Source organism: Mercenaria mercenaria, chromosome 14 (genome assembly GCF_021730395.1).
Source record: "Mercenaria mercenaria strain notata chromosome 14, MADL_Memer_1, whole genome shotgun sequence".
Classification (NCBI taxonomy): Eukaryota; Metazoa; Mollusca; class Bivalvia; order Venerida; family Veneridae; genus Mercenaria; species Mercenaria mercenaria.
The window spans coordinates 17,468,162-17,716,714 of record NC_069374.1 but is presented as its reverse complement, the minus strand read 5'-3'; the positions used below and the strand labels follow the sequence as shown (position 1 = coordinate 17,716,714).

The 248,553-nt window shown below is 35.9% G+C and overlaps 5 protein-coding genes across 9 annotated transcripts; 2 read left to right on the top strand and 3 right to left on the bottom strand.

Moving 5' to 3' along the window:
* Positions 1–105,324: 105,324 nt before the first annotated feature.
* LOC123526470 (protein RER1-like) lies at positions 105,325–134,569 on the bottom strand. Of its 2 annotated transcripts, none has more exons than XM_045305634.2 (7): positions 134,394–134,569; positions 126,650–126,729; positions 126,167–126,271; positions 125,528–125,630; positions 122,135–122,213; positions 119,539–119,674; positions 105,325–117,735 (listed from the first exon to the last, which is right to left on the bottom strand). In XM_045305634.2, the coding sequence occupies exons 2-7, from the start codon at positions 126,713–126,715 to the stop codon at positions 117,643–117,645; spliced, it is 582 nt and encodes a 193-aa protein (XP_045161569.2). In that variant the 5' UTR covers positions 126,716–126,729; positions 134,394–134,569; the 3' UTR covers positions 105,325–117,642. The 2 variants fall into 2 exon arrangements, with proteins under 2 accessions (XP_045161569.2, XP_045161570.2); XM_045305635.2 differs by having other exon boundaries at positions 122,135–122,210.
* Positions 134,570–134,694: 125 nt separating this feature from the next.
* LOC123526469 (caspase-9-like) lies at positions 134,695–163,423 on the top strand. Of its 2 annotated transcripts, none has more exons than XM_053522992.1 (11): positions 134,695–134,814; positions 145,269–145,457; positions 148,667–148,801; positions 150,180–150,489; positions 151,283–151,449; positions 152,097–152,267; positions 153,752–153,880; positions 155,088–155,178; positions 157,201–157,425; positions 158,385–158,494; positions 160,278–163,423. In XM_053522992.1, exons 2-11 carry the CDS (start codon positions 145,326–145,328, stop codon positions 160,389–160,391), a joined length of 1,584 nt encoding a protein of 527 aa, XP_053378967.1. In that variant the 5' UTR covers positions 134,695–134,814; positions 145,269–145,325; the 3' UTR covers positions 160,392–163,423. The 2 variants fall into 2 exon arrangements, with proteins under 2 accessions (XP_053378967.1, XP_053378968.1); XM_053522993.1 differs by having other exon boundaries at positions 134,800–134,819.
* A 10,610-nt stretch (positions 163,424–174,033) lies between these two features.
* On the bottom strand, positions 174,034–223,767 carry LOC123526466 (GMP synthase [glutamine-hydrolyzing]-like). The gene is made up of 16 exons (XM_045305628.2): positions 223,692–223,767; positions 215,758–215,865; positions 214,287–214,378; positions 213,574–213,688; positions 212,895–212,992; positions 209,082–209,185; positions 208,529–208,719; positions 206,863–207,028; positions 206,076–206,218; positions 204,842–205,015; positions 202,920–203,025; positions 187,266–187,381; positions 182,317–182,442; positions 179,572–179,696; positions 178,858–179,161; positions 174,034–176,989 (listed from the first exon to the last, which is right to left on the bottom strand). The coding sequence occupies exons 2-16, from the start codon at positions 215,848–215,850 to the stop codon at positions 176,888–176,890; spliced, it is 2,055 nt and encodes a 684-aa protein (XP_045161563.1). The 5' UTR covers positions 215,851–215,865; positions 223,692–223,767; the 3' UTR covers positions 174,034–176,887.
* A 104-nt stretch (positions 223,768–223,871) lies between these two features.
* LOC123526468 (uncharacterized) lies at positions 223,872–232,637 on the top strand. 3 transcript variants are annotated; one of them, XM_045305630.2, is made up of 7 exons: positions 223,872–223,983; positions 224,986–225,093; positions 226,778–227,000; positions 227,304–227,456; positions 228,135–228,339; positions 229,773–229,792; positions 231,751–232,637. In XM_045305630.2, exons 2-7 carry the CDS (start codon positions 224,986–224,988, stop codon positions 231,753–231,755), a joined length of 714 nt encoding a protein of 237 aa, XP_045161565.1. In that variant the 5' UTR covers positions 223,872–223,983; the 3' UTR covers positions 231,756–232,637. The 3 variants fall into 3 exon arrangements, 2 of the variants coding, with proteins under 2 accessions (XP_045161565.1, XP_045161564.1); XR_008366997.1 differs by lacking the exon at positions 229,773–229,792 and having other exon boundaries at positions 223,877–223,983; positions 231,751–232,052; positions 232,129–232,637; XM_045305629.2 differs by lacking the exon at positions 229,773–229,792 and having other exon boundaries at positions 223,877–223,983.
* A 1,402-nt stretch (positions 232,638–234,039) lies between these two features.
* LOC123526465 (endoglucanase E-4-like) lies at positions 234,040–244,416 on the bottom strand. Its single transcript, XM_053522991.1, has 13 exons — positions 244,262–244,416; positions 243,244–243,441; positions 242,594–242,750; positions 240,696–240,887; positions 239,955–240,122; positions 239,441–239,628; positions 238,305–238,470; positions 237,472–237,583; positions 236,807–236,957; positions 235,864–236,008; positions 235,232–235,403; positions 234,443–234,618; positions 234,040–234,173 (listed from the first exon to the last, which is right to left on the bottom strand). Exons 2-13 carry the CDS (start codon positions 243,427–243,429, stop codon positions 234,115–234,117), a joined length of 1,872 nt encoding a protein of 623 aa, XP_053378966.1. The 5' UTR covers positions 243,430–243,441; positions 244,262–244,416; the 3' UTR covers positions 234,040–234,114.
* Positions 244,417–248,553: the final 4,137 nt, after the last annotated feature.

The following is a 248,553-nucleotide window of genomic DNA, read 5'->3' as shown; positions in this document are numbered from 1 at the left end:
ACGTCTTTTCTAGAGTCAGTTCCAAACCGCCAACCTTTTTGTTCCCAGATGTTTTTAAGTCTAAAATAACTCCATTTCCATTGTCGTTTAAAACATGCGAAAATACAGGCTTTAATTCAGGTAACTGAAAAAAAAAGAGAAAAAAGTATAATTATAATACATGAAGTAGCAGAAATGGCAGTACAGTTGAATATTTTTTGCATTTATCAGTGTTGTTTAAGCAAATAGGTAACATACTGGGTATCTATAAGTGTTGTTCCACATTTTAGGGTTATATGTGTTGTTTGAAACGAATAGTTCACATATAGGATAAATATCAATGTAGTTTAAAGCGAATTGTTCACATTATGGGTATAGATCAGTGTGGTCTGGATCGAGCAGTTCACATTTTGGGTATATATTAGTGACGTTTAGATCGAACAGTTCACATTTTTTGTTAAATATCCTTTAACAAATAATCAAGGCCTTCGAGTGGCATATCGTCGTTTATTATAATTTACAACGGTTCAGAGTTCAGATGCGTAGGAACTGAACCACGAGGGCGTTAGCCCGAGAGGTTAAATACTAAAGCATCTGAACAATGGACAGAGGTTAATTAGACGATAAATCACTCGAAGGCCTCGATTATTTTTCATTCTGACATGCTCATTGACATATTTCAATAATAGTATGCTGCACTTCTTTTACCCAAGGAGTAATATATCGGACGTCGTGCGGCAATTTGACGTCATAATGCTCTCTTACCTGTCCGCGTTGTTTATCGCAGAATATACAGAGCTTGATTTCCTTCTTTGTTTAACTGGAAATCAAATCGAGTCATGTTTGAATGTAATTTAGATAGAAAAATTCGTATTTTGGGTATATATTAATGTAGCTTAGATCGAACATCACATTTTGGGTATATATTAGTGTAGTTTAGATCGGACAGTTCACATTTTGGATAGTATATCAGTGTAGTTGAAAGCGAACATTTTTGCTCATATTTATTGTATATATCAGTGACGTTTATGGAGGAACCATACTATAACTTTTTTTCAGAGCCCACGTTTATTGACTGGTACCAACAAAAACTGGAAGATATTTCTGATTTAGATCTTTGTATATTTTAACGTTTGTTGCATCAGTGACGTTTCCATGACGTCGCAAACATTATCACTTCGCGCACTTTTGACGTTAGGCATACGCGGACAAAATCTGCCTTGAAATTTTTGTACCGGCAATATTTTTTAACGTAAATCCATCAATGATAATAAAATGAAAGGTGACATGAATCTCCAGACGAAGATCTAATCGGAATTGCTCTACGTTTTCGCTTAATGAAATGAGAGCCAAAAAACGAGTTTTCTTTTTACTAAAATTTTCCACAAAAAAATAGCTTCGCTCAGCATTAAAAAATATTCATCCGTAATTTTTTTTACCAAAATTGAATATGTTTTACACTAATACGTCCCGTAAATATATAGTAAAAAACAGAAAGTTTTACCATGCCGTTTTGTGACTATAATAACTTTTTCAGCATCACTACAGTAACACTTTTCAACGCTGGTGTGAATATATGGCCCTTGATTAAGGTGGAATGCGCCTAATTTGAAGTTATTGGGTTTCTTTTCGAAAATTTGATTAATATAAAATTCAGCATATTCCTCATAGACTGTGTATGTTACTTTTATTATTTTTCTGTATTTTTTTTTCTCTGCAAACCTTCTGCATTGACGTCCATTATTGATGAACCGCGATTTCACGTCCATCAGATGATTTTTGTAAATCGTTCTGTTCAGTCTACAAAAATCGATGTACTTGCTACTCATCATATTTTTATTTAAAAATGTCTTTGAAATGGTGTATAATTTATGGAGATCATTTTAATGTAAAAGTCGATATTTACGTTAAAGTGACGACAGAGCGACATATATGACGTTGAGTTTCGAAGAAAAAATTTGCTTTAATCTTGTCTCATGTAAAACCCAAACGATAAAATTTGAGAAAAAACTAACATGATGATGAAAATGTTATTTTCTATCGATTTATTGAATAAAATTATTGGGTCACCGAATTCATTTTCGTGTAAAATTACATTACGCTACCCCCACCCCCAAATCACAACATAGCTATATTTACGTGTTTTTCTGATATTTCTCTTTTCAGATCTTAGTATTGTACACTCTCATTTATCACAGGCTCACTACAGACGTGAAACGAATCTTGGTTCGTGAGAAAGAGGGTTTTCTTTTCAAAAAAGGCATTTATTACTTTAAAACTGGCGACCGGTGCGAAATGGTTTCAATGCAGATTTTTTTACATACGCCAATGCAACTAACTTTGCGTAAAATACTGATCATCTTATTTCTAAAATCGCTCATGCGCGGAATCAGCCAATTGTGTCAGAGGTGTCCTACCGGTCTCTTACTATGACCAAGAATGTCTAATACGTATATGTCGTTACAGTTATGGAAAACATGTGTCTTTATACACTAACTAATTTGACGTGTGTGTGTGTTTTGTGGATGTAAGCCGCTGACAAGTCAAGGTTTTCAATAATTTCTTGTTGAACAGGCTGAAATAGAATATATTTCTGTAAATGTGCATCGATACAGGACTGTTCATGTACCATCTTACACTCGAGAAACATATAAAATCAATCTGTTTAAAAGTTCTTCGCTAAATAAAGAATAGGAGAGATTGCCATGACGTCACGCATCAACACCTGTTTATCTGGTGGTGGGCAAAACAAATATTTATACATCGTTTGTGTATGGGATCGGAATTTTTAATTTCTAATAACTTTTTATGGATTTCAAAAATTCAAAAAGTTTTGAAATTCTTACGATTTTCATATTTTTATATTCAAATCACTTTTGAAAATGAAAAACCGTTTTAATGACATATGATTTTAATAGCGGCGTAGCGATGCTCCCAACTTTTAGAAAAAAAAAAAATTGTACGTTAAGCGTTCCTAATTAATCGATTTTTTTTCGAAATAAAAATTAAAAGTTATCAATAAATTGCTTGTTTTATATCCTTTCCATTGATCAAAAAATTATTGATATCGTTTGTGTTTTAAGAAAGTTTAAGCCGTTAGAAAAACATCAATGTTAACAAAAAATCATGCACGTTCGGCGTCTGCCCACCCGTTCTTTGTCTTATCAGTCCTAAAAATAGAATATACAGCAGATGTGTATACAAACACGATCTCTCTTATACAGCTGCGTGTAAATGACGTCAAAAACACGCAAAATGGCTGCCTCAATGATCGGCAATTTTCATAAATTTCAAACTGCAATATCTTCTTCAATAGTGGTCCAATTTTAAAAATTCTTTCAGCGCTATGAAATGCTTGGGCATAGCTTGCATATGAAATTAACTTGTTTTCAGGCTTTCCTCGTCTTTTAAAACAAATATATCACTTTTTTAGGATATATCAGTGCAGTTTAAGACGAATCGCCCCCACATTTTGCGAATATATTAGTGTTGTTTAAAGCGTATAGTTCACATTTTTGTATATATCAATGTAGTTTAAACGGTTTGGTAAACTAAGTGTTGTTTCACATTTTAGGGATATGTAAAAGTAGTTTAGATCGAATTTTATTTCTGGGGATATAAATAAAGTCCTCTCAAAATTAGCTCATCTTTGTTCTTTACAAAAGAAGAGACTTTGATTTAAGTTTAACTGATTTTTAAATGTTTGCAAAAAGTAATAGGAAAGAAAGGCATGCGAAAGTGATCATTGTTTGAGACGATATCGTTGATCAGATTGATGGCTTCATCTCTGTTTTAATTCTTGTATTTTATACATTCTGTGAAATTTACATTACGATTGCTTAATAATTGCGACCTCTACTACTACCGTATAGAGGGTTAATTCTGCGGGCAAAAAATATGCGGTTTTGTCCTAAAATGAGCCTAGTTTATTTCTGCGGGATTTTTATATTTCAGCGACCCTTGAGAAAAGCAGGAATTAATTTTTGCGGTATGCATAAACCAGAAGTAAATTATGCGCATGGGAAATAGCTACCGCATTTACTACGTCATAATAAACGACTCAAATGCATATCTTTCTCGTCAGTTTTATCTAGGTGGCATTATCTAGGTCGGAATCTAGGCCGGTGAAGTTGGCGCAGCTGATTTCCTTTCATTACCATGTATGATCAGAAATCATAGTCAAAAATAAATACAGTAGGTCTAGCACCGGTAATTCATTTTGAAAGACATTTTCATAAAATATAATACTGCTGGTAGAAAAATTTACGATATAGCTCTGATAGTGCTCCATCCCCATTGGGAATAGGGTCCTTCCTTTTAAAATATTGCCAAATGCTCATTTTTATTTTAAAAAATTTATATAACGTTTGTCTAACTTTTCATAAACCTAGCGTGTTTTGTGATATAACCTGTAAAGATTACACGCCCGAAACGGTAACCATTCATTCGTGGAAAATAGATTGATACAATAACAAAAGCAATCAACCTCAATCGATACGGTGTTAATAACTTGACAGCAGACGAAAAACTCGTGAGATAATGATAACGGGTCATTATATTAAGTGGAATATCAAAGTTTATTTCTGCGTCAAAAAAATTTGCTGATAGTTTAAATAGAGTCGTTGACTTCAAACCATTTGCCCCTCATCGATGTGGGTTCGAAACCTCATTTGGGGCGTAGAATTCTTCATATGAGGAAGCCATCCAGCTGGCTTACGGAAGGTCGGTGGTTCTACCCAGGTGCCCGCTCGTGATGAAGTTGTACACGGAGGGGCACCTGGGGTCTTCCTCCACCATTAAAGCTGGAAAGTCGCCATATGACCTAAAATTGTGTCGGTGCGACGTTAAACCCAACAAAATAAATAAATAAATGATAGTTTAAAAGTGCGGAATTTATTTCTGCGTGACAGCCTCGACCCGCAGAATAAGCAGAAACAAAAACCCGCAGAATTAACCCAGAATTAACCCGCTATAAGGTATATAGTATGTTAAGAGTCAGAAAAATGACAAAATTAAATAAGAAATATGACAAGGTTGAACAAAGCGGATAAGTGAAGAAATACAAATTTACTGACTATTTTCAAACTTGTCCGAAACCTTGTGGTTATATTCATTCCGCATGTAAGTTTCATGAAGCATGCTAAGAAAAAGCTTTTGTAAATGTCTTACCAAAATAAAATACGCAATCTAGCCTCAAACAGGGGTCATTTCTCCGTAGATACTGAAACAAAATTGCCAATTTCGGGCGTTATGCTAGATATTGAGGCCATATTTATATTCCAAGTCCGTTTCTTAGAGAATGATCAAGACAAAATCATGGCTTAACTATATGAAACATGACACTTTCGGATATTCAAAGGTCATGCAGCTCCAGTATTCCCAGTTCTTTGACTCAATGTTGTTACTATTTTTGTTCTCTGGGACCATAGACTTTGACTTAAGTCGAGGCTATGGGATGCAAGAGGCGTTGTACACTGCAGTGCCCTTAGTAAACTGATTCAAATCGAGTCTTATTATTTTGCTTGATTGCGTTTCATGCATATCCATCACAACATCAGTCGATATAGCCCTTTGTATATTCATCCTTGTTCTACTTTTCCCTTCAACGTATCCCCACCCCACCCCCCCCCACCCCCCACCCCTCCACCCCTTTTTTACCCCTTACCCCTTCCTCCCCCTTTATCGATACTTTGCATAAAATTTAAATGTACATGTACCTGTTGGATTTTTGAAGCAACCCATCTGTAATATCTTTCCTCTACAGCTTCTTTTTGATGTGGGCCTACTGTGGTTTTAGTGCTCTGTGCTTCCAAGAAATCTACCATTACCTATTATCTTTCATCAAACCGAGGCTATCATTATTTTGTTTAGCTGAATTCTATGCTTCCATAAGGTTTTTACTTATATATGAATACCCAATTTTGAACTAGTACGAGATCTTACGGCTACAAACGTTTAATGAAAGTCTTGAAGACTAATCATTATGGCATCAACTGCGTACAAAATATTAACAGAGAAAACTTTGCTTATTTAAATGAAATAATACTGGGCGTTCGTATTACGGGCTACGAGGGACGTATGACTCACATTAGATCACACTGAACTCTTTTTGCTCAGGTAAGCGCAAAATATATTTCAACAAAATTGTGTTGTGATAGTTCTATATCTTAGACATCACCCTTAAACAAAATATTTATTTTATACATTTTAGATCTTATCTGCGGAATCGTGAATCCATTAACGTAAACCACAAACATCCATCTTTGAATTTCGTTATCTCATTCTTAGACTATACCTACCTATCGTAAAAATTATAATACTAGTGTTATATATTTTGTAGGGATAATACACGTTTGTTTGTGTATTAACGCCTGCAGAAGCCCGCGGGATTGTTTGTGACCGAGACCGAAGGTCGAGGTCACAAACATATCCCAAGGGCTTCTGCAGACGTTAATACACAAAACAAACGTGTATTGTCGCTATTCTTGCATAAAAAAACATTACACGATGACTTTATGTATTGATTTCATATGTGATGACTTGACGATTCCGGTACATTTTCTATTTACCATTCCTGTTGTTCTTGGAAACCGTAGACATGTTTTAAATATCCGTATCCAGGGCCCAGAAATGAACAACACTATCAAAAACACATCCTGAAGGTTTTTTTTAGCAATTTTTTTATCTCTCGTTATTACAGACATATAATTACCAATAGTTGTTCATATCATTTCACAATTTGGTGGACTCGATCACAATTTCAAGAATAATAACTTTACATTCGAGTTATATTGAGTACGGACAACTGGAGTACGGATGAGTACGAACGTAGTGTCAAGCTTCCAATCTGTTTATATAAATTCTTCGAGATAAAAACATACCGACTGATACTTACCAAAATCATGAATATGATTCCTAAAACCAAAGAAAACACAGGTAAACACGCGATTCTTTAACATTCACGGCTGTCTGCAAATTCTGAATTGACGCCGAGTTCTAGAAGGGGAGTAATCAAGGGAAGAAACGAGTACGAACACTGTTGGGGCAGCGCATTTGGCGTTAGTTACTGATACAGTAAAACATTCTGTGGATTAGATTGCATCTTTAATGCTTCAAGAAGAGGTTTTTATGAAAGAAACAAGACGCAGATACCAGATGTCAATCTGCGCAGAAATACGTTAACGTCTCTAGAAAAGCACTTCAAAAATAAAAATCGGGTATTAACAACACGTGAGTTGCATTGTTTGCACACGATTTTCCTCCCGTAAATACATGGGCGGATCCAGTGAAAAAAGTAGCTTTTATGCAAGAATGACATTCAACACCCGATCCTTAATACTATGTAACAGCTTCAATTGTGTGTGCATGATTTATAAATCTGAATTCATGATACAGAGTACTGCAAACTCCCATTTTAATGTTATTTAAATCGCAATTATTTGCCATGAGATAGAATTGTCATGTGTGCTTGCTTTATTATACGCACATGCTTCATTTACTGGAACGAACGATTCCTCGTACCGAGTTTGATTACATTTGCCCGGAGACCCGAAGAAATGTCCGCGGCTCCGTATACGTTTCGTATCCAATTTCTAATGATTGCGTACGATATTATTTTATTTGCATAATGTTAATAGCAGTCTTTGAATATTTAGCAACCTATCTGAATGAATTTCATCTGTTATTTTCTAATTTAGCTAAAAATAGTCTGAATCGCCGACGTTAGCTCCTCCCATTTTGCTGTTCCGCTACCTCCGTGATGTGCGCGACGTCATAATTTTATGCCCGGGTGAAATTAAATAACGCTGGGGATATCATCGCAAGCACTCATAAAGAGTAAGTTAGTTTTTTTGGAATCCGTCTTTTAAGAATAAATTATTGACGTACATCTTTAGTTTTTCATGTAAGGTGTTGGGCAGGAGCTTGGCGAAGTTGGGAAGTGGGAGATTAGAGTCCTTGTTTAGAAATTATCTAAATTCATGGGGTTTTAATTTCATAGTAAACTTCGCCTCGCTCCTCATAGCATTCACTACGCAACAAGTCAAATTAATACTTGATATTTATATTATGCATAATTAAGCGCATGAAAGCAAACAGTGTTGTTAATATTGTTAAATACATACATCTATCATTAATAACAATAGTTGAACTTAAGATCGTATTCCTCCTTTTTTCTAGTGTTTTACAGCCCCCTCTCCCCGCCCCCAACCATTTAATGTTTCCGCCCCAGTGTTTGGAAGAGATTAGCCAGCGAGATTAAAAACCTTTTATTCTACTTTAAATACATACATCTATCATTAATAACAATAGTTGAACTTAAGATCGTATTCCTCCTTTTTTCTAGTGTTTTACAGCCCCCTCTCCCCGCCCCCCCCCCCTTCCCCCTGCCCCCAACCATTTAATGTTTCAGCCCCAGTGTTTGGAAGAGATTAGCCAGCGAGATTAAAAACCTTTTATTCTACTTTAAATTTAGTATTAATGCACCCTGGCTGATTTGTTCCAACTCACCCTCTCTTGTATATCATGTCAGTCATGAGACAGACCATGCAGGTTGTGTGGTTGTCATGTTACTCTCGTTATGTATTAGGACTCTAGGACAAATTCATCCCCACTCAACATTGGTACAACGGGTTACTATGGGTTACCCGACCCCATACGCATCCGGTGTACTTTATCCTCATGACTCACAAAATTTAGTGCCCCCGTTCGCAGATATCACTTGTGTATGACTTAGTATATCACAGACCATGGATAGGCATTCAGACCTCCTTTCAATTTCCCTTATCTGCCGTGATTGTAGATCACTGTTATGGCTCCTGGGTCGGGTCGTGTGTCCGACGGAACGACACTGGAACCTTATATTGAAGGAACTAAATTATAATTTTTTAACCGGTTTCATTTAACCCTGAATTGTTAACATTGCAAAACGATCAATTATACGCCTTCACTTGGGTTTTCCTGACGATAACGTGACAGTTTCCTGTGTCCTGGGATGTATATATCTCCAGGCTGTCCCCGGGTACGGGGTGGTGTCAGAATTCCAGTCGAGGTTATTGCCGTTTTTACTTGTTATTATGCTATGTTTGGCCTGGGTAATACTCCATTTAAACTTGGTACGATTCTACACCATGACTGGTGGTACCTAGCTGTATACCTTAGTAGGTATGGTAATACGTGGAGGTCACGAAACTAGCATACTATACATACATCCATGCATAGTTTCACTCTGGTTCAATGATTGGAATAATCATTGAAATCACATAATATGAACAGTATCTGTTTACTAGTACTTTAGATATTAGACAAACGTGCATAATTATTATAGTAGAACATGTACTGACGTATTTAACCTAGGTAATGTAAACCAAATCAAAGGATATGCTCATGGAAAGTAATTTACTACTAAACAGAAGAATATAATAAAAAATTACAGCAACACGATCCATTTATATTTGACAGTTTCCAAACTGTCAAAATGCTTGATTTGTCAAGAACTTATCGGAAAATTCAAAAGAACAAGCAGATGTTTCATATATTTGATAAGCATTAAACTGCAGTTATTTGTTCTTGGATGTAGCATACGACTCTAGTGCAATTTACTAGGCCTGATCATACTCATTGTGCATAGGCTCCGAAGTTGGTCTGCCATTCTGCCATGTAGTGCAATACGGATATTTATTTCTTTCATCTCGGTTACTAGCCATATTCCTTACAGAATATTTCTTAATTATAAAATAAGTATAAATATTAGAAATATCTCACCTCTATAAGATGAATATTACTGCAAACGGCAGATATGTAGTACACAATCGCAGATGTTCTATTCATTTCAGTCAGTTGTTTCAAAACTGCGTCATACGTATATGTATATGTACGAATCAGGTCAGCACCAGCCTGTGTCGCAGTTACAGCATCGATATCAAAGACGGGTTTTGACTGAAGGACGATAAATATTATCTTTTATTATCTAAATACTTTTTGTTACTTTTTACTGTATCACTGTATATTTATAGCCGGAACTTCAGCATACATCTTATTTTTATTTGAATGCCTTTCCGACATTATTAACTTCTTTTAACTTCTCTTACAGTTACTTTCTTTTTCAAATAAATTAGCAGAGCACTGTTTAAAAAAAAAGAAAAAACTATGAGTTATAATATCATGATAAAATTAGCCAATTTCTGCAAATCAGAAGGTCTCCATGAACTGTGCACAGAATATCTTGGGGACACGCCACAGAGGGCGTCATTAAACTGCTTTGGGGAAATTGAATGATATATATTAATATATTTCAACACAAGGCGCTTTCGAACAAATACATTTATCTTTAAAATGGAAAAAAAACTGTCTGACACCGGCTTCTGTTGGGCAGGGCAGATAGACCTAGAAATTCACTGTTGGCGATATAGGAATAAATTGTTTTGTCGCTATACAAACCTTAAAATATCAGCTTGCTCATTAGAAATGCAGATGTAGCGGAATATCTAAAAGTTATGCGGAAAAGTAAAATTCAAATTTTAGTTTTAGTGCGACTATTAACTGTTTGTGCAGGGTTATTGTTCTTGAGCACACTGTTTTTCTTCTAATTATTCTCTTGCTTTATTTACAGTATTATCTGTAACTATATTTACTGCAGAAAATGTTTGTAAAGGACGGACTGAAATTTTAAAGAAACTCAAAAGACGGATGAAAAACGGGATTGATACAACATTACTGAAACTAGAGTTATGGTTACTGTGAATTGCGCTCCTTTGTGTCACTATATACATATATATCAAGTTTGAAGTCAAATCCTTGCGTAGTTTTAAGTAATGCTTCGGAAAAGCAAAGTGTACACAGACGAAAAATGGAAAGTGGGATTGTTTACTATACATCTTGTAGAGATGTATGTGAACCACTGTGTTCATTTCATCTTAATGCGATATTTTCGAAAAGAAAATACTAAAAACACGTACGTATAGTGTGAGAAAACTAAACTTCTCTTTCAATATATCAAGAAAATCCTTTCTGTCTAAATTTTCCATTAAGATTTATAAAACTTACATTTAAAGCGATAAATTTGTTAACTTACCGTAACGTTTGTAATATTCATTTCGTAGTAGTTATTATAAATATCACATATCCGAATAATCAGGGAAGTGTAGTAGTTCTTTTCCCGATTGCCAACTTTAAGCATGACAGTAATTTGTCGTTCACCTATAAAATATATCAAAACAAGAAATATCTTTAAAAATGATGGTCGGCGAATAAGTAATAAGGAAAGAAGTTTATGAATTTTTCATCTTACATTCATCTTTCATCTAACATTTTTCAAATTGCAAAACTAAACACCGCACTTTAACAATTTAAATGGTTCTCTTTTAATTTTTCGCAAAGGTTTCGTAGGGTTGCAATTTTGTTTCGTTTATCCTTAGACGAATAATTACAGCAGTAGTTTGATAAAGATTCATGAAGCGGTTCATGAGAAGAGGTCATTAAACGTGTTTATATTTTTAGCTAAATTGGTCGCTATCCCCATTTGTAACAAAATAGCAGGAGACCTTACGATATTGTTACACATCGAGTTTGATAAAAAAAATCCATTACATTTTAGTGGTTAATGCGAAGAAAGACATATCTACTTTTAGCTATAGTGGTCCCTAATAGGGCCCAAGTTCCTTTATAAATAAATTTGGAAGAGGACCTTATAATGATGCTCCAGACCAAGTATGACAAAGATCCACCAAGCTGTTCATGAGACGCTGCATAAAGGCATTTCTAGTTTTACTCTAGCAGCCCCTAAAAGGGGTCAAATATCCAAGCTGAACAAAGTTAGAACAAAGTAGAAGCAGATAGACCAGACAGTTTCACTCTAAGTCCTCGTGTTGTGAAAAGCATATGCCCAGTATTAAAGTGGACATTCTTTGCTTTGATAATTTGCTAAAGTTTCTGTTTCATAAGCAAAGTTTGACCGTAGTCATATCACATAGATAAACTGTATGCAGCGAACATTCATTTTAGTGTAATGAAATTCAGTCATTATATAGTATATATATAATAAAACAGATTTCAACTGAATTCAATATTTGCATACCATACTAAAGAAAAATATTCATATATAATAATTCAGTTAAATAATTTATAACAAATATATCAAAGCAAACAAGTACTCATTTTAATATGCAATCTGAATAAGTCACAAAAGCAAGAAACCTTTTCATATACAGACGACAATTGTAACAAGGAAAATCTTTTAAAAAGCACTTCTCTACATAAAAGACTCTTATCACACCCTTATTCATGTGATACGCAGACCGTATTCAGCTCTTTCTTTAATTTGATATATGTTGGTATTTGAACAGGTTTTTATCATATTTATTAAACTTACTTATCATTTTGAGATATATCAATATTCTTGCTAAATATACTGAGCCAAAGTTAGCTTTAAAACTGTGAACAGCGTCGTTTAGGATAAACGCTTTGTCTACATTTCACTCAGCGTAGCACAATCAACAGAGTGAAAGAAATTGACACTCTTGTCCAATCAGGCAGAGTGTTGCATAAATCTTCCATTTTGATAAATTATCTATAACGCGTTATCAAGTAGTTTGATTTGCAAACTGAAGTCACGCGGCATAGGTAACGAAAACGAATTTAGACGGCGTCGCCGAAAAAAAATCACGTGATCTTGCCAATGTTCTCTTTAGTCCTGGTAATAAGGTACAGTTACCAGCCCCACGTTACCCAACTAAAGGAAGTGTATACGAGAGAACAGAGGTCCCAACTTTCATGTTAGATTTGTTTAACACTAGATATCCTGAACTTCTGAAAGTCACCAAATTTTATAGGGCTGATGTGAATAAAGAGAAAAGGGTATAAATGCTAAAAAAATCATGATTTCTTTTGCAAATGACTATCTGCGGATTTGAACAAATAGTAGGCTTGACCGCTTCCCTTGGGTCAATGCAATCCACTAGTCATTCTAAAAGATGTGAGGAGAAATGGAGTAAGTCATCCTATCACTGAATAGAGATTTTTTGTTTCTCTCGGGTAGATTTCTTAAGAGAAGATATTTGCTCTTGTCTCCAGAACAATGTGTCAAAACATTGCAGTGATGTATCTGTATGTAATTCGGTGGAAAATTAATTGTATTTTGGTGCGTCCCCTTCGCAAATTTAGACGCCTGAACAGAAAATAAGCAACTACATAGAAAGCATTCGCAATGCAAGTAAAAACTAATATATATATATATATTCGACTATCGGCTCCTCAGTGTAAACGTGACGTTACTATGATAATGACGCGATGTCAATATAAAGGGACGTAATTCTGTATTAGGTTACCTAGAAGAAACACTTTTCACAATCTTGGAACATGCAACAGACACAACATTTGCTACATATATAAAAAAAGAACTGGAAACGATCCCTAGGTGACTGTTTTGTCATTTGGACTAAATCACAAAACCTACTTGCGTATTTCCACGTCCTGTATTTTAAATAATTTACACCCAGATATAAAAATTGGTTTTTGAGAAGAAGAGTTTTGAAGATTTACCTATGTAAAATCAAGTGACCCCTGGGGCGGGGTCAATTTTGACCCCGTGGTCATGATTTGAACAAATTTGGTAGAGGTTCACTAGGCAATGCTTCACACCAAATATCTAATCTCTAGGCTTCTGGTTTTTGAGAAGAAGATTTTCAAAATTTTCATTTCGGTTGCCATGGCAGCCAGAGTTCTGCATGGAATTCAATTTTTTGAAAAGCTTTTGTAGAGCTTCACCCAAGGAACATTCCTGTGAAATTTGGATGAAATTGGCCTAGCGGTTTATGAGGAGATGTCGTTTAAAGTAAAAGTTTACGGACAACGGACGGGGCCTTTGGCTCTGGTGAGCTAAAAAACTATAATTGACAAAAGCTAGATTCACAATAAAGTCTGATAAAAGCGGAAATTTCACCGTTACAAACTACAAAAGACCAAACTATAGTTTACGCAAACATATAAAAGAAAGCAACTGCTACAACTTTAACGGCAAAACATTTTATGTAAATGAAAATATTTCCTGTGATGTAAAGAAATGTACTGTATGTAATCACCTGCAACGGATGTGAAAAATATTATAATGACCGAACTGGCGATAAATTAAGAACAAGAAGAACTACTCACGTACAACAAATAAGAGACCCTTCAACTAGACAAATTCCACTAAGTAATCATGTAGATACTTGCAGTATTTTTTCCTATGTTTTTTTCTTTTATATTTTACATTTAACTCATTTGTATGTGTGTATTGGTAAGGTTAAAATGGGATGGTTCCCCGACCCATGTCTAACCATGTGATGGGGATAATAAACGGGGTTACCAATTGGGGCCTCTCACGAACAGAAAATAGATATTTGCAGTAATAAACATCCAAAATTTCAAATGTTCCATTTTTTAAAATGAAAGTAGATAGTACTTCAGCTAAGTTAGCGAAAGAAAATTATTTTATAAAATGCTTTAAACCAACACTTAACAGACTACAGTGACAGTTAAATTCGAAATAATCAAATAACAATGTTTATTACGCCCCAATGAGACAAATAACGGCAGAATTACGTCCCTTTATAGTGACGTCGTGTCATTACCATAGTAACGTCACGTTACATTTGTATGTACACTGATGAGCAGATAGGCGAAACTAGTTTGTATTTTTGTAATTAAATACTGTTGAAAAGGCATGTGAAGTCATTTTTTTTAATTTTATTTATAGACTTCCATCTTGTGCAGAGTCTTTTCATTGTCAAATATATATATTATTACAGTCAGAAGAAGAAAAAGTAACAAAGAAATTTAAAATGCATCATATGCATCTATAAATGATATCAAGATAACAACAATATACTGTATACTAGCGAGCTTTACTGATACGCTTGTATCGTTAAAACATGAGATGATTTCAATACTTTCACTGGAAGATGTAATGCGCCGCCAAGTAAGAGGAAGCGGAAAGACTTTTCTTTGCAGTGAATAACAGGTCGTTGTTTGATTGATAAACGGGATTCAATAATGTACAGTTAGTTTTCACTTAAACAAATTCTTTTGGAAGAAATACTTTCGTGACTACCAAGCGGCGAAAGTTTATCCGGGTAGAAGATCGCCTTTATTTTTACCTGGCGAAAAGACTAGATACACGTGTGCATAGTCACGTCATATAATGTAATGATATAAACAGAAAGCAAGAACAAAATAATATAGCATGTCATCTGTATTACCTTTATAAATGTTTTCTTACCCTCGGGACAGCGAGAATAAAATTCACTGGGTTCTATATTCCCTTCTATCCCACCGATTTTAAGCTACAAGGCAATTTGTAGCCTATAGGATCTTCCAAAGACATGATACACTAAGGTCTCTAGCGTCCAATATGTAAACGCTTTCATTTTGCAAACTGATACGTCTTTTGTAATCCAAATATTTTCCTTTTTTCTTCAATGTTTAACAACTTAAACCTCAATTTCCATTCCTTTGATTACATCCTTGTATGGCATTATTTTAATTAAAGATGTGCGCTTTGCCTTCCGCAAGCCAACTGAATGGCATTCCTCTTAAGAAAAAAAACTGACCCGCGCTCCAACTGACATCAGGAGTGTTGCTTTAATTAGTTGTGTTACTGAACTTACTTCGTTGTGTGATTGCTTCCTTTATGATCTTTGCATCTGCCGTTCGTTGGTAAACAATATAACTTAGAAGAGGACTTTTATCTAAAGTGTCACCGCGCACTAGCCTTTCACTTCTAACGCTCCATGAATGACAGTTGACTCTAACCCAGTCAAGTGCAGAAGTCACTACAATTGACAACACAATCGTTTGAATACCTTTGGCACGACATGATATGTACATATTTTGAACTGGGGCAGAGTACCTCATGTTATTTAAAGGGATATTCTAGTTAAATAATGGACGTAGAAATTAATTATATGCATGAATGCTGTAGCCGTTTAATTCACATTTTCTCGAAGGCTTATATAAGACAAACAAACAATGTGACGAAGTGAGTGATCATTGTTCTTATCAGGCATTAGTATGCTTGGTTTAGATTTTAACCGAAAATTGCGGGGTTTGTCTACTAGCATTTCTTGATCGCTTTTTATCACTACTTGTTCGTCTTAAGTATCAAGCAACTGTTTACATAAGCTAATGGTGGAGAACAAATGAATACAATCGTAACGGAGGGGTGGGGGGTGGGCGTGCGTGAGAGGTGTTGCACATTTTATTACCTCTCATGAACAGACTCATATCAAACCGAGTCTGCTATTCTTCTACTTGATTTTATTCTTTGCTTCAAAAGGATCTTTTTACAGATTTTATCATCTTCTGTCCAGGAAGCACAGAAAACATATTCCACGCCTCAGCTTACAATACTCTAAGCTAACCGTGTAGACAAGTATACTTAACTTTATTCTTTCAATGTAATTGCAACGGGATTGCTACCAGATGTAAAAGTACTTTACTTTGAACAATAAACAAATATTCATAACTTACAAAAAAGTTTGACTGATTCATAATAATTTTTTGGCAAACACATTTTATAAAGTACGCATATGATTCCAATGAATTCATCCGCAAGGCAAGTGAACTAATTTTATACTAATATCATCAGCTAGAGCAATAGATTCTGTATTTATCCGCAAAGCAATTGAACTTTTCTTATACACAAACAAGGTCAATCAAATTTGTATTGTTTGCAAAGCAAGTATATACTATAATCATAATGCTTATCTACAACGCCAAGACCAATCAATTCTGTATTTAACGACAAAGCAAGTACCTAACCTTTATACATATCTATCAGCAAGAACCATCAATCCTGTATTTTTCCGCAAAGCAAATAAAATGTTGCTTTTATTTAACTACAAAGCAAGTGCAATAAATTTCTTTCCTATACAGAGCAAGTGAACTTACCAATAGCTTTATCCACTGAGCAATTGCCTCCAAACGGTACGTAGTCAAAAGTACGAAGAACAGCTAACTTGGTAGGATAGTATTCATGAGATGTGCTGATCCTCACTGATATAAGATAAGTACTACCTTCTTTTACTTCACTCTTGGGTAAAGTGAGCGACGATTTAGAAGGTACTGTAACATAAGGGACAGTGTCAATCAACAAACAAATGTTTTTAATTTGGGTATTTCTTAAATTTGCATTATTCATTCCTTTACATTTAACTATACGAGTTGTTACAAAAATTAAAAATCGTTTCTATTTATGAATAAACATAAGGCATTACCTAAGAAGTTTTAAAATGTTAAATAGTTGATATTTCATCAGAAACACAAAAGCTATATTTTTGCTTCTGTTTATGCTCATAACACTGGAAAAAAACACATCAGGTTAAATTTTGTTTGTGTGCTACACATTACAGACCTTTGAATTCTAAATCACTTTAAAATGGAAATTATTTGATGACGTAGCTAAACAACTGGATACTGCTCAATATCCACATCTATAGATTTTTTCTCAGCAAGGTCTTATAAAATAGACTGTTTTTGACTTTAAAAACCCTCCGTGATACGTATATGTAGTTGTCTTCCGTAGGTAGTTTACTCCACTTTCCGAATGTAACAAGTATTACAAACATCGGATTTATCTATTGGCAAGAAAACAATGATATCAAACAATAAGCCATTTTTCAAATTTCTATTTGTTAACGCAACCAATGTTTACTATTGTATATATTAATTCTAGTGTCAACAAAATGGTGTCAATTTAAAACTTAAAGGAAGTGATTTCTCAGTATTGACCTTTACTTTTAAACCATTCAAATAGCTTGAATTCCATAATAGCTGGGTTTGTCCGTACTGGTCCTGATTTTCTCATATTGGCCAGGCGTGCTTTGTTTTTGTTCAACCTGTTTCATATGATGTGCACAGCTGATCTAATAACAGGTGTGTTAGGTTAAAAAACCAATTATAACTAAAACAAGAATACTGTATTTCTCCGATCTTCGTTCGCTCTTGTTTTACATTAGAAACAGAAATAATACGGTTTTTTTGTCAATTGCCCAACTGTACATTTCTCAAAAGATCTAAACAACTACTATTTAAGTTAGTGGGACCTCCAATTAAAATAGTAAATGTAATATAGATATTACCTGGAATTTCCAGATCATTATGGTGACTTAGCACAAAACATATGTCAAGACAAACAAACAGATCTCATCTTACTTGATTTCAGTAAAGTATTTGATAAGGTCAGCCACCTAAAGTTACTGTATAAACTACAAGAGTGCGGCGTTAACAAACAGGTTATCACATGGATCAGGTCCTTCCTGATTGGAAGAAAGCAGTCACTATTCGTTGACGGAATGAAATCCGACGAAGTACCTGTCATAGGTGTCCCTCAAGGCTCAGTCATTGGCTATTTCTTATTCCTTTTATACATAAATTATCTTCCTCAGTCCTTACAATCACAAGTCAGTTTTTTTTTGCATATGACACCGCAGTTTACCTCACAATCTCTAAAGAACAAGACTGCGTCACACTACAACAGGACCTCCAGAAACTTTAAATCTTAGGAGCATATTTAGAAGGTGAAATTCAATCCCAGCAAATGTCAGGTCATGAACGTAACAAGAAACAGAAAGAAATTTACGCAAAATTACATATTACATGGTCAAATCCTGGAAGTGGTCTCCAGTGCAAAATACCTAGGAGTTGACTTAGCAAAAGATCTCTCCTCGAATACACATGTAGATAGAATCTCAAACAATGCAAATAAATCATTGGGTTTCCTACGCAGAAACCTTCCAGTTAAATACTAAAATATCAAAGAAGCCTCCTATAAAACTCAAGTTAGACCACCGTTAGAGTATGCCTCTACGGGATGGTCACCACACACACATACACACACAGAAACATACACAAGATAGAAATGGTACAAAGAAGAGCAGCCAGGTGGGTAAAGGGTCAGTATTCAAACTATGATAGTGTTAAATGATCGTAGTTGGCAGACACTTGAGGACAGACGGCAATTGATCGACTTTTTATGTTCTACAAAATCGTTTATGGTTATGTAGTTATTTCAATCCCTCCGTATATAGTACAGCCATTGAGACGAACTCGTCATATGCACGACCATTCCCTCAGGCAGATCCATATAAACATTAATGTTTTCAAGTTCTCCTTCTTTCCCAACACCGTAACCATATGGAATCAACTGCCACCCCTGATCGGTAATCAGCATGATCTTGAACATTTCAGATAGGCTGTTAACTCATCGCCCTACTACTTAATGAAAACACCCCGTTTTTATCCTGATATTATTCTTGTTATCCCCCGACGAAAGTCGGAGGGATATAGTTTTGGCATTGTCCGTCCGTCCGGAGCCATATCTAGGAAATGGTTGGGAATATTTATATAAAACTTCATATACATGTTCACCATTACGAGTTCTTGCGGCCCGTCAAGTTTCGGTCAGATTACCCTAGTAACACCAGAGTTATGGCTCTTAGAAGTTTCTAGCGTTAACTATATGGCAATTTCTACATCATAACATTTGATATATTTGACCTAGAAATATGAAATTTAAACAGAGTTTAGATCACCATAATGTGGTTGTGTACACACAATTTCGTTCGGATTTATATGTAAATTAAGAGTTATTGCCCTTTAATTGTATAGAAAGCCACATATTTGTACATAACAAACTTACCATTTGGTAGAATTTCATTAAATTTCTTTCATTCTTTTCCATGAACATTTATTGTAAACATGTGAAGTTGTTTACCCACACCTGGTCACCCCCTTACCTTGATCATAACTTTTGATATATTTGACCTTGAACTATGAAACTTGGATAGAATTTAGAGCACTATAATGTGGTTGTGCAAACACAATTTCGTACGGATTTCTTTTGTAACTTTAGAGTTATTGCCCTTTAATTGCCTAAAAATCCACATATCTGTACATAACAAACTTGCCATTTGGCAGAATTTCATTTAATTTCTTTCATTCTTTTCTATGAACATTTATTATAAACATGTGAAGTTGCGCATCCACACCTGGTCACCCACTTGCCTTGGTCACACACCCTCCCCCTCCCAACCCCTCACCCCCCACCCAAAAAAAATTTTTTTTTTTCATTCTCAATTTAGACTTTTTTCAAATGAATATTCCATGGATATTTATCAACATGCAAGTTGTACCATTCCCCCACCTCGCTCCTCCACCCAGTCATGCCCACCACTGACCATGCATCCTCTGCCCTCCCGTCCCCCCACCCCCCACCCACTTCATCCATTTTTTTTTTCATTTTTCATTTTCCATCAATATTTATAAGCAATATGTGAAAGTTTGTTTCCTCACCCTTTCCCCCGCAGCCCCACCCGGTAAAAAAATAAATATATACATATATCTATATATATACATATATATATTTCCTTCCATTTTTAAAAAAAAAATGTTCAAACCTTCAACATGTTTATTTGTGACTGCACAAACCTTGCCCTCAGCCATGTTCAGGATATTTTACTTGATTGTGTTCTCTTAAGGACATCTGTTCTTTTAAGTTCAAATGTACATGTTAAACAGCAACACCTGGTGCCAAACCACTCAAAGACAATATTTCGTTCCAGTTAAACTTCAAGCTCACATTTCAATTAACTGCATTTCATTTTAAGAGCTAAGCTTATTACAGTAAGCATATCCCATTCAAAATAAATTCTTTAGTCAGGATCAAAGTATCATACATTTATTATGTACTCTTTAATTAAACATTTGTTTTCTGTTAAATTGATTTTGACCAATGAAATTTTTTGCTTCTTATTAACATCCTTAACTTTTTGCCGGGCATATCTTTTTGCCATTCCTCACCACAAATCCTTTCGGTGGGGGATACCAATTCATCGAATTTGCTTGTTAATACAGTTCTATCTTGCACTATCTTCCTTTGACTTCTTACTGCATTTTTTAAACTTTTATTCTGGCACAGACGCGATCCTGCTAGTTATACCCGAAAGGGGCGTCAAGCAGTATACATACATACATACATACATACATACATTCATTTGCATGACTGAACTTGAGCCCATTCCATTCACGTATTTTCCACTCATATTGCAGTGATGAAGAACTAACCATCGCCATCACCAGTGGTTCAAGTGTTAACTTATCGTGCCTAATAAATCCCCCATGTGAAACTTTACAGTTGTATACACAGCTGAAATAGAGTTGTCGTAAATAGTTCTGTGGCAAGATGTGAAAGAGGCATATATCAAGACATACATAAATTACAATATCAAAAACTTCTAGGAAAAATTTCAAGGTGCATAAAATATTCATATTGATCTATATTTGATTTGATTCGATATTATTACACGTATATATAAGCTACGGATAAATGATTTCTACTTGAGAACTCTACATCATACTTTCGCAGACAAACGCTATTCCACATTCCCTTTACAAAGTTCTAAAGATATACTAGATATAAACTTGACCTTAATAAAAACATTTTCAATATTTCGAAAACATTCAACACAAATTTGAGTCAGGCCACTTTGTTCTATCTTCTTATGTGTATATTTGAGTATATAAATGTATGTAATAATATTGATTACTTTACGGTTATATGACATATTTAGGGTTTATTAATACCCAGATTCCCTCCAAATACACTGTTATATTACTGAGAAGAAACAAATTTTTATATTACTGAGACACAATGTAAAAAAAAACATACCTTAAAGTTGCTGACAGGACGTTCTCTACAAACTTAATAACTTGAAAGGATGTTGACTTCCTGCTTCCACGTAACATTGTGAATATGATAACCCCATAAGAATTTACGGGAAAATAGGACGTGTTAATCTCCAAGACGTTTATAGTTCCATTTAGAATTTTATATAAGATACCTACTCTTTCTTTCGAAATGTTTGTTTTCATAAGATTATACATGTCCAAGTCGCTCTGCACAGTATTAGTGTATTCAAAAGTCCAGGTCACCACTAATTCCAGTGATTGAATGTAACTTAATGATGCAACAGGATCGTGTGACAGGCTTGCATTTATAGAAACATTTTCACCACGACGGACATACAAAAAGTCCCCGCCTAAGATAAACGTATATAGGTCTGGTATAATTATCTCTAGCACGATCGAATCATTTAACCAAATCTCCTCTGAAAACACGACTTCTAGAACAACCAAGAATATGCCTGGTTCAAGCGTCCCTTGTTCTAGTCTAAGATGACCAGACTGCGGCTGTATAAAGTCTGTATATGATATCAGCCTACTTCCAGACACCTGTATGACCCGCCAGTTGAATATTGGAGAATCGCATGTCATATCTGTTTCATTATAAATGTTAAGCTGAAACAAAAGTAAGCATAAAAACTGTTTGTAAATAGTCCAATACCTCGAAATTAATAAATGTAATATCCTTTACAATTATCAACAGGTGTAGTATTGAAATTTATTGACAAAACATTAATTTTGAGGTTAAACGTCTAAAGTAAATAATAGTTATTTGGTACTTAACTATTGAGTTATATGGTACCAGGGACAAACTTAAAGGTGCAAAATAAAGACAAATGAATAGACATAAATCTTAAAAAAAGACTACACATTTTAAAATATAGTACTAAACATTACGATAGCCGTGCAATATTCCCTTGAAATCAACACATGTACAGAGAAACAAATGATTGTTTCTGTATTTTCTTAGACTGACATGGGGGGTCATTTTGTCCTACTTTCGTGTTTATCGCTTTTCCGTAATCGGTCGGAAATTCTTCGGGATCACGTGATTTTAAAATTGTTTCAAACGAATATCCGTTTAAGACGCGCAACAAAATAACTGTATTTCCATGATGGTAATTATGCACGACTTGCACGAAAAATATGAGATGTACAAAATTTAAATTTAAAATTGACAGTGACATTAGGCCAAGACAATGTGTTTAATGTCTAAAATCTTATTAAATTAATGTAGCCATGTGTACATAAATAGGTGTATTTAGGTAAATTTCAATCATACTTTGTTTCTGCAGTGTAAGACAGTTACTCATTTATATTCTTAAAATTATACTGTAAAGAGATTAACTGAAAAAGTTTACAGACGAAGTTGTAAAAACACTTTTATTCGGGAAGGGCCTGAATTGTCCTTATGAAAACTTGTAGTATAGCTGTATATTACCTGTATTATAAGAATGATTTTCATGAAGTTTTTGTGAGTTACAAAATTGTTGAATTCCATGTGCTAAGTTTGTAAAAATCACGTTATCGTTTGGGCATATGATATATTTTGCATCTATTTATAAATTATAGCCTCGTTTCGGAGGATTCTTCCGAAAAAGTCCGAAGATGCTCAACGGGTTCGTAAGCAGTCGGAAAGCATACTTTCGGTTTGATATAGGCAACATTTTTTGTTTATTTGTTAGTTATTCTTGAACATATTCATGACTATTTGGTCAGAACCGATGCAGTGGGCCATATTTTCAGTAAATAGGAAGTCTCAGCTACAAACTATGGTTTTCATATAATACTCGTTCGGGTTTTAGTAATGGACCTTTAAATGGTACATGCTTCGTGCTTGTTTGTTTGTATGTTTGTTTTTCTGATTGCTTGGGTTAAGCGCCGTTTTATAAACAGTATTTCAATTTAGTAACAGCGAGCAGTAAACCTAACCAGTGTTTCTAGATTCTGTACAAAAGCTAACCTGTACTCCGCAAGAAAATTCCATCTTTCCTACAAGAATTAGAGATGGGAATTAAATGTCTTCAGACACAAAACCTATTATAAAATCGCCACGGAAAACATACGCCCCGCCCGAGGATTGAACTCACAACCCACAATCCGTAGATCAGCGTTCTATCTGCAAATAGCATTATTTCAGACACACCAGTTACACTGCTAACGTATTTTATATATCTTCTTATTTCCGGTACGAAGTAAACTCGAATACAAGATCAAAATTTATTCCAACGTTTAGCGGACGAACTGCTCATAGGTGCCTATTTACTACCAAATGTTTAAGTAGTAAAACAATTATCTAGACTTTCTTGGTAAGTTTGGACATAAGATGGTATAACTTCGCATCTGAAATTTTCCATTGACGGCAGATTCTGAAATGATGACAATAGTAGTTGCCAGTATGAAGGAAAATGTGAACTAATCAACCGTGGCTTTATTTGCAAGACGTTGATGGATGGTTATGGAGTCTTTGTCTTACTGGAACTGTTGAATAGTTTGTTGTGCACTGATATTTCAATTAGTATCGAAATATATCAGCTCTGGCTGAAGGTATGAGAGAGACTTTTTACGGCCACCACACGGTACAGACAGCACTGCTTGTGATAGTAAAATAAAAAGCGGAAAATCATAGATCACCCAACATGACATAACGAAAATGTTGCAGGCCCGGTTTTATTGGGCCACGGATTCAATAGTAATGAAATGTATAACGGAGCCGTAAGTGTCAAACTTTGTTGATTTATAAGGTTTTGGTAAAACTGGGTATCTTATTGCTTGACTTTATACAATCATTTTGTTTCACGTTAGTGTCTACTACGGCAGCAAAATTAAGCTTTATAAACATTAGTTAAGTGTTGTTTTCTGGAAGTATATAATGATGTTAGGGTGTACTTTATGGGTGTTCGAGATACAGGTCTTTAGTTGGAAATTCTCTTGTCAGTCTTCATTGAAATAATGTTAACCATAGTTCAAATATTAGAAACATTACCCAAGTTCTAGGAGGTCTAGTATGTATGACCGTAAGCGAGATTTTTCTTGATAATTCTTTCAGGAGTCGCACATGGATGGAATCTTAACCATCGGCATTTCCTTAAAAGCCACAGAACAGCAGGTTACGTTGTTGCTGTATCTTGTGGGGGTGTAGGGCGTGTGAACAAGGACCCTTATCATATTAGTTATGCGGGTTTGCTCAAATGGCGACTGACGAGCACCTCCATGAATGAAACCATCAATGTTACCATTAATGTTCCGTAATGTGGAAACACCAGGTTTTTCTTCTGTGTTCTCTTTGATGAATGGCGAGAATGTTTTCATGATGTAATACAACTATCTGCTGTGTGATTGTGTTGACGCTTTTGCAAGAAGATTTCAATTGCTTCCTTAACACTGTCCAATTCTTCAGGCTCTATCCTTCTGCCTGATTCCTGTCGTCTTAGTATTCATCTAGAGGTATACATTGTGCGAATGCTTTTGTCGGAGATATGTTTCTATAATGATGTCTTTATATGTGGTCCGTAAGATTTGAAAATACGCTGTAATTTAAGATCAGTTTACAACTTGGGATGCGTAGATGTCCCTGAAATTAATGCCCATCCGTAAAGTGATTACTCTCCTCGGGCATGTTTATTTGTCGATAAGGACTACGTCGTGGCCTTATTATGGATTGGTTTGCATTTGAGTACCAACGATGGATTGACGGTGAAGAATATGTCTATGCTCGATCGATGTACGTACATGTACTGTTCAAAAAAACAAAGACAAATATCAAACAGGGAATGCCATGTACCAAAATCGCAGCCTCCCCAAAACGAAACCTACAGCACGCAGACGTGCACACCACAAACACACACATACACGTGCACACACACAAAGCCAACACACGAGGACAAAACGAACAAACAAAGAAACACACACACATACACGCGCACACACACAAAGCCTACACAAGAGGACAAAACGAACAAACAAAGGAACACAGTGGGGCACTTGGCCATTTATTCCACACCATGCGGCGTGTGATGTTAAGGTATATAGTTAACATAATTATATAACATATTGATTAAAAGGGAAAGCAGGTCAATATCTGGAACTTTAAAATCACGTGATTTCCAGAGCTCACATTATTGTTTCTTCACTGTCAAATGTGCAACTTCCTCTTATGGCATAGCAGTAGGTCTGTCTAGGGCATACAGTATGATAGATTTCAACCTGTTTACCTAACGTTTAAAGTAGAGAAGTTCCAATTTGTATTGGTTTGAATAGGTTTACAGATATGGTGGTTCATAGCTGTTGTAAATGCATCCCCAGAGAGTTCGTTCTTCCTTAGGACGTTGAAAGTACTTCTGCAGAAAGGATAAAAGCTTTTTAGCCATATTTTCATACAGAGGATAATATCTTGATCTGCAGTTTCAGTAATCAATTTCATGTCAGGAACGTTGATGTTCTGGATGTTGATGGCTATATCACCTATTGGCTTGCGTGTTTTTCCTCGAAGGAGTGGTCTGAAGCATATTAGGGGTTGATGTGGATGGTGTGGCAGTGGGATCCTTGTTGAATAGCCTGGACTCTAAACTTGAATGTATTTAGGAGTTGCATGTCAAGTTTTGTTAAGCTGTTGCCATGTACAGAAGTTTCTTCGAAATGATTTGTATGAATTCATTACAACAGTTCCCATGGCTTATCTGACAATAAAGTCGTAAATTGCTGTTGCCATAGCCATGCGAAATATGTGACAGCATTCGTTATAGATGTTGCCCTCTTGCACCACTTCACTGCTTGCACATCATGCATGGAAGCTTGTTGGTGTAAGTGTTAGGAATTTTCTAACTTTGGCTACTCACAATTACAATATTTATTGACAATTTCTTATGTTGGACGTAGGGTAGCAACTCGGGTTTGACCATTAGACGAAGTGATAGAGTATTCATTTACTGGCACTATACATTGTAGAAGGTGTTTACTGTGTTTTAGAGATAATTCTTGGTTTGGTAATTAGGGCTGTTACGACAAGAAGATATAAAAAATACATAATAAAATGTACAAAATTAAGGCGCTATTAAACATGAATTTATGTATAACTGCCCATATTCTGGTCATTGGCAACCCGGGTCTAGAGATCATTGAAAATGGTATGTATTTTCACTACCGTCAATCAAACTCATCCCGCTATTTTTTTCATTGTTATCTTGTTTAGCGTCCCTTGGTGTTGTCACCTTTTTCTTTTTAACTAATTTTGATATTCCGAATTGGAAAGTAACGCAATTTAGCATTTTTGTTGAAAATATGTGAAATATACTTGAAGGATCTGCCGTTCCTTAAAGAAACCCGGATAATGGTAATGTTTGCTGGATACATTTAATTGTTGTCGTTTCTACTGCTGTTGTTGTTGAAATGCATAATGTTTTGATTTGGTTCTGTTTTCATAACATCACCAGGCTCATATCATCATAATATTATTTAAACCTCTGCAGAGCCTATATACAACAGATGTGACGTTTGCTCAAAAATATTCAACTGTATAGATAATTTGTTATTCACAATACGGGCATAAACCACAATGTTATTTAAACATGTCGAAATAATGTTAAAAATAAATTGTATTTATTCCATGAGCTGGTTTGTTTACATTATCTTGGTAGAACTGCAACAATAACACACCACCAACGTTTAATAACAATTCGCTATCCGATAAAAATGCAGGTCCTTACTGAAAGTTTCAAAAGTCCGTAGATCCAGTAAAAAATAACATATCATATTGGTGCTGATTCAGTTTTGATTTTTACCATCACATAATGAGTTTCAGTACCAATGTTGATTATACAAAAATAAACATGTCTTAAAATAAGAAATAACCTTACCTCGATAGTGTCCTGAGCGAATACTTTTTTCGGTGTGTCAAAGTTGTTGTAGAAATCATCGAGTAAGTTATTTGACGTCGCACAGCTTTTTTTCTCTTCTGGACAGGTGGTAAGACCTTTGCCTTTTTCATTACATGAAGATGTGATTTGGTATATTCCATGCTTTTGATGCAAGAAAAGGTACTAATATGAGCAATTAAATAGATATATATGTAGTATTCATCATATTAGATAAATGCTACATTTTACGCTTTTTTTGTGCAGTAAAAACAAAACAAGTATAAGTCATTTCATTGGATAACGTTGTCTGGTGGAGAATATAGAGCTTCAAACAAAGACAGTGAAACGAAAAAGAATGAACTGAAGACAACTTAAATAATCAACTATCAGATATCAAGTATCTATTCCAAAAGTTGACCAGACAAGTAAAGTATGGCCTATACTCATTTTATCAGCGCATTTTCCATATTGCTTACACTTGAACTGGAATATTTAAGTTATTTTGCGCCTATATCTCGACTGGACAACGCAAAAGTACATTATCTCAACAGTTAAACGAAAAATACATGAAACAAACATTTTATCACTTTTTTCATTGACATTACAATAACGAAATCCATTATAACATGCGTATTATCTCTAAAATTGCTAATAACAGTAAAGATCGGGCGTAATTCTGCTCTTGCTGGGGTTCAGGTGCGGAAATAAAACATAGCGACTTTGAAAATTCTCTAAAATATGAGCTGGTATTATTGATGTAAGTAGTTTCATATACTTCTGTTTATAAAAGGAACTAGTGCAAGACGTGACACGTCTCTAAACTATAACTTCATTCTCCTTGTTGCACCGATCGTTGAGGAAATAAAAATACCAGCTACCGAAACGTTTGTTAACAAATTGAAAAGCTGATCAAACATGTTTTTAGAGAAAGTACGTATGTATAACCTATAATTTTTAAAACGATTACAAAGAGTTATAACACTGAAATTGAACTTTTAAGATTTCACCTAAAATTGGAGGGTGTGTACCTTGAACGAAATTCTCAAATTCAACATCATGTATGCACCATATGGATACCTTTAAGCAAATTGCATTCATTTCCTATATAGTACGCTTACAAAATAATCCCTTCTTCTAAACAACAGTAGTTTATTAGGAATTGTCAGCTTAATCAATTTTAATGCAATATCATTGAATAGTATAGATGAAATTTAACAAACAATTGTTGCATGAATTTATAATCAATCAGCCATTCAGTCCTGAGTTCACAAATATAAATTTATTATATGACTTATTTCAAAGGTTTGGGAAGACTTTGTCTTCAATTCTAACACGACCAGCAAATAACCTACATACATATAGAGCAAAATCTATCTCGGGTTATTCTGCTATAAACCACTTGCGTGCAATCACGTCATCCGATCCAGGTGTGTAGCACGGTCGTAAAAAGTAGTTACCATTTTTTTAACACTGTTGATACTAGTATGTCGTGTTAGAATCGAAATAATAAGTTCCCAAGTGTGATTTATCGTAGAATAACCCGAGATTTTCTTTCTTATGCAAAACAATATATAACTCAGGCCTACGGCCTTCGTGATATATTCTTACGCATAAGAACTCAAACCTCGGGTTATTCTACGATAAATCACGTTTGGGAACTTATTATTTCTTAAATAAAGGACAAAATGCACCGTAGCTGATCTGCAATTTAGTGTTGTTTTTGTTCAGGGCAACATGCACCCGAACGCCATCATTTGTCCCAAAACATCCATTTTTGGTTGTCTACGCCACTCTTAGCTCATTTATGTTATAAAAGGTATCAATCAAATGATTTACAAATATTTACATTAACATCATTGACTTATTGTGTATGACAGTATGTAAAATATTGGAGTTATATTTAGGTAAAATTAGTTCTTATTTGAACATTTTAGACTTGCATTTAGCTATCTAATTTACTTGATAATTAAACTGTCTTCTAAAGACTGTACATTTTTTTAAAAAAAGAAAAACAATGGAAAAGAGAAAAATCCTACTTTAAGGCAAAGAAAAATCGCATTTTTAATAATCGACTGATGTTGCGTTGTATTTTATCATGAATGTTGCTCTACATAAACTATTTTATATATTTAGTAAAATGTATATTGGTTTAAAACATAAATAAAAACAAAACAAGAGCAGTGATAAAGTCAAGGTCATGGGTCGGAATATTCCGTTCGACTGCTTATTCTCCGCATGGGCTTTCTGTTGTCTCCGGCTGTTATGAAAACACAATTGAGCCGCGCCATGAGAAAACCCACACAGTGCATTTGCGACCAGCATGGATCCAGACCAGCCTGCACATCCGCGCAGTCTGGTCGGGATCTATGCTGTTCGCTTTCAAAGCCTATTTTTATTAGAGAAACTGTCAGCGAACAGCATGGATCCTTACCAGACTGCGCGGATACGCAGGCTTGTCTGGATCCATGCTGGTCGCAAATGCACTACGTTGGTTTTCTCATGGCGCGGCACAATTCTCCATTACAGTCGGAAAATGCCGAAACAGCATATGAAAATTACGCGATCACACGGAAATAACCGAATGTCTTTTCAGGTCCACTACCTTAAGAGAAAGAAACAAATACCCATAGCAATTGGAAGAAATTGATACGCTGCTACATGATCAAACACTTAGACGAGATTTAGTTTTGTTATTCGCAGAATACGGTTTGCTAGAAAAGGAATCATCCATAACTTCAACGGTTAAATTTGAATACCTTGCTATTGAGCAACTTTTTGGCAAAGAGGTTCTGAACAGTTATTATATGCATCATCGACCAGTAAACTAATAAGTATTCTTTGTCATTTAAGATAACTACTACGTTTTAATGCCTTTCGAACTATGTATTCTCACTCCGTGAAACACGTAACAAATATTTATTTACAAATGTAAAATATATATATATATTTAACCTGATTCAGCTTTGAAAGTTTTAGGACTTTAGACCATTTCATTTTTCACATTCAATCTATACATAAATCGCTTTGATATGGGTGATTTAAAAAGAACACCAGAAACTACATATAGATTTAAAAATAGATAGTTATCTTTTTCCTGAACAAACTTACCTTTACGTACGTATAGACCACCGACGTAGTTATAGAACTGGCACTGATAGAAACAGCACTACTATTACCGTCACCCCAGTGTATTGTACAGGAAGCACCGTGCCAATGACGGTTGCTGTAAAAGCTGCGCCACATTAAAGTCACAGATAGTCTTCTTGAATCATTGCGTTCAATGAATAAAGCGTATTTTGAGCAGCTGTATCCTTCAAAAGTAAGAAAAAACAGATTTTCTAAAAGACAAAAGACCATAGGAAATTCTTACAGTTCATGAAAAAGAATATAAGATCTTTATCAGAGTATTTAATATATCATCGTCTCAAGTCGAAGGCGAACTTCATTGTCAAACCTTAATAATGGTTAGCATGCTAGTAAATTTCGACCTTCTTGTCGGAGAGTTTATGAATGTAGTGTAGGCTCCCTTTATTTAAAACATTTCCTGTCAATCAAGTCGAGCCTAACCATTTTCATATTTGTCGAGTTGAGAGACATTTGACATTAAATCCATGGCAGCAGATTGGTTATCAGGATCTTTAAAACTAGGGGGATATGATGAATATACATGTATCACAGGGAAGTAAAAGTTTTAAATGAAAATAAAGACGGTAGATTGTAGGCGGGGAGGCAAACTTTGTGACATTGACCTTTACTAAATTACTAGGTACTCTGTAATATGATTATATGGCTGCCCACCATTCACCCCCATCCCTCTATCATTGTCCACACGAACACAAATATACACTTTATGCTGATCATTTGACTGTATCAAGTATCATCATAATCTATTTTAAACTGTGGGAGTAGTTCGCGCCACAAACAAAAGAGAGTTGGTAACAGGTGCCCCCCTCCCCCCCCCCCCCCCCCCCAAACACACACAAACACACATACATACATACAAACACATTAGAACTTCATTAAAATTAAGTAAGACGTTATTGGTGCTCCAACCCAGAAAATACATCACATTTTTTAATAATATTTTTTTAAATGAAGATGTCCTTGCCCAATATAAAATAACAGAAACGTTATATAAATAAGCATCATATTTAGGAGATAGAATGCATGGGAGTCCAAAAAAGTGCCAAACAAAAAATGAAATATATCACGTAAAGCTACAGTCATTGTGATAATATTTATATGAGGTTGAGGTTTCATTTTAATCCCTTTCATAGGAAGAAATGGACTGTCAACCCGAGAAAAATATGTCAGACACATTAACATTTAATGTGATAATATGATTAAGTTTCATTGGAAACCCTTTTAAACGGTAAAGATCCACAAACTTCAGGGAATGTGTGAGCAGCCATGTCTATTTTGATATTGACAGTTATTTTCAAGTTCATTGGAATGAGTAGTTAAGTTAATTGGTGTCACCTAAAATAGTGGAAATTCATTCTCACCTTGAATATACAGGGAAAACAAAGGTAAGTTCCTCTAATATTTCTTTTTTCTTTATTGACTGAAATATCATTTTCAACATATACTTCGCTTGGAACATGGGATCAAAGCATGTATGACCTTACAGCTTAACTGTAATTTGTACCTATGTGATGATCTACAATAATGGACGAGTTACTTGTGAAAATATACAATGAAAGGAAATAAAAGAAAAACAAAAATTTCGACACGTAGCGGTAATATCCGTAGGTTTATATTTAAAAAAAATATGTTTAGTGAGGGAAATTAGCGTTCATTAGGTGATCTGTTTACTGATTTAAATTGCGACAGTCACGTACCTTGAAATAGATATTCCTAGTGGGTTACGTGACGAGTTAAACAGTGATATAAAAGCAAGAATTGCTGTCATTAGAAGTTTAAAGGGATTTGTAAAATACTGTAGACTCTTAATACAGTTCTTTTATAAGTTACTTACTGTCTTTGATTAAAGAATGCACTGTAATGTCAAAATGTGGAGCTCCTAAAATTACCAAAGTTTCTTCTTCCATTGACTGTGGCACGTCCAGTTCTTCATACTCGTATTCTGTAACTTAATTTAATCCAATAGAATATATTATATTCCAAAATCAACATCCCAAATGCTATGTTAAAACAGATAAATGAAGGAAAGTATGAATTACACATAAATGAAAGATGTCTAAGTTCCAGTGTTCCCGTTAGTAACTAAATTCTGCATTTCTACAGAAGCAATATCTTAAACGTTTCCCGAATACGATAGATAGGATTTTACTCGCAATATTTTGTTTTCGCTAAATTTCTCAGCGTCTGTGAATCTGGTGTGTATTTGTGTGTGAGTGCAGGCGTGCATGTTCAGGTTTAGCGCCCTTTTTAACAATTTTTCAGTCATATAAACGACAGGGTCTACTAGCAGCAAAAAGGTCAATGGCACAACTTTATAGAGCTGCATCATTAGAACATAAGTCGTAGACACGTGACATGATACCCCACCCAGTCATATACTGACATATTGCTGATCTAGATCATACTTGATGAATTCAACCGCTTGAACTACCGATAACTAAACTGATCGGTAACATATTAGCAGCGGCGGGTCTGTATCTGATCATAAGCTGAGAATTGTCAATTAAATCAAAGTCTCAAAAATTTCCTGGAGGAGTAATAGGAGCTACAGGATCAATGACTGCAAAATGCAGTTACATAGCAACATCAGGTATTTTGTGCCCATTTTGAACCAGTCGTGAAATAAATCAATCACAATAAACTGCAGACACCCTATATAGTAGTAGGCGTAAATAAAGGATTTTTTGCAATTGAGTCCATTATTGACACATTGAAACTACTGAAATTTCCTCCCTCGTATAATCTCTATAACAAGATTAAATAGTAACCTAAAATAGATAACATTGTCCGAAGCAAAGTGTAAACTTATATCAAAGCTCTTTAAAGTTTTATTTGGCGAAAAAACTCCGCACAAGAATATCTGCATATGATCGATTAGAAGTCATACTGTGTCAAGGTTTGATGGCGACTTCAAAGGAAATACTGGCACTTTATAGTCATATCAGCGTTTAAAATATTAAAATTAGCCTTATCCGCATGCCTGTAAAATTAAGTTCAGTCCAACCACTTTTAAATGCACAAACCGTATCAACACATCAGTAAGACGTTTAACGCCTCATTATGACCAAAGGAAATGTACAGTAGTTATTTGATGCAACTAAACTTTGAGATATTGCTTTTTTAATCTAATGAATGGGTTAATAATAATATTTGTGATATTGAGCAAGGTGGCTTCAACATATTTAGATCTAATACTCCATGTTAGTATAGTTTTCTCTTTCCTTCAAATCTTAGATCTTAAATGATGTAACTTTGATAAGCGAGCTTGATAAGATATTAGACGTGGTTAAGAAAGACTGAAGAAATGTCTTGTGTAAAGTGTCGTTTTCTTCACGTTTACAATAATGAAACAAAATTTAATACAGATTTACGTTATTCTTTGGAAAATATAGCCCAGTTCAGGTCTTAAGACATGGGTTCTATTTTGAAGAACTCTGTTCTAGACAGCTTTTACAAGGGGTGGAATTTTGGCTGTTTGAATGCGTACAATGGACTCAACGCCAATACATTCCTGTCTTTACACCTTCTAATACATGGGGATTTAGCCAGTTAAAGTAACATCATTTTTGTGAATAGTACAAAATAAATTAACCACTACTGTTTCGACTGCAGGTAACAGTGATGTGATTGATAAATGTAGTAAATAGCAATTTGTTTCCCTTGCAATAAATAAAAAAGGAAACAGGAAAAAAGAGAGCCAAGTTGGACCTAGATCGCTTACCTTTGTGCGTGCGTGCGCGTGTTAGTGTGTGTGTGTGTGTATGTGTGTGTGTGTGTGTGTGTTTGTGCGTGCGTGTGTGTGTGCGAGTGCGTGTGTGTGTGTGTGTGTGTGTGTGTGTGTGTGCGGGCGCGCGCATACGTGCATTGAGTGTATTTGTGTGTTGGTGGAGTGGGGGAGGTGGGTTTAGAGGCTGAGGGAATGATGACATAGGATACTAATAGACTATATCTGACAAGAAGATCTGTAACGTTTCCACAAGAAACATACAGGGGACATTGACAACACTCCCATGTGTCTGGATGAAACGGAATAATTTTTATAACTTTTGCTAAATCGGCACAGCAGTTTCACACATGAAGATTGTTGAAGTTTCCACTATGTACATTTAGGGAATAGTGACAACGCCCTCTGGTGGCCATGTTTTTGACAAATCCAAATAAATTGAACATTCCTGATCGAGGGTCACGCATGAATTAATTTAGGTGAAATTATTTTAAAATCGAACTAACAGGTTAGGAAGGGATATCGTTTGAATATTTTTCGATTTTTAGCTCTGGCGTCATTTATGTGGAATCAAGTAAGTTTGGAAGAAACCATCAGAGAAACATTCAAGCCAAGTTTTATCAACTCCCAACAAACGGTTTTAAAGGAAATGTCGTTGGAAGAGAAGTATAGACGGACGTACGTGCGGACATTCAACGGATGAACGGACGACTGACACTGAGTGATCACAGTAGCTCATCCCGAGCACTTTGTGCAATGGTGAGCAAATTAATCATGCGCTTCAACGTTACCACGTTTTGCAGTCACTGATCTGTGATGTAGCTCCTGCTTTACCGATCTGTTTGTGCAGATATTGCCTTAAATCGGTCTTCCAAGCAAGAAATAGTCAGGTCACACATCAATCTGAATTACGATTTCTTGGAGCTGCTTTTTTCCCTTTTTACCTGTGTTTTTGCCGGAAAGGTAACTGGGAATAATGGTTATATTTTTATTTTTCAGAGCGCATGTCCTATTCTACTTGTATTTTCGTATGGTTTTCCAAAGTAAGTGTTTGATTTATATGTGATTAGATATATCCGAGCTTACATGAGAATAGTGGGAGCTTATACTGTGCTGTATCTCATCCTTGGCCATATTTCTAAATATTAGGGAAAACAGAAGTTACCCACTGCTACCTCGCAACGATTAGTAAAGGGTGTTACATGCTTACTCTCACTTCTTGAGTGTACATGCATATCTTTCTCTTTTAGAATACAACTATTACTAGCACGCTTTAAATACTTAATACTTTAATATTATCTTAGTTGTTAGTCTGCAGATCGTGATTCGAATGGTCAGCACTTCCCTATTCAAATAGCAGATTTACTGTTCGAAGGACCACGTTTTTCAAAATTTGAACTGGTCTGTAGTTCGCGATTCGAAAGACAAGGTACAATTTGGTCAGTACTTCCCTATTAGGCCCGTGAACTGTGGACTAGAATGCAGTTAACAGTTCGCAGGTCCTAGATAGGTAAAACTGCACACTGGTAATTTCAGATCTTTAGGCCAGTTTGTATTTCGAAGTTCGAATCTTGAGATTTAGACACGTTGAGGTTTACACATTGATTCCCAAACCAGGACCTACGAACTGCGAACTGTATTCTAGTCAGCAGTTCTCAATTCGGATAGGGATGTGCTGACAAGACTGCAATTTGAAATTCGAATCGCGAACTGCGAAGTGCAGACAAACTTTATCAGTATGAAAAAACTATATACGTACCTTCTGGAAGGACTTTAAACGGTTTTAATCCTGAAACATTTTATGATGTTATAGTTTAACCAATACACAGATTAAGGCCATAAATTATTCCTCTCAAAACATCAACAAGTAAAGACTAACCTAAACGCATAATTTACATAAATAATAGTTACATTCAATTTATTTTATTTTTGTAGAACTTTCCTGCAACAGTTTTACCCTCTTTGTAAGGACTTTATACAACAAGACGACTGAATTGAAGAAGATGGAATATAAAACCTTCCTGGCACTTTGTGTCCTTTTTGACCGACCCTGCTGACCACTGTTTGATGCGTTGCTGGGGCTCAAAATAATAAACTAGAGTTTCATCCCTGGTGAGCAACTCAGACAGGGTCTCTAGTAGGATCACATTTTTTTATGTTTAAGCAGGGATGGTGTCAACAAATTGAGGTCCCATCTAGTAAAATCTAGGTTAGTTGGAATATGATGGATAGTTTATCGGCCATTCTTCTACCATACCACTAACGGAAGCAAAAGTTTTTCTCAATTGCTACAAAGGACGGTTACTTTCTTGAAGACTATTTTGACCACTAGCTCCAGACCAGAAAGAAAATGTTACTGTAAATGTTACACCATCCTTACAAAGAACCATGATCCGGGACGGGAAAATATACGAACCTATTTCAATCGCGCATTTTTTGTCTAAAACGCACAGTATGACAAAAGGGTACAATGCATAGTTTCCATGTTGCTTATCAAAGTCTTTTTACACCAAATAGGAAGTAGTCTAAAATGTAGTTCCATGTTGTTGATTTAATACGGTATAATAAGTCATTAAGTTGCAGTAATATTGTTGGCTTAGTTCCATTGCATATTGTAACGAAAAAAGATCTAGACCACTTCCATCGTGAATTTTCAGGTTTAGATTTTATTCATTGAGAAAATCTCTACATACGCGTTATTACTAAACGGAAAATTCATGGAAGCATTTTCAGATGGTGGTGTTTTTCATAACAGATTATTTTCCTATATGTAATATAACATCTCAATATTCTATTATTTTTGGTAAGAGGATATTTTATACTAACTGGCTTTTATAGAATTAAAATGCTCTGAAGCACTGAAAATGAGGTATCAAGATTTAATTGTTTATATAGAATAAAGAAGGAACTGAATTAATATGTTTATAATGTAACCTCAAATAGCCACTTACCTTTATGTTGTCATCAACGTTCACAAAAAGAACTTTGATGAACTTCCCTAATACAACTGTTTGTATGGAATACCGTTAGTGAAAAAATATTGAATCACCCTATTAATGTTTCAGCTCATTAGAGTTATGCGCTTGACAACTTAAGTCAATTCAGGAAGAAAATTGAGGGAACGAACAATGTATAGTTATGTTGTGTACAGTCTGTTTCCTCTCGATGCCCTCAATCACTTTGTGAAAATAATCCAAAAAGTAAGCAAATAAGTTATAGTTCACGCACACTGTTCTTTTACTATCATCTGATACTGTGTGAAAGTTCAACAAAATCTTTCCAATGATTCTGAGTAATTTCCCATACAAAACTGTTGTGCTAAGATTTAATCAAGTTTGATAATTCAATAGCTAAGAATGGAAGAGTATTGGTTCTTTTACATTGAACTTCCTCCCAAGAATGGTTTCAAAGTAATGGCTCGGACAAGATGGTATCCGGACAACTTTTTGGTCTGGGTTCAGCACCGTTTTTCAATAGTATTTCATTTTTGTAACGGCAGGCAGTGTTCCTGGATTCTGCACCAGTACTAATCTGCTCTCCGCATGTAACTGCTATCTCCTTCGCACGAGTTAGAGGTATCCGGTCATGGAAATACAGGCCGATGGACGGGCGCACGGAGTTAATACTATAGGGATTTAGGCCCTTATGATCTTCTTAAGTCCGATTTTAAAATACAAACATATGTTTGAATACTGTTAAAAGCGCTTGAATATAGATACTATTCCATTTACTTAATAAATGTTTTTAAACATTATTAGAAATTAGTATAAAATTGTTACCATTCTGACAATTTTTTCCAGTCCACCCCTGCCGACACACACATGTATAACCATTCACTCTGTCAATACATTCAGCAAAATTTTTACACAATTGTCGATCACACTCTTTAATTTCTGCAAAAGACAACAAGGTATTTAATAAATCTCGTAGTCTTTATTCTTTACTTTGTTCGTCTGCTTCTCTTAAATAAATGAGGATTGTTTAAAAATTATTAAGATAAGAAGTAATGATGCATCCGGAGTGTCAGAAACTTTCGTTCGTTTGGCAGATAAAGATATTTTAGCACTGGTATTATGGAGTGAAAAATGTCGTGTATCAGTACAGCATGATACCACGTTTGTGATCAGAAGACAACAAACTGCAAGGTCTTCAATGTTAATAGGTTTAAAGAAGTATGCCTAATGGTTACCATATTATCTGACCTATTCTTCGTCTGTTGTTCCGTGAGTGTGTTCTGTCATTTGATAAAGATCGACTTTTTCTTATTTTTAAAGTGGCACAGTGGAACATTTAACAATTTAGCATAGCACGGTGAAAAAATTAACTATTGAAGTGTTTCACAGTGAGCACCTTTATAGCTTACAAGTAGCACAATAAACCAATTGTGACTTTAAGCGTAGCACAGCTAGTAAACGACTAAACAACATAAGTTAGCACAATAAACATTTAATGAACCATTTAGCAATTTGAATGTAACAAAGTAAACAATGAAATGGAGCAGAATGAACTACTTTACAACTGATGCGCAGCACAGTGAAATAATTTACAGCTCTCTTGTAGCACAATGAACCAACATACAATTTATGTATTGCTGCAACTAAGTCTAGCACAGTGAACCAGTTAACAATTTAATTGTAACAAACTGGATAAACGTTTGTGTTAAAATAATTGTGGAATAATAAATCATTCTGTAGGTTAATTCGCCTGACATACAGGAAATCCCTTTCCATGCTCTTCGAAAGAATAAGCATACATGTGGCCGCTTCGTCCGTCCTTCCGTCCGTCCTTCGATCCCGCAATTTTGGTCCGGGGTATTTCTCAGCAACCACTCGCTGGAATTAAACGTCCACTCATAAGAGGAGATGCGCATATTATATCTTTGTTCCGGTTGTATGATTTTTACTGAGGTATTGTTCTTTGATTATTCAAGATTAGTAAACTACAGTGTCAACATTGTCCGGAGTATTTGTCAGCAACTTTCAACTGGAATTCAGCTAACCTTTGAAGGAAGATTACTCTTAAGAAGAGATGTGCATATTATCGTCTTGTTTTGGTATCATGATTTTTCACTGAGTTATTTCCCTTTAAATATTCAACATTAGTATACAATAGTTTTATTGTCCGAAGTATTCCCTAGCAACCACTGATGGAATTCAGCAAAAAAAAATCACAAAAGCTTGCTCAAGATGAGATGTGCATTCATTTTTACTGAGCTATTGCCCTTCGATTATTCAACATTAGTTAACTATAGCACCTTTTCCTGTCCGGAGTATTCCTCCGCAACCACTGACTAGAATTCAGCGAAACTTCATGGGAAGATGGAAATGTGCATATCATATTCTTGTTCCGGCCGTATGATTTTTAGCCCGATAATTGCACTCTGATGTATTCGCCATTAGTAAACTTTAGTACCATTTCTTGTCCGTAGTATCCCTCAGCAACAACTGGCTGGAATTCAGTGAAACTTCATAGGAAGAGTAACTCTCAAGAAGCGATGGGCAATCTTCGTGTTCCAGTTGGGTGTTGTTTTTTTCATTGAGTTATTGCCATTCGATTATTCAACATTAGAAAACTATAGGGCTATCGTTGTCCAGAGTATTTCTCAGCAACTACTGGCCCCAATTTAGTGAAAACAAAACGATTAAGTCTTAAGAGGAGTTGCTCATATTATGTTTATGCTCAGCACCATCTAGCTGAGGATGCTCATCCTTCAGCGATACTTCAAAGGAAACTACATTCCCAAAAGGAGATGTGCAAAACTTGAGCATTTGTTTTCTCACCAACAACTTGTTGAAACATTTTGGAAGCTTCACTACTTAGACGAGGTTTGTACCCAGTCATGGAATTCTAAAGTGCAATAATTGTACTTCGGGGAGAATTCATCGGTCTAACCGACTACTTGTTTAATCTTTGTTGCAATACCATGAATTTCTGCATCGCCGCTTCGTGTAACTTTGGGAGGATCACTTGATACTTTACTTTTGACTCCAATTCTACACTATTTTGGGGACTTTTATTCATTTATGCATTATGTGACCTAACTGTGACATAAAGTGAATAACTTTGTTGCTTGCAATTGGCATATTAAATCTTTTATAAGCTTTAGTTAACACACCGTGAACCATACTAAATCGGATAAATATGAAATATAAATACATTTTTATACTAACTCACTTGTTTTAGTGTTATTATGTGCGTGTGTGCCTGCGCGAGTGTGCGTGCATGCTTACGTGTGTAACTACGGATAAATATGTAACGATGTCAATAGATAATGTAAATTAATCAAACTGACATTTAAGAACAAAAAATAAGAGTGAGTATAACTTAGTAATCTCCTCTTATGAATTAATATTGTTTACATCTTACCTACAGTGCAGTCGTTACCGGTCCAACCGTCTGCGCATTTGCATTTATATGACTGTTGCAAAGCTTCACAGGTTCCGCCGTGTTTACATGGCTCATTTCTACACCAATCTTTGTTTGGAACTGTAATATATATCAACATACAAATGTGTATTTTGTATTTATACCACATATGTTTACTTTTTACCACAATTCACCTCGTCCTAGTATTTAATATGCGGCAGCAGGCAGAATGTATGACATTGTGGCAGTGCTTTAAAAATCTTCAAAAGACCTTGATCCTTTATGGTGTAAAATGGTAAAATAGATAACAAATTTTAGCTTCCTTTTTTATCCTCCGCTCCTTGGACACTAGTCGATAAGGCATTGGAAGAATATTTACGCAATGTGCCCAAGCTAGCTTAAAAACGTGAAATGATATAGTGCATTGTGTATGTTTGTTTGCTTATGTTTGTTTAAGCGACGTTTTTCGAGAGTGTTTCATTTACGTAACGACTTGCATGTAACCAAAGCATTGCTCCTGGATTCTATTTATTTATCAAGTGATTTCATGATGACCTTATTATTTGTTCGAGGCTTAGCATGTTGGTCCTAGACCGAAGGCTAGAACACCGGGAGAACTAGCGTATTACATTCGTACCGAATTCGACCATGCATTTTGAAAATATCCCAATTTTACCAAGAAAAACAAATAGTTTGTGTGTAGGTTAGTGTGATTAATTTTGCAAGTATCGCGATGCCTCGATTCCATCAGCTATAATCAGATGGGGACTTACCCTATTATTTTAATTTTGCAAGTATCGCGATGTCTCGATTCCATCAGCTATAATCAGATGGAGACTTACCCTATTATTTTTATATGTTGCTTTGAGTCATGTTATTTTGAGCTATGAATAAAACTGCTTTTCTTGTCATTTCCTTGCAGACTGCAGGTATAGAGATACAAAATTGTACACATATGTTTTGATCAAGTTAATACAAACGACCAAGCCAACAGTATACACCCCCATGCCTCGTTTTATTCTTATCCGAAATTGTTACAGCTGACATCCGTAGTGTTCGCTATTCATGCATAATCCTTTTCTTGGCATGAAATGTCTAAGATAAGTCCTTTTGATTAATTCAAGTGCCGCAGAATATTCTGTATCTTCCGAAAACATGTCAGAAATTCTGTCAGGAGATCTTGATTTGGATAATGCACTGCCGATCAAAATGGTTGATTTCCCGTAATGGCTCTGTTTTGTGTGTTTTGCAGGTGCTACTAAAATCACTAAGTTACAATTAAACCTGCCACTGTTTCATTTATGCTATAAAATTCTAATCTAGCCTTATAATATGACATCAGTATTAGTTTTGCTGGGAAGCGGACCCAAGAGCAGTTAAAATAAGATTGAAGTTTTAATCACAGTAGAGCTTAAATAAATAAGTGTAAGCTAATATGCTATTCTAAAAGCTCACAAATGCGACAATCAGCCTACAAGATGACACTATCATTAAACCTACAAAAGTTTCTTAAAACCTACCGAGATCCCACATCTCTACAACAGCTGTCACATTTGTACTGATTGATGCACCCAGTTCTGTTTCCTCCAGACAAATTTCTGAGCATTCCGGATACTTATTTGGATACCAGAGTCTGACAGGGCCATTGTTATAGACGTAAACCAATCCACCAAAACTGCAGAGGGTTTGAGTAATAGTATGCTCATACCATAAGATAGTTCCTGATCCAATGGTACGCAAATCTTTGTTTTCATTGTCAAACGACTGTATCTTAAATTTCAAAGAAAATTTATTTAATTTGATATATATCCAAATGCATTGTTGCTGAACAATACGGATAATGTAGTGTAGAAAAAAAGATTTAAGGAAATGCTTTAAGGTATGACACAGTTTAATTATAACTGTGTACAATTACAACTTGAAAATCCCAACCGGTTTCACAATTAAAATAGATCTTCAGAAGAATGTTAATAATGACGTCGTCGTCAGGCGATGACGTTATCAATGATAACGTCGCTTATGTAAATAAAAATATTGCCAAATTGACGTTTGAATCATTGCAAAAATAATGAAATATGAAATAACGCATAAAACCCGTAATTGTTGGTTCTGCAGCTATGAATATAAATAGTAAATATTATGTAACAAGTTTAAAGAAAATACCCAAATCCTTTTGAATTTATATATTTGGTGTGTTCCTCAACCAGTTTAAAAATTATCACCAGGATGATTACAAACAATATTGCGTCATTTGATGTCGTCAGTAGAAACAAGGAACGCCACACTTAAGAATCTAACGAATAAAAATGACGTGACGTTGTTGTTAAACGTCTCTGTGCAGTGTAATTATTTGTGTCTCTGTTTAGTGAAGGCTTAATCTTTAGCCTGATGGTTGAAAGTGGTTCTGCCTTTGTGACCAGTTCTGACCAAGATCTGCCTGCATATCCGTTGAAAAAATGTAACTGTGACCGTAGTTGGATTAACATTTGCCATTTATTTATTTATTTAACATGTATTGACAACAACCCCTAGCTGAGCACACTGGTGTCATTTCATGTACGTATATGTCTTATACGAGTAGAACAATACAAATATATGTACTTTGAACGAAGAATATATATAGCATACATGCTAAGTAATGTTTTCTTTCATAAAACATTTTAAAAACAACGCGTCTTGTTCCCTTAATTTAGCAATTATCACAGTTCTTATAAATATTATCAAAACAAAGGCATTGTAAAAAACCGGAATCAAAGAGGCTGTAAAAAGTCTTCCCGTTCTTGGACTCTGTGTTGTTATATTTCTTGTCCTTTTGTATCATGCTGTACATTTATTTTTACTATGATAGAATTCGGCTTAAGCCGGTGCTAAGGGCGTGATGGTGTTGCATATTTCATTTCGTCCCACGAACAGACTAATTGAGCCATGCCATGAGAAAATCAACATAGTGCATCCGCGCAGTCTGGTCAGGATACATGCTGTTCGCTAACAGTTTCTCTAATTGCAATAGGCTTTGAAAGCGAACAGCATGGATCCTGACCAGACTGCGCGGATGCGCAGGCTGGTCAGGATCCATGCTGGTCGCAAACCCACTATGTTGGTTTTCACATGGCGCGTCTCAATTCTTTTATCTTGTTGCTTTGTTGCAATGCTGAGAAGATTTTATTTGTTTACACATTGCAATAGGTTATTGGTAATATGGCATTTTGCATTTCGATATTTTTAACTTCGAAAGAAAAATGAATAGGTAAATATCAGCATCTTTCGCGAAAAAGGTCTACAGAATGGTTAACAAGACATTGTATATACACTGTATTACCAAACAAGACACCGGTATCAAAATACCAGGTATGCCAAATTCATAACAAATCGGTGTCCTGCTATTCAAATTGCATAACACAGAGGTACGTCTGGTCAACTTACAGTTCTGAAATGTTTCTAGGTCATTTTTTTAACTATTTCGAACTAAATCTCGTCATTATTCAACATCTAGTACGAGGAATTATACATATTTCATCAATCTAAGAATAAATCGAGCATTTACAAACAATGGCTGAATTCAAAATAAAAGACAAGTTATATCAAGTAAACCTTTTGATTTTTTAATAATAATTTGTTACTTTTCAATCTGTTTAAAAGAAAAAGACTTACCAATCCACGAATGAAAATATTATCCCAATCCGTTAGTGTAATTTCATGAGTATATTGCGACGCCACCATTTGTAGTTTATCTGAACTCTTTAATAAGTCTCCCAAAGTAATAGTGTTACCACGATCATTAAGCACTTCTGAAACTGTCAATGTGTCTTTCAGGAAGGTCGTTAGATTATTTCCTGCATTTTCCACATCTTGAAGTGTTGCAGAATTGTTCAGCACATCCTTTAGAATTATCGAACCATTCACCAAATCTTTAAGTGTATCGTTTTGGCTCATAATCTCTACGTCATTCCTAATAATATCTTCTAGGTGTATTGACTCATTAAAAAAATGAAAATTTTCAAGCGATTCTTTTATGAAAGAATCGCTTACCAAACTTACGATCTTGATTGATTTGTCCAGGAACGCATTTAATAGTATCGTGTCATTCAATGGGATATCCACTGTTAAGGTCTCATTTAGCACAGCTTTAAATGACACAGTATTATCAATCAAATGATCCAATGACAAAGCTTTATCTATTATATGAGTCCACGTTACTGTTGCGTTTAAGAACTTTCGTGGTGCTTTAGACTTGCGTATGACGTCTCCAAGTGTCGACATCTCGTCAGACGTGTTCAAATCTAATAAATACTCCGTGTCGATTAATTCTCCCACTGTCAGTGAATTGTTTAATACCTGACTTAATGTCATGGAACTGATAATTAAATCATGACACGGAAATGATTTTTTAATAAATACATTAAACGTTTCCACAGATTTGTTCAGTAATTCCGTTAACTTTGTTGTATCGTCCATTAATATGCTAGGAGCGGTCGATACCCTGTCAGATTTGATATAGATTTCTTCGTCACTTGTTTTGATAGAATTTAAAGTTCTTAAGTCCCAGGCATATATTTCTAATTCACCCGACCTGATTCTTACTTCAGCTCCCATCCCGTCACCAGCAGCAAAAGCGATTCCTAAAATAAAACAGTAAAAAAGTATATTTTCATTTATTTTTCTGTTATTTATCAAAATTGAATCATTTTGAAATAATACAAATTATTTTATTTATAAATAATTTCTTTTATTTTTCTCGGATAACCCGTTTCTGATGCGTTGCTATGCATTTGGTTATCCTCGGGACGTATCGTTAGGCGAACGTCTTGTTCCAATCAAGCATACTATACCTTATCGTCTAACACCGCTTAGCCGGGAACCAACCTAAAGTCATATAAATACCATGAAATCCGTGCAACTGCCACTTGGTATAATACCGTTTAGCTGACCTCAACAAATTTAGCTTACGAACTCGGACTTCGTTTTTAACACGTGGTCGTGGAAGATTTCGCAGGAGAGGGAACGGGCAAAACGCACACCAAGAAGCACATATGAGGTTGCGTCGTCGGGACAGGCCAGCTGCCGACATAAATACTGCAAATTTGGGCTGTAATGCACGCCAAAAACAACGCTGAAAACGAGAGACTGCGTCGTCGAGACCGGCAAGCTGCCGTCGTAAATGCCGCTGCAAATGTACGTGTAGAGGCCCTGGAGAACGATGGAGTGTCCAAAACGCTGAAATCCAGACGGACCCACCACCGGAGGACCCTCGTGGCCAGAAAAGGACTGCAGATGACCTTGATGAGGATGGTAACGACCAGCCTGACTCGGGTAGGTCTCGTTTAATTGATTTTGATACTCTTATAAGGGATTCTGGGGTGTTGCCACCTGAGGTGGGCGGTGGGAGCTCTGTTGCACGTAGGCAAAATCAGCTCTTATCTCCGGCCGACGCAGGTTGTAACTCCACAAACTTCCCTTTATTCCAAAGTAACTCTCATAACCTTTCAAATTTACCGGATATGCGCTTAGCTGGGGACGATTTGGCTGCTCACGTCCCTTCCTCAATTAAACAGCAAATTTGTAGGGGAGAGTACATAAATCTGGCTCTTCTTTTGAAAGGTGCCGTTGAACTATCAGAATTTTGTAATGGCAATGTTCTAAGATTGGTCGGTCCCGATGGTCATATCGAATCTTCAAAAAAGGAATGTAAGGAGAAAATTAACTCGATCGAAAGATGGACTGATGCCTTTATTATCTATGCGTCGATTTATTTGTCCTCTCACTCAAACAAAGTTTATGAGCTCCTTCATTACATGTTCACGATTCGTGAGTGTGCTACGCGTCAGGGGGGTTATGCTTGGAGGATCTATGATGAGCAGTTTCGCCTCCGCCAAGCTCTCACGCCTTCCCCTTGGTCAGTTATAAACAATGACCTCTGGTGGCGTTGTGTACAAGTGCGTAACAGCTCTAGGCCCTCGACCTTTTTCAGTTTCAAATGCAACGATTTCAATCAAGGTTCTTGCAGGTGGCCAAATTGCAGGTTTGCACATTCATGTAAGCTGTGTAATGAGCCTCACCCTGCGATGACGTGTCCTAAGAAGCAGTCACAAAATACACCTCAAGGGAATAGTCAGACAACTTTTAACCAACCGTTTCGTACCCGTCCATACGCCCGCCCTTTCAGGGGTCAAGACCGAGGTCAACCTTCAAAATAGAATTACCCAGGTGCCACACAATTTAGACGTGTACCGTTTAGCGTTTTCGCCAATTAATATTTCAGCTTTAGAGAAAGGTCTAAAAAGTTACGATCGAACTGAGGCAGCATTTTTAATTAATGGTTTCAAAAACGGATTTTCCCTGCAATATAGCGGTCCTCGTCAAGCTAGAGATTCGCCTAATCTTAAGTCTACAAACCTAAATCCAGATATTATACAAAAACAGATAAATACCGAAATCGAAGCTGGCAGGGTTGCAGGTCCTTTCAAGGTGCCACCTTTTCAAAATTTTATTGTTTCACTGATCGGCCTTGTGCCTAAGAAAACCCCAGGCGAGTTCAGAATGATTCACCATCTTTCGTACCCAAAAATGAAAGTGTCAATGATTTCATCGATCCTAAGTTGTGCTCAGTTCAATATACAAATTTCGACGAAGCTGTCAAATTAGTCCAACGTCTAGGTAGGCATTGTAAGTTACTTAAAGTAGACATAAAGAGTGCTTTTCGTATAATACCGGTTTCTCCTGCTGACTTTGAACTGCTAGGCTTCCGTTTTAAAAATTTCCTCTATTTCGATAAATCTTTGCCATTCGGAGCTTCAGTAAGTTGCATCACTTTCGAACGTTTTGCTAGGTTTTTGGAATTTTTGGCCAAATCAAAAATGAAATCAGCAGATTTGATACACTACTTAGATGATTTCCTCGGCGGGGCAAGAAACACTGAACTTTCTGCTTTGGCCTTACAATCATTCAAACAGACTATGTTAGAATTACAGGTTCCATTGGCTGAGGACAAAACTGTCGGCCCGGCAGAGGTCCTCGTATATTTAGGCCCTGAACTTGATTCAGCTGAAATGTTGGTCAGAATACCGATCTCAAAAGTTCACGAAGTTATAAGTAAGATAAAAGACTTATTACGTAATCCTAAAACAACATTGAAAGTGATGCAGTCCCTTATTGGCTCTTTGAACTTTTGTTGTCGCGCCATTGCAGTTGGTAGACCTTTCGTTTGCCGCCTGATAAACAGTACTTGTGGCCTTTCTAAGCCACATCACCATATTCGTATTAAGAAAGAAATCCGCCTCGATTAAGAAATGTGGTTAACTTTCCTTGAACATTTTAATGGGATATCTGTCTTCCATGACCGTTACTGGATCACAAACGAGGACGTTCAACTGTTTACAGATTCCGCGGGCGGCACAGGTTTCGGTATTTACTTTGGAGGCCAATGGTGTAACGCTAAATGGCCCGAATCATGGTACACTGCTGGGTTAACTTCAGACATTACAGTCCTGGAATTATTCCCTATTGTTGTTTCATTGTTTATTTGGGGTACAGAGCTAAAAAACAAGAAAATAAAGTTCAATTGTGATGATATCGCAGTGGTTCACATTCTAAACAAATTAACGTCGAAGTCAAACCTTGTATGTGTTTGGTTAGATTTCTCGCATTAAGATGTTTACAGCTCAATATTCTTATAAAGGCCAACCACGTTGAAGGTCGTTTAAATAGCGTTTGTGACGCATTATCTCGATTTCAGCTGGAAAAATTCAGACAGTTAGCTCCAGAGGCAGACTCAGCCCCGCGACGGGTACCAGCTTTCCTCTGGGATATCTTCAATTTAGAGCCGGGCAGCTATTACGGTCTGGAATAGCCTCTAATTCTCTCTCAACTTACCAAGTCGCATTTAGAACTTTCCAACAATTCAGACAGTCTTACGACTTAAATGAGTTATGGCCAGCTCCAATTAAACACATAATTATTTTCATGGCCCATTGTTTCGAAAAGGGCTTGTCGCCAAGGAGCATTTCAACATACATTTCTGGGTTAAACCATTACCACAAATTATATGGGTTTTATGACATTAGTAACAATTTTATAGTGAAGAAAGTATTAGAGGGCTGTCACAGAAATCGCACTTCTAAAGACAATAGGGCACCTATAACATGGAGCGTTTTAACTGACGTATGCTCCGCATTACTGCTCGTCACGATAAATCATTACGAATACATACTATTTTCCACTTTATTCTTATTTGCATATTACGGCTTATTCAGAGTTAGTGAACTAGTTGCACCAAGGCTAGGCACAAATACAGCTGAGTGACGTATTTTGTACAAAAAATAATACACACCTTATAATAAAATTTCGCTGTTTCAAAACTAATCAGCGTGGAAAACCAATTAGCATTAAGTTACCACGGGTAGATCACCAGCTTTGTCCCGTAAAAGCTTTTAACAGCTTTTTGTCTGTAAGGCAAACATTCCAAGGGCCCCTATTTATTCACGCAAATGGTGTACCCGTCACAAGATCTCAGTTTTCGGGGGTTCTTGCTAAATGCATTGCCAGAACTAGATTTCGGTACGGCCACTACAGGTCTCATAGTTTCAGAATGGGGAGGGCAACTGATCTCGTGGCTGAAACAATTAGGAGAATGGGCCGCTGGTCCTCTGATTCATATAAAGTCTATATCAGATCTTAGTACATTTCATTTTTATAAACTTACTAACTGACCTGCCGCACACTTGATCAAGGTTTAAATAGCCTTAGCATTTTGTAACGTACTTTTATAAAATTTATCTTTTTTATAGACGCGTGGATATTGGGGGATTCGATCCCATACTGGGCAGGAGTTAGAGCCAGAGCTACAGGAAAGCCAAACCTCCGCTTGCCAGGTAAGACCATTGCCTGGCGGGCGGTTAGAGGCATGCGCTGGCAATCGCTCCGCACTTGTATTGAGGCTTCAGTATTATTAGCTTCTCCACCAAAGGTCCTCGTAATCAACCTTGGAGGAAACGATTTGACTTCTCGATCAATTTTATAGATCAGAAACGTTATTGAGAGAGAAATAAAATACTTTAGAGCAGCTTTCCCTGACACAGTTATCATCTGGGTTGATATATTACCCAGGCGCAAGTGGCAAGGAGCCCTTAAGTCTTGGAAAACTATTGAATTCAAGAGAAGGAGAATTAATCGTTGGGGTCGATACCTGGTTAGTTGTAAGGGTCGTTACGACTCTCTATCATACGACATTGATGTAGAGACTGAATTTCGGCTACGTGATGGGGTCCACCTCAATGACGTAGGATTAGAGTTCTATCTGGATGGCTTAAGGGATATACTGCTAAAAAACTTAAGTTAAAAAAAAAAATGTGGTTACACTAAACATTCAAGAACATATATAATCATCTTGTTCGACAAAACTGATGTTTAATCATTCCATATGTTACAGTATCTTATGTTCATTTAGTAATCATTTACTGCATTTTGGTTTCTACGCAGAATTTTGGGGGGAAAATTTGTTAAAAAATTTATTGTGGCGGAAAATTCTGTCAGTCGAGGGTCGAGCAAGCCAGTCTTACAAAACGCGCCGTTATTAATGTTCAAATTCAGTATTATTGCAGTAATCATAACGGTCGTGTTTGCTCAGTGATCGTCGTTGGGGCTCCGGCTTCATTCCCGTCGGTCATGGAGCAAAGGCGGCTGGTTTCCTTTATTGTAGCTGTATGTAATCGGGTTGACTTAATCTAGTAAACTGTTGCGTTTGCTCAGTTTCCATGTTGCGTTTCTAGGTTTTGCCCATAAGGTGCTGGCAATCCTAGCTTGCTTGTACTGTTACGCTTGCCAAATGACGTGTCTTGGTTTTGTACTTAGGCGTCGCCTTATTCGTAACAGTATTGCCATTTGCTAAATGAATCCGCAACAGTATTCGCTTTTAGCTTAATTGCCGGTAATTCGTTGTAGGCTTGTTCTTCTCTCGGCTGATAGGATTTCTCTTCAGTTGACAGTTGCTTCGGCATTCCCTGTCATCTGTTAAGTGGCCAATATCTTCCATACTTCTTTAATATTTTATGGCAGCTTACTACTAAGTATTCATAAATATGACTATATAATGTGTAATGTTATCTTATCTTGGCTAGTAAAGGCCGTAATAAATTATTAAACTTACAGAATTTTGGTTTTGTGTTGTGTCAAGTTCTGACACAAAGGTATCACTTTATCAGCGTCTGTCCGTCAGTCCGCTCGCTCATATAAAGATCTGTCGTCAATATTTAAGTGGATGGACGTTAGTCCAGAAATAATTAGAGCGTCACGGGTTATGCTGTCGACGTGGCGGCAACGTCCAATTAAACATCAAATCTTGCCGGTGTCTGTTGTCCATTTGTCATGTGGTTCTCGTCCGGTTTTCAGAATGATAAAATAACAACTATGTTTCTCTTATTAGCAGATATAAACGACGCCCCCGCGCCCCCAATAAAAAATTATTTTTTTTAAATGTACACATTTCTGAGAGGGTTTCTATAAGTATATTTTCATTTATTTCTCTCTGTTATTTATCAAAACTGAATCATTTTTATAAAAGCATTATTTCAAATGATGCTTTGAAATAAAAACTATGTTTCTCTTATTAGCAGATATAAACGACCCAAAGAAAATAAAGAAAAGAAACAAAAATGTTATTTTATGAAAAATCACCTGCACAAATATTTTGCACTTAATTGCTAATATACAAAATACAAACATACATAATGGTTTCACACCTACTTTAGTAACATCTGTGGTTGTATGTTGGAGAACAAAGTTGTCACCTGCTTGATATTATGCTTTTAAAATCAATTCAAAGTGACAAAACACGAAAGTCTGACGCTTACTGTTCGGTTGTCAGAGGATTTGTATTGTATAATATTTCTTTGTGGCCATGACAAAATGTCCTGCTTTAAGAATTCAGAGTTTCCGATATTCAGAGTGTTTTTTTAAATTGAAAAAATCTTTGGACTTAAAAAATCGCCCGAAGGATCCGGTTTTCAGAGTTTTACTATACAACACTAGTTTTATGTTGCTGTCATTAATCATTGAACAGTTAAGTGAAACCGTAAAAAGTATGATGTAATCAAATATAGAAAATCCACAAGCGGATGTAATTCAATGTAGAAAATCCAAAAGCGGATGTAATCCAATGTAGAAAATCAACAAGCGGATGTAATCCATTGTAGAAAATCCACATGTCGAGTTTAATACACCTTGATAGTAGATCAAGGCACTGCCTTTACGGTCCCCTTTTATTATAGACATATTATTACCTATTTCTAATCTAGTGTTATATCAAGCAACATTGACTAAAATTATTTTAGATACAAAGGACTAAATATTTGTTTGAAAACAGTAAACTGTTTGGCATATAGAACGTCGAGATGCCATCATGACGTCATTGCTCTTTTTTCGTATCCGATGGGAGTGGAATACAGGGTGTTATATTTAAGAAATGATTTATAGCAAGAGAGTGTTTTTACACTACTTATGCACAATGGGCGGTTATACGACGGGCGTAATAATTTCACAAGGGCGCAGCCAGAGTGAAATTATTTGTACGACGTATTTCTGCCCGAATTTATAAATTATATTAAAACACGGTTTTGGTATAAATTATTCAGTTCTAATATGCCCTTAATCTGAAACAGTAGATGAAATGTAGTAAAGCTCTGTCTATGTCACAACAACAAAAATATTGACATCACAGCACGTGACGTTTTTCTAGCGCAAGTGTGTTTTAACAGAGAAAGGCATATTAGAATCGTTAGTAAAATAATGATATATTTGAGAAAGAAAATTCTTAGGAATGTAATAAATACAAGTGTTAAACTACCTCCGGCCCAAACACTTATGTTTTGTTTATCGTAGTCGTACATCACATACCCAGTTTTCTCAGACGTATTCAATCGAGATAGCCCTTTGACAGCTGCTCCTGGAGTTTAAAAATAACAAGCAAAAGAAATACATACCAGATTTAATTTGTCATTTACTTTAATAATGTCCTCTCAGACCACATAAGTTAGATCTAACAAGATTATCATGTTACCCGTTCTCTTTATAAGCTTGTAATTTGATTTCAATACGGCAATTTTAATGAAATTTTCTGTCAACAAGTAGTTTGCACTAAGTTCTACGGATTGTAATGAATATTCGAATATTCGCTCATTACACAAATATTCAAATACTTTTTATCTATTAGAATACCCGACAAACAAATGGCGACATAACAGTATAATGAAAGAACCAAAATATTTGTTCTTTTATTTTGTCAAACCCGCTTTCGTTATAAATACGAACGAAAATGGCTTCTTCGTATAGACTTTTTCCAAGTTGTATTATGTGTTATTTATATATTTGCGTGCCGAAAATGTATGTCGCTATGGAGATGACATTGTATTATGAAGTTAATACCACTTATAATGGTCATAAATTGATAAAGATTGGATCCAAACCGTATTTTTTGCAATAAGTGCGAACATCACTTGAATTAAAGTACTAGGTTTCAGTCAGAGGCGATCAAAGATGTATTTGAATACAAAAATGCCGAAAAGTACAAAAACAAATGATAACGCGTATTATTTTTTACTTAAGTCGCATTATTCAGGTGATACGACCATAAAAAAATCATTTCCTAAATCTGCAACGAGTGAATGCATTTTGTTTGCTTATTTATATGGCCCTCATTTCATTGAAAATATTATTTACAATATCACGTAAATCCTCAAATACTGGGGGTCCCTACCCTCCTCCGCTCCTCCAAACCGTTAGCCAATATACTTTAGCGTTATAACACGTAATGAGCTTGGGTTATGACTTTGTAACAGTGTCAGCGCTTGTTCAAATATGCACTTATTTACCATCAATGCTCTTTCAAATTCAAGACTGGCATCTGTGAAACTGACCCTGGGAACACGTGCTTGCGCTGGAACCCCCGATTTGTATCGTGTTTGTCATAAATCGGGTACCAAAATTAATACGCTTACGACTATTTTTAACCGGATCATCACTTCCTATGATAAAAGTTCAACACTGGTACCTGCCTACGATACGTGCAGTACAAAGCAGGAATCAATTCTCAGGTCCCGTGTTCACAACATTTTTCAGTCTCTTTGAAATTTAAATATTAACTTTACTAAAATTTCAAGCTTAAATTCCAAATGAGACTGACCGTCAATACCTAATAGTTACTTTAAAATAGTTATTAACTGAAGATTTAGTCTTAAACATGCTATTTAGATATAAAGGAGAAATAAAGTTTCATTAGACTAAAAATGTTTCGTGAACACGGGGCCAGGGCAGTGTTCCGTGAAAGTAAAATTGATCGATGTATGATAATTATTGATTTCTCGTCGGAATCCGAATGTCAGTCGTCAGAACCGGTGTCATTTGACAGAATGGTTTCAAAATCGTCGATTGATACCAGGGATTCTTAAGAAGGTGCTGATTAAAACGCTCAATCGAATACTTTTGAAAGGGCATTGATAGCCGACAGCAAAACGTGCATTTTTAAAGCATGCTGAAATGGGAAGAATGAAGAAATTGTATGGTTAAAAACTTAGAGATAAGTCATTTCATTGTAATTCAAATCACATGGTAAATGCTGAAGAGGTTTTTCTTGTTTTTATATATGATGTTTGAAATGGTAGAAATAACATTATATCTAAATTTCAGCTTAAAAAGTAGATCTGAATTTATTTTATTAGACTTAAAACATTTTCCGATGTCATACAATAAAAATGTATTTAACTTTTTTGCATTGTGTTAAGTTCTTCCCGCAATAATCCAGGTATCACTGGGGATTAAATATTGATCAATGACCTGATGTATTATATTATATTTAAACAACCAAAGATAAGTTTTAATTGCTTTTCAAAATATTTTATTTTAGGTATTATCTCTACGTTAAGTCAGTCTTAATTCGTCAATGGCTGAATTATTTCCGGTGAAAACGAAATAGAATTCACGCTAGTCGCTGATTTGGGTATGACAAACACATTCTATTTCGAGTCTTGTTGATCAGTTCATGACTAATTTTCGTTCGGAAGGTTGCCCAAATATTCGAATACCTGAGAGGTCATGGGTTCAATTCCCGGTCAGGGCTTATATATTTGCATAAAGCGTATATTATCGGACTGCTTCAGATGTCCTATAGTTAAGCAAATAGTATCAAAGACCATCGTTTAGCAATACATGAAATACATCCAAATAGAAATATCTATTCTTGCCTACCTAGCGGGGAAAGTATACATTTATCCGAGCACGCGCCGGGGATAGATATTCCTGTCTTTCCCTAGGGAAAAACCTTGTTTAAAATAGCGTGCACTAAGGTGACGTCACATAGTACTGGCACCATTGTGACGTCGTAAACTTTATAAATAATGTCGGGAAATACCCAAATCTATTTGTCTCCACGATCTATTTTGAACATGATAGGCAAGAAAAATGATCTAACATGTCTGCCCGTGTAAGACAGCTGTTTTCCCTACCCTCGGGACAGCATGGATAAAAAACCTCACTAACGCTCGGTTTTCCATTCCACACTTTCCCTCGGGTAGGGAAAACCCCGTCTTACACAGGCAGGCATGTAAGATCCTTATATTCATGCCTACCTAGCGGGGAAAGTATACATTTGTCCGAGCACGCGCCGGGGATAGATATTCCTGTCTTTCCCTAGGGAAAAAACTTGTCTAAAATAGCGTGCACTAAGGTGACGTCACATAGTACTGGCACCATTGTGACGTCACCAACTATATAAATAATGTCAGGAAATACCAAAATCTATTTGTCTCAACGATCAATTTTGGACGTGATAGGCAAGAAAAATTATCTAACATGTCTGCCCGTGTAAGACAGCTGTTTTCCCTACCCTCGGGACAGCATGGATAAAAAACCTCGCTAACGCTCGGTTTTCCATTCCACACTGTCCCTCGGGTAGGGAAAACACCGTCTTACACAGGCAGGCATGTAAGATCCTTATATTCTAACACGATCCGATTCATTTTCCTATTAAACAAAGAAGGCAGAAAACAGTGAATTATTTTACAACAAATCACTGTTCTGACGTCACAGTTATTACGTCATGGCGTCAAACGGCAAAGCGGCGCGCTAGAAAAGAAACCGATTGAAAACGGGCAAATATTTAATGCATGTCATCAAGGATGTATTTAAAAATCCTTTGTAACGTGTTAGAATCGAAATAATATATCTCATTTAGTGATTTGCTCTCCGATAAATCATTGTTTGTCGTTCAGATGCATATTATTATATCACTCGGGATGCACCCTCGAGATATAATTCCTTCGCATCTGAACTCCAAACAATGATTTATTCAACGACAAATCACTGGATGAGATATATTATTTCTTAAATCAATTGTATACAATACCTTTGATGTTTCTACTGTAAAATTCAAAGAAGGGTTACATTACCTTAATCACAAAATATTCTTTTATATCGAATATTAAAGGCTGATAACTATGCACTTTTGGTTGAGATATAAAGATATCTATTTTGGAAAATATATAGCCACTTGCTTGCATGTCTTTCAATGCTTTTAAACTTGATACCTATGTTTTGAAAATATTTTACATTTGTGTCTTTCCACATTGAATTTATTCAAGACGTTGCCTCAATTCAGTATGGAAAGACACTCATTAAATATTTATATTTTAAAACAATACCTATAGAATCCGCATAGTAATTCCTGTAGGCCGTGCATGGTGTATGAATGAACTTCACTCTTGAGACAACAAGTGCTGGGTAATTGTCAAAGCTGTGCTCGATTACAAATGACCTTTCCGAACCAGTTAGGTCTCTGGTCTCATTAATGGCTGGTTCAGGCAAACTGGATGATTTCCATGCTCGGACTCGAAACTTGTAGGCAATTATATCGTTGATGTCAGGTGAGTTAGCTGAAACAGGTTGTTCGAAAAATTTATATCACAAAGCATTCACTGCTATTTGGCTATAGCGTATTTACAGCTTAATTTTCTGCTAGAGAATCAAAAACCTTCGACCAACATTCATAACCATATTGCATATGTGTTTAGGTTATACTTTGTTAAGTTTGCATAGAATTATGTTAGAGCAAGACATACGATTACGAACAATTACAGCAAGACTTACAAATGGATTAGACCATTACATGCTCAGCGATGGCCCGCTCGATGTGTTTTGTTATTAATAAAATAGAAAATTCACGTCACAGATTTTTATGCTGTTGGTAAACTGTTAAAACGTCTTTTTTTTTGTATCTGACAATTTTAGCCTTTAAAAAGCTGCATTACAGAAATTAAGCGTTTAGTCTTCAATGAATTTATTTTTTGGAGATAAACAATTAGAAATACTTGAAGAAGAAATATGTCATTTCACCGGTGTGAAAAATATTACACAATTTACTTTTTTTCAATTACAAATGTATCACCTATCATATTTTTATTATATATCGTTTTTCCTTGCATGACCATAACAAAACAATTTCTCCGCCTCATCAAAATTCTAAGCAAAGGCAGAATCACTTGCCGCCAGCAGGCTAAAGGATAAAAAACTTCAAGAATAAGGATACACTTTAAATATAGACTTTAAGGTCATAAAATGTGACAATGCTACATTAAAGAGGCATGCTTCTATTCAGGATACTATCAGAAACATCATATAATACTATCATGATGACGTCACAGTAGTTATCTGTTTTTACAAGCGTGTATTAAGACCACAAGATAATTTTAGCATGCAATATGGTACTCAGCTTACTACAATATTGTATACAAAATGAGACAATCTGAGTTATGCCGTTACGGTAACATCAAAATAGTGATATAAATAGCTAAGACATTTTGTTTCAGTTTTCACAGCATATAAATTAGACAAAACGTTATTTAACGTGTCAGATGTTTTAATATAATATTTTAACTTTACAAAGATAGTTACAGTGCCATTTTAATACATTTACTCACAGATTGCCATTAATTCATAAATTGATTTTTCATTTCCGAACGCCAAATCAAGGCTTTATTCTACGTTTTCCGATAAATGACGTTACGCCATCACTTCCGGTTTATCAAACGTGCATAAGTACTTTAAGCAGCTACAAGCCTGAAGCAGACTATTGTACCAATAAGGAGAGGACAACCGTAAGCTGATATAGCTTTCTGTCCAATTCCTTAATTGATGTTTGTAAATGTTTCATGTATTACTGAAATAAAATATGTTTAAACTAAGCCTGAAGCAGTCACACTGTGTCACTCCCGGTAGTTGGCTTTATACAGATTGTGTGTCAAGATACTGTACATACAAGTTTATCTTGACCTAGTAGTTAAGGCATCCGCTTTGGGAACAGGCGGTCGGAAAAAGGTTAAAATCCCACTTGAAGCCGATTTTAAAGAATGTTTACCGATTGCTTTACTGCACATGTGTCTGACATTAATGGAGATAAATCGGGAGGTAATGTGTACAAGGCAAAAGTGTCTCATTATTCAAAATGGCTTACGTTTCCAAAAGGGGTGATAATAATAATCTACAAATATTTAATCTTCCAAATTGTGAGAATTCCTACATTAAAGACTTATTAGGGAATATGATTAAAATTGAGATCGCACGTTAGAGCTTCGCTAGGATCTTGACCGCGACTCGTCATATTACAGCAAGTACTGGTTTTATTCAGGACACATATTCGACAGTGATTCAAATAAAGTTAAAGCTGTCTTCACATTAAAACTGTAATAGTCGTCCCATTTATGTTATAATATACTCTACATCAAAGCTATAATAACTTTCGTATTGCAACTACAATCACTTTTAAATTATCATATACGCCACATAAAAGCTGTAATTACTTTCACATGGAATCTTCTATGCTTTCAAAGGACCTCTTAACATATTTTATTAACTATCACAACAGCAATCTTGTACAGTACTTGGATTCAGTGTTGTTATATTTTCAAGTCCTTTGGTACTATGGAGTTCATTCAATATGTATGTTACGCTGGTAATAGAGTTCCGCTGAAGCCGGTGCCAGGGAGTGTGAGAGGTGTTTCACATTCCATCACCTTTCATGAACAGACTCAATCAAACCGAATCTGTTATTATTTTGATTGGTTACATTCTATGTTTCCAAAATCTATTTCATATTATTTCTTATATATTTGTTTTTAATTACCTTCATATTAAAGCACATTAAAGCATTGCCACCATTCACGTTAACGTTATAATACTTGTGTATAAACTTTACTTAACATTTACCTGTATATCTGCATCTTCCGTATTGTTTGTTCAAGGTTTTTACTGTTGCTGTTACCTTGACAACCCGGTGATCGTACACATATATCACCCCGCTCTGTCCATACGATTGTCCTTTATAACGTGACTCATTAAAGCAGCCGTGTGTTGAAATTTTCTCTGTCTTTGGCCGTAAATCGTTGTTTTGAATAATATGCCCTACAATGTAATGGAAAATATTATGTCCAGCATCATCTTGTAGAACTGATGCAGGTTTTTAAATACTTTGCCCTAGAACTTGATGTAACATACATGTTTGAGCACTATATTCAACCATTTCATTTAAGCTGATCTTTCAGATCACCATGTGCACATTCTAAATAATGCGTTACACTACCATGTAACATGCATACGAGATTTTAGCATTGTTCATAACAATGTCTAACATAGCGTGGCATTATCATATGTATTTCAATGTCTAACAATGATTGTTTATTTTCTGCTAACATGTTGCACTTATTGAACTGCTATTGAATATTCATTGTTAATTATTTTCTGATTTACCAGCTGCCTGAAATATAGTTCCATCAGTACCCGCCTTGACCTGAACGTCAACCAGTAATGGTGTCTCCAGTAGCCCATGAAGCACAACCTTGGTAGTCTCAAAACTATTCGTTTCAGTCCAAAGATCTAGCCACTGCGAAGTGAAATCTGCTTGCTTGAACACACCACCTATACACATTGGAAGAATCACGACTTTTATCTTTATATTTTTGGCATTATCTTTAATACTAAGCATAAATGGATGACATTACTGACACATTTTAGAAAAGATGTGTTTTTCATAACATATAAATTGATTAAAGCCATGTAATGCAGTTGTATTAGTTTTCATTTAGCAACTTCAGTCTAATTTCTAAAACTCGTAAATGTATAGAAATGGCAAACTTTGTTATATGGCAGGGATATCTTGACAAAATATATGCCATGTAGTTGAAACAAATTTAAATTTGCTTTGATATTTTATCATACATCAGTGAAAAATCAATATTTATACCTTCGTATATCCTTTCAAAATATATTTTCTAAACTGAAAAAAAACACGTGAAGTTTTAAAAACTGTAGAAGTAGTAACATCATAGCATTACTAGATTTTGTTGACGGTTAAGTATGTTATCAAAAGTGCTTGAGGTATTTCATAAAGCATAAATGGAGCGAAAGTCCTGTGTCCATTTTGGACGCTATTCTAAAAGTGATATTGCGATGGCTTAAATGTAACTGGGTAAAGTAATTTCCTAACATAAAATGTCTAGGAATACACGATAATTGAAAAATAAGTGTTGACGGTATACGTGTTTTGATATTCACTATCTATAATCAAGGCGCACCTTTTTTGCGCAATATGATATTGTCACTTTTCCTTACACGTATAATGTTACTGTGGGAATTTCAAAAGTTAGTGAGTGACAATTTCAGTTCAATAAATAAATATTTAGCATGTGACAAGAAAATTTCTCTACTATATACATTCATTGCTTTAAAACTGGTGAAGACATGATTCCAATGTTGCCGTTTAGCTATTCAAATATCTATTTTCTTCATTTTCTTTATTCAGGGTCAGGGGTCTCGTATTGTTGTTGTTCACTAGCTTTATTGTTTTATCAAGCTGAATAGATTTTAGAAAGGTTTCAGAAAATACCATTATCCTTAGCATTTTTATTGATTTTTTATGCATTCTGTGTTTTATGTCAATAATAATTCATGGTCGGATTTAAAAAAAAAAAACGATGAACAACATCCTAAGAAAAAACCTTTAAAAATCTGGTAACTGGCTTCAAGGTCGTGATCACTATTAATAAGCTTGATAATAAATCAAAAACCGGCCTAAACCCATTTCTTAAACTGAAAATTGCCTAAGGTGAATATGCTATATTTGATAACATTACTTTTTAGATAGAGCTTGGTTAAACATTAAAACTAGCGAGAAAAACTCTAAAACAAAGAAACAATCGGGCCTGTTAGTGCCTTACATAACTCACCTGAGTTGCATAACTCAAACATATTGTTTTGTCGTGATTTGACCCGGGTCACCTAGTTTTTAATCCCATGTTTCCCAGTTTTTAAATTGAAACAGATTTCATAGGAAAATAGCATTTACCAGATTTCAAGTTAATCTGGAAGAAATGCTATCTCTGAAGTGAGATTTTTCTTTTATTTGGCCTTGTTACTATTCCCTGGCCTTTTAACAACCCAGTTTAAGACAAGCACCCTGGGCAGGTCTCATATAGATCATATAGAAAATGTGACTTCTTGAATGTTAAGAAGTTTCCCTTTGATATGACCTACTAACCTAGTTTGTCATCTCAGCTGACTCAGTTTCAAACTAGGTCCATATTATTCCGAAAAGAGTTTTGTAAATCAAATAAACATGTACCCTCTATAGTTTTAACAATGATTTTTTTCTAGGATATGATTTAATGGCCCGTTTTGTCTCAGCTGGCTCCAGTGCGTTAACAGTAAAATTATTGATGTCAAACGCCGCCGACGCGGACGTTGAGCTCATAAGAATTTTAAAAAAGCAAATGTAGTCTTTTGATAAGTATATTTGTTTCGAAGCGGATGTCATTTTGGGCTTAATGACGTCATCGTTCGTGCCTTTAAATAGTTTAAATAGATACGTGATCAGGCCTATGGATGGAAATAACGAATTACATTTTATTATCGGATAATTTACATTAGAAAGTATTTGACATCAGCATTCGTCATTTAGCATTTGGAATTAAGTATTTCGCATGGCGTACCAGCCTTGCAATGGCATAGTAAGCAGAGATTCATAAACTGATCGGGTAAATGCTACTAAACTAAGTCAAATGCCTGCATTTTATATGCATTTTATTTGCTTGAACGTACGCCATTTACGAACGTTTCCATATCTATGGGAGGCCGGTACGCCATGTTTATAGCCAAATGATAAATCCTCAGACTTTCTGTCATTCGTTTAATAATTCAAGGAGCTTTTTGTCAAATACCAAATGGTAAATGCTTATGGGCAAATGATGAATGTTACTTGTTAAAGTAAAACAACAAATGCCAAATACTTGCTGCTTTGTGCTTATTTAGATAAAGTGCGAGTACGTAAATGTTTGACTTTATGTTCAATTGCGTTCAGTATATACGGTTGTCTTATTACAGAATTTTCTGAATATTTCAGGGCGGGCATGTTCATATGTTTACATGACAGTAAAACATGTGTCATATAAGACTAACATAACAGTGTGTCTTTCAACCGAGTCTGCTGTTATCCTTTTTTGGTTACATTCTATGCTTCCAAGGGATCTTTTTTACAGATTTTATTTTCAATATTTAAAGCTACACAGAGGTATAGACTCTTGAACCTTTAAGTTATAATTGGAACTGATAATTTGCCAGTTACAATGAATAATTTTCAGTTTTCATTTAGCAAATAGCATGAAATATTCATCATTTACGAGGGTCATTCAATATGTAATGCGAACTATCAATTATCTCTGAAATCAGTCTTGATAATTTAACGAAACATGACCTAATAACCATTTACGTCAATTCCTTTTTTCCGGAAAATTTAAGCACGTTAACTTCGGTGACGTCATCAGCGCACACATTCCATTGACGTCTCTCAAAACAATATGGACGCGGTAACGACACAAGACCAACATAGTTATATAAAAAAAATCGAGTGCCGCCGAAACAGGAGTTCCAGGATAATTTTTATTGCCTTACAAGAAGCTTGCAGAGAATGCTCTCTTTCATATTCTCAAGTAGCCAGATGGGAAATGAATTTAAGAACGGTAGAATTACAGTGAAAGACCGCCAGCGTGCTGGACGGAATATCAGTGCATCGGACACATACAATATAGAAAAAGTGAGAGAACTATTGGAAACAGACAGAAGACTTACATGTAAAGAGATAGCGAAGGAAGTAGACATTAGTGTTGGCTCTGTTGATTCAATTTACGAAACAGGTTAAAAATGCACAAGGTTACCACGCGGTGGGTGCCCCATCGTCTGACGTCAGAACAGCCAGAATTCCGCTTAACAATCGCTACAAACTTGCTTTCGCGCTTTAATAAAGAAGGACGAAACTTTCTATCCAAACTTGTAGCAATGGACGAGACATGGATAAGATATTACAAGCCGGAAATGAGACGACAATCAGCAGAGCGGCACACTCCGAACTCTCCCAGATAGCAAAGTTTTGTCGTGTTCAAGGGAAAATCAAGCAACTGATGATATTTGCGTATGCTATTTGTGGAGTTCTGACAAGTCACAAGGTTCCGGTCGGTCAAACTGTCAACAGCGCATAGTACATGGAGTATATTAAAGGATGCTTGAGACCAGCAATGCGTAAAACGCGCCCGAAACTTTTAAAAGCCGGACCAATCATACTTCATGACTACGCAACCCCTCACACCTCTCAGAGCGTGACGTCACTGATTGCGGATTATGAGTGTGAAACGCTTGATCATCCGCCATATTAAATGAAATTGAAACTGCCGTGACCGAGCAGGTTAGGGTGTTTGAACGTACTTGCCTAACAACGGGAATAGAAGATCTGTCGGAAAGATGGAAGTCGGCCCTTGACCTCAAAGGAAGTTACTTTGAAGGATTATGACAAGGATTGACAATTAATATTGTAATTAAGAATTTACGTGAGTGTTCGCATTATATATTGAATGACCCTTGTAGCATTACGTATTTAACATTTGACATTCGTAATAAGCATTTTACATTAAGTATTTGACTTTTTGAATTTAAGTTATTATTGCGCACGAATCTTCTGTAGAAACCATTTAAGTATGTACAAATACATTTTTTTTTTCGTATGAAAAACAAATAATACATTTACGTGATAAAAAAGAAAAACACGAAATATGTATTAAACACCTGCTGAAAACCATAAAACTAACATGTGAAGAAAACCATAAATACTCACATGCTATGCACATGAAACCATAGAACAACAACTGTTGTAGCAGCAACCTGTAAAAGATTGTAACAGGTTTAATCAGTCTGTAAGAAAGTTTGGATGAAAGCGAAAATGTTCGCAACGGTCCTTTCTATAGGCGCTTACAGCGGTTTCGACCTAAACCACTCGGATCGTAAAATGTATATCTTCGCATTTAATCACGATATACACGTTTTAGTAGTGTCGTCCACAAACTGCTTTAGAAGTAAGGGTAGTAAATGTTTTGACAAAAATATGTTTGATAAAATAGATAAAAATGTTGATAAAATAAGCAGAAAATGTATAAAGATAAATGTAAGAATAAATGTAAAATGTACAAATTGACGTTTCTATCATAATGCCAACACATCTGATATATCAAAACAATTCATTAGATTAAGGGCCAACATTTTGCAATGACTCGTTACATTACTCATACACAGTACTAATTTTGATAACAAGACATTATTCTAATCGAAAAGCAGTAAGTTAGGTTTATAAATAGGTGGTCAAATTTGAGAAAATTACAAAAATCAAAATGTACGTAGTATGGCTTCTTTCCAGTTTGTATAATTTTAAGAAATTCGCATGATATGCTTATTTTGCTCAATCTAGAATCTAGTATATGAGCCGCGCCATGGGAAAACCAACATAGTGGGTTTTACAAACCAATATATCTGAATGAATTGAATCACAAATAAGTGAAATATGTTTACCAAACTTTATAAATGATATCAAATTATTATTAGAAAATTGTCAGTGTTGATTCCAGATACTTATATTTCTGAAAATATCTTTTCAGTATCTAAGTTGTGCAGAGTTTATGTACATTGTATATTGTCTACCAATGGCAATATCTTTTGTATATCTGGTTACAACATTTCAAGCTTGTTCTGTATACTAGTATATCGATATGTAAGACAAAACAAGTAGTCTACACTGGTCATTCAGTATATCCCAGTTATAGTTGATATCATATTCACGCTTTCTGTAATTCTTTTTCTAAATATGACTCTTAAAGTTGCTCGCCTACGGTTTGGATGAAATGTTTCAACACGTTCATTTCCGCTAAGTTTGGCATAGAATGTGTATATGACACTGAAAAATGAAGTGGGTGAAAATAAAATATAGATATTAGTATTGATGCGAGAATATAAATTTTCTGCATTATTTCAAAAGCGTTGCAACGGTTGTACTACCTTTCGCACAATATTTTTGGTTATTTTCAAAATTTATGTCAATGAGTTTGTAGCACTAGTCACGTTCAGAGTACTCACTTTTTATGGATTTCTGAGAGAAATTATTTTTCGCCTAATATGTGTTAGTCCCTTTAAATATAATAGATATCGATTTATACATAGGACATCAGATGACGTCCCTTTGTTTTGTTTTTGTTGGGTTTATCGTCGCGCCGACATAATTATTGGCCATACGCCGACTTATCGACTTTGTATGGTAGAGGATGATCACTGGTGCCCCTCCGTGCATTATTTCATCACGGGTGGGTACTTGGTATAAACATCGACTTCCCGTAAGCCAAATGGATGGCTTCCTCACATGAAGAATTCAACACCCCGAGTAAGACTCGAAACTACATCGGTGAGGGACAAGTGATTCGAACTCTGCGACCTTAACCACCCGACCACGGACGCCCCTAAATATTGTCTCGCACAGGATCACATATGCTTTTCGAAGAATTTAAGAATAATTTTATTAATCTCTCACGGACAGACTTAATCAAATCGCGTATACTACTGTTTTACTTCCATTGGAAATACAATTGCCACAAGGTTTATATGTTTTAAATGCAAATTTATACAGTTCTTCAAAATAATGCATTTTGCATATATTATTGATTACCAGTGACGTCCACTAAAAGATTTACTTTTAGATGGCACTTAAACATTCTTAACCTATGTGTCATTTGGTGGCAGTTGATGAAATGTGGATTGGATTCATCTAAACGTATAAATTTGGTCCTATCCATGTTCAATATCAATAACATGTAAAGTCCTTCATGTAGATGAACAGCCTTTGTAAATATTTTGTTCCTAAATTTAGGCTCAAAATGTTTACAAAGGCTGTCCATCTACATAAAGGACTTTACATATTACTGGTACTGAAAATGAAATACACAAAGGCCAAAAGAAATTAGAATAATTCAATATATGTCCTAGAGTTCCAATAGACAAATATAAATAAGGTATAGCTACCTACATAAAATAATGACGTATGTAAAACTAAACAATGATTTAGTTATGTTTATAAAGACATTTGCTGCAGAAATAAATTGAATATTTATAACAAAGGTCAACATCATTGGATGCAAAAAATACTCCCTTATATGAATCAGGAAAGAAAAGTGATTGTATTTCGTCAAATATGCATGGATACCAGGAAGTACAACGCAACAATGTGTCACTATGATAACACTATCTACTGAGATTATAAGTTTTGCAATATGTATAATCTCTTATAATACATAGATTAAATAGCAATGATTTTCTCTATTATCTTATCATTCTGAGTGTATATAGTAAGTAAGTAAGTAAGTAAATTTTGTAATAGTGACATTGTGTCATGTACAATACCAATACATATAAATTTACATTTAACAACACCCTGTCAGGGCCTATAAGTCACTTTAAAAGTTTTGAAAATCCATGTACATGATGAAAATACCAGTTGATAATAAATAACATGCGAAAAAGTGGAAATTTATAAACAGGAAAACTTGCATTATGTCATTATGTGATAAATGCTTTTACAACTACATAACTACTCAATATGTACATGTAATTTAATTATTTAAGTAGTAAAATAATTTCAAATAACTGTCTGTCTCTTAAGCAGGTAAGAACACAATATTGCTGACATGTATTGCTTTTCAATAACTTTCGAAAATGACTTGGGACTGGACTCTGTATTGAAATACGTTTGCCCTAACTTTGCTGGGGAAAAATATATTTACGCTCGATATTATCATATCTTATTTTATTTTATATTATTTTATGTCTTAATAGATGGTTTTATTGTCCACTTTTTTGTCGTATATAATAGTTTCTTGCCATATTAAAGGCATTATAATGATCTCGGTGTAACCATTTTCTTTCTTTTTCCGGTCTGACACTATGTTATTGGATTGATTTATTTATAGCTGTAGCTTTCTCGAATGCTTTTAAAGCATTTTATTGTATATAAGTGGCGAATAATTCAGCCGAGTGATTAAAGAGTATCCGTTTTTTGATCAAGTAGTATCTTTTGATTTAAGAAATTGTTCCTAAATGAATCAATACGCGTATTTTCCAATGATTTGAATAATTCTTAATTGGCATCATTATTAATATGAAATAAGGCACTGCCTCAATCGGGAATCGATCCGACGTACTTAAACTCATCCCATAACATTTGAAAAGAACTGTCTAATGACGAGCATCGCCGAAAACATCTGACATAGGTTTTCATACAAGGATAATAAAGTTACACCGATAAATATCAGAAAAAGACATTATGTGTATCTTGGAGAAAATGGTTTAGAACAATATTCTTCAAAATTTAAAAGTGAAAACAACTGCAAAGATATTGTTTGTGAACTGTCATTACATGACTTTGAATGCTTAGGGCTAAGAGGTAGAAGCAAAATAATGGAATTAAGAAAAAAGTTTGTCAAATTATAGTAATTCAAGGGCCATAACTTCAGAGTCACTGGGACAATCCGGATGGTTATTGAACTCGGCCGTTTAAGCCCATAAACAGTGTGAGCAAGTTTTGTGAACATTGGATAAGAACTGCTCAAGTTAGAGAGCGAACACTGTCAATTTTCGCACTTTTGAGTAATTAAAGTGCCATAACTCAAACATATTTTTTCATATAGATAGATCACTGCCAAATCAAATGTAAACCTCCACAGGTCGAGTCACAGGTAGTCCAAATATAAATAGTGCTAATCTTTTTCGCTTTCCTTGTGGTCTTTCTCAATGGCATTGTGTTTTGTTTTACCCTACCGCGTTTTAGTATGTAATACTCAGCATTCTATTGAAATCGGCATGTTCCTATCGCATGTTAGGTAAAATGACGGCGTATTGATTTAATGTCTTGAAAAGAGAAATTGAAAGAAGCGAAAAGAAGTAAATTCAGCGGGTTGTATTTAACGAACTGTAGTTTTCTTATATAAAAATCCACACACCCTTTTCTTTTTTTCTAAAGTAGCGACATAGTTCTTTATGGGAATATAAGTCTCTAAAAATCTGATATGCTAGAAAATGTAGAAAAATTGCTATGAAGTAAGTGGATTTTATAGAAATAAAGAACAGCCGGAATTAATGGTTCTCAGCCTAGAAGAGGCAGAATGTCCTCGAGTCTCCTAGAATAATATCCTATGTAGGATGTTTTAGTCAATAATTGTTAACTTTCGTAATATTCTGATCTCGTAATGTAGTTTGCACACAATGTCATTTGAACCGTATATAAAGTTGAAAGCACCGGATATAAATATAAAGGTATATACAATTAAACGAACCGTATATACAGTTGAAAGCACCACATATACAATACAATGCGTCACATATAAAGTTACCGCATGTAAACTTAAAAGAAATGCACATTCAGTTGCAGGTACCTAATATAAAGAAGAGACTTGAAAACATCGCACATAAAGTAATTCCGATACAAAGTCATAAGCACAGTATATCCAGTTGAAAGCACAACATATACAATTGAATGCACCACATATACCCTAGAAAGAACTGCATATAAAGTTAAATAGACCTGATATGAATGCAAATGGAATCACCGCATATACTATTAAAAACACCAAATATTCAGTTGAAACAACCATATACACAGTTAAATTCATCGCAATTACAGGGACGCACCGCTTATACAGTGTTAAGCTATTGATATACATGTATAAACACTGTATATATGGGTATAGGCATTTCATATACTAGTATATGTACAGCATAAAGTGCTATATCAACATCAGAAGACAGCTAGGGTGTTTCATATGTTAGCCTCTTATCCAAACTGTCGCGTATTGCTGAAAGACTAAAGAGTCATTCCTTTTTCAGGCATCGTTCCACAAGGATGTTTATTTGGGCAAGTTATAACGCAAATATCGCTTTTGAGGTGTGCGTAAATCTGGCTTCAGCATACATAAAATTGTTCAGTTAAAACACACTTTTTCTGGACAAAAGGAAGGATATGTATATACTGATTTCAAAAAGTCTTGAAAAGACTCGTTTCAAAAATCTCAGAAGTAACTTCAGCTTGATTGAATACCAGAGATAGACACTAATATTTTTAACGATAGAAATACATAAATAAAGACTATAAATTAATTTCTAAGTCCCTGAAATAACCAACAAGAGGTCTAAGATGGTCCTAGGTCGCTCACCTGAGTAAGTGTAAACATAATTGACCTAGAGTGATTTCATGGAGACAATATTCAGACCATTTGACCAATGTGACATTTTGAGTGTAAACAAACATTTTCTTTGATTTGACCTAGCGACCTAGTTTTTGACCCACATGGCCCAGATTCGAACTAATTTAAGATTTCATAAAAACAAACATTCTGACAAAGTTTCGGGAAGACTGGAGCAAAAAAGTGGCCTCTAGAGTGTATACAAGGTTTTCTTTCTATTTGACCTAGTGACCTAGTTTTTGATCCCACGAAACCCATATTTAAAATCATCCAAGAGATCATAATAACAAATATTCTGACCAAGTTTTATGAAGATAGAGTCAAAAATAAGCACCCTAAAGTGTTAAAAAGCGTATTCTTTGATTTAATCTGGTGAGCTAGTTTTTGACGCCATATGACCCACATACAAAATCCTCCGAGATTTCATGCAGTCAAACATTCTGACCAAATTTCATTTACATCAAATGTAAAATGCAGCCCCTATTGCATACACAATGTTTATCTTTGATTTTAAAAGGTGACCAAGTTTTTGACCCAAAATAACATACATTTCACCATGAAATTCATTCTGATCAATTTTCGTGAGTTTCAAACTTAAATTGTGGTCTCTAGAGTGTTAAAAACATTTTCTTTGATCTGGCCTAGTGACCTAGTTTTTGACCCCACATGACCCAGATTTGAACTTTGCCTAAAGATCATCAACTTTCATCAAGAGGCCTCTAGAGTGTTAACACGATTTTCCTTTGATCTGGCCTAGTGAGCTAGTTTTTGACCAAACATATCCTAGTTTCAAACTTGACCTAGAGATCATCAACACAAACATACTGACCAAGTTTCATAAAGATCGAGTTACACCTGTGACCTCTAGAGTGTTTGCAAGCTTTCATTTGATTTGAATGCGTGACCTAGGTTTTGACACCACATGAACCAGATTCGAATTTGACCTAAAGGTCATCAAGACAACGTCTGACTAATGCTCATGAGTTTCAAACTTAAATTGTGGACACTAAAGTATTAATAATATTTTCCTTTGGTCTGGCCTAGTGGCCTAGTTTTTGACCGAACATAATGCAGTTTCAAATTTAACCTAGAAGTCATTAAGACAAACACTTTGACCAAGTTTCATTCAAATTGAGTCACAACTGTGGCCTTTACAGTGTTCACTAGCTTTTCATTTGATTTGACCGGGTGATATAGTTTTTTGACCCCACATGACCCAGATTCGAATTTAACCTAAAGGTCATCAAGACAAACATTTTGACCAAGATTCGTGAAGATTAAATTACAACTGTGGCCTATAACGTGTTTACAAGACAAATGTTGACGGACGACACACGCCGAAGGACGACGGACAATGACAAGCCACAATAGCTCGCCTTGAGCACTTCGTGCTCAGGTGAGCTAAATATGATTTTACAAATGTAAACTGTGATAGTTATGTTAATATCAATAACGTAAGTTTTAATATTTAATTCAAAGCTGTTATCCGCAAAGAATGACAACTCTTGCCTTAGGCCAATACTTATAAGCAGAGATATCTATTAGTTTACTTCCCTTGCATTTATACAATTGATTGTAAATGAAAACTGTTTAAGACACAATATCATACATTTTTGCACAACGAAAACATGTAGGATATAGTCATATGTGTTTTTGGTATACCCTTTTAAAACCTGCTTCGTATGATTTTGTCAACACACTTATGGTAAAAAAACAACTTTTAACAAGCCGATTATAGAATGAAATACCACTAAGTATTTTATAGTGCAGATAGTACAGTTTTGCTTGTATCAAAATGTCACAGTAGAGGATTACAAAAGGTGCAACTATATCGATCTCTATTTATATTTCCTATGCCTACATGCTCAATTGTAGCGGTTGCTGTATAAATTACCGATAAGATATAGCTCAATATCCCCTTTCATTATGCAAAATGTAAACTGAATTCGTTCTTTGTGATGAAATACAATTTAGGGTTAACGCACGTTTCTTCGTGTAAAACATCTACAGAATCGCGAGTGACGGGTTCGTACACCAACATAGCCCGAGAACAAACGTGTGTTATCATTATTCTTGTATGAAATACAGAAGTGCTAGAAATATCGAGAAAAGAAAACAAGACAATTCAGCTGATATTAGTCGGTCGTTTCAGGTTCTTATGGACACCTGTTTTATTTATGCATTTCCGGGGCCTTCAGTAACAGTGCATATTTAATATACAATCATGTCGAGCGGACATTTACAAGTGTAGCATTTCTTGATATGTGGTAATTTCTTTAATATAAAATATATATATTGAATAAGTGTGGCTATCCCTTTCTTCGATATAATCGGTTAACTATGAAAACTTTAGCATTACACGGCACCCTGTAACAGAACATAATTCTGCGTGGTACATTCAGTTACTTACACCTTTTTAAACGTAGCTATTACCGTGTAATATTAATCGTTACCCATATTCTTCTCATCCTTAGAAATGAAATATCTAGGCCAGTTTATTTTGTAACAGAGCATAGAATAATTTGCTTTGCACTCACTGTCAAAGTTTGATAAACAAAAAAAAAACTGAATTTTCCAACATCGATATAATCAACTCAGAATGCATTTTATAAATGATGAAATCTAGAAATAAATTGAAAGAAATGTCCTCTGTTCATGAATAGTTCAATAAATATGGGAAATCCTTCAGATTCATGCCCTTTCAGCTTCGTCATTTTTATGCTTTGCATGGCACATCATCAGTAAACTGCAGAGATGTGTAAAGTAGACAGAAACATTTTAAAAAGTTGTAGTGCAAGATATAAAAGTAAGCATATCAACTTTCTTGACTCAAATTATTTATTTTTTTTAATTATATTTTCTAAAAGTTTTTTATCTATCATTTTCAGGGATTAAATCACGATGCGTAATAATACAATAATACGTAACGTTTTTACAGTCGCGTATCAAGAGAGCAATCACTTATTGTAAGCTTAAAGTAAAGGAAAGCTGAAAAAAGATATTCAATGAAAAGGCACATGAAAAGATTTTATAAGTCTTGGACCTTTTGGCTTTGACTAAAACTGATTCGTTGTTCATGTTTTTGCCTACGTAGGACCCGGAGCAGCATAATTATCCAAAACGTTCACCAACAGCGCGTGGTCACGAAAATCTCCTTGTTTGTACACGTTTTGTTATGCATGCCCGAAATCACCAAGCAAAACCAAAGGTTTTATGCAAGAATAAAGGGTAATGACTCAAAAATGGTTCAAGATTTTTCATACAATTATACTACCCCTAAATAATCTCTATCAGTGAGGTAAATATGCACCGTCCTTTAATTATCTTAAATGAGAGGATAAATGAGGATATTTGAAAAATGAAATGCCGTTTACTTAGGGTTCTTAAACTTTGCATTTCCGCTAAATGTCGTCTAAGTTTGTAAGGAATTTGGAGAGTTTCCCTTAAGAAATTGAAAAATGGTGTACTGCACGTTTTATTTTAATTTCAAAAAGAGAGATTTTTTATAAACGTGAGCAGCGAAGAATAATGGTTATTGAAGATTGTGCTTTCTTCACATGTCCATTTCATTATATGAAGATTCACCTAAATCCCTACAAAAAGTTGCAGTTATTTTGGCGGACAAAAGTGTATCGAACGGATAGTAGGAGGCGCACACAGACAGAGACCATAACCATATCCCGTTAGCCTTGTGTACTACACATAAAATTGTGATTTTTTTTTATCTAAATAATTATTTCCAACAAGCGCCTTGTGTTTGTTTTGCGCAGGAAAATAGATTAAAGACCGAAAAAGACGTAGAGCTGATATAAGATTTTGAACAAGCTTACTCAAGACATTTAGTGATTGTGGTAGGTATGCTAATTGTCAGCTTGCAAAATGTTAACCACTTTATTTGACTACCTTGGTCGTTTTCACTGTTCTCAAACAAAATTCCTATTGCTACACATACCGTCCAGATGAACTGGAACTAAGTAATTACACCGTGATTTCCATTTACAGAAAAGATTCATGTACCGCTAGAGCATGGAAGCAAATCCGGTTCTCGTGAACTATAAATATAAATCCAATTTAACATAATTTTGATTGTGAATTAAAGCCATTTTGAACACTAGGCGTTGTAATATTTTAATTGTATCTTTATTTTTCAATATTTGAAACACATTAGGATACGAAAGTAATGTTCATTTGCCTGGCAGAAATCGTTAATGTTTAAAAGTTTTCTTCTGCAAGACAATTTCATAATAATATGCAAGACAATTTCACAGGGAACGTGTTTTTTTTTTTGCAAACAGCATGAAATTATGTAAGGTATTTCTAAAGTTAATAAAGCTTCCTCTACCATTCGTAGAGATCTTTAGTGAGCGTGGCGAAAGACTCCTGACGTTGTAGACAGTACAATGGAACAAGACACATGGCGAGTATACTTTACATCTTTTCATCAGATGTCGTTTGCAATGACAATATTTATCACAATTAAAATAATAATTTATTCTTTTATTTGCATTAGCTTCTGTTTGGCACGACAGATGATAAATTGTGCTTATTGAATTATTCAAAACTATCACTCGGTATGCTTGCGAAACAACAATTATCTATTGTTCTAAAATGTAAATCATTTACGTCATCTGTGGAGTTTTACTAGGATTAAATTAATCAGCAATTCTGTTTGACATACAATTACTGCATGGAAACTTCACCGGTATCCGTGTTTATTTGCATTTGGCTTCGTAAAAACACTACGTCTTGTCATGTTTTTTTACCAAACTCTGATCAATAACCCTAAGTAATCGCCGCACTGACATTGCGGTTAGAAACTATTTAGCTTAAATTTGTTCAATTTCGCGTCAGATGTTTCCAATTTGTAAACAAATTGTAAAATCAAAATATATGGACCTAACGGATGTCAATATACTTCATAATGATCTCTCGAATAAGTATGCATAAAATGTGATATGAACAAAGCGCCTAAGACTCAAAAGGGTATAAAAGGGTATAAAACTCGGAGTGCAGTAAAAACCTGAATGTAAAGGTTTGGATAATAAGACAAGAAGAAGAAGAAGAAGAATATTTTATTAGACTCTAAACTTTACAGTTTCTGGTCTATGACAATATACAGTCAAATATGCAAATATAAATAAAGGTCAATCAAAGATTACTAAATCTAATAATAAGTATACACCATGTTGGATGAGTTATCCTCTTTGGTTGTTTACGGTTTTGACGAACCTGTTCAAATGCTAATTTCAAGAAATTTTTTGTTCCTCAGTACTGTTTTCATATTTACATGGAAAACACAGAAGTTTAGTGTCACATTTTCAAATATGTCTTCCGACAAACCAAACATGGTCATCAAGCACTTCTTGTCAGATTATCGTAAATGTGTATGCTTATAACATAGAAGTTAATACTTTAAAGAAAAACACTGATATGTCGACCGACATGAATTGTTTTTAAAGGCATAGGAAATAGAGATCAATACAATTGCATCTTTACTAATTTTACATGTTCTGTATTACAATAGTGCTTCTATTGTGACATTTTAATACAGGCAAAACTGTATTATCTGCGCTATAAAATACTTACTGGTATTTCATTTTGTTATCGGCTTGTTAAAAGTTGTTGTTTTTTTACCATAAGTGTGTTGACAAAATTATACTAAGCAGGTTTCAAAGGGTAAATCAAACATCTATGACTAAATCCTAAATGTTTTTGCTGTGCAAAATGGTATGATATTGTGTCTTACAACGTTTTCATTTTCAATTTAATTGTATAACTGCAAGGGAAGTAAACTTAAAGATATCTCTGCTAATAAGTATTAGTACTGACCTAAGGCAAGAGTTGTCATTCTTTGCGGACCACAGCTTTAAATTAAACATTAATACGTCCGTTATTGATATTAACATAACTATCACAAATTTTACAGTCGTAAAATCAATTTTGGTTATTTCAAGGACTTAAACATTTTTAACTCCATATGCATGATCCACACCATACATACACTTCAGATACTTTATTTGAGCCGCGCCATTACAAAAACAACATAGTGGCTTTGCAACCAGCATGGACCCAGACCAGCCTGCGCATCCGCGCAGTCTGGTCAGGATCCATGCTGTTTGCTTTCAAAGTCTATTGCAATTAGAGAAACCGTTAGCGAACAGCATGGATCCTGACCAGACTGCGCGGATGCACAGGTTGGTCTGGATCCATGCTGGTTGCAAAGTCACTAGGTTGGTTTTCTCATGGTCCAGCTCATTTACTGTTTAAATCAATATCCAGTTTCAGAGAAGTTTAAAAAACTAACCTGGGAACACGTTTTCCCTGCAACGTCAGACTTACTAAAGATCACTAGGGATGGTAGAGGAAGCTTTATAAATATCGTACATAATTTCATGCTGTTTGCAAAAAAAAATACACTTTTCCCTGTGAAATTATCTTGCATTATGAATATGAAATTGTCTTGAATAAGAAAACTTTTAAACATTTTACGATTTCTGCCAGGAAGTGTTGCTTTCGTAGGTGTTTCAAGCCAAGCTATAAGATATTAATATTTAGTTTTTAAATTCAGTTGTTATTTGAACTTTTGTTGTTATTACTGAGGTACTCACTAAAATAATTCTCTTTAGTACTTCCTTTTCATTTTATTCTTCTTTCGCGTATTAGTTTTTCACTGATGTTTTTTTTTTCCTTTTTACTTAACATTTAAATAAATCGGTGCCGTAATGAGTCGAGGACCCCACTGGAAATAAATGCTCTTCAAGCTACTTTCATGGGTTATCCTTGGTATAAGATCAGCGGAGAATAATTTAGGAAGCACGACTAAACTTGAAATAACTTTTTTATAATTTTTATTATTATTAAATCATTGTCTTTTTTATAACTTTTATATAACTATCTATTCGTAGTTTTTATCTATGTTTAAGCAATATTATGTGAATGTAAGTCACATGTTAGTTTTAGAATTTGTTCGCTTAGTTTTAAATATCTTACAAAACTTATCTTACTTAATGCGATATTTGTAGTTTTAAATTGTATATATGATCTTATACCTGAATCTATCTATCTATCTATCAAATATTGAAAAATAAAGCTACAATTAAAATATTACAAAGCCTAGTGTTCAAAATAGCTTTAATTTGCAAACAAAATTATGTCTGGACGGGTTGTGTAACAATATGATTTTTGTTTGAGTGAAAAAGACCACAGTAGTCAAATACAGTGAAGTGAAGTAAAGTGAAGATTTAGCAAGCTCTACCACAATACCACAATCACTAAATGTCTTGAGTAAGCTTGTTCAAAATTTTATATCAGCTCTACGTCTTTTGGGGTCTATAATCTATTTGCCTTTGCAAAACAAAGACAAGGCGCTTGTTAGAAATAATTATTCAGATAATAAATTACATATTTTACGTGAAGTACACAAGGCTAATGGGATATGGTCATGGTCTCTGTCTGTGTGCGCCTCCTACTATCCACCCGATACACTTTTGTCCGCCAAAATAACTACGAATAGGCAAATCTTCATATAATGAAAGGACTTGTGAAGAAAACACAATCTTAAATAACCATTATTCTTCCATGCTTACGTTTATTAAAAAAAATCTCTATTTATGACATTGAAGCAAAACGTACAGTACACAACTCTTCAATTTCAAAAGGGAAGCTATTCAAATTCCTTACAAACATAGACGAAAATGCAAAGTTTAAGAACAGATATTCTGCATCATTTCATTTTTTCATTTATCCTCATTTATCTTCGGTGGTATGTTTAGGACATGCCATTATTTTTTTAGGATTAAATTATCTTGAGCGATCAACATCTTATCTCGTGCGCACGACATCTTATCTTGAGCGATCAACATATTATCTCGAGCGATCAACATATTATCTTGAGCGATCAACATCTTATCTTGAACGATCAACATCTTATTTCGTGCGCACGACATCTTATCTTGAGCGATCAACATCTTATCTTGAGCGATCAACATATCAACTTGAGCGATCAACATCTTATCTCGAGCGATCAACATATTATCTTGAGCGATGAACATCTTATTTCGTGCGCACGACATCTTATCTCGAGCGATCAACATATTATCTTGAGCGATCAACATATTATCTTGAGCGATCAACATATTATATTGAGCGATCAACATCTTATCTTGAGCGATCAACATCTTATCTCGTGCGCACGACATCTTATCTTGAGCGATCAACATATTATCTTGAGCGATCAACATCTTATTTCGTGCGCACGACATCTTATCTTGAGCGATAAACATCTTATCTTGAGCGATCAACATATTATCTCGAGCGATCAACATCTTATCTCGAGCGATCAACATATCATCTCGAGCGATCAACATCTTATCTCGAGCGATCAACATATTATCTTGAGCGATCAACATCTTATCTCGAGCGATCAACATATTATCTTGAGCGATCAACATCTTATCTCGTGCGCACGACATCTTATCTTGAGCGATCAACATCTTATCTTGAGCGATCAACATATTATCTTGAGCGATCAACATCTTAATTCGAGCGATCAACTTATTATCTTGAGCGATCAACATATTATCTCGAGCGATCAACATCTTTTCTCGGTCATCTTATCAATATCTATTAAGAACCTTTGTGTGAATTCAGATCATTAGTAAAAACAAACGGCTGCCACCGTTTCTGTTTTTATTTAGATTATACTTATAACCGTTTCACATGTTTGCAGGGTTAGACATTTAAATACGGAAACTGATAAAAAAGGCAGCAAAAAATCAGTGATGATGCAAAGAAATAAATTTAAGTCCTTGACAAAAAAAAAATAGTATGTAGGCTTCGCTATGGAAGCCCTGGAGGGACAATTGATTTCCATACTTCCCACTTCTGACTTCTAACTTTTGCACTTCTCACTTCCAACTTCTTGACTTCCTACTTCTAACTTCCACACTTCTGACTTCTAACTTCCGCACTTCTGACTTCCAACTTCCCGACTTTCGACTTCTGATTTCCAACTTCCACACTTCTTACTTCTGACTTTTGACTTCTTACTTCCTTCTTCTAACTTTCGAACTTTTGACTTCTAACTTCCGCACTTCTGACTTCCAGCTTCCTGACTTCATACTTCCGACTTTCAACTTCCACACTTCTTACTTCCGACTTCCAAAAAAAGAGAGTTGGCAGTCAGAAGTGCGGAAGTTTGAAGTCGGAAGTCAGGAAGTTAGAAGTCAGAAGTGTGGAAATTAGAAGTCAGAAGTGCGACAGTTAGAAGAGGGAAGTAAGAAGTCAAGAAGTCGGAAGTTAAAAAGTGTGGAAGTTGGAAATCAGAAGTCGAAAAGCAGGAAGTTAGAAGTCAGAAGTGCGGATGTTAGAAGTCAGAAGTGCGGAAGTTAGAAGAGGGAAGTAAGAAGTCAAAAAGTCGGAAGTAAGAAGTGTGGAAGTTGGAATCAGAAGTCGAAAGTCTGGAAGTTAGAAGTGCGGAAGTTAGATGTCAGAAGTGCGGAAGTTAGAAGAAGGAAGTAAGAAGTCAAGAAGTCGGAAGTAAGAAGTGTGGAAGTTTGAAATCAGAAGTCGAAAGTCAGGAAGTTGGAAGTCAGAAGTGTGGAAGTTAGAAGTCATAAGTGCGGAAGTTAGAAGTAGGATGTAGGAAGTCAAGAAGTTGGAAGTGAGAAGTGCAAAAGTTTGAAGTCAGAAGTGGGAAGTACGGAACCTCCAGGGCTTCCATACTTCGCCCATATATTAAACGATTTTCCTTGTTTTCCCTTAATTCATACATGCAAATTTTCTGCGCGAATTTATCAGTCGAACTGGAATTTGTTGCTGTTCTAACATGCAGTATGCATCATTGGTTATGTTCATTTGATTTTGAAGATAGGATGACCAATTATATTCATTGCTTTCCCAACTGATGTGATAAACATGTACATGTACTTGTGGGAAGTTTAAATAACAGCAGAATAGGCGGGACCCTAATTAACGACTTGTCCCTATGTTTTACTGATGACCTAAATGCACACACAAAGGGCCTTAATATATATAAATAAGATGTCGTACGCTCGAGATAAGATGTTGATCGCACAAGATAAGATGTTGATCGTTCAAGATAATATTTTGATCGCTCGAGATAAGATGTTGATCGCTCAAGATAATATGTTGATCGCTCGAGATAAGATGTTGATCGCTCGAGATAATATGTTGATCGCTCGAGATAAGATGCTCGAGATAATATGTTGATCGCTCGAGATAAGATGTTGATCGCTCGAGATAAGATGTTGATCGCTCAAGATAATATGTTGATCGCTCGAGATAAGATGTTGATCGCTCAAGATAAGATGTTGTGCGCACGAAATAAGATGTTGATCGCTCGAGATAAGATGTTGATCGCTCAAGATAATATGTTGATCGCTCGATATAAGATGTTGATCGCTCAAGATAATATGTTGATCGCTCAAGATAAGATGTTGATCGCTCGATATAAGATGTTGATCGCTCAAGATAATATGTTGATCGCTCAAGATAAGATGTTGATCGCTCAAGATAATATGTTGATTGCTCAAGATGATATGTTGATCGCTCGAGATAAGATGTTGATCGCTCAAGATAATATGTTGATCGCTCGAGATAAGATGTTGATCGCTCAAGATAAGATGTCGTGCGCACGAGATAAGATGTTGATCGCTCAAGATAATATGTTGATCGATCGAGATAATATGTTGATCGCTCGAGATAAGATGTTGTGCGCACGAGATAACATGTTGATCGCTCGAGATAAGATGTCGTGCGCACGATATAAGATGTTGATCGCTCAAGATAAGATGTCGTGCGCACGAGATAATTTAATCTTAAAAAAAAATAACATATGTCCTAAACATACCACCGTATTTATCCTATCTAAAGAACTGAGCAATTTTTTTCTTCACTAATAGAGATCATTTAGTAGTAGTATAATTGTATGAGAAACTCTATCTTTTACCATTTTCAGTCATTATCCTTTATTTTTGCATAAAACCTTTGATGTTGAGGCTTTGGAGGGATTTTTTGTTAGTTCATTTTTTTCTTCTTTTTTTTCTTTGGTTCTTTTATTTTGGCGATTTCGGGTATGCAAAAACGGGGAACAAGGGAACAAAACGTGACCACGCACTGATCGAAAACGTTTTGAATATGCTGTTCCGTGTCCTACATAGACAAGGAACGGACAACGAATCACTTTTAGTCAAAACCGAAAGGTCCGAGATTTATAAAATCTTTTCATCTGCCTTTTCATTGAATATCATTTTTCAACTTTACTTTACTTTAAATGCTTCCTTTCTTGATACGCGACTGCAATAACGTTCGTTCCGTTTAATTGTATTATTACGCATGTTCGACTCGAAGTCGCATTGTGATCCCTGAAAATGATAGACAAATAGAAAATACAATTTCTTTTTTGAAATTAAGAAAGTTGATATGCTTACTTTATATCTAACACTTCAACTTTTTAAAAATGTTTCTGTCTACTTTACACATCTCTGCAGCTTACTGATGATGAGTAATGCAAAGCATAAACATGAGGAAGCTGAAAGAATATGAGCCTGAAGGATTTCCCATACTTATTGAACATTTCGTAAACAGAAGGGTTTTGTTTTCAATTTATTTGTAGATTTCAAAAAGCAAATTTTTCTACGCTCGGTTACAAAATAAATAGGCCTAGATATTTCATTTCTAAGGCTGAGAAGAATATAGGTAAAGCTTTTTTTATTACATACCTAGAATTTAAAATTATTTTCCATTGAGTTTCAATTGACCGCGATCATGCAATATTTTTCTATATTGACATGGAACGCTTTCATATCGGACGTGGAATGTTTTCTTAACGTTGTAATGGAAACAATCGCGTGACGTCCATGGCGTCCACGCGCACGTTGCGACAACAAGTTGACGTCAGTTTCAAGAAAAATATTAATGCGCGTCAGTTTGATTTGTTTATTACATTTTCGAAGAAATTCCTTTCGTATTTTTCCTGTCTTAAGTTATAGAACGATAATTTAGACATAAACCAATTATTTGACAGTGGGTATGTAATAAAAAGGTTATCAACTTTGTATGTGGATATATGCACTCGTTCTTTCGCGGATAATATTGCGCTCCTAAAGTCGCGCAATATTACCGCTGCAGAACCCGTGCATATACCACATACAAAGTGAATAACCTATAAATATTACACGGCAATGTCTACGATTTAAAATGTGTACGTACCTGAATGTACTACGCAGAATTATGTTCTGTTATAGGGTGCCTTGTAATGCTAAAGTTTTCATAGTTAACCGATTATATCGAAGAAATGGGGAGTCACACTTATTCAACATTTATATTTGATATCAAAGAAATTACAACATATCACGAAATGCTACACTTGTAAATGTCCACTCGACATGATTGTATAAATATGCACTGTTACTGAAGGCCCGGGAAATGCACAAATAAAACAGGTGTCCATAACAATCTGAAACAACCAACTACATTTGTAACGTCAGCTGAATTGTCTTGTTTTTGTTCGATATTTCCAGCACTTTTTGTATTTCATACAAGAATAATAACACACGTTTGTTCCGTGAAACAACATCTCGGGCTATGTTGGTGCACGAACCCGTCCCTCGGGATTCTGCAGATATTGTTACACGAAAACAAACATACGTCAATCCTACATTGTATTTCATTACAGTTGTCCGTAACATACGAACGAATTCAGTTTACATTTTACATAATGATAGGAAATACTTAGAAGTATGCGGAAACTATATCTTCTCGGTTATTTTATACAGAAGCCGATATTCTTGTTTGTGTAAAATGTTAACATTAAGTGCTGAGCACGAGCTATTGCATCTTAGTATCTATCAAAGGACATAATTCGATGATTGTATTTTAGACTGGTTAGACTGAAACATGAAATTTCATTTTTGAATAAAAAAAACGCGGGGAGAAAAAATTATATAGCCGATGTATGTGCAATAATTATTTATATAACAAGTCTTGAGATCAATTGAATACGGAGTGTATGTGACGAAAATGTCTTATTATATAGTGTGATTGCATGAGAGAGGCAGTTTGGAGAATGAATGGCATGCACTTATTAGAAATCTTTACTAAACTACAAATGAAAAATATGTTGCAATCGTTCGCTACTTACAGGAAAGTGTGATACTGAATCAACTAAAATGTCATAGAGATCAATTGAATACGGACTGTATGTGACGAAAATGTCTTATTATATAGTGTGATTGCGTGAGAGAGGCAGTTTGGAGAATGAATGGCATGCACTTAATAGAGATCTTTACTAAAATACAAATGAAAAACATGTTGCAATCGTTCGCTACTTACAGAAAAGTGTGATACTGAATCAACTGAAATGTCATAAAATGACAATATGACAAATGGGTCCCTTTATTAGACATTTCGGTATGATACTGATTAATGGCATAACTATATTTTCTAGTATCTAACCAGATAATCAATCAGATCAGTGGTAATGTCCGCTTACGTCATATATCTAACAAATAGTCCTGGGAAGTATTTTTGCGATACATGGTTAATTTGCTAATCATACTTTGCCGACTACAAAAATGTTATATTTTCATCATATTTCCTTTTCAATTGTTAAGAAGATAAAAACCGAACATATATTTGTACATTTGTCATATTTTTAACAACAGAGTTTGCTTCCATCAAACAGAACAACATCAAACAGAGCAACGGTGACGTTACCTAAAGAACGTTCTCACGTTATCACTTAGCGGTGTTATAGTAATTTTGACGGCTTTTCTTTTGCGGTTCAAGAAAAAAGAACGTACTAATTTTTAATGGAACGGATAGGAAAAATGTAAATATATGTTCTTGTAGACACGACGCTACAGCTCCTATATACTTTGAGTACTTTTGTACTGCCTCGATGGCCTAGAGGTAGAGCGTTCGTTTCGAGCGGCGGGTTGGGGTGTTGGTGAGGTGGGGGGGGAGGGGGGTCGTGGGAACGAACGCTACCTGACCGCATTATACAATGACGTGAAATATGTTACTTAAAACTTCGTCGTTTGGTGCTAGCATTAAGAGGATATTGTTAGGCACGAAGGTAGTAATTCGCCGGATATGCCTTCGTGGTCCACTCGAGTGTAGTCTGTATCAATATACAGTGCAATTTTCCCGCCTAGTAAAGGCCATTTTCATGCCAGATATAAGCTTTATTGATGCTTGTATGTAAAAAGAACTACGATATATGCTTCAAAAATTGAGTCGAAGCTGTCTGGTAAAATGAAAGTGAAAGTAGGCATTTCCTGATGTCTACCTACACAATATTAGCGTTTTCATCACGTGTCTCCGTCACGTGACCATGGTTTCAACCCCATAGTTTTGGTATTTTTGATTGCCTAAAGACAGACTTTCAAGACAAGGGTAGTCTCACAGGAAGTGAAAGACTAGAAATGCTTATAAAATATATTATAAATTGTTGTTTTTAGATAGAAATAGTAGCGGATGCATTTAATACCTTCTAACCTATTAGGACTGCTTAGCCCTGAGTCAGTATTATATGACTGGGTGGGGTATCATGTCATGTGTTGACGGCACTGAGGCAGCACTATAAAGCTGGGCATCATGTTCACCCTCGTTTATATTGGTCCGAGAGCTCACGGACTTTTATTGCAACAATTGAGGCCAAAAGAAATTTATACATTTTTGGAAACAATATTTCATATCCTCCATGAAAACCCATTTCTTAAGTGTCAAAGCCGTGCCTATCTATATTTTGTTCACTTATGTTTGTGATAGGGGAGGTAAAACTCACTTGTTAAAATTTAGGGGGTAGGGTAAAGTTTACGTCTACCAGTTTTTTCACTGTTTAATTACAGTAACTATCTTATTGTCAGTAAATGTATATATGTCAACCAATGTCAGAAAAAGAAATTCATCAAAAAGGAATGAAGGGCAAACCTGATATTTAAGGTCAAATGTCAAATTTATGTACAAATCACAAAAATTGGCATATTTGAAATTTATTTTTATTCTTAAAAATTAGTTTGTTATCATAAGTCACTTAGCTTTATATATGTAATGTGTTTATATAAGTCAAAGTCAGAAATGTAAATCTTATTGCAGACTGTCAAGGTCAACTCTGATAATTGAAGGTCAAAGTTCATTTTCATGCAAAAATATGAAAAATGTTACATTTACTTTTACTAACATTTTTGATATGTATTCACATTGTTAGTGACTGAAGTTAATTCGTTTTAATGTCTGTATGTCAGGCAAAGTCGGCAGTGCAAAGGTAACCACAAAACTGCCAAGGGTAAAGCATATATCAAAGGTCAAATGTCAAATTTATGTGAAAAATGACATGAATAGTTTCCTGTTTGAAATATAACAGCTATTTCTGATCATTATTTGTAATTGCTCGTGATTTATTTTAATGTATATATGTCCCACAATGTCAGTAATAAAGCTATCGTCTAAAATCAGACAAGTTCAAATGTGATATTAAGGGTCAAAGTTCATTTTCAAGTAAAAGAATGAAAAAATAGCTCTTTAACTTTTCTTCTAGTTAATGATATTTTGTCGATATTAATCAACAATATCAGTTCATTTTAATGTATAAAAAGAAGGCGATGTCTGGTATGCACATATTTTTTCAAAACATTCAAGGTCAACCATAATTTCAAAGGTCAAAGTTCATAAAAGTGAGTAAAATGTTGCACTAATATCACCTGTTTGTAATAATTTTTATTGTTTAAAGATATTTGTTTTGTCATTTTAGTAACTAATCGTTGTTCATTTTACTGTATATATGTCAGACGATGTCATGGAAGAGAAAATAAGTCAAGGTCGAACCTAGTATTAAGGGTCAGGGGTCATTTTTGTGTTTTGTGTAAAAGATCAAATTGTAGCATACTTACTCATTACTTTGATCAAAAATAATAGCGCTTGTTAGAATTTTCTGTTTGCAATTTATTTTAATGTTACATCTCAAGCAAGGTCATGAAGGTAGGTCTTATCCAAATAAGGCAAAGCCAAACCTATTATCAAAGGTCAGAGGTCAAATTCGCGTGAAAATTAGCAAAAAAAACAGTATTTTTGCAATTATTTTTCATTATTTTTTGAGGGTATATCAAAACAATTAACTAATTATTATTCATTTTAAAGTATATAAAACAGATTAAAGGTCAAAGGAGAGGGCCTTAAAATAACTCGCCATTATGAAAAAAAACTGGCTGGAACAAGTTGGGGAGTAAATGCAAAGATCCTCTGCAAATCTACACAGGCAACGTACGGCCAATAGCAGAGTACGCATCAACCTCATTGGTACCTGCTTCCAAAACCAGTAAAGATAAACTGGACAAGGTTAAATTTCAGGTCTGAAGATAATCCCGGGGCAATGAAAACAACTCCAATAAAAATAAATGGAAAAGACAGCCAACCCTGAGCCATAAGAGACAAGGCGAGAGAACAAAGCTTTCGTGCATGCAGAGAAGGCAAAGAGACTACCATCCCACCCACTCCACTCAAAACTCGATGGCAGAACCAAGAACAGACTGGAAAGGCAGAGTCTTAACCACATCGTCAAAAAACTGCAAATAGGGAAACCAGCAGCACTGGACACAGAGGCAGAGCCGCTCGAGCCCAATGAATGGGTTCCCATACAATGTGCTCCAAAGATCAGATTGGAGGTGCCGGGAGTAGAAGAAAAGGGAAAGCAACATTAGCTTACCAACAATTTCTAACGCTAGAAATGATCAATAACCGCTATCCAGCACACTCTTGGATCCAAGCATATACCGATGGATCAGTGGAAAAAGCTGTTCAGAAAGCTGGGAGTGGTGCCTACATCAAATTTTCAGACAGCTCCTCCTTCATACTCTCTCATCCAGTCAGCAAGAGATGCTCCAACAACAGATCCAGATGTAAGCCCTCACATCGGCGACACTCGAACTGTATGGGCGAGGAGAAAAGGGACAATATATTCCTAACAGACCCAAAGTCAGCTCGTCAGGCTCACTCAGCAGGTCCATCAGAGAACTTATTCAGACAGCTGTTGAAACACATCAATATCCTGCCTGAGAGCAACAATGTAGCATTTCGATGGATTCCTGCACATGTGGGCATAGCTGGAAATGAAGCTGCGCACAAACTTGCAAAGACAGCAACCAGGCAAATACAGCCCCAACCTCCAACTTAATATAGATAATCTCAGACTCTGTGGAAGAACAGCTTTGCGTCAGACTGAAAGAACATAAATGGAGGTTACCTGCCAAATCAGGACTGTCTACACAAGCTAAACAGCCAATTAACTGTCTTCTGTCTGCGCACTGAAGAAGACTGTGGCCTGAGAAAACATATGAAGAAGCTGGGAGCTGCAGAGAAAGCTGTCCATGCGGATCAGAGGAACGAACAAACACCGTTTCACAATCTGCAGAGCTGTTCCTATCTGGAAGAAGCATGCCAGAAAGTTTGGCCAACAGACATCCCATTTGAGACCAAGCCGTGGAGAGATGCCAGCAACCTGCAGAATACGGTGCAGATCATTGCCGCATCTAATCATAAGATATAAAACGGCCATAAGAAGATGGAAGGCAGTAAAGAAGTAAATAAGTAAAGGCCAACATTAAAATGAATTAACATCAAGTTATAACAAGTTATGTTTGAACAAAGAAATAAAATAACAGTGCTATCTTTTGAATTTATTACCCGAAAATGAATTTTAAACTTTAACATCAGGGCTGATCTAGACTCATGTCTTATGATATCTTCATTGTTGGCATTGACCCATATATATACATATAATAATGACAAAATACCTTTAAACAATGAAAATTATTACAAAAATGCTTTTTTGCGATCTTTCACGCAAATTTGACCTTTTACCTTTGATATAAGCTTTACCAATCACTGTTTTTGAAATTAGATCTGCATTGCTGACATTGATTTACAAATAAACATAAGGCAAAATTATTTTCAATGAACAAAATGACAAGATAATTTGTAACGAAGAAGAAATTAAAAATGCTGTATTTTGAATTTTTACATGAAAATGACCTTTGACCTTTAATGTCACGTTTGACCTTGACTTATTTTTCCTTATTATTTCAACAGTAATATTGTCAGTTGTATATACTTTAAAATGAATACTGATCAGTTTTACTAGTAGTGACAAAAATAACCTACACAATAAAGAAAAATAATTGCAAAATTCTAGTTATTTTGCGAATTCTTACACAAATTTGACCTTTGACCTTTGATAATAGGTTTGCCTTTGACTTATAAGAACAAGACCTACATTGCTGACCTTGCTTGACATGTATACATTAAAGTGAATTGCTAACAGTGAATTATAACAACAACCTATTTTTGGTCAAAGTAGTGAGTAAGTATGGTAAATTTTGTGATCTTTTATACAAAAGTGACCCCTGACCTTTAATACCAGGTTTGACCTTGACTTATTTTCTCCTCCATGACATCGTCTGACATATATACAGTAAAATGAACAACGATTAGTGACTAAAATGACAAATAAATACTTCTAAACAATAAAAATTATTACAAACAGGTGATATTATTGCACTATTTTACTCACTTTTTTTGACCTTTGACCTTTGATATTATGGTTGACCTTGAAAGTTTTAAAATTATATGTGCATACTAGACATCGCCTAACATTTATACATTAAAATGAACTGATATCGTTGACTTATATCGACGAAATATTAGAAAAGTTAAAGAGCCATTTTTTCATCCTTTTACTTGAAAATGACATTTGACCCTTAATATCACATTTGAACTTGTCTGATTTCAGACGATATCTTTATTACTGACATTGTGGGACATATATACATTAAAATAAACCACTAGCAATTTCTAATAATGATTAGAAATATCTGTTATTTTTCAAACAGGAAGCTATTCATGCAATTTTTCACACAAATTTGACCTTTGATCTTTGATATATGCTCTACCCTTGGCAGTTTTGGGGTTACATCTGCACTGCTGACTTTGCCTGGCATACAGACATGAAAACAAATTAACTTCAGTGACTAATAATGCGAATACATATGGAAAAGATTAAAAAAGTAAAAGTAACATTTTTCACATTTTTGCATGAAAATGAACTTTGACCTTCAGTTATCAGGGTTGACTTTGACGTTTTGCAATAAGATTTGCATTTCTGACTTTGGCTGATATATACACATTATATAAGTAAAACTGAGTGACTTATGTTAACAAACTAATTTTTAAGAATAAAAATAAATTTCAAATATGCCAATTTTTGTGATTTGTACATAAATTTGACCTTTGACCTTAAATATCAAGTGTACCCTTCATTCCTTTTTGATGAATTCCTTTTTGCTGACATTGGTTGACATATATACATTTACTGACAATAAGATAGTTACTGTAATTAAACAGTGAAAAAACTGGTAGACGTAAACTTTACCCTACCCCCTAAATTTTAACAAGTGAGTTTTACCTCCCCTATCACAAACATAAGTGAACAAAATATAGACAGGCACGGCTTTGATACTTAAGAAATGGGTTTTCATGGAGGATATGACATATTGTTTCCAAAAATGTATAAACTTCTTTTGGCCTCAATTGTTGCAATAAAAGTCCGTGAGCTCTCGGACCATATGACTACAATTGCGAAAAAGACGCCTATGCCGAACACACGCACGCACGCACGCACGCACGCATACGCACACACAGTTTTGATTTTGAGTTTTCCTTTTCATATTTGATGAAATACCATTAAATTCCTAAACTAACTTTACAATTGTCTTCTGTCTTTATTCCGTAACGTCACGTCTTTTTTCTGTATATTTTTGTCCACTAGACTAGGCGGCTGGAAAACATATTTTAATCTTTATATCATTTATGAAAAACAAAACTGGTTAAAAATTTACTCTAAGTAGGGCTCCACTGGTGACGTAAAAGACTTGCACTTAAACAGCAGCTTATTGTTATTTCGCATGCATATCGCGGGACAGTTGTGAATAATTCAGTTGTCTGTCATGCCGAACAGAATTCATTGCAAATAAAAGAATAAATCATGAATTTAGTAGTGACAAGCATTGTCCTTGTAAACAAAACAAAAGCTATATAATTTAAATTGTTAATTTGGAAAAGACGAAGTATAATCCTCGGGTATATTGTTCTATTGTAGTGTTTCATTAAGAGGTTTTCGTTATTTTCGTGTCATATCAACCTTACCCCGCTAAATTTCTATAATTAACTTGTCCATCTTTCAGTTTGGACAGTACCATTAACTGTTCAAAGGGGTGCTTACCAAAAACATACTGACTGAATGGCGAACAGTGCAGGTGATGATCAAACTGCACGGATATAAGGCTGATCATAATCGCCACTGGTCGCAAAGGCAGAATCAATCGTGTTTAGCATGATAATGTTAAATACATTCTGTGCCTAACTTGATGAAAATGAACATGTTGAAAACTTTAACCTTAAAGACCCACCACGACCTAGTGACCTACTTTTTTCACCCACAAAAACTTCATGAAAATGATTTTCATAATACAGGTAATATGCAGCTATACTACAAGTTTTCAGGTGGTTTTAGCAGATTTGGTTTCACAACTTCATCTGCAAACATAATCAGGAAATCTCTTTTCAGCAAAGTTTCAAACATGTAGATGAATAACTATCTTACACTGTAGAATCAAACTGTGGTTGAAATTTAACTAAATACACTGATTTCTGTTCAGATTGCTACAGTAATTCAATAAAATGTTAAGATATTAAACATATTGTCTTGGACACTGTCAATTTGTAACTAAATCTCATTCATTTTTTCATGCAAATCATGTATAATTACCATCGTGGAAATACAAAAGAATACAGTAATTTTGTTGTGTGTCTTTAATTGCGGGCGAGCAGCTTTAATAATACAAGGTTATTTGCTCGGTATCTTTTCTTTGCGAACCAATCCTACTAGCATAATGTAGGGCCGGCTCATGAATATCATCATTGCTTCTGTCCTGGGTGGATTTTAGAGAAGCTATGATAGCAGCCTATATACAACATGGACGTATTGTAAACAATACGTATAATTTCATTTGATTCATTCCTCTACATTATATAGATAAGGGATATTATCATGTTTGTGTACGTTGCAGTTCGTATTATTGGCATTGGATTGGAAAGAAACTTTAAATACGCAAGTTGCCTTTAGCCCAATTTAGATTTTTCAAATCTCTTCTATTCCCTGCACAGAAAATTCAGGCAAAAACTGTGACTTTAAAAAAATAAATCCCTTTAAAGGTGCCAAGTTAGAAACATTGCTCGATTTTATACATTTCATCTAGAACATTAAATATTTAAGTCACATTGCTATGCCCTCGTCATGGTTAAAGGGTATGCATTATTATGTGTTATTTTGCAGCCTTTTCATGACAAACATCGCTCTTCTGCCTGCTATCACTAAAACCAGATACAGTCTTTTTCGCTCGATGTCTCATTTTGTTTACTCCAAACAATTTTTTTTAAAAAAAACACGTAGCTTATATTTGCTTCATATGCCATGAGACAGTTATGTAGTTATCGTAATACGTCATAAGATATCGTGATAAAGGGAAATTTTCTGAAAAGATCATCACAATAGTTTATTGTTTCCTGGAAATATTATTGCGGTAATCTACATATGACCCACGCCATGAGAAAACCAACATAGTGGCTTTGCGACCAGCATCGATCCAGACCAGCCTGCGCATCCGCGCAGTCTGATCAGGATCCATGCTGTTAGCTTTCAAAGTCTATAGTAATTAGAGAAACCGTTAGCGAACAGCATGGATCCTGACCAGACTGCGCGGATGTGCAGGCTGGTCTGGATCCATGCTGGTCGCAAAACCATTAAGTTGGTTTTCTCATGGCACGGCTCATATGTATATCGATACGTTTTTCGTAGGTATACCCACAGCTTCCTACTATAAGCTGGACAACTATTGATATTCTGTCAGAAATTATCTTGATATTTCAAACTTTTCTAGAAACAAGAGCTGTCTCCATAGGATGACACATGCCCCCGATGGCACTTTGAATGAATAGTTATGGCCGATGTTAGAGTTTAGGACCTTTGACCTACGGATCTGGGTCTTGCGCGCGACACCTCGCCTTACTGTGGTACACATTCATGCCCAATAATTTTAACATCCATGCATGAATGGCAAAGATATGGACCGGACACGCCCATCAATGCACTATCATGAAATATGACCTTTAACGTCTAACTGTGACCTTGACCTTTGAGCTACGGACCTGGGTCTTGCACGCGACACGTCGTCTTACTGTGGTACACATTCATGCCAAGTTATTTGAAAATCCATCCATGGATGACAAAGATATGGACCGGACACGAATGCACTATCATGAAAAAAGACCTTTAACGTCTAAGTGTGACCTTGACCTTTGAGCTACGGACCTGGGTCTTGCGCGCGACATGTCGTCTTACTGTGGTACACATTCATGCCAAGTTATTTGAAAATCCATCCATCGATGACAAAGATATGGACCGGACACGAAAATTGCGGACAGACTGACAGACTGACAGACCGACAGACGGTTCAAAAACTATATGCCTCCCTTTGGGGGCATAAAAAATATTTTATAACGATAGTGCTTTCTGGAAAGTCCAAAACCTTGCTGGAAATTTTAAGATATTATCGTGATAGCTAAATGCATCTTTTGGCAGTTCCAAACATTGGCGCGAAATATTGCGCACGAACTTCTTAGAAAATAAATGAAAATGACATGATTTATTGCTGAAATGTTTTATTGCTGGAAAGTTTACAATATTATCGTGATAGCTATCTAGCTATCTCGTGGCAGGAATATGCCACCATAGATTTGTGCTTATATGAATATTTCCAGGTTTACTACTTTTGAAGTGATGTCAACTTTTCCCAAGTATTACAAAATGCAAAGTCTGTATTTATACAAAACTTGTGACTTTCATATTTTTCGATAAACTACTGTGGTATGATGAGCACATGCATCTTTTAAATATTAAATTATCTCGTTCGCACGACATCTTATCTCGAGCCCATGGCATCTTATCTCGAGTACTCGACATCTTATCTCGTGCGCACGACATCTTGATAATATCTTGAACACGCAACATCTTATCTCGAGCGCTCGACATCTTATCTCGAGCGCACGACATCTTATCTCGAGCGCTCGATATCTTATCCTTTCTCGTGCGCTCGATATCTTATCTCGTGCGTATCTCGTGCGCATAACATCTTATCTCGAGCGCTCGACATCTTAACTGGAGCTCTCGACATCTTATCTCGTGCGCACAAAATATTATCTCGAGCTCACTACATCTTATATCGTACGCACGACATCTTATCTCGTGCGCACAACATCTTATATTGAGCGCACGACATTATCTCGTACGCACGACATCTTATCTCGAGTACACGACATCTTATCTATATATATTAAGGCCCTTTATGTGTATTTAGGCCATCAGCAAAGACATACCGACAAGTAGATATTTACGATTAATGATGCTTACTGCATGTAAGAATAGCAACAAATCGTAGTTCGACTGATAATATCAATAAGCACATTGTCAGAAAAGTTCTAAAATTGCATGCATGAATTATGGGGAAACGGGGAAATTCTTTGATATATGGGCGAAGCCTACATACTAAATTTTTATTTTTATATTATCATATTCAAGGACTTAAATTTATTCCTTTGCGTCATCACTGAATTTTTGCTGCCTTTTTATCAGTTTGAGTATTTAAATAACTACCCTGCGAGAAACGGTTATGAGTATAAACGAAACAAAAACAGAAACGGTGGCAGTCGTATTTTTTTACTGATGGTCTGAATACACACAAAGAGTCTTCATATATATATATATATATATATATAGATAGAGAGAGAGAGAGAGAGAGAGAGAGAGAGAGAGAGAGATAAGATGATGTCGAGATAAGATGTCGAGCGCTCGAGATAAGATGTCGTGCGCACGAGATGGGATGTCGAGCGAGCGCTCGAGATAAGATGTCGAGCGCTCGGGATAAGATGTCGTGTGCACGAGATAAGATGTCGAACGTTCGAGATAAGATGTCGATCTCTCGAGATAAAATGTGTGCTGTGTGGCAGTTCCATAAACTACCAAAGGGTATCATAAATTTTCTCTAAATTGTCATAAAAAAAAGAGTTACGCAGAAATCAATTATTTTTGTGGTATCTAATTCCTTCCTCGCTTTAATTTAAGAACGAGCTAATTTATTACAAAACTATGATACGCTTTTATAGAACACTCTTCAAAGACACAGTCTTCCTATTTTTATGCTATTTCCTTCATAAATAAAGGAATTGAATCACTTCAACCACTTCATAAAGTTGTGAATTTTGTTCTGAGAAAAAAAAAGACAAAAATGTGTTATGAACTTTACCCTTAAGGTTCTCTTTCATCAAAGACTGAGCTTCATTTATTTTTCTGCCAACGAATCAGACTACTTCATTCTTCCATTCCATATATTAATAGATCGATAGTTCGAACATTATTAGCTCTTATTCACAAATAATTTGGCCTCTCCACCAAGACAGAGTCACAATCCGCTATATTTGAAATCACTCATATAATTTCGGTTGTATCAAAACAATATAAATCCCATTAACGCTCCCCCAAGGGCCTTGGATGACCACATTATAATTATTGAGATTCAGGAAATCTAATGCTAAGCTGACGGTCCAGAAATACCATGCCTGGCTGTTCATTTCAGAAAGGTGTGATTGTAAACACCTGTCAAATATTTACTGTTTTTACTGGAAATTCATCAAATAAAGGTTTTATGTTTGAACTTCTAAATTCATTTTTGTGGCATTTGATAAAGGAAAGTATAATCAATTTAGATAAAATAAAAACCGAAAAAAATGTCAAAAAAATGCCAATTCACTCCTCAGTGTATCCTTAAAGAGAGCTCCATTCCCGCCCGTTATGGTTACAAAGATGTAAAATATAAAATTATACAATATTTTAATAAACATAATAAACACGTTCAAAGGCGCTTTACATACAAGGGCTATACTAGTACAGACACATTATGACGTCTAAAAAAAAAGGGAACAGTTCTATTTTTCAGCTTTTTTTATCTTATTTTTTCACCAAGTATTGTCTCAAACCATTTAGAGTTAGGAAATAAATACAAATTAAAGAACATAAACGTTGAAAAATTCATTATGTTACTGTATTTGATACGATCGCTTATAAGAAACAAAAGTTTCTAAATAAGATTAGAACTTTCTACTCACTTCTGTAACTTCTTATACTACATGTAAACAAAATACTTCTTAATTTTTTTTTTCAAATGTTGTTGTTTTTTAATTTGAACAGCATTTTATTCTGAATCTTAAGTTAAAAATATAAAGATTCAAATTTTTATTTGAAATAACTATAAATCTGTAAGAAATTAAAAACCAAACTTACATTGCTGCTTACTGGAGTCCTGCGCCTTTATTCCAGAAATGACAAAATCAGAATCTGCCTGCCAAGCTTGAATAGTCTCTTTTCATAATTTTATGACGCAGAAAGAGCATTGAATATCATTATAGAATTATAAATTTTTAATCAAATACGTAAATCTTCTATGCTTGTTTATGCACCTCACACGGCGGACAATTCGCGGACTGAGGAGCCCGATTTGAAAATAAAAAAAATACGCGATAAAGGTACGCTGAAAAGAATGTGTAAAAAAGACGATGCTCAGTTAAACAGGAACTACGATGACTGAATTTTGCAAGTTGGCGCGTCTGAAGAGTGCCAACACACCAAAACAACTAACTAGCGAGCTAATAGTACAATAAACGTATTTGTCATATTGGCGCGCTAATTTGTCGTTAGGCGTGGTGTCTCATTGACACAGTTGAAAGGCGCCAACAGGCCTGAACGACAAATAGGCGCACCAGTACGACAAATAACACGCCTGAACGACAAATAAGCGCACCAGTAGGACAAATAGCACGCCAAACCGACAAATAGGCATACCAGTACGACAAATAACACGACTGAACGACAATAGGTGCAGCAGTACGACAAATAACACACCAGAATGACAAATAGGCACACTAGTACGACAAATAACACGTCTGAAGGACAATAGGTGCAGCAGTACGACAAATAACACGCCTGAACAGCAATAGGTGTAGCAGTACGACAAATAACACGCCAGATCGATAATAGGCGCAGCAGTACGACAAATAAGACGCATTAACGACAAGACAAATATGCGCACCAGTACGACAAATAACACGCCTAAACGACAATAGGTGCAGCAGTACGACAAATAACACACCAGAATGTCAAATAGGCGTACCAGTACTACAAATAACACGCTTGAACGACAATAGGCGCAGCAGTACGACAAATAACACACCAGAACGACAAATAGGCGTACCAGTACGACAAATAACACGCTTGAACGACAAAAGGCGCAGCAGTACGACAAATAACACACCAAAACGACAATAGGCGCACCAATACGACAAATAACACGCCAGAACAAGAAATAGACGTACCAATACGACAAATAACACGCCTGAACGACAATAGGCGCAGCAGTACGATAAATAACACGTCTGAACGACAATAGGCGCAGCAGAACAACAAATAACACACCAGAACGGCAAACAGGCGCGCCAATACGACAAATACGACAAATAACAGGCCTGAACGACAAATAGGCACACCAGTACGACAAACAACACACCAGAACGACAAATAGGTGCACCAATACGACAAATAACACGCCAGAACGACAAATAAGCGTACCAGTACGACAAATAACAGGCCTGAACAACAATAGGTGCAGCAGTACGACAAATAATACGCCAGAACGACAAATAGGCGCACCGGTACGACAAATAACACACCTGAACGATAATAGGTGCAGCAGTACGACAAATAATACGCAAGAACGACAATATGCGCAGCAGTACGACAAATAACGCGCATAAACGACAAATATGCGCACCAATACAACAAATAACACGCCTGAACGACAATAGGCGCAGCAGTACGACAAATAACACGCCTGGACGACAAATATGCGTAGCAATATGACAAATAGCATGCCTGAACGACAATAGGCGCAGCAGTACAACAAATACACGCATGAACGACAAATAAGCCTACCAATACGACAAATACTCTATGATGTTATGTACTGGCTGGGAAGGCTTACACACTCGACTTCTTTTTCTCCAGAAGGCTAGCCAGTGGCGGAGGCTGAAAGCGAAAGGTGACGAGCACACAACACACAGCACATCACACTTGACGCATTATTAGAACAAATGCAAAATCATTTTGATACGAAATCCTAGGAAGATTCATCATGCCTCAGAAGGCATAACGGCATATACAAGAAAAGTATTCTGTGTTTCGGCGATATATGTCCGGCTCATAACTGTAGCTATTCATTCCAGTAGTACTGGTCATAATATTTCTGATTTTAGTTTTATGCCTATTGAGTGTGTTAATGATGAAATAAACAGGCTGCTGAAGGAAACTTTTTGCATACATAAATTAGGTACTGTATATCCACAGGGCCTCAATTCAAAGACAATGTATAATATAAAGTAACTCATTTGACATTATTGTATTATTTTCTCCAAATAATTATTTGAGCTGTTTCTTACATATGTTACAAGCATTTCAGTTATAACTGGTACTTTTATATTGTTTGCTTTCATGGCAGTCCTTATCAGTAGTATTATTAAATCTTACTGATCCTGACTTGCTGTTGTAGACATGCTTTTGTGCACACTATTGATTTGTTTTCAAATTATCAATTTCACAGTTATTTTCTCATATAATAGTTATTTTATGATAGTAAGCATACATTGATATTTGGTACTTATTTACTTTAATATTGTTCTTACAACTATATGTTCTGTAAGTATTTCCAATGGTGACTTTGAAGAATTGAAAATCCATATTCATAATCCCGCGGCAGATGTTAATGTTACTATTAAAATATCTGAAAAATATGGTGGCTGATTTCTGCCATTTCGTGTGTTCGTGTCGGCGAGGCGACATGTCAAAGTAACGAAAACACGAAAGGTCGAAATAATGCTTATTTGTCGTGTGTTCGCCTTTCGACTTTCGAGGCGAATACACGAAGTAACGAAACATTGAAGGCGAAATAACGAAATTTCAGAGGCGAACAAACGAACTTTTGCATTAATCACTTTTCGTGTCGGCGGGTATTAAAACTTCGTTATTTCGCTTTCAATGTTTCGTTACTTCGTGTATTCGCCTCGGGAGGCGAAAGGCGAACACACGAAAATTTAGATGTTTTCGACCTTTCGTTACTTCGACCGGCCGACACGAACACACGACAAATGTTTCGTGTAGGATCTGCCTTAATACACTATAATAATGGCGCAAAATGGGGCGTAGTATATATACGAATTTTATACCAGAAATGAAATACTTGAAGAGTGACATGTTTATTGCATATTAAATTGAGAAAAAAAAATTGTATAAATGGTTATTTAAACGCATTATCTAGATAGCATTTAATGTTCAGGTCGGCGTAATGATATTCCCCGTAAGACTGACAGAAGCTTAATGTATGTACAAAAATACTAGTGATAAAATATCTACACAATGACATCTTTTATGGAATATAAATCAATATCTTTCGTTTTAGGACAAATATTATTTTATAAATGGTAAAACACATTATTTAGATAGCATATTCATTCTGCAGCATATGTGTAATTGTTTTGCGCATGCCTACTTGAAGGCGAATACAGGAACACGACATGAACAAATATGCATCCTTTCGACCTTTCGTGTTTTCGTTACTTCGACATTTCGCCTCGCCGACACGAACACACGAAATGGCAGAAATCAGCCACCATAGAAAAATATTCTATGGAAGCAAATAGTTCGTTTTGAAGCCAAAGCACAAAATTAATCATCGTATATTGTAAGATAGCAGTTGTAAACCCATGAAGCTAAACAGAAATAGAACATCGAGCTACCGGCTTGGTAGCCTAGGTAGAGCGTCCGCTTCGAGAGCGCGAGGTCGTGGGTTCGATCCCTGGCCGCGTCATACCAAAGACGTAAAAAATTGATACTAGCAGCTTCCTAGCTTGGCGCTCAGCATTAAGAGGATAGTGCTAGTACTGGTCAGCCCGGTGTCAGTATAATGTGACTGGGCGGGATATCATGCCACGTGTCTACGGCGTGATATTCCTGTGAGGCAGCACTATAACTATATGACTGAAAAACTGTTGAAAAAGACGTTAAATCCGAACACACACGCACACGCGCACGCGCATGCACACGCACACGCACGCTCACACGCACGCGCACGCACACGCACACGCACACACACACACACACACACACACACACACACATTGAACAGCGGATAGATAAGAAATAGTTGTGAGACAGTCTATTCCTGATTAAATTCTGCGCGGTTACATTTAGAAGATATCACGGAAGCTCAAAGTTGGTTCAGCTTAGGTTATTCTACGATTGATAATGCTTTTATTCCTTTACACTTTTGCCAGAAGCGCAGAAAATTGCATGTAGCATTTATAGATTTCAAAAAAGCCTCTAATAGTGTCGACAGTAAAACTGTACCCTGCACTTTTGGGTCATGGCGTCCAGAGTATTTTATAAAACGCAGAAAAGGGTATTGATTAAACTGTTAGAGAGTTAGAAACGTCAGAGAGTATGGCTGTTAAAGCTACATGAGTTCTATTGTCCTCTTTGAATCACCTAACGCCAATGCAAAGAAGGACATCGGACATTATGCAAGGGATTATGCCCAAATTTCAATGCCATTTCTTGACTTCAGTAGCTAATAATTTTACACAATGACTTCAAATACTCATAAATAAGTTATATTCCTATCGAACTGTAACAAAAAATAACTTTATTTCATCTTCGTTTTCTTGAAATTCGAACAGTTTGTGACTAAGTGTCATATTTTTGAAAAATTTAGCATGTGTATTTTTAGTGAAATAAGTATAATGCATTTAAGGCATGTCTATTATAAAATGTTTTAAAAGAATAAATAAACTTTTTCCATGCAGATTATCAGTTCTATTAACATGTTTAATAATAAATGAAAAGCAAAATATAAAAGTGGAACAAAACTTTTGGTCACACAACTGTACGTCAGTTCTTTCCACAAGAGTACCCATGATAACTGATGCATTGATCATAGCCTATTGTTTGTTTTCTATACATCTGTTGCTATACTGTATTTACACATGTACAATACAGACCGGGTATTACGTGGAGGGTTATATATTGAATACATGCAGTGGTGTGGCTGGCTTTTTTTCACTGGTAGCGGAGGGGTGTAGGAGACTGTCTAGACCACTGTGGGTTCAGGGGTACCTGGGTTTTAGCATTTTATGACACATTTGGGAACGTTCTAGATGCATCGTTTGATCTTTTGAAGGTCCCGTGATATTGCATTTTTGGTGTGTTTAGTTTTTTCAGTTTCCTAAATTATCTGTAGGCACAGTCCTTCTGTACTTATGTAATAGCATCTACGCCAAAGAGTTATGCACATTTAGCCTATATTTCTTAATGCCTAGCAAACATTCGAATGTGCTTTTTGTTACTCCGATACATAAAAGAATAAAACAGCATAACAATACATGTAGTAATAAAATACCGACTGGTCTCATATATCAATGGAACAGAACTTCACTGGGTAGTATCAGCATTTATGTAGCTATTCTTGGGGTGTCAGTGTTAGTTCTTTGGAGATCCTTACTTGTATTTCGGTAGACTTCGGAATAAGTTTCAGACGTGTGGGTGAATTGGTGATAATTCTGGGGGTGTCAGTGTTCGTTCTGGGGGCGTCAATATTACTTCTTGGGCGTCAGTGTTAGTTCTGGAGGCACCAGGGTCAGTTCAGGAGTTGGTTTCTGGCGTAGTTATGTTACAGTTTAGGATGCTGGATCCAGTGGCTCGAATTAAAGCGAAGGTTGTTCTTAAAATGCATTCTAGGTGCGCCATAATTGTGTCTTACAAAATGTAAAAAGGCATTTGCACCACAGTGGCACTGTTCCCATAGAAGTTTGTCTATATCTCGTTTACAAAGGGTAAAAAGGCATTTGCACCACAGTGGCACTATTCCCATAGAAGTTCGTCTATATCTCTTTGTCATGTTTAGGCTGAAGACACATACATTTAGTTGTTTAGTCTAAGCCGCTTGCTTGGTTCATAACCTGCGACAGACGTAGTTGACACTCAATCGACGGTGTGGAGTCAGATTTCCAAAAGGCAACAGACCTGATTGAAAAATTCATAAGATATACTTATCAGGATCAGTCTGCTTTCAAGCTTGTAAAATTCATTTGCTGACACACTGTATGTAGTTTTTTTCAATTTTAGACACTTTCCCCCCTGTGACCAAGTACCATTTCTGAAGCATACGTATATATTATAATTACTTACAAAGGCATGTGAAATATTTTGTTGCGTCGCTGGGGCGAAAGATGTTGAAAACGTAAAAATAATCAAAGTTCATATTTCAATAGAAATGAGAATGAGACATGTCTACAAAGTCTTTTTGTTCACAAACTTGTAAAATTAAGTCGAATATATCAAAAAATTGTCTTTAACTATCTTTACTATGCAATTTCAGAAGTCTAGCCCTAGGTCAGTTTTACTTAATTGGATAGACAATCTGAATAGGAAAATGTCCGAGGTCCTTTTGCTTGTTTAAGGTAAAAATTGTACCTTTCCTATTATATGGACCGAGATATGGGGACTTTACCGTATGGAAGATACTGAAAGAGTTCAAATCATATGCCTGTAAACGAATTGTGTTTCGAGCATGTAATGCTGCAGTTATGGGCGATAGTGAAAGATATCCGATGTAAATTATTGCAGCTAAACGTTGTATCAAGTATTGGCTTAGAACTGTGACTTTGTCCCCAGACAGATATGTAAGAAAATGCTATTATATGCTTTTATGATAGTATCGGATAAAGATATTGTGTTTCGATTTGTATAAAACTGGATTTGGCTATATATGGGGGAATCAGTGTGCTCCGAATGGAATATTGTTTTATACCAGTATGATCAAAGATTAAAAGACATGTATATGAAATTATGGAACAATGAGAGCAGCTGCAATAGTTCAAAACTTATGTCTTACAGATATTTTAAAACCTCTTTTAATTATGAAAGTTATCTTGACGTATTTGATATTTAAAAATCTCATATATCATTTGGTTGCACCTGGAACGTTATCACATACATTAGTTATTGAGAAGGGTAGGCATGTTGGTATAGAAAGAGAGCCAAGAAACTGTTTCTTTTGTGAAAACGTAGTTCTTTTTATTGGTTTGTCCGTTTTATAATACTATTAAATCAACATACATTCACAGATATCCTACCCCACATAAATTTAATTTTCTTATGAAATTACATTCCTGAGATCTGTATATGAGCCGCGCCATGAGAAAACCAACATAGTGCGTTTAGACATCTGCATGGATCCAGACCAGCCTGCGCATCCGCGCAGTCTAGTCAGGATCTATGCTGTTCCCTTTCAAAGCCTATTGCAATTAGAGAAACCGTTAGCGAACAGCATGGATCCTGACCTGACTGCGTGGATGTGCAGGTTGGTTTGGATCCATGCTGGTCGCAAACGCACTATGTTAGGTTTATCATGGCGCGGCTCATATACTTTTTCTTATCAAGTGGGTAATTTTTTGGCGTTGTAAAGTGCAGCTAAAAGTACTTATGGAGAGTATTCACCTTTGTCTCATAAGATTTATTCGCAAAGTCATAATCGAAATTCCAGTTATGAATATAGTTATGCAGTTTGGTAAATGATATTTCATTAGTGCTTGTGAATTTGTTTATCTCATTCTCGTTATATACTATGTGTAGTCACACGCATAATTGTGTTTATTCTTTATCTTTGTATTATATATGTGTATGGGCGGGAGACCTTTAACGCAAAAAAAAAAACCACAACAGATTGAGTATTCATAGTTCACAGAGACCACCTTGTTTACACACTACTCCAAAGGCTACCAGTAATTCTTAAAAAATACTGAAAACTCACGCAGGCTGGACCATATAATGATGCTACAGACCAATTTTGATGAAGATCCATCAAGTGGTTCATGAGAAGAAGTCGTTTACGTTTCTATTTTTTAGCTCTTGTGGCCCCAACAAGGGGCCAAGTGCGCCCATTTTACCAAACTTGATAGAGGACCTCACCAGGATGCTACAGACTAAATTTGGTGTTATTCTGACCAGTAGTTTCAGAGGAGATGTTTAAGTAACAAGAGGGCCAAGATGGCTTAGTTCGCTCACCTGTGTAACATGCCATAACAGTGTAAACATGTTTTACCTAGTGATTTCATGGAGACAATATTCTGACCAATTTTCATTAAGATTGGACCAAAAAACGTGGCCTCTTGAGTGTAAACAAGCATTTTCTTTGATTTGACCAACTTACCTAGTTTTTTACCCCACATGACTAATATGCGAACTTGTCCAAAATTTCGTGGAAACAAACATTCTGACAAGTTTCGGGAAGATTGGAGCAAAAAAGTGGCCTCTAGAGTGTATACAAGCTTTTCTTATAATTTGACCTAGTGACCTAGCTTTTGACCCCACGTGACCCAGATTTGAAATCGTATAAGACCTCATGATAACAAACATTCTGACCAAATTTTATGAAGATAGAATCAAAAATGTGCCCCCTAGGGTGTAAACAAGCTTATTCTTTGATTTGACCTGGTAACCTAGTTTTTGACCCCACATGACCCAGATAAAAATTCATGCAATATTTCATGCAGACAAACATTCTGACCAAGTTCCATGCACATCAAATGAACAAGAGTTGATTTGACCTGATGACCTAGTTTCTGACCCCATATGACCAAGTTTCAAACTTGGCCTAGAAATCATCAAGATAAACATTCTGACCAAGTTTCAAGAAGATAGGGTCAAAAATGTGGCCTCTAGGTTGTTAACAAGCTTGTCCTTTGATTTGACCCGATGACCTAGTTTTTGACCCGACATGACCAAGTTTCGATCCAGGCCTAGAGATCATCAAGATAATCATGCTGTGCAAGTTTGTATCAAATCAAAGCATAAATGAAACCTCTATATGACTGAAAGGGACAAAATAGAAAGTTCTGCCCCTTTCAGGGGCAGCAACTCTAGAACCCATGATGGAATCTAGCCGGTTTTTGAAAGGAACCGAGATCTTATTGTGACTTAGGTTGTGTGTAAGTGTGGTTAAAAATAAATATAAAATATCACTTCTATTGTGTTCACAAAGTAAAAATGAACAAATTTGGCTCTTTCAGGGGTAAATCAGGGGCCGTAACTCCGGAACGTTTGATTGGATCTGACAGCATCATCATGGAATTTAAGATTTATTGTTGTTGAAGATATTTTGCAGTTTGTATCTAATCAAACCGTAAATGAAGTCTCTATATGGCTGCAAAAGCCAAAATAGCAAATTTTGGCCCTTTAAATGACCATAACTCTGCAACCCATGATAGGATCTGGCCAGTTTTCGAAAGGAACCGATATATGATGCCAATACAAGTTGTGTGCAAGTTTGGTTAAAGTTGATTGCAAAATGTGGTCTCTATCGTGTTCACAAGGAAAAAATAGCAAATTTTGGCCTTGTAATGGGCCATAACTCTGGAACCCATGATGGGATCTGGCCAGTTTTCGAAAGGAACCGAGATATTATGCCAATACAAGTTGTGTGCAAGTCTGATTAAAATCAAATACAAAATATGGTCTCTATCGTGTTCACAAGGAAATTGTGAACGGATGGACGAGGGACGGACGATGGATGATCACAAAAGCTCACCCTATCACTACGTGACAGGTGGGCTAAAAATGTGCACTACGGACGCCAGACCATCCACCCCATACTAATAGATACTTTTCCACCGTCAAACGTCAGTCAACTAACACAAGCTTTAATTCAGAAGTGGAACAACATTCCACTGGTGGAAATCAACACACTTGTCGGTTCTATGCGCCAACGATGCCACGCAGTCTTCGATGCTCAAGGTGGCCATACCCAGTATTAATGTGTGATTTTGGTGTACGACCCCTACCAGATTTAATCAACCATTTCATCAGTTTTCCATAAACGTAGAGCCATAAAATTTTCCACACGAATTCACATTGAAATACTCTTAAATACCTATAAAATAATTAAACCCTTATTTTCATATTTACATGTATCTGCACTTAAACACAGCTGAAGTTACTTATTTTGTTCAGTATATGAGATTCGAACGTGGATGCATTGGTCGAGAGGGCTGAGACACTTTCCTGCGGAAGTGAAGGCCCAAGGCCCGATTCCTGGCTACTCCCATTGATGTGCGTCCTTTAAGCACAGACCTTTATTGCGACTGCCTAAGCTGTCCCAGATGTAAATTGGTACAATCAAATTGATACGGCTAGTGTATAATTGGGGTTGCTCATAAGCTCTACAGAGCTTATGTTTGCTGTTCCACAAAGCGACGGTAAATCATGTAAGTCTGACACTCTGTCCTTGCTTTTCGCCCAAGCTACACTAAGAGGGGAACTGTCTAGATAGTTGTGAATATAGATGTAGTTGGTATCCATGTAATGATTGATTTATTAGTGGTTTTAACATGCAATCATCTGTATTACAGTCTAATAAAACAGCATAGCAAATTTTAACTGCCTTTCAAAACGACACCAAAACTCTATACAGTTACACTGTTGAATAAATGTTTCATAACTGATTAATTCAAAACATGAGTTAATGACACCATATGACAGCACATAAAATTCACCATTTGAAAATATTGTTATTCAAATTTTCTGAAAACCTCTTGCCAGTTATCAATAAAGTAAAACAATATCAATTCCTAGAACATGTTAAATAATTTATTTTGTACATTCTATTGACAATTCATATAAATATCAACATTATAATGTTAAACAAAGAAATCATGAACAACAAAACATGCATTAAAATGGACAATTACTGAGCTGCTTCTCAAATCCACTGCCATAGAGATTGTATACTGATATCAGACCCCGTTTACACTAACATACAACACTTTACATTTTTGACTAAAAGATTTTGTTAGTAAATATTTTGTACAAGTTATGTAGGATACAACTTACTAGAACTGTCTTATAACAACAGCTATAACTAGTAAGTGACAAACTGCCAAGTATTTGTCTGCTCCTGCTTGTGACCTTGACCTAGGAGGTATAGATTTGAACACCTTCTCAACGTGATTAACATTTGTGTCAAGTTCCACTGAAATCATTTGAATTGTTTAACTCTTAGCCTGCTAAATATCTATAATTAACTCAATTTGGACAGTACCAGTAACTGTTAAAAGGGGTGCTTACAAAAAATATACTGACTGAATGGCACAGATGTGCAGGCTAATCATGATCTACACTGGTTGCAAAGGTAGAATAAATCGTGTCCAGCACAAAGTGCTTCAGATACGCAGACAGACTGACAGACTAACAAATTAAGTGTGAAATACTATATGCCATTTGGAGGCATAAAAATATCAAAATGCAGCTTTTTAACGGGAAGCATAAAAATACCAATATGCTGAAAATAAAACTGCAGGACTAAGCTAGAAAACATGTTTAATACAACAGCATTTCTGCAATAAGAGCCAAGACAATTTTCAATCCCGTAGTGTAAGCGAGGTCTAATCTTCGTTTTCTCCTTTTTAATACTTAAGATTGTGTTTGATTATATATCATCTACTTGGCCTTCTTCCAGTCACATTTTACAGCAGCTGGCCTACAAGTATATAAGAGATAATGGATTTTTCTCACAGATGTTAACAAGATGTATGTCCATAGGACACAGGTGCCCCAACTCCTTTCACTGAACATGTTTCGTGACTCAAGTTGAAACATTTTTAAGATATATGCAACACAAACCTTTAACCACTTTACAAGTATTTTCAGTAGGTGACAGACCATTACTCTGGCCTAGATGAGTGAAATCCCAGGCAGAACACCAGGTGCTCAACTTCACATGCTGAGTAACAATCCCATAATGTTTTATGACTCTAAAGGATATTCTTGTTAAGATACATGTGACACAAACTTGTATGCCCTTTATGAATATTTTTGACAATCAAGGGCCATAACTCTGGTCTGACTGACAGAAATCCAGAACTTCACATGCTGGATAATATTCAGATGATGTTTCATGACCCTAGGTCAAATACTTTCTGAGATATGTGCGACACAAACTTTTATTCCCTATTATGCAAATTTCTAATATGTCAAGGGCCATAACTCTGCTTTGGTTTGGTTATACCTCTAGTAAAACCCCAGGTTCACAGCATCAAATGCTGAATAATATTCCTATAATGTTTCATAATCCTGGGTTAAATACTTTTTGAGATACATAAGGCACAAACTCAGACCCTTTTATGCACATTTTGACTAAGTCGAGGACCATAACTCTGGTGTGGCTGTGTGAAGATCCAAATTAAAACACCAGGTGCACAATTTCCCAAGCTGAATAACAATGCTGACAGGACAGGTGGATGGATAAGGGCAACTCCTGGGTTCCACCCCCCCCCCACCAAAAAATAAAATTAGGGGAGTGGGGGGAACAATATAAATGCATCCCTTTCATAATAAATTTGAAAATACAGTAATGAAGGCTGGCAAAAACTGCTCCACACTGTAAGCATAATATTTTACCATTAAAACTCAAGAGCCAATAATGTTGCAAGGATGCTTATAAGTAATTAAAAATCAAAAATAACACAACATGGGGTATTTAAAAAATTATTTTCCATTACTGTACTCCTAATCTGTAAGTCTCTATCCTCAACATGAGTAAATCCAAAATATGCAAATCATAACATGGAAACAGTAGGATCTATATGATGTTTTAAAGCACATTTAATAAGTGATTAAGAAATGGTGAACATTCATTCTTACTCTTTTTACATTAATAACATATATGTGAGAAGAAAAACAAGAGGGTCATTGACCCTAAAGCGCTCATCTGTAAAAAGACTTCAAGTGTGTTTGTATAATGTAATGGTACAAGTACAAAGTTAGGTTTATATAAATATCAAGGTTCTAGCTAATTGTGGATTCAGAGAAGAAGATATTCAAAGTGCATTATTTCATCATAAGCGGGCACCTGTGTAGAACCACCAACCTTCCATAAGCCAGCTGGATGGCTTCCTCACATGAAGAATTCAACACCCCAAGTGAAAAATCTTAAAAATCTCTTTAAGTAATATAAATCAATGTTTTTCAAAGTTAAGTAAGACAAGAGCTGTCTGATGACAGCACACTCAACTATCTGAAGCAATTCCACTTAATAATAGCTCAAATACAAAAGCTTTCATAAGATTTTCTAAATTGAAAGAGGGGCATAATTTTGTAAAGGGTAAGTAAGATTTATGGAACCTAGTTCAGAATGGTCATTTCATGATGCCGAAGAGTTATGAATAGTTAGAAAGCACTCAATACAATAGTTTCTGAGAAACCTGCTTACATCTCAAACTGTCAACAAAATTTCTGAGTGAAAAAGGAGAATAATTGTGCCAAAATAGAAGCTAGAGTTATATAACTTGTTCTGATAGATCATCTCATGGTGCTAAAGATATGTGTTTAATTTGAAAGAATTTGGCCGAGTACGTTTTGAGAAACCTGCTTAAATGCAAAATTTTAATGTGAAATTCCAAGTTCAAAGGGAGCATAGTTTCAAAAAAATAAAAGCTAGAGTTATGTAACTTGTCCTGTGAGGTCAACTAATAATTTCGAAGACATGTGAAGTTTGAAAGTACATTGGCTGGTAGTTTTTGGGAAAACTGCTTAAATGTAAACCTTTTCTTCTGCAGGCATGGACGTTGACTGCTGACAAATGCACTACTATTTGAACAAGAGGGTCATGATGACCATGGATCGCTCACCTGAGTAATATGAGCTACATGTTTCAAATGTCAAACTGATGCTAAAATATTAAGAAAGTAGGTCAGTAGGTCACATTCATGGTCAATGAAAGTCAGTGTTAAGATTGGTGTGCAAAATTGTTTTATGTCATCAAAATTTTGAGGCAGTATCTTAAAGACAAGAAAGTGGGTCAGTAAGTAAAGGTCACAGTCAAGTGACCCCTAAATACTTGGGGTCATCAGGTAATTATAATTAAACAATCTTGTAAATGTGATCAGATAATTTTTGAAGTATTTTTTTTCCTATACAACTCATATAACAAGTGACCCCCAGAGTGTGGGCCTCTTTTCACCACAGGGGCATAATTTGAATAATCTTGTTAGAGAACCACTAGGCAATGCAACATACCAAATATCAAAGGCCTAGGTCTTGAACTTTCAGACAGACAGACAGACAAGAAGATTTTTAAAGTCTTTTCCTATATAAGTCTATGTAAAACTTGGGACCCACAGGACGGGGCCTCTTTTCACCCCAGGGGCATAATTTGAAAAATCTTCATAGAGTACCATGAGATGATGTCACACGCCAAATATCGAGGCTCTACGCCATGCGGTTTTGGACAAGAAGATTTTTTTAATTTTTCCTTTCGGTTGCCATGGCAACCAGTTCTGTGTGGAATTCAATTCTTTGAACAATTTTTAAAGGAGGGGTGGGGGGCTACCTTAGGATCATTCCTGTGAGGCTTGGTGTAAATCTCTATGGTTTTGAAGAAGAAGATTTTTTAGATATTGTTGACGGACGAACAACCCACGACGGACATTGAGCGGTCACAAAAGCCTTTGGCTCAGGTGAGCTAAAAAAGATAGTCTAAATGAAAAACTAAATAATAAAACAAGAGGACCATGATGGTCCTGAATCGCTCACCTATCCCCACATGACCCAGTGTTGAACTGAGTATGACGTCGTTATTTCTATTATTTGACAAAGTGACCTAGTTTTTCAGCACATGTGACATAGATATCATCAAGATAAAAAATTCTGACCAATTTTCATGAAGATCCATTGAAAAATATGGCCTCTAGAGAGGTCACAAGGTTTTTCTATTATTTGACCTAATGACCTAGTTTTTGAAGGCACGTGACCCACTTTTAAACTTGAACTAGATATCATCAAGGTGAACATTCTCACCAATTTTCATGAAGATCTCGTGAAAAATACGGCCTCTAGAGAGGTCACAAGGTTTTTCTATTTTTCGACCTACTGACCTAGTTTTTGACGGCACATGACCCAGTTACGAACCTGACCTAGATATCATCAAGCTGAACAGTCTCACCAATTTTCATGAAGATCCATAGAGAAATATGGCCTCTAGAGAGGTCACAAGGTTTTTCTATTTTTAGACCTACTGACCTAGTTTTTGATCCCACGTGACCCAGTTTCAAACCTGACCTAGATATCATCAAGATGAACCTTCTGACCAATATTCATGAAGATCTCATGAAAAATATGGCCTCTAAAGAGGTCACAAGGTTTTTCTATTTTTAGATCTACTGACCTAGTTTTTAACCCCACGTGACCCAGTTTCGAACTTGATCTAGATATCATCAAGGTTAACATTCTGACCAATTTTCATGAAGATCCATTGAAAAATATGGCCTCTAGAGAGGTCACAAGGTTTTTCTATTTTTAGACCTACTGACCTTCTTCTTGACCGCACGTGACCCAGTTTCCAACTTGACCTAGATATCATCAAGGTGAACATTCTGACCAATTTTCATGAAGATCCATTGAGAAATATGGCCTCTAGAGAGGTCACAAGGTTTTTCTATTTTTAGACCTACTGACCTAATTTTTGATCCCACATGACCCAGTATCGAACTTGACCTAGATATCATCAAGCTGAACATTCTGACCAATATTCATGAAGATCTCATGAAAAATATGGCCTCTAGAGAGGTCACAAGGTTTTTCTTTTTTTAGATCTACTGACCTAGTTTTTATCCCCACGTGACCCAGTTTCGAACTTGACCTAGATATCATCAAGCTGAACATTCTGACCAATTTTCATGAAGATCCATTGAGAAATATGGCCTCTAGAGAGGTCACAAGGTTTTTCTATTTTTAGACCTAATGACCTAGTTTTTGACCCCACGTGACCCAGTTTCAAACTTGACCTAGATATCATCAAGGTGAACATTCTGACCAATATTCATGAAGATCTCATGAAAAATATGGCCTCTAGAGATGTCACAAGGTTTTTCTATTTTAAGACCTACTGACCTAGTTTTTGATCCCACGTGACCCAGTTTCGAACTTGACCTAGATATCATCAAGGTGAACATTCTGACCAATATTCATGAAGATCTCATGAAAAATATGGCCTCTAGAGAGGTCACAAGGTTTTTCTATTTTTAGACCTACTGACCTAGTTTTTGACCCCACGTAACCGAGTTTCGAACTTGACCTAAATATCATCAAGGTGAACATTCTGACCAATTTTCATGAAGATCTTGTGAAATATATGGCCTCTAGAGAGGTCACAAGGTTTTTCTATTTTTAGACCTACTGACCTAGTTTTTGATGGCACGTGACCCAGTTTCGAACTTGACCTAGATATCATCAAGGTGAACATTCTGACCAATTTTCATAAAGATCCCATGAAAAATGTGACCTCTAGAGTGGTCACAAGCAAAAGTTTACGGACGCACGCACGGACGCACGCACGGACGGACGGCGGACGCCGCGCGATCACAAAAGCTCACCTTGTCACTTTGTGACAGGTGAGCTAAAAAATGAGTCAATCAAGCGGAAACTTCTTTTATAATTTCATGATAAGCACAGCCCCTCCCTCCCTCCCTAATACACACTCAAGTACCTATAAATCTAACAGACATTCTGAACAACAGATACATAGCTTGTTTGCAAATGAATGAACAGGAATATCAAATCACACAGAAAATTTAATATTGACTAAATAAATAACGAATTATTCATTGTTAGCAAATGAATCAGTCAATTCTCACTACAAGTACAACAAAAACAAAACGATTCTTATTTACAAGAAATAATTTACTAGCCATTACATTTTTATACGAGTTTAACCTAATTTTATAGCAAGATATCAGTTACATATTGGTTGTCTGTTGACTTACTGCAAAATCAGCAGTTTTATGAATCATATAAGTTTTCCTTAATTTCACAGTATTTTTGTTATCATTTTTGCATATTTTACTCATCATGAAAACTCAGATATTAATTACATTTACAGGAACATTTTACAGCTTTATAAGCAGAAATTAATGCTAGCATTATAAGATTTTAAGACAGGCTTTGATGAAATTTTTGTTGCATGAAAAGATTTGATACGACAGTATCGTCTTTTATTGGAATCAGAACCAAAACCAGTCTTGTCTTGTTCTCTGCAATTAAGTGTCAATATCCCATAGCTTTAGGAGGAATGACTTAAAACAAAGCTGAACAAGAGCACTGCATACGGATGCCATCACTCGTCTGCAAGTGCTGGACAGTATGTAAGAAATTAGTTAAGTTCAAAATTTCTAAGTACAAAAAGGGCCATAATCCTGATAAATGCAGGTTAGAGTTATGGTTCTTGGCCTACATAGTCATCTAATGATGATAAATAAGTGTGCAAAATTTCAAAGCTGTAGCTCTTATAGTTTTTGAGAAAAGGTGGACCTAAACAAAAATTTTAACCAAGAAACTCAAATTTTCTAAGTACAAAAAGGGCCATAATTCTGACAAAATGCATATCAGAATTATTGTTCTTGTTCTACAAAGTCATCTAATGATGATCAACAAGTGTGCAAAGTTTCAAAGCTGCAGCTCTTACAGTTTCTGAGAAAAGGTGGACATAAACAAATTTTAACAAACGCCAACGCCAACGCCAACACCGACGATCAAGTGGCAATACCTCGTAGATTTTTTTTTAAAAATCAGATGACCTAAAAAATGTTATGGAAAACACGCACTTGTCCAGGGATTTAACTCACAACTCTTGCACTTGAACTCCTTTGCAAACAGTCAGACAGGCACTAAAAATAGAGCAATTCTGACTGCCAGTCAAAATAAAGAACATCACAAAATATTCTCAACAAGATAGATTAGATGTGTGAAAAAAAGAAAGAGCTGCAAAATCATGCCCCCCACTCTGGTGTTTGACCAAAGATATTTTTTTTGAGGTGATGATCATTATGACGGTCAAGGTCATTTATATACAGGTCAGTTTGTTAGCCTTGTCTCAGGGATTACTGAGTGTGATTTTGAACTAAATCAGGTCATTATTGCGGGCTGTAGGCAATCTGGTATGGACAAACGGATAGTTAAATCGCTATATGCGTGGGGGCATAAAAACAACATCTTTTCTGGTACCACTTGTAGCTGCCATCAAAATAATATAAACAATAATGTTTCTATCCAATCATACCTTTCAATGTCATACTACTGAAATGTTTGAAGATGTTTCAAAATCTAAAGGTAATTACAAGAGAGGAAACTGTAGCGGACAAATTATTTCTCAAACATCAAAACTTACACCATGGAACTAGTAAGACTTTACAAACAGAATCATATTAACCTTTAGCCTGCTAAATTTTTAAAATGGACTGGTCCATCATTCAGTTTGGGCAGTACCACTTATTATTCAAAGGGGTGTTTTCTGAAAGGTTAATATACATATTCACTTGGACATTTGCATTATAAACAAATTTGCTGCCAAGTGAGAATTTGGCACTTTCATGTACAAGTCCAGAGCATTGATGAATAGAAGCTCAAATCCAATGTAAGTTGTCAAGTGTATCTAAATTAATTCTCAATACATAAGTATTTAAATACATTAACACCTGACAGAAAACATGTATAAAACTGAGAATGGCACAGACATTCTATCCATCCTGCTGAATACTCGGCAAAGGGATAAGTAAAGGGAAGTAACTACTTTATAAATTCTCAAACTTAGAAATTATTAATCTTTATAAACACTGTTTTGCAACCTTTATTAAATACACTTGATGACTGTTCCCTGTATTTTCATACCAGAACTCACGCGTTGGAAAAACATTTTGGAGACTATGTTTATAATGGTCAAAATCACAATTTCACTAGGACTTGAAAGCAGAAATTGCGTAAAATATAAGACCAGTTTGGAGCATTTTATGTGGAAAAACTATTAAAGCAGTAACAAAATTGCAGACTAGATATATTGACACAAACTTGACACTTACACACTTTTATTGGCAACCTGCCGTTTAACATAAACAGAAATATTAAATTTTCAACTAAATACATTAAAAATTTCTTGAAATTGTTTAAAAGAAAGAAGACTGGTTTAAACTCATTTTCAGCAGCTTTTAACAGCTTTAACTCCAGTCTTAAATGTCAAAATCCTTAACTCCAGTCTTAAATGTCAAAATGCTATGTTGACAAAGCAAACCAAAATTATGCCGAGTGCCCCTATTGATCATACTGGCCCACTGTATTTTCACTGTGACCCCTAGGGTCACTAACTCACCAAGTAATTAAAGCCTTACCTCAGATTTAATATCAAATAAGACATTATTTATCACAGGAGAAACCCTGTGCATTATTTCCCTAAAAATCAGTATTTTTTATCACAAAAATAGCCCTCCAACTCTAAACAAAGATGAGCCAATCAGTGTTGCAATGATGCTTAGTTTTTCTAAACAAGTCTTTTAGTGATTCAGATTTATATAGCTAATATATTGCCAAGAAAACCTGGCATAAGTGTTTTCCTGTGTGAAAAAGCCATAATGATTGTTTATAATGTGCCTAACATATTTTTTTGTTACGAACATAAAATAAACCAATTTCTTGTTAAACTTTATTTTCGATAACTAACATTTAGATTTTCTAACATATTTTTCAAATGCCTGAATATATCTGATTCACAAAGTAGAAAGTAACAAAGAACCCATTCTTTTTGATTACCTCCCTTCATGATTATATTCCTATAAATTCATTCACAGCATTGAAAGTAGTGCTTTTCTAACCATGTCATTATGCATACCTGTACTCTCTATGTGGAGAGTTGCTTTATAGTTGTTTAGACACAATTTTAAGTGTTACTGGTCTTTAAAGCTTAATGGACAGGCTTAACAACTGCCTACTTCTATTGTAAGGCTTAAAATTACAACACTGAACCAGATTAATTATGATATTAACCCTTAGCCTGCTAGCAGCAAGTGATTCTGCCTTTGCAACCATATCCGCACAGTCTGATCATGGTCTGCATTGTTCGACATTCAGTCAGTATCTTTTTGGTAAGCACCCCTTTTAACAGTTTAAGGTACTGTCCAAATTTAACGACAGACCAGTTCAATATAGAAATTTAGCAGGATAAGGGTTCATTCAGCCATATTCTAAAAATTCTTACAGACGTATCACTAATCCGGAGATTGAAAACAATATCAACAAGAGCTGTCTGATGACAGCGAGCTCGACTATTCGAAGAATTGATTGAAGAATGGGGTCAAAATATTTCCACAGATATTCAGACAAAAGAAATAAATAGATTAGACAAACAATGTTCCTGTATTTCTTTGATTTCGATAAGTCTTGCACTAAATGGCAATGTATGAACCAATTTCAAAGTCCAAAAAGGGCCACAATTCAGTCAAAATAGTTATGTACTCTTGCCTACAGATGGAAATCATAATGATAAACAAGTGTTCAAAGTTTAAAAGCCATATGTCAAATAGTTTTGACAAAACGTGGACTTGTATGAAAACAGAACCAATTTCAAAGTCCAAAAAGGGCCATAATTCAGCCAAAATCCTTGATGGAGTTATGTTATGTAAATAGATGACAGAGTTATGTACTCTTTCCTACAGATAGAGACTATTATACTAAACAAGTGATAAAAGTTTCAAAGCCATATGTCAAACACTTTACAAAAAATATGAACTGGTACGAAAAACTTAACCAAGATTTCTAAGTCAAAAGGGGCCATAATTCAGCCAAAATCCTTGATGGAGTTATGTACTCTTGCCTATAACTGGATATAGTGATGGTAAACAGGTGTTGAAAGTTTCAAAGCTTTATCTCAAAAGACTTTGTCAAAATATGAACTGGTACGAAATATTAAACCAGATTTCTAAGTCAAAAAGGGCCATAATTCAGCCAAAATCCTTGATGGAGTTATGTGCTCTTGCCTATAACTGGATATGGTGATGGTAAACAAGTGATGAAAGTTTCAAAGCTTTATCTCAAAAGACTTTGTCAATATTCGAACTGGTACGAAAAACTTAACCAAGATTTTTAAGTCGAAAGGGGCCATAATTCAGCCAAAATCCTTGATGGAGTTATGTACTCTTGCCTATAATTTGCCATGGTGATGGTAAACAAGTGTTGAAAGTTTCAAAGCTTTACCTTAAAAGACTTTGTCAAAATATGAACTGATACGAAAAACTAAACCATGATTTCTAAGTCAAAAGGGGCCATAATTCAGCCAAAATCCTTGATGGAGTTATGTGCTCTTGCCTATAACTGGCCATGGTGGTGGTAAACAAGTGTTGAAAGTTTCAAAGCTTTATCTCAAAAGACTTTGTCAAAATGTGGACTGGTCTGAAAAACTTAACCAAGGTGTGACGCCGACGCCGACGCCGTGGTGAGTAGGATAGCTCTACTTATTCTTTGAATAGTCGAGCTAAAAATGAAAAAAACATGTAATACATTTTATCTCTCGTATAATGTTACAAACACATACATATAGTTGTTACAAACAACAACAGAAAACATTTGTATTTTACAGACAAACAACAGTTACACTTGGAATTGTGGGCAATGATACAGGTATCCGATGGTATTAATTATAATGAAACATTTATTGTAAGTAACACATCAACTACACGCAACAAAATGTACATATTTATAATTCAATTTATGTATATATATATAGGATGTATGCGTTTCATCATCACATATATCAATGGTCGTCATTCAAAATACCTAACCTACATTTTGGGCAATTTCAGTTTTTTTTCACTTCATTAAACATAGGACTTCATTTAGCATATCTTTTAAAATGTTAAATCTTCCATTAAATCAGTAAAGCCTTATTAGATCATTAAACAAAATATTGAACCACAACTCTTGGAAGAAAGAAAATGTTAAAAAAAGCAAACTAGACAGAGACTTGCAACTTTAGAACTTTTCATGTAAAGTGAATGAAGTAAACTAAATTGCAGTTTTAACATTTTTGTAACTTTGGCTATTCCTGTCAATTAAAAAAGAAACACAAAAAAAAAAAAAAATCTTATTATTCAGAAAAGGCAATTTTTTGTAGGTTCGTCAATTTGAGAGGTGACCATTGATCTAAACTCTGTATCATGAACTTTTTTCATTCTCTTGCATCCTTCATTTTCCCTACCAATTTTTTTCAACTGATGTAAAACAATTTCTAATCAATGCTCTTGAAAAATATCTATCAAACTGATAACCAGAATAAGCAGTTTGCTGACAAACAGAGATCAATGTTCTAGAACACACAGTCATGTACTTTAGGGCCAAAGGTTATAAACAGCCGAGTTTGCTGACCAGTCCAAAAGATCTTGAATTTGATTGGCTGTTATAGAGTCTTAAAGGTGACCAATGGCAAGCTTGCATTCCGACACTCGTCTCCAAACTCAGCTGTAAAACTAAGATCTTGGGTTATTGAAATTCATAGGAATTAAGTTTACTGACAGACAAACATTTATGTGGCAGCAATGATTTTCTTACTTGTTAACACTTGGTATGATAAAGTGCCTTGCTTCTCCACTTGCAACACCTGTTCTATGCAATGTTACACCATGCCTTGAAAACACTCATTCCTTCTATCTAAACTATCTCACCATTTTCCAAATTTTTCTATTCTAAGGCAGCTATCAGCTTTAATTATGGCAGATCTCCCTTATAAAAGTAACAAACCTTATCAAAGTCAATTTTATATCCAATTACAAAAATTATAAATTATCAAAAACAAAGAAACTACACACATCACGCTGCATCATTCCATTTTTTTTCCACATTTTCTCTACAATACTCTTGAATACATTCAGTATAATTATTGACTTCAAACAAACAATACTTCTCAAAATTTCTCAATTGTTTTTTTCTTGATCATACTGGTGAGCATAAGTTTCAACAATTAACATAACATTGTAAATGTTTTTTTCTCTCTCTCATTTTCTCCTCGAAATATAAAAGAGAACACTAGAAATGTTAATTATTTTAGTCTCCATGGCAACAGTGTTTCCATGGCAACAGTTACTTAGCAACCACAACCTTTCCTGTGTCTTCCTTGCCTTTATATTTAGTTTTGCCTCCTGACCATGGTACATATTTGTGTCTAATCATATGCTGAAAAAATAATACAAATGAAATGTTAAAATCTCAAAACAAGAGTTAAAGGGCAAACGGGCGCTAAGGCCTGACAGAATAATACTTATGTTTACGGTTACTTGATTAAACAAGAGGACCATGATGGTCCTGAATCGCTCACCTCTTCCCACATGACCCAGTTTTGAGTATGACGTCGTTTTTTTCTATTATTTGACATAGTGACCTAGTTTTTGAGCTCATGTGACCCAGTTTTGAACTTGACCTAGATATTATCAAGATAAAAATTCTGACCAAGATAAAAATTCTGACCAATTTTCATGAAGATCCATTGAAAAATATGGTCTCTAGAGAGGTCACAAGGTTTTTCTATTATTTGACCTACTGACCTAGTTTTCGAAGGTACATGACCCTGTTTTGAACTTTACCTAGATATCATCAAGGTGAACATTCTCACTAATTTTCATGAAGATCTCATGAAAAATATGGCCTCTAGAGAGGTCACAAGGTTTTTTTATTATTTGACCTACTGACCTAGTTTTTTATGGCACGTGACCCAGTTTCAAACTTGACCTAGATATCATCAAGGTGAACATTCTGACAAATTTTTATGGAGATCCATTCACAAGTATGGCCTCTAGAGAGGTCACAAGGTATTTCTATTTTTAGACCTACTGACCTAGTTTTTGACCCACATGACCCTGTTTCGAACTTGACCTAGATATCATCAAAATGAACATTCAGACCAATTTTCATACAGATCCCATGAAAAATATGGCCTTTAGAGAGGTCACAAGGTTTTTCTATTTTTAGACCTACTGACCTAGTTTTTGACCGCACATGACCCAGTTTCAAACTTGCCCTAGATATCAACAAGATGAACATTCAGACCAACTTTCATACAGATCCCATGAAAAATATGGCCTTTAGAGAGGTCACAAAGTTTTTCTATTTTTAGACCTACTGACCTAGTTTTTGACGGCACGTGACCCAGTTTCGAACCTGACCTAGATATTAACAAGGTGAACACTCTGACCAATTTTCATGAAGATCTTGTGAAATATATGGCCTCTAGAGAGGTCACAAGGTTTTTCTATTTTTAGACCTACTGACCTAGTTTTTGACGGCACTTGACCGAGTTTCGAAGTTGACCTAGATATCATCAAGATGAACATTCTGATCAACTTTCATAAAGATCCCAAGCAAAAGTTTACAGACGGACGCACGGACGGACGACGGACACCGCGCGATCACAAAAGCTCACCTTGTCACTTTGTAACAGGTGAGCTAAAAATGCTAGGTAGATAGCCAAGCTAATTTTTCATCTTATTTTTTTTTCACGGAATGTGTCATAAAAGAACATGTATTTAAAAATCTATCCCTAATTTATACTTTGCGGGCATGAAAAAAAGTAAAGAGTCAATTTTAAGCTTGGTTTTTATTCTGGCCTAAACTGATTTACCATTTACAGATGAGCAGACAGACTTAAGGACAGATGAAAACAGTATCACTGTATGACCCTAAGTATACAAGCAATTATTCAAACTTCAAGCAATCATTTAAACTGTACGCAATTATTTAAACAGAATTTCAGTTTCTGAAAAGAACAAAACCATTATGCTAAATGGACTATACATAAATATCCAAATTACGAAAACTGAATTATTAGTTAACATACAATTCTTCATCAATTCTTTGGAATTTCATAGTAGAAATTTTAATGCTGATTTTCACCACCTAAGGCTATGCAAAAATGTGCAGAGCCAATAGGCAAGTGTGGTAGTCAAAATATCACTACAAGGACTTAAAGCACTAAAATCTTACCTTAATTTGTCTCTTCATAGTAATCACGAATAAAATGATAAAGTACATCACTAGTATAGGCCAAAACACAGGTATATTAAACGCTTCAAAGAATGTGCAGAATGTTGCCACACAAACCGCTTTTGTACCTGAATACCTGAAAAACACAAAACAAATCTTGGATGAAAATAATCTGTCATTTTCTTGTAATGCTAGAAAAATCAAATTACACTACTAAGTAAGGTACTAATAATATGTTATGTACCATATCTGCAAAAATGTTTCTATTTTTGCAATCTTTTCACCAAACAATGTTGGTGCTCTTTGTTTTAAACAAGAGCACCGCAATGGGGAGCAATATATGCCCCAGGGTAAGACCTTTGACCATTGTGACCTTGACCTTGAAGCGAGCCATCTAAGACATGCGATCTGTAAGTCGTCTCGATGTGGTAAATATTTGTGCCATGTTTCTTTAAAATCCTTCAAGAAGTTCAAGAGTTACAGAGTGGACAAGAAACAAATTCATATGACCTTTGACCCCTTAGTGTGACCGTGACCTTGAAGTGAGCCATCCAAACATGTGCTCTGCATGTCGTCTCGATATGGTGAACATTTCTGCCAAGTTTCTTTAAAATCCTTCAAGCAGTTCAAGAGTTACAGAGCTGTCTCCAAACAAAATCATATGATCTCTGACCCGTAAATGTGACCTTCACCTTGATCCGAGTCATCCAAAACATACACTTTACACACCGTCTTGATGTGGGGAACATTTGTGTGAAGTTTCTTCAAAATCCTTTAAGGGGTTCAAGAGTAACAGAACGGACACAAAATTGCTAAAAGACGTACAGAAAGATGGACAGATACCAGTGTCATAACATGATTCGTCCCTTCAGGCGTATAAAATTCACATACATATTACCAATCCAGCAGAACAGGATAAATGTTTTCCAAGCATTTTCTGGCAGTATGGTGATTAGTCCTACCTCACTGGAAAATACTTATTCTTGTAGATTTTGCATTTGTTTCAATCCACGAAATTTATCCCAACTAACAACTTTCAACTTATTTTAATCAATAGACCTTGAATCTAATTGCAAGTATCTCAGCTTACCGTAAAAACTCGAATATATCACGCTAGCATGTATATTACGCACCCCCAATCTTGTATCAAAATCTTGGGGAAAATGCTTACATTGGAATATATTACGCACTGAAATTTCAGTCGGAAAACGTTCTTTACAAACTCGAAATCGGCCATTAGCGGCATGCGTAAAAATGATTTCTTGTGAAAATCGCAATTGCTGCATAATAGGTTACAGACAACAGTGACAATATCTGAGAGACAAATCTTTCTAAAGTATTTTAGAATTTTCTCAAGCTGTCAACACTTTAGTACGCTTTAACAGACGTGCGAACAAACTTCTCATAATTATCGGCACATCAAACGAGAAAATTGCGGTTAATTAGCATGTTTGTTTACCAATATACGAGTGGCTGTATTGATCAGTAATAATTGGCTGCAGATAAAGAAATAACAAACAATCTGTTTTAATTGCAATTTATTTGGGCATCCTTAAATGATAATGATTTTAATGATTAAACACCTACAACCCGGAACCGCGAAATTTTGTATTTTGCCTAATTATTAAACAGACACATTATCCAGTGCTCTGGATATGTATCATATTTATTAATTAAATTTACAAATACAAAAATTTTAACTCGCAATCAAAATCAACATTACCATATATCATGAGAGGTTAGGTTCCGTACGTGTTTTTAGACCCACCAAATAAAACACTCTTCAAGAGGAGGTTAAAAAAGCACGACCCAAAATGTAAACACACGGCAGTTGACAAAATTGTCCGATTTTCGCCGATATTTTCGGGTTTTCAGGCTAGGAAAAAATGTTTGAAGCTCTACCTTGGTGTATATTACGCACCGCTTTGAGAAAATGAAATAAAATCGTAAAAAAACTGCGTAATATATTTGAGTTTTTACGGTAGTTGAAATCAAAAGTACTAAGACAAAAATTCAACAAAATCAATTGACTTACAGTATCTGACCTTACAGTATTTAAGGTTTGCAAAACATTTAAAACTCAACAAGTACACCACAATTTTGCAAATAAAATGTGGGCCTCCATGGCCAAGTGGTTAAGGTCGCTGACTTCCAATCACTTGCCCCTCATCGATGTTGGTTCGAGCCATTCGGGGCACTGAATTCTTCATGTGAGGAAGCCATCCAGCTGGCTTACGGAAGGTCGTAGGTTCTACCCAGGTGCCCGCTCGTGATGAAATAATGCACGGAGGTGCACCTGGGGTCGTCCTCCACCATCAAAGCTGGAAAGTCGACATATGACCTAAAATTGTGTCGGTGCGACGTTAAACCCAACCAAAAAAAAAATTTAAAGAATGAAATGTGGCAGCGGATGAGTTACATTTGGCTTTTTCTTTAGTGGAAAGTACTAAAAACATTCCTGAATCTTGGAACATGCTGCTGCGAACAGTGACAGAATACACTATCCCAAGCATCTTCACAAATCTCTCTCAGAGTTACTCACTCAGAGTTATATCCCCATGAATGTACCCTTTTCACTGTATTCAGCATAACTTACCAAAATTTAAACTCTGGTAATCGCCTCATAAAGGGTTTGAATTCGTCTGATGACCTGGTAGGTAGTTCTGGCCCATCTTCTGAAACAAAGAATGCAATGTAACCAAGGTAACAGACCAAACAAAAAATTAGTGTAATACAGAAGTGGATGTAAGTTGTAACCAAGGTACAGGGTTGTGAATACAACAGACCAACATTAACCTTTACTCTCCTCAATTTCTAAAATGGCTTGGTCTACCATTCAATTTGGCCAGTACCATTTATTACTGGATGGGGTGCTGAATTGAAAATTTACTGACTGAATAGCGAAGAGAGCAGACCATGACCAGCCTGCAAGGACGTACAAGCTGATCTAGACTGCACTGGCAGAATCACTTGCTGCTAGCAGACTAAAGGTTAATGCTATTGTTATAACAATATAACTGAAAATGATATTCACTTTAAAGATCTTCATCTACCCACACATTAGTTTTGCCAATATATAATGTAAATGCATAATGGACAGACTTTTGATCTGTCTTTAGAATAAAATGTATTAAGTTAACGAAGACCCTTTGGAAGCATAGAATGCAAACAAGCAAATAGTTTCAGTTTGATTGAGTCTATTCATAGGACAAAATGGAAAGTGCAACAACCATCACACACCCTTGTACTGGCTTAAGTGGAATTCTATTACACAGATATTTGAATGTACTCCAGGATCCCAAAGTACCAAAAATTATAACAACACCAGAGATGGCTGCCACATGGTACTTCAACATTGCTACTTTGATAGTTAATAGAAATATAGGAAAATCCATTTGACGCATAGAATGCAACCAAGCAAAGTAATAGCGAACTCGGTCTGACTGAATCTGTTGAAGACTGAGTTAAACCAAATTCAAAAAATTGACAGCCTGTAATAACGACATGAAGTATCATTAAATCTAGCAGCCACAAATGACATTACCTACCAAAATGCCATTTTGTGGTATACTAGAAGCATCACAATAAGATTACACAAAGATTCACAAATTCAGTCTTTGAAAAAAAAAATGTAGACAGAAAACTAGAAAAACAAGAGGACCATGATGGTCCTGAATCGCTCACCTATCTCCACATGACCCAGTGTTCAACTGAGTATGACATCGTTATTTCTATTATTTGACATAGTGACCTAGTTTTTGAGCACATGTGACCTAGATATCATCAAGATAAAAAATTCTGACCAATTTTCATGAAGATCCATTGAAAAATATGGCCTCTAGAGAGGTCAAAAGGTTTTTCTATTAATTGACCTAATGACCTAGTTTTTGAAGGCACGTGACCCACTTTTAAACTTGACCTAGATATCATCAAGGTGAACATTCTCAACAATTTTCATGAAGATCTCGTGAAAAATATGGCCTCTAGAGAGGTCACAAGGTTTTTCTATTTTTCGACCTACTGACCTAGTTTTTGACCGCACATGACCCAGTTACGAACCTGACCTAGATATCATCAAGCTGAACATTCTCACCAATTTTCATGAAGATCGATTGAGAAATATGGCCTCTAGAGAGGTCACAAGGTTTTTTCTATTTTTAGACCTATTGACCTAGTTTTTGACCCCACGTGACCAAGTTTCCAACCTGACTTAGATATCATCAAGATGAACATTCTGACCAATATTCATGAAGATCTCATGAAAAATATGGCCTCTAGAGAGGTTACAAGGTTTTTTCTATTTTTAGATCTACTGACCTAGTTTTTAACCCCACATGACCCAGTTTCGAACTTGACCTAGATATCTTCAAGGTAAACATTCTGACCAATATTCATGAAGATCCATTGAAAAATATCGCCTCCAGAGAGGTCACAAGGTTTTTCTATTTTTAGACCTACTGACCTAGTTTTTGACCGCACATGACCCAGTTTCGAACTTGACCTAGATATCATCAAGGTGAACATTCTGACCAATTTTCATGAAGATCCATTGAGAAATATGGCCACTAGAGAGGTCACAAGGTTTTTCTATTTTTAGATCTACTGACCTAGTTTTTGACCCCACATGACCCAGTTTCGAGCTTGACCTAGATATCATCAAGGTGAACATTCTGACCAATACTCATGAAGATCTCATGAAAAATATGGCCTCTAGAGAGGTCACAAGGTTTTTCTATTTTTAGATCTACTGACCTAGTTTTTAACCCCACGTGACCCAGTTTCGAACCTGACCTAGATATCATCAAGATGAACATTCTGACCAATTTTCATGAAGATGCATTGAGAAATATGGCCTCTAGAGAGGTCACAAGGTTTTTCTATTTTTAGACCTAATGACCTAGTTTTTGACCCTACGTGACCCAGTTTCGAACTTGACCTAGATATCATCAAGATAAACATTCTGACCAATATTCATGAAGATCTCATGAAAAATATGGCCTCTAGAGAGGTCACAAGGTTTTTCTATTTTTAGACCTACTGACCTAGTTTTTGACCCCACGTGACCCAGTTTCGAACTGACCTAGATATCATCAAGGTGAACATTCTGACCAATTTTCATAAAGATCTTGTGAAATATATGGCCTCTAGAGAGGTCACAAGGTTTTTCTATTTTTAGACCTACTGACCTAGTTTTTGATGGCATGTGACCCAGTTTCGAACTTGACCTAGATATCATCAAGATGAACATTCTGACCAACTTTCATAAAGATCCCATGAAAAATGTGACCTCTAGAGTGGTCACAAGCAAAAGTTTACGGACGCACGGACGCACTGACGCACGGACGGACGACGGACGACGGACACCGCGCGATCACAAAAGCTCACCTTGTCACTTTGTGACAGGTGAGCTAAAAAAACATGCCAAGTCAAAGTTTACTTAATAATGCAAACAATCAGTAAACTAAATGTGTGTCCATAGGACACAAGTGCCCCACCCCTGTCACTGTACATGGTGTCAAGTCTCTAGGTGTAATACATTTTAAGATATATGCAACACAAACATAAGCACTTGATGCGATTTTTTCACTAAGCCAAGGACCATATCTCATTATTATCTCTGCACACTAGCTGTACAACTTCACATGCTGAACAATATTCCTAAATATTACATTTCATAATCCTTGGTCCAATATTTTTTGATACATGCGACACAAACTTAGGCCCATTTTTAATCAAGAGTGATAACTCTGGCCTGGTTGTGTGAGATCCCAATTAAAACACCAGATGCACAACTGTTATGCACAACACAAATTTGATGAATAACAATCCGAAGAGCTTTAATGACTGTGTCAAATGCTTTTGCACAAATTCGGACAGGCTGAATGACAGATTGGCAAGGGCAACTCTTAAACGCTCCACTCTTTTTTTTGGTTGGGGCACAAAAATGTGCTTCATAATGGAAATTTATGCAGCTTATAAAATGACCTACCATCGCTGTCCATATTAAGTGAAGGGTCTATCTTTGGTGTGAGGAATCCAATAAATAAGTTCAGTAGATAAATTCCTAAAGCGTAAGTCACTATATACCAGCCCTGAAATAAACAAACAATTCCTTCATGTTAAGTTGAAATGGAGGGTTCTGAAAAAGTCTACATTATTCAATACTGACATGTTAATTACATACCATGTGTCTGATGTCACTTCTGATGCCATTTCAAAGTGTTTTATCTTACATGAATTAAAACTTTTGTAAAGTAATAGGGTCCTGCTAAATTCCTTCAATATCTCTGGTACAGAACTCAAGCATACTACTCCACACAAAATCTAGTACCCTACAAGACAAATACACAGCAAGGGGACGCTAATTATCTCACAGACAATTGAAGAGCCATTGGGAGAGGAATATCTCACAGATATTTGCACTGTAATGAAAGGCTAACTATCTCACAGACAATATCACGGCAAGGAGGAGGGCTAACTATCTCACAGACAATTGCACAGCAAGGAGGAGAGGCTAACTATCTCACAGACAACAGCGTGGCAAGGAGGAGGCTAACTATCTAACAGACATTTGTATGCCATCATTTACGATATTTTGTACATGCAAAACTACCTTAAAGATGCTTACCTGTAGTAAATATACTCTAAGGAAGTATAATATAAACAAAACAAGGGTCAAAGCCCATCTAAACGTCATGTGTGGTGTGGCCTGGTCTAACAATCCTTGCTGGATCTGAAAGAAAACATCAGATGCATGATCATAATCAAACATTAAAACATCCTGAGAGAAAAGTAAAGCTCATTCAGCCATATAATGCTGGAGATAAGAAAGGTCTGATATATTTGAAATAAAAGAAGGAAATGTTTAAACCAATTTATTAGGCCTATTTCTTACAAAAACTTAAAATTAAGATTTCCGGCCTCTTCCAATTGAAAAGGTGCTATTTCCTCCAATTCAGGCAGAGAATTTTTTCATATTTGGCAAGAATTTCAGACTGAGAAAACACCTCTTAGAATAATTAATCATGGAGCTGCCCAAATTGAATGACATACCAATCCATTTTAGAAACTTAGAAACTTAATATAAAACATGGCTTTTGTCTCTACTTACCTCTCCAATTCTCCTGAAGAGCTGTTTCACCACATTAGGTCTTGAAGGCTGTATATCATCCTCCATGATTAGTATTCACGCTGAAAATAAAACCAAGAACCACTTTCATACAAAATCTACTTAACTGTTTATCGATAAATGTTGCTGTAAAATATATCTTTAGATCTGTGAAGAAACCATCCAAAACAACCGCTCTGAATGTTGTCTCCATGTGGTGAACATTTATGTCAAGTTTCTTAGAAAACCCTCAAGGGGTTCAAGACTTACAGAGTGGACACAAAATTGCTAAGGGACAGACAGACGGACACCGTCATCATAACATAATAAGTCCCTTCAGGCGTATAAAAGCATTTACAGATTCGCTAATGACTCAACCTTCTGGTACGCAATTCTAGTCCTCAATACAGCCATGAGGAAAGGCATTCAGTCTAATAGATTTACTAACATCACTAAAGCACCTCATTTTCATTATCTGATAAGTATGACCACGTGTAATTTTATGATAAATGAACATCAATGTTTTCATATCCATGGACTATTTTATACAGTTGAATTAAATCAAAACAGCGACGTCTATAACAGATGGTTGGTAAGTTTAAATGATTGAGTCTCTGTACATAATGGTACTGGTAGATATTTCAATTCATTAATAATCTTGACAGTGGCTAGGTTCCTAGACCTGGAGTCTAAGATAGGGCTGTCTAGAGGTCTGGTAATCAATATGAGTACTGAAAATGTTTTTTGTAGACATGAGGCTGTAATGTATCTTGAATGTGTGTCTGTTGACTGCTTAAAATCTGTCGACCATTCCACACTACTTGTCTCAAAAACTGAAACTGTATCACAAAATCAAACCACAACGTGTACAAAAAATCCAGATGAACCAAAACAGGAAAGTGACCCAAGAGTTGCTTTAAAGAGACGGTTGGACTACAATAAAGACTTCAATTTTAGTAATGATACTGTGTTATTTCAATGACATACTATCAAAAGTTGTTGTCCCCAAGATTTTGAAAATGTTCCCACATTTTTTATACCTAGGGGACCCACCATTTTTTATCCATGCCAGAACCCTGCAGAAAACATTAGTTTTATTTTCTAATCCTTTATTCCCAAGAAAAACACTATCCATAATGCGATAAATTGATAGTTACAACTGTTTGCTGTAATGGAAACTTTTAATAAATTTATCAAACTTGTCTTTTTCTCGGGACAGAGGGATTAAAACAAGAGCTGTCACAGGAGACAGTATGCTCAACTATTTCGATGCTGGATAGTGAAACTGGGCATATTTGATGAAGCTGGAGGTGTCACTGGAGTGTTTAATGACTCCAATGTGGATGTCGATATTGGATAGTAGCTTGAGTCTGTGTCAAAAGTATCAAGTAATAAGAGAGATAAGGATAAAGTGTATCAAAACATTAAATAAGTATAATTCTAAGAAACAAGAGGACCATGATGGTCCTGAATCGCTCACCTCTTCCCACATGACCCAGTTGATAAACATTCAGACCAACTTTCATACAGATCCCATGAAAAATATGGCCTCCAGAGAGGTCACAACGTTTTTTCATTATTTGACCTACTGACCTACTTTTTGAAGGCACGTGACCCACTTTCGAACCTGACCTAGATATCATCAAGATGAACATTCTGACCAATTTTCATGAAGATCCATTCATAAATATGGCCTCTAGAGATGTCACAAGGTTTTTCTATTTTTAGACCTACTGACCTAGTTTTTGACCGCACATGACCCTGTTTCGAACTTCACCTAGATATCATCAAGATGAATATTCAGACCAACTTTCATACAGATCCCATGAAAAATATGGCCTTTAGAGAGGTCACAAGGTTTTTCTATTATTTGACCTACTGACCTAGTTTTTGATGGCATGTGACCCACTTTCGAACTTGACCTAGATATCATCAAGATGAGCATTCAGACCAACTTTCATACAGATCCCATGAAAAATATAGCCTCTAGAGAGGTCACAAGGTTTTTCTATTATTTGACCTACTGACCTAGTTTTTGAGGGCACGTGACCCACTTTCGAACTTGACCTAGATATCATCAAGGTGAACATTCTGACCAATTTTCATGAAGATCTCATGAAATATATGGCCTCTAGAGAGGTCACAAGGTTTTTCTATTTTTAGACCTACTGACCTAGTTTTTGACCGCACGTGACCCAGTTTCGAACTTGACCTAGATATCATCAAGATGAACATTCAGACCAACTTTCATACAGATCCCATGAAAAATATGGCCTTTAGAGAGGTCACAAGGTTTTTCTATTATTTGACCTACTGACCTAGTTTTTGATGGCACATGACCCAGTTTCGAACTTGATCTAGATATCATCAAGGTGAACACTCTGACCAACTTTCATGAAGATCTTGTGAAATATATGGCCTCAAGAGAGGTCACAAGGTTTTTCTATTTTTAGACCTACTGACCTAGTTTTTGACGGCACGTGACCCACTTTCGAACTTGACCTAGATATCATCAAGGTGAACATTCTGACCAATTTTCATGAAGATCTTGTGAAATATATGGCCTCTAGAGAGGTCACAAGGTTTTTCTATTTTTAGACCTACTGACCTAGTTTTTGACGGCACGTGACCCAGTTTCGAACTTGACCTAGATATCATCAAGATGAACATTCTGACCAACTTTCATAAAGATCCCACAAAAAATGTGACCTCTAGAGTGGTCACAAGCAAAAGTTTACGGACGGACGGACGCACGGACGCACAGACGAACGCACGGACGACGGACGCTGCGTGATCACAAAAGCTTACCTTGTCACTATGTGACAGGTGAGCTAAAAAGGGGGCATAATTCATGAAATATTGGTGCAAAAGTGATGCACCTTGTGTCATGTTGACTCAAATCCATTTTGTAATAACTGAAATATAGCGAAAATGCATCAAAATCAACCTTTAATTCTAAGTAAAAGGGGGCATAATTCATGAGAAACTGGTGCCATAGTTATGGACCTTGCATTATATGATGTGGGTGATAAGGGGAACAACTATTTCAAGTTTGAATCAAATGATTAATCCATTCAGTAACAACTGACATATAGTGCATGTGCATCAGAACTTTAACCTGAAGTTATTAGTAAAAAGAGGGGATAATTCATAAAATGCTGGTGCAAAAGTTATTGCCTTTGTGTCATATGAAGTGAGTGTCGATGTTGAACAACTATTTTAAGTTTGAATCAAATTCATTTAGTAATACCTGAGATAGAGTGAAAGTACATCAAAACTTTAACCTGAAATTCTAAGTAAAAGGGGGGCTAATTCATTAGATATTTGTACCAGAGTTATGGACCTTGTGTCATATGATGTGGGAGATGATGTGAAACACCTACTTTAAGTTTGAATCTAATCCATCCAGTAATACCTGAGATAAAGTGAAAGTGCACCAAAGCTTTACCTGAAATTCTAAGTAAAAAGGGGGGATAATTCATGAAATACTGGTGCAAGAGTTATGGCCCTTGTGTCATATGATGTGAGTGATGATGTTGAACAACTATTTTAAGTTTGAATCAAATCTATTAAGTAATAACTGAGATAAAGTGAAAGTGCACCAAAACTTTAACCTGAAATTCCAAGTAAAAAGGGGGGATAATTTATGAAATATTAGTGCCAGAGTAATGACCCTTGTGCCATATGATGTGGGTGATGATGAGGAACAACCATTTTAAGTTTGAAGTAAATCCATCAAGTAATAACAAAGATAAAGAGAAAGTGCATCAAAACTTTAACCAAAGTGCGGACACGGAAGGATGTCGACGCCGACGCCAGGTCAAGTAGGATAGCTCTCCATACTTCGTATAGTCGAGCTAATAATAAAATGTGTATTTTATACTAGGATTGTGTTCATAAACTGCTAAATTCATTTTACTGGTTAAGTAAATAGCAGTGACCATGGAGGTAGTAGAGACTATACTACTTTCATGCGGCTACTTACAGAAACTTTACACTTTCACACTCGATATGTCTCTAACCCTGTGTGAGAGCTATTTATTTAAAAATATCTAAAAAAAAAGCGTGGTAACAGCAATTGACATCTAATCAGACCTTTTCCCAAGCAAATACCATTACAAGTTGGAAATACAGTATATAATACTAGAGCTGCTTTTGAGAAAAGCACATATATCTGCAACATCTGCCTAATCATCTGAATAGTAAGTCTGTCTTTACTATGTATACTGTTTACTAACAGAAAATATACTTTTGATAGCTTTGGAGTTAGTTTTGGAGTAAATGGCCTTCCATTATGCATCTTAGTCAACCATGCACCAAAACCTGTATCACTGGCAATAGTACTTTCAGTAATTCAAGGGCCATATATTCCTAAGTGCCTGAGCCGATTTGGCTAGTTATCGAACTTGGCCGTGGACATATTGTCAAAAACATTTTGTTGACAGTGCAGACAAGATATTTGTGACAGACAGACAGGTGGACACACAGACAGGAGTAAATCAATATGTTTCCCACACCACTGTGGTGGGAGACATAATCATACGAATACTGATTACTGAACCTTTAGACTCCTGTCTCCAGTTCTAGATGTCCCTAGCCACTTCCAATTTGATCTTTGTACTTCTTCGTTGTATGTTTTGGTTACCAGACAGCTAGTCCAACTAATTGTAAGCCAGACACGATATTGTGGTAATTTTTGCACAGGTCAATATCTCTCCTCCAAGAACGACTAAGTTACCATTCAAACAATGCGGAAAGTTTTCCTTCTATGTGCATGAATAACCAGTGACCCAAATCGCATCGCTCACTTTGGAGGCTTCAAGTACATATAATTAAACCCAATTTTTCACACTAAACAAGAGCTGTCTCCATAGGATGACACATGCCCCCGATGGCACTTTAAATGAATAGTTATGGCCGATGTTCGAGTTTAGGACCTTTGACCTACGGAGCTGGGTCTTGCGCGCGACACGTCGTCTTACTGTGTCACACATTTATGCGTAGTTATTTTAAAATCCATGCATGAATGACAAAGATATGGACCGGACACGCTCATCAATGCACTATCATGAAAAAAAGACCTTTAACATCTAAGTGTGACCTTGACCTTTGAGCTACGGACCTGGCTCTTGCGCATGACACGTCGTCTTACTGTGGTACACATTCATGCCAAGTTATTTGAAAATCCATCCATCGATGACAAAGATATGGACCGGACACGCCCATCAATGCACTATCCCTTAATGTCTAAGTGTGACCTTGACCTTTGAGATACGGATCTGGGTCTTGCGCGCGACACGTCGTCTTACTGTGGTACACATTCATGCCAAGTTATTTGAAAATCCATCCATCGATGACAAAGATATGGACCGGACACGCCCATCAATGCACTATCCCTTAATGTCTAAGTGTGACCTTGACCTTTGAGGTACGGACCTGGGTCTTGCGCGCGACACGTCGTCTTACTGTGGTACACATTCATGCCAAGTTATTTGAAAATCCATCCATCGATGACAAAGATATGGACCGGGCACGCCCATCAATGCAATAACCTTTAATGTCTAAGTGTGACCTTGACCTTTGAGCTACGGACCTGGGTCTTGCGCATGACAGGTCGTCTTACTGTGGTACACATTCATGCCAAGTTATTTGAAAATCCATCCATCGATGACAAAGATATGGACCGGACACGAAAAATGCGGACAGACCGACAGACAGACGGTTCAAAAACTATATGCCTCCCTTCGGGGGCATAAAAATGCATGTCTGGAAAGATATTCCAAATACAATCATTATAATCTCCTAAGTAATGAGAAAACCTCCGTTTAGTAGGCAAAACAATTAATCCATGTATGTCAGTGTGTTTTCCCCTTACAGCGTTAAATTTCTACCTAAGTCATGTAAAGCTTTGTGTGTATCTATTGGTTTATTTTTAAACCCTGTTATACGTTCTGCACATTTCATTGGTTACACTTTATATATTTCAAATTTTGAATATGTATACGAAAGGTGATATGGTAGGTAACTCAAGGTTTAACATGCCATTTTTTTAACTTTTGTTTATAGTTATTATTTTGGCATTTTAAAATCATTGTTTATGTTTTCGTAGTGAAAAATAACCACACTAACGAAAAAATGTGTATGTAAAACTACAAATTATGAAGTTCAAATCACACTGATTTCCACCACAGTTTTGATCCTAAGTATTTGAGAAGTAGAGGCGCACTTACGGTTAATTCTGGCTACCATAACTTAACTGGCACTGTATTTAATTTCTCAGCGATTTTTTTCCTTCTTTAATAGGGTCCGTAAAACGGACCCTTTCCCAATGAAAATAATGACCATTTTTCCCAATTTCAGACCAAATTATTCCCAAAAATGACCTACAAACATTTTTGAAACGGCTGCTGTCCCGACATCGTGAAATTCGCCGATTATAGAAAATATGTTCCGAATTTTAATCGAGTGTTTGCTAATTTTGACCAAAGGGCAAATACCCGATAAAAATTCAGAACATGTTCTCTGTCATCACAAGCGCAAATTTAATCAATCGCACCATGTATTGTTTTCGGTAATCGGTTTCCACGATCTTTTTCTGTAGAACCAGTGACAAACTGTGCGAACAATGAGTCACAACAGCAAATATAATGTTCAAAGGCTAACAAAATCCAAGCTTGCTGGCTGCAAAAGCCTTGTGGAATTCAGACTCTCACGGGCATCTTCACAGCCTGTTCTGACTGAGGAAACGTTCGTTGAATCGTCGACACCGGTGTCGTTTTCATGTCAGAGTCAGGAGAACTCTTGTGTAACTCCGGTTGAATTTGTGCCAGAGTGTGTGCCTTTAGAACAACCATTGTTATCTCAGAGTCAGGCCACTGTATCATGTTGTGATGATCAGAACACTAGCTCTAGTGTAACTCAATTAGATCCAGGAAAGGGGTTATTGTAATTTTGTATGTTACACAAAATTCCCAATTAGGATGAAAACGACGCTATTTTCCCAAATCGTCCGGACGCGGACGCTTTCCCAAAATGGCAAAAAAAATCGCTGTTTCTGATGGTCGTGTCCATTAAGTTATGACGAAACCCCATTTGATTAACTGACCAGTATCAAACTGCAACATCTCGCATAGTCTCTCGTGAGAAACTGATGACGTCATGCAACAGTTCAGAGCATGTGGTTATTTTTGAAAATCAAGATCAAAATTTTACCTATTTATGAATTTGATTTAACCATAAACATAACCATTTTATTGTTTTACTTATTGTAGGCAAGAAATAGAAAAAATGTTAAAAATATTTAATATTAGATTTATTTCTGTCCATTTTTAGTTATAAAAAAGATCTAACTGTGTATTTACAGCAAAACAGTGCCGTGTCTTACACTGTGTAATCATGCCAGTTGGTAGTTCTACTGTAAAAAACATGGTGGCCAATAACTATTGCGATGGTATCGCAATAGTAACCTACAATAGAAAAGTATCGCAATGGCCTTAATAGTCACCCCTAGATTTTATACCGCCTATTGGTTTTCAGGCTGCCGAGACTACCAGACAGGCAAGGGAATAAATATTAAACGTTTTCAACCTTTAAACATTTTCAAAGAAATTAGCGTTAAATGAATTTGAAAGATTTATCGCCGAAAAAAACACCAGGACTGTTAATAAAAGTAGAAATTGACACAAACAGACAAAATGTTAACCCCACCCACACAAAATATAGAGGGATGATAGTGAAACTAGAATACCTGTTCGTCTTTAGATATAAAAATGATGTATTCTGATGTCTGGTCCTAAAATATATGTTCACAAGTGGCCTTTGTCATCTATGCATTGTCTTTGTATGCTATTTTGATAAAAATATTTATTTTACACGTCGTTCGCCACCGGCACTTCCGGTTGACAGATTTAGACTGCAATTTCTGATTTTACGACAATACCTGACAGGCAAATTAACATCATGCAATCCAGTCTGCTACACGTCTCTCGTTGTTTCGGACCTCTCGCTTCTAAAGAAAAAAACGAAAGCATCTCAAATGCAATTTGAAAGCTTAATATAGAAAATGGGTTTTCCCACAGAAATGTTATGCGAAGAAAAAGTTTAGTTATTTATCAAAATAAGATAATTCATAACCTTGGAAATTTAACGTAATTTCATTTTATCATAAGGTAATGTAAGTTATTATAATATCTTCTTCTTCTTCTTTAGTAATGTACTGGTACTGATGATAAACCCGGACAGATGATAAAGTCGAACACCTTGGAAACATTCGATTGCAATCGGTTATTTATAAAATTGAACACACCATCTAATAGTTTCCACTTACAACACCAACTGGTGTAAACTAAAACAAAATTGGTAAATATTCTGTATAAATAAATGACTTACATAAATCTGTATAAAAAATATTTATCCAAAATTACTGGGGAAGAGGGTGTTTTTTGTGCATGCTCCACTGTCGAAACATGAAGGCCTGACATTTGTTAACTTTTCATTACTTGATCAGGAATGACTGTTGTAGCTTTTTGGGGAAACTTTCAATATAATAATACCAAGGAAATTTTGTAAATGACAAAGGGTTCGAATTTATCATCAGTCAACGTTCATAAAGTCCCCTTTTTACATACCCATTTCAGGCCCTCAATTCGTGTGAGTTTGCTTACTAAATATAAATTTGAATTATGTAAAGTTTTCAGCAAAGGTTAAGCTTTATTTTGATACCGACCATTGATTTCAATTTGCAGAAATAAAAAAGTTACAGGTAAAAAACGTCATTTTCTGTTCGGGTTTATCATCAGTACCAGTATCTAGTTACAATCTGTGTGTGATTTAAAGTGGATTACTTAATTCGCGATTCAGGAAGGATCGATCTGCATACTACCAAGATACAGCTAGATCTTGGGTGCTCCGAAAAGTCAACGGAGGAATTTACTAAACAACAACAACAACAACAACAATGGCAAACAGTCCTCCTGGACTATAATGGCCATGCGTGGGGGTTAGTAAAGTATCCCGGCACAACCAGTTTTCAACCGCTTAACAAGTTTTCTGTGCAGTTTTGTACAAATGCAAGTCCAAATCTTTGGTTTATTGTCTAACACTTTCTATCGGGATAAGTGCTATAAAAGCATACCATGTAAGTTTCAAGTTTCTAACTGATCGAATCCCAGGCAGGATGATTTTGAAAGCCATCAGTAGGAAGTCATGCTGAAAATTTACAACCTAAATTCAACCACAGGTGGTATTTTCCTTCCAGCAAAATGAAACAGCACTAAACTTTTACTGTAGTTTCATTACAACATGGCAAACATAATACACCCAAAATTCAAGTCTGGCAACAAACACTAAAACCAACATGGCAGATCAATATACTGTAGGTACACTTGCCTAAATTGGCACCTAAATTACAGGGGGTAGGGTAAAGTAAATGGCAGCCAAAAGTTAGTGCATTATCTAAAGAACTATATCATATACTCAATTACTCCAGAGAACCAGGGTGTCACATCTGCTACATTGATAGCTGTCTGACACATATGACAATGTATTATATAATTGCTAAGCTTTTGACATTAACCAAATATTTCTAATTGCTTAGAAAATGAAAAAAATGTTGCAAGGACAGGCATCATGATTGTATTGTCAAAATAATTTAATAATAATATGCTTCACAATTCTGACAGTAAGCATGTGTTAAGCAATAAACATTTAGTGCAAAAGATATATAAATACTGATATTGGCTTAAGCAAGAATAGGTAGCAGACAAGGAAATATGCAGGTTTTTTAGTAATAAGAAAAACCTCATGAAAACATAGTACTGCTACATAAATGGAATTTATATAATTTTCTAAGTACCAAAACTGAAGGCGAATAGGTTCCTAACATGTTCTGTCTCTGCTGTAAACAGTGAAACAATCACAACTGATAAATTTGGCCTGTAAATATTTTTGTCATACAAAGTCCTAGGCGGTTGAAAATAGGTTGTGTTTGAAAATAGGTTGTGTGGGGATAAAAGAATTGTCAAGCCTCCAGAGCTACTCAATCCACCCTGTTGGACATTGACAATATCATGATGCGAGACTGACGTGGTGAAAGTCCAAGTAATTTTAAGGTCAGACTAATTGATTCTGTCAGATATTCGTGGTAGACAAGCTTACTGTCGCTGACTGGCAGAAGCTGAATCTGAATCCGAGTTGATATGTTAAAGTAACCAATTCTGGCCTTTATTCAACGGGGAGGTGTGTGCGAATTTAGACTGATGATGTTAGTTCACGTTTGAAGCTTTCAATGGTCTTCTGTTGCTGCTTTTTAATTTCTGACTTTTGCAGCCACCAGGAGGTTACAGTTTGGCTGTCACAATATAAAACAAACTGTATACGAGGGATTAGTTCGACTAATATTCCTGGAGGAGAGATATTATGTATTGACCTATGCAAAAATTATCACAATATCGAGAGTCGCCTACAGTTAGTTGAACTAATGTACAGGTTTCTTGATCTCTTCTTGATCTTAATGGTTATACTACAGTCCTACATCTCGGCGACATTTCCACACACAGCCTGTGGTGTAAATTAATGCAGCATGCTAGTTGCTTCAGTTGATGAATGTAGTCAAAATAATTTGACGTTCATATTGTTTTATATTTGTGATGGGAAATCTTAACATCCCAGCAGGCATACGACGTCGAATCGTCGTTGGATATTGGTTGAATTTAGGTCGCGACATCGTCGACCTAAATGCAACGTCGAAAAGACGTTGAAACCCCGACATCTAACAGATGTTGGTAGTAGACGTCGAATCGACATTGGATATTGGTTTGATTTAGGTCGCGACCTTGGCGACCTAAATGCAATGTCGAAAAGACGATGAAACCACGATGTCTAACAGACATTGGTAGTAGACATTCAAGCGACGTTGGATACATGTCGGATTTTTTTAATATTTCGCAGCAAAAACACAATTATATTTTCCAATGATGAACTCGTTTCTTGAATGGACACATTTGTGTTTAACACAAAATCATAATTTCAATTTTATTTTACACGATGTAGCTGTTAAGTATAGGTTGAACAGGCACTTCTATAAAACTATGCCTGAATAAATAAAAATAACCAAAACATCCGACCTGTAACCGAGGGAATGAGTAGTTATTAGTATGCATTTAACAAACTAAATTGGTCTGGCGTAAGAATTTCATTTTGGCTCAGTTTTAAACTATGATGTCAGATGATATACCTGGATCAAAACTGGGAACATTAGTTACGAAATCTGACCCAGCGTTGAACTTTACACATGTAGATGTTTACACATTCTCATGGTACATGTAATTTGATACATTCGTGAGAGTTTTGCAGACATTTAGAGCAACTGTATGGATTAATATTAAAGACGATTTGTAGAAAGTAAGTATTTCAATATTTATTTCTTAATTATTTGACTTATCATATCAATTATTATCCGCCTTAGAAAATTCATACAATTCGTAAGAACAAGAAACTTTTAACTATAACATAAAACTTATAAACATACTTGATAGAAGAATTAACATTGAATATAATGTTTAAAATTTAAACTTTCAGAATGCCTTTGAAGTAACTGAACATTCACATTTTATATATTTCAGATGAAGTTTGCAGTGATAATTGTGATGATTTTGAGAGATTCAACAATCAAAGCGGAAAGTTCTCCACTGACTACAACAAATTTTAATAATGTTGTCTTTATTTATCATGACGATAGATGTCGATTGAAAAGAATATTAATGTTACATTATAAATAAAATGATTTATAAAGATGAAATGATTAATGTTGTTTCTTGGAAAAGAAACCTATATTATAAATATCAGAAATATGACGTCTAAACAACGTCAGAAAACCGACAATGAATCGACGTCAGACTTCGACGTCTAAAAAACTTACATTTTCAACCAAAATGCAACGTTGAATCGACGTCCATATCCGACGTCTTATCAACGGCGTTACTACGTCACATGCCTACTGGGATTAGCCTCAATTTTTTGACTGAAAGGCAGACCAATTTCACAGACTGACATTTACCGTATATCTGCCTTTATGTTGTGGAGAAGAGTTATCGACATGTGCAAAAATTATCACAATATCACGATTCGCGTACAATTAGTTGGACTATCTAAACGTCAGAACTTTGAAGGACCAAAAGAATGGAGGATATTAATGTAGAGTTATTGGTTTTATTGCTTGCACATATTGCATATATAGATGCAGTAAATGTTAATCGAGTACAGTACATATATTACTTAGGTAACAAAACAGGAATTTTTCTAGACCTCTAAAATGGGCAAGGTGCTTCTAAAAAGGGGCAGGGTGCACTTTGTGTGTTGCACATGTGCACTTTGTCTACATTAATCATAAGGTAGATTTTCATGGTTTTTGGTTATAATATCTATATTGTAAGTTATTACATTTTAGGCTGTGCAATGTAATCTTTATGTAGAACTTAACATTTTATGGTTAGAGATTTTTCCTGCCCTGCCCTTTTTTAGCAGTGCCCTTCTGCCCGAAATCACAGCACTTTTGCCTTTTTCAGCGCCCTTTTGCCCATTTCAGCACTGCCCCTAAGGCCCATGAGCAGTAAACTATTTCTAACCAAACTGCCCGTCAATCATCTGTCAAAATATCAGACGTCCTAAATAACTGTCAATAGCTACACAGATATCGCACTCACCGACTACACACAGGTGTTGTGTATTTGCCAGAAACAGTAATTAAGGTGGAATGCGCCCCAAATTTTTTTTCCGAATTTCGTCCTGAAATTTATACTATACAAAATTCAGGATATATGCGATTAGGTTCCGATTTTACTTGGTCGCCATATTTTTCGAGTTTTTTGCTATTGTGTCACAAACATGGCCCCTGACGTCACTTTTCGTGCAACGCCCAGTTCCTAATGCTCTCGGCATTTTTCCTTTCCTGCGCTCTGAATGTCATAAAAATGGAAAATACAAAATAATAGTCACTTTGCATTTAGAAAATGCTACTCAATGGTACAAAATTCAGCGAAATAAGATTGACGCTTAAGACGTCCGAGACGATATTGTGACGTCAGAACGGTAAAACTCACATCAAGTTTTGCTATAAATTTTGCCTTAAAATCCAGTTTATAAAAAATCGGCTCGATAAAAATACGTATAACTTTGGTAAATTGTTTCACAGTATGTGTACGTCTAGCAGACATATAAATACTTAGGGGTCACCGACTTTTATTTTTCAGTATTTGACGATATTTTACCCCTACCCCATTAAGAAATTTCACGCTAAATCGTGTTTTCACGCTAAATCGTGTTTTATTTAACAAAATAATCTAAATAGTATGTGAAGTTGCATGTATCAACGGTAAATCGGAAAGTATTGAGAGACATAAGGGGAGATTCGCTAAGAAAGTGTTAAAGAAAAAGTCAGATTTTTTAAAACATGTAATAAATTGAAACATTCGGTGATTACGGACATGTTCCGAAAAGAAGAATTGTAGATATGAAATATCTTGGTGAGATATTTGATAAAGGGTGTAAATCATGTTAACGATCATCGCTAAAAAATCTTGTTGACTTTGTTCATTGGTTAAGTTTAAGTGTTCATAATGTGAACACGAAACTATATTTTCTACATCCAGGACATTCGGAGGAACAGATAGGACTTTTACTAAATCTCCGTACTCCGTAAATCTGAACGCTGCAACTGGTGAGGGTTTTATAACATCTTTTCTAGTATTAATTACTTTATTAAGGGTTTGTTACTGCACTTGATTAAAAGGTTTCCGCCAAGAAATGAATTCTTTGCATCGGACTTGTAGCTGTGCTTAATTGTAATAAAAAGACACTGTCTCAAGAATAAATTCTCTGCGTCTGACCAGCTGCAATACTTTATCGTCAACTGAAGATATGTCTTTCAGAAATAAAGTCTCTTCACTGGAGTAGCTACTCTGCCTAACTGTGACCTCTCTGTCACTTTGTCTGTCTGTCTCTCTCTCTCTCTCTCTCTCTCTCTCTCTCTCTCTCTCTCTCTCTCTCTCTCTCTCTGTCTCTCCGGTGGGGCTCAAACTCCGAAACTCGCGTTCCAGAGGCGAACACTCTTCCACTGAGCTATAATTGCACACGATTCCACTTTCGGTGAAGTCATCTTGTCTGGAGCGTCCGCCTCCGGTGCGAAATATCATGACTTTGATCGCCAGACGTTTACCAAGATGTGAAAAATGATACCATTTGCTCAGTTTTATGCGGATAGAATAGACTCTTTTCTCAACTCGTAATCTCGCATGAATGAGATGTGGAGATTGATGTCTAAATTAGTAGAATTTATTTCATGATTCACCATAAATTAATTAGTGTAAAAAATAATAATTTCCTATCAGATATAGGATCCGATATACTATTTTCGTGCTGATTATACATGTAAAGTGGAGCAACCGTCTGCCATGCGTCGATAAATATTTCTGGTAAAATTAGGCAAATGCTCATTTCATAAAATTACATTTGAACGAACTTTCTAAATGTTAAAAACATGTTAAAGTACCTATTTTCACGATATTATATCGACAACGGACCACATACAAGCTTTTTTACAAAGCTAAGTTAGCATTTGCAAGAGACTGCTGTGTTGAACGTTAAACTATTCTTCAACCTTTGAATTTGCATTTTGAAAACATCAATAGGAAATAAACAATGGATAGTAAATAGTGGATATTGTCCGTAAGTATCTGGCACTCATGAATATTCCGTACATTTCCGTAATTTAATTCTCCGTGTCCGGACCTAAATAGCTTAAATATTTCTTGATGATAAACAAAATATCGCATGTACAAGTAGCTGCGGTGACTAACCGAGTATCCATCAATCTCGGGGTTGTGGGTCCGAGTCCTCTGTCTGATAATCTATTTCCAAATTTTACAGGCCGGAAAATTAAAACTTATCTGATCAAATTTTATGGTTCATTTATTGAAAGAAATACACTTGTATTCAAGATATTTTGTAGAATGTGTCGAGTAAAGGTATCTTAGATAAAAAGACAAATTACTCCCGAAAATTGATACTACAAGTGAAAACAAATTAAAATGCGTGAATATTGTCGCAAAGAAATGTAAGAATACAAGCAATAACGATAACACTACATTACATTTGTACATTGAATATACAAAAATGGTCTGAGGTAATTTTGAACCCGCGGTAACGTGCGTGGAAGTCAGACGGTTAACTATAAAGGTTATTTGTGTGCTAATAATCTTTTCAGGATACAATATTGCGTAAAGTAACGAAAACACCCGAAAATATCAGCGAAGATTAATGAGTGCCAGGTCAATACTTACGGACAAAAGTATAAAGTATATACATTTTTAGCTCGAATATACGAAGTATAAGGAGAGCTATCCTACTCGCCCCGGCGGCGGCGGCGGCGTCGGCGTCAGCATCTTTCCGCGTCCCCGCCTTGGTTAAAGTTTTGGTGCACTTTTTTTTTTTTCAACTTATCTCTGTAATTACTTGATGGATTTGATTCAAACTTGAAATATTTATTCCTCATCATCATCCACATCATCTGACATAAGGGCCATAACTCTGGCACCAGTATTTCATGAATTATCCCCCCTTTTCACTTAGATTTTCAGGTTAAAGTTTTGGTGCACTTTCACTCTGCCTGAATGGATTTGATTCAAACTTAAAATAGTTGTTCAGCATTATCACCCACATCATATGACACAAGATGCATAACTCTGGCACAATTTTGCATGAATTATTCCCCTTTTTACTTCGAATTTTAGGTTAAAGTTTTATGCACTTTCACTCTGTCTCTGTTATTACTGAATGGATCTGATTCAAACTTAAACAATTGTTCAACATCATTACCCTTATCATATGACACAAGGAGCATAACTCTGGGACCAATTTTTCATGAATTATTTCCCCTTTTTACTTAGAATTTTAGGTTAAAGTTTTGATGCACTTTCACTCTGTCTCTGTTATTACTGAATGGATTTGATTCAAACTTAAAATAGTTTTTCAACATCATCACCCACACTGTATGACACAAGCTGCATAACTCTGGCACCAATATTTAATGAATTATGCCCCTTTTTGCTTAGGATATACTTATATTGTGTTTTGATACATTTTATCTTTACCTCTCTTATTACTTTAAGTTGATATTTTTGACACAGACTCAGGCTATTGTGCAATATCTTCAGCCACAATTGGAGTCATTAAACACTCCAGTGACAGCTCTAGTTTCCTCAGATGTACCCAGTTTCACTATCCAGCATCGAAATAGTCGAGCGTGCTGTCTCCTGTGACAGCTCTTGTTTTCAAAGTTGTTTTCTTTTCTTCTGCAGTTCAGTTCGAATATACCGTGAACATTTCTTATAATAAATACATCTCGTTTTTAACACGAACGTAAGTTGTGCAAGTTGAAAACGCATTCTTTTTAACTCTAACGTCATATAGCCTAAAACCATGTGGGGGTGGGGGTAAAGTTATATTATATTGCGAAAAATAGAAGTCGGTGACCTCTAAGTATTTATGTGTCTGTTAGACGACCACATACTATGAAACAACATACCAAAGTTATACACTTTTTTATCGAGCCGATTTTTTGTAAACTGGATTTTAAGGCATAATTTATAGCAAAACTTGATGTGAGTTTTTCCGTTCTGACGTCACAATATCGTCTTTGACGTTTAAAGCATCAATCTTATTTCGCTGAATTTTGTACCATTGAGTAGCATTTTCTGTACGCAAAGTGATAATTAGTTTGTATTTTTCATTATTATGACATTCAGAGCGCAGGAAAGGAAAAATGCCGAGAGCATTCGGAACTGGGCGTTGCACGAAAAGTGACGTCAGGGGCCATGTTTGTGACACAATAGCAAAAAACTCGAACAATATGGCGACAAAGTAAAACCGGAACCTAATCGCATATATCCTGAATTTTGTACAGTATAAATTTCAGGACGAAATTCGGAAAAAAAAATTGGGGCGCATTCCACCTTAAAAATGATTAAAAGACGATGACCAACTGAATCATAACAATTTTAAACAACAATTAGAGAGGTCTGCAATCACAGCAAACTGGAAAACAGAATAAAAAGGGAGAAAAAAAAACAATTATATTAGAAGAAAGTCTGCTGTTTATTATATCCCAATAAATGGCCAGTAATTATCGGCAATTAGCGCGACACCTCGTGTCAGTTTTGTTCTTCACAGTTTGAACTCTGTTGAAGATAATACTTGATCTTAAATTAGTATCATACTATCTATGATTTTTTTATATTTCTTTCATCAAAATACTATTAAATCTATATATGAAATTAATTTAGTTTTACTCGATCATTTACGGAACATAACAGTATAATCTTAGATTAGCACAGAGTTGTATCCCTTTACCTAAATGGACTTTTATGTTGAACCAATACATTTTTGAAATTTAAAGCAGGGTAAAGGTTAAGCAGTAAAATTGATAGGGTTGTTTTCATTAATCCCAGTAAAACTGTATTTTTCATGATATTATATGGTCAAGGGAATGATATATTAATACAGAAATCTGAATATTGATACACAATAAAAAATGGACTATGAAGAAAACCTATCACAAAAGACTTTCTCTAAATTATTCAAAACTCAGGATGTAAAGATAACTGGCCTTGTAACAAAACAGAGTAAAAATTTATGCTGTCTAATGTCTGACACATTATCATTTCTGATGAAGACATAAAAGTTTAAACTAGAAAGAATGTGTTGTCTTAGTAATTTTAATCCTTTGATACATTATCATTTCCACATTCTTAACATGATTTTATTCTATAATATAAAATATAATTTAGTTTATCCAGATCACCATCATAGCACCTCTCTACCAGGAATCTAAAGTACCTAATTACATGTCAGACCCCCATTAAAAGTTATAAGCTAAACAGTGAATACCAGTACTGCTTTGGTTAGACTAGTCTATGCTTTGGTAAACTGACTGTCTTAACATGACAGAAATAATTGTTTGAATTAATAGACATAAAACAATGTTTATTTAATCAAACTTTCATCCTGCTTGTTACCCCATTTCATTTAACCTCAAAGTCAGACCTTCATACTGTTTATTAAACTTAAGTTAACCTTCGTACTGTTTGTTTAACCTCAAAATAAAACCTTTATACTATTTGTCAAACTTTATTTATACTCAAAATGAAGTCTCCATACTGTTTGCTAAATTTCAGTCTACCTTGAAATCAAACCTTCATACTGTTTGCTAAATTTCAGTTAACCTTGAAATCAAACCTTCATACTGTTTCTTAAACTTCAGTTAAGCTCGAATTCAAACCTTCATACTGTTTGTTAAACTTCTGTTTACCTCGAAATCAAACCTTCATGCTGTTTGCTAAACTTCAGTTAACCTCGAAATCAAACCTTTATACTGTTTGTTTAACTTCAGTTAAACTCAAAATCAAACTTTCATACTGTTTGTTAAACTTTAGTTAAACTCTAAATCAAAACGTCATACTGTATGTTTAACCTAAGTTAACCTTGAAATCAAACCTTCATACTGTTTGTTTACGTTAATTACAGTAAAACTCAAAATCAAACCTTCATATAATTTGTTACTCTATTTCAGTTAACCTCTTAATCAAGAGTATTAGAAGCTTTTATCTAGTCTACATCATTTGCTGCCATGGAGCCTGCTCAAAGAGCAGCTATACGGAAATGTCGAGTTCGACTCGTCAGTGACCTGATGATTGAGCATATGTTTGATTCCATAGAATCCCGCTCTCTCTTTACACCAATAATGCTGGAATGTATTAAGGTAAAACATTTTGAATTTGGCCGCCATTGATTTAGTAAATACATTTAATGTTTAAAAATTGATATGAATTATCACTGAAAGGAATGGGCTTTCCTATAACATACATGTAATTTGTTTGATGTGTGTCATAAGTTTATTTTTAGCTCACCTGAGCAATGCTCAGGTGAGTTTTTCTGATCGCTCGATGCCCGGCGTCCGGCGTCTGTCGTCCGTCAACATTTAGCTTGTGTATGCGATAGAGGCTGTATTTTTCAACTGATCTTCATGAAACTTGGTCAGAATGATTACCTTTATGAAATCTAGACCGAGTTTGAAAATGGGTCATCTCGGGTCAAAAACTAGGTCACTAGGTCAAATCAAAGAAAAACCTTGTGTATGCAATAGAGGCTGTATTTTTCAATTAATCTTCATGAATATTGGTCAGAATGATAACCTTGATGAAATCTAGGCCGAGTTCGAAAATGGGTCATCTCGGGTCAAAAACTAGGTCACTAGGTCAAATCAAAGAAAAACCTTGTGTATGCGATAGAGGCTGTATTTTTCAATTGATCTTCATGAGTATTGGTCAGAATGATTGCCTTGATGAAATCTAGGCCGAGTTCGAAAATGGGTCATCTCGGGTCAAAAACTAGGACACTAGGTCAAATCAAAGAAAAACCTTGTGTATGTGATAGAGGCTTTATTTTTCAATTGATCTTCATGAATATTGGTCAGAATGATTGCATTGATAAAATCTAGGCCGAGTTTGAAAATGGGTCATCTCGGGTCAAAAACTAGGTCACTAGGTCAAATCAAAGAAAAACCTTGTGTATGCCATAGAGGCGGTATTTTTCAATTGATCTTCATGAATTTTGGTCAGAATGATTACCTTGATGAAATCTAGGCCCAGTTCGAAAATGGGTCATCTGGGTTCAAAAACTAGGTCACTAGGTCAAATCAAGGAAAAACCTTGTGTATGCGATAGAGGCTGTATTTTTCAACTGATCTTCATGAAATTTAGCCAGAATGATTACCTTGATAAAATCTAGGCCGAGTTCGAAAATGGGTCATCTGGGGTAAAAAACTAGGTCACTAGGTCAAATCGAAGAAAAACATTGTATGCAATAGAGGATGTAGTTTTCAATTGATCTTCATGAAATTTGGTCAGAGTGATTGCCTTGATGAAATCTAGGTCGAGTTTGAATATGGGTTATCTGAGATCAAAAACTAGGTCACTAGGTCAAATTAAAGAAAAATCTTGTGTATGCGATAGAGACTGTTTTTTTTTTCAATTGATTTTATGAAATTTGGTCAGGATGATTGCCTTAATGAAATCTAGGTCGAATTTGAATATGGGTCATCTGAGGTCAAAAACTAGGTCACTTGGTCAAATCAAAGAAAAAACTTGTGTATGTGATAGAGGCTGTATTTTTCAATTGATCTTCATGAATTTTGGTCAGAATGATTGCCTTGATAAAATCTAGGTCGAGTTTGAACATGGGTCATCTAGGGTCAAAAACTAGGTCATATCTAAGAAAATGCTTGTTTTATCGCAAGACACCAATTTTTTGGTCCAATCTTAATGAAAATTGGTCAGAATATTTGTTTCCATGAAATCACTAGGTCAAACATGTTTTACACTGTTATGGTGTGTTTCTTAGGTGAGCGACCTAGGGCCATCTTGGCCCTCTTGTTTACAAATTTAGTAGATTAAATACAGGTTAATTTATAAATGACTATCCCTTATCAAGCTTGACATTTTTAAGTCTGCCTTTGCGACCAGTGTAGGTAATGATCTGCACTGTTCGCCATTCAGTCAGTGTCTTTTTGGTAAGCACCTCTTTTAACAGTAAAAGGTACTGTTCAAATTGAAAGATGGACAAGCTCATTATAGAAATTTAGCAGGGTAAGGGTTAAATTAAACAAGAACTATTCTTTACTCTTTTTTAATCCCCCGCCGTGGCGGAGGGATTATAGGAATGGTCTGCGTCCGTCCTTCCATCCGTCCTTCCGTCCGTAACAAATTCGTGTCCGGTCCATATCTCCTAAACCCCTTGAAGGATTTTCATGAAACTTGGGTCAAATGATCACCTCATCAAGACGATGTGCAGAACCCATGAGTCAGCCTTGTCGGTTCAAGGTCAAGGTCACAACTCAAGGTCAAAGGTTTGAGCCTGCCATTTTGTATCCGCTCTATATCTCCTAAACCCCTTGAAGGAATTTTATAAAACTTGGGTCAAATGATCACCTCATCAAGACGATGTGCAGAACCCATGAGTCAGCCATGCCGGCTCAAGGTCAAGGTCACAACTCAAGGTCAAAGGTTTGAGCCTTCCATTTTGTGTCCGCTCTATATCTCTTAAACCCCTTGAAGGAATTTTATAAAACTTTGGTCAAATGATCACCTCATCAAGACGATGTGCAGAACCCATGAGTCAGTCATGCCGGCTCAAGGTCAAGGTCACAACTTAGGGTCAAAGGTTTGAACCTTCCATTTTGTGTCCGCTCTATATCTCCTAAACCCCTTGAAGGATTTTCATCAAACTTGGGTCAAACGATCACCTCATCAAGGTGATATGCAGAACTTATGAGTCAGCCATGTCAGCTCAAGGTCAAGGTCACAACTGAAGGTCAAAGGTTTGAACCTTCCATTTCGTGTCCACTCTATATCTCCTAAACCCTTGAAGGAATTTTATAAAACCTGGGTCAAATGATTACCTCATCAAGATGATGTGCAGAAATTATGAGTCAACCATGCCAGCTCAAGGTCAAGGTCACAACTAAGGGTCGAAGGTTTGAGCCTTCCATTTGGTGTCCACTCTGTATCTCCTGAACCCCTTGAAGGATTTTCATCAAACTTTTGTCAAATGATCACCTCATCAAGAACTCATGAGTCAGCCATGTCAACTCAAGGTCAAGGTCACAACTGAAGGTCAAAGGTTTCAGCTCTGTATCTCCTAAACCCCTTGAAGGATTTTCATGAAACTTTGGTCAAATGATCACCTCATCAAGACGTTGTGCAGAATTCATGAGTCAGCCATGTCAGTTCAAGGTCAAGGTCACAGCTAAAATCAAAGGTTTTACCCTTTCACTATCCATAGCAGTGGCGGGGGATTTAGCTGTCTTTCAGACTGCCTTGTTATTTATGAAATGGTCTTACTAAATTGTTACCAGCAACAATAAAAGTACATCAGAGATTTACCTTAATATTGTTTATATTATGTTTTCAGGCAAAGGAGTCACGGCCAGAGAAGGTCCGAACATTCCTAGATTATCTTCAGCGGAGAGGACCAGATGCGTTTGACCAGTTTATCCAGTGCTTAAGGGAAACAGAGCATGATTATGTAGCCAGTTACGTTTTAGAAGTAAGTTTTGTAATGTATAGAAAAAAGTCATATGGACATAAATTTCACCAAATTTCATTTAAAATATGTGCTATTTGCCATATCTAAACGTCTAAAACCTGAGAAGAAAGAATCACATTCATGATCTGTATATGGCAATATTAGGTTAACAGTATTAAAATGGTTGGTATTTTAAACAGCCTGCATATTTGTTTTCTTACGCCTCATAAATCTTGCCTTAACCTACAATATAATAGGTAGCTACAGATGCATTGATATTGGACAGCTTTATAGCAACATTTTTCTTGATACATAAATGTAACACTAAGTATAAATATCTAATGTAACATTAAGTATAAATGTTTTGATTATTTTGCAATAATATGTAAAGCATTTAGATTCTTTGCAAAGGAAAGTATCCACTATTTTGCAGAAAGCTCGTGAGACATAGCAACAATATCCTAGGGGGACATTCCTTATCAGAAAAATCAGATCTATGCATTGTGTCCAGGGTTTTCCCTAGGAAATTTATTTGAGGGACATCATGTCCCCCCAGATTTATTTTTCTGGAAAAAAGAGACTATTTTGGGGGACATGTTTGGATTTGCTTGAATACTTTGATACTCTTTTGGGCTTTTAATAGTTTAAATTGATTGAAATTAACTTTTAATTAAATTGGAAAATTGTTTTTTGGGGAAAACTCATGCCCCACCCTTTGCTAAGAAAAGGGGGACATTGACCTCGAAAAGTGGTAAATTTACCACCTTTTTGGGGGCTAGGGAAAACCCTGATTGTGTTGATGTGACTTTAAACTTGGCAAACAAGGGATTCTGCCTTTGCGATCAGTGCAGACCAAGATTAGCCTGCATGGGTGTGCAGGCTGATCTAGTCTGCACGGTTCGCTATTCAGTCAGGAAATTTTCAATAAACACCCCTTCAAATAATAAGTAGTACTGCCCATATTGAATGATGGACCAGTCACTTTTAGAAATTTAGCAGACTAAGTGTTAACTTTTACAAATTTTAGTTCCTGTGATAGCACAGATGCCAGATCCCTCCCAGTAGGGACATCTATTGCTGGGCAAGAGTCTTGTTTCTTATTTGAGTTGCACTATGAGAAAACCAACATAGTAGCTTTGCAACCAGCATGGATCCAGACCATTATTCGCATCTGTGCAGTCTGGTCAGGATCCATGCAGTTCACTAACAGTTTCTCTAATTGCATTAGGCTTTGAATGCGAACAGTATGGATCATTACCGGACTGCACAGATGTGCAGGTTGGCCTGGATCCATGCTGGTCACAAACGCACTATGTTGGTTTCTCATTGTGCGGCTCATTTATATTTATAAGCTGTATTTTCATTGTACCTCTCTACTGACATTTTGCTTGCTTTACAGGAATATTTGTCAATGAAAAACAATACAGCACAGAATAATTTGAACAACTCAAGAGGAGGGACAGTGCCAATGTCAAATAACATCTATTTGACCCAGGAAACACAAGGAGCATCTCAAGGTGAAATGGAGACACAGGGAGGTCAAATGTTGAATTCTGTCATGGAGACGCAGGGGCCTTCTCAAACATCAAGTGCAATTATGGAGACACAGGGGTCATCTCTTGGTCAGTTGTCAAGCTCTGTCACAGTTTCACAAGGGATAAATGAAGTTGACAGAAGAGAAGAAGAAATGCAAGAGGACAATGAAGGAGGTTTGCAAAATCTAATTTTATCGGCCAGTATCATTAGATATTTCTAGAATTTCACTAGTTTCCCTACAAAAACATCATCATGGAAATTTATGTCAAATTTTTTGTGTACATGTAGCACAGACGTTATCTTAACATTTAGTTGATGCTTCTGTGCCGTACATTTGCCTTTATGCATGAGGCAAGTAAATATTACTTCATGTTAAAGTTTTTCTTGAAGCCCAGAAACTTCTGATTATGATTTAGTCTTCCGTGAAATTAACCTTTAGCATGCTAGATAAATTGTCTGCTGGAAATGTCGTCTGCTAAAATTGTAAAGTTCATTCAATTTGCTCCAAAATTGGAAGAAATATTGTCAGAGTAGCAAACAGCTTGGAACCTGATCAGACGCCGATTTAATCGGCGTCTGATCTGGTTCCAAGCTGTTTGCAAAGGCTGTTAAATTCGCCTGCAGCAGGCTAAGGGTTAATATTGAAATTGGCAGGCCCTTCCTGAGAGATACAGCAAAGAAAATTTCCAACCCAGAAGCACAATGAACATTTTTGTTTAAAGGCATGTATTAAAGTCAAACCTTTGCTAACAGATATCTGTCAGCATTGACCAGCTGGCTCAAAAGACTACTAATTTCTTGCCCAATTCAGAAATTTTCAGCATTTTTCAACCCATGAATAAAGGCAACCTTCAAATAAAGATCACTTGTTTGCACATCCAATTAACATGGTTTTTATTTACAGGTTTGATGGTAATATTTATTTTTGAGACTTCAGTACTTTTAGCTCTGAAAATGCTTTCACAGATGCTTTGATGAGTGAACAGTCAAGTGTTCAAGGGAATGAATCAAGTGTGCCTGGTTCTACAGCTCAAGGAACATGTTCTGCACCACAACCAAGTCTGCCAATTGGACAGTTTTCATCCCAAGTAACTTCAATGGGACCTGCTGGTTACACAGGAAATTTTAAAGAGGTTTTGACATTTTCTTTGTTTTTGATTTAGCAATATTTTTTTCAGCATTATTACTGTTCTTTGATGGTTCATCAGCAGGCCTATTATTTGATGGTTAGTTAATATAAGCATGCTGTATATCTTCATTAAAGAAACAAGTTTTCCACAAGACTTGTGAAAAACAACTTCCCTGCATTGAATTAAGGAGAAAGTTGGTGGATGCTATGTCTTAACATAAATTATCAAGAAATATTCATTTTTTTCTTTCATTTTTTTGGTGAGGATCAAATACACATGATCGACTCCCTGAGCTCCTTATTTAGCCTAGGTTTAAGTTATTGTAAATGCTTTATTTCTTTTCCGTCGATAAAATTGTTCTATTAACCTTTAGCCTGCTGGCGGCAAGTGATTCTGCCTTTGCAAATAGTGCAGACTAAGATAGGTCTGCACTGTTTGCTATTCAGTTAGTAAATTTTCATTGAACACCCCTTCGAATAATAAATGGTGTTGCCCAAATGGAATAATGGACGAATCCATTCTAGAAATTTAGCAGGGTAAAGGTTAAATAGCTTTTGTGTACATTATAGTATGCTCCAGTATGAAATATGATTTGTGGAGACATGAGACATCAAAGAAAGATTTTTATTGAAATGTAAATATCGTTTTAGGAGTACAAGATGAATACAGATCCACGAGGGCTGTTACTAATAATAAACAATCGGGATTTCCAAGGAGTCCTTACTACCCGCGATGGTACAGATGTAGATTGTGACAAATTGAAGACTCTTTTCATGTCCCTAGGCTTTGGAGTAGATGTGAGACATAATCTTCGTGCACATGTGAGTGCTGGTGTGCATGCTTCCAGATTTATGTAAAATGTTTAGAAAGAGTTTTATTTCATGAATCAGTAATAGTTTTCCTTTTTTTTTTCTTCAAGTTTTGATTTTAGCACAGCGAGAAGTGTAAAAGAGACACGCACTTATTATACATTCACCTCAGTGCAAACCCATAAGCTCTTATTATTACACTTATTGATTTCACCAGGAGATCTGTCTCCATGTGTAAATTTGGGGTCCATAGTTTGTGGGATATGACCACTTTATCTCAGTTATTACTGAATGGATTTGATTCAAACTTGAAAAAGTTCTTCAACATAATCCTAGCCCGCCCGCTTAGCTCAGTAGGGAGAGTGTTGATCTACGGATCGCGGGGTCGCGAGTTCGATCCTCAGGCGGGGCGTATGTTCTCCGTGACAATTTGATAAAAGACATTGTGTCTGAAATCATTCGTCTTCCACCTCTGATAATTCATGTGGGGAAGTTGGCAGTTACTTACAAAGAACAGGTTTGTACTGGTACAGAATCCAGGAACACTGGTTAGGTTAACTGCCCGCCGTTACATGACTGAAATACTGTTAAAAAATGGCGTTAAACCCAAAGCAAACAAACAAAAAATCAACATAATCCCTCACATCATATGACACATGGGCCATAACTCTTGCACCAATATTTTATGAATTACACCCCCACTTTTTAGTGAGAATTTCAGGTTAAAGTTTTGATGAACTTTCACCATACCACAGTCATTACTAAATAGATTTGATTCAAACTTAAAGTAGTTGTTCCACCTTATCATCCACATCATATGGCACAAGGTCCATAACACTGGTACTAATATTTCATGAATTATGCCCCGCTTATTCTAAGACTTTTAGGTTAATTTTAATGCATTTTCACTATATCTCAATTACTGTAATACTAAATGGATTTGATTCAAACTTGAAGTTTTTATTCCACATTATCATGAGTCTCTCTAGTGACAGCTCCAGCTTCCTCAGATTTGCCAAGTTTCTCACCAAGCATCAAAATAGTCAAGTGTGCTGTGTCCTGTCTCCTGTGACAGCTCTTGTTTTATGACTTCTCTGTGCAGATCTTGAAACCTTGCTGGCATGGGGTTTGTGAATGTAATAGGCAGTGTACTGTTTCAATATTATATCCTTTTATACAAAATTGCTGCAAATAGAAAATCTTCAAATAGTTTCAAGTTGTTGTTTTTGTTTTTTTGACAAATGTCATAAAATTTAATGCAAAAACTGTACCAAAAGCTACCAATTTATTTTTAGCTTTATATTTTCATAACATGAATTAATTCTCTTGTCATATATGTCAATGACTGCCTATAGTTTGAAGGGAGGTAATAGTTTGGAAAATCTAATGTTATCTGTTGTAGAAAATATCTAAAGTTATATTTATTCTTTAACTGTATGCTGAGATAGAAAACATTCATTAGTATATTGATAAAAAAAATAACATTTTATTTTCAGGAAATTAAAGAAACTTTAAACATTTTATCTCGTCATCAGGAATTAAGTCAAGTAGACTGTTTAGCTGTTGCCCTGTTGACGCACGGTTCCGAGGATTATTTGTATGGAGTGGATGCAAATTATTTCAATGTAAGTTGTATATTCGAGTCCATATGACTGGGAGAAGCTGTAAGGAGCATGTGGCATCCATTTTCTATCCATCCATCTGCATATCAGTATTTCCTTCAAAACAATTGCTTTGCTTAAACTGCAAGGTTAAATACTTGGTTGATTTCAATGAAATCCGAATAGAAGCATCCATGATTGTTAGGGGTTCAAAGTTTTAGAAATAATGGCTTTTACCCTAAAGGGGAAAGTTGTAGGGCCCCTAAGTTACAGCAAAATTTTTGCTTCAAATGACTTCTTCTCCAGAACCACTTGATGAAATTCAGTAAGATCTGGCTAAGTAATTATTGTTAGCAGTTATTATGGAATAGTTAGAAAGCAGTTATTATGGAGTATAGTTAAACAGAAAACTGGAGAACATGGGTTTGAAATCCCTCAAGAATGGAAATTGAGAGCAATCTCCACAATTCATTTCTAAGGCACTAGTTAAGGACTGAATAGCAAACAATTGTAACTCTTTCTTTATTTAATATGGCTGTTTTCTTTTCAGCTCTTGTAGTGCTGTAATACCCAAGAAGCAATCTGCTTGTCTTCAGTTATGATTAATAAGTATTAAATGAGAAAATAGATTTAAATATCATATGATTTTAGAGGGCCTCCGTGGCCGAGTGGTTAAGGTCGTTGACTTCAAATCACTTGCCCCTTATCGATGTGGGTTCGAGCCCCACTTGGGGCGTTGAATTCTTCATGTGAGGAAGCCATCCAACTGGCTTACGGAAGGTCGGTGGTTCTACCGCTGTGATGAAATAATGCACAGAGGGGCATCTGGGGTCTTCCTCCACCATTAAAGCTGGAAAGTCGCCATATGACCTATCATGTGTCGGTGCGACGTTAAATCAAAAAAAAAAAATAATGTCAGTCATGTAGGTCAAGAACTAAGCATTTTCATTCTATTGCAGTTTTATGTCCTATTGACCGTTCTTAATTATGATAAGGTATCAGTAACCTTTAGCCTGCTGTTGGCAAGTGATTCTGTTTTTGTGACCAATGCACACCAAGATTAGCCTGCTCATCCGTACTGGCTGATCATGCTCTGCACTGTTCACTGTTCAGACCGATGATTTTCATTGAACACCCCTTCAAATGATAAATGGTAATTGCCCAAATTGAATGATGGATCAATTTTAGAAATTTAGCTGGCTAAAGGTTCAATTGTTAACATGAATTTCAGGTGAATGAGGCATTTTTACCATTTACTGCTGAGAAATGTCCTGCTTTACACCATAAACCAAAGTTCTTCATTATCAATGCTTGCAGGGGAGGTAAGTCTGTAAATTAAATATTATCATTATTGGAAATACTGAATTTAAAACTTTTTTGCCAACTTTTTCAAAACTGAAACTCTGGGACAGTGTTCATGAAAAGTTCAAATCAAAAACTCAGACTTTGACTTTGAAATGCTAAGACATTTTGTATTACTTTTTGCCTTGTATTTGTAAATCTTGTGTAGATTGTGATGAAACCAGGCATGCATATGGCATAAAGTCTATAAAAAGCCATACAAAGTTGCAGCAATATACCATGGTAGGTTTATTAATAATTAAGGCAATTTGAATTGTTAAAGATTTAAAGTGTAAGAATAAAATTTTAGACCTAAAATGTTGGTCAGTATGGGCCCAGGTTATTAGGATGGAAAATGTTGTTGGTCAGATAGCAAGTAGTTGACCTCAGTCTCATCTTATTCACTTTGTAACTTCAAGTTATAGATTAATATATTGATTCAGAAATGAAATTTTGCCAGTAAGTAGTGAACTAGTATTATTATTGCAAAACAAAAGTTTGGGGCTTTTTGGGTCAAACTCACTGTGACTAAAATTATGAAAGAAAGATACAGTTTCTACTTGTCATGAGTTCTTGTTGGAATAAAGAGAATCAAAGGAAATTTCTATTACCTAGGTTTAGATTACGCAGAAGAACAGTATCATAAAGGTCAAGGTTACTGTTACTACTTTATCTATGATAAGAAAAATCTGTGTATGATGAATGAATTTAATTTCAGTTTATAGATTGAACTGAGATTTGTTAGCCTGTTGGCAGATTGTGATATGACCATGTGTAAGATTGGCAGTGGTTTACGAGGTCATTGTGATCAAATTGAAGGTCACTCAAAGGCTATACCAAACTGGATATATGTTGAGCATTCCCCATCATTTTCTGAAATAAATGTGCCAAGCATGATTAAAAGAATATTTCGTATTAGTATCTTTAATATCTTTCTTGGCACTGTCTGTCAGTCCGTCCATGCATGTGTGCGTCTGTGTAAATTCTCTTCTTGACTGTAACTCTGCCATCCATCAAAGGGTTTTCAAATTAGTTACTTGGCATAAATCTATAGTGAGGCGATGTGTCATGTGCAAGACCCAGACCTCTAGTCCCAAGATCAAGGTCACACTTAGAGGTCAATGGTTAACAGGGTTTGTTTCTTGTCTGGTCCATAACTCTGTCATTCATCAAGGAAGTTTTAAATAACTTGGCATAAATGTTTCCCATAATGAGAGAACATGTCATGCGCAAGACCCAGACTCTAGCTCTAAAGTCAAGGTCACATGTAGAAGTCAAATGTTAACACGGTCTGTTTCTTGTCCTGTCCATAACTCTATCATCGATGAAGGGATTTTAAAATTACTTTACATAAATGTTCACTGTAATGAGGTGAGGTGTCATGCCTAAGACCCAGACCCCTAGCTGCAAGGTCAAGGTTACACTTACAAGTCAAAGGTAATCATGGTGTGTTTCTTGTCTGGTCCTCAACTCTGCCATTTATCAAGAGATTTGAAAATAATTTGACACAAATGTTAAGCATATTGAGAAGATGTGTCACACTTATGATCCGGGTCTCTCAGGTCAAGGTCAAGGTCACAAAATGATTCAAACCTAAACTATTCTGGCATATATACCCTTACTGAAAAAAGAAAAAAAAACATTACTCATTCAAGTTAAAACATGGATAACCATCAAGTAAAAATAACAAAATAATACAATGTGCAGTATCTTAGGCGATATAATCTGCAGGAAACCTTTAGCTATTTTTCAGTCCACTGTGAATTATTGTATATTTGTTTCATCTTAATAGTTTATAAAACAGTTAAGATCCAGTTATTATTTCAAGACCAGTATTGCATTTCAAAATTCTCAGGTGACCGATTTTATAAGAGTTGGGATGTTTGAATAAAGACGTAACTATATCTTCAGATCTATGCTTGTTCAGTTTTGGTAGAATTCCAGTTTTCCGTATACGGTTTTCTCAGGTTACACATATTTTACAATGTTTCATTTACTAACAGATGCGGAGGACAGAGGGAGTTTATCACACAGAGACATTGACACAGCCAGTACTAGCCATGACGTTAGTAATGTGCCACCACAACCACTGGGCTGTAATTTTGAGGGGCACTATGAGACCAGCAGTATTACCTATGATGTTCAGAAAATGCCACCAGAACCAAGGAGTGTTGGCAGCCGTATTCCAAACATGAAAGATTTCTTAGTTGCTTTTTCCACCATACCAGGTGAGACTTTGACAGAAACCTGTCTTAAATAATAAATAGTTGTACATTATTTAGTAGCATGGTTTGTTGTCGATTTGACACGGTATACCGGTACATGAAGTCAAGGACTGCCATATCAGGGGGAAATGAAACAATTTGTATGTACTATAAAACATGAGAAAATTAACTACACTTTAAGTGACAAACATCAGCCTAAATACTGCTGATAACGTGGTATCAGCCTGAATACTGCTGATAACATGGTATCAGCCTAAATACTGCTGATAACGTGGTATAAGCCAAAATACTGCTGATAATGTGGTATCAGCGTAAATACTGCTGGTAATGTGGTATAAGCCTAAATACTGCTGATAATATGGTATCAGCCTTTAAATACTGCTGATGATGTGGTATTTTATAAAAAAAAAATTAAATTCTGATTTTCATCAGGATGCATACCACTGTTACAGTAAAAAAAAATAGACGCATATTGAGTTTCATAAGTTTTCCTCTTTAATGAAGTATTTAGTTTGGATTACATGCCCCTACCACTTTTTATCAGTACTGTTGCTCAGTATAATGAGTATAGAATGTAGGAACACTGGTAAGGCAAACCCAAAAAAATAAGTAAAATCAGATGTAATAATTTACTACTTTACATATTAGATTATAAGAAATTAATGCCACTCTATGAGTCTGTGTATAACCCTTACCCTACTAAATTTCTATAATGAAGTTGTCCATCTTTCAATTTGGACAGTACCATTAACTGTTAAAAGGGGTGCTTACCAAAAACATACTGACTGAATGGCAAACAGTGCAGATCATGATCAGACTGCACGTATGTGCAGGCAGATCATGATCTACAATGGTCGCAAAGGCAGGCTCAATTGTGTCCAGCATGATAAGGGATAAAGTAGGCATAAATAAATTATTGTCGATGTTAAATGTAAACTATTTATCTATGCGTTTACTTGTAGGTCATGTGAGCTGGCGACATCTAAATGACGGAAGTTTTTTCATACAAGGATTTGTAAAAGTCTTCCAGGAGTATGCACATAAAACAGATGTCCTGAGTATGCTTGTCAAGGTAAGACTTTATATATATAATCACTACTATAGTCAGAAATATATTTTGCAAGGCTGAAAGTTAATTCTGATAACTTGAGGAGGCAGAGTATATTATTATTAATACATACTCATTTTATTCTCAGTGAAGTTACAGTGGGACTGGAAACATCAGTATTTTTCCATACTGACACTTGAGATTCACATCTCGTTTGTCAGTTGAATATAGTCAAAATATATGTATCTATTATTAGTACCGGTATGTGTCGATATGTACATGTATGTAGTAAAATTATAATTAGGTTTTCATTGAGCAATATGCTCTCGTTATTTTGCAGAATAATATTTCTCCCTAAAGGTCTTGCAATATTTCAGCTGCAGAACTTGTGCATATTTCTAAAAACAAAGCTAATAACTTATAAATATTCCTGGTGTATGGCCAACTTGTACAATATACTAGTAAAGCACTTTTTATTACAAAAACAGCATTTTGCTAGTATTTATTTTAGTTTGTGAATATAGCAAAAATAAATTCTTTGCAAAAATTTTTAAATTTTACATCATTTCAATCTATTGACAATGATTATAATCAGGCCAATAATAATATTATGTTTTAGTGCAGGAGTTTGGAATATATTTAGGCTATCATTGAAAAAATATTTGTTTGCGGTAACAGGACCTACCCATGAAAATCACTGCAACCCAACTTTTTTTTCTGGCCAGTCAGAAGAAAAAATGTTTCCAATATGATTATATGGGGAAAAAATTACCTACCTACCTACCCACACAAGAAAATTTGGGTATGCGTTACTGTATACAATTTTTTAATGACGGCCCTATGCACTGAAAATTGCTTTAGAATATAATATTCTACTTTTCTTTTTATGCCCCCGGCATCTACTGATGCGGGAGGCATATAGTGATTGTCCTGTCTGTTTGTTCATCTGTCCGTACGAGGTTAACCAAATGAGACCGTTTCGTCTAGCATCAATACCCCTTACTAGAATGACTTGATACTAATACAGATGTAACCTGTGACCATTCCTCATCTTCAAACATCACCTGACCTCAGTTTGACCTTGACCTTGACCTCATTTTGGACTTAGGTTGCTTTATATGGGCCATCTCTTGGTTAACCAAATGGGACCGTTTCATCTAGCATCAATACCGCTTATACGAATGAATTGATACTAATACAGATGTAACCTGTGACCATTCCTCATCTTCAAACATCACCTGACCTCAGTTTGACCTTGATCTCGACCTCGTTTTGGACTTAGGTTGCATTGTATTGACAAGGATGCCACTGGAGGCATCAAGCATTTATTAAACGCAGCTCCTGGTTTGTATTTAATTTTACTACCAACCAAGTAAGAGTATTAGAATTTGAATAAAAATTTAACGATTTGTCAATGTTCCTGTGTCTGTACATGTTGTCTAGTGGCAGCTTTACAGTAAGAAGTTGTTCAATTAAATCACTTCTTTCTGTCTCTGTTGTTTTACTAAGTCTACTAGTACACATTGATTATGGATCCATTTCATAAATAGATAAATACCCCTACAAGTAGATAATATATGGCTATCAAAACACACATTTTGTCTGGTAGAAAAGTATAGTCTAAAGTTTTATTTGTCTGTGTAAAATATTGGACCAGACCTATAAATGGGTAGTTCACCTAAGACAGGTGTACCTGGTAATTGTTGTAATCATTTAAAACACCCTTTTACACAAATTGTCTCATTGACAATAACTTTGCTGACCTGGAAAAAGTCGTACATTAAAAAAGATATTTGTTGAATTTCAGGTGAACAATGAAGTATCAAAAAATATCAAACACCAGGGGGTACAAATCCCCGCCCCACAAGTGATGCTGACCAAAACTTGGTACCTTAATCCTGTAATGAGGCAGTCGATATAGGATGGGAATGAGGCTGGATACTCAAACCTTGTTTCGAAATTTCTTCCGACATCTGCAGTGTTTTATTGGTTAAAGAATAAGTGACTACATATACTCATATACTAATGAGTTTCAGAATGATTACACTAACGAAGAAAATGGCTAAGATTTCATACTCATGGCGTATGATTTCATTCCATATGTAAGATGTCAAAGTTTGAAACATTGTATTAACCATTTACATTCAAAATTAATTTGTCAGTCCTGAATCTGAAGTTTTAAACATGTGGAGTGAAATAAGTAAATTGAATATGAAAGAAGGGGCAAAACCTCAAAGGGAGCTCAAAGAAATCAGGTTAAATTAAATTAAACTTGAAAAAAGTATTACAAAGTATCTATTCAGTACTCAAAGGAAAGTGAATATTCGCGAGAACCTGTTCACTTGAATTTACATTTAGTGTCATCTTACCTGTTACAGTGAATAACATACTTAGCAAATTTTCTCGGAAGCTGGTGTCACAGTGATGTCATTACCTATTCGGTGCATTCTCATACTGGCTTAAAGACTGATAATGATGATATCTTCTGATTTCTTTCCAATGTTTTATCTTTTCAAATATTCTTTTTTCAACTAACTGGAAACCTTTCTTGCATGTGTTTTGAGTGATAAATAATTTTCAGCAGTTGAATGACATTCTGTATTCGCTGCTGAGATAACTACATCCTTTCCGCTAGGGGTGCCTTGTTAGCTTCTGGTGCAAAAGTTTTAAGATCCTCTTCCAAGTGTGAAAGTGTACTTGCGTTACTTTAAAGCTCGAAGGGTCCTGCTCTTCGGGCTCACTATTAGTATGTGTTGTGGTTTTCTACTGATAGTTGTTCATGTACATTTTGCGAAATCTCAGCCTCTTAAATACCCTTACCCTGCTAAATTTCTATAATGAACTTGTCCATCTTCCAATTTGGATAGTACCATCAACTGTTAAAAGGGGTGCTTACAAGAAAGATATTGACTGATTGGTGAACAGTGCAGATCATGATCATGGTGAACAGTGCAGATCATGATCAGACTGCACATCCATGCAGGCTGATCATGATCTACACTGGTCGCAAAGACAGAACCAGTCATGTCCAGCCGGTTAGGGTTATTACCCTTGTATATAAAAAGAAATGGTTAAGATACAGAAAATTCACAGTTATTGGATTCAAGTTAATCTTTTATTTTCACATTTTTGAAAATTTTGATACCATGTTGTAGATCAACTGTTTTGCTCAGCATTAAATATTCATTATTCATTGTACATACTTGTAGATATCTTCATTTTCTGTAAAATAATTGCCTCCATTTGACAAGAGGAAGCAGGAAATTTGCTGTTTTACTTCTTTTGTTATGTATAAACTATAATAAATCATAATAATTGTTTATTAGTCCCCTACTGGTGTTTATAGGGGACTTATAGTTTGCCCCACAGGTTCATTAAGGCTCATTAAGTCAGTCACACAAAGTGGGATCTTGATATTTTTTTTCATGAAACTTGGTACGTGGATAGATCAGGTAGTTTACAGAAAATGTAAATATTTTATTTTTATTGCTATTGCAACAGTTATGTTTTCTACGGAAACAGATAATAAAAAATATGTCAAAAAAGTGAATTCTGCAATAACTTAAAAATACAAGAGATCTTTCATAAAACTTATGACATGGCTAGGTGACAATATGAAAAATCTGCTCGGTGTTTATTTTTGCTGCTTTTGCAATTTAATTGGTTGCAGATTATCTTATTTTGTCCTTTCTGTTTGTCTGTTTGCCCATCTCTCTATCAATCACAAAACATAAATCTGTTGTTAAGTTTCAATCTTGAAACCTGACTTATAGATGGTAGGTTATTTGGAGAATGCAGGCTCTCCAGTTTAGTTTCAATATGAAATAATGTAGTTCCTGTGAAAAATATGACAAATGTCAATGTCAATATTCCTTCCAGTAGAGGACTTTTATAGCTATGCAACAGTCCTGTTTCCAAAGCTTTAAGTGCAGTTCAAACAAGGTTATAAGTTTTTGTAATATTTTTTATGCCAACTTCTTTCTGTTGAATTAGTGTCGACTGAGCTTTACTCAAGGCAAGTAAGATTTTTTTTCTCTTCATATTTTTCATAATTGCTATAATGAGACTTCAAACAGATTGCAAAGTCGGGTTTTCATATGTAAATTGTATGCAATAAAGATGAAGAGCAACTGCTAGAATTTGATTTTTTTGCTCTTGTAAATGTTGTGGTAAATGAATGAGATATTACATGTTGTAGCTGACAAAGTAGTGAACAAACATTCTCATGCAAAGTTATAATCTCTGGATGAACTGTTTGTTTTCAGTATTGATTGGCCCTTCTGCTTAGCTCAATAGAATTATGTTCTTCCTGACAATTTGATAAATTAAAGACGTTGTGTCTGAAATTATTCTTCCTCCACCTGATTCATGTGGGGAAGTTAGCAGTTACTTGCCGAGAATAGGTTTATACAGAGGTTTTTAATCCAAGAAAACTGTTAACTAATAGGTTAAATGACTGTCATTAAATGTGAAAAAACAGTATTAAACTGCAAAAAAAATACCAGTAATTATTGACTGAAGAAAGTACGATTTTGTCCACTTGCCTCCTACCCCCCTCCTGCAGGTCTCAAAATACTTGTAACATATCCAGGAACACTGGGTACATTGCTTTACCTTTTATAACAAAGGTACTGTTGAAAAATGGTGCTAAATCCAACAAAACGAAGTACACATTGAAAACTGTATTGTTAATTTTTCTTTCTGTTATTTGTATCCAGTCCGATAGTGACACGTCTTTGCTGCGGACTGGGACCAGGTGTTTTAAAGACTGCATTTGATTCCTGATCAAGAATCATGAAGTGAACATGTACATACTGAATGTCTTGTATTGTTGTTTAGCTGCATGCTATTTGTTTTTGTTCATGAGATATATATGATTATGCATTATAATCTTGTCAAGATGTACATGTAAAACATGAAATCTTTGACAATTAAAACACACTATTTACTGTTGTTTTGTGAATCTTCGTTTTCTCCATGTTATAATGTGTCCTGTACATTGCATACCCAGATATATTGTTTCTAGAGGGTTCCCAGTTTACAGGGGTATGTTTCTAATGCAGTAAGAAGGCCAAATTTCAGGACCGCTAAATTTGATCAGTTTGGAGAGATTTCCTATATTCAGGGGTTCTGGTTTAGAGGGGTTTCATTGTAGTAGGACTCGGAGCCCATAATTTTACATTTATCATTGATCAGAAAACTTAGTTAGACTTATAAATATATGAGGAAACTGTTTTTGAACAAAAATGTTGTTGTCACATTAGAAACAAGGCAGACTGAAAGACAGCTAAATCCCCTGCCACTGCTGTGGATAGTGAAAGGGTAAACCTTTGATTTTAGCTGTGACCTTGACCTTAAACTGACATGGCTGACTCATGAATTCTGCACAACGTCTTGATGAGGTGATTATTTGACCCAAGTTTCATGAAAATCCTTCAAGGGGTTTAGGAGATACAGAGCTGATACCTTTGACCTTCAGTTGTGACCTTGACCTTGAGTTGACTTGGCTGACTCATGAGTTCTTGATGAGGTGATAATTTGACCCAAGTTTGATGAAAATCCTTCAAGGGGTTAAGGAGATACAGAGTGGACACAAAATGGAAGGCTCAAACCTTCGACCCTTAGTTGTGACCTTGACCTTGAGCTGGCATGGTTGACTCAAAATTTCTGCACATTGTTTTGATGAGATAATCATTTTACCCAAGTTTTATAAAATTCCTTCAAGCGGTTGAGGAGATATAGAGCGGACACGAAATGGAAGGCTCAAACCTTTGACCTTCAGTTGTGACCTTGACCTTCAGCCGACATGGCTGACTCATAAGTTCTGCAAATCGCCTTGATGAGGTGATCGTTTGACCCAAGTTTGATGAAAATCCTTCAAAGAGTTTAGGATATATAGAGAGGACACAAAATGGAAGGCTCAAACCTTTGACCCTAAGTTGTGACCTTGACCTTGAGCCGCATGACTGACTCATGGGTTCTGCACATTGTCTTGATGAGGTGATCATTTGACCCAAGTTTCATGAAAATCCTTCAAGGAGTTTAGAAGATATAGAGCGGACACAAAATGGAAGGCTCAAAACCTTTGACCCTAAGTTGTGACCTTGACCTTGAGCCGGCATGGCTGACTCATGGGTTCTGCACATCGTCTTGATGAGGTGATCATTTGACCCAAGTTTTATAAAATTCCTTCAAGGGGTTTATGAGATATAGAGCGGACACAAAATGGCAGGCTTAAACCTTTGACCTTGAGTTGTGACCTTGACCTTGAACCGACAAGGCTGACTCATGGGTTCTGCACATCGTCTTGATGAAGTGATCATTTGACCCAAGTTTCATGAAAATCCTTCAAGGGGTTTAGGAAATATGGACCGGACACGATTTTGTTACGGAAGGACGAACGGACGCAGACCATTCCTATAATCCCTCCGCCACGGCAGGGGATTAACAAAGGCATTAGGATCATTTAATTGTCTGTGCATACAAGATACATCAAAAACAGAAATGTTCCAGGAATTGCTGTCCAAAGTTTTACACAGAACAGTCTGCGCATGCCTTACATCACAGAAACAGAAATTTACTACAGACATTTTAACCTAAAACTTTACAAGACCTGTCTGTGCATACCAGGAATTCAACACGAGCTGTATGTAAGACAGCCAATGCTCAACTATTCGAATTATTGTCCCAGAAGCAGGATAATATTACCCTAAATGTTAAAATATCTATAGAGTTTCAATCCAGTATCTGCATTAGTTTTGGAGATAATAACTTGCATGCAAAACTTTAACCAGAAGTTTAAAAGTCCAAAAGGGACTTGATCCAGTGAGGTTGGTAAAAATATTACAGGTGGTCCAAATCCTTTTGTTGTATCATAAAAAACAAGAAAGTAGGTCAGTAGGACATATTCATGGTCACTGGAAGTCGGTTTTAAGATCAGTGAGCGAAACTACATGTCGTCAAAATTTCAAGGCTGTATCTTAAAAACTAGAAAGTAGGTCAGCAGGTAAAGGTTACTGTCAAGTGACCCCTAATTACTTGGGGTCTTACGGTAATTATAATTAAACAGTCTAGGAAATATGATCAGATAATTTTTTCCTATATATAACTCGTATAAAAACTATGTGACCCTCGTGAGGGGCCTCTGTTTACCCCCATGGGAATAATTTGAATAAATTTGTTAGAGAGCCACTAGGCAATGTTACATACTGAATATCAAAAGCCTAGGCCTTGAACTTCCAGTCAAGAAGATTTTTTTTTTTAAACTTTTTCCTATATAAGTCTATATAAAACTTGGGACCCCCAGGGCACTGGCCCATACACATTTAACCGTTTGTCATGTATTTGCAGAATATATTTTAAATATTTGTTTTCTCAGAAACTATATTCCAAGTGATTGCAAAGTATTTGCATCAGACTTTTGCAAACAGTCTGCAAAATGTATCACAGTGAAGCAAAGGGTTTGCAAATAAACACTTAGATAAATTACGGACTGCAAAGGTTTTGCAAACAAATTATTAAATAAGCAGACATTAAAGCATCTGCAAACAAACACATTTAGTTAGCAAAGGTATTGCAAATAAACACTTTGTACACAAATGAAAGAGCAAAGCATTTGTAAATAGTTAACATAGATGAATTTGCTATCCTGGTAGACTCTAGGTACAGGAAGTAATTAACCGTTCTGTTTTCTGATTGGTCTATATTCAAATGGCAGGAATTTTGAAAATATTGTGAGGAAATGTTTACACATCAGTTAGTAGAAATATTTTGTTGATGCAAACATGTGTTAAACAGATCATTATATTCTAATTATTTTTTCTAAATATAAACTTTGTTGAATAAGGATAATTGCAATACCAAGTTATTAAGCAATAAGAAGGATAATTGCAATACCAAGTTATTAAGCAATAAGACTTCCAAGAACCAGAGAATATTGCAGCATGTGGAAAGGTAATGTTAATCAATGATAGTTATATAAAACACTTTTTACTGATGCAATTGTTAAAACTTACATTGTTACATGATTTTAGTTATTGTTACTAATGAATGATCACTGCAATGATTAACTTTTAATAGTTATTTAAACTGCAAAATTTTAATGGTTTTGTGATTTTACATCTGTTTTTCAGATATTAAACAAAGTCCTTTTCTTTAAACCTCGATCAGAAATTCATTTTTTGCTAATTGTTACGTATTTGCAAATACATCGCATATTATTTGCATGTAAGTTGCAAATAATTTGCTATCACTTTGCGATGTGTTTGCCAAAGTTAGCTGCGAATTGTAAATTGTTTGCAAAGTATTTGCATTCTGTGTGCGTAGTGTATATTTGCAAAAGCTTTGTAGAATAGTTGCACATTTCGTTCCATTTCCACTCGTATGTGGAATATATTCAGCATTCATGTGCTGCAACTGTTCTGCAAAGGTTATGGCAAATATAAAGAATATATTCTGCAAAGGCCCTGTTTTTGCATGGGAGGGCCTCTTTTTACCCCAGAGGCATAATTGAACAATCTTGGTAAAGGGCCACTAGGCAATGCAACATACCAAAAATCAAAAGCCTAGGCCTTGCAGTTTCAGACAAGAAGATTAATTTTTTTCCTATATAAGTCTATGTATAACTTGGGATCCCCAGGGTGGGACCTCTTTTTTACCCCAGTGGCATAATTTGAACAATCTTGGTGGAGAACCACAAGGCAATGCTACATACCAAACATCCAAGGCCTAGGTCTTGTGGTTTCAGACAAGAAGGTTTAAAAAAAATTCCTTTAAAAGTCTTACACTATGTAAAATTTGAGATCCCTGGGGTTGGGCCTCTTTTCAGCCCAAGGGCATAACTTGAACAATTCTGGCAGTGCTACATAACAAATATCAAAGGCCTAGGTCTTCTGGTTTCAGACAAGACAATTTTTTATTTTTTTTCCTATATGTCTTTGTAAAACTTAATACCCCCGAGACAGGGTCTCTTTTCTCCCTAGGGGCATAATTTGAACGATCATTATAGAAGACCATTAGATGATGTCACATGCCAAATATTGAGGCTCTATGCCTTGTGGTTTTAGACAAGAAGATTTTCAAAGTTTTCCCTATATAAGTCTATGTAAACCATGTGACCCCCAAGGCGGGGCCATATTTTACCCTAGGAGAATAATTTGAACAACCTTGGTAGAGGACCACTAGATGATGCTACATACCAAATATAAAAGCCCTATGGCCTGTGCACATGGTTTTGGCCAAGAAGATTTTTAAAGTTTTTCCTTTCAATGGAATTCAATTCTTTTAACAATTTTTAAAGAAGACCATCCAAGGAACATCTCTGTGAAGTTTCATTAAAATTGGCCTGATGGTTTAGGAGATGTTGTTTAAAGGAAAGTGTGGACAGACAGACAGACGCTGGACGGTGAGCAATCACCAGGATTTTCTAAGTCCAAAAGGGGGCATAACATGGCAAAATTGCAGGTCAGAGCTATGGGACTTGATGCTATCAACTAGTTTTATAACTTCCGAAGACACATGTGAAGTTTCAATTCAATACCTGCATTAGTTTTAGAGATAGTAACTTGCATGTAAAACTTTAACCAGGATTTTCTTAGTCCAAAAGGGGGCATAATTTTCCCAAAATACATGTCAACATTATGGAACTTGATCCAGTGAGGTTGGTAATTGATCTAGAAAAAGAAAAAATAAGTTTCAAATCTATATGCCTTTTAGTAATAGCTGCATGTACTTTCATGCAAAACTTTAACAAGGATTTTCTAAGTCCAAAAGGGGACATAATTTGGCCAAGATGCAGGTCAGAGTTAAAGGACTTGATGCTATCAACTAGTTTTATAACCAAGAAGACATATGTGAAGTTTCAATTCAATATCTGCATTAGTTTTGGAGATAGTAACTTGCATGTACAACTTAACCGGGATTTCCTAAATCCAAAAGAGGCATAATTTGCTCAAAATACATGTCAGAGTTATGGGACTAGACCCAGTGAGGTTGGTTATTGACACAGAAAAAGAAAAAAATAAGTTCTAAAGCTATATGCCGTTAAATGATAGCCATATGTACTTGGCACTTGCATGCAAAACTTTAACAAAGGTGTGACGCCGACGCCGGGGTGATGAGAATAGCTATACTATTCTTCAAAATGTCAAGCTAAAAATAATAATTGAACTAGGACTTGCTGCCCAACAGATTACATGTGGATGCCAGATATTTAAAAACAAGCGATATAGAGAAGATGTTGATCGCTCAAGATAAGATGTCGTGCACACAAGATAAAATGTTGATTGCTCGAGATAAGATGTCGTGCCCACGAGATAAGATGTCTTGCGCACGAGATAAGATGTTGATCACTCGAGATAAGATGTTGATCACTGAGATAAGATGTTGATTGCTCGAGATAAGATGTCGTGCGCACGAGATAAGATGTTGATCACTCGAGATGAGATGTTGATCACTGAGATAAGATGTTGATCGCTCAAGATAAGATGTTGATTTTTAAGGGTAGCGTTTCTGGCCGTTTCTGTACTTATATTTGAAAGTAGGCAAGTGCTTGGTCTTCTAGGACCATCCTAGCGTGAAATGCAAGCAAAAAATCTGGGTGGCCAATATCACCCCAAAACTCGAATATTTTACAGGTCCCGACCTGGAGAGAAATGATGATTTTTAAGGGTAGCGTTTCTGGCCGTTTCTGTACTTACATTTGAAAGTGGTGCTTGGTCTTCTAGGACCATCCTAGCGTGAAATGCTAGCAAAAAATCTGGGTGGCCAAAATCACCCCAAAACTCGAATTTTTTACAGGTCCCGACCTGGAGAGAAATGATGATTTTTAAGGGTAACGTTTCTGGCCGTTTCTGTACTTATATTTGAAAGTGGGTGAGTGCTTGGTCTTCTAGGACCATCCTAGCGTAAAATGCAAGCAAAAAATCCGGGTGGCCAAATCGCCCCAAAACTCAAATTTTTACAGGTCCCGACCTGGAGAGAAATGACGATTTTTAAGGGTAGCGTTTCTGGCCATTTCTGTACTTCTATTTGAAAGTGGGCTAGTGCTTGGTTTTCTAGGACCATCCTAACGTGAAATGCAAGCAAAAAATCCGCAGATATATTTGACAGAAATCTATTGCCTTTCCTTAGTATGGTACGGTTTAGGACATGCAATTATTTTTTTTTAAAATAAATTATCTCGTGTGCATGACATCTTATCTTGAGCGCTCGACATCTTATCTCGAGCGCTCGACATCTTAACTCGAGCGCACAACATCTTATCTCGAGCGCTCAACATCTAATCTCAAGCACTACATCTTATCGCATGGGCTCAACATCTTATCTCGTGTGCTCAACATCTTATCTCTTGCTCACGACATCTTATCTTGAGCGATCAACATCTTATCTCTTGCGCATGACATCTTATCTCGAGCAATCAACATCTTATCTCGTGCGTACCACATCTTATCTGGAGAGGTCAACATCTTATCTTGATTGCTTAAGATGTCGTGTGCTCGAGATAAGATGTAGTTCGCATGAGATAATTTAATCTTAAAAAAAATAAATGCATGTCCTAAACATACCACTATATATGAGGGGCCCTAAGAAAATCTTTTTTTCAAGTTGTATAAACAGTTAAGTGAATACGTTTAAAGGTTAGTTACCACCACATGTGTAAAGGTCAACAAACACTAAATGTTTTAGGTAAGAGAACGCCAAATGTTTCTAGGTCAGCGAACACTAAATGTTTTTAGGTCAACAAACACCAGTTTTTTTAGGATAAAGAACAACTAATGTTTTTAGGTTAAAGAACACTAAGTGGTTCAGGTTAAAGAACACTAAATACTTTAGGTTAAAAACACTAAATGTTTTAGGTTAAAGAACACCCAATGTTTTAGGTCAACGAAATCCAAATGTTTTTACGTCAACAAACACTAAACGTTTATAGGTTAAAGAACACTTACTGTTTTGAGGTCAACGAACACCAAATGTTTATAGGCCAACGAACACCAAATGTTTATAGGTCAATGAACACCAAATGTTTATGGTAAAAAAAACACTAAATGTTTTTAGGTCAACGAACACCAAATGTTTATAGGTAAAAGATCAGTTTTAAGGTCAACGAACACCAATTGTTTTCAGATCAATGAACACCACTAAAATGTTTTTCGGTTACAGAACATTAAATGTTTCAGGTCAATGAACACTTAATGTTTTACATTCAAGAACACTAAAATGTTTTTCGGTTACAGGACACTGAATGTTTTTAGGTCAACGAACACCAAATGTTTTTAAGTCAACGAACACTAAATGTTTATAGGTTAAAGAACACCAAATGATTTAAGGGCAACGAACACCAAATGTTTTCAGGTCAACGAACACCAAATGTTTTTAGGTTAAAGAACACTAAATGTTTTAGGTCAATGAACACTTAATGTTTTACATTAAAGAACACTAAAATGTTTTTCGGTTAAAGAACACCAAATGTTTCCAGGTCAACGAACACCAAATATGTTCTAGGTCAAAGAACACCAAATGTTTTTAGGTCAACAAACACAAAATGTTTAAATTTAAAGAACACCAAATGCTTTTAGGTAAACAAGAGGACCATGATGGTCCTGAATCGCTCACCTTTTCCCACATGACCCAGTTTTGAATATGACGTCGTTTTTTCTATTATTTGACATAGTGTCCTAGTTTTTGAACGCATGTGACCCAGTTTTGAACTTGACCTAGATATTATCAAGATAAAAATTCTGACCTGTTTTAATGAAGATCCATTGAAAAATATGGTCTCTAGAGAGGTCACAAGGTTTTTCTATTATCTGACCTATTGACCTAGTTTTCGAAGGTACGTGACCCTGTTTTGAACCTAGATATCATCAAGGTGAACATTCTCACTAATTTTCATGAAGATCTCATGAAAAATATGGCCTCTAGAGAGGTCACAAGGTTTTTTCTATTTTTATACCTACTGGCCTAGTTTTTGACCGCACGTGACCCAGTTTCGAAACTGACCTAGATATCATCAAGGTGAACATTCAGATCAATTTTCATGAAGATCCATTGAAAAATATGGCCTCTAGAGAGGTCAAAAGATTTTAATAATTTTAGACCTACTGACCTTGTTTTTGACCGCAGTTGACCCAGTTTCAAACCTGACCTAGATATCATCAAGATGAACATTCAGACCAACTTTCATACAGATCCCATGAAAACTATGGCCTCTAGAGAGGTCACAAGGTTTTTTTATTTTTTGACCTACTGACCTAGTTTTTTAAGGCAGGTGACCCAGTTTCAAACCTGATCTAGATATCATCAAGGTGAACATTCTGACCAATTTTCATGAAGATCCATTCAAGGGTATGGCCTCTAGTGAGGTCACAAGGTTTTTCTATTTCAATACCTACTGACCTAGTTTTTGATCGCAGTTGACCCAGTTTCAAACTTGACCTATATATCATCAAGATAAACATTCAGACCAACTTTCATACAGATCCCATGAAAAATATGGCCTCTAGAGAGGTCACGTTTTTTCATTATTTGACCTACACACCTGCTTTTTGATGGCACATGACCCACTTTCGAACTTGACCTAGATATCATCAAGATGAACATTCTGACCAATTTTTATGGAAATCCATTCACAAATATGGCCTCTAGAGAGGTCACAAGGTTTTTCTATTTTTAGACCTACTGATCTAGTTTTTGACCGCACATGACCCTGTTTCGAATATGACCTAGATATCATCAAGATGAACATTCAGACCAACTTTCATACAGATCCCATGAAAAATATGGCTTTTAGAGAGGTCACGAGGTTTTTCTATTATTTGACCTACTGACCTAGTTTTTGAAGGCATGTGACCCACTTTCGAACTTTATCTAGATATCATCAAGGTGAACATTCTGACCAATTTTCATGAAGATCTCATGAAATATATGGCCTCTAGAGAGGTCACAAGGTTTTTCTATTTTTAGACCTACTGACCTAGTTTTTGGTCGCACGTGATCCAGTTTCAAACTTGACCTAGATATCATCAAGATGAATATTCAGACCAACTTTCATACAGATCCCATGAAAAATATGGCCTTTAGAGAGGTCACAAGGTTTTTCTATTATTTGACCTACTGACCTAGTTTTTGAAGGCACGTGACCCAGTTTCGAATTTGACCTAGATATCATCAAGGTGAACGTTCTGACCAATTTTCATGAAGATCTTGTGAAATATATGGCCTTTAGAGAGGTCACAAGGTTTTTCTATTTTTTGACCTACTGACATAGTTTTTGATGGCACGTGACCCAGTTTCGAACTTGACCTAGATATCATCAAGGTGAACATTCTGACCAATTTTCATGAAGATCTTGTGAAATATATGGCCTCTAGAGAGGTCACAAGGTTTTTCTATTTTTAGACCTACTGACCTAGTTTCTATCGGCACGTGACCCAGTTTGAACTTGACCTAGCTATCATCAAGGTGAACATTCTGACCAATTTTCATAAAGATCCCATGAAAAATGTGACCTCTAGAGTGGTCACAAGCAAAAGTTTACGGACGGACGCACGCACGGACGACGAACACCGCGCGATCACAAAAGCTCACCTTGTCACTTTGTGACAGGTGAGCTAAAAACACCCAAAAAAAAAATATTGGAAGACACTGCGATTTAGAGAGCGGACAAGGCTAAATTCGCAGTTTTTCCGAGTAATTGAAGCACCATATATTACAAGAGTTGGTCAGTTTGTGTGGTTATCGAACTTTACTGAGATACTATGCCCACAAACAAAATTAGATGAAAACCGTTCGATTTAAGACAGTGAACATGCTTTTGGATACCGCCCGCCACAATTGTACAGGTATATAATAACTCATCCTGTATGAAATTCATGTGAGCTTCTTAAAACAGAAGGAATTAAGCTGTGCATTATGATAAACAGTGTAACGTCATTTATCCCAATATGACTCAGCATTCCAATAAAAGTAATCTTATGAATTAATTTCAATAAATATAAATTTCTTAAAGAGCGACATTACTATCTTTCTAACGGTAGAACATGATAGTTTAACACATTTAATAATTCCAAACTGTCACTTAAAATCAGCTTGAAACATGCATACTTCTTTGATCATTGGCAGATTTCTCAAAAACAAGCTCACAGACCTGAACATTTCATTTCACCACATGTTTAAATACGACTGTGAAATCGATGTTGTAAAAAAAATTCTATTCTTGAAAATGCTATTAAAATTGTAATTTTCTACATAGACTCCCATTATGAAAATTGGGAGGTCATAATTTTTTCAAACAGCCTCTCAAAAATTTATACACACAACCCTATCTTTTTTACTTGCAAATTTTTTTTAAGTATGTTCTGAAGTTTACAAATTCTAGGTTTAAGCAGATTCTAGATCGCATAAAAGTTTTATTCAAACGTGCAGAACTACCTTAAGCAATCATTTTCCATATCTGATACCAACAATTAGATGTTCATGTTTATCTGGAGGCATGTCGTTTCAATATCTAACTTATACCAATAAACAACCGTGTCTGGGTGTGTAAATAACAACAACAACCACCATGAATTCATTCAACTTTATCAATAACTACTTCAATGTACATGCACAAGTTAAAAACAGATTTTACTGTCCACCAATATAATATATTTAACCAAGATAAAATACTTTTCTTTAGTTTCACTGTAACTATGGTAATAGGATCAATAAAAAGATCAAGTACAGCACGTCTCCCAATTAAGTTTGTAATATTAGTCTAAAATGTTATTGGAAACTTGCATTTTAAACATGTTAAATGGCGTTACTTAAATATGCATCAGCCATTTTATACAACTTGTCTGTAAACTTTGAAGCAGATTGTCTCCCAAATGCTGTTTTTCAATGTGTCATTTTTACCAAAACAAACATTTTCAGCTTTTGTTGGTGTCTCGTAATGTTATTTAGTCTCCCAGCCACAACAAAACATGCAGCTTGACAGAATAAAAGAACTTTTATGCACATGCCTGTAACAATACAAGACAAAAGCTGAAAATGCTATTGTACTGGCTGGGCCAACGGAATTACAGGACAAAGTTGTAAGTCACCAAAGTAATAACATATACATAAAAATTTTAGTATCAAATTTCACTGGAAGCAGTTTTGCAGCATGAACGTTGACAGAACAGAACAGAGTACAGTAAACAACAGAAGGTTATCACAAGCTATGGCACAAATTGCCTCATTTAAAAATATTTGTACATTTTGAATAGAAAGATCTTTATTTTGGATTTTGACAATATACATTTAATTTTTTTTTCAATGTGAAAAAGTAAAATGAAAATACAATTACACAGCTAATAATTTGTTTATTTATTGCCAATTTTCAACAGTTTATCCACAAATATCACTGGCTGTTTCAGCATGTTCCCTACAGTAACTAATGCCTTTGCTTCTGTATCATTTAGAATAAATAAAAATGAAGCACTATATATTTAGTATATTATTGTTAATTAGTTACAGGTGTTTTTTTTTATCATTATTTTGCATATAGGATCACAGTGCTACCCAGGTCCTTATGTTATTGTTGTGCTTACTTCTAATCTTAACTATTGGCAAAAGTTGCTATCTACATTATAAACCAAACGGGTAAATAGCATCTTTTTGCTAAACAACAGTGAATTTTGTTATTGCCAAGTTTAAGTCATACTAACACATATATAGATCATATGGCAATATTCAGCTTTTCATGGTGGTGTAAGACCTATATGTTAGTATAATTTTAAAGACGGACAAAACAAACCCTGTAACTGTTAAATTTAGAATGATATGATAACTTTTGTGTTTATAGGGTGTTTAATTAATTAAACATTCAAATATTCAATTTAACATTGACATCGCTGCCCCTTAATATAGATTTCATGTAAAGCCGTGTTGTTATAGGTATAGAGTTGCTGTGGTTTACAGGTAATTTAGTCTTAAAACATCTATACAATTAATAGCAATCAATCTTTACGATAGACAGCCTAAAGCTAACGCTTTACGATGTGTAACTTTTATGTACACCCCACTTATTAAAAGCCCAAAAGCGAACAAACTCTTATACAGTCGAACCTCGGTATCTCGAATTTCAAGGAACCGTGCTTCTTATTTCGAGATAACCGAAATTCAAGTTATGAGGAGGGATGTATCTGGACGAATGATGAAAAAAAGTTGGTTAAGTTACGAAAAGATTTAATAAAAAATAAAAACTGTTTCCTTGATGACGTGTATACGCTCTTGGAACTTCACGTGTACACAATTCCGTACAGTTTATGTTTATCAAAGTTTTCAGGTTTTCGAAGAATAAAAATGATACTAACCTCAAATGTTTTTGAGTCAAGTTTCCTTTTTGTACCACGTTTCTCTCCCGGAGGATTGACAGCATTTCGATCTGACATTTTGAACGAATGATGCTTTCCCCAAAGAAGTTAATTTTTGATACAGTCTCATCGGGATTACCTCTAATTAATCCTTATTAAAGATCCCAACTGTTCAAGCTAATTAATTCATTTAGTTTAAATTAAAAGCAATTTTCATAACGTCTCAAAAACAAATGATCGCTGATTAAGAAGTCTAATGTTTACATCAAACAATTATCATTATGGCACATGCAAACAAGTATGACATCATCTCACTTTGATAATCGCCACACCTTTGATATGTTGGTATCATGGCTTTTTGGTTAGGCAATAAACATGAACATGTGTTAAACATGTGTTAAAAACCAACCACATTCACAATGAGATGTGTGAAATTCTATCGCATATTTTTCTCACTTCGACTTACTGAGTTTACAGTGCACTTGAATTTTACTGACGGGGCTGAAAATCCCTTTCGACACATCCGGAATCTCGGTAAGTCAAATTTTGACGTAACCAGACTTGAATTACATATATAAAGAAGGAAATTTGACGGGACTTGAAAATTTCTTTGACTTAAGCGGTATTTCGAGGTAAGCGAGTTTGAGATACCGAGTAGACTGTATTTGTAATTCGCAAAATTTTGACACAGCGAAAATATAAGCTTTTACAGTATATGGTAAAAAATTATGTTGTGTGCAGCAATTAGGCCCAATTTCAACTTCATTTCACTGATACGCATTTTCAGTGCTACACAGAGTATTATAAGCAAATCTGAAATGATTAATAAAGCATGTTTAATGATAAATTATATGTGACAATAATGCGAAGCACCATGGTGTAGTTCAATATACTGCATTTTCTCCCATTCCTATTACTCTTAATTAGTTAACAACCTCTGTCCCTACATCTGGAAGCTAAGTTTTCACTCAGCAAAATTTTTTTGAGATTCATCAATTTTGCGATTTCCACTTTTAACAATCTCTATACATAGCACCATTTGTTGTTGTTTATGCAGTCTGACCTCTGCAATCTTGATTGGTTACTCCCACTCTGTGGTACCCGGTGGTTTAGACGAGAGATCGTACATCACCCTAGATATACCTGGAACAGTTTCTATAGCTGATACCATGTCCTCTATTACCTGAAAAGTGATCAATTTGAGAAATACCAAGACAGCAATCTTTCATGAACACAGACAAAGCAGTCTGTGAGGAACACCAAAAACAGTATTCTTTCACAAACACTGCAAGAGCAATCTTTTATCAACAATAAAAGAACAAAATATTTAAGGAGCAGCTAGACAACTTGGTCATTTAGATAACATGTTTGTTTATTCCAGGTAGAAAAATGAAGCAACCCCGGTAGTTTATTGTACCTTGCTTATCACATTGTTCCTATGTACAATAGCTTTCAGTTACATAATGACTGGTAGTTAACCTAACCAATATTCCTGAATTCTATACCAGAACTAAACTTAACGCAAGCAACTGCCAACTTCTCCACATGAATCACAGGTGGACAACAATTTCAGACATAAGGTCTTTTATAAAATCGTAACAGAGAACATAATGCCTGGTCTGGGTATCGAACTAACAACACCACAGATCTGTGCTCTCCCTATTGCACCGAGCAGATTGAAAAACACAGAAAGACAAGGAATCGATAAAACCAAATGATGCTCCCTAATGCATGTAATAAAGGGAGATAATTCAAAAAGTAGATAAGGTAGAGTTATGGTTCTTAGACAATGCACTTCCTGTCAATGGCCTCTATCATTTTGTGAAGTTTCAATGAAATGCCATTAATACTTTCAAGTAAGGCTCCGGACAAGCCTTATTTTGTATAATAAAGTGAGATAATTAAAATAAAGAAGCTGCGTTCAATAAACGCTTGATGCCCCCGGTGGCATCCTTGTCGATACAAAGCAACCTAAGTCCAAAACGAGGTCAAGTTCAAGGTCAAGGTCAAACTGAGGTCAGGTGATGTCTGAAGATGAGGAATGGTCACAGGTTACATCTGCATTAGTATCAAGTCATTCTAGTAAGGGGTAATGATGCTAGACGATTTGGTTAACCTCGTACGGACGGACTAACAAACGAATGAACGGACAGGACAATCACTATATGCCTCCCGCATCAGTAGATGCCGGGGGCATAAAAAACCAAGATAAGGTAGAGTTATGATTCTTTGACACTGCACTTTGGTCTTGATGGCCTCTATGATTATGTGAAGTTTCAGTCATATGCCATTAATACTTTTCAAGTTATACTCTGGACAAGAGTGTGACGAATGGCTGGAGAGAAGGACGGACAAAGTGGCAACTAAATGCTCGCCCTTCGCGGAGCATAAAAATGTCATAACTGTACAATGGTATTATTGACTTTTCCATACTGACAATACCTCCTCTATATAATTATGATCTATTTTTGCCAACAAAAATTACCTCAGAGGCCTACAGGACTACTGGTAAAAGTTGTCGACTTTCAATCAATGTCTGTGAGTTTAAGCCCTGACTGGACTGTCACACGAGGATGCCATCCCAGTGGCTTTAGGAAGGTTTGTTGTTCTAGCCAGGTGCTGTCCATGCTTAAAATAATGCATGGAGGGGTACCCAAGGTTTTCCTCCACTATTTATGTTTGTTTTGACTTTAACACCATTTTTCAACAGTATTACAGTTATGTAACGGCGGGCAATTAATCTAACCAGTGTTCCTTGATTTTGTACCAGTACAAACCTGTTCTCCACAAGTAACTTTAAACTTCCCCACATGAATCAGTGGTGGAGGAAGAATGATTGAAGACACAATGTATTTTATCAAATCGTCACGGAGAACAAACACCCTGCCAAGGATTTAACTCACAACCCCACGGTCCATAGATCTGCACTCTCTCCCTACTGAGCTAAGAGGGTGGACTGTTCCTCCACTATCTAAGCCACTTATTATACAGTTAGTATATATCCTGAACTATGCCAATGTGACTTACTGCCCCATAAACGATAGTACTTACTTCAATTGGCAAGTGTTTATTTGGTTGAGCTGCTATTCCAGTCATAAAATCATGTGTTAGGAATGTCCGTATCACTATTGACCTTTGACACGACGGCTGATGTTGTGAAGGGTCTCTATCGAAGTGTAATGGCACTATAACAACTGGCATTTGACTGAGTTTATGTGTACACTTAGTGTCATGTAAAACTTTTGTAGCAACATAGTCCACTTGTCGTAACGTACTTAACACGCCCTCTGTGAGATATGTGGGAGTGATATCCTCAACTGGAAACTTTACTGGATCTCCAAAGATATATACAACTCTAAAAATAGAAATCAAAACATACTCTTTTGTTTACCTCAGAACTACAATACAATTTAAAAACATGCTCAATCACTGAATCTCACTAATGACCTAAATACTAAGTCTTATTTATCTCATAGAATTAGCAGTCTTGTTTTCAGACCGTTTATTTGTGTTTACCATTTTTCAACAGTATTACAGCTACCTACAGTAGTCAACAAATCCTGTGTTCTTGGCAAATCTGAACAGGAGAAAAACTGACCTTAGAAAAACTGCCTTTTGTCAACCATTATAGAGAACATATTCAATATAAACCTCATTACACATAATTCAACTAGAAAACCTCCTACTTGAAAGTGCACATATCAAGCTAACTAGACAGGGTATAGAAACTTTTACCTGAAACATTTTACACAGAAAAAGTATTACCTGTTTATATTATGACAAATTCTAGGTATAATTTTAGCCAGTGTCATCACTTTGTTCCAATCTAAGTGTTTTGGTTTTTGTTTTGATGAGAGTGCAGCAACATAACTGTATGTTCTACAGTCACCCTGAAAAATATTCCTGATTCTATAAATGAGCCGCACCATGAGAAACCAACAAAGTGCATTTGCGACTAGCAGGGATCCAGACCAGCCTGTGCATCCGTGCAGTCTGGTCAGGATCCATACTGTTCGCTTTCAAACCATACTGCAATTAGAGAAACCGTTAGGGAAAAGTATGGATCCTGACCTGACTGTGCAGATGCGCAGGCTGGTCTGGATCCATGCTGGTCGCAAATGCACTATGTTGGTTTTCTCATGGCGCGGCTCAAATTATCAAACAGCAAAGCTGATCTTTTCTACAATATTTTCTAGGACAGGGTTTACAAAAAAAAGCAAAAATTTTAACAAAACTTACAAAGTGTAGAAAAATAATGCTTAAAACTTGTCAACTAATAAAGTCAAAGTCATGCTCTTAGATTATAAATCAGAAATTGAACTTGAACTGCATATATAACAACATATACAGTTGATTTATTTTTACGTCAAGTGATTTACTTCTTAAATTTTATTTTTCATTTACTGTGGAGACTGTGCTGTATAATATTAGCAATGTTTCTTTTTTAGCTAACAACAAGAGCTGTCACTAATGGTGACAAATGCCCCTGCAGCACCTTGACCTTTGACCTGGTGACCCCGAAGTCAATAGGGGTTGTGTATTCAATAAGTACTATTAGCATGTGAAGTTTGAAGGTCCTGGGTGCAGTGGTTCGCGAGTAAAGTGCCTTCATGCAAAACGTTAACATTGTGATGAACGAACGAATGAACAAACTAACGAACGAATGGATGGCCAGTTGAAAACTAATATGCCTCCCTTCGGGGGCATAAAAACAGTAAAGTTCAAAACACTCGGCAATATTCAGAATCATAAACTGTAGAAGTATGAACAACTATGAAGAGGGAATCCTTAACAACTCCTATATATCTTATGTTTATCAAACCATGAACTCAAAGTTTCACAGACTTACCCCTCTTCAATCTTTTAGATATCTTAACAACTGTTAATTCCCCTAAATGCATTCCAAAATATTTTTCCAGTTTACATGCAAATAAACAAGAGCTGTTCGAGGACAGCAACACTAGATTTTTCCAACAGTCTTGTCACAAAAGAAATTTAACTGAATGAATACAAAAATTGAAAAAGGCACCTAATTTTGTAAAGTTGCAAAAATAGGGTTATGGAACCTGTCTACTGCATATCATATTACAGTGTGTGAAGGTTTCGATCCATTCTCTTTAGCGAGTAAGTAGATACTACTAACATACAAAAACTTAGTCGAACTAGAGCTATCACTAAAGGTGATGAATGTACCCCCCGCATGCACTGACACAGTACATTGCAATTTGACGCACATAAGACTGCATAATTATGTGGACTGTATGTATATAGACTGTATGTATACACTACAGTATAGTAACAAAAAACAAAGTCCAATAACTATGCAGAATATTTATCTAAAAGAATGTAACATGCACCAAGCACAACTAGGGTTTGTACTGATCACTTGTGTGAAGTTTCATTAAATTGTGTGCAAGGGTTTTTTAGATTAGGCATGCACAAGATTGCATATGCAGACTGTATGTACATAGTATGTTAACAAGAAACAAAGTCCCATAACTCTGCAATTTTTGTAGCTGATCACTTGTGTGAAGTTTCATTAAATTGTGTCAAGGGGATGAGGAGAGATGGTGCGCACAAGATTGTGTCCATGTATATAGTATAGTAACAAAAAAACAAAGTCCCATAACTCTGCAAAAAAATTTTCTGAAAGAACCTAACATGCTCCATGTACAACTACTGTTGTTACTGATCACTTCTGTGAAGTTTCATTAAATTGTGTCAAGGGGATGAGGAGAGATGGTGCGCACAAGATTGTGTCTATGTATATAGTATAGTAACAAAAAAAACAAAGTCCCATAACCCTGCAAATTTTTTTTCTGAAAGAACCTAACATGCCCCATGCACAACTACTGTTGTTACTGATCACTTGTGTGAAGTTTCATTAAATTGTGTCAAGGGGATGAGGAGAGATTGTGCGCATAAGATTGTGTCTATGTATATAGTATAGTAACAAAAAAACAAAGTCCCATAACTCTGCAAAAAAGTTTTCTAAAAGAACCTAACATGCCCCATGCACAACTACTGTTAGTACTGATCACTTGTGTGAAGTTTCATTAAATTGTGTCAAGGGGATAAGGAGAGATGGTGCGCACAAGATTGCGTCTACGGACAGACGACCAGACGGGCAGACGGACAGACAACCTGAAACCAGTATACCCCCCCTTACAACTTTGTTGTTGGGGGGTACAAAAAGGGGCATAATTTCGTAATAACACAATTTAGAGTTATGGAACCTGTGAATGTCATATAATCACAGTGAACAAGTGTGTGAAGTTTCAATCCATTTCCATTAGTGAGTACTGAGGTACTAGCTAACATACAAATCAGGACAAATGGTCGAGTGCAATAGCTTTTCCTACTGTTCGAATAGTCAAGCTTATAATCAAACAACTTCCCAACATCAGGAGGGTGTGGAGGACATACTTTTATAGATACAAATTCTGTACTGCGTGTATCACAACGAACAAAAGTCTTGCTTTAGGATAAATGTACACACAAACTGCTTACCTGCACACCAACTGTTTTTATTGGCAGTAGAGTTGTTGTGAGATTTATGTCTTTACTGAACTGTTCTAGAAATACTTGTTCTTCCTCTGATGTACTCTTCAAAATTTTACTCAGTAAATTATGTGGCTGAAATAAGTATAGTGAGTTGGGTTTTACGGCTAATCAACACAAAATGGTCATATATTGCAGAGTAAATAAGTATAGAGTATGATCTATGAAGTATAGAGTATGATCTATGAAAAATGTGCCTTTACAATTTTCCAGGTAAAGTCACTAGAGAATATCCGAGTAGAACATATTACAGTTTATCAACAATATTTCATTTGTAACAGCAGCATTTATGTACCTATTGTTCAAGGATTCAGTACCAGCAACTTTTAATTCAGAAATGACTGGCAGCTTCCCTTACTCAATCACAGTGTGCAACCTACTTTTTTGACCAATCAGAGCAAATTATTTTTCAAACAAGAGGGCCATGAAGGCCCTGTATCGCTCACCTGACCTATTGACCTAAAGATCATCAAGATTAACATTCTGACCAAGTTTCATAAACAGGGTTCATACAGACAAGGCCAAGTCAAATTCAAGGACTTTTCAAGGACTTTTCAAGCACTAGTCTTATAGTTTTCAAGGACTTATTCAACCATAATACCGTGTTACTACCTGCTGTGATTCTGCATCCCAAAACCTAATATGAAGATCCATCTGTTTTTCTTGCATCTTTTTATTTCAAGTTTCATCAATCAGAGCGACAAATGGTCCCCTGATCTTTTCAATCAGTAAGCTTTAAAGTGGCCAAATACACAGATATAGGCAGTTTTTCTTTCACCAACAGCAAACTTTTTCGCTATTTTACTGTCTGGAAACATGGTTTGAAATATTTTATTAATGTTTTCATTGGACTTGTTAAAGGCATGTTTCTGGTTTGCATTTTCCATATAATTTCTGCTTTAAGTACATTATTTTTTTATACTTAGTTTGAAATACTAGCACTCGATGATGCAAACAGAATGGTAACTGTTTGGGGTGGGGGTACCGTAAGACTGTCACACACTTTCCCATTATGATAAGAATTGCGATTCATGCTCCGTGACGAATTGACGCCATTTTAGTCAGGGGACACAACACTAAACAGAAAGTACGAAACATTCGTACCCAAACTTTGCATTCGACCTTTTTTTATTACGGCGTTTTCGTAGCTCTGCCCATTGTTCGAAACTTGCCATTTTATTCTAAAATATTTACTTTTGGTTTTTGGGGAGATTTTAATTGTCTAGCATACGAGAAAATAAGAAATTCAAGTACTTTTCAAGGTCTTTGGGCAATTTTCAAGCACTTTTCAAGACAAATTGTGTTTTCAAGGACTTTTCAAGACTGCCCTTCATTTTCAAGTACTTTTCAAGCCTGTGCGAACCCTGATAAAGATATGGTCATAAATGTGATCTCAAAAGTGTTAACTAGCTTTTCCTTTGATTTGACCCAGTGCCCTAGTTTTTGACCCCACATGATCCAGATTAGAACTTGACCTAAAGCTCATCAAGGTTAACATTCTGACCAAGTTTCATGAAGATACAGTCATAAATGTGGCATCTAGAGTGTTAACAAGCTTTTCCTTTGATTTGACCTGGTGACCTAGTTTTTGACCCCACCTGACCCAGATTTGAACTTGACCTATAGATCATCAAGATCAACATTCTGACCAAGTTTCATTAAGATCATAAAGGCAGCCTCTACAGTGTTAACTAGCTTTCCTTTGATTTGACCTGGTGACCTAGTTTTTGATCCTACATGACCCAGATTCAAACTGGACCTTGAGACCACAAAGATTAACATTCTGACCAAAATTCATGAAGACACATTCACAAATGTGGCCTCTACAGTGTTTACAAGCTTTTTCTTTGATTTGACCCAGTGACCTAGTTTTTGACCCCAGATGACCCAATATCGAAATCGTTCAAGATTTTACTGAGGATAACATTCTGGCCAAGTTTCATTAAGATTGGGCTGAAATTGTGACCTTTAGAGTGTTAACGAGCTTTTCCTTTGATTTGACCTGGTGACCTAGTTTTTGACCCCATATGACCCAATATCAAACTCGTCCAAGATTTTATTGAGGGTAACATTCTGACCAAGTTTCATTAAGATTGGGCCAAAATTGTGACCTCTGGAGTGTTAACAGTCAAATTGTTGACGACGGACGAAGGACACAGGGCGATCACAAAAGCTCACCTTTGAGCACTTCATGCTCAGGTGAGCTAAAAATGTGGCTTCTTATTCCTGAAAACCTGTGTGACTGCAGCAATAATTTTCGAAGAACAGCTCAACATGCTGAAGAGCGCCGACACGACTGACTGCAATTCTGATTAGTCAAACGTAGATTTCACACTATGTCAGATAGAGTCCATGAAGTGAATTCTTCGAGAAAAAGAAGCCTCGGTCGATCACTCCCTATCCGCTTCCTTTTCATGAAGAATTCACTTCATAAACTCTATCTATAACAAAGGTGCCAGATGATTTATTTCCAACACTGTCTTTTGTCAAATCAACATCCCCTACACCCCCACAAGCCTCTTTTCAAACTTGTAACATCTATACTCAAAGTTATATACTGAGTTAACCAGGCAACAAAGTCTATAAGGCAATTAAATTAACCAGGCAACAAAGTCTATTAGGCAATTAAGTTAACCAGGCAACAAAATCTATAAGGTAGGCAACAAAGTCTATAAGGCAATTAAGTTAACCAGGCAACAAAGTCTATGTCTATAAGGCAATTAAGTTAACCAGGCAACAAAGTCTATAAGTCTATAAGGCAATTAAGTTAACCAGGCAACAAAGTCTATAAGGCAGGCAACAAAGTCTATAAGGCAATTAAGTTAACCAGGCAACAAAGTCTATAAGTCTATAAGGCAATTAAGTTAACCAGGCAACAAAGTCTATAAGGCAGTTAAGTTAACCAGGCAACAAAGTCTATAAGGCAATTAAGTTAACCAGGCAACAAAGTCTATAAGGCAATTAAGTTAACCAGGCAACAAAGTCTATAAGGCAATTAAGCTAACCAGGCAACAAAGTCTATAAGGCAATTAAGTTAACCAGGCAACAAATTTAACTTAACCAGTAACAGTTAACCAGGAAACATAATTAACCAAACAACAACAAGAGTGCCAAAATGTCACAATATACGCCCGTCACAGCAAATTTCTTTACTCTAGCTGCTGTATTGCAAATGAATTTTAATTTTGTGGTTGTTTAGTAATCATTGTAAGTCATTTGTTTTCCTAAGTCCACAAAAAAATTCCTTACCAGGTAGAGAGACCTTAAAATACACCTAAAATTTGAAAGTAACATCTATGTTGTACCACAGAAAAGTGGTCTTGGTTTTTCCCTATGGTCAATTATAAAAAAGTTACAATATAAGTTATTTATAGTAACAACTAAGGGAAGTTAATCTTAAAAAAAAAAAAAAAAATATATAAAAAAAAAATTGTAAGTCCACACAAAAATCTTTACCAGGTAGTGATTGGTCAAAATACACCTCAAAATTGGATGTAGCATGCATGTTGTACTACAGAAAAGTGGTCTCGATTTTTCCCTACGACTAGTTATGAAGAAGTTACAATATAAGCTATTTATAGTAACAACAAAGGGAAGTAATTCTAAAGAAAGGAACTGTGCATGACACTTCCTCTCATGATGGTGTATAATTGTGCAAAGTTACATCAAAATCCCTCCATGCATGAAGAAGAAATGCTTCGGACAAAGTCATTCTTGTATCTGACCTTTGGCCTCTAAGTGTGACCTTGACCTTAGACCTAGGGACCTGGTTCTTGCGCATGACACTTCGTCTTGTGGTGGTGAACATTTGTGCCAAGTTATATCAAAATCCCTATATGCATGAAGAAGAAATGCTCCGGACAAGGTTTTCATTCTTGTATCCTTTGACCTCTAAGTGTGACCTTGACCTTAGACCTAGGGACCTGGTTCTTGCGCATGACACTCCGCCTCATGATGGTGAACATTTGTGACAAGTTATATCAAAATCCCTCTATGCATGAAGAAAGAATGCTCCGGACAAAGTTTTCATTCTTGTATCCTTTGACCTCCAAGTGTGACCTTGACCTTAGACCTAGGGACCTGGTTCTTGCGCATGACACTTCGTCTTGTGGTGGTGAACATTTGTGACAAGTTATATCAAAATCCCTCTATGCATGAAGAAAGAATGCTCCGGACAAAGTTTTCATTCTTGTATCCTTTGACCTCCAAGTGTGACCTTGACCTTAGACCTAGGGACCTGGTTCTTGCGCATGACACTTCGTCTTGTGGTGGTGAACATTTGTGACAAGTTATATCAAAATCCCTCTATGCATGAAGAAGAAATGCTCCGGACAAAGTTTTCATTCTTGTATCCTTTGACCTCTTAGTGTGACCTTGGCCTTAGACCTAGGGACCTGGTTCCTGCGCATGACACTTGTCTCATGATGATGAACAACTTTGCCAAGTTTCATCAAAATCCCTCCATGCATGTAGAAGATATGCTCCGGACAAAGTCATTCTTCAATTTGACCTTTAACCTCTAAGTGTGACCTTGACCTTAGACCTAGGGACCTGGTTCTTGCGCATGACACTCCGTCTCATGATGGTGAACAACTGTGCCAAGTTTCATCAAAATCCCTCCAGGCATGTAGAAGATATGCTCCGGACAAGGTCTGTGGACGCCGCCCAAACACCCACCCGCCCCCCCCATCCGCCCGCCAGGGGCGTTCCCATAATACGTCCCGTTTTTCAAACGGGCGTATAATAAGGGGGGTGGGGGGTGGAGATAATAAATGGGGAAAGAAGAATACAAATCAAAATTATATGTACAAAATTTTACTTAGCTGAGATCAGAATTGCGATTTATAATTAGACATAACAATTGTCTACATATACCTTTTATGATGTAAAGAACTTACAGTTTTGGATGCCTGAGCAAAATCTACAATAAATTTGATAATAACAGCAGTCTCTGCAAAGTCTTTACAAATGTAAGGTTCCTCCGCACATATCACACGTATAGCGAGACCTGGACCTGTAATAAATAAATAATATGGCAAATATTAATGTCCAGTCTTTTCTTGAAGGCACTGATTAATTCACAACAAGAGGGCCATAGCGGCCCTATGCTGCTCACCTGAAATGGATTATTTGACCTTGAATATATGAATGACACACTGAATCATGAATAGTAACAACTTTTTAGTAAGACAAGTGACCCCAGGGAATTTTGTTGAGGGTTAACAAAGTAACATTGCTGTGAAATTATTGCAAAATAAGGTCAGCGGTTTCAGAGTAGAATATTTTCAAAGTTTTCCATATAGCTATATAAGGAAATAGGGAAAACTGGTCTCAGGGCAAACTCAAGAAAATTCAAACTAAGTTATCTAGTTTTTGACCTAGATTATCCAGTTTCAAACTAAAGATTCAGTCTTCATCGTAACTGGGTTGCCCGAAGTCCGGGACAAGTAGATCCTGTTTCAGGCCAGCCAAAGTTTTCAGGTGGTTGCCCAAACAGACAAGTGCATTTTTCTGAAATTTAAATCCCTTTTTCTGACACTGATCAGGTAGAAAATGTGGCCTCTAGGGTGTTAACAAGGTTTTCATATGACTGAACCAGTGAACCTAGTGTCCTAGAGTTTGACCTCAAGTAGCCCAATTTTGTTCATGACCTAGATTTCAAACTGACAAACTTTCCGACAAAAATTCATAAAGATCAAGCGGAAAATATTGCTTACAGACTGTTAACAAGTTTTTTAAATTGATCTGACCTAGTGACTTAGTTTAAAAACTGAGGTAACCCAGTTATAAACCGGAGTTGGATTTCAAAGCGACAGACTTTCAGGCAAAGTTTATGAAGATCAAGCAGAAGATGTGGCTTCTACAGTGTTAACAACCTTTTTCTATGATTTGACCTAGTGACCCAGTTTTTTGGCATTAAATAATCCAGTATCTATAGCACTAACAAAGTTTTCCCTTTATCTGACTTAGTTACCTAGCTTTTGACCCAGTTGACCCAGTAACAAACTTGTCTGAGATTTTACTGACAGTAACATTCTGACCAAGTTTCATTAAGACTGGGCCAAAATTGTGACCTCTATAGAGTTTTAAGAGTCAAACTGTTGATGATGGACGACAACGGACGCTGGTCACTCCTTTATATATCAAGCAATTCAGGAGAGGTTATATATGGCCTAAAAAAAAAATTCTTTGTTTCCGGTAACATGCTCAAAAAACTTAGGGTAGGTAGGTCGGAATTTTTTTTTTTTTTTTTGGAATTTTTTTTATTAAGGGAGACTTTTCAGAAATTATTTTTGTGTCAAAAAATGAATACAAATAAGGGGGTTATGCATTTAGAGCATCAGTAAGTTGATTTCTAACATCAATGGCCATGTTTAAAGCATAACAAGAGGACCATGATGGTCCTGAATCGCTCACCTGTCCCAACATAACCAGTTTTGAACTGAGTATGACGTCGTTTTTTTTCTATTATTTGACATAGTGACCTAGTTTTTGAGCTCATGTGACCCAGTTTTGAATCTGACCTAGATATCATCAAGATGAACATTCAGACCAACTTTCATACAGATCCCATGAAAAATATGGCCTCTAGAGAGGTCACAAGGTTTTTTCATTATTTGACCTACTGACCTAGTTATTGATGGCACGTGACCCAGTTTCAAACTTGACCTAGATATCATCAAGATGAATATTCTGACCAATTTTCATGAAGATCCACTCAAAAGTATGGCCTCTAGAGAGGTCACAAGCTTTTTCTATTTTTAGACCTAATGACCTAGTTTTTGACCGCAGCTGACCCAGTTTCAAAACTGATCTAGATATAATCAAGATGAACATTCAGACCAACTTTCATACAGATCCCATGAAAAATATTGCCTCTAGAGAGGTCACAATGTTTTTTCATTATTTGACCTACTGACCTAGTTATTGATGGCACGTGACCCAGTTTCGAACCTGACCTAGACATCATCAAGATGAACATTCTGACCAATTTTCATGAAGATCCATTCAAAAGTATGGCCTCTAGAGAGGTCACAAGGTTTTTCTATTATTTGACCTATTGACCTAGTTTCTGAAGGCACGTGACCCAGTTTCGAACTTGACCTAGACATCATCAAGATGAACATTCTGACCAAATTTCATGAAGATCATGTGAAAAATATGGCCTCTAGAGAGGTCACAAGGTTTTTCTATTTTTAGACCTACTGACCTAGTTTTTGACCGCACGTGACCCAGTTTCGAACTTTACCTAGATATCATCAAGATGAACATTCTGACCAACTTTCATAAAGATCCCATGAAAAATATGGCTTCTAGAGAGGTCACAAGGTTTTTTTATTATTTGACCTACTGACCTAGTTATTGATGGCACGTGACCCAGTTTCAAACTTGACCTAGATATCATCAAGGTGAACATTCTGACCAATTTTCATGAAGACCCATTCAAAAGTATGACCTCTACAGAGGTCACAAGGTTTTTCTATTTTTAGACCTAATGACCTAGTTTTTGCCCGCAGCTGACCCAGTTTCGAACTTGACCTAGATATCATCAAGATGAATATTCAGACCAACTTTCATACAGATCCCATGAAAAATATGGCCTCTAGAGAGGTCACAAGGTTTTTCTATTATTTGACCTACTGACCTAGTTTTTGAAGGCACGTGACCCAGTTTCGAACTTGACCTAGATATCATCAAGATGAACATTCTGACCAATTTTCATGAAGATCTCATGAAAAATATGGCCTCTAGAGAGGTCACAAGGTTTTTCTATTTTCAGACCTACTGACCTAGTTTTTGACCGCACGTGACCCAGTTTCGAACTTGACCTAGATATCATCAAGACGAACATTCTGACCAACTTTCATAAAGATCCCATGAAAAATGTGACCTCTAGAGAGGTCACAAGCAAAAGTTTACGCACGGACGGACGCACGGACGGACGACGGACGACGGACGCTGCGCGATCACAAAAGCTCACACTGTCACTTTGTGACATGTGAGCTAAAAAGTGCAGTTTTGCAACATTCAAAGTTGAAAAAAAAATTCTCCAAGGCCATAAAAACATTTAGGGTCGGGCCAAAAATTTAGGGTAGGTCAGGATACCGGAAACAAACAATTTTTTTTACGCCTAAATGTATTTCTATTTTTAGCTCTAGTGGCCTTCATTTGAATCAACTCGATGACCCTATAATAATGCTACAGACAAAGTTTAATGAAGACCATCAAGCAGTTCATGAAAAGAATATGTTTAAAAGTTTTCTAATTTCAACTGTAATGACCCCTAAGAGGCCAAACTGTGCCATTTATAACAAAAGGGCCATGAAGGCCCTGTATCGCTTACCTGACCTATTGACCTAAAAGATCATTAAGATACCCGGTATGGTCATAAATGTGGCCTCTAAAGTGTTAACTAACTTTTCCTTTGATTTGACCTGGTGACCTAGTTTTTGACCCCATATGACTCACATTCGAACTGGACCTAAAGATCATCAAAATTAACATTCTGACTAAGTTTCATGAAGATACAGTCATAAATGTGGCCTCTAGAGTGTTAACAAGCTTTTCCTTTGATTTGACCCGGTGACCTAGTTTTTGACCCCACATGACCGATATTCGAACTTGACCTAAAGATCACCAAGATTAACATTCTGACTAAGTTTCATGAAGATACAGTCATAAATGTGGCCTCTAGAGTGTTAACAAGCTTTTCCTTTGATTTGACCCAGTGACCTAGTTTTTGACCCCACCTGACCCAGATTTGAATACGACTTGTAGATCATCAAGATTAACATTCTGACCAAGTTTCCATAAGATATGGTCATAAATGTGGCCTCTAGAGCGTTAACTAGCTTTTCCTTTGATTTGACCTAGTGACCTAGTTTTTGACCCCATATGACTCACATTCGAACTTGACCTAAAGATCGTCAAAATTAATATTCTGACCAAGATCCATGTAGATAAAGTCATAAATGTGGTCTCTAGAGTGTTAACAAGCTTTTCCTTTGATTTGACCTGGTGACCTAGATTTTGACCCCATATGACTCACATTTGAATTTAACCTAAAGATCGTCAAAATTAACATTCTGACCAAGTTTCATGAAGATACAGTCACAAATGTGGCCTCTAGAGTGTAAACAAGCTTTTCCTTCGATCTGACCTGGTGACCTAGTTTTTGACCTCACATGACCCAGATGCGAACCTGACCTAAAGATTATCAAGATAAACATTCTGACTAAGTTTCATGAAGATATGTCATAAATGTGGCCTCTAGAGTGTTAACAAGCTTTTCCTTTGATTTGACCCATTGACCTAGTTTTTGACCCCACCTGACTCAGATTTGAACACAACCTAAAGATCATCAAGAACAACATTCTGACCAAGTTTCATTAAGACACGGTCATAAATGTGGCCTCTAGGATGTTAACTATCTTTTCCTTTGATTTGACCTGGTGTCCTAGTTTTTGACCCTACATGACCCAGATTCAAACTGGACTCTAAGATCATCATGAGTAACATTCTGACCAAGTTTCATGAAAATAAGTCTTAAATGTGGCCTCTACAGTGTTAAGAAGCTTTTCCTTTGATTTGACCCAGTGACCTAGTTTTTGAACCCAGATGACCCAATATCGAACTTATCCAAGATTTTATTAAGGGAAACATTCTGACCAAGTTTTATTAAGATTGGGCCAAAATTGTGACCTCTAGAGTGTTAACAAGCTTTTTCTTTGATTTGACCTGGTGACCTAGTTTTTGACCCAAGATGATCCAATATCAAACTCGTCCAAGATTTTTATGAGGGTAACATTCTGACAAAGTTTCATTAAGATTAGGCCAAAATTGTGTCCTCTAGAGTGTTAACAGTCAAACTGTTGACGACGGACGGACGGATGACGGACACAGGGCGATCACAAAAGCTCACCTTGAGCACTTTGTGCTCAGGTGAGCTAAAAACTTGAGAGGTCCAGTATGCTACTTACCAAATTTGGTGTTATTTTAACCAACAGTTTCAGAGGAGAAGATGTTTAAGTAAAAATGTTGATGCTGGACGCAGGGCTATGCATGCAGGACCATCTACCTGTACCTACTTATATCTCAACCTGAACAATGTTCAGGTGAGTTAAAAATTTATACATCACACGTCTGAATTTTTTGGGACCTCATGAATTGCTCAAGTGAGCCCAGGTGCTCAAGCCAGCAGTAAGACCAGGTGCCAGAGCCAGCAGTGAGTCCAGGTGCTCGAGCCAGCGGTGTGTCAAGGTGCTCGAGCCAGCGGTGTGTCCAGGTGCTCGGGCCAGTGGTGAGTCCAGGTGCTCGCACCAGCAGTGAGTCCAGGTGCTCAAGCCAGAAGTGAGTCCAGGTGCTTGAGCCAGAAGTGAGCCCAGGTGCTCGAGCCAGAAGTGAGCGCATGTGCTGAAACTAGTGGTCTTTCCCTGTATTTGTATATTTTGTTTTCAACAGGAGAAATCAGAGAAATGAAAAATCAAGTAACTCTGGCCTTAAAGGGGATTTTTTATAATTTTACCATGTAATAGTAAAACGATACCTATCTTAAATTCTTTACAATAATCAGAATCTTTGGTTGCTTACACAAAGCACTGAAGGCCTTTGAATAATAAACTAAAATCTGATCAATATTTGTTAAAAGAAATATTATGATGTAAATTGAATAAAATTGCTTTATTTCTGAAGCATGAAACTTCCTGTTTGAAACCAAGATATAAAGAGCATAAGCCTTGCTTTATAAACTGTACCTTCTATATCTAACAGTCATAAAGTTCACATCGTAAAGTTTAAAACAAAAAAATGAGTTTTATTTTACTAGTTACGCTGACTTCCTATCTATCTGTTCTTAATGGAGAAAAGGTTTTGAGTGGAGGATGCAGACAGGACGACATGGTAACCATCACTTGTAACACCATTCTAGATGATGTTCCACCGGGAACATTAAAGTTCCACCTACATATAAAAACACCTGGCACTCTTGTATTAAATTCTTCAACTTTTACTGGAGAAAATTGGAGTGAATTACAAAATTTGGAATTTACTGAAGATCAACATACACATTTGGTATTCAAAGACAATTGTTTTAATGGACTATATGCACTGGAAGAGCTCCATATACATGTTTATTACCCCGAAGTATTTCAAAACTCTTTTTCTGGACTGGACCATGTGAAAACACTAGATTTTACTGGATGTGGAAGAATGACGATACAAGAATATAAAATGGCAATAAACGGATCAGATATTCTCCCAGGATTGCAAAAAGTTGTTCTCTCTAATTGGAACAATTACGAAGGTTCATACGCTTTCGATGCCAATTTAGTGGAAGTGCTTCTCCCAAGAAACATTACGGAAATCGACATCAGCATGTCCCAAGTCTCTGTTTTAAACATAACTGCAGTTGCTGGAAAATTTCCATACTTAAATGTTGTCAATGGATCACATACATTAATAAGTGATATGCATGACACTGGAGTGGTGCCAGAGGACTTTAAACATTTGGAAGTGTTAGATTCCTCTTACGTTAAGTTCCCATACAAAGCAATACCTTTTCTGCCGGCGAATTTGGTTGTTCGTAATGTGACAACTTACATCTCTAAATACAGACATGCAGAGCTTTTAAGTGGTCTATTTACCCCACAATACGTCAATTACAGTGGTATTGTACCACATTTTACTTCTTTCTGGTTTTACAATGTGACAGGGATAATAGATAAAGAACTTTCACTGTCTACAAAAACTCTCATTTGCCAACAAAATAATTTTAAACGACTAGATATTCAACTGATCTGTGATTCTTTTCATCTTCTTTCATTTAAAACCCTTGACTTTTCTGACAATGGAATGGAATTTTTACATCCAACAATTTTGTCCTGTTTTCAGAATCTTGTGAACATAGATCTATCCAAAAATCAGTTGTTCAAAATGGTTGAGGAGAACAGAACATTGTTTCAGAATCTCTTTTCAGGACTGGAATATTTAAGATCTATTACAATGTCGGCAAATGGACTGTATAGGATTCCAACTAAGCTCTTCCAAAATTGTGAATCTGTTGAAAAAGTTGACCTTTCAAACAACAGAATAAAACAAGTGACCTTCACATTGAAAGATCTTAAAAATCTGAAGGTCTTCAACTTACAAGGTAATGACATTCATATTCTGGATTCTCTATCTACTAGCTATTTAAACTCTATTCCACATGGACGCGATGTTAACACTTCTAATATCACACTGATTCTGGATTCAAATCCTATTTCATGTTCTGTATGCGAAGCAAAACCTTTCATTCAGTGGCTTATATCTACCAATCTGATCAACACAACTTCGCAAAAACTGAAATGTTTGGATGAAAATGGCAAATACAATGACATCAATGGCAATGCTGTAGAAATCGTACAAAAAATCTGCCACAGGAAAACTATTATTATGTCCACCAGCATTACAGCAGCAGTGGCCTTTCTTCTGTCAGTTTTGTTTGGAGTTATCATTTACAAAAGATACAAGCAAAAGCAAAGGATTCGAAACAGAGAAACTGTTATAGAAAATCTAAGTAGAGGTGAGGGACAATACCAGTTTGCTGTATTTCTGTCATTCAGTAACTTAGATGAAGAATTTGTCAATAGGCATATTCACGACCAACTTAATAAAAACCTTCAAGTGATGATTGACACAGAAAGAACATTGGTCTGTACTGGAGACCAGCATTTCCGACCAGGCTTTCACATCCATGACGAAACGTTCAGACTGCTCGACTCTGCTGCAGTCTTAATTGTAGTTGTCACAAACAATTTCCTTGCTAGTAACTTTTGTCATTCTGAACTAAATAAAGCCTACGATGACGGGAAGCCGGTTGTACTGATGCTTATAGGAGAAGTAGACACTAACCTTATGACACCAACATTGAAAGCACTGTATCAGAAAAATACTAGAATTCTTTGGAAAGATGAAAATGGGGATTATATTCTCAAAACATCATGGGAAAATATTTGTACATCTGTTCTAGACCTCATGATACCTTGAACAACTGAACCAGTCCATTTAGTAACTGTGATCTGTAACATCTGTTACAGTAGCTGTTGTAAGACAAACACTGCTGAATTAGAGTTCATGAGACTCTGTGTTCCAATATGATATGAGCACACTTTTCCAGATAATGTAAATAGAGGATATTTGTTTGCTTTGAGTGAATATGGAATATATCTCACTGAGAAGTGAGAAAATTTCAAAAAATTTCATAAGCGCATAGCGCAAGTGAAAATGTGAAAATTTTCTCATTTTGAGATGAGATATTCTATATTCATGAAAAACAAACAAATTTTCTTTCTTTATTTTATGCTTAATTACGTTGAGATATGCATTTTGCAACAATTTTTAATCTTTTTAATTCAAGTATAATACCATTTTAACAATTATGTGAATATTTAACTGGCGAACATACTCAAAATTTCTAATTCATGAAATTTTGACCCAGCGACAAAATGTGCTTTTACGGTATATGGGTGGATTTCAAAATAATGAAACTTTTTCTTTTCTCTTTTCTACTTAAAGGTAGAGGGAGCATAATGGAATCGGCAGTAGTCGGGCGGTCGTTATTTTCCGTGGCGTGATCAGAACTTTTTCATCTATGTACGGCATGACTCGGAATATAAATATATTTTTGAAATGAAATGTTGTTTTGCAAATCATTAATTATCTCGGTAAAAAAGCTGTCATATAAAACTTAAATTCATAACATTATGCTGTAACTGATAAAATAAAACCGGAATTAAACATTTTTATTTGTCTTTGAAACGTCATGACATCTTTTCTGTTTACGGACGTTGGTTTCCCGCGCTTTGTTTAAATACGCTGCTATACAGAACTAGTTCTAAAAAGAAAGCCGTTCGATTGATTTTATTATTATTATTTGTTGAATTTGGTATGCAAGAAAAAGATTCTATCACTGGTTGTCGGTGCAGATGGGAATATCCAGCTCTCAGGTAACTGTTTACGCGGTAACTCGGCAGAGCCTAAACAGTTACCCTTGCGGCAGGAAATTCCCATCTGTGAAATAATCTTATTATCTTATTAAATTATCTTATTATGCATGTACTTAAATCGGGGTTTTTCTGTCTTTAGAAGAGGTCAAATATCTGGGGATGTCCTTGAAATTGGCTCAATATTTTCCAGCTCTGGCAAAAATATTTCAATTTTTGTTATTTCAGTCAGGACTTCCTCTATTTCATCTTTTAACATGTAATTTACAAGATATAATGTTCAATTCAGTCCTAAGAATGTGAAATGCAGCAATGGCATTAAAACACCACTTATTTCTGAATGTCTAATCTAGGCAAAAATCAAGCTAATTTTTCAAAAGCACTGAAGACAGGATTTTTTCCAATTTCAACAAAAAACGAAGATTTTGTACGGTAAATATTTTTGTATCTAAACTGTCTTTTTATAACTTAAACAATTATTAAATATTGTTGCATGTAGATAATGTTGCTTTCCTTAAACAAAGTTTGATGATATTTGAGATATTGTGTCTCTTGTCAGTTTTTGTGAAAATCTTGTTTGTGGGATGGCCATATACAAAATTTTATTTCTTAACTTACAGATGGTATTTTTTTTCTTCTTTGTATATTTTGTTTCACACAATATATAGTTAGAAAATAGAAGAGGTTACCTTAGTTGTCTTGCATTAAAATGGCTGAAAAATGTTTACATGAAAAACATGTATTTTTGATTAACTGTGAAAATTTATGTGATGTTTCTAAGGTAACTGCACCCTTTATCCATAAAATGTCTAATTACTATAGTTTGTGCTTTTAATGTAAACTTTTTTCATTAAATTTATGTATTCTCATTGAAATGAAGTCATATCATAAATAAAACGGGTGACAATTCAGTAAGTAATAGCCATTTTTGCAAATATACCGCTGGTACCTGTAACAGAGGGTTAGCATACGAAATTGCTATGTTTTTGTAACTGCTGGTGAAAATTTCTTAATATTTCACATACAATCCTGTATTTGCACACAGATTTTAACAAGAGGATCATGATGACCCTGAATTACTCACCTGAGTAATATGAGCCACATGTTTAAAATGGCACACTGATGCTAAAATATTAGAAAGTAGGTCAGTAAGTCACATTCATGGTCACTGAAAGTCAGTTTTAAGATCGGTGTACAAAACTGTACATGTCAAGCAAATTTCAAGGCTGTAACTTAAAAAACAAGAAAGTAGGTCAGTATGTCAAGGTCACAGTCAAGTCACCCCTAATTGCTTGGGGTCATCAGGTAATTATAATTAAACAGTCTAGGAAATCTGATCTGATAAGATATGAAGTATATACTCCTATATAACTCATATAACAAGTGACCCCCAAGGCAGGGCCTCTTTTCACAACAGGGGCATAATTTGAACAAACCTGTTAGAGATCCACTAGGCAATGCTACATACCAAATATCAAATGCCTAGACCTTGAACTTTCAGACAAGAGGATTCTTTTTTTTTACTCTAAATAAGTCTGTTAAATTTGGGACCCCCAGGGCAGGGCCTTTATTCACCCTAGGGGCATAATTTGAACAATTTTGGTAGAGGACCACAAGGCAATGTTACATACTAAATATCAAAAGCTTAGGCCTTGCAGTTTCAGGCAAGAAGATTTTTAAAGTTTTTTCCTATGTTAGTCTATGTAAAACTTGTGTCCCCCGGGGCGGGGCCTCTTTTCACCCCAGGGGCACAATTTGAAAAATCTTCATAGAGGACCATTAGGTGATGTCACATACCAAATATCAAGGCTCTATGCCTTGAGGTTTTGGACAAGAAGATTTTTAAAGTTTTTCCTTTCGGTTACCATGGCAACCAGAGTTCTGCTTGGAATTCAATTCTTTGAACAATTTTGAAAGGTGGCCACCCAAGGACTATTTCTGTGAAGTTTGGTGTAATTCTGTCCAGTGGTTTTCAAGAAGATTTTTTTAGAAATTGTTGACGGCCGCACGCCGGACATTGAGTGGTCAAAAAAGCTCACCATGAGCCTTTGTCCCAGGTGAGCTAAAAATGTTATGATACAGAGGATATGGAGACTAGTCCAATAGGATCCCACTACCTTAATTCAGTTCAGTTTTAGAAAGTGTTTTAGGCAGTTAATATCCAAACCAATGAAGTCAATAAATATATGCAATTTCAGCTTAATGGGTTAAGCATTTTAAAGTTATTTTAAATTATATAGCTAAATTTGTCCCCTGTGCACACCAAAAAGTGTGACATTTTACATAAAGGCTCTTTTTCAACTGTGTTTTAATTTTTCTAACCAAGTTAAAATCTTATATCTTTGATTTTCTTATGTAACATAAACTCTGCACATTGAAGGTAAAATACTTTTTTTCATTTATATATAAACTTCATCTTATTCTAACCAATAAAAGTAAAAGTAAAGTGTTCTGTTTATTATAGTGTCACCCCTACTGAAAGGGCCAGCCACCTTTTCATAATCTTGATGCATGTCTATAGACCCAAACAATGATCCCTGTGTACCTTTTCAGTGACTTCTTTTATTCTTTAAATAAAATGTTGTTTTTTTATACTTTATTTTCCTGGAAAGGGAGATAAAAGCAGCTTTTAACCTCATATATAACGACTGTAAAACATTCACAAAGCAAAAGTTATGTCCCCTGTACACCCTTTTCTGACATTCATCAATCAGGGCTCCAGATAATTTTTTTGGCCTATGAGTATTAACTCATATTTTTTTTAATGAGTAAAATGGTAAAATCTGAAATTTGCTAGGAGTAATTTTACTCCTGAAAATTTGTAAATGTGAAAAAAAAGAAAACGGTTTTATAACATATTTATTAATTTGGTGTAACACCCATGAATTTATTTGTAGTTCAGTTTCAATTCAGCATTCAAGTTTTTGCTTTTTGTTCTCCCTTGGCTTACTTTGGCTTAAAACACTGCTACTGAATCCAATAGAATACTCAATATAGCTTTAAATGTTTCAATGATCGTTCTTGTTGGATTAAAGATGCGTAGAGTGTTTGTTCACTTTTTACAATCTTAGAAAGAGACATTTTGTTGTTTACTCCACACCGGAGGTTGACATTTTAAATCGACACTGCTTTAAAATACACTACCGTACCATCAATATTGTTTCCCAACTATTTGATTTACAAATGCATTGGGTATATAGTATAGTTTAACTTATAAAGTACCATTCAATGCGTGTGTACGTTCTGTGTGGGAGAATTAATGCTGACCGTGCTTTGTTACGTAAAGCCTTTAGATGATTCAGATTTTGTTTACGCTAGTAAAAAGTCATTGCAGGAGTTTCTGTAATTTCTTATACGTTTTTATACGCTTAAAAATGATCGCACATGCGTATATGCATTACTTCAAAGCGTAATTTACTCTAATACGCATCTTATCTGGAGCCCTGATCAATTATCTTGGCATTACTGTAAGATGTGATGGCAGTGTATATTCTTAGCAATGAGTACACAAAATTTAGGCATTACTTGTTAATTTAGTGTTATATCAGAAACACTGCCCAATTTGAAATTCATTGTCTGCATTTTTTCTGAAGTGGCTAATTTTCAAGTCAAAAGTGGAAACATCAATTTTATTGCTTCTTTAAACCCTTTAGGTAGTTCTGCACGTTTGATAAACCGGAGTGATGGCGTAATGTCATTTATCCGGAAAATGTAGAATAAAGCATGGATTCGGCATACAGATATGAAAATCATTTTATGAATTAATGACAACCAGTGAGTAAATTTATTAAAATGGCACTGTTACAATATTTCTTATGTCAAAATAGGATATTAAAACATATGACACGTTAAACAGTTCAAAATAATGTCTCAAAATTAGCATGAAATATTCGACAGTTCACTTCAAACTGACCTATACATTTTATTTAACAGCATTATAGGCCATATCTTTATTTACAACTGTGAGAAGTTTAATCAAAATCTACATTGTAGAAAAATTTCTATTTATGAAAATATTATGAAAGTTATGATTTTCCCATAGACTCCCATTATGAAAAATTGCTCGAGTTTAACAAAGTTTTACGTGCCAAACTGTTCTTTCCATATGGAGCCGAAACTGTTTCAAGTCACAAGATCACTGTGACATTGACCTACTGACCCCTAAAACAATAGTGATCATCTAATGACCCCAGGAAATCAGCCTACTAAGTTTGACTGTTGTGAGCATTCTCCAGTCATTAACCCCAAATAGTCTACTGACCGACCAACAGACAATGAGCAAAACAATATACCCACTCTTCTTCAAAAGGAGGCATAATACAAAGGGCAATCTTGCTTTCTTCAAGCAAACTTGCAGGGCTGTATTTCCCTACAGCAGCTAAACATCTACTAAGTTTTACTGAAATCCTTGACGCCATATCAGACACTATAATTTAATTTAAGAACAAAAGGTGATCACTCCCATCATTCTGAAACTTAAAATGTTGGTATTTCCATGTAGCAGTTAACATTTCTATTTTGTTTATTAATACTCAAAACCTGTTTATTAATTCTCAAAACCATGTTGTAGATATAGCTTCGGACAGATGAAGAGATGGATGGACAGACACATTACCAAAACTATATAATAGTTTATTGCCCCACTAAAATGGCCATAACTCATAAATCCTAATTCAGGGATTTTGTCACCAAAGATCAAAACTGATGTGATGTTTGATAATTATAAGGGCAGTATTTAAGAAGACATTATGAAATTGATAAGCTTGTCATAAAACTTACAATATTTGACCAAATTGACATTTACCTTTGGGACACATAACCCTAAACATACATGTGTCTGCCCCTTGCCAATAGGGACCTTTGTGTGATGATAATAGAGACAGTAGTGAGATCGAGAAGCTTGTCATAAAACTAAGTGATATCAAGAAACAAATATGTGAGATAAGATAACTTTGAATACCACTTTTTTAATGATTGATGCTCTCTTAATCGCAAGGATGCATAAATGTATATCACTATGATAATTTTTTTTTAAATAGGGATTTCAGCTGAACAGTGCCATACCCTAGCTCTGTGTAAACCTGGAATAACTGATATATGCAGATACGAGTCCACCATTTATCTTATACTATCTTGTTGTCCGCCTGCTTAATGAAATACACATGGGCAGCGTTAGTCTGCCATTCAGTAATGTATAATTTGCATTTGATCATCAGTATATTTTATCATTTTTTCACATGATTTCTTTTGATTTCGTAAGTTAATTAACAAAAGGGCCATGATGGCCCTATATCGCTCACCAGAGTTGATCTGGCCTACTGACCTAGTTCTTGACCCCACATGACCCAGTTTTGAACATGGCCTAGAGATCATAAAGACAAACATTCTGACCAAGTTTCATAAAAATAGTGTCAAAACTGTGACTAGTGTTCACAAGTTTTCCCTTTGATGTGACGGGTGACCTAGTTTTTGATCCCATATGACCCAGATTTGATCTTGACCTAGAGGTCATCAAGACAAACATTCTGATCACTTCTCAGGAGTTTCAAACTTAAACCGTGGACTCTAGAGTGTTCACAAGATTTTCCTTTGATCTGGCCTACTGACCTAGTTTTTGACCCAACATGACCAAGTTTCGAATTTGACCTAGAAATCATCAAGACAAACATTCTGACCAAGTTTCATAAATATTGGGTCACAACTTTGGCCTCTAGAGTGTTCATAAGCTTTTCCTTTCATTTGACCAGGTGACCTAGTTTTTGACCCCACATGACCCAGATTTGAACTTGACCTATAGATCATCAAGACAAACATTCTGACTAATTCTCATGAGTTTCAAACTTAAATTGTGGTCTCTAGAGTGTTAACAAGATTTTCCTTTGATCTGGCCTAATGACCTAGTTTTTGACCCCACATGACCAAGTTTCGATCTTGACCTAGAAATCATCAAGGTAAACATTCTGACCAAGTTTCATAAAGACTAAGACACAACTGTTGCCACTTGAGTGTTCACTTTTTTCCTTTCATTTGACCGAGTGACCTAGTTTTTGATCCCACATGACCGATTCGAACTTGACCTAGGGATCGTCAAGACAAACATTCTGACCAAGTATCATAAAGATTGAGTCACAGCTGTGGCCTCTAGAGTGTTCACAAGCTTTTCCTTTGATCTGGCCTACTGACCTAGTTTTTGACCCCACATAAACCAGATTCTATCTTGACCTAGAGATCATAAAGACAAACATTCTGACCAAGTTTCATGAAGATACAGTCATAAATGTGGCCTCTAGAGTGTTCACAAGGCAAATGTTGACGGACAACGCACGCCAGACAATGACCGGTCACAATAGCTCACCCTGAGCAGTGCTCTGGTGAGCTAAAAATAAACACTTGAGAAAGCTTAAAAAGAGACACCTAAAATTCAAGTCCAGGGAAAATCTAACAACTCTGCAAGGTCAGTGGCGGAGAACTAAAGCATCAAACTCATAACTCAAGTCTGAGAGTTGTGACATTTTATTTGCACAGATTTATTCAGCAATATCAAAGCTAATCAAATTACTTGTAATTTACCTGGAAACGGATGTCTGCTGACCATTTCACTGGGTAAACCGAGATCTCGTCCTATTGCACGTACTTCATCTTTGTGGAAATCTTTCAACGGTTCAACAACTCTACCCTACATAAAAAGAAGAGATATTAAATTGCATTATTTTGTTCTTCTATGTGGGTTTAGAGTCAAAACATAACTTAGGTCATACGAGCCACGCCATGAGAAAACTAACATAGTGCAAAGCAGTCAGGTCAGGATCCATGCTGTTCCCTTTCAAAGCCTATTGCAATTAAAGAAACTGTTAGCAAACAGCATGGATCCACACCAGACTGCATGGATGTGCAGACTGGTCTGGATCCATGCTGGTCACAAACACACTATGTTGGTTTTCTCATGGCGCGGCTCATATGGTGTCTTTTCCTGCTTTTGGTAATGGATAAAGACACCAAGTGCCCCTCCAGGCATTTTTTCAGACATGAGCAGTCACCTGGGTAGAACCACAATCTCTCTGTAAGCCAGGTGAATGGCTACCTCACATGAAGAACTCTGCACCTAAAGCAAGGTTCTGAACCCACACTGGTGAGGGACAAGTGATTCCAAGTCAGCAACCTTAACCATCCAGCCATACAGGCCATTCAAGAGTTTTTTCAACATTTAACCTATAATTTGTAAATACTTCTGTCTAACAAGAGCATGAATGCAGTCTTAGTGTTATTCACTTTAGGACACCAACCATTGACGAGGTTAGTTCACATGACTGCAAAGAACCTAAATCATCAAAAAGTTTCCAAAAGTGCCAGAATGCATACAAAGATGGTAAATAATTTCAACTGAAATCATAATTTTATTATTCAACCTAACAAGAGCTCATAGAACACGAAATGCCCCCTTGATGTATTCAGTAACTGCACAAGGAACAGAAATTATTTGGTCACTGTAACCTTGACCTTTGACCTACTGACCTCAAAATCAATAGGGATCATCCGCTGGTCATGATCAACATCCTATTAAGTTTTGTGATCCTAGGCCCAAGCATTCTCAAGTTGTAGTCCGGAAACTGTTTGTTCGGGGTCACTGTGTCCTTGACTTTTGACCTACTGATCTTAAAATCAATAGGGGTCATCTACTGGTCATGACCAACCTCCCTATCAACTTTCATGATCCTAGGCCTTAGTGTTCTTGAGTTATCATCCAGAAACCAATTGGTCTACAGACCGACCAACATACCGACCGACATCTGCAAAACAATATACCCCACCTTCTTCGAAGGAGGGCATAAATAAAAGCACTAGGAGTTGCTGCTTCTAACTAATTTGGGACCAAACTATCAAACTTTGTTACTGGTTGTTCTGTTTGTGTTCTGTTCTTTAAAAGCTTTCCTTGTAAAAACAAGTAAGTTTATTGCTTAAGGCAGTGAACATGTAATAACAACTGGTAAATTATGTCTTTTCTGTCTGAAGAATGTTGAATTGCAAAACAAAAATACGCAATCAACAGTGATATTGCAGAGTACCATTAGAGGACCACTACCTTCAGTAAAATGCCATTTTTAACTGTATTTAAATCATGTTAAGGCAGTCAGTAAACCTAACCAGTGTTACTCAGTAAACTACTGGTCTGTTCTCTGCAAGTTTTTTTTTTTTGTTTTTTTTCATTTTCGTAGGGTTTAACCTCTAGATGCCACATTGGTCAAATGGCAACTTTCCAACTTCTGACTGGGGAGCAAGACCCCATTCTCTTCAAATAGCTGAACACCAGAGGCACAGTAAACTAAACATCACTTCATGCATATTATTTTGAAAATCATCAGTTCTCACTGAATATTAGCCTTGCCAAGGAAACAAATGTGTGACCTCTAAATCCATGTCGTCTTCTGGTCTAGGTACTGCTCTAATTAGACAGGATAAGTTAGTATTTATTATTTCAAACAATTCCCTATTACCTGTTTTCTCAATTCTCGCACTAAATCTGTGTCATTATGATGTGTTTTTATTGCATCTGCTTTCCCGCTTGCCAATTCTGACGCGCTTTCAATGAGATCTGGTCGTAACGTACCCTGACCTAAATAAACCTCCTCTGGTCGTAAATTCAGCTCCTCTATTACTTCATTTGCAACCTGTAAAGTAAGACATCTGTTACATTGTTACTTCAAAAACTTACTGTAAACTCACTTAATTTCCTGGGCATGGAATTTTGTGGTTTTGGCCAAAATGGAAATTTCGTGGGAATATGAATTCGTGGATTTCAACTTTTGAACATAAAATGAACAGGAATTTTACTTGTTATGAACAGGAATTTTACTTGTTCATTGGGATTAAATTTCGTGGATTGACTCAACTATGAAATCCATGAAAGTTAGTCCCCCATGAATATCAATAATTTCACAGTATTCAAAACAGGTGCATGTTTAAAGATTAATCTGATAGACTACAATCCTCCTTTAACATATCATATACAGTGTATAAAGCCTTATTTAATAAAAGAAATGTAAACTGTTTGCTTTTCTTTGTTTGCTCTGGCCAGTTGCGTAACAGCAGTCAATTAACTTAACCGGTGTTCCTGGATTCTGTACCAGTACTAACTTGTTCCAAACAACTAACTCACAACTTCCCCACATGTAAATGAGCCGCGCCATGGGAAAACCAACATAGTGGCTTTGCGACCAGCCTGGATCCAGACCAGCCTGCACGTCCGCGCAGTCTGGTCAGGATCCATGCTGTTCACTAACAGTTTCTCTAATTCCAATAGGCTTTGATAGCAAACAGCATGGATCCTGACCAGACTGCCCTGATGCGCAGGCTGGTCTGGATCCATGCTGGTCGCAAAGCCACTATGTTGGTTTTCTCATGGCACAGCTCAAATAGAGTTGGAGGACGCATGATTTCAGACACAGTCACCCATCAAATCATCATGGAGAATATATGTCTTGTCTACAGATCAAACTCTCAACTTCTTGGTTCATAGTTTATGTACAACTTGCTGAGCAAACTGGGCACTATATCCATCGTTCAAAGTATTAGTTTTAGAACCGATTCTGACCACAGTGATTTTTACATAGATTACTTTACAAGTAGCTACAATGTGAAGCTATTTTTTAAATACACTGTACTACATTTGTACACACAAGCGGTATGACAGATTTTTTTAATATAATTCTTTTAAAGGTTTCAACAAACCTTCATGAAAGTATCTCCGATTATTTTCCTTTTCTCCTCTGGATCTACTGTTGTGTTGAGCGTGTTTGTTTTTCTCTTTTTGCCCTCACCTTTGCCTGTGATAAACGTTCTTCCACTATAAAACTGGTGTGCCGCCTTAATCACTGTAAATTGAAGTAGAGTCAAAATTGAATGAGTAATGTATATATTTTTCAATAAAACAAGATTGCATTTGAATAAGCTCGGAATCTGTTACTAGTTCAGTTATATACAACAAAAGTTCTTGTTATGTTAGAACCTGATGTTTTTGTTTCTTTGTTGTTTTTTTTTTTTTTTGGGAGGCGGGGCTATGAATGCTGGGTGGACTGGAAGAGGAATGGAATATACTGTTTGGTTAGGGGTATGGTGCCGAATTCCAGGAAACACAAAGCCCCCCCCCCCCCACCCCCCACTCCAAAAAAACTGTTGAAGTTGCAAAATAGAAACAAAACCATCAAACAGGTAACACTGCCATACCAGTAACTATAAATTAAAGGTTTCATTACGCTTATTTCACCATAAAGAGGCATAGATGAAAATTTTGATAACTCTTGTTACAGAATCTTCTGCAAGACTAGAATCAAAATAATCTCTATAATACTTCAATCATGTGGTAACTATCCACTTAGAATGCAGAAAGTTGGTATTAGCAGGCTGGTCACAGGTGATTCTGCCTCTGTGACCAGTGCAGACCAAGTGGTATTGCCCAAATTGAATGATGAAACAGTCCATTTTAGAAATTTAGCAGGCTAAAGGTTAATGAGAGTACCTTTGACATGGAGGCCAATTTTATTGAGAGATGTTTCCACATGTTCACTCTCGTGTTTCCTCATAAACCCATTGTCTATATGTAGAGCAATCACCTGATCATCTGGGAGAGCTTTATGTAACAGAGCTGCACACACTGTTGAATCCACTCCACCACTGAGCAACATCTACAAAACAACACAAAGATTGTTTACAAATGACTGAGAACTTATTAAACAAAGAAGACGAAGGCTCAGACCTTTAGAACAGGAGCGCCAGAATGTCACAATATATGCCCGTCACAGCAAATTTCTTTACACTAGCACCTGTATTTGCAAATGGAATTTTAATTTTGTGGTTGTTTAGTAATTATTGTAATAAGGGTGTAACAATATATCACAATTCCCTGTATCGCGATACCTTAGTCTGGCGATACGCATATCTTATCATAGACCTGTTCCACGATACAGAAACAATACAGTGAAAAGTAAAAACATTGAATGAAAATTTTCATAAAATCAGTGTTAAAGACAGTAACTAATCAACTGTATCATTTATAACAGTTTCTTTAACTTTAAAGCAAAATTTCAAGTACTTTCCAAGTGTAGGAACTTTGTTTTTTCTTTTTCATTTTGTCACATGAATGCTCAATGTGTATCGCAATATGTACTGTATCGTTGCATCTGTATCACAAATATTCAAGATAAGTATTGTATCATGAGACTAGCATATTGTTTCACTCATATATTGTAATTCTTTTGTTTTACTAAGTCCACAAAAAAACTCCTTACCAGGTATAGATACCTTAAAATACACCTAAAATTTGAAAGTAACATCTATGTTGTACCACAGAAAAGTCTAAAATCCAGTTTAAAGTAAAGTTGTGTGTAGTCTCCCTAATCCTTTCTTACCTGCTTCCTGCTTTGCTTAAGCAGTCAGGGGTGTAACTGTTTAAAGTTATCGCAGTTTATAACCCATTTGAGTTATTACTTATACTTTCATAACTTGTTTCAGTTATCATAAAATATTATAAAGCCCTCCTGTGCCAATTCCGTATTTTGAATGTGACTAATGCTATTATTACCTGAATCCTTGACGTTTTATCTTTCCAGCTCTGCAGTAAAAAATTTTACGCAAGGCTGATAAAGTTTTACGCAAGAGTTTTAAAGCTATAAAACTCTTAACATCCCATTATGCTTATCAGGTCATGATCAGACTAAAAGAGAATTTGATTAACCACAGTTTGCTACTAATTTCACTATAAAGGTCACTTTGTGAGAAGAGCAAAAAGACTTTTATTGAATAACTTACCCGAGTTAACTATATTTTATAACTAATACAGGTTATAAAATGCTTGAAAAAGTATCTGAAATAGGTTACATAACTTAAAACAGTTACACCCCTGACTGTTAAGCCAACAGCAGGTTTACTGGAGAATATTGGCAGAGGAAACCACATTTCCTTTTCCGGGTAGAACAACCAACCTTGCACAAGCCAGACTGATTGCTCCCTCTAAAAAAGGTTTTGATCTGGCAATACTTAAGACACACAGCATTGAGAGGCAAGTGGCACTTAGCCTCCATATTAAGTAGTAAATAAAATCCGAAACATCAACAATGAAACACAACCATGAACAATATGCTCCAACTCCGACGTACACATTTAAATCTTATCCGCAGCATATTTACCAGTATTTTATGATCTCCAGCTGTCTGTTTGATATATTCCAAACACTCAGACTCTCTAGAAGCCATTGTGTATGTAAAGTGACAGCCCGATAGTGTGAGAAAATTCTTCATTATCTGTTGGCCATTGGTTGATAAATCTACCTCTGGATGAAACTGTACACCATACAACTTCTTCTCTTCATTTGCTAGACCTGTGTTTCATCAGTATTTAATGTTTTATCTAAATATGACTGGTACCTAAATCAAGTGATATAGCATTCAAGTAAAGTGTCCATTTGAATCTAAAAATTTAACCAAGAAATCTCAGTTTTCTAAGAATAGAAAAGACCATAATTCTGACAAAATGCAAGTCAGAGTTATGGTTCTTAACCTACTTATTCAACTAATAATTTTAAACAAGTATGCAAAGCGTCAATGCCACTGCTCTAATAGATTTTGAGAAAAGCGGACCTTAACAAAAATCTTAACCAATGTTGACGATCAAGTGATGACAATACCATGTAGATTTTTTTTTAATGATGAAGTGCTACGAACGTGAGTGACTGTAACAAACCTGCTATCAAGTTGCCGGAGTGTGCAATTGGTTTAAAGCCTGGTGCCACCTTCTCTATACTGTCACCATGTGTTAGCAACACTTCCTGAGTCTTCTCTAAACCACTGAAAAATCGATAAAAACTAGATGCTTTTGAAAAAAGCGCCTGTCTCCCACAACTGCCCAATGAACAAGAGCTGTCCGTAAGACAGCCAAGCTCGACTATTCGAAATATTGTCCCAGAGGCAGGAAAATATTACCTAAAAAGGTTAAATATCAAAAGAGTTTTAAGTTCAAAAGGGGGAATAATTTGACCAAAATGCATATCAGTTATGGGACTTGCTGCTATCAACTAGTTTTATAACCCCTAAGGCACATGTGAAGTTTCAATTCAATATCTGCATTAGTTTTGGAGATAGAAACTCGCATGTAAAACTTTAACCAGAATTTTCAAAGTCCAAAAGGGGGCATAATTTGCCCAAAATACATGCCAGAGTTATGGAACTTGACCCAGTGAGGTTGGTAATTGATCTAGAAAAAGAAAAAATAAGTTTCAAATCTATATGCCTTTTAGAAATAGCTGTATGTACTTGCACGCAAAACTTTAACCAGAATTTTCTAAGTCCAAAAGGGGGCATAATTTGGCCAAAATGAAGGTCAGAGTTATGGGACTTGCTGCTATCAACTAGTTTTATAACTCCGAAGACACATGTGAAGTTTCAAATCAATATCTGCATTAGTTTTGGAGATAATAACTTGCATGTAAAACTTTAACCAAAATTTTCTAAGTCTAAAAGGGGGCATAATTTGCTCAAAATACATGTCAGAGTTATGGGTCTTGACCCAGTGAGGTTGGTAATTGATCTAGAAAAAGAAAAAATAAGTTTCAAATCTATATGCCTTTTAGAAATAGCTGTATGTACTTGCATGCAAAACTTTAACCAGAATTTTCTAAGTCCAAAAGGGGGCATAATTTGGCCAAAATGAAGGTCAGAGTTATGGGACTTGCTGCTATCAACTAGTTTTATAACCGCGAAGACACATGTGAAGTTTCAAATCAATATCTGCATTAGTTTTGGAGATAGTAACTTGCATGTAAAACTTTAACCAAAATTTTCTAAGTCCAAAAGGGGGCATAATTTGCTCAAAATACATGTCAGAGTTATGGGACTTGACCCAGAGAGGTTGGTAATTGACCTAGAAAAAGAAAAAATAAGTTTCAAAGCTATATGCCTTTAATTGATGGCTGTATGTACTTGCATGCAAAAACTTAACCAAGGTGTGACGCCGACGCCGACGCCAAGGTGAGTAGAATAGCTAGACTATTCTTCGAATAGTCGAGCTAAAAATGACTAGCTTCTCTGGATGGTCCAGATGACTGGATACAATTAGATGGTCTAGATGAATGGATCCAATCAGTAATTCAAGTGCCATAATTCAAAAGTGCCTAAGCGGATTTGACTAGTTATCGAACTTGGCCGAGGTCTTATGGTCAAACACATTTTGTTCAAGTTTGTTGAAGATCCGATGAGAAACGTTTGACTTAAGAGTGCGGACAAGCTTTGTGACAGAAAGACACACACACACACAGACACACACACAAACTGGAGTAAATCAATATGTCTCCCACACCACTGTGTGATGGGAGACATAATTACCAAGTATCATTTGAAGAATAACTATAAATTACCAAAACTTTATTTTGCAGAAATGTGATCTATTATTGTGATATTTGAAAGATTTAATATGCAATATGAAAGTAAGTGCCTATCAACTTTACAGAAGTTTGCTATAAGCTTGTTTGTTTTTCTGCACCCTTTTTCAACAATATTTCAGTGATGTAATGCCTGGCAGTTAACTTAACCAGGGTTTCTGGATTCTGTTCCAGTACTATCCTATTCTCCATTTAATAACTACCAACTTCCCCTCATGAATCAGAGGTGGATGACAAATGTATTCAGACTTAATGTCTTTTATCAGTCATCACCGAGAACATACACCTCACCTGGTGATCAAACTCACAACCCAATGATCCATAGATCTTGAGCTAAGGGGGCGAATGGTATGCTATTACATAATGTATATGTAGTTTACTGTTAGTATTAAAATCAGCCTGATCTAATTAAGAAAATGTTGGAAATTACAGAAATGTAACAAGAGGATCACTGACCCTAAAGCGCTCACCAGTGTACAAGGCATCAAGTGTGTTTGTATATAAGTAAGGAGCTAGGTTTCTTCTATGTTAGCTTATATTATATACATCACATTTTTTAACCTAGGGCAATAATATGAACAATTAAGGTAGACATTACAAATCTGATATCACACATCAAATACAAAGGCCTTAGCTATTATTGATTCAGAGAAGAAGATTTTCAAAGTTTCTTATATATAAGCCTATAGTACATGTAAGTATGTATCAGACATAAGGGTGTGGCCATTTTTTTGACATCAGGGCAATAATTTTGACAAGTATGGTAGAGAGTCAAACCATTATATCACATGCCAAATATCTAAGCTCAAGCGAAAAGGATTTTTGAAGTCTGTAGCTAAAAACCTATTTTTAACCAAAAAGACCTGTATATTCAATGAAATGGAACCATTTGAACAATTTTGAAAGAGAGCTACTCAGAGATTATTTGTGTAAAGTTTCATCAAAATTCATTCAGTGGTTTTGGAGATGTTGTTTAAAGAAATTGTTGATGAAAAGTGACCACGCCCTCTGGCTGCCATGTTTTTTGGCACTTCAGAAAAACTTGAACAGTATTTTGTAGAAAGTCACACAAGGACAATTTGTGTGAAATTATTTTAAAATCGGGCTAACAGTTTTATACAAGATTTTCTAATTTTCTACTATATGCATAAAAGGAAAGTTACCACGCCCCCTGGCAGCCAGGTTTTTGATGAATCGGAATAATTTAAACAATCTAGGAATAGGGTCACAAAAGAACCATTTGTGTAAAGTTATTTTAAAATTGGGCTAGCAGTTTCACACAAGAAGATTTTTGAAGTTTCCACTATATACATATAGGGAAAAGTGACCACGCCCTCCGGCAGCAATGTTTTTTGACGATTCAGAACAATTTGAACAGTCTTGGTAGAGGGTGACACAAGGACCATTTGTGTAAAATTTTTCTAAAATGGGGCCAGCAGTTTCACATAAGATTTTTAATGTTTCCACTATATACATATAGGGAAAAGTGACCCTCTGGCGGCCATGTTTTTTGACAAATCAAAATAATTTGAACAATCTTGGTAGAGGGTCACACGAGAACCATTTGTATAAAATTATTTTAAAATCGTCCCAGCAGTTTCACACAAGAAGATTTTTTTAAAATTCCACTAAATACATATAGGAAAAAGTGACTAAGCCCTCTGTCGGCCATGTTTTTTGACAAATCGGTATAATTTGAACAATCTTGGTAGAGGGTGACATAAGGACCATTTGTGTGAAATTATTTCAAAATTGCACCATCAGTTTAGGAGATGTTGTTTGAAGATTTTTCTATTTTTAGCTCTGGAGGCCTCTTTGTGCAACCAAGCGGAACCGTTTGAATAACTTTTATAGAGGACCATCCACGCCAGGTTTCATCAAAATCCCTTCAGTGGTTTTGGAGATGTCTTTTAAATACAATTGTTGATGACGAATGGATGAACGGACACAGCCTGATCACAATAACTCACCATGAGCATTGCTCAGGTGTGCTAAAAAGTTAGCTAAAGAATCTCTGAACATGCAAGCATAACATTTTATCCATTCTGCTAAACTCCTGTTATAATACCAATCTTTTCAGATATATAATATAAGTGGTCTGGCAGAAAGTTTATAATTACCTGAAAAGAGGAGAAGTTGTGTCTATGTCAATATTAAATTGACCATCTTCCCTGGTTTCTTTTTTCTCCACTGTTCCATCAAATGTTACATTTAACATCTGGAAAGAAAGACGTTTGCAACATGTAACAAGACATTTCATTTACCTTAAACCAGTAGCAAAATATAAATTTTTCAAAATTTCACAATGTTTTTAAGTAATTTTTCTAAAGTAATTTGTTTTGTTGTTGTTTTTCTCAAGTGTTTTGTTGTTTTTTAACGTCACACCAACACAATTTATAGATCATATGATAACTTTCCAGCTTTTAATAGTAGATGAAGTCCCCCTGATGTCCCTCTGGGCACTATTTCATTACGAGCGAGCACCTAGGTTGAACTACCAACCTCCTGTGAGCTAGCTGGAAGGCTTCCTCACATGCAAGATGTCTACACCCCAAGCCAAGTTTCAAACACGCAACAATGATTCAAAGTCAGTAACCTTAACCAGTGCACCATGGAGGCCCTTTTTATAAGTGTAGCAACTATTCAATACCTGGAACCCACAAGCAAATATTTCAATTCAAGCTCAATTAAGGAACCTACCCCTCCCATCCCCAATTGTAGGCACATCACATGTAAAAGCTAGTTATTTAATGATTGATTTTCTAACACATATCACAGTGAGAAAGCAAGCATGCTTACCTGTAGACCATAGCATATACCTAGGACAGGTATACTGATACTGAAAATGTCTGGGTCAAATCTCGGAGCATCTTTGTCATTTACCGAGCTGGGACCACCAGATATGATTATGGCTCTATAAATATTAAACAATCCTACATTGTATGATTCAAAAAACCTGATTAAAATAACAGAACTTATTCAACATAAAAACAATGGAAAACTGAAGATTTTACACAAACTATGCAGTACTTTCAGCAGCAAGTATTAACAATGACAAGTCATCAAATGCAAAAACTACCCTAGGATATTCAATGGAAAACTATAATGGCACCTCATTAATAACTGTAAGAAATAAAAAAAATAAGTTATCTAAAGGACTTATGCTTGTCGTTTAAATTGATTTATTTTAACTTGTGTGGAAGGCTTGAAACTTATCTGAATCACTCTCAAGTCCACTTCCAAGAAAAACTGTCTTGTAAGATGGCATGGTCGTGACCCTAATGGGGCTGAAACCAACGACCTCTGGGTCAACTGGCCGATACCACAACCAACAGAGCACCACTTCCCTTCATGCTAAGCTTTTCATAAAATTATATAGTCCAATAGAGATTTACTTTGTATGGATTGTAATAACATGTGAAAATCTTGGAATAAAAATCAAACACAAATAAATTGCATAGGAAGTGGTCCTGCAAAATATGGCATCAAAATGTTATCTTAAGAATACTTACTTGAATTTTTTCTCCTTCAGACAGAATGCTGGTGTATCTAAGGGAAGTATCTCTGTCTCAACATTCAACTCTCTCACACGACGATCTATCACCTGATAATATCATTAAAATGCTGTATTTTTCTATAAACTTGTTATAAAAATTATTTAAATGTTGTAAAACTTGAACCAACTCTAGCAAGTTGAATTATTTCTGATTCAAACTCTTAATTCAAGACCAGGAGAAATCCTAATACAGATATTTAAAATAATAATAACTAGAACTATCTACTACCAAAATAATGAAATATTGTCTACTAACAAAATAATGAAGCATTATCACCAACACTGTATTACTGTAACACTGAAATTTATAAAACAAGAGCACCGCCTTGTTGGTGCAGACGCTCATCTGATTTTTTTGTCTCTGTATAATAGAAATATTGTCATATTCATGATTTTCTAAGTCCAAAAGGGACCATAATTCTTGCAAAAAAGCAATGTAGAGTTATGGTACTTGCTGTGCAGTCAGCTTTCAATGGCGAATAACTGTTTTTAAAGCAATAGCTTTGACCATTGAAGAGGAAAGTTGACCTAAACGCAAAACTTAACCAAGAAATCTGATCAATATTTTGTTAAGTCCAAAAGGGGCCATAATTCTTGCAAAAAGCAGGATGGAGCTATGTTTCTTGCTGTACAGAGTCAGCTTTTGATGGTGAACAAGTGTTGCATGTTTTAAAGCAATAGCTTTGATAGTTTAGGAGAAAAGCTGACCTAAACACAAAACTTAACCAAGAAATCTGATTTTCTAAGCAATAGCTTTGATAGTTTAGCAGGTGTGGCGAAATCTGATTTTGACTTGCTTGTCCGTTTTTTTGCTATTTTGTACTTGTGGGTATGATTGTTATATAGTAAATTCTGGTCAAATTTCCCTTGTCTGTACAAGCTTTGGGACAACCTGGGCAATACGGACAATTGAATTTGCCAGCCCTGGTTTAGGAGAAAAGCTGACCTAAACATAAAACTTAACCAGGCAACGCCGACGCCGATGCTGATGCCGATCAAGAGATGACAATAACCCATCATTTTTTTTTCAAAAAAACAGATGAGCTAAAAAACAGAACACTTCTATCTTTGTTTTATAGTTGATAGTTGGCCCTTTCTATTCAAAGGAAATAGGTTTATTAAAAGTCTTCTTTTTTGTCTGTAGGATCATAATTACTAGATTATTTAGTAGAAACAATGTTGGATTTGTTACAGAGATCTGTTGTCAAGTCAACGCAGGTTCAAATTCCGGCTAGCTGAAGGTTGCAAGTATGATTTTCTCATTCATCCGCAACCTCTGATTCATGTGGACAAGTTGTCACTTACTTGTTGTGAATAAGTATATACTAGTATGGGATTGACTGTCATATATATAACTAATTATTGAAGAAAATCAGTGTAATTCTGGTAGCCTTAACAAAACAAACAAATCATCCTACCATACCTACCTTGCCATACTGTGCCCCAGCATCTAGGATGACAACTTTCTCGTCACCATGGACACCATTACCATTCACCTCTATCTTTTCATCTGCACTCATCTGTGTTTCTCTCAACTGAAACAAACATTATACAGTAACAGTACATCTTCACCTTTGGTAACTAAATACTTCTCAGGGGTGTGGAATTCCTTTGCCCAACTTATCTGACTTGGGACTTTTTGCCAACGGACAAGTGTATTTTTTCATTCCAATTGTCCTCAGACAAGTCTACGTTTTCAGGTATAAATTGAGAAAAAGGAAGGATAATTTAGTTACACTGTTGCTTAAGTTTATAATTAATTTTTTATTATGGAGGTGCTAAAATAAATGTACAAAATCCATGTTTTACCTGCTGGGGGCCACTGGATTGCTGCAGTTTTTGGAGAAACATTGCACTTGCATCTAAATTTAGGCCAAAATATTACGGTTCTGGTAACTTGTTGAAACAAGAGGACCATGATGGTCCTGAATTGCTCACCTCTTCCCACATGACCCAGTTTTGAGCATGACGTCGTTTTTTCTATTATTTGACATAGTGACCTAGTTTTTGAGCTCATGTGACCCAGTTTTGAACTTGACCTAGATATTATCAAGATAAAAATTCTGACCAATTTTCATGAAGATCCATTGAAAAATATGGTCTCTAGAGAGGTCACAAGGTTTTTCTATTATTTGACCTATTGACCTAGTTTTCGAAGGTACGTGACCCTGTTTGAACTTTACCTAGATATCATCAAGGTGAACATTCTCACTAATTTTCATGAAGATCTCATGAAAAATATGGCCTCTAGAGAGGTCACAAGGTTTTTCTATTTTTATACCTACTGGCCAAGTTTTTGACCGCACGTAACCCAGTTTCGAAAATGATCTAGATATCATCAAGGTGAACAATCAGATCAATTTTCATGAAGATCCACTGAAAAATATGGCCTCTAGAGAGGTCAAAAGATTTTAATAATTTTAGACCAACTGACCTAGTTGTTGACCGCAGTTGACCCAGTTTCAAATTTGACCTAGATATCATCAAGATGAACATTCAGACCAACTTTCATACAGATCCCATGAAAAGTATGGCCTCTAGAGAGGTCACAAGGTTTTTTTATTATTTGACCTACTGACCTAGTTTTTTATGGCATGTGACCCAGTTTCAAACTTGACCTAGATATCATCAAGGTGAACATTCTGACCAATTTTCATGAAGATCCATTCAAGGGTATGGCCTCTAGAGAGGTCACAACGTTTTTTCATTATTTGACCTACTGACCTACTTTTTGAAGGCACGTGACCCACTTTCGAACTTGACCTAGATATCATCAAGATGAACATTCTGATTAATTTTTATGGAGATCCATTCACAAGTATGGCCTCTGGAGAGGTCACAAGGTTTTTCTATTATTTGACCTACAGACCAAGTTTTTGACGGCACGTGACCCATTTTCGAATTTGACCTAGATATCATCAAGATAACATTCAGACCAACTTTCATACAGATGTCATGAAAAATATGGCCTCTAGAGAGGTCACAAGGTTTTTCTATTATTTGACCTACTGACCTAGTTTTTGAAGGCACGTGACCCACTTTCGAACTTGAACTTGATATCATCAAGGTGAACGTTCTGACCAATTTTCATGAAGATCTTATGAAATATATGGCCTCTAGAGAGGTGACAAGGTTTTTCTATTTTTAGACCTACTGACCTAGTTTTTGAAGGCACGTGACCCAGTTTCAAACTTGACCTAGATATCATCAAGGTGAACATTCTGACCATTTTTCATGAAGATCTTGTGAAATATATGGCCTCTAGAGAGGTCACAATGTTTTTCTATTTTTAGACCTACTGACCTAGTTTTTGAAGGCACGTGACACAGTTTCGAACTTGACCTAGATATCATCAAGATGAACATTCTGACCAACTTTCATAAAGATCCCACAAAAAATGTGACCTCTAGAGTGGTCACAAGTAAAAGTTTACGGACAGACGGATGGCCGACGCTGTGTGATCACAAAAGCTCACCTTGTCACTATGTGACAGGTGAGCTAAAAAATTAGGGTAGGATGGAAAAATCATTCTTTAATTGGCCGAGTACAATCGCCTCTGGTATAACTAGTAATCTGATTCGCTTTCACACTTCTCTGTAAAATTTCGCAAGTACCTGAAGTAGACGGAGCTTGAATTATGTAACGGCGTGTAGTCAAAGTATATAAGTTGACGTAAGCAATTGGCGAGTGCGGATCAAAAGAAAAATTGGGCAACTTAGATAATGCTATGAGGGTAACTGGGTCTGAATTGGAATTTCAGTTAAACATTTGAAAGCCGATACTCAATTTTCACTTGTCCACGGACAAGCAAAATGTACAACGCGGGCAACTAAGACAATTGATTTTGCCGGCCCTGCGTTGTCTGCAATATTTTGCCTGCCATTACAGTTGTGACCTGAACAGGGTACTTTTCATTTTGAAAACAAACAGGCCTTATGGAATCATTATTTATTGATCTTTACAGTGAATTTAAACCTTCTAACAGGGTTTTTTTACCAAGAGGGGAAAGGGGCCCAGGCCTGTGATTTTGGAAAAAAAAATATAGCTCGGTATTTGGGCAAAGGGGAAAAAAAAACGGACGTAAAGTCAATTTTGGGGGAAAACTGCATGATTTAAAAGAAATTTTCAGAGTGGAAGGGGCCTGTTAACGGCCCCTATTATAGAAGGGAAAACCTGTCTAAGGTAAGTTCTATGAACTTTGATGAAAATGGTTACATTCATAATTCAATAAATTTGATAAATATACAAAATCATGAAAATGTTGATCTTGATTTTCAAAGATAACCATGTACGTGCTATTAACTTTGCATGACATCATCCGTTTCTCTTTATCCGAGTCAGTGCACAGATGTTGTGGTTAGGTAACCAAATGGGGTTATGCCATAACTTTAACATGTTTAATGGATGCGACCATCAGAAAATAAAAATAGCATCAGTTAAGTTATGGTAGCCAGAACTAAAATCTTGTTTGATATTTCATTTGCAACAAAAAGGTTTAAATTATCCACAATAATTAATTATATATGGAAAAAGGAGGTCCAGGATTAATTGTCAAGGGGTACAGATTCGTACCTCTAGAATCAGATTCCAGCAGTACGAATCCGTAAAGGTAAAGGTAAATTTTTTTTACTGTTGCTTTGTTAAACAATTAACATAAGCTCTGTACAGCTTTTTACTAATAATTTGAGCGATCCTATTTTAAGAACAGTTAAAACCAATTATACCTTACACCCAGCAAATTATTTGCTGGTACCCATTTACTGCTGGGTCGACTGAGGCAATCATGATAAAGTGCCTTGCCCAACACACCGCAATGGGAGTAGCCAGAACTCGAACCAGGGGCCTTCACTTCCATAGGAAAGCGTCTTAGCCCTCTCGACCACTGCAGGGTTCTCACTAGCAATTTCAAGTTGCAGTCCTGGGACTCCCAAAGCTGAAAAAGTTGCAGTCCCAACTACTGACTAGACTGACAGACAGACTTAAACGTTTCGTCAAAACACAGGCCTCTATTGTACTGTCAAATTAAATGTAGACCGACAGACATTTTGTAATCACAATTCTTCACCCAAATATTGTTAAGGTGAGATACATGCCTGTCATACTATTTTGTGTTATCGATCCGTTATTTTGGGTTACGATATATTAATGGTGGCAACTACAGGCCCAATTTTTTCTTAAAAGAGTATGTTATTATTTCATATTAACTATTTTGCATTTTTCCCTTCATTTTCATTGTTTCTTTTTTAATTTTTCTTTTCTCTTTTTTTATCTATTTTTTCCTTCTTTTCTTCTTTTTTAATGATTTTTTCCTTCATTTTTGGGGTGTCTTTTTTTAACATTTGACTACAGATTTTTAACAGCTAGCTGTTACTCTGTTTATACACTCGGTAGCGAGTGCCGCCATTAATATATCTTTAACCCTAAATGGAGGATCATTAACACGATATGACAGGCATGGAAAAATCGCTATTTTAAGTTAGTGATGAAACGATGATCGAGTTAAATCGAATAATCGTCGCCGGCAGCCGCAGGTCGCCGACTATCGATGTTGGAGTTCTGAAATCGATGTCGCTAGCGCTTTTCGCGCAATTGATCCCTTTCCGTTCATTCCATATATCCGTAATTTTCATACATTTCGTTAATTAAACCGCAAGGGACGTCACTCTCGCACGTAAAATGGCAGAAAAAAGTGTCCATGAAAAGTTCGGTCGACTGTGTGCAGGGCCCTCGTTTGCCGATTTTTGGGGCCGAAATTCGGCCCCGTTCCCCCCTCGAAATAGTATGCTTTTTTCCCCCGAAGTATAGAAAAATTCCCCCTCGAAAGAAAAAAAAATCAAGCAAAAAATCGATACCCGATAGTCTTAGGAGCGTCTCGTAACTTAATGAGCCTGATAAAGTTTTACTCCTTCCTCTTATCAGTCATTTTCTACAGTAAAACTATATCCACGATAAACACGTGTATTCAAAATAAACACACGCGGTCATGCCCTCCTGCCTTTGATCTTCTGCTAAATTCCCGCTCTTTATCATGCGGACATGCCACGCTGATTTTTCTTTATCAGCAAGTTACGTCACGGCGAGTGAACATAGGTAATGAGAATCAATGAAGTGTTAACATTAATTGATAAAGCGGTACCCGTATTGAGCCTGCATACTGTCAAAAAGGCGCCAATTATTAAATTATCGTAATTAAGCGACCAGCTGATTACCGAGATTTCTTCATGCAAACTTTAAATAAGCTCATTGTTTAATGATTGTACCTTTATATCAACCAGAAAATCCACAAATTTAAATGGATTTGGAAAGTAAAAATAAGTTTAGAATGTCCGTTTACGATTCTAATTACACCCGATGACATATGCAATTTTTCCAAAATTCACTAAAAAAACTTGACACACAATGCAATTTTTAATGAAAAGTAGCATCATTATTTGAGGAACTATCTCTGGTTTACCTTAGTGGACCAAGTTTACTGGCAAAAACAACATTTCAGAGGACATTCCAAAAGTGTACCAGTATCCGGATAGTACGTTTTTGGATACATTTTTACAGTGTTTTAGCACTTTTCTGCTAACAAACAAAAATATTGAAGAAAAACCTCATCAAATTAAAATGAATTTTGATAAAAATTTATTTACAATATCAGATTATATGACCTGAAACAGAAATTATTATTATGTTATTATGATGTAACATGTTCTTGGTTTTAGTAGCTATTAATTACTTAGTATTACTTTATAAGAAAATATAGTCAATTGTATCGATGTGTTGGGGCAGGACTCTTGTATTTTGAAAAAGGACCCTTCAAAATTTTGACCCAGGGGTCCTGGGACTCTTGGGTTTCCAGGTCTAGTGGAACCCCTGGTTTTACTGATCCGTATAATACACACGTTTTTCAGTTCCCGGGATGCGTTTATGCAAAGTTACTTAACTTTGAAAATAAAATGTCGCATAATGCACATCATACCGTAAAAAGATCACGGATGCAACAGGGGCGAAATGCGCAAAAAAGATTTGCTTTTTAAGCAGCATGCTCTCAAAAAAACAAACTACTGTCACAGACACCACTATTTCATCAGGACCAGACATGCACAATCAGGTAGATACGATGAAGGGAAGCCCTGCTCCGGCTGCTGCTGAGACAATGTCCGTGGATACTGCTAGTGCTACCGATAATGACGACATGTGAACCTCGCTTGGATATCACATAACTGATTTAATAAAAGAGAATAAAAGTTGCCTGTTTTTAATAGATTATGTTCTGTACAATACTTCAGATATATTCACATTAGTTTGATATTTGTAATATTCAATTGACCTTAATTTCATATCTCCAGAATGAATTCCCCCCTCCCTTGAAAACGACGCGAAATTCCCCCATCCAAGGGCCCCGGCCCCAATCCCCCAAAATGTAGAGAGGGCCCTGGTGTGGGCTTATTTTGGCTTCGAAAAAACAAAACAAGGACCACCTATTAAAGAAACCTCAACATGCAATCTGTTATTTGCAAACTCTGCCGAAAATCATATGTGAACAAAGGTATGTTTTCGTACCCAAACTATTCGAACTCTTCCTAATTCGTATGGACTTTGTGAATTATTTAACAATGATCCCGATGTACCTCTCTGTGTCTGTCAATTTGTCAACCTTATTTTGAAATAGTCTTGAACTGTCTTGTTTTATATTTATCTTATCAAGCCAACGAGATTGAGATTAAATTAATCAATTTTATACTTATAGAAATTTATAGTTAAAAGTAAAAATGCATTCCCTAAATACATTAAATGTATTCACCATGATCACTTGACACTTGTTATTGGTTTAATTTACTTATCAAGAAAAGTATTTACGAGTACAATTTTAATAAACATCCCTAGTCCCAAGTAATGATAAAAGCATAGTATATTTTTGTTTTATGAAATTATCTGAAATGTATTGCCTAAGTGGAATCTATAATAAGAGTATAATTATAGGTAAGTCTGAATGCTTTTACTTTCGATTATATAATCGATTGTGAATCGAAATAGCTGTTCAGATTCGATTCGATTATCGATTTTGTTTTGAAACCGATTTTACAACACTATTTTAAGTGGAAAAAAAGTAAGTTTACAACATCAATTATGCATGTCCTAACATATATTTGATGCCTCTTAAATACTTCCGTAATCCTAGCCTATCCTCATAGGGTTGTCTAGGAATACTAAACTTCCGTAATCCTAGAATCGGGGGCTATGATTACGGTACCGTAATCCTAGCCACTGCCTATGGAAAAAGCAGTGGCGTGGGGGCAGCAGCCCCCTAAGTAACATGGCGTCATGACATATTTCCGACCAGGGACCGCTAAACTAGCAGTGTCCCTGCAGCTATATGAAATAACCTGGCTTAATAGTGAGCTCGAAGAGCAGGCCCAAAGGGCCTGCTCAAGAATCGAGCTTTACGGTAACGCAAGTATACTTGCACACTTGGTGATGGAATTGAAAAGTTTCGTCGGAAGTTTTTAAAAAGCGCACCCTAGCGGATAGGTGCTCACAGGAAGTACTTCTTTCCGGAGTGAATACAGAACTTCATTCAATTGCTAAAAAACATTCATCACTCAACCATAATGAAATAATGATTTCCAGTTGTTTGAAAAAAATATTGTTTTCATTTAAAAGATCAAGCATCGGCCAGAAAATGGAAAAATGTCATTAATAAGCAGAAAGAAACGGGAACGCGGTAATGACGTCACCGTGACACCGGCTTCCCATAAATTTTGCAACATATGATATTCACTGTTACAGGTATGGTGACACTAAATGTAGACTTTTTCAAGTGAATAGGTTCTCCTGAATTCTTATGAATAGTGAATAGTTTCTTTGTGACAAATAAATGATGCATAATATTTTTAGCTAAATCCGATTTCTTTGAGCTTGCGGCAATATCCGGGAATCTTCCCCTCTATGTACGGAATGAACAAAAATAATAAAGGGAGGTAAAAAAAACGTTGATTTAGAAACCTTTCTGTATGTTATAATTCAATATCTATAAGTTTAAGACACTCTTAGGGGTGGTGGTCGGGGATTGAGGTAGATATAATATACTTCATTCCGTAGAGGGGAAGATAACCGGATATTGCCGAGCTCGCTTTGAGGCTTTGCCTTATTTCATATTACAGCATTGCCTGTTCACACCTTTGCAACACTGCACTCAGCATCATACCCCACCCACTCACATGACCAAGGATGTGATGAGAAAAAAATGTCTTCTTTTGACACAAATCACATCAAAATAACGTTTGTCAATATAAAACTAGGAGATTGCAAGAAATTACATAAATAACACAAAAACAAACGTATTAAACGGTTTACGATGTCATACACCTACAAAGTTTCCAAAAAATCAGATTTTGCGGGAACCTTCAAAAACCGGAAGTTCAAAAATTTCCGAGCATTACTGCAGTGAATATCTATTCAGGAGATATTTTGTTTTTGCCTTTTATTATCTGCAAAAAATTGCAAAGACAATAGGAATACTTTCTTAAATTTAATAAAAACTGACAACATTAGTTTTTAAGCATTATTTCTACCATTCACATTGGTTGCTAAGGGTATTTTGATAGTTTTAGCAACAAGGAATATTGGTTTCCGGTTTCTCTTGTGTGGAATAAACAACAAAGGTAAATTAAGCTTTATTTAAAGTGAAGATCTGTTCATCAGAATAAAAGAAACTCCACATACAAACATAGAATAAAGAGAAATATAATTCAAGTTATTAATTATTTAGACCGATCGTTTCAAGTTTTAATTAAAAGAAAAAGGTAATTAAGCAAGCACCTGCTGCTTAGTTATGCCAGAGACCATTGTCTCCGGTTTTGCATTGACTCGCATTACTCTTTCTAAAATGTAATGAATATTATTTGACATCTTTGCTAGTATCGTTTCAGTCAAAATGATTTTACTGTTTGATGTGAATACATGTCCACTCGAAATAGTTCTCAATTGACTTGATAGGTCATTAATCCTATGATATACTGATATTGGATTTTTCATCATTTGACCTTTAAGATATTTTGTATAAAAACACCTCTCCCTCTAACCTGCACACCCTAAATTTGACTCAGAATAATCTAATATTTGATTACTCCGCGACCGGGTCATAAAACTTATCTTTGTTAGAATTATAGGGTTTTGTTTGTGAGACAGTGTAGCTCTACTTGGGTTTACTTAGTCCAAATAATTGTTCTCAAGAGTTGAATATCGTTATTTTTTTTTTGACTGGTCGATATCCCCCTCCTCTAGGTAAACAACGTGAAATATCAGAATGTAAAATCGGTCTACCTGAGGTTTTATTATTCAGTAGCCAAGGAAATACCGAACAAGGGTTCGGATTTGTACATCAACATGTACACTTTCATTTTTATATCTTCACCAACAGATATTTCAAATGCCTTAAATGCCATTTTTCTGCTTTACTAAATATCGCTTGCTTTGCCTAATATTTAAATTTTACCGGCCTCTGTGAACTTAACTATTCTGTGCCATTTCCGGGTATTCAGAATCACTGGTTTACGTACTGACACTAGTTTAATGAAAGTGACTTCGGAGTGCTCAGCCAGACTATGAACATGCAAATCACATGTATTTATATTGACATGCTAGAGCTTTAAATCTTATTGCAGATGACGACACGACCAGACCTCGGGATGGATATGATAACAAAAAGACCAAGGACCCCTAGGGATCCTTACACAACACTTACAGAGACACAAAAGAAGAACATCCCTAAGGTAAGTGTTGTATCAAACTTCACAAAATTTGCAACAAGGACCTTCTATTTTATTGCAGTCCACGAAAACACACATTTTTTCAAGTGTCATAATGGTATGTTGCGCACATATTACACACGGCAATAACGGAAATCAAAGTAATCATTACTTCTTTATGTACGAGAGTGAATAAAAAAAAAATACGCACTAAAGTTAGTTGAAGTCATTCAGTCTTATCAAAGCTCATTTAATACATAAACAAAATATCATTTAGCTACTATCGAGTTCATTTGAAAGAGATCTCGAGACAAAGTATAATTTGAGGCTGTCTCGTTTTATAATGTTAATTACCACTTTGGAATGCATGGGTTAAACTAGCAAATAGAAGCATTCTGTGATCACCAAGTCTGATATACATTGTTTCGCAGTAGACATTTGACGTCGGTTAGACGTCGTATAGACGTCGGGCCCCGACGTCGGAATAACGTTGGATTTTGGTTGGATTTGCAAACCGTTTAGACTTCGGATCCCGACGTTGGCTATACGTCGCAATCTCACCATTTTCCAACCTAAATCTAACCACTTTCTAATCAAAATCTGACCAAATTTTCTACGTAATTTGCAGTCAAACAAGTGATCAACACATGTATTTTATCATCTTTATTTCATATTATGACGACGTAAGTCAAATACAATAAGTCCAAAAAGTAATCCAGTTATTGAAACTTTTAAGTTTCGTCATTTTTGTATGTTTCTTCAACTCCGCTAATATTTCTACCTGAAATGTATAAAATTTGACAGTTTCATCATTTCATAAAAATAGCAAACTTATATAAATATACTAGTGCCATTAATAAGAGCATAATTACTAAGTGCAAAACAAATATGTTATATTTTAAATTCTATGAAAAATCTTCTATAAATTCGTAAAATGTAAAAGTTTAGTGTTAAGCGCAATTGCTTTTAAAAGTAACAAACAAAAATGCATCAATCTTTGAAAAAATACGGAACATTAATCAGTATAACTATTAAAATAAGTATATTTTTTTAAAAATCTGTTACTCACGTCGCGGATCCCCTCCCTTTGTTTAAAGTATGTATACACTTGCTCCATCTTATCCCAACAAATATCAAATTACAGGAAGACTGTGTAAACCGATGCAGGCTTATCTCGCGGATGTATGAGTAATAAATTAACATGTGTAGAAGAGAAGATCCTTAGGTAGAATAATTTATACATGTGTATAGAATGCACTTTTATCTTTAACAGTTTAAAATTCGTGAACAAATCCGTTTCCGAAAATAGACAATCTCATGCGATAGTGTAATATAAGTAATAATGTTTGATGTGCGAATGAACTATTATTTATAAGCGCATGTCCAGGCCTTTATGAAAACAAGTAAATATCTTGAAACTATACCAGCAAAATTATACTAGTTAGTTTTACAACTAAAAACATTTATCAGACTTTCTATCCAACCTAATTCCAACGTCTGCTAGACGTCTAAGTCTGACGTCTATTAGACGTCGTGGATATGACGTTGTTTAGACGTTGGGTTCAGGTCGCCGACGTCGCGACCAAAATCCAACGTCTAACCAACGTCGGTACGACGTCAGGTGTTTACTGGGTTCTTTGTAGTTTAGTTTTATATACCAAACATGTTTATTGAACCAATTAATATATAATTTCCCCGTTATCATCAGGACCCTGGAGCATTTTTCATGACAAGCCGACCAGAGAGGGCATACCCAGACAAGGGCTGGTACCGAGACCGATATGCAACAAATACAAACCAATACTTGCTCAGGGGCCCGCCCACAACACACCCATTCTGTTGGATTGATTCACAGTGGCAGAGAGACCCACCAGAGCAGTATAACACAGCTAGATTAGGGGGAACTGAGAGATGGGGTCCAGATAAAGTTGGTACGTATAATATTATGTGAAAAAATGGCATTTCAATTTCATATCGTCAAAGTAATGGGAGTAATGTTAGTTCATCGTAAATAATACGTAGATATATATTTGTTATTGTCATTTTCTATGAAAATGATATTGATAGGGATACCTGAGTGATAGCAGAAAGAAATTAACCATTCTTTTTTTTTATTTCATACATATTGTACAAGTTATAAAGTAAGAGAGACATTTAGTAAACTACACGTACATGTAATTCAAAATAACTGGAATCAGATACGTGGCTTGTTTTAAATTCAACGTTGTAAACAGGATCAAGAACTGTGCAGCACTTTAACAAATCAGAAGACTCAAAGAGATTTACAAAACCGGAAGTCTACCGCCGACATCCGACGAACCTTCCCGGCGATGTTTGGATGGATTATGGAAGGCCAACAGAAGGATATTATGCCCAAAGAAATCCAAGTAAGACATGTTACTGTTTTTATTTATATAACTTTCGTTGAATAATACACATAAAAAGCATAAGTTAATATGCAGTCAAACTAAAAATATACATATTACGAACTACGTTTAAGAAATATGCATAATTCCTGAGAAAAAAACTGAACTTGTGTTGAAAATTCGAAGGGAGACCATCTATATACTATTTATATGCGAAGTACTAGTAATTGGTAATCAAGAAAGATTACATTGATATCGATATCCAGAGAGCTGGAAATGCTGAAGCTGTATGTGCAATGTTGAGTCCTACAGAGACTAGTTTAAGGTAGTTCCAATGAATTATCTTTGTTTATGCTGGTAGTATAATTTTCTCAGTCAGGACGGGTTCCATTCAAGCACTGAAATCTTTTCTTAATCTAGAATTAGTAGTTAATATAGGCCATGCGATAAAGTTAGTGTACACTTGAATTAAGGAAAGCGCACTGACGTTGGTACGAAACATTTTTTTCTCGTACTTAATGCCTTATACTGCTCTTTCGGATAGCAGATCCACCAAGAAGCAGAAACAATCACATATATAGTCGCTCATTACTAGTTACATTGTATGTATCGGGTTTTTATGTACGGCTCACATTTAACAAACTTTCATATAAAATCGGAGCTTATCCTTTAAAAATATTGATACTGTTTAACTTTCAGACTCACAGACATGGTTCGGATCAAGTGTTCCTCTAAATCGAACAACTGTATTACAAGACATACGTCCGAAAACACGTGCAGAGTATGAACAACAGCGCGAGGCACGTGCGGCAGACATGTTGAAACGTCAGACTCAGTGGCCAGCATACAGCGAGTACACTGACAGAACGCTCCTCAGAACACGGGTAGATCCCGTTATAAACACGTAAGTATCTGGCAACAGATTACTGTAAATAATGAACCAGAAGTTGTCTCACCTTTTTCAGAAGATAATTTGTTAAAATTTGCTTTTTCCCCGAAAGGAAACACATTTGAAAGAAACTCTGTCTTTTATAGTTGTTTTGAGATACCAAATGACATGTTATTTTATGTTTATGGAGATATTCTATTGCGATGGTGGCGATTTGTTACATGAACTTCTTCGGTTGAATCAAGGTATTTCGTATAAAACATCAACGCTATTTTCATTGGCATTTTCTGTGACCGTTTGTGCATACTATTCTGAAAAGAACGTACAATTTCCGTCCTTCCTTCTAAGAATTTTACAAATTCCACAGGATATATATAAAGTCGATATGGAAATTATACCTCAAACTGAACTTGGGTCTGTAACAAACAGAATCAGGAATCAAATAAAGTAGTCTCCCTTATTTCAATGTAAAGGGAGGTAACTTGCCAAATAGGGAATGTGTGTACAGTGATGACATTTTATGATTTTTGTTTTTTTATTCTGTTCTGTAGTGTAATATCTCATCATTTACGCACTTTTAGTTACATTTTTTTTCCGAGTAGGCAGATAGCTCTTTTATTTGACAAGCTGCTGTTTTAAATAAAGGGGCAATACTCTTTCAGCCAAACTATATAAAATCTGTCGAACTTCGAAAAATGTAGATAAATCTGTAAAAACATTGAAACTTCATTTTGTATTAAAGTTATATTGGCATGAGGGTATTGAATGAAGTTTTGTTTTGATATTATTTAACTTTTCAACCTAAGTTTTGGATAATGATTGCGCGGTAATATTCTAAAAAGATACCAAAAATAAAAAAGAATTACCTGGTCTATTGGTAAGCAAAGTTAGACTGTTAACCACTTATGAACAACGTCTTTAAACATTTGTATCATAGCTTGGTGTTTTTTCTTAACAAATTTGGTGCAGGTAATTCGTATACTCTGACTACAGGGTGCGGTAACTAAAAGTGTGCAGGTATTTAATACCCGCACTCTAGTTACCGCACTGTTGGATAGGAAAGTATGCCAGCATGTCTGGAACAGTAGACAGCGACGTGTATTTTATTGATTTTCTGCTCTAGCATTGGTTTATTTTACCTGGGCTTTACACATTTGTAAAGCAAGGATTTTAAGTACTCACTGAACTGCTGTATATGGCAATGTGGAACGCCTACAACTACCATATATGGATGGCTATGATACAAAACAGAAAGAACATTAAAACTCTCGGGTAAACGATTTATACTCGGGGGCTACGCCCCCTCGTACAAATCGTTTACCCTCGAGTTTCAATGCTCTTTCTATTACATAAACTAAACTACACGATAATTCTATTAAAAAGCTTTTTGAATGATATCTTTGTCGGTATTTAAATGTATATCTGTTTGTTTGATTTTAATATGGCAGACACTGGAAAATGATCATGTGTAAGTAATGATGTTACTAAGATGAATTTACAAATTTGTTATTTGCAATTTGTAGTTATTTTGCGAAGGATATTCTGCATATTGAAAGTAATAAAAAAATGAACTACTTAATTTTATACATGTTCAATCGATACCAGAAATTTGCGTTTTCCCGGTTTTTGTCCCTTATTACATGAGTGAAATGGTATTAGTTTCTTTATACGGAACATCCTTCGGCCTTGTTACTCTTCCAGTGAAAGTCGACCCGTTACACTTCAGGTAACAGTTGACCAGTTACACTTCAGGTAACAGTCGACCCGTTACACTTTAGGTAACGATCGATCTGTTACACTTCAGGTAAAGATCGACCCGTTACACTTCAGGTAACGATCGATCCGTTACACTTCAGGTAACGATCGATCCGTTACACTTCAGGTAACGATCGACCCGTTATACGGTTAATGTAACAGTCGATTGGTTACATTGCCTGTACTAATCGGCTCGTTACACTTCCGGAGACAGTATGTATCCATTTCAGGCAAAGTTTGTCCATACAAATCTATATTTCTTTTAAATGATGTCAAATAAAAGATACATATTTGCGACAATATCGTCTTTTAGTTTTCTATTTTATAAGAAGTTAGCTTTGCTTTACTCGTAAGAAATGAGTTTTAAACAAATAAACAGGACTTAAAAGTCGGCATGGTTTCTTTAGATGGTGATTTCACTGGCATGATATCATTGCATATGATGCTAAAGCTAGATAGTATGTAGTCTAACAATCACCCTTTCTCAAAAGAATTCGGATTTGTAGCGCAAAATGTTGAAAAGTTATGTTTCTTTCAGTCGATTCGATTTTATTGCTTTAAACATAGCGTAACATCGAATTGATGGATTTTAGTCAAGCGGAAGGTCCAGCTGAAATGGCCTGTTGAAAAGTCTAGGGGCACACAATGCTAGTTTAATGCTAGTTTAACTAATGGTGCTAAGTAAGTTGCAGATTGAGAAACATGTTAAAACACATCTTTTTTCCAGGAAATGAATGTGTTAAGAAGGAAATATTAAAAGTGTTTGTTTTCGATTATCTATCTCACTATATACACTTTAAAGTTTAGATGCAAATTGAAATTGCATGAAATTTTAAACAATCTTAAGCCATTTGCTGTGTGTGGATACATGCGCTCTGGGATTCGAAAGTAAAGCCACCTTATTATTTATTTTTTAGAATAAAGCTTGTTTGTTATAGTTATTGTGCATTATTTTGCTCATTGCTCACTTTAGCAAATTTATCGGCTCACTTTCACGCCTGCTTGTTGACGTCATCACAATACGTTAACGACGTCTGTTTCATTATTGTTCGTTGCTAGCTTATAGCCATGTTCTGTTTTGTTTACTTTTTTCTTGATGCTTGTTGTCACATGGATGTTTCTTTTACACGACACGTTTTTAAGTCTGACTGAAATCATTTGTATTTAGCACTTCAAAACATTTTTATCGGCTCACGTTCACTCTCGCTTAATGACGTCATGAAACGACGTTATTTTCATTATTTTTCATAGCTAGTCTGCTGTGTTGTCTAGTGTTGTTACATGTGTTTTATTGCTACTCTATATATATCAAAAATCTGAGAGATCGTAGCCGGTAACGTGACCGTAAATACAATATCATGATGTTATAATTATTTAATTAAGAGTGAGACATTTTTCAGTTTTAGCTCTCCGAATTTCCCATGCCATGCAATTTCTTATCTTTATTTATGTCCTTCGTAACATTGATGTTTAATCGCAAGTTTTGTCAATTATATGTATAGTCTTCACATTTCTTTATTGTATTTTGTTGTTTCCAAATGACAACACAATATAACGCAATTGTGTTCACTTTTATAGGACAACCCTTTTTGTAGCGTAGATCTATGTCTTTAAAACAGAAGTAAACATATATATAAATGTTTTAATTTTATATCTTTCTCTTTATTACAGGCTAACAACAAGGAAGAAGTATCTTGAAGAGGCTGCTCTCTTTGCCTAAACTTCCGGAACGTTCGCACCATTATACCGATTCAGCATTACCTGATGACGTCACACTGATTGTGTCATAAAGATACTCACGGAAAAATCGTGCAAATTTTATGACGAAAACAAGGCAAATTTTGCTGTGTTTATTTTCATACTATTAACATGCCTCCGTAAAATTAAAATACAGGTTCTTCTAAAAAGACATACTCGTCTTTCGGAAGACAACGCCTTTTCTTATTTGAAATGCGACGTAATTGCTGTTAAAGGTTAACACTTCCCCAACCATTTGTAAACGTTGTTAAAGGTGAACACTTCCCCAACCATTTGTAAACGTTGTTAAAGGTGAACACTTCCCCAACCATTTGTAAACGTAACCGGTGGTATTATTAGTGCTTACTTTTAGTTAATCATTAAAATATCTCGAGAATAAATTAGTGATTAGTTGATTATTGAATACTCTTTAGATTACTCTTAAAGTAAATGTAACTTTATGATTTATTACCTGCTGTATTACATAGAATAACGAATCATGCAAATGCATGTAGACAGGAAAATCATTTGATTTATTCATTCAGTAACAATGGCATGCACTGCCTACTTCATCGACTTTTAACAGGGCGATTCTCGTAATTCTGTCATATTTACTTTTTTTATTTCCATTTGCATTCTGAACTTGTAAATTCTGTTTATTTTTTTTTAAGAAGCAGTCGTCTTTTAGCGTAAATTGTAAGAATCAGTATTGTATAAATTCAAATCAAAATTTGTAAATGTATTACGTTTGTTGTGAAGTATTTCAAAATGACCAATGTAAACATATTTCAAATGTTACGAATAAATTCATTTTTTTTGTATATTTTACTCACTGTTTTCAGTTATTGTATCCCCACCGTGCCGTGGGGTATGTGGGTACCTTAGCCATCAGAACAATTTGCAGAGGACCAGTTCTGATGTTGTGAAAACTTGTGGTCCGATCCTTTCGTATAACTTTCTATGCTTATTGTAGTTAGAATATATCATATAAATAAAAATGAAATTATGTACAATAACACACGGTTAAAGTAATGGGTTTCATTTTCAAAGTACCCCTTTGCTAGATTTTTTTTTTTCAAATCTGTATTAGCGAGTTTTGGATCTTGGTTTACTATGTGTATCCTGTATTCCAGACACCTCCATATACGAAGGCAGATATTTTATTTCGTACCAGAAAGGTTTCTTACTGTAGAGTTAACATCTGAAAAGTTATCAACTTTCAGCTGTGCAATATGGTGTGATAAACACCAAGATTTTCAAGGTTACTTAATAATTTATCTGGAAATTTTGACGTACATCTTAAAGGTGGTAGCTGAATTCAATAAGTTTATATTTTTCCAGGGGACATCACATCATAGTGTATTACAGAATGCGAAGTCTACATTTGTTTTATTTCATATAAAGTCTAAACATATGAATTATGAATGACTAATTTAAATTACTATGCAATATTTTATGAAACGATCAACGTTTTACATCACGAATTCAAAATCGCATATTGATTTGACGAGCTATTTGTTGTAACTCTGTAATATCATATATTTGTGTTTAATTTTTCAATAACTGAAGTGAAAACTGTTCAATATCACGTGGTATTCTGCACAGCAATGAGATTTCTGGCCAATCAGAATTCATCTATTTATAGCTCACATTATAAGCTCTGGTGTCATCTTATAGTCTTTTAATTTTCAATAACTATAATAGGTTATATAACAGTAGTTATTTTGAGAGGTTCGGCTCGAGTGGATTTTTGCCAGATCTGATCTCACGAGGCGCCTAAGCGCCGAATATGATCCGACCTTTCAAAATCCACGAGAGCCGAATACAAAATCCCAGATCTAGCTACTGTTATAATGACTCGTTTATTATATACCTCTACCTTTTTGTTTGTTGTTTTGTTATTGATTAAAATCTTCAATTTTTATCAATATTAAAATGAAACTTAATGAAGTTTTATGTGCGCTGTTTAAAGAACTGTGTCAGGTCATGCGTATTAATGAAAGTCCGGTTGCATACAGTACAAAAGGTAGAATATGGAATTTAAATGGTACAATACGGATTTTTTCTGCCTGTTCATATTTAATTGACAAATACAAGCCGATGTTTTTTACAGAATTTATATAGGTATATAATAAAACAGTATATTTTACCCTTGACTTGTTGAATGTTTCCTGGATAATGCATCTTCATCTTTATTTTTTTGTAAACATGAAAAAACAAATATTTTAGAACTGTTGATAATATTTATTGTACGAAAACACGACTTGACGACGATATGATATGACGGGAGAAACACAGCTAACATTTAGCAGCAGGTGACGGTGGTAACTCGCTAACAGATGCATAATAGGACAGTCCTGAAAGGAGATGAGAACATGACTGTTCGAAAAGTTCGTGCAGATATATCAAAATGAATGAATGAGGAAAAGAGCTATTGAAAAAGATATATTGAAACATAAAATTGCAGAAACAATAAATTATTGCCTTCTCAAACTATGAGATTATTAGTAATACTATCATAATAATTGATAGTGCCGAGTTAAATCCAGCATAGCAGTCAGAATACCACACCTGATAGTGCTAACCGGAAGTATGATAGCACCACAAACGATTGATCACACCGTACCTGCTAGAGCTGACTGGAAACCAGCATTGTAATCACAGGCGACTTCATTGCTCACAAAGTCATTTCTGTCATCATTATAGTTGTCTCCTTGATCTGGTCCACCCACCAAACCACCCAGAAGAACATTCGGGTTGTCCGCACCACCTTTAGCACACCAACCATTTGTTGCGCACGAACTAGAAAAGAATGAATTTAGTTTACTAAGGATAAAGAGTTTTTTACAGAAATTGAAACGTCGTTTCTCTTCTGTTTATCCAATGTGAGACGGTTTTGGAGTCGTCTATATAGTGTGTTCACACGAGATAACTCCTGAGGCTATTCAAATTTTGTATAATTATGTCCCTTTCTTCTCATCAGAAGAGATATTGTTTTTTATAAAGATTATCTAGTGGGTAGCCGGACTAGGAGTCGTCTGGGGGTCGTAAAATGTCTCCATGTACTTGGACTTAGTGATGTTATATTATCCGGTCTTTTGAGATCCTGGAGTTAATTCCATGTATCAATGTAATATTTTGATAACCGTTCTCTTGTTAGAACTTAAAAAAAGTAGTATGCGTAATTTTTCACAGCAATGGCATCAGTGCCACATGAACTGCAGTTTAATTCTTAACCGAGATAATCAGTAACGATGTGTTACATCATCCTTTATTGCGGAGAAAGCAATGCAATTAACTGCTGTAACAAAATATCAAGATTATAAAAATGAGTTCGGACACCAGTCTCGGAACTAAACAGTCAGATGCCAACTTTCTGAGACTTGTCTAAAAGCTGAAATTGTGTCATATATACCTTCCTCTGTGATGTGGACGTTTAGGGTAGTACGATCCGAAGCCAATTTCATAGCTGATGTGTAGTTTGTTGTCTCCGAGTAGATAGTTGACCTGGGACATTGCCCATTTCTTATACTCGTCAGGCTTGATTCCAAATTTAGCCGCCATTGTTGCTATAAACGCCATATTGCCTACAACATATTTTTGTTCGAATTAGTTACTAGTAATGGCAAATGATAGGCGAAAAACATTTATGATTCTTTTTAGGAATTACACGAAGACAGGTGCGTCAGATTATTTGTGTGGCGGGGTGGGGTGGGGTGGCGATGGGGAAAGATATTTTCATAGTCAGCAACGGTTACCCATATCAAGAATGTTAGAAACATAATAATTTAAGACCCTGTTCTTGTTTTTACGTTTCAGTTGCCAAGCACACAAAAGGTGGACTGTAATCCGAAATGATATCAGTAACATTAATTGGATGAACTGGGGTTTGAAATTACGTCTCCTGGTTTCGAAGTCCAGCGCCCCCCTCCCCCCACACCTATAAAATCAGGAACGTCTGATGCATATCTGTTAGCATTATTATGTTAGTTATCAAATTGCGTGTCAGTGTAATATATTATACACTGTACATGACATATCACTGACCAGCATGTCTGTTAGGTCCCCACTTATCTCTCCAGGCAAGGCCACACGGTGTCTGCGCAACATCTCCTCCCGGCATGAACGAGCGAACCAGGGCCTCCACATCACCCTTGTATGCATCATCTCCGGTAATTTGGTACAACAATAACTAATGGATGGTAAAGACAAAAATATACATTTTATATATACATTAAATGCAGCAGGCACAAATTATCAAATGAATCTTGATAACGTGTAACCTCCGTTATAGGCGTACGGTAACTAGAACAATTGTAATTATTGTACTCGACAGATCCCATCGAATCAACACACTCTTGAAGATGTAATTGCTGTCTGATATCAGACAGTAGTTGAAAACATTGTTAAAATATGGTCTATGCAAGTAAAGAACCATGACAGACTAAGCTACAAAGAGAAATAGTTCTGTAAAGAAATAGTTCCTGCACATTGGTGGTGTTATGATTCGTGTACATTGCACTTTTCCTTAATGACCTATACCTTTGTGCACAGTATTCAACACTTTTTGAGTAAAGACATGGAAACTTAAATTTAATATTCTCTTTTATTGTATGAATACCTTTTTTTTTAAATCCCTTAAATAGTTTCAAAGTTAAGGCCCGAACAAGAATGTGTCCATACACGGAGTAACAGTAAGACGACCGGTAAGACAACCAGGCAGACAAAATGATCACCTTAGGACGGTTACCGAATCCGTTGTTTTTATTTCCTCCCTTTATAGCTCTATCTGAATACGTTCATGTGTAATATTGAAAGTAGTGCTTTTTTCAAATCATTATTATTATGCATAACATCTATTTGGACATTTGGTTTATCTGTGTTAAACATAAAATAAAATGCCTTATGCAACTTTAACATTCATACACAAATTATTATACATGTAGCTGCAAAAAGTTATCTTATATTAGAAAAATAACCATAAACATACTGCGGCCTCTACGTTGGAATCGTCCCAGTTGAATGTCCACGGTGTACCGCCATGATAGAATCCCTTAGCATCACTGAGATAACTGGTATCGCTCGTGGCCCTATACATCCAGCTAGCAGCTACAGCCATGTCGTCAACTTCACTGTTAGACCTGATATATGTGTTATTTAATGTGTTAATGTGTACATCTTTATCTTTTATTTTGTTATTCTATGTTTCCAGTCATATTGCAGGCGTTTATATAGTCAGCGTACTTGTTTAACTTTCGCATTACTTTGTAATGGGAAAGCCTAATTTTCATTTGCAATGGCGAATCGGTGGAGATGGACAGTATACAGTACTCAATTTGGCAGAGCTAAACCACAATATAAATAGTGTTTATTTGATCCTAGGATAAACGAATTATAGACATCAAGCTTACCAACAAGAATTTTACAGTTTCAACAGGCGACGGCTAGAGCACCGGTACCGGTTCTCTTGGTCATCTTCTACTGAACCCGTACCGGTTTTCTAGACACTACCTTGAAAAATGCACTGTTTAATAGGGAAGGATTTTTTACTTAAATGCCCTTCCATATTCGAAATTGCTGTATCCTGGCTAAATATTTTGACAAATTTCAATGTAACTCGTTTAAAGTCGCAGAATCCAGGCTTAGACGGCTTACCCGTAGAAGTCCTTGGCAACAGTGACGCAGTCTGAATATTTCCCACGGTTGGCCTTTGCAAATTTATAAAGACCTTTGGCTGCCTCCAAAAGTTTGCCCGCATAATTTGTATCTGAAAAATACATTTTTTAGTCACATGACTGGTCGATTTTTAATATAAATTTAATTACATTGTTCCTTGAGTCTTTTAGATCAGTTCTTCTATAGTTGAAGAGGTTAATGATAAAAATAATGCGAAGTTTTTCAGTCAATTAAAGCTGCATACATCCAGATATATATCAAATTTTTCAAACTTTAGAAAATGCTCTAACTAGCTGACAATTGTAATAGAAAGACATTTGAAAGTGATGAAGCTTTTATCTACAAAACGCTCTTTTAGTCAATAAAATATTGAGAGAACTCGCAAAAGCGTTAGTCTCGTTATCGAAATTTGATACAAAATAGAAGAAAAATAATCGTATACATAGAAATATCTACTTAAGTAATACTGGTTTACATTTTTTTATCCAATATCAATTGCTATCTGACTGTTTTAAAATTTTTGATATTTTGTTATTCATCTCAACGGAGGCACGTCCCAATAAACTGGCATGGGCGTCTTATTTACAGATTAAAAATGTTAATGAGTATTTTCCGTCGTTGGTTCTACGGACGTTAAATTTTAATAATTCCAGTTTATTTCTAACTTACTGAAAATGTGACAAATGAGACTATCAGTTAAACATTTTCCTTGAATTATATGAGAAAATCACTTTTATAATCGAGAAAAAAAATAGTAAAAAAGATTGTAAGATTATTTAATAGATTAAACTTTGTTAGCACTAAGAACTCACCATGGCACATATCGTTAAACACCATGGATCCAGAAGCCATTGCGGCAACCATTTCACCTGCAATGTCACTTCCGTGGCAACCCGAGTCTGTCCTCCATCCTACACGCCACTGGCTCATAGTTTCTGGCCGCCCCCAGTAGGCATGGTCCTGGTGCCCATCACCAACCTGTAGGATAGCGTTAAGTGATTGTGTTCTGTACTCGCATTTTGTTGCATATGTAACACCTAAATCTTTAACTAATCTTTTGGCTTCAAAACCCAGATAGATCTACTATGAGGTTGTTTGAACATTCATTTATCTATTGTTATAACAACAATATTAAACTCTGGCAACAACAGTTACCGACAGCCCTTAACTGTCCTTAAAAGCAAGTATTTCTTCAGAAAAGAATTATTATACATTCTGTGCCATTCTATAATATATAGATCTAATTCATGTAATGAATAAGTACGTTTAAATGTGAGCGCCCAAAATATCTTACAACTGTACTTTAGCAATCAGTCTATGTAACAATAGAATCAATAACTGAGCCGCGCCATGAGAAAACCAACATAGTGCGTTTGCGACCAGCATGGATCCAGACCAGCCTGAGCATCCGCGCAGTCTGGTCAGGATCCATGCTGTTCACTAACGAATTCTCTAATTGGAATAGGCTTTGAAAGGGAACAACATGGATCCTGGCCAGACTGCGCGGATGCGCAGGCTGGTCTGGATCCAAGCTGGTCGCAAACGCACTTTGTTGGTTTTCTCATGGTGCGGCTCAGTCTTTTTTAATCAGAATACATGGGGATGTCTACAACGGTTACAGGTAAACTTGTGCCAGTGACTCAAAAACAACAAAATGGGGGTTTTGTGCAGTTAATGGAACATTTTAGGTATGTACACCATACTGATTTATTTTAGCTCGATTGTGATAAAAGCTTGAGTTTATTTGAATCACTTTCAAGACCGCATCCTGGATATTTTTTTTGTCATTTGAAAGGGCCTGGTGTGCGCGTGAGCCCCACGAACCCACGACATCCGGTCTGAGTGGCCGACAGCTTAACTATCGCACCTCTCGGGTACATTTTAAGGTACTACACAATGTAATCCCATTTCAAGCTTGTCCGACCACAGGACATTGCTATAAACATACTTGAACGTAGTTCCGTTGCTGATCGGGTATCCAACATTTAAGGAAGTAATCCAGAGGTGTTCTGATCATGTCACAAGCCATATCTGTCTGTCCCGCGGAGTTGTAACCCTCCCTGAACTCCAGCATACCCCAGAGTAAAACTGTCGCCGACCATGCCATGGGTAGGTTAAATTTTACATGATCTCCAGCTGAAATACATTCTCCTGATATTTGGTGTGTTTAATTTCATATTATTTTAAGTTGAAATTTACGTACATATCTTATATTTAGTGGTTAATTTCAATATTATCTGTAACTATATATATTCCTTTCATTTGTAAGTTAAATGTTACTTGATCTCCGACTGAAATACGTTTCTGACATTTGTAGGTTAACACGTCTTTCAGATGTAAGCGTTGCAATTGTCGTTTTTAGTGCGAGTGCAATTTTGCAGATTTTATGATACGAAAACATAACCTGCGCTATCCATATATTGTGATAATATGATAATAGGCATGCAGAATGGAATACATACCGTCATACCATCCTCCGCTCAGATCATGACCGTCGTCGGCGTCGTGAACGTTCGAATCTCCACGCCAAGGGATGGGATTATTTGCGGGGAGGTATCCCGATCGCTGCGCATCAAAGAAAAGGATGGACAACTTCAGAGCTTCTTTGTAGTTATACTTCATAGCAGAGCCTGGAAAAAGGTTTGCATCACTTCATATTTAGCTTTAAAGACCTTTTCGACATAAATCACCACGTTATTATTCATTTTATCGACATAACTTTGAAATAATATGTAAAGTGTTTAGCTTAAAAAAGGCTGAACACCAGTAAATCCGACTGTTCTTTCATTCATATAAAATCCACATACTTTATAACGTTTTTTTCGATATTTTTTAGAATATCAGATTTTCGAATATATCGCTACTATACAACAAGAAAAAGGAATGTTGACTTTTATTCTAGTATAAGACAACTACAATTCGTTAAATACAACTCTTATCGCTTCCTTCAACGTCTCTTTCCGAGACATAAAGTTTCTACTCCTCCATACTGATTTCAATAGAATGCTAATCATGCAGCAGAGTAATAGAAAGCCCGATTATATTTAGAATTGGCACGAGGTTAGGACTATTTATATTTGGACTACTTGTTAGGCTTACTTTTAATTTGGTTGTGATCAGCCTGAAACACACAAAATATGTACACTACCGCCACATGAAAAGCATGATTATCAAATGAAATTCGAAGATAATACTTTGCTTACCACATCCAGAACACTGGTGGGAAACGGCTACACCGCCGGAAGATGGAGCTGCGGTAGCACTTCCTCCGGAACTAGATCCAGTGGATGTTCCACCGGACGTGCCGGTTCCACTCCCAGAGGAACTAGATCCACCACCTGGGGATGGTGTTCCACTTCCCGACGATGACGTGCCGCCAGCTACGGTGGATACTCCTGTTCAGAAAGATAAGGACTACGATTGCAAAACCACTTATTTTTTTTTTATTGAATACATCCCCTTATTATTTCAATGTAAGGTAAGAAAACGCAATGCGAGTGTAAGAATATTGAAATATCCATACAAAATATAACAAATATGAAATTCAAGTAATTTTTCTTCAATATCGTGACATTTGTAAACAGTGACAATACTTGCCAGTCTCTGTAAATTTTACTGAGTGAAAAATAGACTGAGTAATAAATTGAGAATTTGTGCGATTTTTTTTAATCAACAAAATATCCTTTTCCTAATACAGCTATATGCTCTTCCAAACCGGCTTGTTTTGTTGCTTTTATATGCTGCTTTTTTTCTGCAAAAAAATGAAGATTTTTGACCAAAAGCTGGAGGGAGCGTGGGCACACCATTCTCAAAGCACCCTTCTGGCTCTACTGCTATCCTATTATACGGGGGGAATTCAGAACGTTTTGCGACTGTCCATTCAAAATATAGAAAAAAAACTGTATTTAAACAAATGTTTACACCAGCCCCGTTAACTATTCATCCTTGACAGAAATCCACTTTTCCATCCGGGTTACCCTGAAAGCCTCAGAGAAGTCAGACACTAATACATAGCGCACCAAGCCAGCATTTTTTTTTCAGCGAAGGAAAGAGAAAAAATCACAGGAATTTAATTTGGTGGGTGCAGCAAATGCTTGACCTGTTAGTCCTGTAGATACTGCAGTACAATATTGCTCTTTTGTCAAATGAATTGTCATGAATAAGGCAGATGCCCTATAAACTAGTTTTTTGGCGACATTTAACAGTAATGTTAAATTCCAACTGATTTTAGAACCTTGTCCCTATAAAACTTTCCTGTAATAGATTTGCCTGGTGCACCGGGTATTTGTACAACAGGGCCATTGGACTTGAAGAAAATTGTTTAAAGAACCCGTTTGCAGCTTTGTGTTCTTTTTGTGGTAACTTGTCATGCTTGCCCTTTCCTAATCAACTGTCGTTTATCCGCCTTTGAAGTTCGAAATAATATACCCATGTTTCCCAAGTGAGAAGTTCATAAAACCCCCTTTCATCTCCTTTTTAACAGATTTTTAGAAGTTTGTTTTTTTTACAACATTGTATTCTTTGTGGATTTTGCCCTTTGATCAAAAGACATGTCGGTATACCCACCTTGCATACGTCTTCGATATTTTCAAGTGTTTAGTCAGAATTTCATGAATACTTTCCAGTGAAATACCCACTGATGCAGCTATATGTTACAATGTCTACTGCAACGGTAATGTTATGAGAGGATGCTGATGTTTTATGGCGCCGTACATGAGGTAGATCTTGGACTCTAGATTATTCCTTATTAAACACCCTTACCCTCCTATATAAACAGTGGCTTTGGGTGGGGAAGAATCTTGCAAGAATCTGCTTGGTTGGTATATACAGAGAAGAACGCACCTGGAGCCTCCATGCAAAAACTTGAACTCAGCTATTACAAAACCAACTGTGTCGAAATTTTTAATTTACATGGCTATTGAAATCACATAGAATTCCATGAAAAGTCTTGCTTGTACCTGTAATAGTGTCTACGGAAGCGCATTAGTCTCAAAATTTTCTGATATCCCTTCGTACTACAAGGGTTTTTTTTCTCAGAAAAAACGGCGTGATTTTACCACAATTGTTATTCAAAGGTTAACAGTTACTTTAAATGACATACCAGTACATGTGTATGTTCCACTACAACCTTTGTCTCCGGAGATATGACCATTGAACTCAACAAGAAGATCTTGCCCAGATGTGAGGTCTTTATCAAAGGGCATGTTCGTTACCGTAAACTGCGAACCACTGCTCGATGATACGGTAGCTTTCCATATCTATCCAGAAAAAACAACAACACATATTTGAAACTGAATTTCGCGACAACGTTGTCTTTCGTCGGATGTTTTATAAATGAGATAGAAGAAATGAAGAATAATCTCGTTACCACACAGCGAAGAGAACCACGGGTAAATTTTTAAGGTGATTCCACGTTTTGAATTTCCAGTGAACGCCAGAAAAATAAAAGAGTTAAAATTCAAACTAATGTTTTACTTTACTCGTCAGAAAGGAACCACTCTAACACCTTAAGATTGAGTTTCGGTACCCTTATTACATGACTTCAATGAACTCAAAAACAATTTCTAGCACAGGTGTTGCTATCGAATTTGACTACGCTGTATTGCTGACTACAGTGATCAAAATGACTTACTTCATTTGGTTCTTTTCATCGTACCGGTGTATGATACTACAAGTAAGTTCGTTAATTGTAAAATTTGAATACACAAATTATACTAGGGCTCTATTATCTTATAATCACAATTTACTTACATCTAATTTATCAATTGGTGGTGCAAAATTGAGAGTGCATGTCCAGCCATGAACGGCGTTGTCTGCATGGATTGTGAAAGTCCCCATACATCCGCCAGTCCAGGTTCGCACAACGGTCAATGGGGCCGATGTCTGTCCTGACACTGACCACACAGTGGACACCAATATAAGCAGCAGGAAATACATTGCACATCTAATCTATATATAGAACAGATCTGAAACTGCCATAAGTACAATGGAGCTAAATCTCGCTAATTCCCTTTATCCATACGCATTGCCACGATCGGGGCACCTTACTCAATAAACGTGTGTTTGGTTTAAATAGTATTTTAATATAGGAAACTTAACATATATAACAACATACATGAATACTGTACATGAACAAGTTTACAACAACGTATATAGAGTATATAACGTTCTGTCTAACTAAATCAATATTAATTATCTATGTACAACGTGGTTGTAATACTGTTGATAGATATCATTTAATTTAAAATAAGTCGTATACTATAAAGCTGTGAACTGGACTCACTGCTACAAGTACACATATTCGTTTATTTTACTGAAAAAGACTCATACAAAGATTGGATCAATATCTGTATCTGACAGACTGACATCGCCACTGAATGAAAAGTCCGACGAATAAACACTGATGTACAAATAGGTGCGTAGACACTTTTAAGTACTCACAAAGAAATCAAATATTAAATTTAAATAGCTCTGACGTCTGGTTCTTGTTGTGACCGTTTTGTTGGTGGTGGTGGCGGCGACGGCATGAATAATGCGTAAGACTGTATAACACGTACGTGAATTTCACATCTCATCTTGGTATTTTTTTTGCGTACCCTTCTTCCGCATAAAATTATGCTGAAGAGAGGTACATACTATTCTGAGCTATAGTGGACAAACATTACGCTTAAAGCCCCCTTACTCAATCGTCGTCAACATCATTTTATTAAACCCATGCCACACAGAGACGTTTATCTCAATCAAAAATGAAATAAAAAGAAAAACTTACGAACTGCAAATAATCTACCAACTTCTTATATTCTGAATGTCTTGCTTTGACTTTGCTTATATGATAAAGTAAACTAGGACAAACTGATGAGCTAGTCTGTTACCTTGCCGTATTTGTATACCATAGACAAGCTTGTTTTTGACTTTTCGGAGAGATAAAATATATGACGCAAGACACTTAATGAATTCTCTTAATTCTCTTCCTTGATATTTGCTTTCAACATGTATATAAGTGAGCACTTAGCAACCTAGACAGATCTTTTCTCTCTTTTTTTCAAATGTATTTGAGGCCCGTCACCTTGTTTAATCAATATGAAAATGAAAGTGACAGACAGATGAATTAATGTATTCGAAATGCAACAACTGCTCTCCTGAAGTGCCGTTGCACAGTAGAACACACGCATATTTCTCCATATATATACAGTAACCTATTAATCATTCTAAAAGTCAGAAAAGCCTTGATTTTTCCACAAGTGAACATTATTTGTTGACGTGCAATAATTATGAAGTTTAGCCCCCACCGAGAAATTGATTGTTAACCTCCTAAATCTCGATATGATTGTGTGTCCACCTGCTTAGTTTGATACAGGGAGAACGCAGATCTACGGATGGCGGGTCGTGAATTCTGGCGTTTGTTTTGTTTCCGTGACGACTGATAAAAGACATTCTGTCTGAAACAATTCGTCCTCCACCTCTAATTCATACCTATTTGCGGAAACCAGGTGTGTACTGGTACATAATCAATGAAAACGGATTAGGTTAACTGCTCGCCCTTATATAACTGAAATACTGTTGAGAAACGGCATTTAACCCAAAGCAATGTAATGAAATAGCAGGCAAAGTCGCCTTCCCTTATTGCGGAAGAATTGATGTAATCCGTCCTATTGCAATAAAACCCGCTCTGTTAGCTCAATGGACGAAAGACAAGTCTGCCAATAAAACAAATCAAGGAGTCTCAAATTCGATCCCTGGCGAGACAATGATCATTATCATACCAATTAATTAAAAATAGATGTTTTTTTTTTTTTTTGCAATTTGTGGACAAATATAGATGTGCGTAGTCAGTTACTAGAAGAATACGCCAAATCTAGCTACACGTTTATGCAGATATTTGACTATCTTAAAACTCCAAAAAATCATTTTAATAATTCCCGAGGAATGGATTTCGTAGTCTTTGGGGATAAGGTCACTACAAATCCTACTAAAATGATTTAAATCGATTTAAACTTTTAATACATAATTATCTAAAATAGCAGCTTGATTGAGCATTGCACCATTTCAAATCGAGCACCTGTTGCAATGAACGGCAGATCATTTAACATAAACGTATGTTTGTAAAATGTTCAAATATATGTCGAACACCTCTGGTAGCCTTTTCCAACTGAGTAGGAATGATCCATTGTATACAGTTGTCCCAATAAGGGGAGGTAACTCTATGTTCGAGCTCGGTTAACTTTGTTGAACAAATATGCATTGTCTTTCATTAGTTCTGCCATCCGTTTATTGTACGGCTCGTAGAACTTATACAGCATGTCCTTGGTCTCTTGCTTCATCTTTGCCTTCACTGGATTTTTATTAGCCGCTTTTAATCTAACTATTTTCGATAGATTTTCTTTAGAAAGCGGGTCTGAAATGGAATATTTGAACATCTGAAACAAAAATGTATACAGTTTAATGCTTATCTTATATGCTACAAAATTGTGAAGTTTCGATTATTCATTATTCATAGCACACGCAGTCAATAACGGCCATGACCTTTGACCTACAATACCTCCACGAATTGTACCAGTAAGGGGAAGTAACACGTTACCAATACCATATAGCTGTTGTCTCCCCTGATATCGATTATATCGGTCATGAGGTCAATTCTTCCTCATGGTTGAACTCAATAAGATTCATTTTTTTGCCATATTATCTACTGATCTAAACTCAAATGAGCATTTTCTAGTTATTGAATGGTAAATAGTAATTGTTTCAACTTTCGGTGTTTTGGTATCCAACGCCGAACAGGAGGAAGGTTTCATCCTTGAAGAAGCATTCTCTGTCTAAAATTAGTCATTTAACATTATTGATCGAAAACTATTTTAAGCCAATCTGTTTTGGTTTTTTTTGTGTTTTTTTTAATGAAAAAAAAAGATGAATTATTATCATCACTTGATCGGCCGGCATTGCATGGTTAAGTTTGGTGTTTAAGTCGGCAAATTCTCTACAAAACTATCAAAGCTATTGCTTTAAAATTTGCCACAGTTTTTCACTATCAATAGCTGAATCTCTACAGCAAGACACATAACTCCATCCTGCTTTTTGCAAGAATTATGGCCCCTATTGGACTTAGAAAATATCAATTTCTTGATTATGTTTTTCGTTTAGGTCAACTTTTCTCCTTAACGGTCAAAGCTATTGCTTTAAAACTTAGAGTAGTTATTTGCCATTAAAGGCTGACACTGCACAGCAAGTATCGTAACTCTACATTGCATTTTGCAAGAATTATGGCCCCTTTTGGACTTAGAAAATCAGATTTTTGGTCAAGTTTTGTGTTTAGATCAGCTTTCTCCTAAACTATCAAAGCTACATTGCTTTAAAACTTGCAACACATGTTCACGATCAAAAGCTGACTTTGTACAGCAAGAAGCATATCTCCATCCTGCTTTTTGCAAGAATTATGGCCCGGAAATATCAGATTTTTGTTTTATATTAACCATCACAAAACACGCAGGTAGGGCAATATTTCTACCTGGCCCTAAAGACCACATGTTTTGTTTTCCATTTTAACATTTACAGTATTTTTAACCTGTGGATAAAGATCACCTCTCAATAAAGACCACATTTTGGCTCTCCTAAGGGTGGTCTTTGTAGACAGATTTGTTATACAGAGACAAAAAATCAGATGAGCGTCTGCACCCGCAAGGCGGTACTCTTGTTCTATATCTAGTAAAAATGACCATGGCCCAAGCTAGCTATCTGTTACCCAGCCTTCATCAATCCTAATCTCTCAACCTTCAGCGGGGAGAGACAACGTCTAGTTTGGAGTTTTGTCCGATTGGAGTGTTGTATTGTGTTAAGCTTTGTTAAACGGATTACGGTCTTTTAAATATCGATACTAAATTCAAGCTTCGGTAGATAATAGAAAGACTGAACTTTCTGGACTGGCACTTGCCTGTACAAATGAACGTCTGCTGAATATTATTGAATTGCTTGTTACATGTAAATAAACACGTTTAAAACTCCGGCGTTAAACTTTGCATGTGTATTTTGAGTGCGCTCGCATGGCTCGGTTAAAATGTTTGAAAACTCCTGTTTTGAATTTTCATATAAAGAAACATATGTACACACATGGGCTCTCAACCACTCTATGTAGCAGAAAGACAAAATCACTACTTACTCATGTCGAGAAACTTGAAAATGTTTGCCAATGTTTTTCCAGTATTGTTTACGTATCGTGTGAAGTGAATAGGTAATATCTGCTCCCTCCGGAACACGGCCAAAAGCTCTTGCCAAAAGAAAGCGTAAAAGCCAGCCACAAAACTCTTCTTCAAAAATATGTTCAACCTCATATTTTCCTGAAAAGTAGGCAAAGCAATTTGGGTCAGTCGAACATATGCAAAAGAGACTACGTGACCATCCGAAGAACATTCGTACTATATTATTTTCAGGGTGAAATATTGTGAGTATACCGATATTCGTGTCTTGTGAGCAGAATGAGAGAAATTGATCCCAGCAGAAGAGGCCCAACCTCACTGCGCGTGAAAGTAGTGATTTGAAGCCAACGACCATATTTGCGCCGCCGGAGAGCCTCTAAAAACGTATGCAAGTGAGAGAAGATCTCAAAAACTACAACAGGACATGTGTTTTTCTCCATACAATCCATTCGCAGATCTTATATATGTCACAGAAGTAGGATACAATACGAAATTTTGAGTCTTGTGTGGATTTTGGCGCAACAGCTAACGCGACGAAACGAAACTAAAAACGCGACATAATGACACATAGAACGCGACATAACGAAACGTTTTTTTTTTCTTCGAGAGCTATAGATAAATGGATGAAAGGAATAATTTATCTTCTTACGGGTTCAAAAATATATAAAACAGACGGAAAGATTCAAACTGTAAATGTGCTTTCTTAAAAACAGGATAATATGTATAATTTGTGGTGGACGGATAGCTCAGTGGTTTGCACACTGGCCTTCCAATCCTGAGGTCGGGGGTTCGATCCCCGGCAGCTACTCGGGAATTTTCAGAAACGCTTTTCAGTGTTTCCCACCCAACTAGAGGTGTACTGGTCAGGAACCCA

What these genes read in the sequence shown, in the direction of transcription:
- LOC123526470 (XM_045305634.2), bottom strand. Translation starts at nt 126,715, where the DNA reads ATGGAGGATGATATACAGCCTTCAAGACCTAATGTGGTGAAACAGCTC. An exon ending in ACTTAATATGGACAGCGATG is followed by an intron (nt 122,214 to 125,527) that starts GTAGGTCATTTT and finishes TCTTTGTTTCAG; the next exon opens with AAGATGGGCCAGAACTACCT. An exon ending in TTACCAGAGTTTAAATTTTG is followed by an intron (nt 119,675 to 122,134) that starts GTAAGTTATGCT and finishes TGTGTTTTTCAG; the next exon opens with GTATTCAGGTACAAAAGCGG.
- LOC123526469 (XM_053522992.1), top strand. Translation starts at nt 145,326, where the DNA reads ATGGAGCCTGCTCAAAGAGCAGCTATACGGAAATGTCGAGTTCGACTC. An exon ending in TAGCCAGTTACGTTTTAGAA is followed by an intron (nt 148,802 to 150,179) that starts GTAAGTTTTGTA and finishes CTTGCTTTACAG; the next exon opens with GAATATTTGTCAATGAAAAA. An exon ending in TGCTTTTTCCACCATACCAG is followed by an intron (nt 157,426 to 158,384) that starts GTGAGACTTTGA and finishes GTTTACTTGTAG; the next exon opens with GTCATGTGAGCTGGCGACAT.
- LOC123526466 (XM_045305628.2), bottom strand. Translation starts at nt 215,850, where the DNA reads ATGAGTGCAGATGAAAAGATAGAGGTGAATGGTAATGGTGTCCATGGT. An exon ending in TGCGAGAATTGAGAAAACAG is followed by an intron (nt 203,026 to 204,841) that starts GTAATAGGGAAT and finishes CTTTTTATGTAG; the next exon opens with GGTAGAGTTGTTGAACCGTT. An exon ending in TAAAAACAGTTGGTGTGCAG is followed by an intron (nt 179,697 to 182,316) that starts GTAAGCAGTTTG and finishes AATATTTTTCAG; the next exon opens with GGTGACTGTAGAACATACAG.
- LOC123526468 (XM_045305629.2), top strand. Translation starts at nt 224,986, where the DNA reads ATGACGACACGACCAGACCTCGGGATGGATATGATAACAAAAAGACCA. An exon ending in AAAAGAAGAACATCCCTAAG is followed by an intron (nt 225,094 to 226,777) that starts GTAAGTGTTGTA and finishes CGTTATCATCAG; the next exon opens with GACCCTGGAGCATTTTTCAT. An exon ending in GTAGATCCCGTTATAAACAC is followed by an intron (nt 228,340 to 231,750) that starts GTAAGTATCTGG and finishes TCTTTATTACAG; the next exon opens with GCTAACAACAAGGAAGAAGT.
- LOC123526465 (XM_053522991.1), bottom strand. Translation starts at nt 243,429, where the DNA reads ATGTATTTCCTGCTGCTTATATTGGTGTCCACTGTGTGGTCAGTGTCA. An exon ending in GTTGCCAAGGACTTCTACGG is followed by an intron (nt 236,958 to 237,471) that starts GTAAGCCGTCTA and finishes CACATATATCAG; the next exon opens with GTCTAACAGTGAAGTTGACG. An exon ending in CGTCCACATCACAGAGGAAG is followed by an intron (nt 234,619 to 235,231) that starts GTATATATGACA and finishes ATTCTTTTCTAG; the next exon opens with TTCGTGCGCAACAAATGGTT.